General features: G+C 42.7%; 2 protein-coding genes across 5 annotated transcripts; both read left to right on the top strand.

Annotated features, from left to right (window-relative positions):
* The first annotated feature begins 16,874 nt into the window (after positions 1-16,874).
* On the top strand, positions 16,875-145,475 carry MAP4K4 (mitogen-activated protein kinase kinase kinase kinase 4). 4 transcript variants are annotated; one of them, XM_081198699.1, is made up of 32 exons: positions 16,875-16,969; positions 17,561-17,626; positions 73,849-73,905; positions 89,927-90,052; positions 91,669-91,779; positions 95,204-95,294; positions 97,238-97,368; positions 100,143-100,197; positions 100,736-100,814; positions 102,296-102,471; positions 103,403-103,475; positions 104,921-105,131; positions 109,044-109,205; positions 111,666-111,752; positions 112,402-112,611; positions 113,740-113,901; positions 116,712-116,942; positions 117,745-117,851; positions 119,410-119,561; positions 121,018-121,115; positions 123,488-123,663; positions 124,839-124,959; positions 126,052-126,243; positions 129,334-129,448; positions 129,892-130,062; positions 130,568-130,711; positions 134,879-135,013; positions 136,837-136,937; positions 138,316-138,465; positions 139,639-139,798; positions 141,167-141,306; positions 142,322-145,475. In XM_081198699.1, exons 1-32 carry the CDS (start codon positions 16,913-16,915, stop codon positions 142,403-142,405), a joined length of 4,131 nt encoding a protein of 1,376 aa, XP_081054825.1. In that variant the 5' UTR covers positions 16,875-16,912; the 3' UTR covers positions 142,406-145,475. The 4 variants fall into 4 exon arrangements, with proteins under 4 accessions (XP_081054825.1, XP_081054827.1, XP_081054826.1 ...); XM_081198701.1 differs by lacking the exon at positions 116,712-116,942; XM_081198700.1 differs by lacking the exon at positions 126,052-126,243.
* A 15,731-nt stretch (positions 145,476-161,206) lies between these two features.
* On the top strand, positions 161,207-182,649 carry LOC308589368 (interleukin-1 receptor type 2-like). Its single transcript, XM_081198534.1, has 9 exons — positions 161,207-161,343; positions 164,016-164,143; positions 164,243-164,501; positions 169,830-170,004; positions 172,390-172,564; positions 174,146-174,211; positions 178,309-178,444; positions 180,904-181,049; positions 182,285-182,649. Exons 1-9 carry the CDS (start codon positions 161,330-161,332, stop codon positions 182,410-182,412), a joined length of 1,227 nt encoding a protein of 408 aa, XP_081054660.1. The 5' UTR covers positions 161,207-161,329; the 3' UTR covers positions 182,413-182,649.
* The last annotated feature ends 19,471 nt before the right edge of the window (positions 182,650-202,120 follow it).

The following is a 202,120-nucleotide window of genomic DNA, read 5'->3' as shown; positions in this document are numbered from 1 at the left end:
GTGTTCCATTCTGATTGGCAGGGCTTAAGCAGACCATATTTTAATAGGCGGTCCAAATGTTTCTGGATGCCCTCTGCTGCTCGCCGGGGTAAAGGATATTGCTTTACAGATACAGGGGTAGCCATAGGTTTTAAGGTTACTACAATTGGAGCTATATTCTTGGCCATTCCTGGTGGGCTATTTTCGGCCCATACTCCTGGTGGCACCTGTAGAGTTCGGAGGAGCTTGTTTAACTCTGTATCCAATGTGGGTTGGACTTGCAGGGCTGACATTAGGCGCCATGATTGTTCCTTAGGTACTGAGAGGGAAATTATTCCTGCTGCCTTTGATGGCAGTTTCATTTCTGGACCTCGAGGAGTGAAGGTGATTTGGGCCTGCAATTTGGACAGCATATCTCTACCTAAGAGAGGTATTGGACACTCAGGTATATACAAAAACTGATGGGTTAAACGATGTCCCCCAATCTGGCATTCCAAAGGTTGGAGGAAAGACCTCTTAGCTGACTGACCAGTGGCACTTTTAATGACTACACTTTTGGATGCCTTTTTCTGCAATAGTTCTGGGAGTACTGAGTATTCAGCCCCAGTATCAATCATAAAGTCTATTAAATGGCTTCCTAATTGGATCGTGACCGTGGGCTCCTGGAAGCCTAACTTTATGGAGTCCGGTCTTTCCTAGTCTTGGGTAAAATCCTCCTCTGCCAGTCCAATGACATTGTCCCTACTCCGTCCTTGTCCAGGTCTCTGATATCTTCCATCTCGGATCATTCCCCGTCCCCGTCCCTGGTTTCTTGGGCCGGAGCCTGGGCCTGGGCCTGGGCCTGGGCCTGGGCGTACTTCTTCCAACCTCAGGGGTTCAGGACACTCCCGCTTCCAATGACCCTCCTTCTTGCAATTTGCACATTGATTCCTTCCCAGTGGTGGATTCCTTCCCCGCCCTCTTCCTCCATTTAAGGGGCGGTAGTCTTGCTTCACTGCTGTGGCTAGCATTACCATCTTTTCCTTCTGCCACTTCTTCTTCTCTTGTTTCTCAGCCTCATCCCTATTCCGATAAACTCGGCGTGCAATGGCCATAATTTGGCTCATCAGCATCCCTTCCCATCCTTCGGATTTCTGAATTTTCTTACGAATGTCAGAAGCGCACTGGGCCACAAATGTAGCAGTAATCATTCTGCTGTTTTCAGGGGCTTCAGGGTCAAAAGGAGTCCATATACGATAGGCTTCTTGCAGCCTCTCTAAAAAGTCTCCTGGACTCTCATTTGGTTTCTGTTCTACTTCTGAGACTTTAGACATATTAGTGGGCTTCTGGCATGCCCTGCGGATACCTTGCACAAGCGTCTGGCGGTAGGTGGTAAGTCTGGCCAGGTGAATTACATTGTTTGGATCCCAATTAGGATCTTCCAAGGGAAAGTTGTCTTGGAGATGACGGTCAATATTATAAATATTTCCCACTCTGGCCTGCTCACGCAAATATATCTGTGCCTTTTCAATTATGTCTCTCCTTTCCTCAGTGGTGAACAGAGTATTCAGGAGCTGGCGGCAATCTGTCCAAGTAGGACTATGAGTATTTATTATTGAAGTCACCAAGTCCATCATAGCCTGAGGTTTTTCTGCAAAAGATGGGGTGTGTGTTTTCCAATTCATCAGATCTGTAGTCGTGAATGGAATATATTGCAGGGTCGAAGTTCGAGGTGGCCGTGGTCCGAGTTGCCCGTTAACCAGCACAGGCTCCTCAAGTGCATCAAATACTCTTCTGAGAGGGGCTACTACGTGATCTTTCTCTTCACTTTGCTCTAGGGGCCTCAAATCATAGGGGATGGTATTTGTCCCAAGGCGTTCTTTTAGCAGCTTTATACGCCTGGCTGTATTGCTTGCTGACCGATTAAGGTCTCCCTGTAACTTCTGTAATAATTCTCTAGGACTTGGATGTACAGGGGTTTGGGGTAGGCAATCAGTTGTTTCACTAAAAGAGACTGTAGATGGAGTTCTACTGGGACTCACAGATGGAATAACCACTTCTGCTTGGGCTTTATTATAGGCCTCCAATGCCTCCTGAAGATATTTATCATAATCTATCAAGGAATCAAGTTCTGTGACTCCAGCCCCATTATTCATTCCACTTTCTTGCCTTGGGGTTACAACTGGTGGAGTGTTTGGATTAGGCTCCCTTCGGTGTGGAGCATAGGGTGGAGGTGGAAGCAGCTCTTCCTCTGGTCCCTCAAAAATGGGTTTGAGTTTATTTGGCAAGATTCCTTTCCTAGCTTCGGCTTTTACAGCCAATAATTTGCATCGTTGGACTTTGCATTCCCTTATCCATGGAGGATTTTTATTTAATGTGCTCAGCCAGGAATCTATATATGAAAATTGTTCTGGGCACCCTCCAATTTCTTTGGCGATGTTAGACCAAAGTTTGCTTACTAAATTTATATCAAAGGTTCCTTGAGATGGCCATTCAGTATTTTGCTTCGGCCACTCTAATTCACATAACGTTCTCAGGCGCTCTGGCGTCATTTTGACTCCATACGCCCCTGAGAAGGCTTTCTTAAAATTATTTAACATACATTCAAGAGGTGTATTTTCCCCTTTTGAACCCCCAACTCCCATTGTATGGCCCTGTGAAGTATCCACTCAGTCACTCACACACACGCTTCGTGGGTTTCCTTGCCCAGATGGAGTCGCCTCACTGGGAACCGAAGTACTACCCACTCCACACTCAGGTCAGCTACAGATTGCTCTGTACTTTCTCACACATACAATGCGTTAGATACTTCACCACACACTACCTCCCATTCTTCCCTTTTCCCCCACCAGATCACCATCTGATGTATCCAACCACCTAGCGTACTCAGTTCCCACTTACTGAGACGCAGAAGTTTGATCAAGACTTCTCTTCCTCCCAATTAATTGGAGGGCCAAAAATCCCTTTGTGCACTTACCCCTGGTTGGTTCCGTTTCCCCCCCGGTCCGTCGCCGCCAGTGAGCAGGGTATCAGACAGACGAGACTTCTGCGTTCCCCCTGGAAAAATTTACCAGTGCGCGCTTGGGTAAGCAGTTTAGAGATCCTCTCTCTTGTACCCTGCTCAGTAGAGCGAAGGGGCTGCGTTCCAGCAGACCACTTATCCGAGTCACAGGAGCACCATAAAATGTAGCACCCTGCTTGTGGTTAACGCTTAGCTGGAATGAAATATTCAACGCAGCAATAGAGAATTTAAAATAATTATTTATTTGTCAGACAAATAAATGAGAGGCACAGTGGTATATGGTTACCAAGCTCTGGCCTGGCTCCTGCCATTATGGCCAGCCCTTATATTCCCTTAATCCAGCCCCCTTTGCTCCTCCTGTGGCTGCCTCTGTCCAATCAGCCTGGTTGGATTTCCTATTGGCTGATTGCTATATCCAATCCTAAAAGATACACCCATATCCTCCTGTCCTTATATGGAGGACAAAGAGCTATATATTGTTACATCTATAAATGACAAATAAGTAGTAATATATCTTACATGTGTCTTAACAAGGAATCTTAATTACCAGCTCACCTCTTGCCCTCCCTGCCCTATTGCCTTTTAAAACAAATGGTTAATCTTAAATTTTTATCTTAAACATATGTCAAGGATCTTGAGTTTCACATCAACATTGAAAGATATCCTTCATTTGAAGGTTTCTAAACAAATGTCTGACAGCTAATATATCTGGACAGCATTTGATGGCGTCTTCCTGTCTGGCAGGGGGGCTAAACTGCTGGCTGACTTAATTCCAGGATAAATACAACTCTTTACAACTATATGAAATCTAGCATTTCTTAAATCCTTTGCATAATTACATTTAAGCCAATATACTTAATACACAACACAGGTAGCCTCCTAAAAGGAATAAGGCCTTTTTAAAGTAGAGAGAGAAAGAAAAAAAAAGAACTCAGTTTAAAACAGTTTCAGAAGAAACCTCTTCAGTTTACATCCCCCCCCTTCTCCAGCCAGTTGCTTTGTTTCCATTAGCTCTTCCCAAACTCTCTCAGTTTAAGAAAGAAACAGTTTTAAAAAGACTTCCCAAAAAAAGCCTCTCTTTCTCTGTCAGCTAGATGCTTCTCCCCATTTGCCTCTGGCCTTAGAAAATACAGCTCAAGGTTTAAGAGAGGCCCATGGTATCATTTTACTATTTGCCCATTCCTAATTATATTTATCTCTGCCTTTGTTATCTTCTGTAACATGTAGGGTCAGTGTCATTACTCAGTCTGTATTTTCAGCTTTTACGACTTTGAGAATTGTTTTCTGCTATCAATCAAAGGGGGGGCCCCTTGTCTTAGGAGAATGGCCAAGGTTTTCTCTGCCTGGCATGAAACATTTGAAAATCTACTTTTGAAAATCTAAGCCCTCTTTAATATACAAGTCCTGATCAAACATTAATAAAATGCAGGCTTATGCCTGATGCCTCAGGGTGGGTGGGAATATGTGGTTATGAGTTCAATGCCAGCCATTCCTGACAGATCTATTTCCCCTCCTCAGGAGCGTCAGTTGAGAGGGTAGATGATGACAGTGGAGGTGAAAAACACAAGACTGGGCCTACTAGACCAGGCCCATCTAGTCTAGCATCCTGTTGCCACAGGTGGCCAAGCAGATGGCTCTGTTTACATCCCCGACATAAGAGTTCAGTCGTATCCCAGTTTGCTCTTGTGGTGATCTAACACCTGATTTCAATATTATGGAAACTTAATGTGAAATCCAAGCTGAGAAATCAAGTTATACATGAAAACAATATTGATCATGTATGCCTGAAAATCTCTTCTCAGCTATGAAGCTCTGACTAGTTCATAGGGTGGTTGTGAGGATAAAATGAGGGGCAGAAGAACCATGTTCTTGTGCAATAGAACTTTCCCCATTTCCTCTTACTGATTGTCTTGCAGCCATGCATGGTTTGCTCAGTGATGTACACAGTGGGACTTACGGTGTCAGAGGGATACTTTAAGCAGAGATTAATTACCAAAAATGGCTATCAAGGAAGTCATTTAATAACCATGCAGGTGTCTTTCACCAGAATTACTTACAGAGAAATCCTTCTCTGAATGAAAGCCACTTAGGCTTCAATCCTGTGCTCATTTACCTGAAAGTAATACAGGTTAAATTCAAGGAGACTTACTTCTGAGGAGACATGTATAGTGTTGCACTGTTGCTTACTGGCGAATGAGAAATAGAAAACTCAACAATTATTAATTGCACAAATGTGTAAACCTTTAAAAATATTAATAAGGAATTAAAGGATGTTTTATCACAACTGTTAGCAGACTGCAAGAAATAAAAAAACAGTGCAGTGAAAAGGTGGATTGAAAACTGTTTGAAAAGTGCTCTATTCTCTTCATTGTGCTTTTGGTTTATCTCTGCCATGCTTGTGTTTCTGTAACCAAATGAGAGGAAGATGCAGCTAAAAACAGTGACACGAAGAAAAATGAACACATCCTGCTTATCCACAGATGAACTTGTTTACATACAAAGTTTGTATCGAAGTCATCGTAGAATTAATTCATCTTTGGAACTGTGAAACTGTGTGACTGGCCCTCACTCACTGAAGCTTCATTTAGGAAATTAAATTGGGTTCTGGGACTGATTCCATTTGCATGAAGTTGATTTGAGGCTGAACAGTTTTCAGGGATATCTCATCTCAATAGTGTTATTATGTGCCAACTGGAAGAATTTGTGGCATGCAGTGGATCTCCCAGATCTGTACTGTGCTATGCATCTGTACAGCATCATTCAGACCAGTAACATACATGGTACATAACATGGTGTCATAGTACTACAAACTAGAGAGAATTGAAGAGGGGTATTTTTTATTGCTTTTGCTGTTTACTCCAGGGAAAGGTGCTTCAATCTGCAGCTTCCTGCAGCTCCTTGTCACTAAAATAAAAACAAAAACAGTGGGGGATTTTTTTTTTTAACGTGTTTGCCATGTGATGCCTAGTTTGGTCCTGAAATGCTATATAAGTAGCAGCTTGTGCATTTTGCATGAGCACGCTTTCTATTTGCTCAACAAGTGAGGCTGCATGTTTTAAACAAATGTTTCATGAGTCTGCTCCAAACAAGTATGCAGATTAATTGTCAGGTGTGGTTGGTAGGATTTCACTCCCTCTGCTGCAACATGGTTCCAAAGTGCTGCACTTCACCACTCCTCAGGAGTGAATGGCAGCCATTCATCAAAACAAGAGAAACGAAATGATCTAGTTGGAGATACTATTGAGAGGACAGCCATTGAGATCTTCTCTGCCTCTGGTGATTCCAGTGCTTGAATTGGCCTCCACCGTAACCTATAGACTCATTGTTAAATTGCGTTTATGGAAGACAGTCTTACTTGGCTACGAGTGATAGAAGGAGAAGAAGTAGTAGTAGAAGAAGAAGCCGCCTCTGGTGACTCTAGTGCTTGAATGATGCTTAGGTTTTGCCGCCTTTCAGCTAAGCCTCAGTCCACTTAATTTGCCTCCTAGAACCTTGGGGGAACCAATGAAAATCAAGATGTGCTTCTAAGCATAGCTCCGCCCCTTCATCTGTTAGTTCTGCCATAGATTCCATTTTTGGGTGCAACAACAGCAACAACTTTATTATTATTTGAACCCTACCCATTTGACTGGGTTGCCCTGGCCACTCTGGACGACTTCCAATATGCAGTGGTGCCCCGCAAGACGAAATTAATTCGTTCCGCAAGTTTTGTCGTCTAGCGAATTTTTCGTCTTGCGAATCACGAAATCCCATAGGAATGCATTGAAAATCAATTAATGCGTTCCTATGGTCAAAAAAAGTCCAAACAAAGCCAAATTTGGTACAACAACAGTTTATTAACTGCTCTTTAAAGTCACACATACTGTAAAGAGCAGTTCAAAAATTGAAGGGAAAATAAATTAACTTTATAAACATGACAGAAAAACATTTAAAAATCAACAAAGTGTACAGTACATTTTCTAAGACTCTGGGGGACCACTCGAAGAAGGCTCCTCTTCCACTCTTTGCTTCTTGCTCAAGAACCTGTCCATAGTCTGCTGCTTCATCCGCCTTTTCAGCACCTCCCTGAAAGGCGACATGACCCTCGTATCAAAAGTGTTTGCAAGGTCACGTGTCAGGTCCTTGTCAGGGTGGTGCCGCTGTGCAAAAGCCTGCACATTTTCCCACGTCTGGCAAATGTCCCTCAGTTCTTTGGAGGACACAACCTCCAGGAACTCCGCTGCAAAGTCTTCAGCCGCAGGAACATCAGAACTGGCAGCCTCTCCATGCCTGACCACGCTGTGGATGCCAGATCTTGTCTTGAACCGTTCAAACCAACCTCTGCTTGCCTTGAAGACTTCTGGCTCACCTGAGGTTCCTGGCTGTTCCCGGATGAGGTCAGCGTGCAAGGCCTTGGCCTTCTCACAAATGACGGCCTCAGACACTGTGTCCCCTGCACGCTGCTTCTCTTCTATCCAGATGAGCAGCAACTTCTCGACCTCCTCCAGAACAGCTGGGCGGTTCTTCACGATCCTGGTGACTCCCTTGGCTGCATCAGTCGCCAGGATCTTCTCCCTCATCTTCAGGATGGTCCCGATGGTTGATGGATTCCTCCCATACTCCCTGGCGATGTCCGTCACACGCATTCCGCCGTCGTGCTTCCGGATGATCTCCTTCTTCATTTCCAGCGTCACCTTCTCCTTCTTCCTCTCGCCGGCCACCGCAGCAGCAGTCTTCTTGGGTCCCATGGCAGCACAGCTCTTACCTTCGTAAACTCAGAAAAAGAAAAAAAAATAAGTGATGTGCTTCAAATCCAAAAAATACAAAAGCACCCAGCCACCCACCACACAGAAATTAAAACCCAGAACCAAGGCCTTGAATCCCAAGCACCCCAACCCAAAATCCAAAATCCAAAATCCAAAAACCCCCAAAAAAGTTTTAAAAGTTTAACTTACCAAATGGATGCAAGAGAAGTTCTGGAAAAGCTTCAACAATCAATCACTGATGTCTTCAGAAACCTCAAATGGCTGCAAAATAAGTTTTGGGAAAGCTTCAAAAATACCAATGTCTTCAAAAACCTCAACTGCTCCCACAGACACCCACCCACCCACAACACAGAAATTGCAAACCCCTCCCCAACTACTCCCCCAGCCCCTCCCGAACTGCTGCAAACCCCTCCCCAACTGTTCCCCCACCCAGACAAAAAAAAATTTCAAAAAATAACAACATGGCCCAATGGTCCCAGATTCCTGCAGAAACCTCCCCAACTGTTCCCCCAGCCAGCCAGCACTCAGAAATTCAAACTCAGGAAAAAAAAATTGAAAAAAAACCACCTGGCCCAGTGGTCACAGAAAATCATAAAAATTCCAAAAAAAACCCCACAAGCCCCCAGATTCCTGCAGAAACCTCCCCAACTGTTCCTCCAGCCAGCCAGCACTCAGAAATTCAAACTCAGAAAAATTTTCAAAAAAAAACAACCTGGCCCAATGGTCACAGAAAATCATAAAAATTCCCAAAAAAGGCCCACAAGCTCCCAGATTATCGCAACCCCCCCCACAACACCAAGTCCTTGAATCCCAAACACCCCAACCCAAAATCCAACCCCCCCAAAAAAAGTTTTAAAAGTTTAACTTACCAAATGGATGTAAGAGAAGTTCTGGAAAAGTTTTGGAAAAGCTTCAAAAGTGAGCAAAGTCTGAGAAAAGGCTACCAAACCACGTGCTAACAGTTGCTCCTCGAAGTCAAGTCGCAACTGCAGCTGTTCAAGCTAAGCACCTTTGGTTTTAACGGTTTTTAGACAAAGGAAACAAAGTCGCGAGACGTTTTCGTCTTGCGAAGCAAGCCCATAGGGAAATTTGTCTTGCAAGGCAAATTGAAAACGGAAAAACCTTTCGTCTAGCGAGTTTTTTGTCTTGCGAGGCATTCGTCTTGCGAGGTACCACTGTACATAAAACAACAAAACCTTGACAACCAGCTGTTAGTAGGCAAGTGGGATTTGTAACAAGCCATGATAGCATAAAATACTCATGTCCACTGTTCTACACAGCCATGTGCTTTTTCAATATATTCCATCCTACAACTCCTCATGTCATCAGCGTTCTTTAGCCATTTAACATGTTCTGTATGCACTCAGTTGGTTTGGGGGTTCCCACCCATAGGAGGGTTTTCCCATAAATATGTTTTGTACTTCTGCAAAATGCTGGGATCCTCTGAGACACCATATACCTCCCTCTAGCACACAGGCAGTTTGGCTGTTTTGGCTACATAAATAATAGCACTCACAGTTTGAACACCACATGTATGTTGTCCTAGCACCCCAAACAAATGCGGAGAACTGGGTCAAACAGAAGTGTGTACCGTATACTTAACAGTGCAAACAAGCTTTTTTCAACTTTTGTTCTTACCAATGGGTGTGGTGGAGGAAACCTCAAATGAAATGAGTAGTCTTATTCTCCTGCATGCAGTGACTTGGCACCTTGGAGCTCCACTAAACCAGGGTTTTGCCAAACTTGGGTCTCCAGTTGTTTTTGGACTACAACTCCCACCATCCCTAGCTAGCAGGACCAGTGGTCAGGGTTGATGGGAGTTGTAGTCCCAAAACATCTGGAGGGCCGGGTTCGGGGATGGATGCCTGCCTGAGTGACTAAAGAACAGCAAAACTCATAATAAACAAAATGTGGTTTTGCTGATAAAATAGTGTGTTATAAATTCTACACCGGCATTAAACTAGAGAGCCTGGCATAGAGAGCATAGGCTCCTTCCCCTGAGGCACAGGGCTATTGCTCTTTTCATAGGAGAACAATTAGAGAACAATTTAACCTACCTATATTGAAGGGACACTCCAAAGAAGATTTCAGAGGAGCTTTTGGTATCACATGGTGCCACCTACTCTCCTTTCCTTGCCTTTGATAATAGTTGTAACAGTTGAAAGCTAGGGTTATTGTCATCAGCATCTGATTGTGAACTCCTACTGAAAGACAAGGAGGATTTCACACCTTGAAGATCTTGTTTCCAGCAGTCTCCGAAACTGAGGATGTGTCTGTATTGCTTGGGACTCATTTCAAGTTTTGAAAGCTTTCCCCTCCCCCTTCACAGCTAAACCAGTTAAGACAGTGTTTCCCAACCTTTTTTGGGCAAAGGCACACTTGTTTGATGAAAAAAATCTCGCGGCACACCACCATTACAGCCCCGTGACGTCAGCGCGCAGCGTCACGCCGGGAGGGACGCACGAAAGTGAAAGTTTTCAATTTTTTTCCCTCCCCCTTGCCGGGGAACCTCCAAGCTTTGGGGGTGGGGGGGGGGAGGAGGCAGCAAAGCGAGGGACTGAGGGACCCTAACTCTAACCCTAACCCTCACCGATCACCCGGGAAAGCATGCAAACGAGGAGCCCCCGTGTCCTGCTCCCGGCAGCGGACGGCACAAAGCGAGGAGGCCTGGACAAGGCAGCACGCTCCCCGTTCTCGCTGCATCGGGGCTTTTCTCCTCCAGGCCACTTTCGAAGTCCCCTTCTCCGTTCCCAAGAGCCGGAGCCGCTGCTTCCAGGCCCTGTCCGAGCCCCAACTTGTGGCCTCACTTCGAGGAGCGCCTGTTGCTGGGGACGGGGCTGCATCCCCCTCAGCCGCCGCCTCGCTTCCTTCCAGGAGACCCGACGGCTCCCCCTCTCCCGCTCGCCGTCCTGTGCCCGCAGCAGACCGAGACCTCCCCGCCCCCGCTCGCGAGTCCCTCCGAGAGCCCTCGGGACTGACTCCGGAGTCGCGAGGCGGCGCGTCGCCCAGGGAAGGGGCGGCTTCCCACAAGTCCTCCGGGAAGCAAACGCCCTCGCCCGCCTCCCTCCAGGCCGCCTCGCTTCCTTCCAGGAGACCCGACGGCTCCCCCTCTCCCGCTCGCCCTCCTGCGCCCGCAGCAGACCGAGACCTCCCTGCCCCTGCCCGGCTCGGCCCTACCTGGGCGCCTCCAAGCCCGGCCGGCTCCGCGTCGCGCTCCACGCCGGGCAGCTGCAGCGGGGGCGCACGGCGGCCCGGCTGAGCGCGCCCCAGAGCCGCCGCGCCGTCGCTCGCGAGTCCCTCCGAGAGCCCTCGGGACTGACTCCGGAGTCGCGAGGCGGCGCGTCGCCCAGGGAAGGGGCGGCTTCCCACAAGTCCTCCGGGAAGCAAACGCCCTCGCCCGCCTCCCTCCAGGCTGCCTCGCTTCCTTCCAGGAGACCCGACGGCTCCCCCTCTCCCGCTTGCCCTCCTGCGCCCGCAGCAGACCGAGACCTCCCCGCCCCCGCCCGGCTCGGCCCTACCTGGGCGCCTCCAAGCCCGGCCGGCTCTGCGTCGCGCTCCACGCCGGGCAGCTGCAGTGGGGGCGCACGGCGGCCCGGCTGAGCGCGCCCCGGAGCCGCCGCGCCGTCGCTCGCGAGTCCCTCCAAGAGCCCTCGGGACTGACTCCGGAGTCGCAAGGCGGCGCGTCGCCCAGGGAAGGGGCGGCTTCCCACAAGTCCTCCGGGAAGCAAACACCCTCGCCCGCCTCCCTCCAGGCAACATCTCGCGGCACACCAGGCAACACCTCACGGCACACTAGTGTGCCGCGGAACACCGGTTGGGAAACACTGAGTTAAGACACACAGAGAAGCTTTCCTTTCTTTCTTTTTCAAAGGTAAGATCTTGGAGAAACATTGTAACACCTATATGTGATTACTGGCTGGTCTTCCTACATTCTCTTTTGAAGTCTTAACAATATTAAGTGCTGGCGTTGCTACATCATTGCAGACATCTCTCTCTCTCTCTCTCTCTCTCTCTCTCTCTCTCTCTCTCTGTGTGTGTGTGTGTGTGTGTGTAAAGATCCCACTCATGTCAGTGACACTTTAGTTTCATTTATGAGGTGCACAATTTAGGTCTAAGCTAATAATTTTCAGGAGATTTAACTATTTAAACTAATACTGAAAGCTGAAAGTGGAATGCTTCAAGCTAACAAATTAATTCTAAAACTAGTGGAATGCCATGGGTGGAAAAAAGTAGTAGTTAGGGTTCTTTTCTCACTGGCACTGCTTTTATATTCCCCAGTTAGCAGTCTTCTGCACATCACAGAATCTCCATGCCAGGAAAAGATCCACTTATTAAATCATGTGCATGGTGTAACCCAGCCCTCTGCAGACTTTGGCATGCTTGTACGGATGTCAATCAATAGTTTTAAGAAGATCTGTGTGGGATCAAGCTGTCTGATGCTAGCCAGCGAAAACGGTTGCAGCTCTATACATATAGCACAGCTAAGTTATCAATGGTTTAAAAGTGTGCTCTGTTTGAGAGGGTAGGCTTCTTGCAAGACTTGAGGCAAGTTTTTTTCCAGATTCCTGTTCTAAGATGCACGGTATTTGTGAACCCTTTCAAGCATGTTTTTGCTCAGATAATCAGGAAAACCATGGCTCTTGCGGTAATTGCAACTCACATTTATTTCAGTGTGCGTTTCGTTTTCTTATTTTAAAAAGTTAAAGATCCTCTTAATGAATGAAGGTCTTGTCTTGTAACCTGATAGATACTTATTACAGTGCATGCAAATTGTTCAAAATAACTCAATATGGCTTCACATTATTGCAAATCATTTGCAGCCCAATCCTGACCACGTTTCCCCTGCATTTCAAGACAAGTTGCTCTGTAAACTTCTTCCTTTGCTTGCTGCCGCTGGGAAACAGAGGATGGTCTCTGGGCCCTGTCACCTTCTTACTCACTAGTGCACAGCCTGGGTATGGGAGTCATTCCCCCATGGTGCAATATTCATGCACACTCCCCAGTAGTATAGGAATACACCACGGGGAAGCAGCTTTCATGCTGTGTGGGCGTGTGTAAAGGTTGTCTTGGCGCAGATCAGAATTGTTTCAGTAACTGGTGAATCAGTATCTTGGTATTAAGTCAAAGCGATCACCTCTGAAGATAGCAAATGCTTGTGGCTTTATGATGTTTCTATATTAAAAAAATCATTTTGTGTATACATTCTAACAGGCTGTTATCTATACCTGTTATCTAGCCAATTAATCTGCAATTTAAGTAACTGCATTGAAAACAACAGTTGTTTCTGCTGCTTGAAAAACTGGAAGGACATCATTTTAGCTGATTAAGTATAAAAAAGATTAAACGTTGCACCACTGTTTTGTACACCACAGTCTGATGGGACAAAGAAGCAGAGCTCACAGAGTTAAAAGGGCAGGTTGGCTTTTGAAATGAGTTGGTTCACTGGGGTCATCAGAGACAGGATGGAGGCTTAGCCTTCCCCCCCTAAAGTGTCTGCAAATGCATATCTTAAGTTACTCCCGCATGAGTAAATGGCTATCATTCATGTCTATGGTGAGAAGTAAAGAGCTGCCCTGGGGGGGGGGGAATACAGTTTCATTGAGTGTGAAACTCCTCCTTATCCTTGACGCAGACTGTGTACATAGTGTTAATGCAAACTTGGGGCCACAAGAGATCTGATTTTTCCTTGTGCACTTTTGTGCACATTCATCTACATATGAGCACTCAAGTCTCAATGTTCTTCTAGCGGGTGGTGCTTGATGGAAAGTGTTCACAATGTGTAATATGTACCTCTTCCCTCAATAAGTACTGTACTTGCCACCCTCTCCCAGTTCCAGAAACCCGAAGTCCATTGTGGGCATGCACACAGGTATTTGTTTACTTATGCATGCAACCATTAAAAAAAACAACAACATTATTATGACACAAGCTTTCCAATATACCAGACTTGCAGGTTAAAACGTGTTTGTCATCCCACTAGCAGCCCATTGATGAATGCCACACCGATGGCAGTAGGAGTGCAATTTTATGTTGGATTTCCCCCCTTTCCTTCTTTATCTGAGGATCAGGGAAATCCAAATTAAATGAGAGGAAGGTGCAGGCTGCTACGTGGGTGAAGACAACATCATGTGGTCTATGGGAAAAGCATGCACACACACGGGATGTATTGAGTTCACTTTAAACTGACATGTACCAAGGGGTATACAGAACTCATAAATGTACAGTACTTCTTTTGTAATGCCTTGCCCACGATATACCACTGTGCAGTGGTAGAGTGCAGGGTTTTTGTGTATATATAGTCACAGCTCCGATCTCTGGGCATCTCAGTTTAAAGGCTTCAGAAAGCAATTCTGGAAAAGTCCCCTCTGGCTGAACAGCTGCTGCCTGTCAGGCTAGATCACCTTTGACAACTTGGTGCCCTCCAGATGTTTTGGACTACAATTCCCAGTCAGTATAACTGACAGTCTGTGCTGGGCCCGGGGGTTAACCCGAGCCACGCGGTCCAGGTCCGGTCCCCAATCCCAAGGATTCCGCGAGGAGTCAGTCCAACAGGGCCAAGGCAGGAAACCGGGCTAGGTCAGGCACAAGGTCTCAGGCGGGAGCAACCTCTGTTGGGGTAATGGCTGGTCCTGATCCCCCAGTGACTCATCTGTCTCGCCCGAAGGCGAGCACTCCTCCTGCAAGTACTCAGGTCTCTCCTCTCAGACCTCAGTCTCTGCAGCTTGGGAGATGTTGGTGGGTTACTAGACCCAGAGGCTGCCTCAGCCTCTCCTGACCCAACTGGTAGTGGAGCAGCTGTATGTGATTGCCCAGCAGAGAGCAACGAGGTAATCCCCGCATCTGGAGCCAGGGCAGGCTCAGGCCCCTGACTCGGCCCAGCTGATGCTTGTTGCAGGGGAACCTGTGCAGACTGGGGCTCTTCAGAATCAGGCCCCAGACTTGGTTCCAAGTCCCAGGCCATCACACAGTCAGGGATGATGGGACTTACAACCTCTGTTGGGTACCAGGGTGAGGAACTTATAACCTCTGTTGGGTACCAGGGTGAGGAAAGTCAAGGCTAAATAAGACTAGGCTAGATGGCCGAATAGCCTGATATGGTACAAGGCTGCTCCCTATGTTCATCACACACAGACACAGGCGTAGTTAACCTGTGGCCCATTCTTGGGACTCCAACTCCCATCAGTCCGAATCGGTGTGGCCTTTTGGTCCAGGATAGTGGGAGTTGTGGCCCAACAGTGCCAGGAAGGCCAAAGGTTTGTATGCTTCATTCTAGCGTCACCAATGAGTTCAGCCCAAGATAATTCAATGAGCAACTGTGCATGTCATGTGACACCCAAGCCTGCTCCCCCTCCCTATTTTCATTAAGAATACTGTAAGCAGATGCCTATAGTGAGAAGCTGCCCTATAGGTAGTCAGACTATTGGTTCATTTGGCTCTACACTTGATTGGAGCATCTCTTGATTGGAGCATCTCTCTTTTAGACAGTGACCTTTATCAACCTTACCTGGCAATGCCCAGTTAAGCATTTGTTATGCCAACGGGAGGCGCTTCAGAAGCAGAATGGGCTCCATGGCATTATTGGTGTATTAAGTACTGAGTGTGCCTGCATGATTATGCAACTTGCTGTCCGCCATTTGTAGTGCCTGATGTTACAAGGCCCAAACCCTACCACTGTACAATCTCCAACTAATAGGAGGAAAACAGCAGAAGACCGGGTTGTCAGGGAAGCCTATCTTCTCCACAGAATTATAACTTAAGTCTTTGGGTCTTCCTAAGATGAATCAAACCAACAACTGGTTTTAAGCCATTGCCCAAATGCTGTCAGGGCCATCTAGCAGCAGAGATGGGAATGTTATGATTGAACAGTACAAGATTTCTGCCCTTCCTGCGCAAATGCATCCCTGAGAATTCTCAGCCTTCCAATCCTGACAAGTGTCTCAGTGGCCATCCATTCATGAGCGTCCCCTTGTCCATCGATTCTCCTACCCCCCTCTCCCCTATACATAAAGGCTTGCATTGTTCTGGAGGGCTGATGTGTGGAAACATATTTTGGCTTTTTCCGGGGAGGCGAGGGCTCAGCTCGGGGCCTGACTTGAGCGGAGCTTTTTCTTTAAAACAAATCTATTGTTCCCTGCCACGCCCCTGCTCGCATATTGATATATTCGCTCGAACAAAGATCCCCCCCCCACGGCCCAGACAGACTTTGACTGAGAGCAACAGACGACTGCCACCCCCTCCTCCACCTCGCAGCCGTTCCTCCCTAATTTACCCAGAAGTGCTTTGGTGCGCGTTTGCGTTTCCGCTGGGTTTTCCTGTCGGGGGAAAGGGAGAGAAGGGGCGCCGCTTGGCGTCCTCGGAGTCTATTTTTTTTTGCATCCCTTTCCCACACCTCTTCGGCTCGCTTTGTCTCCCTCCCTCCAAAGCCTCACGGAGGAAGCTCTCCCCGCCGGGGCGCGCGGTGCCCTTTTTTTTGCGCTCCGGCGGCGGCAGCAGCAGGAGGAGGAGAAAGGCAGAGGAAGCAACTGCGTCCGGGTGGCGCTTTTTATTGTTCGCGTGCGCCTTTGGGTGGGTTGGTGGGTGGGTGGCAAACCCTTCTGTGCGCGCGCGTGTGCGCGTTCTTGAGGAAGCGGGGCTGCTGCTGCTCCACCTCCTCCTTGCCCTCCTCCTCCTCCTCTTTTCCTTCCTTCCTCCCTTCCCACCGCCGGTTCCCGGCTCGCTATGTTGGATGTGGCTGGCTAAGGAGGAGGGAGCGCGCGCGCGCGCGCGGAGAGGCGCATCTGGTTCCTCGACCATGGCGTAAAAAAGCCGACCTTCGCGCGCACCAGAGGCTGAAAGTGGGGGGACTCTCCCTTTTTTTTTTAATAAAACGACGACGGCCACAATTGAACCGACAACCCCTCCGCCAGCCTCCTTGGGAAGGAAAGCTAAGCGGACCCGAGCTGCCTCCTCCCACATCTCGCCCTGCACCCCTCCTCCAATGAAGAAGAGTTTTATCCTGGAGTGAAGGAAGAGAGGGAGGAGGGGGGGAAGGAGAAAGAGAGAGAGGGAGATTGGGGTTTTTGGGTGGGGGGGGTAGGAAGGAAGGGGCGGCGCTTTCTCCTCTCCTTCACCCTGGCGTGCTAGCAGTGCTTGCCGTCTTTTGTTAATAGAAAGAAAGAGGAATTATTTAATAGAAGCGACGGGGAAAATGGCGAACGACTCTCCTGCGAAAAGTCTGGGGGAGATAGACCTCTCCTCCTTACGGGTGAGTGCGGCTGGAGGTGGGCTGGCTTGGGTGGGGGGCTGGCTGGCTGGCTAAGCGGGGCGCGGCAGGCGACCCCTCGTTCCCTCGCCCCGCTCGCTCGCTCGTCTTTTCTGCCTCCCGCTGGCCACACAAAGCGGGAGACGTCTCCCCTGGCGTGGCTTTTGTTGTTCGCAGCTGGGTTGGAGGAGAAAAGCGGGGTGGGGGGTAGGGAGGGAGAGTTGGGGGGTTGCGTTGCTGGGGGAAAGAAGCTCCGGGGTTTGCAAGGGGGGTGGTCGCGGTTGCTTGCTGCGGCTGAGAAGGGGCCCTTCTGCCGGCTGGCTGGTTTGTCATCGCCCCGTTTTGTTCCTTGGAGCTTATGGGGAGGGGAGAGAGAGAGAGATGAGTTCAGTCTTGGGCTGCTTTCCTTTGTTTGCATGTATTGGCATGTGCGTGGAAAATCAGGGCGCAACAGCTGTACAGCCAAACAATCCCCTCCAGACAGTGGCGTTTTTGGGGGGCGGGTGGGTGCGCCGGTGGTAATTTCTTATCTATATAACCCTGCTTTCCCCCCTCTTATCTCCCCCCTCCCTTCTCCACACCTTTATTGTGTAGGACCCTGCTGGGATTTTTGAGCTGGTGGAAGTGGTTGGAAATGGCACCTATGGTCAAGTTTATAAGGTTTGTGTCAAGAATTTCATTTCCTTTAAAAATCATAATACATGCACATTTTCCTCTTGCACAGCCTTGATGCTGGCTGGCCACCCTGCTTTGCAAACAAAAGTTAAGGGGAAGTAAATCTCTGGTGGCTTTGTGACACAGCTGTCAAGCTCTGCTGTTTACTCCCTCAATGAACCTTTTGGGGTCTGAAGAACCCACCAAGTTAGCTTGTTGCTGCCCCCAAATTAGGATCCAAGAAGCTTTTAAATCTTGTATTCTCCTTCACAACCATCCAGTCTTGTTTATTCAGTTGGCCCTGTCAGTCTGCTGATATGTGATGGTGGGGAAATTGGGGGTGTTCCTGCCTTTATTGAAAATAGTCAGATAGCTTTTTTTGGTGGGGAGAATGTCACTAGCTTTCTTTGTTATGAATCCTTCCAAGGCGTGTTAAGATGTGGAGACTGGCATCACATTACCTCCAGTGTCTTTTAACTCTGTAAGAGGGTGTGGATGCAAAGGGGTGGGGTGAATCAGGGTAAAAAGAGCAGGGAATGTTATTGTATGTCTGGAGAGCAGAAGATCAGAATTCATAGAATAACCTGTTTGACGAGCAAATGATTTGGGGAGAAGCGCACACATACAGAGGAAACAATTGTAGGATACTGAGAGATGTTGCTGTTTTCAAAGGCTAGGTGTGAAGGGAAGATAACAGCCCCCCTCCCCCCAAAGTCTGTTATATAAAGGAAACCAATATTGAGATTTCATGGCTGTGTAATGTTTAGTCACCCATATGACTAAGTTTTTCATTGTACATTTTACATGAGTAAAGGATGGCCAAGCCTAAGGAAGGTTTGTAAGAAAAGATAGGAAGAGGTTTGCTTCTTGTTTGGTGTGCACCCAAGTCTAATAAGCCTGTCTTCCAACTTATCACAATAGAGGCTCCTTATCACAATAGAGTTTCAGCACATGATCAGATGTGGGTCCCCATCTTGTGTACGTTCAGTGAAAAAAGTAGAGTATGTGTCTTTGTGTGTCCATAATGGGGGACCTGTGGCTCTACAGATATTGGTGGACTTGGCAACTCCCATCAGCCCCAGTCCAGTGTGATAAATGGCCAGGGATGCATCTAGAGGGCCACAGTTTCCCCATTCTTTATTTACATGCTGGTTCCAACGTGGGAATCACCTTCTTTTGATGTGTGGTGTCCTTGGTATTTCTCTTTTGTTTTACAATGATCTACAAGCTGTATTTTGTAAGGAGATTGTTGGCTGGATGAACAGTAGTGATATGAAGTAGCTTTGATCTTGCTGTAAACAAAAGGAGTTAGTCCTATGCAACGACTTTAAAACATGTCTAAGTTTGAGGCTGATTTATGGCTGACCCTTTGAAACTGTTTCATAATGATATTTCCCCCTGCAATTTCTTTGCTTGTGAAGCTTATATATCACATTGGGTGTGTCCTCTTCCTGCTACCCCTAGAAGGGAGTTCAGTTGTGTGAGTTTAGAATCTCTTGTAAATAAAACGAGTAGAAAATAAGTCAATTAATTTGACAATGCTTTGAGCTAAATAAAATGTTTTATGAGTTGACTATAGGCTGGCTGATTATAGTTTTACTATTTATTTATTTTTTGCTTGGGTGCCATTCCAGTGTGGAATGAAAATAGGTAATCACTCCAGGGTCCCATAATATTTACAAAAGGTGGCTGACTACATCATGTAAACAGAGGGCTTCATTATTGCCAGTAGTGTATTGCCTGTATATACAATGGAAAGAAATGTGATTGTGGAATACCTCTGCTAGAGATAACAATGTTTTGGTAAGTTGCATACACACATAGAATCAAAGTGGTGTAAGCCCAAATGTGCATGTGCCACTTTTGCTTCAAAGACATTATGTGATGCAACATCCTGTTGCTTTTTTTTTTTTGGTATGGCAAAAAATACCTATTTGGCTGCATGGATGGGGATTCTTCTTACCTATCCAATCACTGCTCAGGTTTGGGAACTGGACAATATCCAAAGTGATGGAATATAGTTAATAGTTGAATAACTGGTAAGACATCCTAAGATAACAAGCAACTTCAAGATGAAGTTGTATTACAAACCTGTCTTTGGGACCAGTCCTTGGAGTTAAAGCCCTGTGACCAAATTGATTGATTCTTACAGAATATAGCTGGCAGTAAACCTGTACTTGAATCTTTCAGGGTATTCCCTGATCTCTGTTTGACACTGCAGTTGCTGTGCTACTGATAATTTCAATTCTGGGACCTTTGTCTTGATATGATAAATATCAGTTGAGCTGAAAATCGGGGACATAGTGAAGCAACTACAACTTCTTATGTATTGAACTATGCATGAAAATCAGAAGAATATTAAAGTTGCCTTTCTTTGTTTTGTCTTAATGATACTGTGTATAACTTTTTGCTTCCTGGTTTGTTGGGACTGCACAATAGCTTAAGTATTCTTGTTTCGTATAGAAAACTTAGAAGTTATTTTTAAAAACCTTTGTCCATGAATATGTCCAACTGTCTCCTTAGCGTCAATTAGTTTTGGTAGATTGGCTATTGCCCTAAGATATGAAAGAAGTGAAGCAACCATGTGCAAATAGTTAGTGTTAAGGTCTAAGGTTTTCTCTTTTATAGGAACTTCTCCCCAGATATTGGCAAAAGAAGCTATGTAGTAAATCTTTAAAAGTATGTGTCTCAATTCATGCTAAGGCATGTGTATGAGATGTTCAAGGCCAGCCTTACCATTGATGTCATTGTTGACGTCAAAGAGATGCACTAGGACGCAGTTTATTGGTACACGTAAATAGGAGAATCTGTGGCCCTCCAGATGTTTTTCAAATCCCATCGGCCTCAGCCAGCATGGCCAAGAATGATGGGAGTTGTAGTCAGCAACATCTGGAGGGCCAAAGATGAACCAGCCCTCACATCTGTTTACAAATGTGTCTTGGTGGGGGTGGGGAGAGAAACTTAGAGAGTATTTTTTTAAATGAGCATGAAAATGAAATAACAGATTACATTGCTGCCCCAGCAACCCTCTGGGTTAAGCAAGTAAAATGTTGTTGTTTCAAAGCTATTTAAAAAATCGAACATTTAGAGTTTAAAGGAAAGCAGTAGTTGTGAACCTCCCACAGAAGTTTGACGTCTTTTGTACAGCAAATAGTTATGTCTGGCAGAAGTACAATGAATAAAGTTATTTGGGATAAGATAAAATTTGTCTAGAAAGCAGGGTATTGTTAGAATGTCAAAGAGGAACCCCTCTTCCCTGAGTTGAGGTCAACTGATTGTCAGCTAAATGGCATGTACAGACTTGCCCACTGGTGTTCATTCTCTCATTGGAGAATGAGGAGCTGAAATGTTCTGCTGTGTGCATGTTCTTTCCTGTGTTTATATTGTGTAGTCTGCCTGATCCTTAAGAGACAATAGGCTGTTTCACATCTATTTTGTTCTAATGTTGGGCATGTTGAATTAGCACTGGATGGTAGTACGAAATTAGCTGTATAAAATTAGCTAAATGATTTGGACTTGGCAGAGACATTGCCTGTGGTTGTGGTTATTTGTTTGTTTCTATCTGCCTCTTTTGCTAAGAAACTCTCTATTGACGTGCTCCAAGACGATCTGAATTTTGCAATCACCAATATGGGAATGAAACTTGTGAACAATGCAACGCCAGCTTAGCAATTCTTTATGGAGTACCTTTAAATAAGATTATAGGCACCTAACTGTGCTTGACAAAACTATTGCCAACAGCTTAAGCAGTGCAAGTACCTCTGGTGTAGAATACCTTGACCATACTTGTTAGTTTGCTTATGAATCACAACAGTCTAAAAAATCTGTGCTTATTTGTGTGGGCTGAATGCACATTCGTGCATAAAAGGCTACATGAACTTCTGTGTTTTGTTCAACTCTGTGAAGTGTTTTATAGCAGAATGATTCATTCTTGGCGGGACATTAATTCGTTAATTACAATTATAAAATGAAAAAGTGCTAGCAAAACCATCAGCTGACTACTGTTTTCTCCTCCCTTCATCATATATCTCAGTGCGGCCATTTCCACAACCCTAAGTTCTGTATTGTGCTATTGCCCATTCCTGTTTTTGGGGTCTTTGGTTTCATTGAGAGGCAGAGGACACTTGACAACTATCTGCCCATAAAGGCTGCGTCGAGCCACTTCTGGAAATCTAGTGGAAGTTTTGTGCTCATTTCCATGTTGTTCACAGGAAAAACAACAACCATTCATTCGGAAAACCATTTGGATTGCAATTTTCCAGCGTGCTCGTGTGATGAAATTTGGGGCAGGATCCCAGCACACAGTTCTTCCCTGCCATTTAAAATTGCAGGCGACATGGCACTATGTTGATCAAGAAGCCACGGTTCCATAACTCAGCAGTTGCTGAGGTGTAGAAGCAATGTGAGAAACGGGGATGGATGTGCTAGCTTTATAACCAAGAAAGCTAACACAATAAACCCTATGTCTGAATGCAGCCATCATGTTTACAAGCATGAAGAGCTTCTTTTGAATTGCCTAAAAACTCTTGGCAGTTCCTGAGCCTCCCCTGCCCCCGGTTGCCTCCTCCCTGTCCACTGCCACCCTGGTGCAACTTTTCAGCGAGATAAAAAAAAGTTGGCCCTTCTGTGGTTGTATGCTGCTTAGCACTTTCATACCCAAAGGGTGAGTGGAATTGTGGTAGCACTTTAAACTTTTCTGTTTGGTATGGATGAGCATCAAACTGCACCTCTGCTGTGTACACTGGAGAGATTCTAATTCTTCCTTTGTGAGTTAGGCTCAATTTATTTTGGGTGATTAACAAATCAAGTACTCTGAGCTAGTGGGGGTATGTGTGTGTGTGTTTGCTTCAGTGGCTATAAATTTGGAGGGTATAGTTTGACAATGATGGCAAGGCGTGCTCTGCAAAAAGACAATTGAGGGAACGATGATTGATTGCGCGCTCTCTTTTAAAGCGCGGAAATAAAAATCGAGCCCTACAGAGAAAATGTGTCATTCCAAAAACCAGCTGCTGTAAATATTTCTCATGTGCGTTCAGAGACCCCAGCACACGCTAATGATTAGAAAGTAATTGGCATGTTAGGTTTGAGCTATAACAGGAAATGTGCCGTTTGAATCAGGGATGAATCTCCTAGGTTCTCATGACTGCTGCTTTCTAGAAGCCTTGTGAGAATTAATTCATAGTGAAGGCATCTTTTGTTTGATTCATATTTCAGCTTTCCAAAGCTACATGTAAATTATGCATATTGCCTAAGTTCTGGCCCATACAGGAGTGATGTAATAGGGGATGGCTTACATGCTGATGTGAAAATAATCTGAGGCCTGTGAAAATAATTTCCCTCGCCAAGATAAATCCATTGTTACTTCAGTAAATATGGTTTAAGGAAGCCTTGGCCACTGCCGGATAACTACTTTATCCTTTGTGTCCCTGTAGTAAAAAGAGAGAGTCATTTGTGACTTCACATCATTTTGCTGAACATGGGAAAGAAATCCTATTCTTTACTGGTGAGCCACTATTGGTGAGGTCACTTGCTCTTGGGAAATAAGCCAGACCAGTTTCTCAAAAGTATGCACTGTGCTTTGTACTTTCTCTTAAGAATTTGGCTCTGCACTACTTGATTATTTTTTGGGGATGGATTACTTCCGCGTAGTTTGCATACATGTGCCTATGAGATGACACCATTATTATTATTATTATTATTATTATTATTATTATTATTATTATTATATTTTATTTTATTTTATCTCCCCCACCCTTTTCTCCTAAGCATGAACAGCTAAATGAATGCCACAAAGACCTGTAATATGCTCTGCAGTTAAAAGGTAAAGGGACCCCTGACCATTAGGTCCAGTCATGACCGACTCTGGGGTTGTGGCACTCATCTCGCTTTACTGGCTGAGGGAGCCGGCGTACAGCTTCCGGGTCATGTGGCCAGCATGACTGAGCAACTTCTGGTGAACCAGAGCAGCGCACGGAAACGCCGTTTAACTTCCCGCTGGAGCGGTACCTATTTATCTACTTGCACTTTGATGTGCTTTTGAACTGCTAGGTTGGCAGGAGCAGGGGAGCAACGGGAGCTCACCCTGTCTCGGGGATTCAAACCACCGAACCCACAGCTCTGCAGTTAGGTAGTACAAAATAGATAGCTCAGTCAGTAGAGCATGAGACTCCTAATCTCCTAATCTAATCAGGGATCATGGGTTCTAGTCACACGTTGGGCAAAAGAATCCTGTATTGCAGGGAGTTGGACTAGAATGACACTCATGGTTCCTTCCAATTCTACAATTCTATGATCCTATAATACATTCTCAGTAGAAGCCCCCTATTTATGAAGTTCCCTTCTCTCCCAAATAAAGCTGGCATTGACTTTTGTCACTAGCTGCAGACCTGTATATTTGCCCTGGCCTTCTGGATGGTTTGCTGCTGTGTTAAATCTGCTGCGATAAAAATATTTGCAATGTTTTGTCATTATTTTGTGTTTTGTTTTGTTAAGATTACGTTTTAATGTTTTTGTGGCTTTGTGACCTGTTCTTCACAATGAAGAGTGGGCTACAGTTGATACTTTAAACACATAACAAATAATAAAAGCAATATAGCTTCTTCCTGTATGCTTCAAAATAATGTGAATGAGCTACAGAGAAGCTAGGGGTTATTAAGGTGTTTTGTGAAAATTATTCTAATGTAACTGGCTAAGGGTACGTTAACCAAATGGAGCCCACTAATTACACTTCCATTCTTCAGTTCAGAGATTGCTACCTTAGTGCAGACTGTGGGAGCTTAGGCTTTGGAGTCTTCTAATTCAGGAAACGGAAGGAAGAAGTAATAGAAAAGCACTTAGTGTTAAGTAAAAAAATATACCTTGTGGTGGTGAATGGAGCATAGGAAAAATACAAACACAGGATGAAAAATGACGAAGTGGAATTTTCAGTAGGCAAACAATTTTGTATCCATTCACAACAAAATGCTTGGGTATCAAATGCAGCTAATAAAACGTGCACGTTGGGTTTTATCAGATTTTATCCCTCCTCCTTTCTGGGGTTGCAGTATGGAGCTTCAAGCTGAACATTGTGGGGGTAGGAAGTCAAGTGTGGTGTAAGCTAACATGTTCCTTGGCGTGTTATTCTGAAATTTTGTTTTGGGTGTCATTTAAAAGTACATGCATAACGCCCACTTTCCCACTATCGGTTATCAAACCACTGAGCCTCTTGGGCTTGCTGATCAGAAGGTCGAATCCCCACAACGGGGTGAGCTCCCGTAGTCCCAGCTCCTGCCAACCTAGCACTTCGAATCTGGCTCCTGCCAATCATAGCACTTCGAACCTGGCTCCTGACAGGTTGCCCAAAGGGACTTGGTTCTCGGGCTGAGAAAAGTTCCCTATTAAATCCACCTCCTCTCTAAGGGCAGAGGAACTTGAGAAGGGCATCCAGGTGGTACATGGATGACCACTGGATTGTTAATGCCACTTTTCGCTGGACTAACTTCAGTGGTAACAAGCTCAGTGCCTTTTGCACCAAACATGACACAGCGGTATTACAATGGTGAATAAAAATAGAAGCGCTGGCTTTTTAATCACCTGGTTGCTGTACAAACAAAGGAGGCTGCAGGTTGCAAGCTTTATTAATTGTGGTGTAATTTGCCTGGTAATTTGCAAGCTGAGAAACTGGTGTTTTAGAAGGTTTTCTTGAGAAACCCATAGCATCCTCAGCTGGACTTCCTGTAAGCCCAGGAAGCTACCTATGGAGCACCTGACAACTGTTTGCTTGTTGATGCTTAAATAGCCCAGTTCACCCATCTCATTAAAATGTATTTAAAAATAAATGATGATTTACTACATTGAAAGCAGCCTGCTGCAGCTTACTGTTCAAGAGTCTCCATGTGTGGCACATGATGTGGTCATGTATGATGAGTGAAGTGGCAGCTGAGGTTTTGGGTCCAAATAATAATAGATGGTGGCGGCTTCTGTTTTGTATATGGTTTCATATCCATGCTTGTAAGGTTTCAGAAAGAAAACGAGCTGGGAACCCACTTCCTACTTGAAAAATCTCAGAAACTATTTGTTACTCTTCAGTCGCGGGTGGTCATCATATCAGGAAAGAATGGTAGAACCCTGAAATGAAAACTTATATATCCATAACAAACCAATATAGAAAGTAGATTTCCTCTGTGTTCTTTCTGCATCTTATAGTGTAATATTTTATAAGTCTGAGGTTCTAATGGTGATAGATATGGTTTTGTTGGGTTGGGCAAGACTTAATATTCCTGGCTTCGCTAACCGTAGTTCATTTAGCTCTGAATGAGGCCTGGGCTTTTGTTTTCCTCCCTACTGACTTTGGTGCTTTGATCCTGGTCTCCTTAAACCATAGTTTCTGTTATGTTCAGAACAGGGAAACTGTGGTTTTAATATTGGTGTTGATTCCAGTGAGGCAACCACAGTTCAGAACCACAATTGAACCACAACCACCCAATTCGGGAATAATAGAAAAGCGTGGTTTGAAAAGACCAGGGCTGAAATCCTGAAACAAATGCATGAAGGAGAGTGGGGAATGTCTTCTTTCTTCTTTCTTTGGCGATCACTCATAGTCGAGTCAGATTGTCTTCCTGAACACGGTTTTAACAGTGAGTCCGTAAGTGACTGTGGAGGCCAATTCTGGATCCACACGTCCTTCCACAGTGGGGAAATAGGCTTCTTGATGGGAGTTAATCACGGTGAGGCTTTGCCAAGCGTTCCTTCCTCTTAGCACATTTCTCCCTTTCGTTCTGAGTTCCAAGCGTCTTCAAAGTCCACGACACCTTTGGTAAAGGCTGTTCTCTAATTGGAGCATTCGCAGGCCTGAGTTTCCCAATTGTCAGTGTTTATACTACATTTTTAAAGATTTGCCTTGAGAGAGTCTTTACACTTTTGTTGACCACCAGCATTATGCTTTCCATTTTTAAGTTCAGAATAGAGTAGTTGCTTTTGGAAGATGCAGGCAAGACACTGTGGTTTATTAAGCCAGGGATGAAATGTCCAAACTGGTCCATTATATGGATGGAATCCTTAAAAAGATCACTGTGTTTGTGTAATACTCATGTTGATTCACTTTTAGAATTAAAGAAGGGTCATAGTACAGTGACCAGAGCACATTTTCCATACAGTAGATTTTACGTTCAGTCTGTGACATACGTTTTTTTTAGTGTTTGCCCCCACCCCTAATCAACCATGGAATCAGTCTTGACTTTTTAGAAGCCAAAAAATCCTGATTGTGATATTTTTAATCTGCATCCTTTCAAAATGGACCAAAGAAGTGTCACATATTTATTCATATTTACCTTTACCTTTTGCGTATTCATATACTTACTGGTCTGTAATATAGGAATATCTATGCCTGAGATGTATGTACAGTCATACCTTGGAAGTCGAATGGAATCTGTTCCGGAAGTCCGTTTGACTTCCAAAACATTCGGAAACCAAAGTGCGGCTTCTGATTGGCTGCAGGAAGCTCGGAAGTCGCAGAAGCCCCATTGGATGTTCGGCTTCCAAAAATAGTTCGCAAACCGGAACAGTCACTTCCGGGTTTGCGGCATTCGGGAACCAAAATGTTTGGGAGCTAAGTTGTTAAAAAACCCAGGTGTGACTGTATAGGGGTGTCAATAAAGTAATGGAAATGCTGCCTTTGATTACAGAGGGGTTGACACATTCTTGTTGTCGTAATCTCGGCAAACCCCTTGAGAGGTCTGATGATGCAATGCATTTCCATAATGTATCTTCAAGACTACAAAGCTTAATTGCAGTTCTCTGTGATCCTCTAAAGACAATTGCAATGCTGTGTTATTTACTGTACAGTACTTTTAACATTCTGAAGATGGGTGATAGAACAAGAACGGCACTGAAATGTCTGCTCATTAACTTGCAAATCTTTTTGTCTACATTGGGCAAATCCTAGTATACAACAGTTCAACATTAAATCACAAGGGTTTCTTCCTTCTATGTTAAGGAGAATATTTATTTTTTTTAAAAAAATGCTTAAGTGAATGAAACCTAAAAAATTGTATACTTGTGGGGTAGAAGATGCAGGAAATATTCCTGAATTGGTGTGTATGGTAAAAAGCATGTTTGCATCATCCTTTATCAGTTTTTGAATTTTAACTTGGTCCCTGTGCATAGATGTAGGATCTAGATCAGGCATCCCCAAACTCGGCCCTCCAGATATTTTGGGACTACAATTCCCATCATCCCTGACCACTGCTCCTGTTAGCTAGGGATGATGGGAGTTGCAGTCCCAAAACATCTGGAGGGCTGAGTTTGGGAATACCTGATCTAGATTAAATTGTAGTGGTTAGCAAAAGGTGACTTGGATTTTTTAAACCTCTCTTCAGAATAATAATAATAATAATAATAATAATAATAATAATAATAATAATTTTTTTTAAAAAAATTATATCCCGCCCTCCCCAGCCGAAGCCGGGCTCAGGGCGGCTAACAACAATAAAACAGTACAAAAGTACAACACAAAATGTGCAAACCCCTGTGTGGAGAGTTTACCTGGCTGCTAAAGGCTGTAAATCTATGCATACTTACTTAGGATAAGCCCAATTGAACTCAGTACAACTTCTTTTGAGTAAACACGCTTAGGATTATATTGAACAAACAGGATGATGGGTGCCTGGCAGTTAGAATATTTTTCCTAGCTCATGATAAGCTTCCATATATTTATCTCCTAGATAAACTTTAACTCTACCGTGCCTTTGCCTTCTTTTAAGCTAAAATCTGCTCAATAGCGACATCATTTTAGATGGAAGTAAATATTTATATTGGCTCATATATAAATACTTAGCCTTAAATCTGTTAACTTTTCCCAATTCCCCCCCCCTCCTTTTCTGATGCTTGAAGGACCATGCTACTGCATACTTTAATCAAACCTATCTGTCTTTTAAAATCATGGTTTATACAATTTTTTTTTTTTGTTCACTGCAGAAGTACAGTGGTACCTTGGGTTAAGTACTTAATTCGTTCTGGAGGTCTGTTCTTAACCTGAAACTGTTCTTAACTTGAAGCACCACTTTAGCTAATGGGGCCTCCTGCTGCTGCCATGCTGCCGGAGCACGATTTCTGTTCTCATCCTGAAGCAAAGTTCTTAACCCAAGGTAATATTTCTGGGTTAGCGGAGTCTGTAACCTGAAGCGTATGTAACCTGAAGCGTATGTAACCCGAGGTACCACTGTACTCTTTTTCAAAAAGGGCAATACTTTGTATAACTTAAGCATTTCAAAAGCATATCTTTTAAAGAATGCTTTTAAATTACATATTTTTTTTCTGCCTTACCACAATGGCACAGGATGTATTAACATGTAAAACAAAACAGATTAAAATCTAAAGCAGTAAAATACCACAAAAGGGTTCAAATAATACTCTTTTCTGGAAGAAATCTGTGGTAGTACTCTAGAGTGAGTCTTTTTTTCTTTCCTTTCCTTTTCTGGAGGGTGGGGATGCAGTTCCATAGCTGGGAAGACTATCAAGCGCTGAGTTTCATGATCATGCTATTCTGACTCTGCACAGATGGAAAAACATGTGTATGCTCTTGGTTCACTTTAGAAGTCGGTGGGAAGGTAAGGTGGGGGTGGTAGCAGCGTTCGAAATTCTTCAGGTGCCGTGAGCATTATGCACCTAGCTGTCAGCCAGACGCCAGGATAGCACTTGACATCTCCAGCATTTGGTGGTGCATGCCTACGGATCCTTGGATCCTGGCTGTTTTCACACACTAGCAAAATATCCAGTAGAATTCCTATCCGTGGTATTTTATCCGCGCAATCAGAATGGATTTCAGGAACCGAAAAGTCAGCCCTCTGCGCTCAAAATGGCAACTAGGCATTCCATTTGGGAGACTGTAACTCTGGTTTAAGGAGCCATTTGGTGCCTAACTTATACAGTGGTACCTTGGTTCCTGAACAAATCAGCTCCCGAACGCCGCAAACCTGGAAGTAAGTGTTCCAGTTTGCGAATGTTTTTCGGAAGCCGAACGTCTGACGCGGCTTCTGCGGTTTCTGATTGAGTGCAGGAAGCTCGTGCAGCCAATCGGAAGCCACGCCTTGGTTTTTGAACGGTTTTGGGAGTCGAATGGACTCCTGGAATGGATTAAGTTCGAGAACCAAGGTACCACAGTACACCTGAGTTTCTAACACTTGGAGGCAGTTGCTCTTGGGTAGCTATGGGTAAACATTTTGAGCGTGGCAATAGATTGCAGCCCTGTTCTTCAATTTCCTAGCATTGTTATTCCATGAAATCGTCTAAAGAGGTTCTGTTCCTCTTGCCCCCAAGTAAAATGAAACAAGTGGTTGCTAGGGAGGTGGCCTTTTCAGTAGTGGCACCCTGTTTGTGGAACGCCATTTCCAGAGAGGCTTGTTTTATAGTCAACAGGCGAGGGCATCCTTATTTTTTGAGACATTAAATATAAAAATATTGTCGAAAGTGTTCTAACCACTCTCTATCTGCTTTTATTCTTTCCTGTATGCTGGAAATTGTTATCTTTTGAGATAACAAATGAGATGCATTTGAATCATGTTTATCCCTTTATGAGCTGCAAAGCCATTCAGAGAACAGTGTCGTTGGGCAGTTTTATCAAGTACTGTAGTAACTCAGTGTTGGGAAGTAGAGTTCTTGATGTTTTCGAAATAAAATACAAGATGCAGTTTCTACCTATGCATTCCATATTACGCCATCTGGTAAGTCACTTGGGGAATGCGTGGGAAAGAGAGTGGGAGTGGCTGGGAGACGAGTCTCGCTGTCTGTTTATATCTCAGTTGTATCTCTATATCCTGTCCTTTTCTCAGAGGAGTTGCTCAGCTCGCTTACATTGATTTATTGTACCTTTTGTGTATGCAACCAGGCTTCTAAATGACCACTTGGCTAGTTCCTTTTGGCAAGTAAGCATTGCTTCTAGGTGACTAGACCTGGGAAGAATTCTAGAAGTTTTCTTCCAGGTTAGACTCATGTTTCATAAATTACTAATACAACTCAATGTGTTTGTGATGTAGGCTAGTGTATATTGTGTGTAGTCCCGTTTGCAAAGTTGCTTGCAACTATCTTGAGACATAAGTGTTCCACTCAAGTGAGTTTTATGTCTGATAGGGTATTTGAACCTAGATAGCTCCTCCCTGGTTAAAGCCTAATACTTCAACTCCAACTGCATCGGCTCCACCCACCAGAAAAAAACTGGTAGCTTTTGCTTGTTGCCTGCCGCTACAGGAGTGCCCTAAGCAGCCAGCCCTCGCTCTTCCACTGTGAAAAAACCACCACATTGCCTCTACCTTTATTGCCCTCACTGGCACGCAGCCCATGCTTTTGATACCATTTGCACACTTTTGCTGGTTCTCCCCAGCAAACCAAGTAGCTGCTCTGAAATGTGTGTAGCAGAAGCTTAAATTGGATAAGGTTTCAAATACCGTAACATAAATGTTCACTTTAAAAATTGCTTTTAATAATCGCATTTAATATTAACAAACTAAAAAAATTCCTTCCAGTAGTACCTTAGAGACCAACATTCATAACATGCAGTGTATTCCGTACAGGCGGCGACCATTTTGCACGGGGACGCCCCTCCTGGCCCCTGTGCGTGTTGGCGGAGCGTGCAAATGTGCCCACTGTAGTTACATCTTCATGTGTTGATGGAACTAGACTGTGGGATGCGGGTGACTCTGTGGTCTAATCCACTGAGTCTCTTGGGCCGGCTGATCCGAAGGTTAGTGGTTCGAATCCGCTTGACAGTGGTGAGCTCCTGTTGCTCTGTCCCAGCTCCTGCCAACCCAGCAGTTCGAAAGGACGCCAGTGCAGGTAGATAAATAGGTACTGCTGCGGCGGGAAGGTAAACGGTATTTCTGTGCACTCTGGCGCTCGTCACAGTGTCCTGTTGCACCAGAAGCAGTTTAGTCATGCTGGCCACATAACCTGGAAAACTGTCTGTGGATAAATGCCAGCTCCCTCGGCCTGAAAAGCGAGATAAGCGCTGCAATCCCATAGTTTCCTTTGACTGGACCTAACCGTCCAAGGGTCCTTTACCTTTTTAGAACGAGACTGTCTTCTGGGAGCTCCCTAATACAGGGAAATTTTTTTCTCCTGTATTTTTTCCCCTTTAAAAGAAATTGGAATTTGATGGGGAGGACAGATGCTTAACAAATGCAAGCAGGTGGGGATGGTTTTGTTTTGTTTTGGCATTCAACTCTGACGTGGCAAGGAATGAAACCTTTTAATTATGAACTAATTAAAGTTTTGCTTTCAGGTTCAGTGAACTTTATGAATGAGTGTTGTGCTGCTTTTAAGTGATTCTTTTAAAAGCTAAACAATAACTTATTAGAAAAACAGCATGCGTAGAAACAGAGGGCAGTATCCAGTTTACCTCTTAATTTATATTTGGGGTTCTTCTCAGATCCCTGGAGCAGATTTGAGAAGGTTGTAGGAGGCACTCAGAGAGAGGAGAGGGAGGGAAGGCTCCTTTGGGCAGCCAGAGCTCTTTGAATTAATGAAAGGTCTTCTTTGGATGCAGCCCAGAGAGATTTCCCACTTAAATGCTGGAAGAGTTATGTGGTTTTGCTTCCATTATTAAGTATATTGTTGTAGACCCTGATTTATGCATGTGCTGAATCATTCATATACAGTTAGACAGTGGTACCTCTGGTTGCGGACATGATCCGTTCCTGCCTGCTGTTCGCATCCCGAAAAGTCTGCAACTAGAGTGGCGCTTCTGCGCATGTGTGAAACACACAGAACGTTTCTGCGTGCAGCAGAACCTGGAAGTATACGCTTCGGGTTTGCCGCGTTTGCAAGCTGAAAAGATGCAACATGAACCTAACGCAACACCAGGTATGACACTGTGTGTGTGTGTGTGTGTGTGTGTGTGTACACACACACACACACACACACACACACATCTTGCTTAGGGACGTAGGTAGCTCTTTGGTCTAAACCACTGAGCCTTTTGGGCTTGCTTATCGGAAAGTCAGCGGTTCAAATCCCTGCGATGGGGTGAGCTCCTGTTCCTCGGTCCCAGCTCTTGCCAACCTAGCAGTTCAAAAGCATCCCAGTGCAAGTAGATAAATAGGTATTGCTGCAGCGGGAAGGTAAACGGCGTTTCCGTGTGCTCTGGTTTCCGTCATGGTGTCCCATTGCACCAGAAGTGGTTTAGACATGCTGGCCACATGACCTGGAAAGCTGTCTGTGGACAAATGCCGGCTGACTAGGGCTGAAAGTGAGATGAGCTCTGCAACTCTATAGTTGCCTTTGATTGGACTTAACTGTCCAGGGGTCGTTTACCTTTTTAAAAAACCTGAAAGTAACATGTCCCCACAGTTGAAGGCAGTTCCAGAAATTGGCCCCTTCCCAAAGAAGCTATAAGCGTTTGGAGTGGAGTTTTGCACGGCTTTAGTAATTTGCCACTTTTCCATTGGGACGTTGATTCCATAGGGCTGTGTTTGATCAAACTCCCATTGTGTTGAACTAGCATTATCAATAAGTTGTCTACCACCCTCTTGTGTTGGGGTATTAAAACTAACTCTGGTTGATAGCAGTCAAATTAAATGAGGTTGTTGCCCATCTGACTATTTGACTGAAATCAGTGAAAGTGAAAGTGAGATGGGTGCCACAACCCTGTAGTCACCTTTGACTGGACTTAACTGTCCAGGGTCCTCTACCTTTACCTTATTCCTTGCTTAGTTATTTGGTTTTGTGAATACTTGGACACATCTTCCAAGATTGTGTTCTCCAAGTTGCATAGAAGGTACTAAGTTGCAAACAAAGCTGTTTTGTAAATCAAACTTTGGAGAATCCATTTTTGGCAATGGTTGGCACAGACTAGAAAAGTATTGCTTTGTATGCCTTGTGAAAATATCCTGACTTCACTTTATCAGCAAGAAATCAATCCAAAATGGTTGCTTCTTATTACATAGTTGTCGAGGAAGGAGCAAGATGTTCAGGACTTTTAAGATGAGACGTTTTATTGCCTTGTGAAATATATGTCAAGCCAGAGGGTTGCAGCTAATACTGATATTTTTACTTGTGCTTATTTTGCTTAAACCATGCGCAGACGTGTTGGATACCAGGTCTGTGGGGCTTGAATGAAGCTTTAGTTCTTAGTTTCAGGTGATACTGAAGCTTGTAGTTTTCAGCATGCTTTGAGGGGGCGGGGGTGGCTGTTATTTAATTGAGAGAGCCTTGATTAAAGTTCAGTAATTAAAATGTTTAAGTGTATGTCCTTCCCCAAAAATATTTTCAGGGAGCAATTTTCCAGCCCAGTATTACTTTTATGTGCAAAGAGTTTATATAAAGATTTCCAGAAGAGGATAGTCTTGTCTGTCAACAGCTGGGGAAGAATGCTTGCAGAATGGAACTTGACCCGACCGTCTTATCCCACACTCGGTCAGATCTGCTTTGGGGATTACCCAAACTCTCTAGATCAGATTGTGGGGAGGAGGGGTACACAAAGGAGGAGAACGAGAGGGAGTTCTGTTGCAAGCCTTCTGCAGTGACTTTGTCGGATTCAGCCTGCCCGCTACCTAGAGATAGTTTGAGTTCTTGCCAATAAATAAAGGTGAAGAAAAGAGAAATGTTAGACCAATTGTGCAAAACAATATGGAAGGCAGGATTCTTTTGGAGATGGCACACTTAAACCAGTGGCAGATATTTGGGAAGAACAACAGCTGAGATTGCTGTGCAGAGATATCTCAATGGTATAACCCAGTTGCAGAGGAGCATCTATAAAAAGCACATATAGATAATATTACTTGGATGGAGGCAAATATATTTGAATCTTGGAAAGGATGGAGGCTCTTTGGGTAGGTGTTTCCCATGTTCATGTCGGGTCCCATGTCAGTTGCCTGCCCTGGAAAGGCTTAAGCATCCTCTGAAGGAGCAGCTACAAAGTTCAGGGGTGTTCCAGCTTTTTCATAAGAGGCCCATGTGGCCTGTGTGTTCAGAAGCGCCATCCACCAGTTTCAGCTGATGTGATAGCTGCAGCAGTTTCTACACCCGGATAGTTTACCTAGTGTAGCCCAGACACTAGCAACCTCAAGACTGGATTACTGTAATATGTGGAGCCTTCCAGAGGAGAGCTTTCCACAAGCAGAGAGGCACCACAGGAAAGGCCTGTTCTCGTGCTGCCACCCTCCAGACTTCTCGTGGTGGAGGCACACATAGAAGGACCTCATGATGATCTTGGGGTAGGTTCATATGGGGAGAGGTGGTCCTTGAGTTGTTACGGCCCTGAGCCACTTTGTAGGTCAAAACCAACACTTTGAATTGAGCATGGAAACTAATTGGCAGTCGGGACAGGCTTTGTGTTACATGCTTAAACCATCTTGCGACAGTGAGAAACCTGAATTCTACAGTAGCTGAAGTTTCCGAACCGCCTTCAGAGGCAGCCCTACCTTTAACGCATTGCAGTAATATTACCTAGAGGTTACCAGAGGATAGATGACAATAGTTAGGCTATTCCTGTCCTGATTGGGGCACAGCTGAGCCACCCGCTGAAGCTGATGGAAGGCATTCTGCACCACTGCAGCCACCTGAGCCTCAAGTGACAGCAAGAGACCCAGAAGTACCCCCAAGCTACATAACTGCTCCTGTAGAAGAGGTGTAACCCCGTCAAGAACAGGAAACCTTCCATCCATCCCATCCCATTCCCAACTTGGATAGCTGCTCCACAAGGATACCGTGGTTGATAGTGTCAAACACCACTGAGAGGTCAAGGAGAATTAACAGGGACGCATTTTGTCTGTCTCTCTCCCAACAAAGGCCATCATATCTAAGTATAATGCCATATATATTTAGTGCACATATTTTATATTGTATGTGAAAAGTAAACCTCGTTGGTTCACGTTCTCCCCTTTCTATGGACCGTACATACACTGCATGCCAGCAACTATATTCAGGTCTTTTCAAGTATGCTACTTCAGCCGTAGGCACTGACGGTGGGGAAGACATGCTCAGATATCCAGTAGATCTGAAGGAGCGTCTCCACCTCCATCGTTCTACCCGGACACTGAGGTCCAGCACCGAGGGTCTTCTGGTGGTTCCCTCACTGCTAGAAGCCAAGTTACAGGGAACCAGGCAGAGGGCCTTCTCGGTAGTGGCGCCCTCCCTGTGGAACGCCCTCCCACCAGATGTCAAAGAGAACAACTACTATCAGACTTTTAGAAGACATCTGAAGGCAGCCCTGTTTAGGGAAGCTTTTAATGTTTGATGTATTACAGTATTTTAATATTTTTTTGGAAGCTGCCTAGAGTGGCTGGGGAAGCCCAGTCAGATGGGCAGGGTATAAATAATAAATTTATTATTATTGGATCTAACTTGATTTTTGTTAGAATGCCGAGGTCTACTAACAAGAGCCAAATACAAAATTGGCAAATATTGCATTATGGGAGTCGGAAAATAAGGCACCGTTATTTGTGCAAATCTGCAGGTCATTTCTGGACTTCTTTAAAAGCAGTCAAACAAATCTTCAGTGCTGGCAAATTGTATGGGGTTTGTTTTGTGTAATGGACTTCTGAGCTTCTATGGAATATGCTGAAGACAAAAGCGTGCTGAAATTGGCTTGGGACATGCATCTGAATTGCAACCGATGCCCTATTGGCTCCAGCCAAATAGCTCTGGTAGGAATTAAGCATTACGTCAACAGGAATCCCATGGGACAATCTGAATCGAACTGCCCGTCAGCAAACATCTAGTTTCATTAGCGAAATGTTTTGAATGAAGTTGCTGTTGCTTTGCTCTCAGAGGCTGTGGGGATTGCATCTTTAATGGATTATGTCTACTGTACAAATGTATGATTTAAATATGTGAATGCCATTTGGTTGGAGCACACAATGAAGAACTTGAGATAGAAAAGCAAGCTATAAATAATACATTTTTAACATATATAAATAGAAAGCACTGGGTAGATCAGCGGTAATGCGCCCAAATACTTCCATTAAATAAAAGCAGCATACCAGATTAGGCTTTTGTGTATGTGTGTATGTTTAAGTGGATAATGTTAGCAGTCCTTGATTCACTATGTTTTTGTGCTGAAGTAAGATAATTGTGGCAAGTAATCATTTCCAGTGGCCATGCAGGCAGCTTTTGTAAGCCGTATCCTGATCATTTTTTTGCTTTTCAGCCTATCCATGCATAACTTAATGTAGGTCAGTGGGCAAGTAAATTTTGTAGGCTGACTTGCAGTGTTGCATTTCTTTTTGTATTGTCTGCACTGGTTCTATGTTTTTCTGTTGCACTACTTTTCTGTCTAGTATGCTATCGCTGCTGCTAATTTTATTTACTGTTTCGTTTTATATGTTGGCTACTCTTTAGGGTTGTTTTGGGTGCGGAGGTTGATGGGTACAAATGATTGCATAAATAAAACCCATGAGGTACACAGCAGCTGCATTATCAAAAAAATGTGCTAGTGTGAATAGCTTGCAAATTGCACCGGGGCGGGGGCGGGGGGTGGGTGGGAAAGAAAAATTTAAAAGTAGAATGATGTGGGTAAAAAAAAGAGTCCAGATCAGGACAGAAGCAGCTGGTGGCAGACTACTGTGAGCCTAATGGTGACCTTCTCACCTGTAACCTCATTAAAGTCAGCCAGGAAAACACAGCTGGAAACCTTTTGGCCTTTGGGTCACCAGGCCCCGAAATTCTCACCGGGAGGCATTCCCTCTTTCACAGAAAATGTGGCAAACTCCTCATGGTGCTCCACTGAAGTAGTTGTAGAGGACTCAGAAATACTGGATAACTTGGTGTCATCAGCACCATGCTAAATCTCTTCTTCCTTCTTGCCGTAATTATCAGGTAGCTGCCTCAAATGTAATCTTGTTTTAGTTGACTGTATCCTTCAGCGTCTTGTTGCCCTGTTCCATATAAAGGTAAAGGGACTCCTGATCAGTAGGTCCAGTCGTGGCCGACTCTGGCGCTCATCTCGCTTTATTGGCCGAGGGAGCCGGCGTACAGCTTCTGGGTCATGTGGCCAGCATGACTAAGCTGCTTCTGGCGAACCAGAGCAGCGCACGGAAACGCCGTTTACCTTCCCGCCAGAGCAGTACCTATTTATCTGCTTGCACTTTGACGTGCAACTGGAGCTCACCCTGTCGCGGGGATTCGAACCGCGAACCTTCTGATCAGCAAGTCCTAGGCTCTGTGGTTTAACCCACAGCACCACCAGCGTCCCACACTTTCAACAACACCGGACCATGCCTGTTCCCTGCCCCCACCCCTGTTCTCCCCCACCCCCAATGTCTGCTCCTTAATCTAGCCCAGGTTTGTTCTGTGGTTGCAGGCTGTGGATAAGGAGAGACCATAGGTATGTTCCTGAGTTCTTGCAACAGACTAAGCCAATCCTATGTTGTACAGACGTAAAAAACAACAACAACTAGGCACAGCAATGTGGCTGTGATCATTGGGAGCCAGGGTATTCATGCTAAGCTGTGGTTTGGCCATTGAGTGCTTTTTTCTCAAGCTGGAAGTAGCTAACAACTACTCAAAATATATGTAGCCTGTCTGGCAATTGGCCTTCAAGGTGGCTTTGATAGTAAGAGGGGAGGATGAAGCCAGGTTCACTTATGACTGTTGGAAGTCATTCTTGGATCCATAGGTTCATAATCCACTGTGGTTTTTTTTTTTTTTTACAGAAGTAAGAATTAAGAGAGCATTATTTACTTATTAGGCTGACAGAAGAGCAGTTGAGGAAACTCTGCAAGCTTTTCCTTTGTTTGCTGAGTCTTAGTAAAGCTATTGCCCTCATTTAACAGGGTGGGACAGAAAGTTTGTAAGTTCTTTCTGTAGTGTAAGAAACACAGGAAAATCACCAATGTTTGCATGGAATATTAAAGTTCTATTAGACCTATTGGTCCCACAGAACAAGTGGTATATATCTGTCCCACCCTGTTAAATGAGGTTTAATGTAGTGGAAGCAAAATGAACAAATGGCCCCCTCTTCTTCTGTAAAGTGGACTGAATGTGCTTGGTCTTCCCTCAAGGGTCTTCCAGGCCCTGTTCTATGCCCATGTCTAATGCTTTTGCCTGGATAGAATGCATGATTGAATTGTGATACTGTCTCTTGCTTGCCTGAGTGGAAGATGAGGGGAGGGATGACCGCCTGACTTTTCCGTGGCTGGAACGGAGCCTATTGTACAAAGGCAAGGGCCTCACCTGTTGCTCTGCCCACTTCCTTGCCACTGGTTCCACCCACTTCCTGCCTCTCATCCTCCTTACCTTCTCACCATGCAGCCAACAGAAGGGCATGTGATCTTCAAATGAAAAGTGGTATATAAATTTAATAAATAATATATCAACAGCAGCAGCAATAAGATTGTGCACAAGGTAATATGTATCTTGGAATGAAGGAGTATCCCCACCTCTGCTCTGCAGGCTAAGTAAGCTCTTATTCCATCTCTTGCACATACAATATGAAGCAGCAATGAGAAGGAGAGAGAGAGGGGTGGGTGGGAGAAAAAGAGGGAAATAAGTACCGTAAATGAAAGTCAGCCATGAAGTGTTGGAATAGTCTGAAAGGATGTGGCTGGGTTGGCAGAGAAAGGCCAAAGGGAAAGTTTGTAAGTTCTTTCTGCATTGGAAGAAACACAGGGAAATCACCAATGTTTGCACGGAATATTAAAGTTCTATTAGACCTATTGGTCCCACAGAGGAAGTGGTACATATCAATTACTTGTTTTGTAAATTATAGAAACCTGTCAGGGTGTTTCAAATGACACAGTATATATATTTTTCTTAGTTGGGGAGCATTCTAGTTTTATGGGGTACTTCCTAAATTTGCAGTACAGTACTTGAATTGGGTATGGTTTAGCTTTCGTTTAATTCATTAAATTACACCTTGAATGCAAAAGTGACTGTGTGTTGTGTTGTGTCTTTCACCATATATTTATAATCTAAACTCATACTTACCTTCCTCTTCTGAAATGACTCTCATTAAAATATCTGTAACTAAAAGCAAATGGAACCCTAACTTGTCACTTGTGTGGTTGCATCCTTTGTTTTTTTGGAGTGGTGTTTACTCTGCTATATTTGGTACAACATAAATAGTTGTACATACAATAGTATATAGTGTTATACCTAGGCATTTTTTTTAAAGATCAAACTGGACCAAATGTACTTATCAGCAGTATGTAAGGGGTTCTTCCCAAAGTTTAAATAGATCCATTTTTCAACTAGATATGCTGGTAGGAAGAATACATGCTGGTTTGAGCAACTAAGAAGTATTACCTAAATTAAAGTTGATCATTCAGTTTTTACCACTTTACCCAAGGTGGTGGTTGATGCAATTGTTGACGTGGGTACACACACACACACACACACACACACGCACGCACGCACGGTGTGGGTGAGGGAGCAGGGATAAGAAGTATTGCCTACACATAATATGTAAAGAACAAACCTTAACTGTGTGGATAAATGGCTGGAGCAGTAATCCCTTGTGCTTTTGGGGAAAAATTTCCACAGTCTGCTTTAGTAAGCCAAGGACCTTGCTGTTATCTTCATACTGCTTTTTCAGGCAATCATTTATTTGGCTGGTAGTGGGAGGTAGGCAAAACTGCTTTTACTTATCTTGTGATTTTGAGAAAACATTTCTTGCTTATGCATATGTAACGTAAAGCTTAGCAATGCTTTCCCTTTTCATGTTGTCGTCGGCATCCGTCTTGTCTCAAGATACAATGGAGTACACCTGTGAGGGTGAAGTCAAACCACTGCGTTAGTGACCTCCCGGGGCGCAAGCGTGGGCAGTGTGTATAAAGCCCCTGGGCTGCCTAGATGACATAGTATCTAGTGTTCAGTGTGTATTTGTGTGTCTTTGGGTATGAGAGAGAGAAGGAAGAGTGTCATATTACCATCTCTAAAACAGGTAAATGTTCCCTAGAAAATCATCTACGTGTACAGGTCTTTGACATGCAGAGCAATAACTGTTGATTTGAGGCACCTTCTCTACCTTTAGGGTTTATTCCTGCTTTCTCACTGTGGCACAATTCAATTTGTAGCCTGAATTGTTAGGTCGATAAATGGTGGTTTCGGTACCATGTGTGATGGTAATTGCTTTATGACAGGGGTCTTATGAGTGGATGCAAAAGCTGTATACCTTGTCCCGCAGTCTAAGTGCTTTCTGTAGTCCTCATCTCCTGTTCTGCCAGGAGTGGCTTGGCAGGATGCATGGACTTGTAGCTCCTCAACCTTTTGGAGGCTCAGCTTCCAGTACGGTCGCCACTCACATGTGTTGGGTTCCTGACTCTTCTCTTCAAAGCAGAATAAATTGTGTCTTCTTTTGCAAGGGAGTACATTACCCGTGCAGGACGCGGCTGGCGCTGTGGGTTAAACCACAGAGCCTAGGACTTACAGATCAGAAGGTCCGTGGTTCGAATCCCTGCGACGGAGTGATCTCCCGTTGCTCAGTCCCTGCTCCTGCCAACCTAGCAGTTCGAAAGCACGTCAGTGCAAGTAGATAAATAGGTACCGCTCCAGCGGGAAGGTAAACGGTGTTTCCGTGCGCTGCTCTGATTCACCAGAAGCGGCTTAGTCATGCTAGACATGACCCGGAAGCTGTACGCCGGCTCTCTTGGCCAATAAAGCGAGATGAGTGCCTCAACCCCAGAGTCGGCCACGACTGGACCTAATGGTCAGGGGTTCCTTTACCTTTACATTACCCGTAACCATTTCCCTGTATGCAAACTGAATAGCAAAGCATCATATGCAAAGTGTGTACACATATTTACAAGTGTGTCATTTATTAGCTTGACTGACGTGCATTTCCTGTGCTCTGCTAGGTTTTTTTTAATGCACCTTCTGATTTTTGTCCTTTTAAGAGATTTGCATGCCCTTGTGCAATGTTTCATACTGAGAGCTTGCATTGCCTGCCTTTGGTAGGAAATGAGTGGGTGTGTAAAGCTGGAGGAAGTGGAAGGCAGCCATATGACTGTAGCGTACTGGTTTTTACTCTCTGGTTAACCAGGTGAAAGAAAGTTAGTCATCTGCTCAAAAGTTTCTTCACTCGCTTTAGGATATGATTCAGTCAGGAACACATGCCTAGTTTGAAACTGCAGAGTGGAACAGAAAGAAGAATGAATGATCTCACGTGGGGATTCATATCTAAATCTAACATGAAATTTTGTTTTGATCCGGATCTTGTCATTTTTGCCAAGCATGGAGACTGTCAATAACCTTGTTGGTGTCTCTGAATGGCATTGAACGAAACCCAGTTAGCTGAACTGGAGCTTCAGGAGTAGATTTTCATTATTTTGTGTCTGCTTTTATTTTTAAAACCCCTGTCCTTGGGAGGTGACAGTTGTTTAAGGATTGAAAAACTGCTTGCTAAGCATGTGTATATATGTGTGTATTTTGAGGTATTAGGAGGTACTTAAAGGAGTTTTTGTAAGTCACCATCTGGTCACTGATTAATTTTGTTAATATTGGAGGCTGCAAGTCTGAACAGCTTGTGTGTACGTATGTGTGTGTGTGTTGTTCTGAGCTTTGTTTTGTATGTTGATATTGGTTCCTAGATGTCCCAAAATTCCCTATCTGTGAAAGTCAAGTAAAATAAGTCACTTTGCTTTCCCCCCCTCCCAAACTTTGGGGTGATCTTCTGATGTATAGAGAATGGGTGTTACAAGAGAAACAAAATTTATGAATGTGGAATCTCTTGCTCTCCTTGCCTATCAAACTACTGCCCTGCTTTAAGCTGCTGTCCTATTGTAACCAGGACTGTTCTAGCATTTTGATGGTGGTGCTCAGGGAGGTAACTACCCAAGTATTTACACACGGGGTCTGTGAGTTTTGGGGAGAATTCTTTCAATTACAAAACACATTTTGAGTGCTTTCACTGAAAGGGCAAGTTGAAAAGTTGGTTATTCTTTGTTGAAATTAACAGCTCACTTCTGAGATTGCTTCGGAAGTCATGGGGATAATTGAAGATTTACTCGCACTGGCAATATGTTTTGTTGTAGCAGTGCTGTGCCAAAACCTGTCCTCCAAATTTCTCAGTTTTTCTGCCTCATTTTAAGTAATCTCTGACGTCAGAGAGTACCTAAAGGTATTTAAAAAATAAAATAAAATATTAAAGTATTTGACAAATCTGCAGGCGGCTTGAATGGCTTAACTAGTCAGTTTTTTTAAGCCTGAAGGAATCTTATGTATTTGCTCTCTCTCTGGTATTGAAACTTAATCCATCTTTTTGTAAGGGTGCTTATTGCGCCTTCCAGAAACATTATACTTGAATCACATGTGGCTAAAAATAATGAACTTCAAAGTAATATGAAAAGCGACAATTTCAGGTGCAACCAGGCACTACTAGCCTTAAATACAGAAGTGCCCAGAGGTAGCCTTGCAGAATTAAGAAAAGGGAGTTCATTTATATTGCTAGGGTTAAGGGTGTGTGTGTGTGTGTGTGTGTCTACACAGCTTTGCATGTGTACTAGAAGTATAGATAATAAGCATTTTTGGCTATTCTCATTTCATGACCTACCTTTTTGGAGTGTGTAATTTTTTAATTTTTTAGCAGAAATGTAATGTGTGTGAACATTTGGGATTATGCTGGCCTCCTCTGTTGTTGTTCTCCTGGAAACTGTTTTCATGTTCCTGATGACTTCAGAATGGTTGGGTTTCCCTCTGTCTTGTTTGTGTTTCTTAGGCAAGCACCTGTGAGAAGTGACATAGTGGTGGGAGTTTATAGATAATTGCTGCTGAGCTGTGGCTTAAAAAGACTTTCTGCCTCCCAGGCATTGTTTATATGAGCTTGTATTTTGGGGGAGTCCTCTACTGTTGAACAGATGTCTGGTTTTTTGCTTTTTTTTGCCTCTCTCACTGTTGTCCTCTCCACTGGGCTGAATTCTGTTGTTATCAAAACATTGACAGTCAAGGTCATGGGGAAAATATAAGCAATGCCTGGTTATAGCTTCTCACAGGCAGTACTGATATCAGTGGAATTATTCGCTCCCCACAAATATTCACAATACTCTTTTCTGGTTGTTTTCTTTTGGTGGTGGTGGTGGGAATTAAACTTTCTACAATTGTTCACTGTTCCTTTTATTTATTCAGTGAACATTTCTTTTTTGGTTATGTTGATAATGAGAGTTAACTCCTCAGTGGAGAGGGGAAATGTTCAGAAATTTTGAAAACAATTTGGCTACGGAAGTGGGGTTATTTTTAAAAGCTGCTCTTTTTTTGAGGAAAACGAAAAGGAAAATATGTGGAATACTTGGATTTCTAGGGACACCTAAACTTTTTATACTTTGTTGAGAATGTGAAATGCAATGTGAGATTGTACTTTTTGATAAATTTACAAAATGTAAGCATACAACATTTGAATAAATATTAACAGTTGAAAATAAACCAGCTGTTAAGAGATGGAGGTAGGTGGTAGCTGGGGACAATAAGTTTCCATTTTGCAAATTTAATTACAGTTCTTATCAACAGAGTTGTAAAGAAAAGGGAGGTTTTGTTATTTGGGCAGTGGCTCAGTTCAGACATATCATGCTCTTAATCACCAGCTCTATGCTTTTGTGGTTGCTAAAAAAAGATAATAGAGATGGCACCTGTCTGATATGAAATATGAGGGAGTTCCAAATGGTAAATATTCACGAATAGCATAGCGTCTTAAAGTGAGATTGGTTAAAAATGAGGCATAGCCGCTTTACTTTGAAAGATGCCTATCGTACAGTCACTGCATTCTCACTGGCAACATTGAACCTTACCGTGGCTCTTATCTGCTAATATACCCATCCAAGGCTGTGTATAAGAACATTGTAATTCGTAAACCATCCATTCTCACTAAGTGTTCAGAGCCAGTGCTCTCCTGGAGGCCCAGATGTCAGGAGAGGGAGCAATAGGGGGGTGGCTCTCCCCATAGCTTTGCTTGTGAGGTCCCAAAAGAATCTGTCTGAATCTTGTTGGAAGTAAGAGTCCTGGGCAAGAAGGGTCTTAGTCCTATCCAGCAAAGCAACTCTTGGCATTATTTTTAACCCGGGGAAGAGATTAGAACATTTCTGCCAACTGTTGCAAGTTCTAGATATTGGCGTTGGCAGCGACTGCAGCATTGCTTCAGCTAGCTGGCTGCGTCTGGGAAATAACATTTTCCACATCCCTTATCAAGAGTGTTATGTGTAGTCATTTGGTCTGTGTGAAATGCATAACTGGTTTTGATTACCCCTTGGAATGTATGGGAATGGAGCTTGTATGCCTTTCCACCTCCTGCTTGTAGCACTTCTCCAGTGGTTACAAATAAATGGGATTGTTTTTTTGTACAACGGGGGCCCAGAGGTTGGGAAGTGAGTGTAACTCCCACGTTTATCTCTGCTCCTCTTTCCCCATAATCCGGTTACGATCCTTTTACTTAACAGTGATGCCTTCCATTGCTTTGGTTGTCTTGATAACAACTGTGATTAATTAGGGTGTTGCCTTGGAAAAGCCGCCTGGGTAAGTCAGGGGTGTGCCATGATCCATGTGGGAATGATGATGAATGGGTCTTTGTTTCACCTTTCTCCTGGGACATGCAACAATAGCTTCAAGGAAGGGAAGACTCTCTCATGTCATGCAATGTGTTGCGTTTTGCTATCCTGCATTTTTGTCCCAGGAGTTCCTCTAGCTGAGTGCAAATTTATTCACATATAGGCTGTAGTGGGAGCTACAACTGCTGTCCAATACATTTTGCCGCCTAAGGCAGAGCAGCCAACACTACCCCCTACTCTCAAGTCAAAGTGCATAGTGTGTAAGGCTGGTCCAATTACTTTGGCACCTGAATCAAGCATGTTCCCCCTCTCCCTGGCAATGTAAAATGCAACAGCAATAATTAAACCACAGCTTGCTGGGAAAAAAGAAAAGAAAAAACCCACTCTGCCTGATTAGTGTGGTAGGCCCTGGAAGTTCCCAGTGGTGTTTTGCGATGTGTTATCCAAGCCACTGTGAATGTCTGTCAACCTGGGTAATTTAAGTTCATGGCAAGGGCCACAAATGGCACACTTTCACAAAGGATCTTCATCGTGTGCATAGCCACAGGTAAGCAGTTTCAGGTGTGAGGATTTCTACCAGAAGTGTGAAATGCTTGCTTGGAATTGAATCAGAATAGTCAATGTTCATGAGATTTAGTTCTGCACTTCAGTGAATGCTTATCTCTTTGCAAATAAAACTTGCAGATGTAACTGTGAGGGTTTCCATGTTCAGTAGCAGAAATGCACTGACTTGTTTTGAATTGGGTTTTTTGTTTGTTTGTTCAAAAGCAACTGTTAATCTTAACAGACCCAATAACCACTCATGTCAGTTTTTTGTTTCGGCAAGCAAATTGTAAAGGAACTTGATTGTTACAATTTGGGAGTATATATTATTGTGCTTTACTTTTTGTGTCTGAGACAGTTGGCAATCTTCTCTTCAATCACAGAGGTGAAAGTAACTGGGAAGCCATAAGGAAGGTATTGTAGTTCAGTTGCATCCCTTTCCTTTCCAGTAGAAAAAAAATCAGGGAGTAGGGTGACCAGGAAGACCCTTTGCTAGGCAGAATAAATAATATTCTGGGATTGACTGGCAAATTGGCATAAGTCAAATGTTAATTTTTAAGGAATCCTCTCCAAACTTTGTACAGTACATTAATCTGATATAGAAATATTTGCTAAATTGGGGGTGGAGGCAATAAGCACCAGTAAGATTGAAAAAAGTTTTTCCCATTTTACTTATACAAAATTTGGTTTGTATGCTGCTTTTACACACACACACACACACACACACACACACACACACAAAACAACAACAACAACACTGAAGCAGCTTGCAAAAAAAAGAAAACAAAAATGCATTAAAAAATCAAACAGTGAAAAAAATAATATAATAAAACAGCAACACAATAGCAAGCATAAAAACATACAAAAAAGAGAAGCATTTCAGTACAGTGGTACCTCGGGTTACAGACTCTGCTAACCCAGAAATAGTACCTCGGGTTAAGAACTTTGCTTCAGGATAAGAACAGAAATCGTGGGGCGGCAGCGGGAGGCCCCATTAGCTAAAGTGGTGCTTCAAGTTAAGAACAATTTCAGGTTAAGAACGGACCTCCAGAACGAATTAAGTTCTTAACCCGAGGTACCACTGTACTGTAAATGTAACAAGATTACTGTACAATATCCCAACAGCAAAAATAACAAGGGAGCTTGACAGTTTCACCTCTGTCCTAGGAACACCTCTCCCATGATGTTGCTTGCTCACGGTCCCTCTCTCTCGCAGCTTCCCAGGAGGCCTCCAAAAAGCAGGGGTGGCTGGGAATACCCCTCCCAAAATGTAATAGGCCTATTTTCATTGTGCCTGCAGTATCTCTAGTGGAAAGATTTGGGTAATGTCAAAAGATATGCGGTGCTTAGAAGCTGGGCAGTTTTCCAGACCATTTGCCAAAGTGCTTATAGTCAGCATTTTAACAAAGGTGAAACAATAAGAAACATTAAACTTCAGCATCACTCAGGACATTTTAATACTTTTCAAAAAATGAAAGATGCTTATTGTGCTGTTTCATATCACTCATTTACACTTTTTTATATCTTCAGTGAAGGTAATTGTGTAGAGGAAGATAGGGGTGGGGAGGGAAACCTAGAGGTAATTGTTGATTAGGTGAATAATTATTTGGACAATTTGGATTTCAAAAGATACTGTTTTAAGCTAGTTAAAAAGTGTGTGTATTCAGTTCAGTGCTGGTTCATGAATAATCATCTCTTATGCAAATGTTTTGGCTAGAAGGGATTGGCATCTTATCGCACATTGATTAGCTGCTGTTGTTGTTGTTTTATTAAAACAAATGGCTTTTCATTATTAAAAATGCCCAAGGTGGTGAAAACCTATTAGAGAAAGCGTGTGAAGGAAAATAGGATTGGTCATAGCAGTTAGCCATGTCTTTACCTGACACCACAAACTGTAGTAGAGCCTTCACCAACCCAGTATATAGCCCAAAATATTTGGAGGGCAAATCCTGCTCACATTGACCATCAGCCATGCTGGACTGTTGGGAATCGCAATCAAAAACACCGTCAGGTCACTGTGCTGGGAAAGGCTTCTGTAAAGGGATGCTTGGCATAGCCAGAAGATTTCTAACCACAAATCAAGTCTAGTAGGTGTGACTAGAGCAGGGCACCTTCAGTTTGATTTCCTGGAGCAGGAAGGAAGTTGAGAGAAGATTCTTCATAAGTTAAGTTGGGCCCAAGTTGTTTAGAGCAGGAGGTTGAAAGTGGAACCGTCCCAGTGGACCAGATCATTGGCTTCCCCACCTTCAATGGGCCACATTTGACAGGTGGTCTGGACTGCCCGTCGTGTCAACCATTTGATATCACAGTGACTCTTTCCTGCCTGAACAGTTTAAAATCAAGCCATATGGGCAAATGAACAGCCCAACTGCCAACTGATGGTAGCATTTTTTCCTCGGGTTTTGTTTTGCAGCTTGCAAACCCCCTTTTGGTTTTAGTCAGGTCTTTGCCTTTGCCACAGGCTGGTGTCATGCTGGAAGTTTGAGTGCAACTCAGCTTGCAGAAGAGGGCTCTTGCATGGGTTCAGACCGATAAGAGTTTGGGACAGCCAGATTCCCAGACTGTCCCTGTATCGTTAACCTCTTGAGCTGACCTCTCTAGCTCTTTCCTACTCTCTGGTTGCAACCTGCTTACAACTTCTTCCTCCTCTTCCCACTTCTCTCTCAGACCTCAAGATGAGAGTTCACACGGGAACTATCTGTGATGGTTCTAGGGGTTGCTTGTGTGTAAATCAATGCCACCCTTGGCTGGTTGCCTGAGTGAACCCTTTCTGTCTGGACAGCCACGCGCCCGTGACTGTCTCAATCGCTGGCAGAATCCGTTAGTGGGCGTTTCTTGAACTTCTTCCAGCAAAGAAGCTCTTTGACGCTTAGTCTCCGCCTAGCCTCCCTGCGCGGAAGCCTTCTGCGCAGGGAGGGTGTGGGCATCGGAGGACCCGAGCTCTCCCCACTGGTTCCCGGCGAAGAGTCTTGGAGCCACCTTGCCGATTCCCCCATCTGCCCCCCTTCTCCACTGGTGTTACGCTGATTTCCTTCCCCAGAAGATGTGCTGCTTCTCTCCCTCCCGGGACGCTCTCCGGAACCCCTCTGGAGCCCTCCCTCTCCCTCTGGCTCCGATGGCAGTTCCCTGACAGTATCCTTTAAGAGGAGAAAGGGGCCAGTGTATTTGCCTTGCTCTACTATAGACTAGTTAGACTGTAACTAGGATATTTTCTAACCCAGTATGTGTTTCCTACAATAAACTACTTCGTTACTTTTCTTACCTATAAGCATAGCTTCTATGTGTGTGATTGCAATAGAAGAAGTCTGTTTTCTAACCAAGATTCACTCCCTTAATGCTGCCTTACTCTGCATATCAAAAAAACTTTCAATAGGTAATTGGAACCAAATAATACATGATACCATATGGGGCATAAGGTGTGGTTTGCCTGAAATGGCTACATAGGTCAACTGGAGAGGCTTGGCTTGTGCCCTGGTTTAGGGTTTTTTGTGTCACAAAAAATCCTTGCACCAGAAATTAATGGGCGTGTTATACTCCTGGCCCCCTATTCCATTTTAGACATCAGATTCCTTACTAGCAGTAGGGCAGCTCCATATAGAACAAATTGCAGTAGTCTCTACTGAAATTATTAGTTTTCTCTGTAGAAGTCATTCAGTGTCTAGGAATCAGCTGCCTCTGAATGATGACACATGCACATGTGAGACACATGGTGTGAAAATAATCATTACTGCATGTGTAGGGGACAGGAATAAAGAATTGTAGCAACTATTGATTATGTCATAGGAGGAAGCCCATGGGCAAGAATAATTGAACAAGCACCGAGGTGTGAGTTAGATGTTGCAGCCAGCTAGTGCTGCTTCACAGTGGAGAGCAGCACAATGCATGCCATTGATAAAGCTCAGATGCAGATGTCATAGCTTTGCATATCATGCTAGATACTCCCTTGCAATACTAGAACAACATGAAAAATACTTTGGTGTTTAACTTTTCGCAGTCTAGAACCTGCTTCTCTGATGGAAAGCATGTAGAAGGTAATTGAAATACGCAATGAAAGTCAAAAAACCCCAATCCAATTCAGCAACATAACAAAGCAATCTCCAAATGCGTGATGAAAGAGAGGGAGAGGAAAAATGCTTTCACTCTGCGTATGCAGAGACAGATATGTCAAGGCTGGTTGAAGAAGCAGGATTCGAAGAACCTAATGGATTAATAAGGATCAGTGCAAGTACAAACAATGTTTAGACACATATTTTCTCCTAATGACACAAAATGGGGAAGAAAGTTTTCAGTTGCATTGTGAACCTTTACTGTGAATGCAGAGTCTGACATGAGTAGAGTTGACATGATGTATAAAGGATCTGGTTTTTGGTGTGGCTGATATGAAAAGGGTGTGTTGTATGTTTGTATGTGAGCAGTAAGAGGAAATTGGTGCTAGAAATGTTATGGGGGCAGGGAAATGTGATGTGCAGTAAACTACCACATATTGGTAGAGAGAGCAACATAGGTAAACATCAAATCATAAATTGCACGAGAGATACTTTTTTCCACACACACATATTTGTATGACTTGCTCTTAGGCTGTTAATATATTGTAAAGCCTTTATTTATACATTTTTGAACAACGTGGCTTTTTCCATATGCCTCTTTTAATTTATTTGTACTTAAAGTGCTCACGTTTATGTTCTGTCTTTCTCCTTTGATTAAATATCCATGGGTATGTAATTGAGAAGTGATTGTTTGCTTCAGGCTCTGGAAGGAATATGCAGAAAGAAATATTAGTATATTTAGGAGTGTATATCTTATTACTTGGGTGGTAGGTAATAACATTTAGGCTATATTAGAACAAGACAAATGGTCCATTTCTTTTCTTTCTTCCTGGCTGCACTGACTTCATCTCCTGCTGCTTGCTGTATAACCTTGATTTGCAGCAGAAGTTTGTATTTAATCTTAATACCAGAAACTTCCAAATATTCCTACTACAGTGGCACCTTGGTTTAAGAACAGCCCTGTTTACAAACTATTCGGTATAAGAACTCTGCAAAACTGGAAGTAGTGTTCTGGTTAGCGAACTTTATCTGAGTCTACGAACGGAAACTGAGTGGTGGAAGGGCACAGGTGGCAGGAAGCCTCATTAGGGAAAGCGCACCTCAGTTTAAGAATGGCTTTGGTTTAAGAACGGACTTCAGGAATGGAATAAGTCCGTAAACCGAGGTACCACTGTAATCATCTACGGAAGAGTCCTTGTATATTTTTATTCTGTGATTTTATTATCTCATGCTTGTCTCTCAGAATACGAACATCTTGAACTTCACCTGAAAAGTGCATAGAGAGATTTAAAAACAAGTTCAGTATTAAACAGGAACTTGCTTTAAATTTTTACTTAAATCCCCATCTGTAAGAGTTTCCCTGTTTCATAGCTGATCTTGTCTCCTAATTAAGTGTGGACCAAATTCGGTTTCCTGCATAAATTGATCAGAAGACACACACACCGCACCTAGGGTTGGCATGGCAACAGGGAACTTGTATGCTTCCTATCCATATGGTGCCTGCTGACGCTGCAATAGTTGCTATTCCTGATCTCTGCAGGCTAGTTCTGGAAAAACACTTTCTGTTTGTAAAGTGGTACTTTCAATAAATGCAGACTTTAGGTTGCCTGTGAAGACTCTAATCGCTGCTTAAAAAACAACAGCAACCTGAATTTTACCACTTTACACTAATTTTATATATTTGCTCTAAAATAGTTATAGCCTTTTAAAACTTAACATTTCTGACTGATGCTGTTAAGCAGATTCAGAAATTATGAATGAACCCAGATCATTGCTTTTTAGAGAAGTCTGTGGGAGAGAGAGTGTGTGTGTGTTCATGTTCAGATTAGTATGCACATCTGTTGAATTGGAACTGTTTAGGGTAGCAAGCCTTTGTCTATTTTAAGGCACAGGTCACTTTAAAGCTATTATAAAGAAATTGTCTGAGTAAGGAAATATACTGGCTGTATTTACCAAAATATTGTTGCATATTTCATATCCTTACCCTGTTTGAACTCATCCCCCTTTTCATTAGTATTAAAAGGTGAATTCCCACTACTAAATTGCTAACATTGCAACCCTAGACAGAGTGCCTAAATATTCCAGTACGCTAGAGTTTTATAATTTTGTTGAAAATGTAATGTTTTCAGTCACAACCCTAAGAGATAAGGAAAAGACACGGGGGGAAAAAACCAGGTGGCATTTGAGGCAGTGAGTTGAGAGGAAGCAAATGTATTACTTGCCCTGGCACAGTATTGATTTTATTGAGGTTTGTCTGGGTTAACAGACAAAACAATACTTTAGAGGTCTGCGGCTGATCTTTTCAGCTTAGCTACTTGTATGACCACAAGCAAAGGCGAACTTAAAGGCTGCTGAGTTTAAGTGTTTGCTAAGCTGCTTGTTTTGTGTTGCTGATGGGGTGACTAGTTAATCTATAAAGAAGACAAGGAGTTAGATGGAAAAAAACCAAGTCAGCCTGTTGGATGAGCACCCAGAAACAGTGTTGACTAGATACTCACTTGAATTGTACCTGGGCAGCAACACTATGATGAATATACTACGAGTTTGGGAACATATCCTGTAGAATTCTATGTGTTATATTTTACCTGCACAATCAGAATGAATTTGAGGAACCAATATGCTTTTTCTGTGCAGCCTGAGCAGGAGCAAGTAAACAATGTTATAATTGTTGTAGCTTGCCTTCACTTACACAACCCCAATGCCCTCCTCACAGTTGTGAAGAATATTCTTACGTTATGAATGGTCCATGTCACCATTCATAAAAAGAGGTAGGGGAAAAAAGTCTTTAGAGCCATCTTGCCGAAAAATAGCAACTAGGCATTCTGTTCTGGTGACCGAAACCTTGGTTTAAGGAGCTATTTGGTGCCAAGTTTCTAACACTGCTCCCAGTTCAAATATTGGCCTAATTCCGGGCTCCAGCTCTGGTTTAAATATATCCAGACCTGATCCAACCTGGATTCAGAAGTGTGAATATTGTTCTCTCATTCACTTGCATTGGAAATCCAAAGAAACCATAGCTTCATTTGTTTTTCCCCCATATAGGTACATGAACTTCTGGGACATAATAGCCCCTCAAGAGGGGAATTAACCTTGTCAGAATACAGACAGGTAGCTCCAGGAGTGTTTGTACAGACAACATTTTAAAAATACCACACCGCCCCAATGTATGTAATAATATACTGAATGTGTACTGCTGATTTGCTAACTGTGATTTATTGCAACTTCTTTGTTTACTATGACTTGAGCCGCGAACTGATAAGCGCATGGAGAAATATACCACTTCTCTAATAAAGCTGGCGAGACAGAACTGACTCAAGGCACAAAGTTCTTTCCTATAGTGATTCATTAGTAATAACTGGATGTTTTGCTCAGAGGTCAATTCCAGGACTTCAGACTTAGTAAGTAGTGGTTTGTGGGGAGTTTTTGAAATGATGTACAACTCATCAGCATCATAATCCTATAGCAATAGCAACCTTTCAAAGCCTTTTTTGGGTTTTTTTTTTGCAGCGGTCTTAATCTTGGAGAAGGTTGCTGGTCCCATGCATGCATAAGCAGCTGCCTGATATAAAGTCAGAGCATTGGTCCACTTAGCTCAATATTTTCTACCTTGGCTGGCACCAGCTTTCTAAGGCTTCCACAGCAGAGTCTCCCCCCCCATACCTGGGAAATAGGGTATCTCTTCCTCTTCTTGGCAAAACACCTGCCAAGAGACTGCTGCATAAAGGAGGATAACTGATCTCCCTCACTGTTGACCCCTGATTCTGAAATGGAGAGTCCTAAAAGGGCTAAGCTCTTTGTGAAAATACTCCTCCTTTTTTGTGGGGGCTGCACTGGCTGCTAATATCATGCTGGACCATGTTTACGGTTTTGTTGCTGGCATATAAAACCCTAAACAACTTGGAATTAGCTTATTTTGAGGGATCATTTTGTCTCTTACAGATATAACTGTCTGGGCACTGTTTTTGTCTGTAGAGGCTCTTGCGTGGTGGTACCACATGCCCTGAGGCCTGAGGTTTGATCTGCAGCTGCTTGGAGAAGGGTCTTTTAAACATAGCAATCACAGCAATGTGGAACTCCCTCCTTGTTGACATGTGACAACAACTCTAGGCTTTGGACTTAGGTTCTACTTTTTGTGCAAGACTTCCCAGAAGACAATTCTACCCGTGTATATTATCAGTCACCGTGAAATAACATATATGCATCATGCACAGCTTGCATTTATGTTGTATATTGCTATTTTTAAACTTCTGTGCAATGTTAAGCTGACTTATAAATATTTTGGGTCATCCCTAAGTAATAGGTTCCCATCGCATGTGTTTTCTTTACCTAACTATCTGAGGAAAAATGAAGTTGCCTCAAGTTCTCAGGAGGTCTTAAGCTTACAGTTAATGAAACTTTTAATTTTTTGTCTGTGCCTGTGCTGTGGAGCTGTGTGTGGACAAAAGATACACACACATTTCTAGAGCATTTAGTATTTCCAGTACATACCGTATTTTTCGCCCTATAGGGACGCACTTTTTCCCCTCCAAAAATGAAGGGGTAATGTGTGTGCGTCGTATGGGGCGAATGCAGGCTTTCACTGAAGCCTGGAGAGTGAGAGGCGTTGGTGCGCACCGACCCCTTTCGCTCTCCAGGCTTCCGGAAGCTATCCGCAAGCCTTGCGCGCCTGGCGGGAGTTGCCGCCGGGCTCACAAGGCTTGCGGATAGCAGCCTGTTCTGGGGGCTGGGGTCGGGGGAAGCTTGGGCTTCCGCCACCCCAGCCCCGTGGCTGGGGGGGGGGAAGAATTTTTTTTTTATTCATTTCCCCCCCAAAAAACGAGGTGCGTCCTATGGGCTGGTGCGCCCTATAGGGCGAAAAATATGGTATACACAGAGCCGATAATTGGTTCTCCCACCCATCCACAATGGATTAGCAGGTGCCATTATTTGTCAACAGTGTTAAAGCTGGAATACAGGAAGCTGTGTTTGGCTTGTTTGGACAACTAGTAACTTTATATAATTTGACGGCTGAGGTTTACTTGATTGAATGACACTCATGTATACTGTGGTACCTCTAGTTATGGACTTAATTCGTTCCGGAGGTCCGTTCTTAACCTGAAACTGTTCTTAACTGTTCTTAATTAGCTTTCGCTAATGAGGCCTCTTGCTGCTGCCGTTGCGCCGCTGGCGCATGATTTCCGTTCTCATCCTGGGGCAAAGTTCTCAACTCGAGGTAACTCTTCCAGGTTAGCGGAGTTTGTAACCTGAAGCGTTTGTAACCTGAGGCGTTTGTAACTCGAGGTACCACTGTACTTGCATGTTGTTCTCCTTTAAACTCTCTCTTGGGTCCTTTTTTAAATTTGTCACAGTATCAGTACTAAGATTCAGGAGATTCATGCTGCTCTTTGTAGCTTGTCTTCAAAAGAATATAATAATTACAGCAATGACTGGATCAAATTTTGGTGATGTCCTCTTTTTATGATGTGGTAAGACCGTAATTTTGGGTTCTAGTGTTTCGAAAGCCTAATTCAGCTCTTGTGTAGACAACCCTGTAGAATAAACACAGACCTAACTCCCAGTAACTGATATTTTTGCATAAACATACTGTTGTTTTTACTTCATGACAAGTGATAGGGAAGAAAGGAAACCGTAGAATGCAATTGTGGGGAATACATATTCTGTTTGCTTGATGGTGACATGTGCTACGTTTTTGTTTTGGTTGCATATTCATGGGGATAATTGTGGTGGGTGAGGAAAAGTGTACTTGAAGTGTTTTCCATCTTCATTTCCCGCCAGCTTGGATACATAGAAACCATACTTTTAAATGCAATTGTCATCCAAGATGGAGTCAGTTACTTTTTATACTTCTTTCTCTCCATTGTGCTCCAAAGCATGTTTGTAAAGAATAAGTAGGCCACACACAATGCTATCCCTAAACAGGTACTTAATACTATTTTGTGAGAAGATCTGGGAGAATAGATGCTGAATAGTTGATAGGATGGGAACGTTAGGCAGAGATTGTAGCCAGGTGCACAAACTTCATATTTCCTAGGCTACTGGATTTATCCTTGTATTTTAAATTAAGCATTCCCCCCCTTTAGCTTCTAGAGTCATTTTAATAAAAGAGCCGTGCTTTAGCTTTCCTTCTAGGGTATTCACCCTCTCAAGTTGACTTACAAAGGCAGTCAGCAAACCAATATAAGAAGATTGCAAGCCAAAAATTATAAATGTCATTAAGTGTAAACACTGATTCTTTAAATAATGGTTTTACAAATGATTTAAACCGTGATTCTATGTACAAGTTGTTTTAACTATTGCGCTGATGTGCAACGTCCCCTACTCTAGGATCATATAGTGAAAGTGGTTTATAAATGCCTATAATAAATTTTAAAAGTAAAATAAAATGAGGGCAGATGAAACCGCTGCTAAAACACAGTGCCATAAAATCACCCCAAAGCAAATTCCCAACCTGCTCCCTCAAATACTCCTATACTCAGCACTCAATAATCCTCTGCATGAATATGTTTTAAATGAATGGCACTGATAGGGAATGAATGGAATTGGTAGGAGATGCTACAGCTACACCTTGCAATTGGCAGGAGGTGTATTTCCCCTCTTCTTCCTGCATGCTGGAATAGAGATCTTGTGGAGGGGGCACAGTGGTGTCCTCATGTGGGGTGTCCACCCAATGGGAAGGGAGGCAAGCTGGAGCTTTGTTGTCTTTCCTACAGCTTTATCGGTTATGATGGAGTCCATTTGTCACATGTGGACTTTAATATGTCTTTATCAGATCTACAGCAAGGCCTGATAGGCTTGCTCAGCTCTACTGTTTTTTGTGAATAGCTTCCTGCTCCCCTCCCCATTTTATTTCCCTCTGGATCCACTGTTTACAGCCCCTCCAGAATCATCATCACCATCATCAAATGTATACAGTGGTACCTCTGGTTATGAATTTAATGTGTTCCGGAGGTCTGTTCTTAACCCAAAACCGTTCTTAACATGAGGCACGCTTTCGCTAAAGAGGCGTCCTGCCGTGCTGCTGGCATGCGACTTCCGCTCGCATCCCAGGGCAAAGTTCGTTACCGGGAGCATCTACTTCTGGGTTAGCGGAGCTCGTTACCCAAAGCGTGTGTAAGGAGGACAGTTTGTTACAGGAGGTACCACTGTTTGTGCCTGTTCCTCATGATAACACTTCCTGCTTGTCAGATGGACTATATCCCACAGTAGTTTATGCCATAATAATTGCTTTAGTCTTTAAGGTGTTCTTTGTTGCAAGAGATTAACCTGGCTACCTCTCCAGAAGTTGGTTCAAGGATGGGTTTTGCCTTTTGAGCAACTGAGCCTTGTATGTGACTCAGCCTTAGTATCTTTTTCAGATGAAGAGCTAGACATTGAGGAAGTTAGTTTTTGGAACATGCCCTTCCAGGAAAGCCTATGGAAAGGAATTTCCACCTGTCTAGACAGAAACATTCCGTAAGCACCAACTTATCAGGCAGGTAAGATGTGTACCGTGAGAAGGTGGCTGAGACAGTCCCCTGGGGCACATTGATTGTTTCCTTAAAGTTGTGATGACCCTACTGTGTTCACAACCTTGAGGCCAGTTTTGAATTCCTGACAGCATGTATCCAAAAAGGACTTTCCTATCCCCGAGTGTTGATAGAACTGAAAAAAGGAAGGCTGCGCAGTTCAGCAAGTTGCAGTGCTTGGTGTTTATCAGAGTTTTCAAAGGGGAAGGGAAGGAGGTAACAGTTGCGTGTTAAGATCCCAAGACCTCTCCCAATAAATAAAGACACAATTGACACGGAGTTTAGTTTAAGGTTATTGGCATAATTTTGGCCACAACTTTGATTACAGATCATGAGTGGTTTGCTTAGGCATTTGTTCCTGACTAGCTGCACCTGACCTCAGGAGGGCAGCACTGACGCCTGGACTCCGGCAGACGTCAATAAGGGAAAACATCCTGGGGGAGGATTGGAGCAGGTTCGGACTCAAGCTCACCCCAAATGCTCGCAGGGGCTCTGGCATGGCCCTAACCCCTGGAAGGGGATTGGACAAAAGCAAAGCGAGCCCCTGGATTCCTTTAATGGAATACCCTAGCATTGGAGGGGCAGGCACAGCCTATCCACATCCCGTCCACCACCATTGAACCAATGCCTAACTGCCAAACCTTACAAAGTTGTGATGATTTGCTATGCGGCAGGCGAAATCCAAGTGGCACCAGCCAATCAGCCAAATGGGAAAATTCCTACCGGGCCCCTGTCCCAAAAAGTAGACGCCCCATGACGGCGTAGCAAGCTCATAATGAACCCTAAATATAGGGAGGGTGGGCGGATGATCCGGTGCACAAGGCGAAAAAGAGGAAGCTCAACGCAACGTGCAGCGGTATATATGGGTCCCTCGGTTAATGCATGAAACGATCCCATTGGCCAGATTTACCCCAGCAACCAAGGGACCACCAATCGGGTTGTTGAGGCTACCCAATCGCTTCCACCCACAACAGCAGTAAGGTCAGTCTTGATCTCACCACAACGTGTGCTCTCTGGGAGGAGGACACGTTTTAGTTAAGAGCACAGATGATCCTGCCTGTAGAATTAACAAGAGAACACTTATTGGGCTGTATTATGAATGATGACAGATTGAAACAAAATGTGTATGCAGTCATACCTTGGAAGCCAAATGGAATCCGTTCCGGAAGTCTGTTCGACTTCCGAAATATTCGGCTTCCAAGGCGTGGCTTCCGATTGGCTGCAGGAGCTTCCCACAGCCAACCTTCTGATCAACCTGCTGATCAGTGTCACCCGCATCCCTAAAAGGAAGATAAAAACATATTAAAACATGTGATGGCTTCTTAACAGAAACAGTTAATGTGTAGTTGCTCATTTTCAATCTAAAGGTTTTTGAGTAAACTCTGTTCTTGAAGAAAACGGTTAATAGCTCTTCCTTTTCCCATTTTTACCTTTCCAAATTGCTGTAGTAACTTTTCATAAACCTGTCTTTGTTTGTAGTTTGAGATTGTTATTTTTTTACATTGGTCAAATATTCCGTGAAATTGAGCACACACTCGTGTAGGTTTTGCTCTACCTCTTTTAATAGCAGGATCCTGTAAGCAGAAGAGAAGGAAGAGGACTCCTTGCTCCCTACCCTGAATCAGGCTCTTTAGCTGATTCATCTCCATCACTCATCTCCCCCCCCCAAATCATTTTATTTGCATGCTGCCTTTCTATAGTTAAAACCACGCTCGCAGTGACTTGCAACATGAAACTATTTACATAATCACAAGTGTAAGAAAAGTAGTCATAAACACTAAATAAAACACATCACAAAGTATACAACCAAATTGTAAAAAACAACAACACCCCTACATAAGTAATAATACCTAAAAGTAAAGATGCAAAAAATAATAATATAAATAATAGCAACAAAACCTCCTAAACAGTACCCCAGCCCAAGAGTCCGTTCAGGAGATTTGGAGATGGAAGCGAAAGTATTGTGTGGGTGGATGACTCTGTAACACACCTTTTGCAGGTATTCCTATGACGAGCTGGAAGGTATTGCTCAATGGTTAAGAGTCATCCTGGATCAGTGGCTTATTTGATTTCAACATGGAACAAACATTCAGTGTAGAATTCCTCCTCTCTGCCCCCAAGCAGAGTTCTGGATTCAAGCCAAGTCTTTCAAATATTGCTGTCTGCTGATACTTAATGTTTTTATGTAGAATTCTGAGCGAGTTCACATTTTGGGTAGGGCATCGCCAGGGATAGGGAGTTGTCCTACAATTTACTTGAGTTTTGCAGTTTACAGATATAGGCCATAGGCAGTTTTTCCCCTTCCCATACAGCTGTTTAAATAGATACTTAGATAGGCAGAACTTAATTTGATTAAATAGATGTACCTTTTTCTAAACAATTAATGCAAGCTTTTAAAAACTCCTGATTGCATGCATGGAAAGGTTTTGTGAAGAAGATGACCTTACTTGGATTATGATACCGAAGAGCTCATGACAGAGGAGAATAATAATACATGTTTTATGACCATGCTTGCTTGGTCTTTTGAGACTGGATGTACTCCTGATTTGAACCTGGCCAACGGCTAAATGTGAAACACTAAATTCAATCTGGTTTCACGTTAAACAATGCATCCAATCCGGCTTTGTTATCAATTTACCCCTTCTAATTGAAATATTTTTAATTGGCCGTGCTCTGGTGTACTTCAGAAACGGCTGTTTTATGAGGCATGTATGTGGTCTCGCCCTTAGTTGTGGGTCCCCCTCCAATAAATCTTGTCTCTTAGTTTACAGTTTTATAGTATGAATGCAGTTTGGCAAAAATTTCTCATGTGAAGGTTTGGGTAATGTGTGTGAGAGAGGGAAGGAGGTAGGGAGAGATGGGGGGTGGGGAGAATTAAACTGGGATGTTTCTTCCACTACATTTGGAGTGTTCTCTGTAGGGTGAGGATCGAAAATTTTGCTTAGTATAAAGAAACATTTTAAAGCCAGATGGCACGTAGATTCATCAGTACTGGTCCAAGAGTTAAGAAGGTGGTTTCTTCCTGTGCTGGAGAGGGATGCGAGGGGCAGATGGGGCTCATCAACCTGGGAGGGTAACCTATCTAGGAGAAGGAAAAATCTGACCCTAAACTGTTGCTGCCTAAACCCTAAATCCAGACTGGAGTCTCTTAAGATGGTTGGATGGTGCCTTGTATGCCACCTTCTAGCAACCTCTGTAGCTCAGCTAGTGCCAAACATAGTGTTCTGTTTTCCTTTGGACCATATCAACAAGGCTGAGAAGGGGGTCTTGTTGTCTGGGCACCCAGGACCTCCATACACCCCCCCCCAGGCTTGTACCCCGGGGAGGTCAGTTAGGTGCTGCTAACATAGCAGTCCAACCTCACTCCCTGGAGGCACATTCCGTTGTCTCTCGAGACAAATGGATGCCAACAAGGTTCACAGCTCAGAAGACACTTGCCTCAAGCAAGGTGTCTTGTCTGTTTTTGAAACACTTTCTGCTTCCAGCTGGAAATTTATTTAGTAAGTAGGGACTGCATATGTGTCTCAGGCTGTATGTTATAATTCGGGGAGCACTGTCTAGCTGCAGTCTGTTTGAAATTAATAGCTTCAGTTACTTGTTGCTAGTAACTCTAGATAACTTTTAAATTATACTGTCTGATTAGCCACGGTACTATATCCGCTCTGTACTATATAGCAGCCTTGCAGATAAACCAAGATAACACTGCTGCCAGGATGTTAACTGGAGCTAAGCAAACAGAAGATATAATTGCTGTGCTGTTTTAATTGGGCTTCTTTTATTGTACATTTTAATTGTGGAAGCTTATTTTGATGTTTCAATGAAATTGTTCTGTTGCCTATTTTATATTCTTGTCAACTGCTTATAAGCAATCTTGGCAATTAAGCAGTATATAAGTTAATAATAAGTAAATAATATATTTGGGGGTTGTTTCTTTGTATCTGTGATTTGAGTTCTTGTTGTACAGTATATGATTTAGCCACTAGGAAGCTTTTTAAAAGAAAGGAAGGAAGGAAGATGGGAATTAAATCCTCTTACAAGGTCAGAAGAATATTATAGTTCTTTAAATTACATTCATACCTGCTTTCCCCATGTACAGTGGGACCTCAGGTTACAAACTTAATTCTTTCTGGAGGTCCGTTCTTAACCCAAAACCGTTCTTAACCTGAGGCGTGCTTTCGCTAATGGCTCCTCCCGCTGCTGCCGCGCTGCCGGCGCACGATTTGCGTTCTCATCCTGGGGCAAAGTTTGCAACCCAACGTACTACTTCCGGCTTAGCGGAGTTCGTAACCCGAAGCATTTGTAACCCGAGGTACCACTGTACCTTCAAGTTAATCACCTATGTGTGTGAGAGAACACACAAACCAGCCTTGTATTTACAGAAAGGTGTTTTCCTTGGACAACCTAGAGACAGATCTTAATTCTCATTAGTCATGTTATATAGGCGGGCTTGTAAACCGCCCCCCCCCCCCCGGGCAATAAAAAGTTGCAGCTTGCTTTAATGCAGCTATACTTGATTGGCTTCCAGTTTAGGCGGGAAAGGTGTTTTCGGTTGTGTTTTGCTTATATATTGGTCACCTTAAGAATGACGCCTTTTCCGTCTTTCCAGATGAGCGACAAAAGTACAATTACTTGCCTGTTTTGACAAGTGTGTACATTTGATATAAAATTATCTGCCTCCTAATTTACATCATTTTGAAGTTATCTGGGGTTTTTCCCCCTATGAATGTGCCTTTCACCTGTAAAAGCCATTAAAAAAAATCAATTTGTTACGAACATGTTTGTGAAGAAGCAACTGGACTTAAACAGCCGACAATGTGCATATAGCTCCACATGATCTTTTCTTAAATGGATCCCTACGAGCCTTTGGCAGCTTCAAGCACATGAGTTCAAGTACCTGGATTAAGAGAGTATTGTGTGGCCAAAAACACTGTGGCCATGAAGTTGCTTCCAAGTAGTTTCTAGTGACAGAGTTCATATATGAATCTGATTTCTTGAACTTGATACACACACATACATACACACCCTTAACTTTATTTGTGACAAAATGGTACAATCTGCCATTTACCCAGAAATTAGGTATTCTTCCCCTGGGAATGACTGTGCTATTGAAAATATAATCTTGTGAATTTAATGAGCCATGGCACTTGCTGTGTAGAAAAAGAAGCACAAGGCTATTGTTTGAATATATTGCCTGCTTTGAGAGGGACTGACTGCAATCCAGAATATCATCTGTTGCTACAGAAGAGCTAAGCACATGGAGAATTGTGTAGCTAAGATCCATGGCTTTCAGTGGTAGTTAAAAGTTTGCCTAAATTCTCTCAAGCACATTGTTCCTGGGGTGATATTTAGCACCATGCTTATATGTTTTGGAGAAGGTTGAGAGAGGAAGCATGAACGTAAGTGTGCCTTCGCTTTGCACACCCTGGAAAAAGAACTGTGGCTCCAGCATCCCTCACAACATCAGGAACATGCACACACCCTCTCTTGGGATGTGAGGAGAAGGTCAAGTCTTTTAGGCTTTCTCTTTTCACTTCCCTCTAACTTCTAAATCAGTTGGCACTATTATTTTGGAAAAAGTTTCAGGTCCCATTTTTATTTCTTAAAATGTTTTATTCCAAGTTCCAGGACTATCTTTCCAATGAATAGTTGTAAGCAACGTTAGAAACTCAGACACATAAAGTAGGAGCCAAAAGGCTCCTTAAATCAGGGTTGCAGCTGCCAAAACGGAATGCCTAGTTGCCATTTTGGGGCCAGATGGCTCGAAATTAATTTTTTTTTAAAAAAAATTTGGTTCCTGAAATTCATTCTGATGCAGATAAAATATAACTAATTGGGGTGCCAACTTGAATAAAATATTAGGGCGGGAGCAGGTAAGCCCTGCCCTACATAATCATATGACAGGATGCATGCACACCATTTGAATGGCAATGCCCCTCAACGTGTGTGTGTGTGTGTGTGTGTGTGTGTGTGTGTGCGCGCGCGCTCAGGTATTATATTTTGGGGGGGCGAAACCTCCATGGCCGCTAGGAGTTGGCTCCTATGTAACTGATATAATTCTAAAGGATGTGTTGCTGGTGTGAAACAATCAAAATCCAAGGATTTGCAGGCATGCAACTCCAGATGGTGGAGATGTCAAGCACCAGGCATCTTGACTTGGTTGCAAGTGGTCAATACCCGTGAATTTCAAATGCTGGTTGTAAGGGTTAGGATGATTTGAATTGGATTATATTGTGTATGTAAATTTTGCTGTGTACGGTCACATAACATAAGGGGTCCGCTGTCCCTCAGACCTTGTGGCGGGCCGGAAGAGGAAGCAGAGGCGAGGGGGGCAAGTAGTCCTCCTCCCCAGCCCCAGCCGCTGCGCTTACCTTCCCTGGGGCTTCCACCACCACCACCGCCGCTGCTGATTCTCGTGGGTAAGCAGAGCGAGCTCATCCGTTCCACTCTCTGGCCCACAAGAGCACCAGGGCGGCGGAGGGAAGATGAGTGGCGCCAAAGGGCTGACTCCGTAGAGGTGCTGCTTAAAATGGCGCTGTGCCAGCTCAGCCCAGCCCCCTTCCTTCTCTAGGCAGGGCAGGGAGAAGCCAGGAGGAGGGAGGAGTCGCCACCGCGGTGTGTGTGTGTGTGTGTGTGTGTGTGTGGGGAATGGAATGGCACGGGGAAAAAATGGCGCAGCCTGAACTAACAGAATCCCCATGTCGATCTACGGATAGTCCACGGGCCGGATCCTGAAGGCAATTTGGGACCTGCTCCGGCCGCGGACCTTAGTTTGCCAACCCCTGCATAACATGATGGCATGATGCTCCCAACTTTTGAATTCAAGCAACATTTCATAAAAATTGTTTCTGTGACCCGAAAGGTATCAAGTAGGTACAGTATATTGGCAACATTACTGAGATTTCTGTATACAGACTTGAACTGGTACTGAACTTTCCCCCGAGGCACAATGGAACATTAGCTGATTCTGAGCTATATACAGAAAAAAATGAGTTAGTGTTGGAAAATGCAAACTTACATAGGTTTAGATGTAGGGTTGACGTTTTTACTCCCAACCAGGGTTACAGTGGTGCCTCGCAAGACAAAATTAATCCGTTCCACGAGTCTCTTCGTCTAGCGGTTTTTTCGTCTTGCGAAGCAACCCTATTAGCGGATTAGCGCTATTAGCGGTTTAGCGGATTAGCGGCTATTAAAGGCTTAGTGTCTTAGCGGCTAAAAGGCTATTAGCGGCTTAGCGGCTTAGAAAAAGGGGGGGAGCGAAAAATCGAAACACTCGCAAGACATTTTTGTCTTGCGAAGCAAGCCCATAGGGAAATTTGTCTTGCGAAGTAGCTCAAAAACGGAAAACCCTTTCGTCTAGCGGGTTTTCCGTCTTGCGAGGCATTCGTCTTGCAGGGCACCACTGTATTTGAGGCATAAAATGCTTTTTAAGTGGAAGTGGTAACTTTGTTGCATGACAGATCTCTCTTAAAATTTGATGCCACAGTTTCAAGACTAAATGGAGCGATGCTTTGTATGTTCTTAAATTCTTAAAGGCCTCCTTGTAGACTTCCTAGAAAAGGCCTTTTGTTCTGCCTTGGGAATGTTTCTCCATTCATGTGACTACAACTAGAGAATAAATTATTGTACGACATAGACACAATGGAGGAGATCCCCACTTACACTCCCAATGAGCCAGTGATTATTATTTTTTAAATGGAGCCTGTTCCTCACCCATTGCTTCTTTTTATTATCCTTCACATTATTTCAGAGGAAAATTGCTTCTGAAGTTACACTACATAAGTTTGCCATAAGTTTAATTCTTACTTTAGTTAGTAGAAGTTTAGGAAGCACATTTATATCTGGATTAACTAATACCAAATCTGGAGATTCATATCTCTGTGTGTAGAAACATACTTTCCCCTGTCCCTGTGAAAACACAGTGCAGCCCTTCCTCCTTTGTCTATTTTAAATGGCATTTTAGGCAGCTTTCAAGAACTTTATACAGTGGTACCTCAGGTTAAGTACTTAATTCGTTCCGGAGGTCCGTTCTTAACCTGAAACTCTTCTTAACGTGAAGCACCACTTTAGCTTAATGGGGCCTTCTGCTGCCGCTGCACCGCCAGAGTCCGATTTCTGTTCTCATCCTGAAGCAAAGTTCTTAACCCGAGGTACTATTTCTGGGTTAGTGGAGTCTGTAACCTGAAGCGTTTGTAACCTGAAGTGTATGTAACCCGAGGTACCACTGTACACCACGGGCATTGTTATTTTATGATAACTTTTCAAGGGGCAGAAGCAGTGAGTCTAACTAACTGATGCCTGTTTAGGGGAGGGTTCAGTAAGACAGTCCCCCGCTCTCCCCAAATCTCCAGCTTTACTAAAGAACAAAAGCAGCATGCAAGAAAGAGGCAAATCGGGAATGCTGTCCAGAAATTAGTTTCATTTTCTCTCCCTCCTCCACAATCTCCTTTTGATGAATAGCTTGACTGGTGTCTCTGAATTTATGTATCTCTGCTTGTTTTCATCCTGATTGATTGTATCTGTGTTTGGTTGTGACACACACTCACACGGTCTTCCTATGGGAGTGGTGCGTGAGAAGCTGCCGCTTGAGGGCTTTGAATGGATTTAGCCAAGAATACATACAGTTGTTATCTTCCAGACCCCCAGATGTGCGATTTCCCTGCTTGTTCCTTGCAAGTCGGCAATGGCCAGCCTTCACTCACTGCCTGTGCATTCAGTGGGATCTGTCACAGACCGCGGCAGGTCACATGAGCCGGGTTTCTTTCTTTTTGCTGGACTGTGTAGAATGCTGTTGCATCGTCCAATCTCTGTCTGGCAGCAGCGATGACTCCTGCCTCATAACAACAGTAGGATATTTGAGGTCTCCTGGTGTGCATGCGCACTTTGCTCTGCTTTCACTGGGTAAAGAAAAAAAAAAGACCCCCTTTTTCTGATTCTGTAGAACTCTGGCACAGGCTTTCGTCCAGGGAATACAGCTTTTCTCTGAACAGCCTAGTGTTCCTGAATGCACAGAGCCTCGGGATGATTTTTTAGCAAGGAAAACTGGCAGTTCTGCATTTTCTTGAGGCTTGTTTGCAGAGGCTTTGAATAGGCAAGGGAAAATGGTAGGGGCTTCCTAGCGTCTAAGGCCAGCAATTGTGGGTGTTTGCCTTCCAGCTGCTCCTCTGTGAGGCCCAAATAGACTGGTGAGGATAGAAAGACAAGCCCAGGGGTATGAATTGGTAAAGAGAGGCTTGTAGAAGCCTTTAGCATCACTGTTAAGAGTTCTGTTTCTCCACAAGGACAAAACTAACGTTTAGCCTCAGAATAAACTTCCCATCACAGAGGTATTCCTTTGTAAGCTACTTCAGATGTGATGTGCTGGGATAATAATACTTAACACTTTTGCATTCTAGAGTGTCTCTCTCCTCTCTCACTCTGGTGAATAAATAACTTGGCCTATCGCACACATGCATGCAGGTAAATAACCATAATTCATAACAAAAGAATAATAGAATTGTAGAATTGGAAGCGGTCCCAAGAGTCATCTAGTCCAACTCTAAATGAAACCTTAAACCAAGGTTATGGGCACACCAACAGAATGTCTAGACGTGCTTTTTTATAGCAAGAATACAAAGCTGAAAATGAATGAACTGCAGCAAAAAAATTATGTTCATTTTTCTAGTCCTTCCCCTGCCTACTCCCTTAATACAGTGGTACCTCGGGTTATGTTAGCTTTGGGTACTGTAATTTCAAGTTACTAACGTGGCAAACCTGGAAATGTATACTTCTGGGTTTTGCTTTGCGCGTGCGCAGAAACGGTGCCTCTGGATGCAGACTTTTCGGGGTAAGTGTGGACCCCCAGGACGAATTAAGTCCACTGTGTTCTTTCTCTAGTCTTCAGAGAGTAGCTGGAAGTGGGGAGGCAGAAAAGGGTCCTCCTTTCCTTCCACTCTTCAATTTTAATCTGAAATCTTAGGTGCACTACTGTGCCCATAGCTCAGAAACCGCTCACGCAAATTCCCTGTCACAAAATGCGCCTAGAACAATCGGAGTTTCAAGCACTGATTTGTATAGAAATGACCATTATTATGATACAATAATAGTAAAAGATGCCTGCATTGCAGGGTGTTGGACTAGAGAACCCTCGTGGTCCCTTCCAATTCTACATTTCTATGAAATCAACAGTTACAGTTAATTGAAAAATATATCGTAAGTTTAAAAGAGCATAAAACACAACAATAATTTTGTTAACAGTATCAAACACCAATAATGTAATATTATACCCACATTAAAAAAATTCCCTCCACAGTTCACAATAAAGACACCTGGTGATAATATATCTAGCTCACATCCAACCTGAAGCAGAATAAGAGGAAAAGATAAAACATGATGGCCACAAAGCAGTTAAGGTAGCTCATCCTCAGGAAGCAGAAACAGAACCTTCTCTCACTAAAGTCCCACAGTCTTGATTTCTGGATTTTTTTACTGCTAATTTTTTCAAGAGTTGATTCTGTAAACAACAGAAATTGGTTTTTTGTTTTTTTTAAGAAGCTTATCCACATGACAAGTGTTCCCCGTAACAGCTGTTCGGCCATGTATATTTTTCTGCCTTAGCTTCAATTGTTGGATGAAAGTGTTTCCCTTTGTTTGCATTTCACATAAAACACAAGATCCTTCTATCGATCTTCTGTGTCTTTTGGAATAAACATATTTTTTTAAATCACCCAGTGCTGACTTCAAGCTTTTGTGTGCTAAATGTGCCAAAGCACAAGCTTCTCAAGACCTTGATTCTTTAAGAGTGACCTGTGGATTATTTGTAGCCTGTGGTGTGCTTTTTAAAGTGTGAAGTTTGGGCTGTTCTGAGACTACTTTGTGCATATCTCTGGATGCTGCCCATCAACAGACAGTTGAACAAGTGCCCCCCCCCCTCTCTCTCTGTGTGTTTGCTAATGCTATATTACCACAATATAATTTCATGATATGTAGCCCATTTTGGAATCGCAACATTTTGATTCCAATATGTGGATCTTCAGCCACAGTAGGGACCACTGATTCAGCAATTCAAATAATAGAAATTGTAGAATTAGAAGGGACCCTGAGGATCACAGAGTCCAATACCCTGCAGTACAGGAATAGGCAGCTGGCTCATACTGGATTCTAATTGAAATTATCTAAAAATTGCTGTGAACCAATTTGGGGGAGGGGTGGGGTGGATGGAATGACACACCTTAAAAAAAGGAGAATGCACTTGGAATCTCAGGGATGGGTGAGGGACCACAGAGTAGTATAAGCACTGGTGAGGAAAGCTAGTATGGGAGCATAGTCTGTATGTCTCCGCTTACTCTACATCCCCGTGATTCACTGTCCTTACTCGCTTCTTCATGGTATGGATGATAGGAAGGTCAGTTTGAAGAATTGCCAGCTGGGAAAGGCTTGATTTGTTACCCCCCACAATAAAACCAACAACTTGGGGAGGTTTACTTGGGTGATGAAAGATGCAGCAAATGCACACCGTGCATATTGGGGAGAGCGTCAGAGAGGAGCCCAGCGATGACAGCAATCCTGTATAATGCAGTAATTTGCCTGGAGGCAAGTTGCTTTCTTAATTTAGTATCCCTAGTAATGTTAGTAACACACAACTTGCATTTTGCCTAAGGCTTGTAGAATTCCACATAACAGAATCTACTTGAGCAAGTAGCATCATGGAAAAATCTAATTCTGGCCATTGCTTTATAGAAGCAATGCAATGAGATCCGGTTATAAGACTTTGTTTGAGTGCTTGGATGTTCCTCATTCACCATTCACTTGGTCAGTGCAGCACTAATGAGTTACTAGTGCCTTTTCTTTCCCTAACCTAGCTGCCAAGTGCTCCTAGTTTTTGTTTTTTGTTTTGTTTTTAAATCTTGTTAGGACTGGAACTGAATAGTATCTGCTCTGTGGTACAATTGAGCCTCAATCTCTGAATGAAATTTCTGCCTTCTTCTAAGCATCAATTTATGTTGGGCTTCCTGGTCTGTTGTCTTGTTGTCTGTGGCTGTTTGTTTTAGAGCATCTTCCCCAAAGGAACAGTGAAGCAGGTATTTTGGGCCTATTCTGACTCTGTGCCAAGGAAAGCAAAGATCTTCACATATTCTATTTGATTTGCACAGCTTATTCTGGTCCAGATACAAATATTTACAGAGCTTGAGATCTTATGGAAATAATTAATCGAAGTGACAGGAAATACAGTCGTACCTCGGAAGTCAAACACCTTGCGAGACAAACGTTTTGGCTCCCGAACGCTGCAAACCAGGAAGTGATTTTTCTGGTTTGCGAACGTCCGTTGCTGCTTCCGCAGCTCCGATTGGCTGCAGGCGTTTCCTGCAGCCACTCAGAAGCTGCGCCTTGGTTCCTGAATATTTTGGAAGTCAAATGGACTTCCGAAACGGGTTCTGTTTGACTTCTGAGGTATGGCTGTACTGTAATTACTATGTGCATTCTTTATACACAGTCCCAGTATATAGTTTAGTAGTGGGGAACCTGTGGACCTCCATAGGTTGTTGGGCAACATCTCCCAATCAGCTCTAGCTAGCATGGCCCATGGTCCAGAATGATGGGAGTTATGGTTCTTCATTATCTGGAGAGCCAGAGGTTACCCAGCTCGAATAAAGAGACAGATAGAAATGCAAGCAACAGGAGGAACTTCTGCAGCAATTCTTGTTAACTTACAAAACTATTTCCACAAATGCAAGTCTAAGAGCATGTGTTGAAAACAAAAACAAAAGATGCAGCAGTCACTTTCCTGATAAGCTGTCTCTTGGAAAACAGACAAACAAAAAACCTCTTGGGCCAATCGCTTGTTTGACAGGAGAATAGTTTGGGAGTCCTGTATGCTTTAAATATAACTGAAACGTTTCAGTGCCTGTTCTGTGTTGACACTGTATAAGCTGTGATCAGTTTCTTGCCCAAGTCCCAAGATCTTTAAGTATTGCATACATTTATGGTGTACCATAAATTGAATTGCCTTTAAAATAAGGTTTTGAGTGCTATGTTTGGCTTGGGACAGTGGGAATTCTGCACTTCCCACAGTCTTCTTTTCCCATCCCACAGCTTGACATAACTCTCCCCAAGGGCCTGGGGGCTAGTAAATCCAAACTCTTTTCACATGCTATCCTTAGGAGTAGCAGAATGAATTATTAGTTTTAGTGTACTTCGCTGCTTTGTGGAAAGCACTGAGTTTTGGAGCAGCAGGAATCTTTTGAAGCTGCTGCGTCATGACTCTGTTCCTCACAAGGAAGAACGATTGCAGATTCTAATCTTCCGAAAGGGCGTGAATATGAGGAAAGCTATACCTTGCGCAAATGCTGTGAACAGATTCCTATCATTAAATACTTAGTTTGCTCTTTGCTTTTCCAAGGTATTTCTGTTTCTTCTCCCTCTGCATGTATGCATTATTTTTAAAATAGCACAAATGATGCATTTAAATGGGGAATGTTTGCAGAATGGACAGTGCAAGTAAATAATGAAAGGAACAAGTAGGCCTTTTGCTCACCTGACTCTGCGCTCTTTATTTAGTCTTTTCTTTAATTCTGCATTTCTCTCTCTCGCACCTTCGGTCCACCCCCTTCAACTCATAGTAAGATTGTGGGGGGGGGGCATGAGTCACTCTTTGTCTTATATAGACTGTTGCTTTATTTCCTGTAACGAGATGAAGAAGAGCTCTGGAGTGATTATAGAACTAAATTACTCAGTGAGCAGAGGTTACAGTGCTTGGATTTGCTTTATCAAGTTTCCCCCCCCTACTGAAAGAGAACGAGAAGAGTTTTACTGATGTATTAAAAGTGTGTTGATTTGGTGGCAAGAGCAGATCATCTGTCATCAAGGGCAAGTTTGATTCACTGCTTGAAGGTTCCACAGCCCTTGAAAGCAATTCATTCTGTAGCCCATAGCTACCATTCTAAAGCCTGAAATGAGGCTTTTACACTTACACACACACACAATTAAAAGAACACCACCCTTTTGGATGAGACAAATAAGTTCATTCTGTTCAATTTCTCTTATTGGCCAATCAGATGCTTCTGGCAAGCCTTTCAAGAAGGCGTGAAGGCAATAGCGCCTTACTGTTGGGCATTAGCTGCTGGTGCCATTCCTCATGGTTGTAGATATAACATTGCGGCAGTGGCAGGCAGAGTGCAGGGAAGTTTGCTAAGCCTCTCCTGGCACCAGTCCTTTCAACATTGCAGGACATTTCAGGTTGAGAGGTTCCATGTGGAACGACATCAAAGAGCAGTGCTGGTAGAAACAAACAGTTTCCATGGAAAGGAAACCACATTCCCCTCTTTGAGCAACTTCCCATCAGCCGAGGGTGCCTTCATATGTGGAGTGGGTGGGTGTGGCTTCCCCACGTTGGTCTGGTAGGCCAAATTTGACCTGCATGATGTTAAACATAGGCTTTGTGGTCCAAATTGCATAGCTTCAAAGAACATTGTTTTACTTTTTAGGATGCAGAATCTGAGGTTAGCAGGATCAGAGGAGGACTCACTGAAGGCTGATAACTTCAGTTTCTAGTAATCACTTAGTGCAATTTTTAATAAAGCTCTTGTTTGCTCAGTTCCAGAACAGGGGTGGGCACACTTCTGTCTTATCAAATCCCCTCCTATTTCTGTTTCCTTTTTCTGTGGTCTAGCTTTAGAACTTTACCAGCTGAGGTTAATTCTGACATGCATGTACATAAATCAGTATCGAATGGCTGGACAGCTTACTTGATAATTCATAGCTGAAATATGATCCTACCTTACATTGCCATCTGATGAGAGGTAAAAGAGCTGTATGTGAACTCTCCCATTGTTATTTGGGTTCTGGAAAAAAGAAGCTTTTGCATATTTTGAACACATTTTTGATGACCTGCTCCCTAAGATCTATTGGGAAGGCCCTATGGCTCAGGAATGAATGGTTCTGATGACAGAAAGAATTTTCTCTCTGGTCATGCACAGATTGTGGAACATCTTTACCTATGAGATGCCTCTCATTGTGAAACATTTTTTCTTATTACTTTTATGCAACAATCCTTCATCTGTAAAACGATTTTATCTGCTGAGCCTATCTTAATTTTCATCCTACTACTGTTGGATTTTATTGTTGTAAGCTGGTCTTGTTACACTGCAATTGCATTGGAAGGGGGAGGGTTGTGTGGGTGTGTTTGTGGTGCATTACATATGTGTGTGACACACCACACATGAATCACTGAAATTTCTCGGGTTGCCAAGGGTAGATTTGGATTTGTTTGTTTGTATCTAATCATCAGACCTTCACAAAGTAAGAGTTTAACAAAGGGAGTTATGCATGCCGTTCCCACTATCCAAACACTCATTATATGAAAATACAGGTATCCAAACTTTGCTGTACACACACCACAGATTCAGACATCCAAAACAGCTGGACATGCATTTAATACAGTGGTACCTTGGGTTACAGACCCTTCAGGTTACAGACTCCACTAACCCAGAAATAGTTCCTTGGGTTAAGAACTTTGCTTCAGGATGAGAATAGAAATTGTGCGGCGGCAGCGGGAGGCCCCATTAGCTAAAGTGGTACCTCAGGTTAAGAACAGTTTCAGGTTACGAACAGACCTCCAGAATAAATTAAGTTCTTAACCTGAGGTACCACTGTAGTGCAAATAAATAAACAGCCTTAAAAAATTACTATTTTTTGTGTTCTGCTGGCCCATGGCACCTGTTTCATAAGAAACTGTGGTGGGAGGGAGGGAGGGAGGGAGGGAGGGAGGGAGGGAGGAAGGAAGGAAGGAAGGAAGGGGAAACAGGCCAAACAAGAGAGCATTTCATAGAATCATAGAGTTGGAAGGGACCCAAGGGTCATCTAGTCCACCCCCCTGCAATGTAGGAATCTCAGCTGAAGCATCCATGACAGATGGCCATCCAACCTCTGCTGAAAAACCTCCAAGGAAGGAGAGTCTACATCCTTGTTTGCCTTTGCAAGGTTTCAGAGGGTTTCCCCATCATTTTGGGATCAAAATTCTGTGGTCAAGAACCCATTAGAAATTTCCCCATAGGAATCACTGGAAATTCTTGACTTGTTATGTGAACACTTAACTGACAAGCAATTTGCTGAGAACGTGTCACGTTTGGATAGCGAGACATGTCTGTACATCTGTATCCCATTGGTAGAGAGTTAGCATAGGAAAAGGTAGCTTACAAGAATACTAGTGCTACATAATGTAAAAAGTAAATGATTTGTTTTTATCTTTTAAGTATTTTAAAGCTATTGTCTTCTGATTTTTGTTGTGTGCACATTTTTATACTGAGGTCCAGCTCCAAGGGCCTTCTGGCGGTTCCCTCACTGTGAGATGTGAGGTTACAGGGAACCAGGCAGAGGGCCTTCTCAGTAGTGGCACCCACCTGGTGGAACACCCTCCCATCAGATGTCTATTTCCAACTATCTGACTTTTAGAAGACATCTGAAGGCAGCTCTGTGTCGGAATATTTTTAATGTCTGATGTTTTACAATTTTTTTATATATGCTGTAAACCGCCCAGAGTGGCCCAGCCAGATGGGTGGGGTATAATAGTAATAGTAGTAATAATAATAATAATACGAAGAAGAAGAAGAAAGTAATGGAGGAGTTAATGGGAAAGCAATGCTGTGGGAAATGGAATAACTTTTCTATTGTCTTTTATTTCACGCATGAATGGAATGGCTAATGGTTCGTTCTTCTTTTCTTAGGGTCGACATGTCAAGACAGGCCAACTTGCAGCTATCAAAGTCATGGATGTTACTGAGGTAAGTTCAGAGTCATCATCCCTTTCTTAAGGAAAGCGTAAAAGGAATTTATTCAACCCTGAACCCTTAATCTCTTCAGGAGGAGAGAGATCTTCACAACAGCATGCATGCAGATCTCTGGATTAGGGCCAAAATGAAAAGAAACACGCACTCATCTGATAATGTCGGCGTCATCACAATAAACCTATACCCTTTTTAGGTTGAAAAGGAAATGGACCCAAAAAAGATCCCAAAGGCCTTAAATGCAGAAACATCTGCTAAAATGTTGAGCAGATTGTTGGCAGAATTCAGCAGTGTAAAGCAGTAGTTGTAATGGACTCGGGGGGATTCAGCTTCATATGAGAACGGGGAGAAATTAACCCAACCAGAGAGATAAAAATATACACCTGTAGTTGAACCCTTATCTTTAATAGCTTTCGTCAAAGGCATTAAAAAAATAGACCGGTTTTTCATCTAGAAGTAATATTTTAAACGTCAAATGGAAGGTTAATTCTGAATGGTTAATTCTGCATTTTACAACCAGGCAAGATTTATTCATCAACTGTGTTTTATTAGCTCAGCAGTGCAAAATCATTTTGGAGCAAACAGCCTACTGTTCCAGAACCTATTTATTTATATAAATCACTCGGCAATATGAAAGCTTATTTTCTTGTTTTTCACAGAGAAGGTATTTTAATTGGCTGAATTATTTAGCAGTTCTGGGTGGCAATTTTAGAGAATCTCTTTTCCTCCCCCGAGGCTTCATCCAGAATATTGTTTCATTCTGAATTTGACATCCAGTTTTTTGTTATGTGTGTTCTTGCTCATGGAACTGAAGACCCCGCAAGACTAAGCATCTGGGTTAACAATACTTTTTTTAAAAACAAACAAACCAAAAACAAAACATAAGGCAGCAAGCAAAGGCTGCTTCCTCCAAGTACAGTCATTCTCTGTATAATATCTGTATACCAGCAGAACAAGGCTAGAGTTTGCCAAACATGGTTTAATGTGGTGTGGGGTTTTTGTTTTGTTTTTTTGTTAAAAAGAATGGTGCGTTCTTCCCATATAGAGGGAATTAATGTGCAAAGAACAACTTGCTTGAAGTCTGTCATAAGACGACTCACGATTAAAGTAATTGTAATTAATGTAGGGGCAAGACATTCTTCAGAATGTAGATGGTTAAATATATCAATGTTTGAATTAAGAAAACCATTTCCTGCCAATAGTGCACCTGGCCATGGAGCCATAAGGCTTTTTAACAGTCTCCCTTCATAGAGAGGCAGAAGTAGATACACTGGGTGGCACCAGCAAAGGATATATTCTTTAGTCTCTTCCTGCAGGTAACAGGGTTCATGTTTTGGAACAATAATATTCTGCTGCCAGGCTACTTGCAGAGAATGATCCTCCATACCTCTTAGGGAGTGATTCACTCTTAAAACCAACTTGTTGGTCGGGACACTTTGTGGAAGATGCTTGGTGTTAATTTTATAAAGTCATAGTTTGAAACAAATGCATATTCTTGTGCAGCTGGAATTTTTGCCTCAAGGCTGTGTAAAAGGTTCTGGGTGGCATGAAAGTGAGAAATCAAGCCACTGTAAAATATTTTAATTTATCCGGATACTTTTAAAAAGGAAAATGCTTTAAAGTTACAGTTCCTAGTAATACGATGAACACCTATCTTTAAGATGAAGAAGCCGACACCAAATTTAAAAGTAATGATGGTGCAGAAACTATTAAAATATGACATTTGTTCAAAAAAATGTGAATTTGAAACTGCACATGTAAAAACAGATTGCAACACTTATCTTTCCCTAGCAGATGTGGGGACATCTTAGTTAAATGAATATCCTTTTGAAAGAACTACCTGCTGTTGGTCAGCTTACAGGCCAGCATTGCTTGTCTCGCTCCTTGTATGATGGTGATGAAGTCCATTAAATTCAGGTGTGACTTTATTAAGCAATATTGCTTAATCTTGGTTGTCAGTGCTTGGTTTGATGCTGCATGAAAATCAATATAATATGACTCCTTCATTTCAGTATAGATAATGAAGACTTCTTGCTTGTTGAAGGATCATGGTTTGGGTTTTCTCCAAATGTTCCCATGTTGTGGCACTCATTTAATTTTGTTGTGACTTTTGTGGTTGCCTGTTCAGCATAACTTTTATTTGGTCTGAACAGTCCAAATGGATTACGTTAATAATGTTTTTTGATGCAGGCTGCTGCTGTTCTTGCATAAGTTGAGAACAGGAGTCGTATCTGTGTCTAAATCTCTAGTGTATGCAAAGTGTATTTTTATCTACTCTAGTAAATCAATCAGACTTGGATTTGTTGGAGGTAAATGACAAGCAGAATTAAACTGCTAATAACTTATTTAAATACCACCTGTGAGTGCTTGTTTCTGGCCACAAAATTATGAAAGGTTGGAGGAACACGATTCTGCTGCAGACACTCGCTGCAGGGATTTGAAACTGAAGTCTGTGGAGCGGGAGAAGATGATAAAATACCTGTAGAAAACTTTCATAGGCTCAGCTTGTCTGAGTCTTCAGTGTATGCAGTGTTTAGCTTTTTCAAGTTTATTTTTACAACAGTGGAGGGTTATATATTGGCTCTTATTGAAGGTTGGGAGTTTGGGTTTTCAGGGCACAATCCCTGATTATGTCAACGGAAGCCCTATTCAACCATTGAAAGAACTGTTAGGCTCACGCATGGAATTAGTATTTCTGACAAAAGCCTAGAAATTGCCAAATGGAATCATAGACTTGTAGAGTTGGAAGGGACCATGAGACCCTGTTACCCAATGTGGGGCTTAAACCCTGAGATATTAAGAGTTTCATGCTCTACCACCTGAGCTGTCCATGAATCGTGGCTGTGACTAAAGTGTTGATTCACATGCCAGCGTTATGTATTCTGTTTGCATTAATGTGCAGTGAGGGGTCATGGGAGTGACTGAAAGAGGCTTCTGTGTGCCCATAGGTTGTGTGCAACATCTAATGGAATTGAGTACAGTGGCCCAGTTTCCACATCACAACAAATAGTGGTTAAAAGTTTATAATGTATCGTGGTTTGCCGCTTGGAGCAAAACAAACCACATTCTCTGTTATGGACATAGTGCTAAGCCCAGGGGTCATGGTTTGTGCTGCCACTTGTGCTAGCAGTGAAGTAGAAGCCACCTTGCATGTTCATGGCAGGCAACTATGGTTTATTGTGCCATGTGAACACTGTGTGTGTGGTCCGTCTGTCTCAGATATGTGAACAGTTTTGCTTGTGGCGAATGAATTGTGAGTTGACACTTAAGACTCATTTAATTCTGTACTTTGGAATCACTGGCTATCAGCAGTAAACTTTCCTTAGATTTGTATACAGTGCTACCTCTGGTTGCGGACAGGATCCATTCCAGAGCTCTGGTCGGACCCCGAGGTTTCCACAACCGGAGGGACTGCTTTTGCGCTTGCGTGCGCAGCAAAAACCCAGAAATATACTTCCGGGTTTGCCGCTTATGTAAGCAGAGGGATATGTAAGCGGAGGTACGACTGTACACTGCTATGCCTGCCTCAAGTAATTATTATGTTTTTCAAAAGTTACTTAGTCTGGAGGCAAAGGTGTGAAAGGAATTGACTTTCTACCATCACTGAAATCTGCTAATACTTTCCTGGCTCTTCAGCTAAAGCTGCATTCCTTTCCAGTACAGTGGTACCTCAGGTTACATACGCTTCAGGTTACAGACTCTGCTTACCCAGAAATATTACCTCGGGTTAAGAACTTTGCTTCAGGATGAGAACAGAAATTGTGCAGCGGCAGCAGGAGGCCCCAGCTAAAGTGGTGCTTCAGGTTAAGAAGAGTTTCAGGTTAAGAACGGACCTCTGGAACGAATTAAGTACTTAACCCGAGGTACCACTGTACAACTTCTAAAACTGGCTTTCCTCTTGAAGTGTAAGGACCACTTCTCTTAACTACATCACCGGGGGGGGGGGGATAGAAACCTTTCAAAGCGTGGCTTATTGAAGTGTTAAGCTTTTGTAGGCAACAGTGCTAAGCGAATCGGACGAGGAAGGCTGTGGCAAACAAAAGCGTATGACGTAATAATAAAGAGGTTAGTATGGAAGTTGTCACGGCATTTCACTTCACAGGTTTTTGCTGGTGAAGGCGAACGCTGCTACGCCTTAAGAATGTGATTGCCACTGAATGGGTGAGCCTTCTCAGACTTAGGAAGGGAAGAGGGAAGAGAGAACTCACTGGGCTCTAACCTCAGCTGAAACCTATTAATCTCTCTCAGCTGCTGCAGTCTATTCCGAACTTCCCTATGGATGAAAACGAGCCTTTGAAAGTTTTCTGTCAAGTTCCAAGGAATGTTGAATCAGGGCAGCATCAAGCCTTTAATGAGCAACTGCAGTAGCGATACAGAGTTACTCTGTAAGGCAGCACTGGAAACGTATTTGCACAACTCCCCGCCCCAAACGCACACTCGTGCACACATAAGAGTTTGTAAGAGTCCTTTGTCCCCATAGGTAAAAAACTAAGCCTTAAATGAAGCTGCAGGCAGATGCTTAACTGTAGCTTTTTTGAAAGATAAGGAGGGAGGGAAAAAGTCCTACTGCTTTGAATAAGCAAAAAACTTCATTTCCCTGAAATTCAGTCAACTTTTTGTTTGTTTAAAGGCGACAGCACTTGCTTTTTCAGGCCATGATTCAGGCATGGGAAATTGAATAATATGTATAATGTCCTAGTCACCTTTTTGTGTTTCCCACCCAAAACCGAATGGTTTTTTTGTTTGCTTGTTTTCTGAGTAGGGGAGGTTGTGGTATTTTCTTTTTTAAAGGCAAAAGGGTAAATGCTTTCACATTATTGGGAGTGATTCTCTCCTTCCTCCATGGCAACTCTACATGCTCTCTGTATATTTTTATGTTTCACTAGAGGGAGAAATTCCCATTGACTTCCAGATTTAAACTGTTGTTTACTCCCTTCGCCCTTGCACCAACAGTAGCATTCAGTTTAAGCCAAGATGTCTTTGGAGCATTGTAGCTGAAATGGCAAGAGGTAGATTCTTTCCTCCCCTAAAAGAAACAAGTCCAACGCTTTCCTTTTATGTAGAAGCTGTAGCTATGGGAACCTATGCACAGGAAGCACAAAGAAGCTACTTTTAGACATTTAAGCCCTCACCTCCCCCTGAGAATTATTTCCTTTAGCCTGTGGCCCTAGAATTAGTGTTGTATCATTCTCTGCATTAGCCTTCTTTAAGAATATATTTACTTCTGTTTCGGGATTTCGGGTATAAGCTTTATTTTAAAGTGGGGGGGGGTGCACAGAGGAGTTTTAGATGGTCCAAAAAATAAATAAATCCTATTGTGAAGTACTCTCTCTTATTATAATGCAAGGTGATGAGTTAGTGGGAGCACGTCATATCCTTAGTCACCACTTTCTCATATCTCAGGAAATCATTCTTCCTTTGACCTAATTTCCTCATACCCAAAAGAGTACACAAATGTGCTCAACTTCCTTCCTCCCCCAAAGCATCCTTTGCCGGCTGGTAATGTGACCCATCTAGAAGGAACAGCCTTGAATCTTGCTGGGCGATCTTGGGCCAATTACCCTCTTTCATCTCTCAGCTTTCAGGATGCTTTGTGAATATAATAAAGGTGTTGAGTGTATGCCATCTAGCTTTTTGGAGGAAGGGAGGAATACAAATGTATTTTTTTAAAAAAAACAACAACCACAACCCCAGATCTATTGCTGGACTATGGCCCCCTGATACTCTCATGACTCCAGCTTGAGAGCAGTATGGCATAATTATTGAATGGGTGAGCTGTGAAGCCACCTCAGTTGTTAATTCAGCCTTGGGCAAGTTGGAGGGGTGTCTGCCTCAAACCATTCTTGCCATCTAACCCACATCAGAAGCTCATACAGTACAGTGGTACCTTGGGTTACAGACGCTTCAGGTTACAGACGCTTCAGGTTACAGACTTCGCTAACCCAGAAATAGTACCTTGGGTTAAGAACTTTGCTTCAGGATGAGAACAGAAATTGTGCTCCGGCGGTGCAGCGGCAGCAGGAGGCCCCATTAGCTAAAGTGGTACCTCAGGTTAAGAACAGTTTCAGGTTAAGAATGGACCTCCAGAACGAATTAAGTTATTAACCCAAGGTACCACTGTATACTATATAAATGATGTATTTTTATTAACTGGACTGTGAAGTGCTACATAACACAGGCTCCAGGCAGTGTTAGAAACTGAGATATGAAAAAGGGAAAGGTAAAGGGACCCCTGACTGTTTGTCGTGAATGACTCTGGGGTTGCGGCGCTCATCTTGCTCTATAGGCCGAGGAGCTGGTGTTTGTCTGCAGACAGCTTCCAGGTCATGTGGCCAGCATGACTAAGTTGCTTCTGGTGAACCAGAGCAGCACACGGAAACACCGTTTACCTTCCTGCCGGAGCGGTACCTATTTATCTACTTTCACTTTGACGTGCTTTTGAACTGCTAGGTTGACAGGAGCAGGGACCGAGCAATGGGAGCTCACCCTGTCGCGGGGATTTGAACCGCCGACCTTCTGATCAGAAAGCCCTAAGCTCTGTGGTTTAACCCACAGCGCCACCCACTATGAAAGCTAGGAGCTAAATGGCACCTTAAGCCTAGGTTATGGGTGCTGCAATGGTGTGTCTAGGTGCACTTTTTTGTAACAAGAATACAAAGCTGAAAATGGATGAACTGCAGCTAAAATCTTATGTTCATTTTTCACATGGTCTAGTCCTCATCTGATGACTGCAAAAGACTTCCTCTGCCCAACCTCCCCTAATATTCTTGTGAGGATCCCTTCTCCAGTCCTCAGAGGGTGGCTGGAAGTGGGGAGGCAGAAAAAGGTCTTCCTTTCCTTCTAGCAGTGGCAGTTTTAATGTGAAATCTTAGGTGCAATGCTGCACCCAGAGCTCAGAAACTGCTTGCATTAATGAAATTGCCTGTTGCAAAACGCGCCTAGAACAATGGGAGTTTTGAATGCTTGCTCCAAGCAGCCACTAGAGTCATTCTCCACTCCTTCATAGTATTGGAAGTATTGTTTAAACCAGCCTTGTAATCAACAACTTGCCTGGTGCCACAGGTGACCAAGCATTCCATACAGGAGAGTGAACTGGGTTAGCAGATGAGGGACAGATCACCTAATTTCCTCTCTCCAGTCTATTTGGTCTCCATGCTGGCTTTGCAGTAAGGAGAGCTTATCCCTCAGTTAAATCTGCCCTTCACCAGCCTATTCAGTCAAAGGTGTTTAAAAAACAAACACCCCACCAATTTCCATGCTGGCTTACCTAATAAAGCTCTTTCCTTCCTCTACGGTCTTCACAGAAACACACGAGCCTATTGACAGGTTAGTTTAAAAAACACCTCGCTGACTAGTAACGTTTGAAGACTCAGGCTGCATTTAAAACTATAGATGTGCAAGTAGGCAAAGATTCTGACCTGTTGGTCAAATAAGGATGGGGCTGAATTTTATCATACTTGTGTCACCCCCTCCTTTCTATTTATGAACTGTCTTCTCATGAGATCCTTTAGGGATTTTTCTGTAAACATTTGGCAAAATACTGATTATGAATACATAGAGGGGATTCTATTTTTACATCTCGTGTTTGGATTATTCTGATGTGTACTTATGTGCAATTGAAGCATTCTTGCAAGAAGATTCACTGGCTGCTGGAAGCTGTCTTGCTGACAGGGAAAAATCATATTATTTCTGTGTAGAATAATTTAAATTCAATATATTTCATGCATGCTTCATTTTCTAATATAAACGTTATGCATCACTTCCTGCAGAGAAAATGGGCCACTGTTTTCCGATTCCAGTTATAGAACAGTTCTGAAGATTGAAATCCATAGATCAATCACCCTTTGGAGACACACCCTGACAAATTTTGTTCATGCATTTTTGTTTAAATGGCAAGCAGGAGGCAGCTGATCTATAAATGATCATTTTCCGTCACTAGCTGTGATGCTATCTTCCTTCTTGGCTGCAGTCTTCAGCATCAAGCTGCTTGGCCACAAGTTAGCTTGATCTATCGTATCTGCCAAACAAAAGGAAACAAAATAATTTGTGGGAAACACATTACATGTCTTATGTAGAAAAGATCTTAATGCGTGTTTCTACATTATGAATTAAGATTTGAATTTGAGACATTTTATTTTGGGAGAGAGGATTAAAATAGAACACTTCTCCGTATTTATGCTGTAGCTTCAGGTAAATCGGTTCTGCAGCCTATTTTAAGGCATTCATGGACAGATGATAGTTTGGCCATCAGGAATATGCAGTGGGCTTGAGCGTGCTCACAGTTTCCATCCTTTCCACTCTACACAAATTATTCCATCCTGCACTTCATAGTTGGCAATAACCAGAGTTTGAATCAGGCATAACCCACCCCTCAAGTGTGTAATACACAATGCACCTAAAACTGGTTTCTTATCCTGGTTGGGAGGCTAGCAGTAACGACAGGGACATAGGTTCTTATACAGAGCCAAACCATAAGTTCATCTAGCTAAAACTGACTGGTAGTCGCTATCCAGGATTTCAGGCGGGTTTGTCTCCTCACCCTACCTGGAGATAGTCAGGGATTGAACCTGAGATCTTCTGCACGGAAATTATATTTTCTGTCCCACTGGCAGGCAATTCATGGGGTGGGTGCAGTCCTTTCCCTTTTTCTGTAAAAAAGAAAAGAAAAGAAAAGAAAAGAAAAGAAAAGAAAAAAGGTAAATGACCCCTGGACGGTTAAGTCCAATCAAAGGCGACTATGGGCTTGCGGCGCTCATCTCGCTTTCAGGCCAAGGGAGCCGCTGTTTGTCCACAGACAGCTTTCTGGGTCATGTGGCCAGCATGACTAAACTGCTTCTGGCGCAACAGAACATGGTGATGGAAAACAGAGCGCATGGAAACGCCGTTTACCTTCCCACCTTAGTGGTACCTATTAATCTACTTGCACTGCGTGCTTTCAAACTGCTAGGTTGGCGGGAGCTGGGACAGAACAACGGGAGCTCACCCTGTCACGGGGATTCGAACCGCCAATCTTATGATCGGCATGCCCAAGAGGCTCAGTGGTTTACCACAGCGCCACGCACACCCAGATTGCCCGCTGTCATTGACAACTGCTGTCAAATTTACCCCTACTGTTGCTGCTCCAAAATTTGCTGCTGCTGCCCCTGCCACCAAAGTAAGATTGCTGTTGCTCCACCACCCATCACTTAAACAAACAAAAACAAACGCAACCATTTCTGTTGCAGTCCTTATATGACTACCTCTGCAAGCTTCCTGCTGTTTTCTTCTCCTGCTTTCCATAGACATGCCAGGTAGAATGCCTTATAAGGTGCATCACCTTGCTGGAAGCTCTATAGTTTCCTGTTGGAGTTGATGCGCTCAGCACTGATCTGATAATATCTCCTGAAAAATATTCTTAAGGTCTGATTGACTTTGGTAGAGAAAGTTCCTCGCTTGGAAATTAGTGGGATGTTAAGTGTTCAGTTCTTATCTGGTTTGGTCTGTGAGCATATCTGTGATGAAATGGCCTTTGGGTGTGAATGGGATTTTTTTTTTTGGTCTGATTAATAAATGCCTCTTTTGTCTGCTGCTCTTAAGCAGGTATGGTAACTGAAGATGGCTGTTGATTGTCTGCAGTGTCCTGCCTGTATGATGTCATGTCTGCGACAGACAGACATGAACACCTTGTGACTCTGTTCATTGTTGATTACCTTCCCATGTTAGCTGCAAGGTTTCAGTGTATGGCTGGCAGCTGTGCTGCTGTAAACATCTGGTCTAAGGATACTGGCAACTCTGTGAAAGTGCTTTTGTACTCTGTTAAAGCTATCAAAAACAAAACAAGAGTATATGTTTCCTGACTGACTAATGATCTATGAAAACAAAAGGAGCCAGTGTAGGCCATGCATATAATTCTACCCCTACATAAAACATACAACCCAATATATCATAGCCACAATAGCCAGTAAGTAGGTCCCTATAGATAATACAAGTTGACATTCTGAATAAATGTAAATATATTAATCAAATTGTAACAACATGTACACAAAACAGACATCTTCCAAAAGCAATAACCGGATGCATTTTTACAAAAGTCTTCCATGTCAAATTGAGAATTATATTTCTTTTTTTATACTCTGATAATTTTGAAGATTATGCCTTCTGGATTTATGCTAAGCTGGTGTTCACTATTCTTGAGTGGCAAATGGAGACTTTTTCGAAGCAATGCATGCGTGTGGCTCTTGGCTATGGATGATATCCATTTCATGCACATTGTACATGTTGTTACATCTTAATTGATATATATTTACACGTATCTCTGTAAATTCACAGGCTACCTTTGTGTTCTCAAGAGTTATGCCAAGTGTATTTTACTAATAGAGTCTAATAGAGGAACAACCTTCTACTAGTCCAGAACACCAGAGGAAATTAGTGTAAAATAATGAACATACGGATGTGGGTTGCAGGAAAGGCTTCCATATATTTGAGTTAATTCCAGTTTTCATATTTATTTTATAAAATCTCAAATATGAAAACTGGAGTTCTCTAATCCTAGCTTTCATTATAATTTGAATAAATTTGGCTAGTCATAAAATCATAGAGTTGGAAAGGGACCCAAGGGTCATCTATTCTAACCCCCTGCCAATGCAGGGATATCATCTGTCTATCTATCTATCTATCTATCTATCTATCTATCTATCTATCTATCATCTATCACAATTGAATGACTGCCATTTATGCCATTGAATGACTGCTAAATTGTGGGAGTTATTTCCTTAGCCCAGTAGGGTAGCTCAAGTGGTTAAAGCAATGGTGTGCATAAAAGTAAAAGCCTTTGAGCATGTTCAGAAAGCAGTACAGAATTTAGCAAAAAAGGAGCAACTAGCCATTCTGTGTTGGCGCCTGCAACCTAGGTTCTGGAAGCCATAGGGTGAATAGCTGTTCTATCCCAGTTTCTAACACTGAATGTTCACAAACAACAAGGGACTTTAGGTCCTGGAGAGAAAGTGGTGGATCAGTGTTCACAATTTTGCAAGGTTTAATGGTCAAAGCAAAGGTTTCATAGTCCGTGTATAGAGAATTGCTGTGGGAGTCCTTTTGCTAGACTGTTTGGTGTCTTATCAGAGGAGTAGCATCCCAGCACCCAGGCTTGGCAGATCAATGATGCATCGGACCTCCACAACACTAGCACTAGACTGCTGTATCTAAATGCCTTTCTCACGTTAATCATTTTGTGGAGATAGTGTTTTCTTTCGTTTGCATCTAGTACAGACATAGGCAAACTCGGCCCTCCAGATGTTGTGGGACTACAACTCCCATCACCCCTAGCTAACAGGACCAGTGGTCAGGGATGATGGGAGTTGTAGTCCCAAAACATCTGGAGGGCAGAGTTTGCCTACGCCTGATCTAGTATATACAGCAGCATGGAAACAGTTGATTATCTGAATAAATTGGAACTTGGGAGAACAGTGAGAGGAGTCATAGCTCAGCAGTAATCACATGCCTTGCATACATAAGGTCCCTAGTTCACTCCTTGTCCTCTCTAGTTAAAAAAGTCTTGGAGTTTATCCCCCTGTCTGCTGCATTTCCTCCCGTTTTCTTTTTCGACAGAAGCCATTGTGGTAGTGGTGACATTGTGTGTATTTTTTGTTGTTGCCTGGAGTCTGAGCAAAGCTTTTAGATGAAAGAAAGAAAGAAAGAAAGAAAGAAAGAAAGAAAGAAAGAAGACTTGATAGGAAGAACACTTCCATAGCATTCCTAATCAACTAAAAGGAACACAATACTCCTGTATGCATTTAGGGAATACAGAATAAGAGAGAGAGAGAGAGAGAGAGAGAGAGAACACAAAAACAAACCATGCATGAATGAGGGTCTTTCTCAAATACTGCTAACTGGCACAATAAATTTATGTACAGCAGCCACTTCATTACTGAAAGTAATGTGTCCCCATATTTGAAGGCAAATCCAGAAATCTGCCCCTTCCCAAAGAAGCCATAAGTGTTTGTAGTGGAACTTTGAACGCCTTTAGTAATTTGCCACTTTTCCATAGGGACATTGATTCCATAGGGCTGTGTTTGATCAAACTCCCATTGTGTTGAACTAGCAGTATCAATAAGTTGTCTACCGCCCTCTTGTTTTGGGATCTAAAACCAACTGTGGTTGATAGCAGCCAAATTAGGTTATTTAGCACTAGGCTCTGTAATGAGGGCTGTTAAGGATTCCATCTCATTTGTCACTGTGCGAATGGCCATGTCAATGTTGCCATAGCTGTCATCTATGTTCTAGATCAGGCATGGGCAAACTCGGCCCTCCAGATGTTTTGGGACTACAACTCCCATCATCCCTGACCATTGGTCCTGTTAGCTAGGGATGATGGGAGTTGTAGTCCCAAAACATCTGGAGGGCCAAGTTTGCCTATGCCTGTTCTAGATAGTCAGGAATTATCCTTAACTAAATGAGGTTGTTGCCCATCTAGTTATTTATGACTAAAATCAGCATAGGGTTTTCTGCACTATCAGGGTAAATCTTGTGTGATAACTTTAGAAGTTTGTGAGAAGACAGTGTTCTCTTTTTTTTTGGGGGGGGGTGTATTTTCACAGATCCAACTGCGCACTTATTTCGTTTATATGAGAGAGTTATTTTCTTGCTTACATTTCATCCTTCTGTATCAAATGTTGCACTGTTAAGAGTTGAAGAATAGGAAACAAAAGAGGGAGGGGAAGCCGCCACCGTTAGGAAAATTGCAGCAGGTGGTTGCATTATCAGTGACAACAAAACGAGTATTGTGCAAGTGTTTTGGCTCTGATACATGGGAATGGTTCCAACATGTGCTTGCGCAGTTCTGCTAACCCTTGCTTCAGGCACTGCTTATAGTCCCATAAAATACCTAGCTGCCTATTGTTTGAAGTTTCCCTTTTATCTTTATTCTTATTTTATTGTCCTTTCCCAATGATACTGTGATACAGAGAGTTAATTTCTTTGCAAATGGCAGTATCACGCCCTGACTGGCCTCTGCACCCCAGAGAGAGGGCCTATCAATGGTGAACAATATAGTATCCTTTTTAAATCACTAAATAAGGAGCAACTTGTTTTAAAGCCACTTAAGGAAATGTATTATGAAAGGTGATTAGCCCAGAGCTGGTGGCCAGTTTACTCTCCCAACCCCCATTGCAATATGAAGTTTGTAAATTATGAATTGTGCAATAGTTTCTTAAACAACAACAACAAACCAACCCAAAAAGCAAACCTGATTCCCTAAACTTATTGGTATCTAATTTACATGCAAGCTGTAAATATTTAGCAAACAAAATGGTAAAAGTACATGGCATTAAATTTGCATGCTTTGAAATAGCTCAAAGTGGATGAATTAAAATATTTCAGAGGGGGAATCAATAATGTATACAATGGGGTTTATATTACCGGTAAATATAAATCCCTGTATTGTTTAAATTTTAAGATAAAAGGCAATGAACTGTTAACATACTAATTTTATTAGTATCCATTCATTATGTTCCCCATTACATAATGGGGAACATCATCCCTGACCACTGGTCCTGTTAGCTGGGGATGATGGGAGTTGAAATCCCAAAATATCTGGAGGGCCGAGTTTGCCTATGCCTGAACTATACATTTTTTAAAAAAAAGAAATGCAAAGTTTTAAGCAAAAAAATAATGTTTCTGATGCATGCTACTGGTTTATAAATTTCTTTATTGGGCAATAAAGGTTTTTTATTTCCAATTTATGTGTTCTTTCTATTAATATGTTAGTACTGCATTTATTGTGGTTTGTATACTTCCAGCATTGTAGGTAGTTTTCAGTAATAAATTATGGCATGATACTGTACTGGTTCAGACTGTGGCTGTGTACACTCCCTAGTTTTCTTTTGCCTAGAGATTTCCTCTAGACATAATTTCCTGCAACATCCAAATAGTCTCCTCCCATATTAGCTTTCCCCTATGCTTTAAGATCAGCACCGAGTGATATGATAGAACTGCCATCTCCATCAGAAGTGGGGTACCCCAATAAGACCCCGACTGTTGTATCCTAATCATGCAATGCCTTCTCAATGGAGGTTCTCCTGGCACGAGCTTTTGTCATTGTTCAAGGTGTCACACAGAGGCTTAAAAAGCAACAATTTTGGATTAACTCTTGTGATAATTCCATGGCACCATGCTCCCATTATTTATTTTGGCTTTGCTTCGCATGCACCCTGCCTTTCATCCAAGAAACTCAAACCAGCAGACACAGGTCTCTGAGGAAGTCTCTTCTAGCCAAATAATGGGCTTGTTTTGTGCTGTAAAAGAGAAAGGGTATAAGAGACCTTCTGAACGGTTTCTGGTCCAAAGAGCAAATAAGAGGGCCCTGCAGACATTACCATTGGTCCAAATCAGTAATCTCTCTTTCAAGTCTTCCAAATGCTGTGCTTGGAAACTGGAATGATCATACAGTAACCAGCACTACTCAAATTGTGTTGTAGACCCTACCCTTAGTTTCTTTGGTCTCTGCTGGCGGTCACATTTTCTCATGCTACAGCTGCCATGTGAGAGGTTGGCTGACAGGCTTCTTCTACTTGAGACATCTGCACTTATGATGCAGCTGTACTGAAAACATAGGTTCAGTGCCTCGCTGGATTTGCGTATGAGCTGTGAGACATTAGTTGCTGGATCAGACGAATGTGGTCTAGTCTTGTGTGTCACTGTATAATGAAATGCCTTAAACAAAAAGCCTACACTGCCAGTCAAGAGTACTGTTGTTATCATAATATTCTGCTTATGCTAGGAAGTCAATGTAAAAAAAAAAAGTTTAAAAGATTATGTAGGAATGAGAATAAATTCTAATTCGAGGAGCTAATCAGATGCCCATTCTTTTATTGCATCATTGAAAATGTTTTATGCTTTGGTGCCGACGTTTTCCTAATTAATTTGAACATCATACTTACCTTGCTTGAGAAATTTATTTCTGTTTTCCCGTCGTTCTTGCATGCTGCTGTTTTTAGCCAGATTGGTATTTTTGGGTCCATCATTCATTAGTCACCTCACTAAGCTCTTACGAGAGGTCCAAGAGACAAATAGAAATGTATAATATTTGGTGAAGGAACAAGATACTTGATTCTCAACATGCACTCTTATATGAGGGAGAGGGGAAAGATGGGCAGGGGAGCAGATTGGCGTTAATGAATTGCAATGCACTTGCATTTTTGAAAACTGCTTGTACAAGTCAGTGATGTACAGTAACCACCAGATGTCACTGCTGTAGATCATATCTCAAGGCAACTGTATTGCGTGCGCATGTGTGTTTGGGCAAGGTCTGTTGTCCTAGGCACACAATGTTGCTAATACGCTGTCACTCTCTTAGCAGCCAGGGCACGAATTTTGGAAATGTGTGTGGATTAGTTCTTGGTTGTAATTTCCCTTTTGTAGAGCAAAACTGAAACGTACACAGTAGGATCGTTTATAGCGTGGAAAATGTAGCTTGCTGCTGTAGTTCTCAGTAATAAGATGGGCTGTCACATACAGAGGACATGTGCGGGACAGCATTTCAGGCCCAACAGTAAGGGCTTTAAAGCTATAATTGATGCCAGCTGCATTAAAATCACCACGAGAGTTTACAGATGCAGAATTGTATTTAGTTGGTTTGAAGTTGGCTTGCTTAGCCATTGTGTATAGTAAGTCAGGATCCCCCAGTTTGTAAGTAACAAGAAGCTAAGATTATTTGAAAGCAAAACTAAACACAGGTCAAACAATCTAATATTAGCACACTTGATCAGATCTTTGAAAGCCTATACAAACGGGCTGGTGGGTGGAACAGGCAGCGAATTGCACTACTAATGCTAGATCTGGCTTTTAATACATTGGGCTGAACCTGTTAGTTGTTTTCCTCTGCCAAGCGCTCACCCCACCCATGATTTCCACAGGGTGGGATAATTTTGTGCTGCTGCTCTGAGGTTAATGGGGGAGATATATTTTGGGGGTGTGTGTGGCACAAATACTGCAGTAGATGCATTCGTATAAACATATATCTATCTATTTCCCCCATAAAAAGGACGAAGAAGAAGAAATCAAGCTGGAGATAAACATGCTGAAGAAATATTCCCATCATAGAAATATTGCAACTTACTACGGTGCTTTTATTAAGAAAAGTCCTCCAGGACATGACGACCAACTATGGGTAAGCATGTTCACAAGGAAAGGGGAATGTGAATTGCAACTAAATGCTCGATTCCCAGCAAAAATACCCTGAATGCTTAATGCTACGCTCACTAGCAGAGCAGGAGGAAAACTCAAAGAGAATTTAATCTTTAAAATAATGTATAATTTTGTTCCCTTAAACACTCCCTCTTTAATGCTTGGTAGAAATGTGAAAAGTTGGCATAAATTCACATAAAAGAAGCACTTACTGTTCTAGGATTTTAACTAGTTTAAAGCAAAATAGTTCCGCTAGGTTTATCGTGTTTGTGTGATTGAGCTGGGCTAAGCAAGTTAGCCTGTGCTTGAGATGATCAGCATCAACTGACTCTTCCATCTCTCCCTTAAGAGGCTTCCCATTGCATCTCTGCATGAGCCGCTTTTCTAGTTTTGCCTCCTTCCAGTCAGGAAGCACACCCAGTAACTCCAGCAAAAAAAATACAACAGAGAGTAATGTGAGCATCCCCCCCCCCCGCAAATAATCCTTTCGTGCTATCCACAAGTATCAATAAGTTCAGTGGGCCTTGCTTACACACGCAGGTAAATGGGAATAGGATTGCAGCCTAGTGGTATAGAGCAGGGTTGGGGAACTTGTGGCCTTCCAGATTTTGTTGAACTCCCAACTCCCATCAGCCCTAGCAGACCCATGGCCATTAGTTACAAATAATAGGAGTTGCAGTCATTTGACACCTGGGAACCCACAGATGCCCTAGTCCTGGTGGAGACTTATTGGGCTTCTAATAAGGGGGCAAGTTTGTGTCCTTGCTCTCAAATTTTAGAACACCACGGGTCTTGGCACTCTAGAAACTCAAGGCAAAAGACAGAGAGCATGTGTGTGCTAGGATCTGTTTTTTGCCTTGCTCATTGAGGCAGAACTTTTCTCTTTTTGTTCAGATTTTTTTTATTGATTTTTCAAATTTATAAACAAACAAACAAACAAACAAACATAAATCCTAACTGTAATAATTCCACTTTTGTTAACATTATTGAATGACTTCCTCAAATCCCCCTGGCTGAATTTCAATGTATATCATTGTAGCAGTTTTCCAAAACTAATTTCTCATAAAATTTACTTAGTCAAGTAACATCTTTCTTTCTTTTCATATTAACTTTAAACATATTATTCTATAACATCACATATTTAAATCCTAAGCCAATCTGGTAATTGCAAGTATTTCTATTTAAATTATCTTAGCATATTTAGCTAAATGGTCTTTGAATTTCATCTATTACTCCTGGTACTCCTCCTCCTCCTGGTCACGGACTCTTCCGGTCAGGTCGGCTAGCTCCCAAAAATCCATCATCTTCATTTGCCATTCCGAGGCAGAACTTTTCAATATCCAAACAATCTAGCAGTCTTTTAGTCACCTGTTACTACTATATACATGCCATACATTAAGTAATGCGAACATCTTTGTTCTCTGGAAGCTAATAAATGAATGTATTGATGTTAAAGGAATATAGATTAAGAACCACGTTGGCTGATATGATTGCTTGCCTTCCTTAATTGTCCAATAAGCTTTGTTGCAGCGCAGTTGAATCACTGATATTTCTATCATATATTGACTCTTTCTTTTTTTGCACTCTTGTCTTTTGTAGCTTGTCATGGAGTTTTGTGGTGCAGGCTCTATTACAGATCTTGTGAAGAATACGAAAGGAAATACTTTGAAGGAGGACTGGATAGCCTACATCTCCAGAGAAATTCTTAGGGTAAGGAAATTATAAGCATTTTTTTTCTTTTCAAAAAACGAAACAAAAATGGCGACATTTAATTTCTGCATTAATTTCCAGTGAAGTACATGGCTTTAACCCTGTGACACGGGACACAGGGTTAAAGCAGCTCTTGAATGTTAATCATTTTTTAAAAAAATTAAACCAAACTTAAGCCAACTGTTAGATAATCATTTTAACATAGACCATGTGCATTAGAATCCGTACTAAGTGGTGGGGTCTGATGCTTCGCATGTAATGCAAATTAGACCTCTGGGAGTAGACAGCAGCCTGATTACCCACGGAGAAGAACGTTTTCCAAATGGCTGAAGTACAGTCAAAACATATGGCCAAGGGCTGCTCCCATCTTTGTCTGCAAATCTGCAAATTGCGATGGATATTAAAATACAGCATGTGTTTTCTTCATCCACTTCACAGGGCTAGTGCAGGGTGGTTTCTCTGGGTCATGCAGCCAGGTGGTGGATCAATAAAAAGGACTGCATGCTGGCCTTCTTCTGTTTTCTTTGGCACAAGTGTTACTCATCCTTTTTTGCATGTGGTTTCTTCTTTTGTAAAGCAATACCGAAGCTCAAATTTGGATACATACATACGTCATTTTATTTGCATGCTGCCTTTCCATTGTTAAAACCATGAACGCAAGAGAAGGCAGTTCTGTTTTAACCCATACCCGTTTGCAGTTGCACAAACATTTCCCTTTGTGTTAATTTTCCTGGATAACTCTTGGCGCCAAATGGAACACTAAGATAAAGTTCATACTCAAAATATAGGAGCAGCCCAAATCTCTACCTCAGTACTGCTCAAATCTGAACCCTTAAGTGTGCGTAAAACAGCATGGATTACCGGTAGAATGCTCTCTTGCTCCTTCGTTACTTTCGGCGTGTAGATAAAGCCCTGCTTTGTGCTCCTCCAACCTATTAGAGGGGATGTGTTGCCTATTTTGGAATCCTGCCTTAAGTGCTGTTTGGAAGCAGGGACCTTCCATAATGTTTTGGGTTTTTTAACACTTAAAAGTCTACTTGTGTGCTGAAAATAATCTTAAATATAGAATAAAATCCAGATTGTGTTAAATAATCATCATAAAACAAGCAAGGCAGTATTCCCCCACCTGATAAATCCATCAATCTCGCTGCAAGGTGTATTGACATAGTAATGCTTTCCTACAGCAAATGAGCATCAGTTCCTGGCAGGTGTTCCTTAAAAGGAAAATTACCTGTTGTGTTTTGGCAGCTACTAGAACCTTAGCAGCACCACTGTAATATGTAAATTGTGGTCCATCCATACAAGTGATAGGGCTAGGAATGGGTTTAGCACCACACACGATTTTTTTGGACCTTCTTTTCAAGGACAGGTCTGTGTAGAGTGCCCTATTACCATATCTTATGTAACAATGGATAGACCATTCACCTCCAATGAGAGGCTGCGGTTGGTGTATCAGAATAGGTGGTGGTAAAAAACCACTTCTGGCAAGGCCGCCACCTGATTGTTGGTTGGCAGGATTGAGGCTTGATGCAGTAGAGCAGGGTTTCCCAAACTTGGGTCTCCAGCTGTGGACTACAATTCCCATCGTCCCTGGCCACCAGTCCTGCTAGCTAGGGATGATGGGTAGTCCAACAACAGCTAGAGACCCAGGTTTGGAAAACCCTGCTCTACTGCAGTAGAGCTTTGGAAGTTTTTAACTTCCAGGTAATATCAGACTTTTTCTAGAACGGATAAATCCTTCCCTCCCAAATTGCATGGACCCACTACCAAAACAGATCACGGAGGCATTTTGTTTATTAATTATGGCCGCTGCTGCTTCTGTAGCAGTATATTCCAGAGGTCAAGTCCGCATTCTTTGTGGGGAACAGTATTATCATTGCCTTTATTCCAGTCCTGCCCGGTGTTAAATTTAATTGGATCCCCTCATTTATTTTTAACACATGGTGTAAAAGCAGCTTGGGCATAGTAAATCATGATCAAAGATTTTTGTTTAAAGCAAATCAGTTAACTTTGTGCTATTAATATTAATCATTCAGGTCCAAAGCACTTTCAAATAATGTCCGTTGTGGGCAAAAAAAGAGAAAGAAAGAAAGAAAGAAAGAAAGAAAGAAAGAAAGAAAGAAAGAAGGAAAACTGGCTGCTTAGGGCTGTTGCTTATAAGTGACCTGGCACTTACACTTGACTTGAAGTATCTCCATCACAATTAAGTTTCATGAAACCAAAAGAGAACAGCAGTAAATTTGCAAAAGTAACTGGCTCAGAAATATTTACTAGCCTATCTGTCCCCCCCCCCCACTGATACCTAAAAGAAAAATGAACCAACTTCAGCAAAGCACTGCTTCCAGGTCATCATCACTTGTCACAGGAGACGGATAGCAAGCATGTCTTCTTTTCTCATGGAATTTCAGAGTTCTTCATTCATACACCTCAGTACTTTGTAAAAATCAGGACGTACACTTAAGTTCTAGAAGATCAGTAGGTGTCCCACAGGACCAGCGTTGCATGTTACCTACTGAGGTGAGGGGAAGCACGAATGATTCATGCTTCCTGTTATTTGTGCCTCTTGGGAACTTCCAGACAGTGAGAAGAAAGAGTTTCCAGTGCTGTTCTAGCATGCAATGGGAAGTAAATGAGTAAGACTTAAGGCACTGCAAATAATTGCAGCAAATGGTCAACCTAAACCATTTCCTGTCCCTCCCCTCCAATAATTTGGTCATGCTTGAAGACACTATCTGTACCAAATAGATTTATGTATCTGCTCATCTGCATAACAGTACAAGCTAAAGAGAAAAAAATGCATCTAGAATTCACACTGCTACTGTGCCTTTAAGTTTGTCACATCCAATTTTTAGCCTCCTCTGGAGGCTTGAGGCAGGTAATAAACATGCAGTAAGTAGAAGTGGTAAACAAGTGTTCCTAATTACTCCTTATGTCACATGTCTTCTTAGCCACCCCTTTCCTAAAGCTGAACATTTATTTGCTTTTTAGTCCTCTTACACAGCTGAGTCATTCTATATTCCTGGCAAAAGTGCACTGTTTTGTTTCTTGTATATCCTTTGAATACCTCTGCATAGCTTCCATAAGTGGTTTCATTGTCATTCTGCAGTGTGGTCCTTATAATATTAACTCTTGCCAGGCAAGCATACGCTATACATATTTATATATTCTTAAAATAGCTGTTGTGCTTCACCTTTGTAAAATGTGTGCACAACGCTTTATTGCTGCACTTATTTTTGACAAGTAAGGTCTACATGGGTGGCATGCTGTTGAAAACATCTACAGTTGAACATGTTGGGCTGGGCTGGAGGGAAAGACTCCCCAAGGTCTATAGTATGGTTTTGTCAATTAGTTGCAATAGAATGTAGTTGCAAACTTAAAGTGGAAGACGACCCTACAGTCTTTTGTTTTTTCTTTTTAAATGCAGGGATTGGCGCATCTCCATGCCCACCATGTGATTCATCGGGATATCAAAGGGCAGAATGTATTGCTAACAGAAAATGCAGAGGTGAAACTGGGTAAGTTAATTAGCCTGTTCTACTCACTTTTCTCCTCTGCTGTTGCTGTTCTTCCATACAGCAATAGGCAGCATTTGCTATCTGGCTGAAGAGAAGAGGGTTGCAAATCTATATTTTAAAATAGATTATTTCTTACTTTCTCCTCCGCGTTTTAATGTTTTAGCCAACATGAAGCTAAACTATGCAGGCTATAACTGGCCATGCCATAAACATTAAGCTCTGAGGTTTCAGCTTCCTTTCTCTCTCCCCTACCCACCTCCATGTGTTGGGGGAAGAGGGTATGTGTTTTGCAGTCCTTGGCAAAACCTGCAAGTACTACCCTCACCCCAGTGATAGGACCACGGCAAGGAACTGCACACAGATGGGGTTGCAAGCATGTTGCTCATCATGAAGAGTATTTTAGTGCTGAAAGTGTCTAGGAACCAAACTTGGGACAAGGTTGCCACTATGGGTTTGGTCACCATTTGGGGGGTCCAAACAGCCCTCTCTTGCTAAATTGCAAAGCGAGACTTATTAAATAAAGCCTTGGGGAATAAGCACAGGCCCCTATAAGCCTAGACCCTCTTAATCAACGGTGATTATGCACGGCACTCCAGATTTATAAAAACGAAGTTGTCAAACTTCATTTAAAAGACGTGTAGCCTGCCTTCCAACTATGAACTGTGTTCAAGGATGCCTGAAAACTCCAGTTAAAACAATTAAGCAACAACAAATACAAATATAACAGCAGCACAGCTGATAAAACATGCTAGTTAATATTAAAAGCTTGGGCAGAAAGGATTAATTTAGCCTGCATTTTGAAAGGCAGCAGTGTTGGCACCATGTGAATCTCCCTGGGTAGGGAATTCCAGCATCTGTTTTCCATCCATGCCTGTGTCAGATCTATAAAAGAGTACTTATTGTGATGCAACTAAATAGCTAAGCTGTTTTCTCATTTTGAGGGCACTGATTCATTTCTAGATTCCACTTGTAGCATTTGTGTCTTGACCCTATTCAATCTCTGCTTAGTTTCTGTATCTCTTAATCTGACTTCAGAGCATTTTTGCTTGTTGAGTGGGTTGTTCCTGGTAACAAGTAAATAAGAGGGTTGCCTTGGTTCTCCAATGAGTAACCATGCTGCCCAAAAAGAGCTGCTGGTATAGCATGCATTTTAGGAAATTGTATTTTTTGATACAGAGATTAATTTCTGTGTCAGAAAGTCTTCTGCCATGGCTTAGCATGAACAAGCACGTACGCAGCTTCCTAGAGAGGATATTGCAGCCATTTTGCTCCTCCCTTGCTGTTGTGCTCTGTGGTGTCGTGGTTTGGCTTGCCATCTTGTCCAAACCCACATTTGTGGTTCAGCTCTCCCTGACGAACAATGATCTGTAAACAAAGAACAAACTTTGGTTACGGCTCACGGTATGTCTGGAGAGAGACCAGGTTCAGGTGACACACTAAGCTAAATGGTGGATTAGCTCACTGCAGCATGACTGTGACCAGTGAGAATCAAAGTGACTACAATCTCCTCTCAGCCCCACAGTTCGCTTGTTTGTGCTAAGCCATGGTTTGATTTAGTATGTGCAAAATCTGCTAAATGTGGCACGTGGCCCTTGATTATTCCACCCTTCTTCCTTCAAAAAGGGAACCACTTACTTGGCTTTGTGCATGCAGCTAGATAGAAAAGAACATTCTGTGGACAATGTTCTTGCAGCCCTTTGTTTGATATGGATGCTATCTTGCCAGTAAACCCATGAGATGTGTTGAAGATTACTTTCTACTAATGAGCCGAATACCTTCTAGCTTCGATCCATATAAATGTATATTTTAACTCATTTTCCGAATTGTAGAAGCCTTGGTATATATCTACAGCATATTGCCGGAACACCTATTTATTTTACAGTGACCCTGGAGATCTCGCTTCAGTGTGTTTTGATTCTTCTTTTTTTCTGTTCATGACTTAGTGGACTTTGGTGTTAGTGCTCAGCTGGACAGGACAGTCGGTAGGAGAAATACCTTTATTGGCACGCCTTACTGGATGGCCCCAGAAGTTATTGCCTGTGATGAAAATCCAGATGCTACATATGACTACAGAGTAAGAGAAATATTAACATAGTTCTTGGGGTGTATTGAGTGTTCTACAAATTCTGTATTTATCATTGGTTCTGTGCTTGGAAGACATGACTCTCTCCGCTCCCCCCCCCCCCCGCCTTTGCTTTTCTAAGGAATTTCTCTTACAGTTCATTAAGTGGAGTGGAAAGCAGGCACCGACAGTATAACCTAATAAATTAATGCATGTAGTATAAAGCTTAACAGTGCATTTCCTACACGGAAAGCTCCTATATAGGAAGGAGCATGAAACCCTCGTGACAATCTTAATACAACCTTTCCATTTGTGTGTGTGACTTTGTGCAGCTTGTGTGTGTGTGTGTGCACACAGTGAAAATAAATACATGGGCAGTCAAAGTTGAGTGTCTGCACACAAGTTTCATACTCCCTTCTCCCCTCTCTCACACTCTTCATAGAGGGCTTTCAGTGTTGGAAATGTGAAGGTAAAGGACCATTAGGTCCAGTCGTGACTGACACTGGGGTTGCTGTGCTCATCTCACTTTATTGGCCGAGGGAGCCGGCATACAGGTCATGTGGCCATCATGACTAAGCTGCTTCTGGCGAACCAGAGCAGCGCACGGAAATGCCATTTACCTTCCCGCCAGAGCGGTACCTATTTATCTACTTGCACCTTGACATGCTTTCGAACTGCTAGGTTGGCAGGAGCAGAGACCGAGCAACAGGAGCTCACCCCCTTATGGGGATTTGAACCACCAACCTTCTGATTGGCAAGTCCTAGGCTCTGTGGTTTAACCCACCGCGCCACCCGCGTCCCATTGGAAATGTGAAGGTGCCCCTAATTCTCCTTTCCTCCACTCTTTCTTTCTGTGCAGCTCACATGAAATTGGGCCAAGGGTCACCCCTGGTTGATAAGATTCTCCCATCCCACCTCCATTTCTTCTTCTGTGAAAGGAGAACTGAAGTTCAGCTTCAAAAGAAACCAAAGTTTGTTGTGTTGTGGTTTAAGACCCTGGTTTCTTTGGACATAACATGCAACTCTGATTTGTTCTAAGAGGAAGCTTTCATTCTTCCCTAACTTGAGGAAGCCGGGGGAAGCAAACATTCACCCATGCTATGGTTTAGTTGTTCATCTGAAACTGGTATTAGATATGAGATGATTGTCCTTATTTGACTTTTTCTGTCTGAGCATCAATAGATGCAACAAACATCAGCCTTTAAGGGCTATCAAGGTTAAATGGTCTTGTTTCATAATTTGTTTCCTTCTCCTTCTCCTTTAAAGCTAGGTTCCTTTTAAAGCAGCCTTATGGAAATCTCTAAGCACGTCTTAGGCAATCACAGGAGAAAAGAGAATAAAATATTTAATTCTCATTGCTAGAAACAGTGCATTAATCTAAATAAAGCTTGGGAACTTGAAATCCTTAATTGCCTTTGAGAATAAAATCTTACGTAAGACGAGATACTATTTTTATTAGGTATATCATAGTGCACTGAAACACAGTCAATTTTTGAGAATATGTGAGAGAAGGGAAGGACAGAAGAAGTGGACAGGGAGCATTATCACCATCATCATTAAAATTTCTATACCACTCTTCATCAGAAGGTCTTAGTGCTGTTTACAATATTAAAAACACAAAGATTACCTACCCTAATAAAGAACAAAAACAATATCGCTGCCAGCACCACAGTCATAGATTGTTAAATTAGCTAAAGGCCTGGTTATAGATAAATGTTTCTGGCTGGCACCCTTCAACAAATGGGGAGCCGTGGCAAGAAAGGCCTGTTCTCGTGCTGCCACCCTCTGGACCTCTCACGGAGGAGGCCCACGAAGAAGGGCCTCAGGAAATGAGCCCTGGTATCTCCTCATGTGCCAAAGAAGATGAATTATGACACTGATAATGTTACAAATTTGCAGTTGTTGTGATAGTGGTGAATAAGGCTGTCTTTTTAGCTATCACAGTGTCCTCAAATTGCCACCTAGTGGGTCTCTTCTGGGAAATCAAAGTGTTCCTCCACCCATAATTGTTATCTCCTGTCTGTTATTGCTGACAGAGACATTTCTATCTCTGGGCAGCATGAGAATGTTAAGATTTTCTTTAATCTACCAAACATCCTGGAAAAAATTCATTTTATGTATCTCATCCTACAAGAACATTGTGGAAATACCAGGGAACTGGAGCTTAGGACAACTAGCCCATGGAAAAACAGCAGTAGCATCTCAAGTCTTCTTGCCTCCTATAATCAGAAATTCATCCCTATGTTTATTTTGTAATAGAATAAGCAACATGGCTATGACCTCTTTGGAGTAATTTTTTTAGCCTTCCTCTTCAAGTGTGTATTTTAGGAGTCTTCCTTGAGCTTAGTTTAGCTCCATATTTGCTTTCTGTTGGTGTCAGCACCCCTCAATTTTGTTTGGTTTCTATGTAATTACATTCACCAAATAGCAAAAAGTTTTTGATTTGTAAAAATTCCAGAAATGTTATTTCATGGAGGGAAGGCGGGGGGGGGGGGGTTGTTGGAGGGGAGGGGGAGTGTAAAGGGGGGGGGGGAAACTTGCAATATTTATTTAAATCCAACATAGTCTTACTTAGAGTTTGACTTAACACATGAGATTGGCTGTGTAGATGCTAAACAATAAGTTCTCCATTACTCAGTTTAAATATTCTTATTTGGGTATTGTTTTCCCCACCCATAATAAGGTAAAAGGAAAGTCTAGGTTTCCGCAATTCGATATGCAGTGCATCAGAGACTGAAAAGAAAAATGGATAAATGTGTTTGCTAACATATGGCGTCTTTTTGCAGAGTGACCTTTGGTCATGTGGCATTACAGCTATCGAGATGGCAGAAGGTGCTCCTCGTAAGTGATATGTATCCATTTTCTATTGGCCTGATGGTTTTTTTGTTTTTTTAAAATTCTGAAACCTATATTTTAACTTGCTCTTTGTAACCTAAGCTTACACTTGAGATTTTTGAAAGCACAACGGTCAATTTCTGTTCTCTTGGATTCCCACCCCACCTCCTCTAGCAGCATAAAAATAAAGCACTATAAATAGTAGCGCCTTTTGCCAGATAGCCCTGTGCCAAATCATTACTTTGTGGTTGTGCTAGGGCTATAGAAACAAAACAATGGGAGAAACCTTGTAACTGAGATTTATTGAATCCATATAAACTTCCTGATGAGAGACATCAGATCTTCAAACAGATATGCTGCAGCAGTATCAATGCTTTGTGTTTGTGTAAACTGTGAAGAACAATCTCTAGTGGATAGTCTTGCCAAGGAAATTTAAGTCTCAATTCCTCCCCCCCCCCATTTCTATGGGTTATCAGAAATAGCAATTTCCATAAAATGCCTCGGTGCAGAGAATGAAATGCTTTTTTTTCTTATTTATTTCTAGCTCTCTGCGACATGCATCCAATGCGCGCCCTGTTTCTTATTCCTAGAAATCCTCCTCCACGGCTAAAATCTAAGAAATGGTATGTGGTTGCTATAATGGGAAGTTGTGTATTGGTTGTAATACAGCATTTTCCCTTTCACAAGACAGAAAAGCCACGTTTGGACATAATGCAGAACCACTGTTCAGAGCTACATTGAATGTGCCTTGCCTTTTTTTAGGCTTGTGTGATCTGCTTTCTCCTCCTCTTCCTGTGCTCAGGAGCTGTTCAGAAGTTTTCACTTTCCTTTAAATGTTGCTTGTCATTACTTTCAAACTTAGGATCGTGATTTAACACAACTATGGTGAGTTTCAGAATAAGAAAAATGGGAACTGTGAATTATAAAGCTGGGTTGCTAAAACCAACCATAGGTGGTGTTAAACATGGTCCTTGGTTGGGATGAAATGACCAGGAAAAGGTTTCGTATTCAAGCCCAGCATGTTGCTAGGGTTGTTTATGTAGTGCTGAACTTGGGTTTAGTGTCCAAAAGTGGCCATTGTGTTACTTCTAAAGACCTGAAAAATAATTCACAGGTGTCTGAAAATTATTAATTGCTGAGTGAGAGCCCTAGCTGAGATCATTATATAGTTTTAATGGTTCTTAACAATGCTTACACGTTAAAATAAAGGGCAAAAAATAGGCATGGTTGACACCAGCTTCTTGTTAAGCTGACAAATTCTGCAGCCACTGAAGCTGAAAATGACACAACCTATAATAAGGGAGTGGGCAAATGCCACCCAACTCCTGGCTTCCATGTTGAAGGTATTTGTTAAAATTCATGAAGTCTTTCACTATAATAATTGCAAACAGCGAATGGTATGGTTATCCATCTCACCAGATGACAGAAATTCATTACCTCTATCAGATTGTATTTTTAAGCCAAACCACCTTTATGTATAACTTTGACAGCCACTGAGAACCTCAAGGTGACTCTAGTTATGTTCAGGAATGCAGAGTTCTTGTGCTAATGTTTTAGAACTCTTTTTATAAATTGCATTTAAGGAAATTAAATGGAGTTGTTCCTTTGTTGAATTTGTGTGTGTGTGTGTGTGTGTGTGTGAGAGAGAGAGAGAGAGAGAGAGAGAGAGAATGACTGACTGACTGATCATGTGCACCTGATGTTCCCGAGGATCTCTATATTGATTGATTGGCCAGAATGGGGACTCATGCTAATTTAAAACTATTTCCCCAGGAAAAATAGGCTGTGTTTGAACCAGGCACTTACTTACCATTTACTTCTAGAAAGATAACTCTCTAAATTTGTATAGCACTGCTTGCATTTGTTATTGAGTTAGAAAAATGTGATAATGACTCCCCTAAGATCCTTAACGTACCTAGATACATGCAAATATAATTTGCTTTTCCTTGTGAAGTTATTTCCCTCATATTTTGTGTTGCATTCAGCCAAATTTGTTTGTCAGAGATTGGTCCTGCCACTTTTTAGGATGCAAGGTGAACCTTGCTAAATAAATTCTGATCTTGTCAAAGTGACTTGAAATGTGTGTCATTTTCTTTTTGCTCAGGTCAAAAAAGTTCTTTAGTTTTATAGAGGGCTGTTTAGTGAAGAACTATATGCAACGACCTTCTACAGAGCAGCTTTTAAAACATCCATTTATACGCGATCAGCCAAATGAAAGGCAAGTCCGAATCCAGCTTAAAGATCACATAGACAGAACCAAGAAGAAGAGAGGCGAAAAGGGTATGTGATCTTTTTGAAACTACATCCACAGTGTTTGTGTGCATGTTGTAGTAGTAAGGTTTGTTATAGAGCGGTATATAAAATAAATCACAGGTGTTCTGGTTTACAAACTAAGGACCAAACTAGATGCTCACTTAACACGTAGCATGCAGATATATATTTTGATTTCCCTTCAATAATTACAGGTTACAGGTGGGCCAATTCTTACTGGGTGTGGGGAGGGGAGACTTATTTCTCCAGTGCCTCATCATGATCCCAAGCAACCCAAACTTTCTGCATGACTAGAAGCCATTGGCAACCTTGGGGAATTTTCCCTCTAAGGCTCCTAGCCATAGCTCATGGGGAGGAAAAATCTACCTTCCAATCATGGTGGGACAATGAAGAGATCAGAGCTCCCTCATGCTGCCTTCCCAGTAAGACACCCACCCTCCTTGCCTATAATTTAAGGAAAAACAAGATGCGTGTTATGATTTAATGAATACAATCAAACCTTGGCTGTCGAACGCAATCTGTTCTGGAAGCCTGTTCGGCTTCCGAAACATTTGACAACTGAGGCGTGGTTTCTGATTGGTTGCAAGAGCTTCTTGCACCCGAGCGGAAGCTGCGTCGGACGTTCAGGTTCCAAAAAAGTTTGAAAACTGGAGCATTTACTTCCAGGTTTTTCGGCGTTCGGGGGTTTCTAAAATGGCCTCCCTAAAATTCACATCATTACTATAGTTGTTGTTGCTTTTTTAAAAAACCTCATGTTTGTGAAATGGCCTATTATTATCTTTATCTCAGAGCTTTCCCAAAGTTTTGGCTGATAAAACAGCTTTTGCATAGAACTCCTCTATGTTCTGTTTGGAATGTGGGGTTTAAACATTCCGGGTTGATTGTTTTCACGACTGTTTTCTCCTTCCCCATTCTCCCCACCCCATCCCACTCCTACCAGATGAAACTGAGTATGAATATAGTGGAAGTGAGGAAGAGGAAGAGGAAGTGCCTGAACAAGAAGGAGAGCCAAGGTAGTGTATCTCTAACATGGTGATCCAACAGAGAAATGTTAGGGGTCAGTTAAAAATTCTGCGGACATCTGGTTTGCAAGATCACCAAACTCAAGAAAACAAGAGCAGACCAAAAGCCTATCTGGTTCAGCCTCCTCTTCTCACAGTAGCCGGACAGGTGCCACCAAGCAGGTCCTGGAGTGTAACAGCACCTTCCCCGCTTTAATTCCCAGCAGCAGGTATAAAGGGCCAAGTTGCCTCTGCCAGTGGAGGTACAACATAGGCATCGTGGCTCATAGCCTTTGATAGCCCCACCCTCCATGACAGTAAGGTCTTTCTCTTAAAAGGCAGGGGTAGAATCCTTAATACAGTGGTGCCTCGCAAGACGAAAAGAATCCGTTCTGTGATTCTCTTCGTCTAGCGGTTTTTTCGTCTTGCGAAGCAAGCCCATTGACGGATTAGCGCTTTTAGTGGCTTTTAGCGGATTTTAGCGGCTTTTAGCGGCTTATCTGCTGATCGGATCAGCTGATAAGCGGCTTAGCGGCTTAGAAAAAAGGGGGGGGGTAAGGAAAAAAAACCAGCAGGAACTCGCAAGACATTGTCGTCTTGCGAAGCAAGCCCATAGGAAATTCGTTTTGTGAAGCACCTCCAAAACGGAAAACTCTTTCGTCTAGCGAGTTTTCCGTCTTGCGAGGCACCACTGTATTAATGATTGGTGTAGAATAAGGAGTTTCTCTCTCTGTGTGTTTGTGGCGGGTGGGAATCTATTTTATCATTTGTCCTGAACCCCTGTTAGGATTGCCATCCGGCTTAGAGTTGAGTGTGTTGCAGCTTGGAACATTTTGTTTGAGCACAGAAAGCTCACCAAGGTTCATATCCCAGCTTAGGTGTGAAGCTCATTCGCTTCGTCTTGGCCTAATCCTCTCCGCAAGATGGAATAATGTTTAAATGATTGCAACAACGGCACATGAGTGGTCCACTGTCACATGACCAGAAGCAAAGCAATGACCTCATTTCCCATCATGCAGGGGAAATGTAAAATATTGTTTGTTTGCTCAATATTAAAGATCTTGAAATACCAAACATACCAAATGGTAGCCTAGGCAAGTACGTTGTCTTGGGATATGATAAGCACCTCAAAGCATAAAGATGCTTGAGACATTGCAGTGAATAACTTGGAGATTACTAAGAACCAGCTGTGTGTGATCACTTTCTCTTAAAAACAAGAAAGCAAAACACCCAGATTTTTGTTCATACTTCTGGAGAAAATTGACTACATTCTGATTTCTGCTGATTTGGCACTCCCAACCCCCCTCCTGCAGTGTCACTGTACATTTTAGTGCTCCCCAGGGGAAATCAAAGAAAGATGTGAAATGAAAAAGTTCCCAGCAGCATGCTTGAGTTATTTACTTACTGGCTTTTGTTTGGGTTTTAATAACTCCCCCCCCCCCTTCTCCTTCTTACAGTTCTATTGTTAATGTGCCTGGAGAATCTACCCTCAGACGTGATTTCCTGAGATTGCAGCAGGAAAACAAGGAACGTTCTGAAGCTCTTCGGAGACAACAGCTGCTACAGGAACAGCAGCTCCGAGAGCAAGAGGAATACAAGCGACAGCTGCTGGCAGAGAGACAAAAGCGCATTGAACAGCAGAAAGAGCAGAGGAGGAGACTAGAAGAGGTAGAAGCAGGCCAGAACAGAAAAGTCTACTCTTTTCACCTTTTGTTAAAAGGGCCAAAGGATACAGATTCTCGCCTAAGATCCTGAAAATTCTGGAGCCCCTGAATAAACACCTCCTGCTGTAGCGTTTCTGATTCTAGAGTACTTGGATTGAGGCAATAGGTCTAATGATCAGGAATAACCAAGCCAAAGGGGGAGTTTTATTTGCCTGTTTTGCAGCTTCCTTTCTGTCCTGCAGTGTCTGAATTGGGTGCTAAAGCTTGGTGGCTATCAGGCCATTTCTTTTATAATAATAATAATAATAATAATAATAATAATAATAATAATAATAATAATAATAATAATAATAATAATATATTTATACCCCGCCCATCTGGCCGGGCTTCCCCAGCCACTCTGGGCGGCTTCCAACAAAATATTAAAATACAGTAATGCATAAAATATGATATGATGACGTGATACAAAACCCACAAAATGTAACCCTAGCCTGCTGGATTATTCACCATGAGGCATGCCAACTGTATGAGGCTGAGGCCTCTACACCCCCCCCCCATGTCCACTGGGATGGGGCTCAGCCCCCCAATCTTGAGGGGGCAGAGGAAGCCTGGCAGGATGTCACCCTGGGCTGCGCAGCATTGGGAGACGCCATGCAGACTAGTGCATCCTGGCGCATGGATGTCACGTTGAGAGGAGGCCTGGCCGGCCTTTCCTGATGCAACAGTCGTCACACGCAGATAGCATCAGCCCTACCAATGTTGGGCACAACTTGGTGCCTATGTTCAATATTTAAGCCTAATTGGGGTGTGTTCCTTCAACACAGCAGCTGTGACCAAGGACACATCTAGTGGCTCGCTCCCTACCCCTTTCACAAAAAGGGCATGACTCTATGTAACAACTAAGTCATCATGTGTGCAACTGTGTGGGGGGGAAGGCTTTTATTTGACCTGGAGCTCTGCACAATCAAGAGTTCCTGATTCCTGTAGTCCTTCTCACATAGATGTGGAGCTCCACTTCAGATGGGTCATTCTCTTCACGCAGAAGCTAGGGGCAGGATGCTCTGCATTGACAAATGCAAGATTGCTAGTGCTCAAATTGGGCTCTAGAAAAACATGGTGTTGCTTACTTTCACCCAACTCCAGTCTTGAAAAACAATGATCATTCACTTAGTTTTGATGTTTACAAGGCGCTCAACGGCTTCCTTAAATTGTTTGCCTTTTTCCTGCTTTGTGAGACAGTTTTGTTGTTTTTAGAAGTTCTTATATAATCATTCTTGTCTTAGTTTCACACAAACAGCAAGACCTGGCAGACTGAAATACTTTTAAATAATTACCTGAGGGCTAGTTCACAGATGAGTGCTTTTTTTGACGCTGGCATTCGGTTATTATGAAGCTGTCACAGACTAAACACTACAGATAGAACTTTCATATTGCCGGATGTCATGACAATTGTTCAGAGGCAGCGGATGTACTAGCCTAAAACTGGCAGAGGTTTCTAGAAGTTTGATTGTACTTTGCCCCGACTTAGATGTCATGGTTTCACTATGACAAACAATGATTTATTGGCCAAGGAACAAGCAATTCCTCTTCGCCCTTCTCCTCCCCCTGCTTGAGCACCTGGTTTTGATGAAGATGCTGTGGTTTCTTAAACTACAGTTTCCAGTGACATTCCAACTGGGAAACTGTGGTTTCAGGGCTCTCTCCCAAGTGTTTCGTATGAAGGCATACTATACCTTCTTGCTTAAAGGAAATGCATATACAGAGCTATATGTTTTAGTTAGGGTTGTAAATGAGCCAGGATTGCAGTGACTCAGATGGAATTATATTCTTCTAGCTAGTGGACAGAGCAGGAAACATAAACCTGGGAACTGGGGAAGCTTCTGTTCAATGTGTTATTTATTCCCATATTTTCTGTAGGATTTTCACTTTGTGAAAAGGTGGTGTGCTATGGAAGGGGTACTATGTTCAGAAACATTTACCACCTTAGATGATTTTGTGTTCTGCACATAGCAGAGGCAGTTGGTACATGCTTAGAAGGATTTGGTGTATGTCATGGTTTTAAAATTATGGCAATGCACCCTGAAGAATTATTTATTAATAAGACATGTTACTGAATTTTGTTGAATCTGTATTGGCATGTTCCCTATTACTGGGTTAACTGACAAAAATTTGACTGGAAAAATCTTCAGTTTTGAACAAGAACAGAACAACTAATGCTCAAACTATTTAGAATCTTTTTGGCCAGATAACTAATAGTGATTCTTGGAAGAATGTTGACCAAATGAACTATTTAGGGAGAAGAGGAAGCAAATCAGAAACTGAAAAAATATGAGTCAAGTGGCTTGAGGACTGTGTCCTCAATTCACCTTATGTGTTGCAAATGCAATAAAGTAAATCAAGGGAAGTTGAATGATTCTCTCCCCGCTCCCCCCCCCCAAATATTTGAAGTCCTTTTTCATATGTTCTTTAGCGGACTGAATATTGATAGTAAAGAAGCCATGGATTGCTTTGTTTTGGGTAGTGGGTTTAAGGCTATCTATATAGCATTTTCCCATATGTTTTGTGACAGGGATTACAGGAATGTTTTATACAATATGTAGTTTCTGGGGATGTAATGCTAGCCCTTTTAAAATATGGGATTGCTTTCCAAATACTGGCACACACCCAGATGGATTTGACAGAGGTTTTTTGCAGAGTTGCATTGGAAATGCATTCTTTTTCAGAATTTAAATAAGAGTTTGAAAGCCAACGTGGTATATTAAATGGAGCGTGTACCCTGAACGTGAGAAACCCCGGCTATGCACTGAGATAGAATCCAGCAAAGATCCTGGTGAACTACTTCAATACATGTTCAACAACCCATTCCTTAAGACAATACATTCTTGTGTTCTCTAGAACTATTCAAGCTGGATATTGGGCAAAGCAGCACTATAATCTGGGCCTATAGGAAAAGCCCCAAAGTCCTGCAGTCCTGCATAACAGTATTGAGATGGGCTGCAGGGGCTTTTTTTTGTAGGCTGTGTGTGTGTGTGGACTACTGAGCTGCAAGTCCAACCTGGTCTCCCACCAGCAGCAAAATTGGTGGCAGCTACACTGAACAAGGCACCTCCTCCCTCATTTGTGTATTGCCGTTGATAGCTGATTGGCGTACTTCTGAAACAGGAAGACGTGCTCCATTGTTTCCCAAGCCGTCCCAGGAAACATTGGAGCAGATGTCTCCATCTGATCAACTTTTTAATCACACACAGCATTTTTGCACTAGTGGCAACAATATTACTTCTTATTATAATGTTTATTCTACACCTTTTCTCCAAGGAGACAAGAGGGCATAAGTAGTTCTCCCCTTTCTCATTTTATCCTCACAGCAACAGTGTGCGGTAGGTAAGGGTAAGAGATGATTACTGGCCCAGCGAGCATGTTAGGGATTTTATATGGAAGCCAACCTCAAGTTGAGAAGTAACATTTAAACTTGATTGATGCATCCCTCTAGTATCCCTCTAGTATGTTTCTAGTATCTGCCACATTTGCATGTATTGCTTCATAGATTTGTTTCATGCTGTATATAAATTAATGTGCATTTAGAAAAACATCCACACAGAAATTCAAATTTAAATATGTACTGTATATAAATAGCATTTTTGAAAAATATATATCTTAAAATATACATTTTTTATAGTGTGATCTCTCCAGATATGCTGCATTTTGATATTGTATTGGGCCAATAACTGCATTCCAAAATTTGAGAATTGGAAATCCAAAGGATGTTCTGGGCAGGAGGTGCAAATCTGACCAATGTTTTGGCAAAAAACTCAAGTATCCTTAGACAGAAAAATAAAAAGCTGAACTTGGTTGATTTAAGAGTTGGGCGAGGTGAGACATTTGTATACATCACGATATATACATATTTTAAATGCAGCAACAAAGAAGAGAACGGGAAGCTCGGAGGCAGCAAGAGCGGGAGCAAAGAAGGAGAGAGCAGGAGGAGAAGAAACGAATGGAGGAAATGGAAAAGAGGCGCAAGGAAGAAGAGGAGAGAAGGAGAGCAGAGGAGGAAAAGCGGAGAGTAGAGAGAGAGCAGGTAAATCAGAAACAATGCGAATTAAGTATGATTTCCCTCCCCACCAGAACAAAATATTGAAGAAAACCAGCAGGAAGCCTTGCGTGGTCAAAGAAGCATCCATATTGCATGTAAAAAGAATATTTGTTGCATATGTCACACCTAATGGGCTTCAAAATACAATTTTATTTAGGGGTGGGACACACACCCAAAGAAGGCTGGAGAAGCTGAGCTTTATATTGAATTATATTTGGCTCTTCACTCCCCTTCTTAGTCACTCGCTATAGCACATATGGAAATTTATTACACAGAGCTATGGCATTTAAATTGCTTGACATGGTGGGTGAATTTCCATTACATTCATTAAACTGAGGCAAGATGGGCCTTAGGTTTTGTGCTGTTACGATCTTTCAAATGCCAAAATCAAACTGTGCATATATATATTTTGCAGGCTTGTACACTAAAACGCCTTAATAGGGGCCTGTTTTCCAAATCGTATCAGCCTTGCCTGCTTAAAATAAATTATAATTTGATACATGATGTAAAAAATCAAATCAAATGCCTTAATATAAGTATCAATGTCAGTACTAGGAAAACAATATTCCGTGTAAGTGGTTACATAATTGGGCCTGAAATAACTTAACACTTTGTATTCAGGGGAAAAAAAATAGCGCTTGCCACTATGGGTAATTGTACTTGGATTGCAACAATTTCCCCTCCCCTGCTGTGACATTTATTTTGAGAATTCTGAAATGGTAAAAATGAATATTAAGTAACTGAAGCACATAATGGCAGAAATGTTACCTACTATTAGATACCCATGTGTGCTAGGTTGTCCTATGAAATGGCGGTAAATTGCCCCAAATCAGGAAATTCTGCATGCAGAAGAAGGCCTTTTTAGCCCTGCGAACATGTGGAGGCTACACACCTCGTCTCACTCCCAACATCCCTTTTCCTGCCAGCTGTGGGGTCAGTCTATCATGCATTGAGAGGGAAGATCTGAATGGGGCATTAGGTCGATCACCCAGAAGTTTCTAAGCACATTCAACAGAACACAGTGAGATTTTGCCTTCTGCATTAATGCACAATTTATGAAGGCCTGAAGCTCTAGCAGTTGGGGACAGGGATGTTTGGGGTGGGACTAGGTGGGCATTTCTGCCCCTTCCGCACGTTCTGAGAAGAGGGCTCCTCCGTGCAGCAAACATCCACCTCGCACTGCACATCTGGGCCCCATTGAGTGGCACAGAGATGATACACAAATCCATTTGAGATTGCTAGTTGCATGCGACTAGAATTGGACCGGGGCTAAGGGGGGGAAAACCCAACCTTCTAACAATACGATGGCAACTCAGAGAGATGTTATTCAAACTCTATCCCTATGGCTGATTTTAAGAAATTACACTTCTGTCTTCACTTCACCTGAACTCTGGATTTGCAAGAGGTGCATATAACAAATCTGTATACATCATTTCTTTTCCTTCATGAGATTTCAAGTAGCTCCCATTTTGCCACAGCACTGAATCATTAATTGCTTTTGCATACACTGTCTCTCTGTGTTTGAGTGCATGTGTTTTATGTTACCTACATTTATTAATTTGCATGGTAGGATGTTCTTAGCTTTGGATATGGTGCTGCATATTTAGGCTTGGTTTAGTGGGCCAGACAAAGCAGTGTTTGACTTCTGAAGTGTAAGGCTTAAATTTCCAGATGAAAAGGCTTTTTTGGTCTTCTACCTGTTCTCTAGTGGATGTTTGTTTATTTGTGTTTTGTCATAACCACCACATACTTGGGCAAGACTGGCATTGCTTTGATGACAGAGGTTAGGATAATCTACAGTCGAGGTTAGAGTTGTGTTTGGCAGAGTAGTTACCTGTGGGAAGCTTGCAAAAGGGATGCCTTAACGAAGCCTGGCTCTAGCTGTTGCTAACGGTTCATCACACAGTGCCTAAAACTAATTATTTTAATAAAAGTTGCATGTGGTTTTGCGTTGGCTGTGTTGGTAAGACTTGTTGTGTTTTTAACTCTCGGTTTGTTTCAAAAATACATTTTTGCTTATTTTTTTCTTTAATAAACATTTTTCAAAATTCATCAGACAACCTAGGAACTCTTCCCACCTGACTTTCTCAAAAACCATCTTAGTCTTTTAGTGGAGTACTTTTCAGCCATTACTTTAGGTCAGTGTTTCCCAAACTTGGGTCTCCAGCTGTTTTTGGACTACAACTCCCATCATTCCTAGGTAACAGGATGTGGTCAAGGATGATGGGAAATGTAGTCCAAAAACAACAGCTGGACGCCTAAGTTTGGGAAACACTGCTTTAGGTGATAGGGTTTTCTTAACTTGTTCACTGAGGATTCACAAGAAGCGATTCACCAGAAGTGAATTGTCACCTGAAGGTTGCCTGGGGTGGTTTTGCTACTCAGGTGGTTTCGATGCATTCCTGTTGTGAACAATTTTATTGCTGGGTAATTTCTGTGTGACAGGAGTATATCAGGCGACAGCTAGAAGAGGAGCAGCGGCACTTGGAAATTCTTCAGCAGCAGCTGCTCCAGGAGCAGGCCATGTTACTGGTAACGCACCTGTATCTGTTTTTGTTCAGTAGCAATAGGTTTTTTCCCTTTCTCTGGCTGGTATCCCAGGCTTTTCCCAGTTGGACACAACTGAGCTTTACTGTATGCACAACAGAACTTGGAACAAAAGCCATTTATGTTATAGTGCATTGGGCTGGCAGGCACATGTGAAAATTACTGTATCACAGTGCAATAAGAGTAGATTTCTGTTTTTAAAGTTGGGGATGTACTGGCTTGGTAGTCAGGTTTTTTTTTTTTTGTTTTGTTTTTGGAACAGCCCTCCTTAGAATAACAAGAGTGCAGACCATAATATTTATTCTTCTTCTTATTAAACACTGAATATAAAGGCCAGGTTGTTGTCTCCTTCCCCCTTCCCTTCCCCTACCTCGCCTCCAAAAATACACTGTCCTTCAAGATTACACTTGATTGCTCTTCTTTAAAAAATAATTTAATTAATTAAAACGCCACTGTTCCTTTGGGTTTCCAGTCTTGCTCAGGTTAGCATAAAGCATCGCCAAGAAAAAAACAATACCAAAACCCAATACGTGCTCCTTGGGGTCCAGTTTTAATGGTTGGTACACTCGGTTGCATTGTAGCAACAGTATACCCTTGGTATTCACGTCTTGAACGCTGACCTGTTTTCTCAAAGGAATACAGATGGCGGGAAATGGAAGAGCACCGACAAGCAGAGAGGCTGCAGCGCCAGTTGCAACAGGAGCAGGCGTATCTCTTGTCACTTCAGCATGACCATAGGCGGCAGCAGCAACAGCAGCAGCAACAGCAACAAGAAAGGAATAAACAAAATTATCATACTCCTGAGCCTAAATCCCATTATGAGCCTTCTGAAAGACCACGGGAGGTAACTGAAATTTTGAAATTTAGCAAGCTTTCTTCAAGGCTTATTCATTTAAAACATTTATGCTCCATATATGCATACAGTGGATCCAACTTTGGAGTTGCGAACGCAGCAAACCTGGAAGTGGGTTTGCTGCTTGCATGTGCACAGAAGCGCTCTGCAGTGCTGCGTGCGTGAGTAGAAGTGGTCCTCCAGTTATGGAATTTTGGGGATACGGCCGGGCCTCTGGAATGGATCCTGTTCATAACCGGAGGTACCACTGTGTGTGTGTGTGTGTGTGTGTGTGTGTGTGTGCGCGCACACACACACACACACACACACACACACACAGATTCATATTCATTCCAAGGAACCCAAGAAGGGCTACATATTTCCTCTAGTTTATCATCACAATTATCCTGCAAAGTAGCTGAGGCTTAGAGTGATGATTTGAACCTGCTGCCTTTGTAGAGATGCCCAGTCCTGGATGTTGAACAGTATTGGGAGCCAGTGTGCTTCAGAGGTGGAAAAATGGACTCTACGATTCTATGATTCTTTTACAGTCTTTTAGGATTGGATCTATTTCTGCCCATTCTGTATGCAAGTGACCGTTATATCATTTTTCAGCAATATATTCCATATATGTGTGTAATTGCATGTGCATTATATGGAGAATGCCACTACGAACCCTCTGGAGGAAGCAAGTGTGATGAATACACTGTAGGCAAGGATCAGAGGTGGGCTGATTTTCCAGCCATTTTCAGTTTTTCAGCCATTCTTGAGTTTCTCATTGAGAAACTGATGAACCTTCTAAGGGACTCCTGGGTTTTCATGCACACACTTTGCAAACCTTTGCAGTCGATCATTATGTAGAAACATTGTTGTTCTATTAGCACCGTTTCCCCCCCATTTCTGGTCGTGTGTGTGTGTGTAAGTGTCAAAGAGAGAACCGTTTTACTAGTTAGAAAGACATAGTAATTCAAATGTGCTTTTGCAGTTGATGTAACTTTTGCAAAGTTTTGTCATACCTGGTATTCCTTGAAATCCCACAAAAGCTGCAGGCAATCTTCCCAGTCAGAAGCTGCAGGCAATCTTCCCAGTCAAAAGTGGCCGTGCAAGTCCAGCTCACATACTTTTTGGTTTTTCTTTCAGGTTGACGATAGATATAGGAAAAATAACCAGGGCTCCCCTGAAGCACAGTCTAAACAGACGAGCAAAGTGTTGGAGCCACCAGTGCCTTCAAGATCAGAGTCCTTTTCAAATGGAAATTCCGAGCCTGTTCCGCCTTCACTGCAAAAGCCAATGGAACCACAGGTAAAGGCAGAAAAGGTCTCTGGGAGAAGTATGTGGGAAGCTGCTGAATGACCAAGAGGTATGGAAAGCCACAGATGCAAATGAAAAGCGTGAGGATGACTGTGTCTTGGAAAACACGTTCATTATGTGTGAATGACTTGTAACTCCTGCGCTAAGCGAAGCTAGCTAACACTGCCCTTGCACCTACTTTTTTTTCTTTTCTCCTGGTAAAACTTAAACTTGCCCTGACTTCCTGCAACTTTCCTTAAAAGTTTGGTGGGTTGTAAGGAAGAAAAATGTGTTTTAGTGTATTCTGTTGAAAAACTTGCGATGAAATACAGAAAGACTTGCATTCTGCCTGCTGACTTGATCTTTTGGAAGGACAGCGATGCAGCAATTGACCCAGAATGGTGGTTTCCCTTAAAATTCTTCCAATGACAGCTGAGTCATCTAGTGGCATGACTTAAGTAGCAAGCTACTTATGGCAAAAACAACCAACCAACTGTGTTGCACTTCTGCAATCAACCAGACTCAGTCCGTCTGTGAAAGCAGTCTTGGCCAGACAGCCATGCAACCAGGTCTCCAGGTGTCATTTCAGCTTCATGATTGCTTTTGAGGGATGATTCCTTTGGCTACAAACAATATTTCACTGATATCTTCCCCTTTCTTTTTACTTAAAGATTAAAAAACAACAACTTCATGGGATTCTCTTTGTATATTTATGGGTGACACCATGTAGGTATAATATATTTTCAGAAGTAGCCACCTCTACCTTTTTAGCCTTGTTCAGGTACAATCTATATACAAACAGGTTGTTGTTCACCTGTGTAGCACAAGTGCAGAACCCTCTTTCATTTTGAGGTGATGTGTTAGAAGAAAATAACCTGTTTTTGAAAACCTTAGCCACTTTTGTAAATATTTGGCTGTTACATTTTAATAGATCTTTGAAAACCTTTACAGCGGTATAGGTTGTCAGTAGAAGCTCAAGAAAAACACTTTTCTAAATAGATCTAAAGTGCAGTTTTAATATAATACACTTATTCTAGAAGCTTGCAGCAAAACAAATTGGCCGCTTCAAATCACTATGTGAAATTGTGGTGGTGGTGTCGATTGGGACGGCATTTTGCTCCCCTTTTAATTTCCTGTCTCCTTTGTCCTTTAAGCACTTAGAATTCCTTCGTTTATCCTAAGTTTGCAGTCTTATTCCATCTACTTGACTCCTGGATTCCTCATTCCTTAGCTCCTCCTAAACTCTGGCGATTCTGTACAATATCCCTTTATGACATTTTAATCTCGGCAACACATGATCCTTTTTTTTCTGGATCTAAAAGAAGCTGACCTGTAAACTGTTAAGAGTCTGTTCAGCTGAACATTCCATGCTGGTGGATCAGCCAAAATCATCAGGGACTTTATTGCCATAATCAGAATTTGATACACCCACAATACTTGTTCTGAAGAAACACACACATACATCCACTTTCTCACACTCTTGTTGCATTTAATTTTGCCCAGTGCTCACTGTGCCCAGAGTCCTGTGACTACTTGTTTGTAGGGTGAAGTTGAATCTGGACTACTTCCCAGATTAATAGAAATGGGGTGAATTTGGAAGCATTGAGGAAAACATTTCCATTTCCTTTCACAATATTAGGAGTGGGGGAAATTACTCTGGTGTGTTTATTTACTTTTTAAAAATGTCCTTAATGAGGTGTGCAGGCTGGAAAAGAGTACTTAGCAAAATTATGTATATCTCCAAAAGAAGTGACAGTGAATGGTTATTGCAAGGCTTCCCTTGGAGGGTTCAGAGTTAACTATGGATTTAAAGCTGTGCTTCCATAGTGTGTGTGGTCACATTTATGTGTCATCTCTAATGTGCATCTCTAGTATAAATTACCTGTGACACATACAATATGTGTATATTGTTTTTTATACAGCATAGTGTATGTGCATGTTATATAATGCCACTGTGTACATATTTTCAGCCAGTGACTGCTGAAAATGTAGTCTTATTTTTGTTCTATGTGATTCTGTCTTAATGCCTTAAAAGCAACTTACTGCGTGATCTTAAGATGCCGGCAAATTGTTTTGAAGCTAATATATGCCGTACTTTTCCGTGTATAACCCCCCCCCCACGTATAAGATGCCCCCTATTTTGGGGGACTAAAAATTAAGGAAATGGGGGGGGGGAGATTGCACAGAGTTGTTGAGCTTTGTTTAGGAACTAAAACTAACACACGCACACACGTCACAACAACCTCCTAACATCTGTCCCCTTGCCAGCAGAAGCAGCCTATTGTCCGCCCAATTGCCACAGCAACATCCAATCAACACCATCCCTTGCCGCAGACACCAACAACACGCTGCAGACTATCTCTGGCTCGTGGCATCAACCAATCCCATGTCCCCCTAGGCACTACCAATTTATAAGACAACCCCCGATTTTAAACATATTTTTTCAGTAAATTTCAGTAAAAACATGGAAAAGTACGGTATTTGCCAATATTATTTTATACTATTCTTTTTGATTTGATACTTGGATTTGAAAATTTTCATCCGGCATAGGTTCCGCAAGATGGAACTTGCCCTTATCTCTTCTTGTTAATTTGTGTGCCCAGAGCATACACCCTTCAAAATGCTGATTTTATGTTCTCCCTTGCTTTTAAGCTCGTATTGATTTTCAACCACATGCTTGCCTTACATCATATCCCAAGTTGTGCTTATCCCGCCACCCAAATACCCTCTTTGTCTTTTTTATTCTGTGTTTTGATGGGGGGCGGGGGGAGCCCGTGTGAACAGAACGCATTGAATGTTCTATGTTTTGTTTTCTTCGTAAGGTACAGTGGTCCCATCTGGCATCTCTCAAGAACAATGTTTCCCCTGTCTCGCGGTCCCATTCCTTCAGTGACCCTTCTCCCAAATTTGCACATCACCATCTTCGCTCTCAGGACCCAAATCCACCTTCACGCAGTGAAGTGCTAAATCAGAGTTCTGACTCTAAGTCTGAGGTACCCGACCCCACCCAAAAGGCCTGGGCTAGATCAGACAGTGACGAGGTGCCTCCAAGGGTAAGGAAGTAGAAAGACAGAATTGTGAATTTTTTTTAACAAAAAGAAACAAAAATCAAAGCAAAAGTAATGAAAGGCATGCGCTAGATTTTTAACTAGTGATTTGCACACCCATAAGAACGACACTGGTATCAGAAACAGTACTTTAGGCAAGGAATTCTCCCTCCCCTTCTTCAGCCAATATGTTACAGGAATTTTTGCCCTAATTTAACACAAAAATGCCGTATGGGCGGTGGCTGTTATATAGAAGTAAAATATTATGCCAAGTGATGTAGAGAAGAAAGCATATGAATAGCTGAAAGCTACCTCTTTGCCTCTAAATGAAATATCAGGCTTTAAACTGGTAGTTTTGTTGAGACATTTCTATCCACAAAGAAAGTGTTTTCTTGCTTGGTTTACTTCTGTCAAATATAATCTTGCTTTCCCCCAGTTCTCTGCCTTCTACTGATCCATTACTAGGCATTTGTTGGCTCCTTAGAGCTTAATTTCCTAAATTTCCCATGCTATTATAGCAGATTGCTTTTTGCATCCCTTGCTTCAAAGTCCTGTGTTCTAAACCGTCATGGTAGTCTGTGAGTGGGTATTTGTGTTTGTTTGCTAGTTACCTACTAAACTCTTACGTTCTTTCCAGCATCTTAGATGCAGTCCAAAATGAGCTTAAGTTGGTGAATTATTTTAGAACTATCTTGATCAAAATGCTAGTGTTTTAATAATGTACCCCAATACATTGTTGCAGCAACATGTTGTTCTTTTATTTTTTTGCTATGCCGTGTTATCTGAATTGTTTATTCTTCCATGCAAGGTACCTGTGAGAACAACATCCAGATCACCTGTGTTATCTCGCCGAGATTCGCCGCTGCAGGGCAGTGGACAGCAAAATAACCAAGCAGGTCAAAGAAATTCCACAAGGTTTGTGGTTTCCCACTTCAGCTATTGGGAGGAGCAAATTGGAATCCATTGTTCCCCAAAAACACTTAGTGTTGAGAGATGCTGTTGTAAGGCAGTTTCTGCTGTATCTGAGAAGCTTCTAAGGGGAAGTTTATACAGTCTCATATAGGAAGTTATCTCATGCCATTCAACTATACAGTGGTGCCCCGCAAGACGAATGCCTCACAAGACTGAAAACTCGCTAGACGAAAGAGTTTTCCGTTTTGGAGGTGCTTCGCAAAACGAATTTCCTATGGGCTTGCTTCGCAAGACGACAATGTCTTGCGAGTTCCTGCTGGTTTTTTTTCCTTTCCCCCCTTTTTTTAAGCCGCTAAGCCGCTTATCAGCTGATCCGATCAGCAGATAAGCCGCTAAAAGCCGCTAATAGCGCTAATCCACTAATCCTTCAATGGGCTTGCTTCACAAGACGAAAAAACCGCTAGATGAAGAGAATCACAGAACGGATTCTTTTCGTCTTGCGAGGCACCACTGTAGTTGGCTTTCTTTTGGAACCGCATCTTAAAGCATGTTCATAGGTAGTGCAGGCAAAAGGCCTCAAATGAGTCTTAGTCAAGATGCTCTGAGTGGGAACCAACTCCCCAATTGCACCCACCTCTTCCTCTCACCTGTTGTCTATTCTCATGTTTGGGATCGGTCCATACCATCTCTCAGTAGGAGAGCACAAGCCATGTGAAAGTTACTGCTTCTTCTCCTTGCTCCTCTCAGTAATTGCTCATTCAGAGAGGGCTACGAGGCTTTATTGGGATTGGAAATTGGCAGTCTGCTGTGGCATGATAACACTGGTCCCAGACACTGGGTCTTTTCGTAGTGTTTGTCTGATTGTATCTCCAGCTAGAGATAACCTGAAAGCAATTGTGTGTGCATCATGAAGTGCTTGTTCAACTTAGAATCATAGAATTGCAGAGTTGGAAGAAACTTCAGGCGTTTCACGTATTCATTCTGACTACTCATGAGAATGTGAGATTAAAATAACAACAATAATAATATAATTTATCATTGATACCCCGCCAATCTGGCTGGGTTTCCCCAGCCACTCTAGGCAGCTCCCAACCGAATATTAAAAACACAATACAGCATTAAACATTAAAATCTTCCCTAAAGAGGGCTGCCTTCAGATGTCTTCTAAAAGTCAGATAGTTGTTTATTTCCTTGACATCTGATGGGAGGGCGTTCCACAAGGCAGGCGCCACTACTGAGAAGTCCCCTGTAACCTCACTTCTCTCAGTGAGGGAACCACCACAAGGCCCTCGGCGCTGGACCTCAGTGTCTGGGCTGAACGATGGGGGTGGAGATGCTCCTTCAGGTATACTGGGCCGAGGCCGTTTAGGGCTTTAAAGGTCAGCACCAACACTTTGAATTGTGCTCGGAAACGTACTGGGATAGTGATAGAGGACTAAGAATGTCTTCTGGAAAAAAAGAAGCATTGTTAAGGCAATAAAATAAAATATTAACCTTGATCAATGTGGGTTTTTTTCTTTTTAAAAAAGCAAACACCTTTTATTTTTATTTTCCCACATAGCAATATAGAGCCTCGCCTGCTCTGGGAAAGAGTGGAGAAGCTGGTGCCAAGACCTGGGAGTGGAAGTTCCTCTGGTTCCAGCAATTCCAGTTCACAGCCCGGGTCACATCCTGGGTCCCAGAGTGGATCGGGAGAGAGATTCCGAATGAGATGTAAGACACGTTTTCCTCTCTCTTTGTCTTTAGGAGTCTACAGATTAATCTGCATTCTTCTTTCGTATTTGTTCGTTCACTCAGGCCAGGGGTGGCGAACCTTTTTGGCTCCCCGCAAGCCAACTTCCAACAGGTGGGCAGGACAACCTACCTGTCAATCACATGACACCATTATGCCTGCATATGATTGACAACTGGCTGCCCCGCCCAACTGTTGGAATCCCTGGTGCAGGGTTCCAAAGTACCCAGCACCCAGCAGACTGTGGGGCACTTGGGAACCATGGTACAAGGAGTGTTGTCAGCCCTAAGCTTAGTGCTTGAGGAGAAGCGCCAATCGTAGGGTTGGCAAGCTGCTACTTTCTCCCTCCCTATCAGCCGAATTTGGAAGTGTTGACTGAGCAAGCCAATGCCTGCAAAAAGTAGGTTTCTTTCTCTCCCATTAACTTGCTGTCGGCTGATGGGGATGGGGTAGAAAGAAACTGGCTTTTTGCAAGTTGCGAGAGTGACTTGCAGCTGATGCCTGCATGTGAAATGTAACCAATATGCTTTTGTGCCTAATTGAACCATTACGTGTAGTGCTGTATATAAGAAAACCATTACGATTGTAACTAACGCCTTATCTCGGTGGGGAGGGGTGTTATGTACTGAAGTTCTCACCCTGGGCCAGCAGGGGGATACTGTAGATAGTTATGCAAATAAGGGATCGAAAGTGACATTCAGTGATTGGATAGTTTTAGAAAATTGTTACAGTTACGTTGTACTGGAGCTCTATATAAGCAGGCTGGCTGAACCCTTCTGTTCTGGCCTGTTAATAAACTAGAACTGTTCGAAGAATCGCTGTGTCGTCTGATATGTTCACCCACAACTTAACACAAAACACTTTTCTTTCTCCCCTACATACCAACCTCCTTTTTGTACCAAGCAGGGAGAAAGTGCACAGCCAGCCATGGCAGGATTTAATCCCCTCTCAGCTGATGAGCAGGGAGTTAAATCCTGACGCTTTGGCCGAAGATACCTGTTCCCTGCTAGGAACAGATAGGGGCAGCCAGTGCAGAAATGGACCCCACCCTCCTTGCCCATAAGTACCAGCAGCCATTTGATAGGTGGGTGGGCACCAGGGGAAATGGCTTCAAAGGCCTACTCCAGTATTTCTCAAACTTGGGGCTTGATAACTGTTGTTGGGCTACAACTCCCATCATCTCTGACCACTGGTCCTGCTAGCCAGGGATGATGGGAGTTGTAGTCTAACGAGCTGGAGCCCCAACTTTGGGGAACAGTGGCCCAACTGGTGGGCCAGGATTGGCCCACAGGTTGCAGATTCCCCACCCCTGATTAATCAGGGGGGATGGAGAAATAAGATGCATTGAAATATTAAAACTCCTATTGCTTTAACATTCCTCTTAATATGCAATTAACTTATTCTTTCCCTACCTCTTTTTGGTCTTTATTCATGTAGCATCGTCAAAATCTGAAGGTTCACCATCGCAACGTAGTGAAAATGCAACAAAAAAACCAGAAGATAAGAAGGAAGCTTTCAGACCTAGCAAACCTGTGGTGAGGCTCTCAGACTATGTTACCTCCTCATCTGTGTCTGATACTTAGCATAAAAGCTTGTCGTGTGAAGTTTTACATAAGAGACGGCCTACTGATATGTTTAGGGTGTAGGAGTGGAGAGTTAAGAGGGGGGGGGGGAAAGTTGGAAATGTTGAAAAGTTACATGGAAAACTTATTTTCATAAAATCCAGCATTAGATATTCACTCAAGTTAAATCCTGTGAACAAACAAACAAGCAACAACACACCGAGCTAATCCATTTCCTGGAAATTATTTTTACTATTTTATTTCATTTTATTATTTGTACCATGCCCATCATGCTGCCATTCCCCAGCCACACTGGACACATGCACAGTGCATTAATGCATATCCTGGAAAAAGTACACAAACCCTTCTAAATGGATAGTTTTCAAATGTATTGAGGAGGTATCCACATAGAAGCTTTCTGTACATGACGCTTCTCTTGCATTGCTTAAATCTCTACTCAAAGTGAGCAGGACACTTTTCCATAGTTCAGTTTCTTAATAGGCAACCATAGTTATATATTAGTAATAGTAAGAGCTATCAGATTTGCAACAATCCTAGCTATCTATGGCAAGAAGCTGCAAGCCCAGTAACCATTTGATAACCATTTCTGAAATACAGAAAACAGCCATATTTGAATTTTTATTTTACACTGTTTTTGGAAAATGAAGTTTCTGGAAATAATAGAAACATGGCTGCAAAGAGTTTTAGAATATACTGGTACAAGAGATGGTAGTTTTGGTGGACTAGGGGGGACTAGACTAGTTCCCTAAACATTCCCCTGTTGCTACCTTCCCAAAGCCCAGGAAGCTTCGGCCTGGCTTAGGGAAGGAAGCCTAATGCTCTGTGGTCCAAGAGCCCACCGCCACCTTCCCAATATGTAGTTCAGTCCTGAAATTATGAAGACATAGTCGTTTTTTCTGAATTGTTAAGATGCATCCTGCACTGCAGCACCAGCCACACATGCTGTGCTCTTACCGTCTGCAAAGGAAATAGCTGTAGCTCTTAACTATACAAATTGGATCAAAGAAACTGGAGAAAATCTGCATGTGGCAAAGCCAGTTACTAGGATTCTTGCTTGGACGGTCTGCGAAAGTGTGTAGTTAGTCTAGTACAAGCTTTTTGCTGCCTTGGCCTGGTCATTAGTTACTGGTCGGCTGTCAGAAGGAGATGATCATCCTGAGCGAGCGTTCTTCTGTTCAAACAAATAGCAAGGCACAGCTAACGACTACTTCTAGAATTGTACTGAAAACTCCTGCTTTTTCAAAGTACAGTGTTCTTCATTTTAAACGAATATTGGTTATCAGCATGCATCACTGAAACGGAGCAACAATCACACCATGAGTAAATGCCACATAACAACTCTTTTTTTGTTGTTCCTTCCCAACATCTAGCAGAGCATTTCAAGTTATCCCCTTCATGTTACCATTTTTCCTAATGTGTGTATGTGTAGAATGGTTGAAAAAGCAAGTCTGTTATCTCCCCAACACGGTCCTGATTCCTACTCATAGTATTGTTGTAGCTCGTTGTTTTGTGTTCTATTCCTTTGTTCCTTAATGGCAGTTTTTGAGCAAGCTAGTGATGCAGCTTTAGAACCTTGAAGGCTGGATTTATTTTCTTCCTATACTAAACTTGTGTTGTAATGTTTGTTTTCCCCCAATTGCACTCCATTCACTCTTGCCCTGATGTCAATTTGCTGAACCTGTTCGTATGGCTGGTCTTCAGGGAGAAGTGGTAAGCAGTCAACTGTTCGTTTAATGCTACTGAGAGCAATGAACCCTCTTGCCTTTGTAATTATTATAACATTTGCACAGCTTTGCTCCGAGACACCTTGGGTGATACTCAACAGTGCTCTTCCACTCATGTAATAGGACTTCCTCTTCATCTCATCTCCCACTGCAGACCTTATATGCTCCCCAGATCTGTTCCAGAGGATTGGGGAACCCTCCCAGAGCAGAATATGGGGGTACGAGGGTCTGCAGCAGAGCAGAGAGGAAAGGGACACACCATCCCATCTGTTAGTGTTAGCGAAAGACACTAGGCAAACTTCCTAGTAATCAGCTTGACACCTGCTTTTTTAAGTGAAGTGTGTTACTTTCTATTTGAAATACACTGAGTTCAAATAAAATTATCAAGCTGCTTGGCCATTTTGCACCATGCACACCAAAGAAGTAATAGAATTTTAAAAAAATGTTTTCTGAAGTAATAGCATGGGCCTTTAAATCAAAAGCATCAGCTGTGACTAAATAGATCTAGCTTTGGGAACCCGAAATGGGCAGCCTTATCCATCTGCTTGCATCCTTTTCTGCAGTCAACCACCTTGTTGCTTTTCCTTCTGCTCCTTCTAGAATTTAACTGATTTGGCGAAGGAATTGCGGGCAGTCGAGGATGTGCGGCCTCCACATAAAGTGACTGATTATTCATCATCCAGTGAAGAGTCGGGAACAACTGATGAAGACGATGATGACATGGAGCAGGAAGGAGTTGACGAATCTACTTCGGGACCAGAAGATGCTAGAGCAGTGTTAGTTCTCCTTTCCCTCTCTTCCTGATGTGATGTATTAATGGAACTTTTGCTTACAAGGCAATTTCATTTTGTGAATTCTGGTAGGGCTTCCAATACTGTATTTAGGTATGGAAATTGTGACCCGTGAAAGGTGTTTAACCATTGCTATCTTTTAGTTCTTCTCTAATTCTATGATCCTATAGAATATAGGATGGTGTGTGTCTCCTTCCATAATATAAACATAACATTGGCAATATGCTATATAAGGGTTCACAATATCCGATAGTAGGAAAATGAATATATCTTGAAGATGTGGATAAAGTAAGATGAATAGATAACTGAAAAGTGCATGTTTTGAAGGCACCAATACAGTAATTAGTTTCAGTTTTAATACAGATATTTGACTCGCCATTCCCTGAGAAGCTACTAGCCAATTTACAAAAGCTTCCCTACCTGGCTGTCTGGATGATGATGATTTAAATTTCTGTACAGCCCCCCATCCGAGGATCACAGGGCTGTTTACAATTTAAAAACACAAAAGAGTGTGTATCATAGTAACATACTATCCCCTCCCGCCTCCCCAAAAATTATTGTTCACTGCAGGCATCCAAATGAATGGGGGTTTGCAAATAAATGTTTTCAAGATAGGCAAGGTTTCCACGATTAAACGTATCCTAGTACTTCTGTTAAAATAATCCTTGTGTGAAATTATTTTAGTATTGTTGTGGGACGCAGGTGGCGCTGTGGTCTAAACCACTGAGCCAGGCTTGCCGATCGGAAGGTTGACGGTTCGAATCCCTGCGACGGAGTGAGTTCCTGTTGCTCGGTCCCAGCTCCTGCCAACCTAGCAGTTTGAAAGCATACCAGTTCAAGTAAATAAATAGGTACTGCTGCGGCGGGAAGGTAAACTGTGTTTCCGTGCGCTCTGGCTTCCGTCACAGTGTCCCGTTGCACCAGAAGCAGTCTAGTAATGCTGACCACATGACCCGGAAAGCTGCCTGTGAACAAACGCTGGCTCCCTCGGCATGAAAGCGAGATGAGCACTGCAACCCCGTAGTCACCTTTGACTGGACTTAACTGTCCTGGGGTCCTTTACCTTTACCTTTTTTTTATTACTGTGGATACTGAAGAATCAGAATAGAAACAGAAAGGGCACATGAGGACGTAATTGAAATGTCTCCTTTACCAATCAGATCCACTCTAAACCTCAGCAATGGGGAAACAGAGTCTGTGAAAACTATGATTGTGCACGACGACGTGGAGAGTGAACCTGCAATGACTCCTTCCAAGGAGGGCACTTTAATCGTCCGACAGGTATGCATTCTTTCAAGTGTAGTTTTTCCTCTCCCTCCCCTCACTCTCATTAACTCACTCATTCTTTCATACTCTCTTCCTACATAATCAGTTGCAGGACATACAGACACAGTTAATAGCCTCTTGTTGAACCAGCAGACATTTCAGGCCTGCAAAGGGAGTAATAGTTTCCACACCATGTTTGTGCTTACGTGCATTGTAGTGACACTTCACAGCACTTTGCTGAGTTTATCTTAGTCTTGGACCAACACAAAGGTTAAAGAGTCGCAGGCCACTGAAAGTAATCTCTGTTGTGATTCTCAACCTTTTAAAAGGTGTTTTAAAAAAACAAACAACTAATTGTGGGAGAGCCAGATGCAGCAGAAGAAGAGATCACCTAGTTTGCTTTAAATCAGTTACAAATGCACCATGTGTCCCTCTTAGGAGTTCAGAACAGCTTACATACATTTTCCAAGAGGTTTCCTACCCAGACAGCTTATGAAGCCAACCTTCTTATCTTTAGCAACAGAACTATCAGGTCACATGGTCTTTCTGTCTCAAAATGTTATGCACAGAATTGTCAAGGCATTGTTTCCCTTGTCTTGAACTTGCGGGTCTGTTTAGTGTGGTAGTTTGTACAATATGAACCTCACTCATTACCGAGTTTTCCAGTTCTGCAGCCGAGCATCCCTATCATAATAGACCTCCTAGGATGTATTAAAATGTCATGCATATTGTTCAGATAACTAAATTAGGACATTCAGCAGATGTTTCAAGCACTTTCATCTGATCGTGTCTTAAAAAACCAGAACTAAATAAATAAAAAAGATGATAGTGAAATTAACCTTAGGGAACGTGCAGGTTGATGTGGTCTTGCAAATTTGGCCAACAAGAGTTTAATTTTGCTGGTGAACAAAGCTGGCTTTGCCAGGGAACCCAAACATTCCTGTAGTGTGTGGCTGAATTCACCGCCACCAACCTTTCTAATAGAGGCATCAAGGCTTGGTTGATGTTATGCATTGGTTGAAGCATTGAAAGTAGACCAGCTTTCTAGGGACAGAGAGACCTTTACGCAGCACTTGAGCAAGACAAGTGTGCCTGTTTTTTCTGCAGAGTACAGTTGACACAAAGCGTGCCAGCCATCATGAGAGCAATGGCTTTGCCGGTCGCATTCACCTCTTGCCAGATCTCTTACAGCAAAGCCATTCCTCCTCCACTTCCTCCACCTCTTCCTCCCCATCCTCCAGCCAGCCGACACCCACCATGTCCCCACAGACACCCCAGGACAAGCTAACTACTAATGAGGTATGTCTTGCCCCCACAGCTGGCTGCTTTCATAGGGTTATTGCTTCATAGCTAGCTTTTCCCCAGGAGCTCCAGCTCAGCGTCCCTTCTCTGCTGCTGTTCTTCTTCTTCTTCCTGTCACTTAACCCCTCACTCCTCAAAAATAACACATTTCAGCTCTTTACGTACCAAAACCCCCTTAACTCTAGAGCAGTTTTACCCCAAACCTGCCAGTTGACTCTTCTTGCTCCCCCCCCTTTTAATACAACAAGTCATTAATTGCATGGCTTTTGGATAAGCTAAACTGATTGCCCTGTTGGTATTTGTTTAAACGCTGTTTTGGGGAGAGTGCCTACTTGGAGAGGTCACACTTAGGGTAATCTGGCTTCTTCAGATGACAATACTACCTGGTTTAGCATACTACTAAGTAGCTACGCATGTAGTGGGGTCCTTGCTTTGGGAAAAAGGAGCGCACTGTCTTAGAAAGGAAGCTTTCTCCAGCCTTACCACAAGAGGCTGCTTTTTTGAAATTTCTTGATGGGGAGAGGGAATGAAGCAGCCGGCTCTTCGATAGCTTTGTTTCTGTTTTGTTTTATTGTTTTGGAATGTCGTGTGAAAAGATCCATCTTGGTTTTTGACGGCACAGATCCGCTTTGAAAGGCATTTTATAAAATTGGAGGCAGCTTTCCTATGACATACCGTATTTTTCGCTCCGTAAGACGCACCAGACCACAAGACACACCTAGTTTTTGGAGGAGGAAAACAAGAGAAAAAATATTCTGAATCTCAGAAGCCAGAACAGCAAGAGGGATCGCTGCAGCAATCCCTCTTGCTGTTCTGGCTTCTGGGATAGCTGCGCAGCCTGCATTAACTCCATAAGACGCACACACATTTCCCCATTTCCCCTTACTTTTTAGGAGGGAAAAAGTGAGTCTTATAGAGCAAAAAATACGGTACTCTTTCCATGCGAAGACGTATCGACACACTTGGAAAGTGCCCTCTGGTGGTAGGGAAAAGCATACGTTGAGCTCTTCCATATGAATTTTTGTACACATGATAGGTACCTAAACACAAATACTTCCAACAGATTAGGGATGTGCAGGTTTTAAAGGGAGGGGCACCATTTATTTTCAGAAGCTTTTACAAATGAACAGAACAAGGAAGGTAGGACTCGGAACCGAATCTCCACAAAACGCTCCTAAAGCAGCGAGGCTGTTCTGCCAGGGCTTTCAAATGTACAGATGCACCCCAGAATCACACTCTTTAAAAAGGTTTCAGTTGGAAGCCAGTTATTTGCTGCACTGATTTGGATAGACCCTGTGATATTAGCAGGGAGTCTGCCTTCAATCTCAAAGTTGCATTGGGGGGAAAAAAGAGAGAGAACGTTAAGAAAGTGTGAAATTGAGACAGTGTGCATGAAAATTCATGAGATGCTTAAGAATATTAATATGGTTTGCTTCAAGCAAAAGGGCAAGGAAATCAGATTCTAGCACTGGAAAACAGAAGCCACCTTACAAACCACAGCAAGTAGGTGCCGCTTGAATGAAAAAGCTCATTTTTTTAAAATAACAAAACTAAATTCAAGGCGGCGGCGTCTTAATTGTTCCTGGATTGTAGTGTTTTGGAATTTCACAAGAAATCCCATGTTAAAGCGGTTGGTTATCTTTCACAAGAGGCTCCTGCTTGAGGGCACAAGGGAGGAGATAATTTTTGCCCGTTTCCTTTTCTTTACCTCCCCTTCTGTTCCAGAGGGACTTTAACCCTCTAGAGCAGATTTTCTGGAACACACAGCAGGACTGCATGGAAAATGAGGGAGGGTCATTGAATATCTCTTCCCCCACTTCTGCCTGTGGACATGGACAATGAATGGAGCTCTGTCTACTCTATGCAAGTTTGGAATCAAACCCAGTGCATATTGCCGTAGGGTAGAAGTCAGTTGTTTGAATACTGTCAAGGCCCACCTCTTCCTTTGTTCTAAATACCATGTTTTTAAACAGCCGCAGTGTTTTTGGAGTGGAGAAATAGCGCTTGTAGAATTTGGTGGAAGCAGAGTTCCTTTTAAAACCCTAGTTGCATGAAGTCCACTTTGAGGGACACAGTAAAGGCTCTCTGTCTCAAAGAGGTTTTGTAAGAGAGATAACTAAGCCAACACTTCAGATGTATGGAAAAAAAGCCTAGTTAAACATCAACTCGCCCTCCCCCCCTTTTTTGTCTTTATACATCACGCACTTTGTTTTTAACCCGTGTCATTCTGCCTTAAAGTGTAGTGTTGTCCCTGTGACACTTAACTCTCACAATCTGGCAAGGGATTTTTAAAGTCATCCCACTTCCACTTTTTAACAGTTTCATTGTTTCACTTTTCTCCTTTCGTTTGTGTTTTCCATGTTTATTGTGTTTTAACTTCAGGGTGCACCGGTGCCTGAATATTGCTTCGTCTCCCTGTCCACACCTCCCCTCCCAAATAAGCCCCCTTGTTCAAAAAAGGTTCAGTATTTTTCTGTGAGAAATGATGGTGGAAGAAACTGCTGCAGCTTTCTGGCAAGAGGCTCAGTTTACAAGGGAGATTTGAGAGCGAAAGAATTGTCCTGCAATTAACCGGATGCTAAAACGGCGTATCAAACGTAGAATTGAATGCCTGGTTCCTAATTGCTCAAATTTTGTTGCATTAGAAGAGACTATAGTTCCCAGTTGGTCACTAGCTGAGGGTAGAAGACACAGAATAGCAACAACAAAAGAAAAGGAGTATTACAGTAGAAAGATGAAAAGCAGAATATGTTGGATGTGGAATAAAGAAATATTTACAGAATAGGAGCCTGACACGTTTCAGCAAGAGGAGACATTCTTGTATGCTTGTTTTAGTGAACAGGCCTTGTTACGTAAACGTCTAAATTAGGACTGTGAGTTGGACTGAACTTTCACAGTAGCGCTTAGGAAAAATGTTTATTTAAAATGTTTATGCTACTCACGTGCAGGCAGCACTTGAGGAAGGGGGACGAGAAGGCTTCTAAAACAGTGCTGTCCAGTAGTGGCTGGAATTATTTGTTTGGGTTTTTTGTGTGATCCTATTTGTTTATATTATAACCATTAATGACTCTGAAATTTACATTGCAGACTCAGTCCGCTAGTAACACACTGCAGAAACACAAATCTACCTCCTTTACACCTTTTATAGACCCTAGATTACTACAGATATCTCCATCTAGTGGAACAACTGTGACTTCTGTTGGTAAGTAATATAAACACCAATGAGTAAGGCTTATAGTAACTGTTGAAATGCGTAGAACAGTTCCCAATACAGTCGTACCTCAGAAGTCAAATGAAATCCGTTCTGGAAGTCCGTTCGACTTCAAAATGTTCGGAAACCAAGGTGTGGCTTCCGATTGGCTCCAGGAAGCTCCTGCAGCCAATCGGAAGCCACGGAAGCAGTGTCATGCGTTCAGCTTCCAAAGAACGTTTGCAGACTGGAAAACTCGCTTCCGGGTTTGCAGCGTTTGGGAGCCAAAACGTTCGATTTGCAAGGTGTTCAACTTCCGAGGTACGGCTGTGTATGTTTCACATGCTATACCTAACAGTATTTTTCTTCAACTTGATGTGCATATCATGTGTGAGCCCAAATGTATACTAAAAGATAACTGTTTTTTCTCTTTCTTTCTTCCAATTTTTTTGCAGTAGGATTCTCTAGTGAAGCAATGAGGTCAGAGGCAATAAGGCAAGATCCAACCAGGAAAGGATCAGTTGTTAATGTGAACCCTACAAATACACGGCCACAAAGCGACACGCCAGAAATCCGCAAATACAAGAAGAGATTCAATTCTGAGATCTTATGTGCTGCCTTATGGGGTATGCAATCCAGTGTTGGTCGCTAGTTCCTTCCTTTTATATGAACATGTTGCAGATGAAGCATAAGGTCATAACAAAAAACCTATTGGAAATTTGGGACTAATGGTTGTCGAAAGTGTTTTCAGATTAGCTTGCTAGGTGCAGTATGTTTATCAGGCAAAAGGTTCAGAAGTATGCATGAAGTTTACTAAAAGTAAATTGATGAGTCAGTTTGCACAAGAGTAGACCTTCGTATGGGCGAACATTTCCATGAAAATTCCTGGAATGCAATTTCAGTGAGAGCACGGCAGGCATGGAAATGAAACCCACCCTGATCCAAACTCTAGATGGAAGGAAAAACTGCTTTAACAGCATTTCTGGAATGTTGGTGTGTATTCCATGCCCTGGTGTCATAGTCATTCTTGTTGTGTGAAAAGGTTTGGCGTTTGCCCAGAGAACTGCAGGTATCTACTGAACTGGCCAATCAAGGAACTTTGTGTTCTGACTTGATATTATTTTACCCTAGGGGTGAATTTGTTAGTGGGTACAGAGAGTGGTCTGATGCTGTTGGACAGGAGTGGCCAAGGGAAGGTGTATCCATTAATAAACCGAAGAAGATTCCAGCAAATGGATGTACTTGAAGGTCTCAACGTCTTGGTGACAATATCGGGTAAATATGAATTCTCTTTTTGAAAAGAGAATGGTTTCTTTGAATAACAGAATGGTTCAAACCTCTACTTTATATGCTTTTATCTCTTTTTGCTAACTCTTTCCCCTTTTAAATTGCTGTTTCATCAATCAATAAATCTATCAAAGGTCCCTCCAGAGAACATGCTACTTTTAATATTGGATATGGAGAACTTGTGGCTGTGCAGATGCGGCTGGAATACAGTTCTCATCTATCCCAGACAACGTGGTCTATAGTGAGGAATGATGGGAATTATAGTCCAACAGCATCTGGAAGGTTATAGGTTCTCTATCCCCGATTAACCAAGGTGATAGCCAACTAAAGTGTTAATCAAAGTTGTTGTTGGCGTCCATCTGTCTTGAGAGACAGTGGAGTGCACCTCCAGGGGTGAAGTCAAACCATTGTGTTGTTGTTGTTTAGTCGTGTCCGACTCTTCGTGACCCCATGGACCAGAGCACGCCAGGCACTTCTGTCTTCCACTGCCTCCCGCAGTTTAGTCAAACTCATGCTGGTAGCTTCGAGAACACTGTCCAACCATCTCGTCCTCTGTCGTCCCCTTCTCCTTGTGCCCTCCATCTTTCCCAACATCAGGGTCTTTTCCAGGGAGTCTTCTCTTCTCATGAGGTGGCCAAAGTATTGGAGCCTCAGCTTCACGATCTGTCCTTCCAGTGAGCACTCAGGGCTGATTTCCTTCAGAATGGATAGGTTTGATCTTCTTGCAGTCCATGGGACTCTCAAGAGTCTCCTCCAGCACCACAATTCAAAAGCATCAATTCTTCGGCAATCAGCCTTCTTTATGCTCCTGCTCTCACTCCATACATCACTACTGGGAAAACCATAGCTTTAACTATACGGACCTTTGTTGACAAGGTGATGTCCTGGGGAGGTCACTTTGGTGCTGCTAACACAATGGTCTAGGTCTGACAAACCTAGACCATTGTGTTAGCAGCATCAAAGTGACCTCCCCAGGGCTCAGGCCTGGGCAGTGTGTATGGAGGTCCTGAGCTGCCCAGACAACACAGACCCCTTACAGTCTCACTGATGCGGACCAAAGAAAAGCAGAGCAATACGTTTGGCACTAGCTTGGCTGCAGGAGTAGCTGGGATGAGGTGTACAAGGTGCCGTCTGACTTGTCTTAGGGACTCCACCTTGGATTTGGGTAGGGTTTACTCCTTCGCCTTTTCTTCTCTTGAAGATATCCCATGAGACAGCAGAGGTTTAGAGTTTTCCTTCTCCCAGGTGGGCTACCTTCCCAAGTTGAGAGCCCCATGTGCCCTACTCTTTCCTCTATAGCAGGTGCAGCCTTCTTGACCATTGGACCCACTCAATCTTGTCCGCTCAATCCTCCGGAGCCTGTATTTGCATGCAGGGGAAGTCCCTAACTCACCAAGGAATGGGGCCCATCAGCTGCCCTCTCCTGGTTTAGCCAAACAGTTGAAACAGTTCCTGGGGTGTGACCGCTGTCTCATGCTGACAGCTTCTGGGAGCTGCTGGTGATTGCTGAATGCAGGTGGGGACCAAAGGGGAACAGACTGTCCTAGAAGGAGCATGACATGTCCTTCACCAGAGGTACTACCCCCTCCCCTAGCAGCCCATACACACTACTGAAGTATTATCTACTGCAATTAATGACCATGCCTAAGTTAGGTCTATTGATTTCAGTGGGTCTGCTCTGAGTATATCTTATTTGAGTATATCTGAGTATACCCAAGAAATCAGTAGGACTACAAAAAGAACCTTTAAATACCGTATTTTTCGCTCCATAAGACGCACCTGACCATAAGACGCGCCTAGTTTTTAGAGGGGGAAAGCAAGAGAGAGAAAAAAATTATTCGCAGAGCATGTAAGTGGCTCTCGCTTTTCTTGCTTTAAACCCTTCCATCCCTCCTCCTGCTTCGCTGAGAAGCCATCAGAGCAAGAGCAATAGCTGCTCAGCGCCTCTTCTGCTGGCTTCCCAGCAAAGCGGGATGAGGGACGAAAGGGAGCCCTTACAGGGAGCGCTGAGCAGAGCCTGGCAGCGGCTCTTGCTGGCTTTTCCGGGAGGTGGGCGAAGGGACAGAAGGCAGCCCGTCAGTCCTTTCCCCCACCTCCCGGAAAAGCCCCCAAGAGCTGCGCTCCCTTTAAAGAGCCGCGCAGAGCGTGGGTTTCCCCGAGGAGGGAGAAGGGACTGATGGGCTGCCCTTCTCCCTCCTCGGGGAAAAGCCCCCAAGAGCCGCACACACGCTCCACGCGGCTCTTTAAAGGGAGCGCTGAGCAGAGCCTCCCGCCTGCATTCGCTCCATAAGACGCACACACATTTCCCCTTACTTTTTAGGAGGGAAAAAGTGTGTCTTATGGAGCGAAAAATACAGTAAATGAGAAGCCTCTCTCTATGGAATACCATTTTGCCTTTAAGCTCTTGTGTTTATTAATGAAAGAGTCTTTGTGACCTCCCACAAAACATAAGGACATTGAACAGCTGTTTCTGCTACTGCTGGGTTGGGACCCACTAATAGGGTACAACCTGATCCCAGCTGGGTCGTAACAAGAGCATTACCACCATGCAAATATATAGTAAAAGATGGGTAAGAAATAGATTCCCAAATGCATGCTTGGGTTAAAGGTGGAGCGGAAAAGGTTGATGATATACTTGGTTGAAGGTATGTCCCAGTCACTAAGGATCATGCAGTTAAAGGGTTAACATAACGTGCCATAAAAGAGGAAACAATATTCAAGTAGGAAACTAGTGAATGTGGCAAGGAGTCTTGATCTCCAATGACGCAGTTAAAAACAAAGGATCACACACAAGTCTTAACCGCAGTATTTCGCCATCAGCAACATGTGAAGTTTAAAAACAAAAAACTACAGGTCTTTTCCCACATCATGTCTGTTATGATAAAACTATTCCAGTGATGCAGTTCAAGCCCAAGTTCCCATGGATTCACATGTTGTAACTGAATAAATACTACTATAAGAAATAAATAAAAAGTCTGAGGTAGTATTGTGCAAATATTAACACAAATCTAAGCAAACATTCTGTTTGTTTAGGCAAGTCTAGCCAGAGACGCAGTCTTATTGGCATGTGTTGATTTTATCTATATTTTGATATTGTGTTATTATGCCTAGCAATTTTAAAAGTTTGATTTTATTTGAATTTTATTACGAATATTTTGTATTGTTTGTATTGTAAACTATTTTTGTTATGGTTAAATAGATAAAAATGTGGCTTGAAAGATTGTACTGCCGGGTTGTGAGAGACGGGTGTTTGCATGCACCTTGTTTGTCCCTTGCTACAGTCACAGCATAACTGTTGTAAGCTTTAGGAGTTCGCTGTTTTGACCTCTTGGCTTAGGTACTGGACTGGAGGATTCAAAAGGTCAAGTTTTGATGGGCAAATTGGACATGGGCCAGAAGCAGACCTCTCTATCGCTTCCTAATCCTCACCTTCCCTACTCCCCACAGGAATTTGGAATTCTGCATTTGGAATTCCCCATACCTGATAGCGCCCACCCCCCAATGGCTCTTTATAAAGCAACATTTTGCACTTGCCTTCAAATTAGGATTTGAAGCCAGCTTCAACCAGGAAGTAATGAGTTGGCTGTGAGCAAGACTCAGTTGTGAAGCAGTGAATTGTAGCTTAGTAAACCATGGTTTATTAAACTAGAAATGAGAGTTGGGACCACATCCTCGCCCTTATCCCTCCCCTCATACCCCAACTGTGTTGCTTCAATCATGGCTTCTCTAAATCCCCAGTTTCCAGTTACATCGGTCACAGGAAACTGTGGTTTAATGCCAGCTTGGTAAACATGATACAAAAGGACGATTGAAGGGCTGAAGTTGATGCGAGAGTTGATGTAGAAGAGTATGTGAGCACAGAGCTTATTACTCATCCCTCAAACCATTATTTGGAGGACTGAAAATGTTAAATCTGAACTGTGTCAACATGAAACATAGCCTGGCCCATCCTACTTTCTTTAGGTAGAGTTTTGATTTTTTAAAAACATAACCGGCAGTAGCAGTAGCTGGAAGGAATTTTGCCTTTGGGCTTGAGCTTAAATGGTTGGCATAATTAAAAAAAAGTGGATTTTATCTATGATTGCTAATGTGTTTTTGTGGAGGCTTGTATCCCAGCTCTGTACCTTATCACCCATTCTTACCATACTTTTCTAGGTAAGAAAAACAAATTGAGAGTGTATTATCTGTCATGGTTAAGAAACAAAATTCTTCACAATGACCCTGAGGTGGAAAAGAAACAAGGCTGGACAACTGTAGGTGACTTGGAAGGCTGTGTACACTATAAAGTTGGTAAGTAACTCATCGTGCATATTTATGAAAGTCAGTGAAGATGGAATTATGTAATGGAAAGGTCTGGTTAGGGTAGGAAACTGTTGAAATGGATTGTGCTTAGCTTTTGGTCTTCTCCTGTAAACAAGTCACAAGGTCTAAAAGAGACAGCTGCCTCTTTTATTTATATATTCCAGGATGAATGTTGCAAAAATGCATTCTTACGTCGCTTTAATCTTCGCTGAGACAACATGTTAACAGGAAACATGTGTAAAACTGAGGATGATACACACATCCCTTCTCCCCCTGCCTTGAGAGCAACACATTTCCCAACATGCTCTTAGATCTGGTGTAAAGGCAAATGTGTTTTGGTTCTGTAGATCCTTTCCTGCCACTGTCCCAGTTCTGAACCTGGCAGAGGTTAACTGGTTCACAGGAGCCATGTGAGGTAATTTTTGGGAGGCAGATTTTCAGAGAAATGCCCATGGGCCTCTTATCCTGTAGAGGGATAGACAAACAAACAAACACCAGGAAGCTTGTGTTTCTGCTCATGGTTTCAAGAAATCTTGCAAAGGAAAGATGCCCTGCAATTTTTGGATCTGGTTTTAGTTTTAACTTGAAACCGTTATTTTGACTGATCCCACTATCGCCCCCTTCCCTCCCTTTGTGTAATTTGTCGTCCCCCTCCTTCCATTGAGAGTTCTGATTGTTGCCAAATAGCAAGGATTATTTGAACCAGCCTTTTCTCCTCATATGCTTAAAAAAAAGCCAACCCAACCCTTTAGGAGTCAATAAATGTCACATCCAGAGGGGTCAGAAGATTACTGCAACTTTTGACAACTTTAACAGTAACTTTTCTGAAAAAGAAATATCTGCACTTAAAAAATGTATAGGAATGGTGATCCTTTTTGGTGCTGAACTTCATTATATAATTTATAAAAATTATATCCAACTCTGTAATGAGAATGATTTAATGCCCTGAAAAAGATGATATACGAGTTAAATGTAATATTACTAAGGCTGGCACCCCATTGAAGGTACCAGCTGCTCAGTTGATAATATTTGCATAAACTTGCATATACACAAAATAGCTTTGATGGGAAATTTTTTTACGATGCATACATGTGTTGCAGCAGTTAATGGCTAGGTTTCCTCAGTTCTATTTTTCTGGTGAGTTCCCCCTGGAAAAAAGCCCTGGGTTTCCTCTTTGTGACAGGAGAGAATGTTTTTCTTTCTAAAATGGCACCTTCCACCTGCAATTTTAATAAGTCCATTTTTAAAAATAATTAGGTTTTTGAGAAGATGGGCTGCACAATTGGAAGCACCCCTTGAATCAATCAAAATTGTTTTAAGTGATTTTGAGTCCCTGTCAGGGAGAACGGTGAGATATAAATAAAATACTAATTTGTCAGTCTATCAAACAAAACACGACAGTGCTAAATATTAGTTTTATTATTCATGTCTTTCATAATCCCTTGGATTAATAAGGATATAACTCCTCCAAAGTGTTATAGCCATTTGGATAAACTTTTGATTGTTGTAGGAATTAATACATTCAAACACTGGAAATGTGAACCTAAGGGATTTTATTCTACGCAAGTAAGATGCCTTATTTTAAGAAAATAAAATACAAAATTTTCCCCAAAGCACACTTTTCTGAGATATAGCATCAGCTCATATTTTTTTTTGGAGAAGACCATAAGCTAACTCAGTTATGAGTGCATATTACATGTGACAATATGCATTATTATTTTTAAATTAGTAGTTCTGTAGCAGTTATAAGACAATAATATGACCCCCCATTATAATGTAAAAATCATGTTCTCTGTCCTTTTTAATTCCAGTGAAGTATGAGAGAATCAAATTCTTAGTAATTGCTTTGAAGAGTTCAGTAGAAGTCTATGCTTGGGCACCAAAACCATACCACAAATTTATGGCATTTAAGGTAAGGGTTCAGATTGGTAAGTGTGGAACGTAGATAGCTGGTCAATACCGATGTATTCCCGAGCCCTACCTGACAATACAAAGGTTGAACCTGTTTTGCTTGCCAAACAGATGCTCTACCACTGAGCTGTGTATTTGATGAGGGTTGTGTGTGACCAGTAGCACACTTAAACATGCTCTTTATACAAACTTTAGTGCTACCTGATGAAGGAGAATTAGACAGTTAGTATTCCATAAGATCAAAAACCAGGAGACCATGTGTCTACTTTCATATGTGGTGGACCTGTGACAAGGTTAAAAAATTTTGGGAATCAATTTACAGTGAACTCAAAAAAATATTTAGGTATACCTTTCCCAAAAGACCGGAACCGTGTCTATTAGGTTTAATAGGAATGGAAATCAAAATGGGAGACCAAAATTTGTTTATGTATGCTACGGCCGCTGCAAGAACCCTCCTGGCCCGAAGATGGAAAACACAAGACATACCAACCATCCAGGAGTGGCAGGTGAAGCTGACAGAATATGCAGAACTTGCCAAATTGTCAGGGAGGATCCGGGAGCAGGAAGATCAAAGATACAAGAATAACTGGAGTAAATTTATTGAATATTTAAAGGAGAACCGTAAAAGTGTTAAGATGCTAGCAGGATTGGCATAATACTTTCAATGTATATATGTGAGAATGAGGTGTGCGATAAAAAAGGAGGTAAATATACCAGTTGCAGGGAGGGAGGGGAGTCGGGACTTGGCAGAGTCAAAGGGAATGTATGGTAATAATATGATTTGTTGGAAAAAGAATATGTAAAGAAAATAACAAAAATTTACTTGAAAAGCAAAAACCAGGAGACCATGAAGACCAAATCTCTCATAGCAGGAACTACTGTAGTAGAGTTAAGAGTCCCTTTCCTTCTTGGGAGGTGGTTTTCCTCAGTTTGTATGTTCCTGCCCTCTCATTCTTAAATTGGGAAATAAGGGAACAGACTGAAACCAATTGGCTCATCACCATTTTCTCCACAATTCATCAACTTATATGGGAGATTGATTTGGCATATTTTGACTTAAAGCGTTATTCTAGGAATAAATTATATTTTGAATATTGAGGAGGAAATATAATCCTGGTGTTTTGCTTTGGTTTTTAAAGGGAAAAACTTAGCTGATCCTGTAGGGAGCCACTTGGTGCTGATTCATTAAAAGAGCCAAAGAAATGGCAAAAACATTGTTCCTCTGTACAGCTTTTTTTTTTTTTACATGAAAATAAGTACTTTAATGGAAGAAGAAACTACACACAGGAGAGAGGAGGGGGATGGAGGCATGCATACATTTCTAATGGAGTGTACTAGTGTACTAAGTGAATTCTTTATTTTTATTGCTTGCACTACAGTCATTTGGAGATTTGGTACATAAGCCATTATTAGTGGATCTTACTGTGGAAGAAGGTCAGAGGCTGAAGGTGATCTATGGCTCCTGTGCTGGATTTCATGCTGTGGATGTAGACTCTGGATCAGTGTATGATATTTATCTCCCAACTCATGTAAGAACCCAGATTTCTCATTGTGCGGTATTCCATAACCCATTCTGCATTACAAAAAGAGTGGGATGCATGTTCAAACCTTATTCATATGTGAAGGGGAGTTGTCCCTATGTTCCAAGAATGAGTTTCCATTGAGTGAGTGAGTTCTCTTTCTCTCAAATGTTGGGCACTTAATAATGTCATTGGTCCTGAGGGTAAGAGCTGGACACTGAGATCCAGCGCCGAGGGCCTTTTGGCGGTTCCCTCCCTGTGAGATGTGAGGTTACAGGGAACCAGGCAGAGGGCCTTCTCGGTGGTGGCACCTGCCCTGTGAAACGTTCTCCCACCAGATGTCAAGGAAATAAACAACTGTCTGACTTTTTTTAGAAGACATTTGAAGGCAGCCCTGTTTAGGGAAGTTTTTAATGTTTAATGCTGTATTATGTTTTTAATATTCGGTTGGGAGCCACTCAGAGTGACTGGGGAGGCCCAGCCAGATTGGTGGGGCATGAACAATAAATAATACCAATATTTATTTATTTATTTATTTATTTATTTATTTATTTATTTATTTATTTCTACGTACTACTACTACTACTGGGATGTGGGTGGCGCTGTGGGTTAAACCACAGAGCCTAGGACTTGCCGATCAGAAGGTCGGCGGTTCGGATCCCCGCAACGGGGTGAGCTCCCATTGCTCGGTCCCTGCTCCTGCCAACCTAGCAGTTTGAAAGCACGTCAAAGTGCAAGTAGATAAATAGGTACCGCTCTGGTGGGAAGGTAACCAGAAGTGGCTTAGTCATGCTGGCCACATGACCCGGAAGCTGTACGCCAGCTCCCTCAGCCAATAAAGTGAGATGAGCGCCACAACCCCAGAGTCGGTCACGACTGGACCTAATGGTCAGGGGTCCCTTTACCTTTACCTTACTACTACTACTACTGCTGCTGCTGCTGCTACAGTGGACCAGACTCCCTCAAGAGCTTTTGGTCTCTCCTTCTTTTGAAGTTTTTAAGCAGAGGTTGTGTCTGCTTTAATCTGAGAGGTTGGGGGGCACTCAATCTGTCATGGATGCTTTAGTGAGGATCCTGCATGGTACAAGCGTTGGGGACCGGATGACCTCCCGAGTTCCCTCCCAACTCCTTTCAGTTCCTCAGAGTGCAGGTGACATCCAGTTCTTCCTGTTGTTCTTGCAGATCCAGAGTAGTATCCAACCCCATGCAATCATCATTTTGCCAAACACGGATGGGATGGAGCTGCTTGTTTGCTATGAAGATGAAGGAGTTTATGTTAATACATATGGAAGGATCACCAAAGATGTGGTTCTGCAGTGGGGAGAAATGCCAACATCAGTGGGTATGTATGCCAAGACCCCCAGCTTGCTTGTACTGCTAGGGAAATGATGTGGTCCAACGGAGAGATGGGTTTCTTTTCTTTTGTTGTCATTATCTTGGAATTCAGTCATTCATTTGTTAAACAGATCTGTACAGCGGTAAAGTACCTTTTTAACTTGTATGTTGTGGTGGCTCATGATAGATTAGTCTTTGACAACTTGGTCCCCTCCAAACGTTTGGGGCTATAGCCAGTAGCTTTATTGAGCATTTATATTCCAGAATAATTACCATAATAATTCTTAGGACATATATAGTGCTCTTTCTAAGTGTTCAGATGCCCTACTTTTAACATGTGCCTTGTACTTCTCAGAAGCCTTTCTGACTACTCTTGTTTGATAGACCAATATTACTATCTTCCCGTTGTGGCCGGGCTAGGAGAGCAGCTTGTTTAAAGTCACGTAGTGAGTTTATGGCTGAGCTAAAATTATATTACTTGTAATTACAAGTTGCTCCCTTACAGATGGGGCTTGAGGCGAGCCGCTTTGAAACACAGACCGCAATCCAGAGATCCTTGTTACATTTTCACATGGGTTTGTGTCTGTAGCGATGCTCTTTATGTCTTCCTGAAATTGAGAAAGCTTAAAAATCCCATTGTTTGGCTAAATCAGAGAAGAATAAGAATCCTTTGTCTGTGCATTCCCCACAGAAATACTGGTATATTTAGAGTCACACAATGTAGTCCCTGCATCCAGTTATGGCTACCTAATCTTAAAGACTTCAGACAGACAAAACAAATTCCGCCATGAATGTTTCCGTAGTATTTCAGGAAGGCAAACTGTCTCCATATGACACAGCCTGCCTGGGGCTCTTTTAGCAGTCCTTAACAAGAAGCTGTTAATCCAAATAAAAGTTTTTAATAGTCTTGATGAATTGGAAGCTTTATGGTTTATTCTAAGAGATCTTCTTCACCTTAGCCTTTATGTTATCTTTAATGTATTTGGCTGAGGACAGAAACTCGTAAACTGCAATCCTATGCCCACTTACCTGGGAGTAAAGTCCATTAAATACATAGGATGGTGCTGTTGGTATTTGAAAATTAAACTTTCAAAGATATCTGTTCTCTTGGGAAGGAAGTATAGTGTAATCAGCTAAAAGCTTGCTTACAGAAGCCAAGTTTTCATCTAGCTGTCTAGCCATCTAGCCACGGCAACAAGGATGGAAACATATCAATTTTGTTTATGGGTTTTACATGAATTGATTACTTTGGGTGAAATATTATCAATTCAACAAGCTGCAATTAAAAGTTGGAATGCATAATATAACCACTTTGCTTTGTGTTTCTTTGTATCATGAGGATGATTAATCGTGGCTTTTTGTTTTGATTGTAAAGCGTATATTCGATCCAATCAGATCATGGGCTGGGGAGAAAAAGCTATTGAGATACGATCGGTGGAAACAGGACACTTGGATGGTGTATTTATGCACAAGAGGGCACAAAGACTGAAGTTTCTGTGTGAACGCAATGACAAGGTAAGAGATCTATTTCGCCCTCCTTTACATTTGTTCCCCCCTGCTCCCCGTTTCAAAATTACTGTGGAGAAGATAGAGGAGGAACGCTGGTGATCAGTCCAAAATGTGTTCCACCCAATTCCACAATCCTCTCACGGGTTGGGAGGAAAGGAATGGATATATGGATTAGATATGGAAAGCCACGGATGCACACAATGACTCTTTTGGGCTCTTCGTTGGCAGGGAAGCAGAAAAGAATTCCTACAGCCTTGTACTCCCCAGATGTTGTTAGACTGCAACTCCCACCATGTTGGCTGCGGCTGACAGGAGTTTGAGTTAAACAACATCTGGAGGCAGCAGGGCGAAATATTTAAAAGGACAGGAGAGGCCTTTCCACGTGGCTTTCCTTCTGCACATTGGTGTTCCACCGAGCTTTGAGAGCATAGCCACTGAAGCTCTATGACTTCATTCCTACTGCCTTAAAAGTGTCCCACTAGTACTCTTTCTTCTTTCTAGTTTTTGTTTTAAAACATGTGTAGGCATCCAGCCCAATTGCCTTCTAAATCCAGCCCACAGACAATCCAGGAATCAGTGTATTTTTACATGAGTAGAATGTGTCCTTTTATTCAGGGAAGCTTTTAATGTATGATATTTTAGTGTTTTTTGGTTTCTGTGGAAGCCGCCCAGAGTGGCTGGGGAAACCCAGCCAGATGGGCGGGGTACAAATAAATTATTATTATTATTATTATTATTATTATTATTATTATTATTATTTATTTAAAATGCTTCTCTGGGTTATTTGTGGGGCCTGCCTGGTGTTTCTCCATGAGTAGATTGTGTGCTTTTATTTAAAATGCATCTCTGTGTTATTTGTGGGGCATAGGAATCCGTTCATCCCATCAAAAAAATATAGTCTGGTCCCTCCACAAGGTTTGAGGGACAGTGGACTGCCCCCCCTGCTGAAAACGTTTGCTGAACCCTGTTTTAAAACCACCTGAGTCCCATTTTGTTTTCTCTCGTGTCTCTTCCTTTACAGGTTTTCTTTGCATCTGTACGGTCCGGAGGAAGCAGCCAAGTTTATTTCATGACCTTAGGCAGGACTTCTCTTCTGAGCTGGTAGAAGCTGTTGTAGTTTGACAAGGGATTGCTGTCATCTGGAGTCTTCATAACTTGGAACCATTTGCAACTGGAGAACAGGCCTGACGTGATGTAGGGCCACATGCTATTGCGTGTGGAGGCATCACCGATGTTGGGTTCTTTTTGTTTTAAAATTGAGGCTGCGGTACGCAGCTGGTGCTGTAAAGATATTGCCATTGGGTGCTATCTGTTTTGGGATCCCACTAGAGGAAAAATCAGGTCTCCCTCTCCTTTTCCTCCTTCCCCTCCTGCAGATTGCCTAGTGAGAAAGAAAGAGACGGATCAGAAGCAAGTTTTTTGAAAGGAGGCAGGCATGAGAAGGTAGCTGGAGGGTGTTGTAGGTGGAGTCAGTGTTGCTGAAGCAGAGAGCAAATCTAATATAGTAATATTAACAATGTATTTAATTGACATTTCTTTTTTTTCTTTTTTCTTTTGTAATGTGACAATATGTGGGCAAAGAGGAAGATGCAGGTTTTAAAATTAATATTTATAAAATGTGAAAGGCACAGTGGTTTAGGGGGAGATAGGGTGACTTTTTTTAAGTTTTGGCTTGGCCAAGAGTTCAGTCATTTTTTTTTCTATGTACCGAGTTTTGCCTAAAAACCACACGTGGATGATTTTTTAAATAAATAAATAGAATTGTTCATTTTTCTATAACGACTCTTCATTAGGCTAGAACTTGGTAAATGTCAGTGTTAGCACTGCCTCAGTTAAAGGTTTAATTTTTGTTTAAACCTGAAATGTGCAACAACTTTTACTACCAGTCTGCGCATGTAGCCTTTGGGGAAAGAAAATTCCAAACATGTTTATTTTTGTGCCTACCTCATGGTTTCTAATGCATACAGTAAAAGAGGTGGTTTAGGTTTCTACTTTTTTTTTTTTAGGAGAACAAATATTAATGTCCAATTATTGATAATACCAAAACTAGCAGGTTAAAGGTTTGACTGTTAATTTTGTATTGGGTTTCAGCAGAAGAGACAAGCAGTTATTTGAGATGGTTGATCGATTCGTAGCGGTGACACAGCAACCTAAGCAGTCCATTTCTTAAATTTTGAAAGCGAACTTTTCACTTTATTTTTTACCGATTTTATCATGAATAGAAGTTTTAAGGAATTCAGCCTAAAATTCAGAAGGTTTTACTCCTAACATGTGGGGTTTAGTAACAGGCAAGTAACAATAGCTAGGCTAGTTCTATAACTTGTTAAATGTTGTAGGAAACTTTTGGGGAAGTGACGTTTTCCTTTTCTAAGAATGCAATGCACTAAAACTATTTTAAGAATGTAGTTAATACCGCTTATTCATTTTTCTTTTTTTAAAAACAGCATATACTTGTGTTTTAATGTAACATCCAACTCTTGGCTCTTTCCCTCATTTGCCCCACTTTTTCAAAGGGAAAACCCCCCCTCAGTTTTGTTTTATCAGTAAGTTTTTGGCCTTCGTAATAAATGTCTCAAGACTAATAATTTGTTTAAAGGCTACATGTGTTTATTACTTGAGAAAACTTGAGTGTGTATTATCTGTTGGTGATGTAATAATGCACAGTGTCATTATTCGATCGTTATGGGGTTGGTTTTCTTTTTTAAGGGATTTTTTTAAAAAAACCCTCACTTTTGGGGTACTTTTGTTGACAGCTGCCTTAAGTTCACTGTTCAGCCAGTGAACTGGAGTCCAGTGTTTCATGGGCTATGTCTTCTGCTGTGGTTACCTTTATTCATGGCATGACAGGTGTAGAGATTTAAATGTGATTCTTCGATCGAGACGCTTCAATAGTTCAAATGAGATTTGTCACACAACTTGCTTTGTGTTGAACAGTACCAGTTGGGTGAACCAGCTGCTCAGTAAGCCTTTCTTTTGGAATCAGACTGCTGTTCCTTTCTTTGACCAACTAATTTTTATTTACTAAGGGCTTTATTTGCAAGATCAGGAAGGTCCCCCTCTCCCCAAAAAGGAGTAAATAGCAGAATACACACAGATAATTGTTGGCAGATAAATCTTTTGAAGTCTCTCCTATTTGAGGGGGGTGGGGGAAAATGGTTTGGGTTTTGCATAGCACTGAACATCAGAGCTAATTCTAGACGTGGCTTTCAGTTCTCACTGTACCTGTTGGGAAACAGGTGGAAGTAGCAGCTCTGCTTTGAACAGCAAGGAATTAATGGGACTCAGAAGACCAATGCAGACAGAGGCAATAGGTGTCTCTCTCATATGGCACTGTAGCATATTCTCCTGGTCGACTAGACGCCCCAAAGGAAAATATTTAAAAGGCACGGTGTGGTTAAAAACTGATTTAATTCTTGACCTCTCTTCTCATGCCACCTTGCTATCTATCTATATTTTAAAGAAGACTACTGTTAAATGTAGGAATGTTGTAATATGGAGGAATTCTCCCTGGTCAATATGCTGATGAAATTCTGTACAACAAAATAGGAGGGTAGGGGGTAGGGTGGAGCGCATGACTTGTTCAGTGGGGCAGCCGCCTTGCTGCCCCCAAACCCCACACAAATGCCAGGGTGGCTGACTTGACAAGTCAAATCAGTATTACGAAACCACTACATGAAAAAATGTTGAAATCCATTTTTAAAGCAGTGCTGTTGGTGAAGCATAAAAATACTCCTAGTTTAGTTTTAAGCTTTAAGTAATAACTTTCTGTATCTTAAGTCAAAGTAATTCTAACTGTATGACTGCAGTGGCTTTATTTTTTATTGTATGCACATGTTATGTTGGAGAAAATGTTTACAAAAATGGTTTTGTTACACTAATGTGCATCACATATTTATGGTTTATTTCGAAGTGATTTTGTGGGGTTTAGGTTTTCATAGTAGTAGCAGTACACACTTTTGTGATTTTTTTAAAAAAAATAACCCCAAACTCTGCCAACTATAAAGATGCTTAAACAATAATAAAAATGACAAAATTACTAATTGTAGAGCTGCAAAGCAGACTGGTGGCAATGAAACACTCAGCCTTTTTGCAGTGCTGTCTAATTTGTCTTTTGTGTATTATAAAATACTGTCCCCCTCTCCCCATTTTTCCTTAAATAAAGAAAAAAAATGACACCTAGTTGTGTATGTGGAAGTATTTTGAGTGACTTTCTTTTTTCTTTAGAAGGGGGAAGTGTATGCTCTTATAAATCACAGTGAAAGAAACAACAGTCTCTTGGCAGCACATGGGTGAAATTGTATTCTGTAAATCTTATACTTGGTAAAACACACACGCTATGTAGATAGACACAGACACAACAGGGTGTGCAGCTTTGCTGAAACAATTTAGAATGGCACAGCTGGATTAAATGGGCCACCAATGTCTTTCAAGGCCCAACTCCAAAGTTTTCAGTAGAGCTGATGCAAATATACTAGCAAGGTGTTTTCATTTTTTTAAAATAAGATATTTATTGAGATTTTCAAAATATTACGAAATAAAAACAGACAAAAAAAGAAAAAAATACAAAGTAAAAATGGTTAACAAAGTAGAAAAAAAGAAAAACAAACCACTTCCAACAATTCGGATACAAATTCCAGATAAAAGAAAAAAAACACAGAAAAAAACAGAAATACACCACACACATTTAAGAACATTTAAAAACAAATTCATTATTCTCAAATCCTCAATTGTCATTACCTTCTTTCTTTGACCTCCTCCTCCTCCCTTTCTTTGTATCCTAGTTATTAATTATCCCAGCAAATCCTTTCCATATTTCATAATATTCTGTCATTACATTACCTTAAACTGTTTTAATCTTATCTTTCTATATAAAAAAAACAAAACCTTGAAGCTTAAAGCTTAAATCTTATCCTTACCAACTTCTCATAACCATAGTATTCTTTCATAATTCTTTAAACATCTTTACTAAAGCCGAGTAATTTCATTCCAACATTTTTTTAACATTCATCAATTTTATAAAACAGTCCTAATAGTAAAAAAAAAGAAATGCAAACAGATCCAATCTTCATCCAGCGTCCCTTCCTCCTGGTCCCGGGTTTTGTCAGTCCTTATTATCCCGTCGATCTAGCGCATTAACCTGGCAACCTTATATCCGAGGCTCTCAAGTCTCTTCCATGTCCCTTCCGCAGCTCTTCTTCATATTTGTAACTGTATTTTCCCTTGTCTCCTACTCGTGGTAACTCCAGCTTGGCAATATTTTTGACCCTTCTCAACAGATCAGCCCCTTTTCCTTATTCAACACTACATTCCATGTGGTATTTAAAAACATGTTTCAAAAACCCTCCAAAATTAGGAGCCCCCACCATCCCAAACATCTCACGGCCCATTGCCAGATTTGAAAAGTCCAAACATCCCAGCATAGGGGGGTCAATCCAGCCCCCCATTTCCAGGCCAAACCAAACTTTTTCTTTCCAAATCTGGCTTTTTCCAAGTTCATTTGTCAAATCCGAAAGCTCATATTCCTGTTGGGCCTGTTCTGTCAAGACACACTCCTGATTTAATTCCTGGGTGGGCTCCACATATTTTCCCACTGCCTGTTCAAAATTTCCCACTGCCTGTTCAAAATTTCTAGTCGAAGTCGCCATCAAATTCATCTTCTCATGTAACTGTTCCAGTAGGGCATTTGTTTTATAGAAAGCACACAACAGAGCTTCTGAATACATTGTCCTGCAAGGTCAAATGTCTATTCCCACGATTGTAATCTGTAACAGCTGCCGGCTCCCTGGAATTGGTTACAGTTTCACAGTCTCCCTCTAGGGGGAAAACTTCTATTTGTTCTTGCAACAAAGTTTTCCTTTTTGAGATATTTTGTCAATATTTGTTCCTTTAAAATGCGAAGGGAAACAGTGGAATCACTATGTTTCTCTTCTTTTAGCTATCTGTCAAAAACGTTTGTCTCTGGTCAATGAGCTTCAAACGTCAGTCCTGACACCCCGCTCCAGGATCAGGACGGTGGAAAGTTACTTTACTTTAAACTCACTTTAAACAGTCCAAAAAAGATCCCCCTTCTTCTCCTGCTGTCGAAGGGGGGTTCCACAATTTTAAATGATGAAATCCAATCCTTTAAAGGCAATTTTCTGAGCTCTAGTTTACATTGTCTTTGCTTTATTCTGTCTACAAAAGAACGGAAGGCTGACTTCCTGTTTAGACCTTCCCGTTCAGTACCAAATTGAGATAAATTTTTAAATCCAATTCCTTTCTGCTTGCAAGTCCTTTTTAAGATCCAGTTGTTCAAAGTTTAAGTACTCACGGGTGCTTATTTTAGAGTCCAAATTGTCCCAGGAAAAAGGCAGTGCTCTCCGGCAACGGCTGTGCGGCTTTGCTCCACGGAAATAGCAGTTGACTCACAGCACCGCGCCACTTCCCCCTCTTCACTTCGGAGCCCGTTAGTGGGTTCCTTTGCGAGTTGGGGGGGCGCTAAAGGTGCCCGCCGAGTCCCATGGTCACAGGCTTCATCCGCCTGTGATTTTTAAAAGGGCCCCTGCTTCGCCGTAGCGGAGAAGACCCGTTTCACGCGGAGCTAGTCCCTCCAGTTCAGAGGGAGTCCGCCATTGCTGATGGCGCCACCCCGGAAGTCCGCAAGGTGTTTTCACACAACTTGCTGCTGTTACTACTGTGATTAACTTGTGCTCTTCTGTTCAGTATGGAACAAGAAGATGGAACTGTTTTGTGTGCAAAAGGCATGTGATCTGTAGTTCATAAGTAAAGCTACTCGGGGTACAAAAGGATTCGTAAATAATGTCCCAGAATCTCAAGTCAGAATAAACAACGCCAACTGGGAAATAACCATAAATCTACTTCACACATTGGGTTGTAAATCTACTTCACACATTGCACACACGTAAAAGAGTAACAAAGCATTGAAAGTCTAAATACAATTGGAATACAATTGGCAAGTTGGAGGGGTGTCTGCCTCAAACCATCCTTACCATCGAACCCACATCAGAAGCTCATACAGTACAGTGGTACCTCGGGTTACAGATGCTTCAGGTTACAGACTCCGCTAACCCAGAAATATTACCTCGGGTTAAGAACTTTGCTTCAGGATGAGAACAGAAATCGTGCTGCTGCGGCGCAGCAGCAGCAGGAGGCCCCATTAGCTAAAGTGGTGCTTCAGGTTAAGAACAGTTTCAGGTTAAGAACGGACCTCCAGAACGAATTAAGTTCTTAACCCAAGGTACCACTGTAGTTCTGATACCACAAGGAAGAACTGAGAAGTGTATGCCATGAGGAGAGCCTTGCCCCTTAATTCATGCTATTTTTCTAGGCGGGGGGAAAGGTGCCGGAAGTCACCATGAACACCTCCCTTGTTCTCGTATAATGGCAATGGAGCCTACTTGAGGGGTGCTGAAACTGAGTTCCGGCTGAATCCAAATGGAATTCCCTGCCCCAGATGCACTCTGGCTTTAAACCGTCACAAGAAACAGCTGAATATTTCACCTGCCTTACCAGTCCTAAAAGGCTGGAGAGATAGAGGGAGGGAGGGAGGGAGAGAGAGAGAGAGAGAGAGAGAGAGAGAGAGAGAGAGAGTATAGCTTGAGTGTCAATTCAGTCTTGGGCCCAAGGATTCTGTGGAAGATGCTTGCATTTGTCATGACTCTGGGATCATATTCCTGTTCTTCAGGTGGTGAGATTCGAAGCCCAAAAACACGTTAGCGAGAAGATCTCATGGTTCTGTTGTACCCCCAGCCCAAGAACGTCATCTTCACATCTGGCTTGAGAGGGCTTCCATCAGAAATCCTGGTACAAACAGAGTTTCCATCTGTTTCAACAGAGTAAAAGACTGTTAGCCCTCTTCAGGCTTGAAAAGACACATTTCAGAGAAGATGGGTACAGAAACTGGGACAGAACTCAACCTAAGATAGTCAGTTGCTGAAGCAACATCAGAGCCATGCTATCTTCTAAGATTCTGTCTGGGCCCGGAGAAGGCCTCACCTCTTCCACATAAAACAGTATCATAGCCTTAAAATTCACCGTGGCTGTGTAATTTTTCAGGGACCCTTGTCAAGGGCTGAATGGACTTGACAGTAAAGTAAATTTTTTGTGCTCTTAAGAAAAGCAGAATACAGTTAGCTGTATATATTGTGCAATTTTTTTATTGCATAATTCTGGATTTCCTGATTGTGGGCACTACCAAAAACCCAGCCCCAACCGCAAAATCTTATTCAGCCACCTCTCGTTTATGAGACTTCAGCAGATGTTGCACACATACTTTCAAGCATATCTTAGCAGTCCTAAGGCTTCTTTTTTGTTCTTTAAAAAAAATATCAAAGATAAACTTGCGTGATGTTCAGTCTGCCATCATTCTCGCATCTCCTGTGCTTATGTGGAGCTGTGTACATACAGATCTACTCTTGAACATATGTAAATGCAACGTTTACTGTTTTTGAAATTTAAGATTCTTGTTAGATCTGCCCATTCTCTTACACGTTGTCAAAACAAAACTGGTTTGCACTGGTTTCCTCGACAGGAGCTTTGACTAGGGGTTAGACTTGATGAACTTTGGAGGCCTTGAAATTTTGTAAGCTGACAGTCTGTAAATCTTTCAACCTTAGGTAAAGGGACCCCTGACCATTAGGTCCAGTCGTGGCCAACTCTGGGGTTGCAGTGTTCATCTCGCTTTATTGGCCAAGGGAGCCGGTGTATAGCTTCCGGGTCATGTGGCCAGCATGACTAAGCCGCTTCTGGTGAACCAGAGCAGCGCACGGAAACGCCGTTTACCTTCCCGCCAAGCGGTACCTATTTATCTACTTGCACTTTGACGTGCTTTCGAACTGCTAGGTTGGCAGGAGCAGGGACTGAGCAACGGGAGCTCACCCCGTCGCGGGGATTTGAACCGCCGACCTTCTGATCGGCAAGCCCTAGGCTCAGTGGTTTAACCCACAGCGCCACCCACGTCCAATGCAAGTAAAAATCCAGCCACTGTGGATGATGAGGTCCTGGAGGTAGGAAAATGACTGAAATATTGGGTAAAATGTTGTTTCCTAATCCAGCAAACCACTTAGACATGTTGTTCCATTACAACATGGTACAGTTTTGAAATGCTTACTTAAAATGAACTATTGGGAGGACGTGTTCTGCATGAGAAAGTAACTTTCTGTTCCACATGCTGCTCTCAGAATTCCCAGCACGTGCTGCAGCTACTCCATCTCAAGAATCTGTACAACCATACCTGTATGATTATCATTAGAAAGGAAACGGGCCTGTAAAAGCGCTGGTACTATCTGGTGGTATTTCATACAATACAGGAAACTATAGAAGGAAAATACCATGAAAGCAATCTTATTGCACTTATAAAACCATTAGGAACTTTTTCCTTTGGAAGTCTGCTGAAGGGAAGTACAGTATAACAAAAATTAAGGCTGCAATGCCGTGAATATCGCACTTACTGATTTATTTATTTTTAATTCTGCAGGGCTAGAAACTATGAAAATGGAATAAATAAACTTATTATTTAAAGATATAAACTGCCTAATATTTTAAAAAGTCTTCATGTGGTATGCCATAGGCGTATACTAATAATTTCGTTAAAACAAAAATACAGGTTAAAACCAATGAAATGGCAGTATAAAAACAAAAATTCAGGAGATTCAAGCACATAAACACAGAACAATCTTATGGGTCAGGGAAAGCCTGGGCCAATGGATACGTCTTTATGAGATGGCTGGTTTCTCCTTTCCATATGGTAAAGGGAAGGGCATTCCATAGCATAGGGGCACCAGTAGAAAGGTCACCACTCTGTGAGATTCTTTAGGGGGTAGTGCGAGAGTTCACAGATGTGAAAGAAGGTGCTCTAGAGAAGGGAGCACAAGTTATCGAACTCAGAAAATTCAGTGGTGAGAAACTTGTTTTTTTCTTGGCTTCCAGATTTTCTTGGCTTCCAGCTACCATCAATCTGTTCAGGGATCATGTTCAAGGATGGCAGGAGGCTGAGTCCTATTCAGAAGATTGTAGCACAATTTGTGATTCCAGAAATTTACCTTCTGCAGTGCAGCATCCCTGAACAGGGATATCTTTGGGAGAAGCTGAATTCTTCCCTTCTTCTTCTTCTTTGGTCATCACTCTTAGCTGAGTAAGATTGTCTTCCATAAACACAGTTTTAAAAGCGAGTCCATAAGTGACTGTGGAGGCCAGTTCTGGTTCTACACGTCCTTTCACAGCAGGGACATAGGTTTCCAGGCAAGAGTTGATCATGATGAGGGTTTGCCAAGCGTGCCTTCCTCATAGCGCGTTTCTCCCTTTCATCCTGTGTTTGAGCATCTTCAAAACCCATGACACCTTTGGTAAAGGCTGTTCTCCAACTGGAGCACTCGCAGGCCAGTGTTTCCCATTTGTCAGTGTTTATACAGTGGTGCCTCGCAAGACAAAATTAATTCGTTCCGCAAGTTTTTTCTTCTTGCGAGTTTTTCGTCTTGCGATGCACGGTTTCCCATAGGAATGCATTGAAAATCAATTAATGCGTTCCTATGGAAACCGACTTCAGACCAGGTCCAGGGACAATCTGTCCCCCGACCTCTTCTGAAGGCTGGGGGGGGGGGCGAAAGTCTTTGCTCCCCCCCCCACGGCAGCATTTTAAAATCGCCCCGGACAGCGGAGGACTTCTCCGCTGTCCGGGGCGATTTAAAAGCCCTCCCGGGAAGGCAGCCAGGGGGGACAAAGATTTTCGCCCCCCGCCAGCCTTCCCCTCTTTTGAAGCAAGGGGCGGAGGGAAGAAGATCGCTTCTCCCCTTCGCCGCCCCTTGCTTCAAGAGGGGTCCGGGGAGAGAGAGGAAGGCGCACGCTTTTCCCTCTGTCCCCTCTTTTGAAGCAAGGGGCGGCAACGGGGAGAAGATCGCTTCTCCCCTTTGCCGCCCCTTGCTTCAAAAGGGGTCGGGGGGGAGAGAGAGAGGAAGGCGCACGCTTTTCCCTCTGTCCCCTCTTTTGAAGCAAGGGGCGGCAACGGGGAGAAGATCGCTTCTCCCCTTTGCCGCCCCTTGCTTCAAAAGGGGTCGGGGGGAGAGAGAGGAAGGCGCACGCTTTTCCCTCTGTCCCCTCTTTTGAAGCAAGGGGCGGCAACGGGGAGAAGATCGCTTCTCCCCTTTGCCGCCCCTTGCTTCAAAAGGGGTCGGGGGGGAGAGAGAGAGGAAGGCGCACGCTTTTCCCTCTGTCCCCTCTTTTGAAGCAAGGGGCGGCAATGGGGAGAAGATCGCTTCTCCCCTTTGCCGCCCCTTGCTTCAAAAGGGGTCGGGGGGGAGAGAGAGGAAGGCGCACGCTTTTCCCTCTGTCCCCTCTTTTGAAGCAAGGGGCGGCAACGGGGAGAAGATCGCTTCTCCCCTTTGCCGCCCCTTGCTTCAAAAGGGGTCGGGGGGGAGAGAGAGGAAGGCGCACGCTTTTCCCTCTGTCCCCTCTTTTGAAGCAAGGGGCGGCAACGGGGAGAAGATCGCTTCTCCCCTTTGCCGCCCCTTGCTTCAAAAGGGGTCGGGGGGGAGAGAGAGGAAGGCGCACGCTTTTCCCTCTGTCCCCTCTTTTGAAGCAAGGGGCGGCAACGGGGAGAAGATCGCTTCTCCCCTTTGCCGCCCCTTGCTTCAAAAGAGGTCCGGGGAGAAAGGGGAAGACGCCAGCATTTTAAAAAACCTCGGGACAGCGGGGGACTTCTCCGCTGTCCGGGGCGAATTTAAAATGCTGGCGGGCGGCAGCAAAGCCTTCGCTGCCGCCCGCCAGCATTTTAAAAAACCTCGGGACAGCGGGGGACTTCTCCGCTGTCCGGGGCAAATTTAAAATGCTGGCGGGCGGCAGCAAAGCCTTCGCTGCCACCCGCCAGCATTTTAAAAAACCTCGGGACAAAGGAGAAGTCCTCCGCTGTCCCGGGGTTTTTAAAAAACCTCTCCGCCCCCCGCCAGGCTTCAGAGCAGCCTTCCGAAGCCTGGCGGCGGGAGGAGGTCCGAGGACAGTGGGCAAGACGCCCTGTCCCGGAGATTTCCCTATGGGCTTTCGTCTTGCGAAGCAAGCCCATAGGGAAATTCGTTTTGCGAAGCGTCTCCAAAACGGAAAACCCTTTCGTCTAGCGGGTTTTCCGTCTTGCGAGGCGTTCGTCTTGCGGGGTACCACTGTACTACATTTTTAAAGATTTGCCTTGAGAGAGTCTTTGAACCTCTCTTGTTGACCACCAGCATTATGCTGGTGTGAACCCTACACAAATCCAGAGTGGAGTCCTTAAGGTCGTTGGATGGTGCTTCATCCTGGCAACTCCTGCAGCCAAGCTGGTGCCAAATGTACCGTATTTTTCGCTCTATAGGACGCACTTTTTCCCCTTCAAAAATGAAGGGGAAATGTGTGTGCGTCCTATGGAGCGAAGACGCCATAGCCATGCGACCCTCTCCCGGCTGGAGAGGTGACGCGCGGCTATGGCAGGAACCTCTACAGCCCCGTGTCACCTCTCCAGCCGGGAAAGTGCGCGCGGGGCTAAAGCAGCCCCCCGCGATCCTCTCCTGGCTGGAGAGGTGACGCGTGGCTATGGCAGGAGCCTCTCCGCTGTGCCTTTCCGCTGCTCCCTGACCTGCTCTTTGGGGCTGGTGGTGGGCTTCCCCCCCGCCAGCCCCACAGAGCAGGTCGAAAGGAACCTGAAGCCTGGAGAGCAAGAGGGGTCAGTGCACACCGACCCCTCTCGCTCTCCAGGCTTCCAAGGTAGCCTGTTTTAGAGCGGCACCTTGTTTTAGAGCGGGAAAACAGGAGGGGGAAAGTTCTCCCCCTCTCTGTGCAGTGCCTCCTGCCGCTTCACTGAAGGGGCGCTGGGCAGAGAGGGGGAGAATTTTTTTTTCTTGTTCTCCCCCCTCTAAAACAAAGTGCGTCCTATTGTCCGGTGCATCCTATGGTGCAAAAATACGGTATTGCTCTGCTTTCCTTTGGACCACATCCGTGAGGCTGAGATGGGAGTCTTTTTGACTGGGCCAGGCTTGTGCCCCAAGGAGGTCCCTTTGGTGCTGCCAATGCAGCAATTTGACTTCACCCCTGGAGGCTCACTCCATTGTCTCTAGAGACAGACAGGTGCCAACAAAACACAAAACCGCATGGAGAAAATGCTAAGTGGGCAAGCTTTTCACATAAACTACTTGGTATATTATGCCGGCAGCCTCTGAGAATTTCCTTGTCACACAGTCCCAATGCTGTGGTTTGTGTGAATTAGTTCTAATCTTCAAAACTCTGTTTGAGTCCACTCCTAGTCAGGGAACTCTGCGCTCTGCCAAGATTGTTTGCCCTCTGGGACGAAAGAGGCTGTCAAAGTGCATAGCTTGAAAAGCCCAGGACAGCATTCTCCAGTGAATCCAGCTGCACAAAATATTATTGAAGGGGGTGAAAGGGGGACAAAATAACTGTGGGAAATTCAATTCTTTGCTGCTCTAGCAGAATTGCACATCCCTTTCTCCTCATTTGTTCTAAAAATACCATTTGCACGAACTTGTTTATTCAAGAGGGAGCAATTCAATATATTTCCAAAAGTTCATCCGGACATGCTATTTCCAGGATCCCATCTGGTAAGGCATGTTTAGATAATGTGTTCCTGTGCAGATCAGGGTCCCCAAAGATTCCACACACAGAGAGAGAAAGAGATCCTGCATACACATCAAGAATACAGGAGAGGCTAGAAATGCAAGATACAACGGACTGGTTATCTGCACCAGAAGCTTGGTCAAATTTAAACGAGCTGGGCAAATAAAATAGACTGAAGATACCAAATCTCAGCGGATTTTAGCTGAATGGGCGCAGTGCATTGCAGAATGTGTTGATGGCTCCTACAGGTAAATGAAAGGGCTGCTTCAAACCTGCTGAAGGTGGAAGGAGGTTTGGCAAAGATACATTCAATCCAGCAGCTGATACCTGGCAATGATCTGTGTTAACAAACAGTCAAGGGAGTAAAGGTAAAGGTAAAGGGACCCCTGACCATTAGGTCCAATCGTGGCTAACTCTGGGGTTGCGGTGCTCGTCTTGCTTTATTGGCTGAGGGAGCCGGCATACAGCTTCCAGGGTCATGTGGCCAGCATGACTAAGCCACTTCTGGCAAACCAGAGCAGCACACGGAAACGCCGTTTGCCTTCCCGCCGGAGCAGTACCTATTTATCTACTTGCACTCTGACGTGCTTTCGAACTGCTAGGTTGGCAGGAGCTGGGACCAAGCAACGGGAGCTCACCCCGTCGTGGGGATTCAAACCACCAGCCTTCTGATTGGCAAGGCCTAGGCTCTGTGGTTTAACCCACAGCGCCACCCGCGTCAAGGGAGTAGGGAAGTGAAAATCAATTCCACCAAAGGAAGATGGTATTTAACATTAGCACTGTGCAGAAATCTGTTCTCCACTTTCTTCCTCCATAAAAGAGGCCTCCATTTTTCTGCCTTTATTCTCAGGATGCTTTGGGTGGGTTTGGATTTTGAGCCTTGCATGTGGTAGAGAAGAGGCCAGGAATATTCCCCTGCCCTTTGCCATTAGACATTTCTCTGGCATTCTGATGCCTCCCCAGCCGCCCACACTGCTGTTGATTTAAAAAAGCATCCTAGCAGGAGTTACCTGAGGAAGCCTTCCTTTCAGACCACTGTAGGCATCATTTGCAGAATGAAAGAAACAGCACTCCACTCACAAATACCCACCTCAAAAATAATGTAAGTGCAATGAAAACCCTGCACCTCACCCATGGGAATTCCACTGACATTTTATCTGCCTTTTGATAATGTTCAGATACAATTCCGTTTCTCATTAATTGACAGAAGAAAATTTTGGCACAGCACCATTAAGAATTCTGACCCTGTAGATAACTATTGTAGCTTATTATATTTATTTGTTGCCTTCTTTACACAAAAGTAGTGCTTTTCTCAGGGGCGGGGGCGGCGCAGGGGTACGCATACCCCTACACATTTTGTGAATCTAAATCTGGCCTCATTGAGGGGCAGTATTTCAATATGAGTAGGGAAATGAGAGTACCCCTAAACATTTTTTAAGAAAAAAACAACACTGCACAAAAGTGTTTTGAAGTGATTTACAGTGTGGCAACAAAACACTAAATCCAAGTATAGGAGCAAGAATAAAGTCAAAAACTGAAATGCTCATCCATAAATATATTTGAAAGAGTAGGTCCAACCAACCCACTAAAAAGAAGTCCACAGATGGGTATTGCATACATCCAATATACTCTTCCAATTAAGGGCTGTAAACCCATGTAAATAAAAATAAAGGGTTGCATTGAAGGAGTTGTTCCATTTGTGCAAGGACTTTTCCCCATGCTCGCTTGTGTAAACGAGCTATGGAGCTATCTATCTGTAACTGGAGCTATGGAGCGTTAGGGAAAACCACAAAAAGATTGGGGGTGCATGGAAGGAGAGGGAGGGGAAGTTGTGTTGCACCAGTGGAAATCCTTGTGCAGCTGAAATAACTTGTTGGATACAACCCATAGATTCCTATGTATGTACAGAAGTCATGCTGTTGGAGAGGAAGGATGACAATTCTGGCCTTTGTAGTTTCTTTCCACTGAATCAGTGCTGAGTTTTAATGGACCATAGGCATGACACATCCCCCACCAAGAAATATCCCTTGGGTAACATCTAACCCCTGCAATTCCCTGTGCATTTCTCACAAATACTTCTCACACTTCTCACATACCTTTGCAGGATACTTAAGCAATACCCCTGCATCCTGTCTTGCCAATATAGAGTCATTGAGTTTAATTGTCTTGCCACACATCTTGCCAATTGTACAATCCTATCTTAAGGGGCAGGTAGTGCTTAACTGAAGTTTTCTGTACTATAAAGGTAGAGACAATAAAATGATTCTGGATCCTTGGATCAGACCCAGCAGGGATCTTATGTTTCTTCCCCCAGCTCCTGTGTGACCTTTTTGGGAAGTTGACATGGAGCCAGCCTTTAAATCTCCAACCCAGTCATGAGTATCTTCCCTATATTTTTGTTCCTAGGTATAATCTTATTGCCTCAGGTGAAATGTTATTGTGGTTCTGTCTTCCTTCACTGATCTTTTGCTTTGCTTAATTTTTGCCTGTTAAGCTTTAGTCGAATTCCCATAACTCTCTTATGGTTAATGGGTGATCAGTAGCTTCTGCAGTGAATTTGCTAAGCACCAATAACTCAGCCAACCACATGTTGAACTGGGAACATTGAACTGAGGAGGGAAAATGCCATAAGAATAGGAAAATAAATTTTGTACTACAAAATAAAGCTTGCACCATAAGATTATAACCTTGTTGATCCCTGCTTTTGCCTGTCACAATTAAGTTAATACTTTCATGAAACTGATATTTAATATGCTCCAAGACATTGCTCACTTTGTTCTATTATACAAAGGCAGCCAAGACTTACCAGCTGCTAAGAGCTGATATGGAAAGCTCAAGTCTTCTGCTTCTCATCACCATTAAAACCTGCAGGTCAGAGACCACCTGATCACTGACTGGCCTCAACTTGAGTTATACCAGCACTATTGTGCATATGTTTTTGGAAACGGTGCAGAAAATTATGAATGCTTGTCATAGATCTTTACATAATATGTATGTATCATTTAACCAGCCAATTAAAATATGCATTCCCCAGAAATCAGGCTATTTTAAATTTTAGTGATCTAGCAAGCGTTCATTATTGAGAGAATTCAGACTAGTTAGCCTGTTCACCTTCCTTTTCATTACTTTCAGCTGCTATCACATAATGAAAACCCCCTCACAATTTGGACCAGTTATATCCAGTTGCTTGAGGATGCTGGGACCTTGCACACTCGTGGCTCAGGCTGTGGCTCAGGAAATAGAGATACATGCAAAGTAGCAAACGTTTTTACAAGCAATGCTAATATGCATTCTGCAGGTTATTTTCACTGTCAGTTTTTTAATGCACGTTTTCTCCTAATATATGCATTTGAGTAAACATTGCTTGGTGGAGAACTGCCCTGCAAGATTCTGATAAGTTCGAATTTTCATGGATGACTGTGCTTTGGTTCTCATACGGTTTTGAAATCTGCAGTTTTGAGAGAGTTGCCTTTAAATGTAAATAGCATACAATTCCTCCCCCATCACTAGCTGGATGTCCCCTGTCTGAAACCCTGGAGAGCTGCTTGTGGTTGGCCACTATGAGAATGCTGCAGCAGACAGGCCATTGGCTTGGCCCAGCAGGCTGCTCTAATGTTATTCTGCCTGCCAGTGTAGACAATACTGAACTAGATGGACCTGTGCCCCAATTCAGTATAAGGCAAGCTTCCTATGTTCCTGTCCGTGGGGAAAGCAGACGGCAGCAATTACTTATGACAAATAAATGCCAGAGGTAGTCACAGCTCATGACAGAATGAAAGAGAGGTTTAATGAGCTACGTGATTTCTCCCTGGGTGCAGAATCAGATTAGACAAGGAAAATGTTATAAAATTCTTTATTCTGTGGATACAATTGTTCCACAGAACAGATTTCTGAGTCATTTGGAGTGGTATTCCCCCCCCCCCTTAGGAAGTCTTAAACTGAATCTTCCTGTTAATTTCTGGCTTACAGCAGACAATTTATAACCTTTTTGAAGAGGGAAGGAGTTACCTTTTACTTTTTCTTCCCATTGCTGAAGGTGGCTTTTTACCACCTTACCAAGAATATGCGTAGGGTTGGTTACACAAGACAAATTATGCAGACACCAACTGTATGTTTTGAGGGATTTGTTTACAGCCAAGTTACCTTGTATTCTTCAGTATTTCAAAAGAGCATATCTGTTGTTTGTTTTTGGTACCAGGCGGTCTTGGAGGAAACCAGTTTTCTGGATCCGATTCAGTTTGGGTTTAACTTTGATTTTGGCACAGAGACTGCTTTGGCTTCCCTGTATAATGACCTCCCTCAGGAGATAGACAGGGGGAAATGTGCGCCTGTTAAACCACCTTGACCTTTCAGAGGTTTACAGTACTGTCTTTTTTTTTTTTATATAAATTTTTTTTATTGCGTTTCTTTCCATAAGTTAACAGATTAATTTACATAGCAACATACAAGAAACATTTTTTTTTATATATATGAAGAAAAGTAGAAAAAAGAAAACAAAAGTTAAATATCATCAAATTCACTTTCTTTTGGACCTCCTCACATCCTCTCAACATTGCTTTCATTATTCTAACCAGTTCAGCAATTTATTATCTTGTTTCACATCTTATTGTACCTTTAAGTTTATTATGTTACCAATTTCAAAAGTTTGTAATTTGTTTTCAAGACTTTAAATAAACATAATATTTTGTTTCTAATTTATCTCGTTTTTTTTTCATCATTACTTACTTTATCATTTACTTAGATAATTTGCAGAAGCGTGACGTTTCTTAATCGTGCAAATCTTAACATTCAAACAACTTATAGTATTTTTGCAAATAGTCCTTAAATTTTTTCCAGTCTTCCTCCATTGTTTCTTCGCTCAGATCTCGGATTCTGCCAGTCATTTCAGAGGTTTACAGTACTGTCAACTATGTTATCCTTCTGGAGTGGCTGTCTGAGTTGCGGGTGGCTGCTGCTGCTTTGCAGTCTGACTTCAAGGGTCATTTCCGGAGCCTGATGGTTGCAGAGTGCTCTTTGGACCCACGGAGCCTTCAAAGTGAGGTTCCTCAGAGTTTGATTTTATTCTTTATGCTGTTTAACATCTACATGAAACTGCTGAGTGGGGGTCAACTGAAGTTTTGGAGTAAGTTGTCAAGAATATGCTGGTGGCACACAGCTCTACTCATTTACATCTGCAGGTGAGGCAGTGGATGTGCTGGACCGTTGTCTTGCCTCGGTGATGGACTGGATGAGAGCCAACCAACTGAAGCTCAATCCAGGTAAGACTGAAGCACTGTTAGTGGACCGGATAGATGCAAGATAGCCTGCTCTTGATGGGGTTATACTTCTTCTGAAGGAGCAGGTATATATCTGAAATCCATTGCTGTCACTTGAGGCTCAGGTGGTCTCAGTGGCATAGAGTGCCTTCCCTCAGCTTCAGCTGGGGACCCCATCTAGACAGGCATGGCATGCTGTCTAAGCTTTGGTTTGATTGCTGCAATGCGTTATACATGGGGCTGCCTCTGAAGACAGTTTGGAAACTGGTGCAGAAATCAGTGGCCAGTTTGCTCATCTGGCCAAGATGGTATGAGCATATAATCCCATGGTATGAGCCTGACTGCACTGGCTCCCAATTAGTTTCTGGGCCCAATTCTGGTTTTGAATTTAAACAGCTCAGGACTGCAATTCCTCAAGGACCGCTTCTCCCCAGATGAACCAACCTGGACCCTGTGCTTATCATTTGAAGCCTTTCTTCTAGTGTCCTCACCACAAGAGGTCTGGAGGATGTTAATATGAGAATGGGCCTTCTCTGCTGTCACTCCCTGTTTGTGGAATGCTCTCCTCATATATATTTATATATATTTGGCATCAGGCAAAAACATTTCTCTTTTCCCAGGCTTTTGGCTAATTAAACAATCTATGGCCTTTTAACTTGTGTGGGTGTTTTTGCTTTGTTACTTTGTTACATATTTTTGTGTTTTTATATTGTAAATCATCCTGTGGTCTTCTCATGAAAGGTGGTATAGAAATTTAATGAATAATAAAAAAATAATAATGCAACCAGTTGATGGTTATAACGTAGAAGATCAACTTAATTTCTTTTTTCCTGTCTGACAGCCCTACAAATGCTAACATTGTTAACTGATTGGCAACAGCAAAATGACTTTTGTTGTCTGAGGTTAATTGCAAGTTTTTCCCTCCCCTGGAAAGAAACAGCGTCATAAAAAAGGAAGTCACTTCCCCTTGCTTTGAACAAGTATTGGGTTTTTTTGTTCCCCATAGCCTCAAAACGCTGGCAAGGTGTACCTCATACCTCTTTTGTTCTGACAAATCAGAATTGGGTAACTTGGGAAAGTTTTCGTAAGTTTTTCTGATATATATAGATATATATAAGTCCATCTGCTGAGACTCTTCCATTAAGATAAAGTACTTTACAGCTCTTTGAAAAGTTCCAAGACAAAAGATGGAGAGATCTGGGTAAGTGTGAAATGCTTCTTTGTGGAGATAGTAGAGTAAAAAAAACATGGACAGTTTGATTGTTTGTTCAAAAGTAGGGGCGGGGGAGCTAATGGACCAAGCATATGAGTGCTGATGGTTCTCGCAACTGTTTATTGACTATAATATGTATGCAGAGGTCTTCACAGAACTATATTTGGTGAAGTAAAACTCTGTAGATTCCATATGACTAAAAATTGAAACCTTTTGTCAAGGAATGAAAGACTTCCATGAGGTTTTGGTTTTGCTTTCATGCATGAAGGGCATGAAATATAGTCAACATTGGTCGGTTTACAGCATGGAGCAATGGGTGGCCCTTTGTCTGTTCTGCTGAGAGGTAAATGGACAATGCCCACTCCAAAAACTCAGGACTAAAACCACCCACTGTGGGATGTTTTAGTGGGTGGTCCAGGGGCTCTTAGCCCTGGATCTGCTGTCCCTTCCTGCTTTTGCAACTTTGCTTATAGGACAGAAGTCAGTCTAAATTTGCATCCATGCATATAAACTGCTATATGTAGATTTGTGGCACATGGCTTTGTACTCCTAGTCTTCTAAGGACATAGAGTTCTGTTGGCCCCTTTCCACATTCTGTTGCCTATTCCCCCTTGACTTTATGCCAAAGGGGACTGATTTGTACCTCAGCATTTCCCTGTGCATGCTATCCTACGCATGTACCTCTCTTTCCCACCAGAGAAAGATCCCCCTTTCCCTTGCCCAAAGCAACCTTGTATCCACTACTCTCACTGGGAGCCAATGGACTTGGCTTCTAGCTGATGTCCCCAAGGATAGGAAAACCATCCTCACAATCTAGGGGCCTAAGGTTGGCCAGTGGCTGGAGTTGCTGTCAGAAGAACTTTAGATGGTACAGAAAAAGCTTGGTCAGCTATATTCAGAAGGTTAAATTTTAGAGAAAGACAGTGTGCCCACTTCCCGTATTTTGATTTTGGCTTATATCCTGGTTTGGAGGACATGACTCACGTTTCAGATTGGAACCGGAAACATGAACTTGCACAAAATGTATTGAGTAATGTGTGGACCATGCATTTTCAGTGCTCAGATACCTAATAGTTGGTAACCATGAACTTAATTCAAACATCCTTCAGCAAGCTTCTTCCTGTGGAGTTTAGGAAACAGCAATAAGAAACCAGAATAATAAGCCAGAATAATAATTTTAAATTGCTGAAAGTTGAGTTCTAGCCAAAGTCATGCTTTCCTTTGTCTTTTCCCAAACATACTTTAAATACATAAATAATCTAAGGAAAGATTTGGGTTTGCTCGCAATAGAACCATCTCTCTTTAGCAAACAGTATCCCTTCTAAAGTAAACTTTGGTTGCACTAAAAAGATTGTGTGATGATGACAAGCTTAAAATACAGTGTTTTGGAAGCCTTTCAGCAAGCAATACTAGAAACACATGGCTTTAAGCCCCCTGAATTTAGGAGGTCACAGGACTTAAATATGAATATATGTTGTGCCCATGATTACCGGTATGTTTTGTGCTGGGGGGAGGGGAAGTTATGTGGTCTGTGTTGATGTCAGAGTGTGACTGTCAAAGTCACAACCTTGCGCTGTTACTATATTGCAGGCCTGTTTAGCAGCAGCTGCTTGGCAGCAGATTCTGAAAACTGAGAGAGATCATCACTTTTAGTATTTGTAGATGTGGCTTGGATCACGTAAATTCATTTTGATTGGTCTGGAAAACAGTAAGACTTTGGTTGGCTGGTGGTTCTAGTCAGCAGAGAAGAGCAGTCAACTGTCAGTTGAGAGAAATAATGTGGAGTGGAGAAAGTTGAGGTGAAAATGGATGCCTGAGGTAATCCATATTAAGAACAACACATTAAGTTGTTCACCTCCAGTTGCACACAGCCCAGCTTCCGAGTGTTGAGACACTTCAGGGGGGGGGGGCAACACATTTATTTTGATTTGTTATGTTTACTTGTCAACTTACTACAAAAAGAAGCCTCAAAGTGATTCACATTTTTTAAAAAAAAGCGTAGAATACTTTGGTCTTGGTTCATAGGTCATTGGAAGCTGTGGTGCCTTTGTGATATATGAGGGGGTTTTTTACGCACATATATACAGGCTGAGCACCAGATGGTGTTCGTTGTCGTCCAAAATATCTGACAGGTACCAATTTGGTCACCCTGGTTTTAGAACATGCCTGGCAAACCTACCACAGGCAGCCGGAAACTGTGGTACTTCAGGATGGAACAGGAGGGTTCCATGAGTTCATCTATGCCATAATCCAGTCTGAAGTCTTCCAGTCCAGTACTAGACTATTTGCTCCCAAATTCAATAGACGAGAAGCAAGGTTACTCCAAGCACTTGTGATGGAGCAGTGCAGCATATGCACTTCATTGTCCACAACAGAGACACTGTTTTGTACTCTGGGCTTGAGTTGTGGTGGCCTGCTTGTTAAGAAGGTTGGCCACCACTATGTAAAGTGAATCCAATCCATGTTTTCACCAGAGTCTGGAGCAATGCCAGTCCCAGTTTTAAGCCCAGGAGCTCTAGAGACAAGGCTGTCAGGCAGTTGAAGAGATATTTCTGGTGGGCTTTTCTCATGCCTTAACAGTTTGTTCTAAAAAAAGTAGTTTAGTCACCATCTCGTTTAGAACACTTCTGTTGTTATGACACTCTTCTTCTCATTCACAGGTTCCAAGGTGTCATCCATCTTTCTCTTTCCTGTTTTCTACGGAATATGGTGCCCAGGCTCTTATGTATTTTCATTGCCAATACATTGGATACTTCTGCCTTCAGAATCCAGCATACGGGAAGTGCAGGTGAAAGCACTAACCATCAATGGCCAAATCCTGGTTTAGAACATTCCAGTGTTTCTTTCTTCTTCTTTTTAATACAAAGCCATTCTTTTTTTTATGTAGATAATTGCCAAGATCGCACCGTGCATTTCAGGTCCACCTTTGTACTGGCAGGAGAACCAGTGGTCCTCAAATGCCCTCCTTTGAGATACAAACATATGGATGCTTTTGATCAGCCCTTGAATCTCACCTGGGGGAAAAATGGTTCAGCAACAATTCTCCCTGCAGGATACAGAAAAACAAGAATACTCTTACAAGATGATGCTCTTTGGTTTTTGCCAGCTTCCAGTGAGGATTCTGGGGAATATATCTGCACTCGAAGGTAGGCATTCTAAGGCACAAGACTGTTAGCCTAGGCTACATAGGGTTAACCAGATAACATGTGTATTCACGCATCACTGAAGACTTACTGGCAATGGATTTACAAGACAGATCTGGGGTACTGTTTATCAAGTGTTGGAGAAGGTAAGATACATCTAGAAGTAAGAGTTCTTTAGAGCAGAGACTGAATGCATTGGATTTTTTTTGCTGCAATGTATCTGAGGCCAGGGACGCGGTGGCACTGTGGGTAAAACCTCAGCGCCTAGGACTTGCCGATCGTATGGTCGGCGGTTCGAACCCCCACGAGGGGGTGAACTCCCGTTGTTCGGTCCCAGCTCCTGCCCACCTAGCAGTTTGAAAGCACCCTTAAGTGCAAGTAGATAAATACGTACCGCTTTATAGCGGGAAGGTAAACGGCGTTTCCGTGTGCTGTGCTGGTGCTGGCTCGCCAGAGCAGCTTCGTCACGCTGGCCACGTGACCCGGAAGTGTCTTCGGACAGCGCTGACCCCCGGCCTTTTAAGCGAGATGGGCACGCAACCCCAGAGTCGGTCACGACTGGCCCGTATGGGCAGGGGGTACCTCTACCTTTACCTTATCTGAGGCCATCTTCATCCACATAACTTTGGTGTACCAAAGGTACCATATTGTACCCAATATTGGTGTGTGTGGCATGTGGCGTGCATACATGTCATATGTGCGACTCGCATCTTCAGGGAGAGGCCAAGCAGGGAACCCAACATGGAACAGCTTCCTCTCTCACGCTCAGGAGGAGCCACCCAGTGAACTGTGCTGTGCTAGGCCTCCTCCACCCCCTCAACATTAAGGGGACCCGATCCCCTGCCAGCAAATATTGAGGGGGCCAAAGACCCCTCTGCCCCTAGGAGTTGGGCACGCTTCAGTGTAACTATTCTTTCATTACTAAGAACAAGGCTCAGATCCTATAACTGAAGCTTGGTGTGACTGTCACGGGAATACCATCCCCTCCCAAACTCACTGTTGCATTATAATAATGTTTAGCTGCATTGGATCATGTGGCTACTTTCAACTCAGGCATTATTGTTCCTGAGGGAAGTGCAGCCCTTGCAAGAGAAGGAACGACATGTTACATCCATCACAAATACAATGTGAAGCCTAGCCACAAGAGGGTATGGCTCCTCAGCTCTGGACATTATTATTATTATTATTATTATTATTATTATTATTATTATTATTATTATTATTATCATTATTAAATGGCGGTCACAGAATGTGGAAGTGACTTACGCTTCCTTTCTTTCATCTCAGCTATCTGCCAATCTCCCATTCCCACCACCCTTCTGAGTAATACCCCTCCCCACCTTCTCTCTATATAGAAGGATCTGGCAACTTCTGTTTCAGTGTATCTGAAGAAGTGTGCATGCACACGAAAGCTCATACCAAGAACTAACTTAGTTGGTCTTTAAGGTGCTACTGGAAGGAATTTTTTTATTTTGACTATGGCAGACCAACACGGCTACCTATCTGTAACTGCTTCCTTTCTTTGGCATCCTTGTTTCATGTGTGGAGTGAGGAGTCATGTTTCTCCCACAAGGAGATGTCTTGAACTCTTTGTCTGGCACTACGAGGGATGCGGGTGGCACTGTGGTCTAAACCACTGAGCCTCTTGGGCTTGCGGCCAAAATGTTGGCGGTTCGAATCCCTGCAATGGAGCGAGCTCCTGTTGCTCTGTCCCAGCTCCTGCCAGCCTAGCAGTTCAAAAGCACACCAGTGTGCGTAGATAAATAGGTACTGCTGTGGTGGGAAGGTAAATGGTGTTTCTGTGCGCTCTGGCACTCGTCACAGTGTCCCGTTGTACCAGAAGCAGTTCAGTCATGCTGGCCACATGACCCAGAAAACTGTGGACAAACACCAACTCCCTCAGCCAGAAAGCGAGATGAGCACTGCAACCCCACAGTCATCTTTGACTGGGGCCCTTTACATATTTTTTACCTTTACATATGCATGTGGCACTTTGCAGGTGGTATGGAAAGAGGAAGGGCAAAGCAATAACTGAAATGCAACTAGTTGAGGGGAAGAGCTTGGGGCATCTGTATCTTTTGCAAGGAGAGGAGCATGAAATGAGCTTTGAAGACCCTGCAATGTTTTGATGATTATTAACATTATCACTCTAAAAAGCACCATGCATACTTATTAATGGTTACAATTGTGGTTATTAATGGTCACATTAAGTGCTGCTTTGTTTTTAGTGTGGGCTAATGAATAGTCCGGGATGCGGGTGACGCTGTGAGTGAAACCACAGAGCCTAGGACTTGCCAATCAGAAGGTCGGCAGTTCAAATTCCTGCGACGGGGTGAGCTCCTGTTTCTCGGTCCCTGCTCCTGCCAACCTAGCAGTTCGAAAGCATGTCAAAGCAGTGGCGTAGCGTGGGGGGTGCAGGGGGGCCCGGCCGCACCGGGCGCAACATCTGGGGGTTAGGGTTAGGGTGCGCAAATCCACGGGTTAGGGGGCGCAAATTACTTATCTTGCCCCGGGTGCTGACAACCCACGCTACGCCACTGTGTCAAAGTGCAAGTAGATAAATAGGTACTGCTCTGGCAGGAAGGTAAACGGTGTTTTCGTGCACTGCTCTGGTTCACCAGAAGCGGCTTAGTCATGCTGGCCACATGACCCGGAAGCTGCACGCCGGCTCCCTTGGCCAATAAAGCGAGATGAGCGCTGCAACCCCAGAGTCGGCCACGACTGGACCTAATGGTCAGGGGTCCCTTTACCTTTACCTAATGAATAGTCCACGATATGGGGTTGGAAAAGAGAAGCTTCCTTCTGGGCTTGATGAATGCAAGTAGCCAGGCAGAAGCCTTGCGGCAGCCTAACGTACACTTTCCATCTTTATGGGCAAGAATGGGTGTGATTTTTATTGAAAATGGCTCAAGGAAAGGGAAGGTCAAGAAACCTCCCCACCACGACATCAATTTTCCTCCTCAAGTTATAGCCTCAGTGTCTGCATTTTGTTAAAAAGCAGAAGAAAAGAAGTAATTAAAAAACCAGTTCATGGGCGATAGGCACCAGTAGCTGGCAGAGTTTGGCCTTAAACTGTCCGTGATGTCTGTTCAGGGCATGCGTTTAGAATAGGGAGCCTGTCTAGAGTGCAGAAAGTGGTGCCTTACACAACTGGTCTCTTGTGGTCCCACCTGTTGCCACCTGTTTGAACATCTGGATTTGTGTACAGTGCTACCTCTGGTTACGTACTTAATTTGTTCCAGAGGTCTGTTCTTAACCTGAAACTGTTCTTAACCTGAAGCACCACTTTAGCTAATGGGGCCTCCCACTGCTCCCACCTGATTTCTGTTCTCATCCTGAAGCAAAGTTCTTAACCTGAAGCACTATTTCTGGGTTAGTGGAGTCTGTAACCTGAAGCGTATGTAACCTGAGGTACCACTGTAATCCTTGTAGCAGTCAATGGCTAAAAGTGACATCCGCAAGTAATTTCGATCACATTTAGCCCTCCAGTAAGAAACGGAAGATGGAAGGGGATGGGCTTGTATTTTTTCAAATGTCTTAAATTGGTCATTGCTGATAAACAGAAAAGATGTCCCCCCCAAAAAATAAATTATCTCTGCTGAGAGTGATACTGACGCTGTTGAGCCTGATAGTGACGAAACAGCTCTTACACTACCTCTGTGCAATATTTTAGCAGTCTTGCACAGACAGAAAAGTGTCCCAGGGTAGAAAAACACAGATGTGCTCAGTGTGCTGTGGCGTTGCAAAGTACTTAATACCAGAAGTTACTCCACTGAGTGGAAAGAGACATGTGCAATGAGAAGTATGCAAGACTCATACTCAGGGGGACTGGCATACGTGCAGAAAGCGGTCATTTATTGCAGAGGATATGTAAATGATTTTTTTGGGTGAAAAAGTCAGCAGCTGATGTTGTTTTCTTTCATAATGTCATTTCCATTATAATGCCTCTATATTAATCCCACAAGCAAATTCATCTGGAAGATATTATGTCCGAATGAAAAATCCAAGTCAAACCTATGCAGTTCCTTGCCAAGTAATCAGGAGCAGAACAACATACACCTTTTTCAGAACAACATATACCTTTGGCAGAGGTTTTCGGCCTTTTTGAGTCCACAGATCACTTGACCAACTACATTCTGTGGCACCCCTGTGGGGCTCAGGAGCCCAGTTCTGTCACCCCTTGCCTGCAGAGCTGGCAGTCCCTCACCCTTTTTTTCCAAACACCCTCCCTTGTGGAGTGTTCCCTCAGCCTTCTCTCCTCTCCCCTCTCCTTGGGAGTCCCCTGGGCAGCTGCTGCTGGTCTTTGAGCTGCCCTCCCTGCCCCAAAGAGAGCTGCCCTCCAGAGGCAACATTCACAGGTGGAGCTTATTGCCAGGGCTGCCGCAACAAACAGCCTTTTAGAGGCAGAGATGCGAGAGGGCATAAGACTAGGGAGGGAAGGAAAGAGGGACAGAGGCCAGAGTTGCCAGCAGCACCCCTGACTACCATCCAAGGCACCCTGGTTGAAAACCACTGCCATATGATATTATTGTTTGTGTGTTTGTCGAGTTAGACGTACAGGACATTCATCTGAGAAAAAAAAGGGGGGGATGAAGCAGGTTCCTGCCTACAAAAATCCCTGTACAGTCTCAGATACAGACCTTGGCTTGTGCTTCTCCTCATGAGCAAGGAACTTTAAACAACAACAACAACAGTCTTCAGCAACTAAGGATCTCTTCTGTCTGTGAGTGTCTTCTTGCTCAGTCCTTCAGTCCTGGTTCCACTAACTTGTTACTGTAATGGCTTATTGTTCGTTGTCTCTCAGGTTAGAGAAACATCACAAGACAGACCTCTCCCCCACCCGCTCTTTCCTCAAGGCTTGCGGTGCTTTGTCCTTCCTTCCCAAATAATTTTCTCAATTTATAGCGGCTGCTGCACAAGCTCAGGGAGACTTCCCGACTGACAGCTACTCGGCTTAAAAGACAGAACTGTCAGCTGAGGCCCACAGAGCCTCTAGACCAGGGGTCGGCAACTTAAGGCCCATGGTCATTTAACCAGCCCACGAGCCATATTGTCATATTGGCCCTTGTGTTCAGTGTGCTCTGAAATCAACAGGGTGTGTCCCTCAGCCAGAGTATTTTGTATTGTCTGAAGAATCAAGTTGCCAACCAATGATGCTTTTTCAGAGGGCGGTGATTTTAGTGTCCTGTGTGTACTTAATTGTTCAAAATGGTTAAATCTGAATAATAAAAAGCAATGGTGGGTTATGGTGCAATGATAAATCTTCCCTTGTTGTGTATGAATGTCGTGTTTCTTCTTCTCTCCCCCTGCCCATTTGCCCTCCGCCTGCAGGAATTCTTCTTACTGTGCTGATGTGTCTGTTCATCTCACAGTTGTGGAGAAAAGCGCTGTTCGAAATATTTCCTATCTCCAGAAGGCTTTCACATTTAGTCCTGGAAAGGTTGTCTGTCCCGCCTTGGAGAGTTTTGTACAAAAGAATACAAACTACGAACTCAAATGGTACAAGGTATTATTATGGGTGATTTCTTCATGGCAGTTTGAACTTGGACTTCCAGTATCCAAACCCACAGGGGACTATCATCTGCATTGCACTCAGAACGAAAGGCAGAATAATATAAGACGCTGACAACATGGTAGAAATTGCACAGGGTCCTATGCAGGGCTATGACATGCCTAAGCCCATTCATTTGAATTGGCATCTTAGTGTAATTGTGGCCAACTCTGCTAAGGCCAGGGATGGGGCTGCTATGGTCCTCCAGGTGTTGCTAGATTTCCACCATCTGCAGCTGGCATGACCAGGGGTCCAGGATTATGGGAGCTGTAGTTCAACCACATCTCAAGGGACATAAATTAACCATCCTTAGCCTAGGATCAGATTAATCAGCTGTAGCTTTGAAAAAGGACCTTAGATTATGGTGGCCTGAAGATGTGTTCTTGAGTTAAAGCTTTGATACAATAGCCTGAAAGTTTCATTAGGTTGCTTTGTTTGTAGAATATTTGCATTTAAGATGACAAGCTGTTTTCACAAAGAGGTCCATCATGAGCTCCCCCCCCAACCCCACCCCAAATGTTCTTTATGTTCAGAGGCAGCATAGCCTAAGGTTAGCAGATGCCCCTGTTTCCCGGGGACAGTCCCCGGATTTACAAATCAGTCCCCATACAAAATCCTATCATTCCTACTGAAGTTGAAAAGTGTCCCTGGATTCATTGAAAAAAATCTGGTAACCTTAGCATAGCCCTGAACATCAGATACTGATGCCAAAAGAAAAGGTTGTTGCCATTGTGCCTTGGTTATGTCCAGAAGCATGTTAGACTCAGAGTGCTAGACTAGATACAACATTAGTTCTGATCCAAGAGAACCATACTAAGGTGAGGCCAAAGCCTGAGGCTATTTTATTTTTTTGGAACTGCCCAGCACTTAATTTAGTTCACCAAAACTAATTTCCTCCTTTTTTCTTGATTAAAGCCATCCACTCCGTCCAAATTCTAAACTAACCATTTTCCACGTGTAAATTTTATTGAATTATGAATGTGCATGGTGCACATTTAATTTTGACACTAATGACTTGGTAACTGGAGGGCAGTAGTTCTGAAATCCTGCAGAGCCCTGCTAAATTTATCTGTAGTTTATAGCCCTTTCACAAGAAACCAGGTCTGTCAGCAACTGACTAGACCATGAGTTTTTATTTAGTGATAATAGTGTCTGGCCAATAATGGAAAGTGAAGCCCAGGATCACAATATCCTTTTACAAAGTTATTCTGGAATCGTGCCAAGTTAATTTTGTGATGGAGAACCATTTTGATCAGGTTTGCCTCAGGAATTTGATCATTGCTCATTCTGATATGAACTGACCTAATCTGCAATTCCTGGACTGACTAATGTGTGGATCAGAACACGCCCGTCAGATCTCACACTTCTCCAGATGCTGTTGACATAATTTTCGGTTCAATATAAATGATCAGAACATGTTTAAAGATACATATCCGGAGAGAAAACAAAATGCACGTATTAAGAGAAAATGCAGTTAAGAATAAGCACCCAAATGTTGATTTTTGTTCAGATTTTTAATAACTAAATAAATAAAACATTAGTGCACATATGGGATGGAAAAGTTTTTTGGGTGAACACATGTGAAAGTGATATGGACCAGAAACGGAGGCTTGTCCTCATTTAATCTATCTTTGGTTGATCAATACAATATGGAATTTTCCACTTACGCTGCCACTACAACAGTTAGTCATTATTGTGTAACCATGTGGCTTATTGCAAGACTTTAACAAAGAGCGCTCTCCTTTCCTGGCACCACACGGAAACTGAAGAGAGTCAAAGCGTAAACCAAATCGTCACACTTGCAAACCCTGCTTAGTTAAGGAAGCCAGCTTCATAATCCATGGTTTGTTTGTTTTTTAAGTTGGCCTGTTTTAAAACTGGTCAGAGCTTGTTTTAAACCACTGCCCTTGCTTTGAATGTAATAAACCAGGATTCGTGGAAAATGAAAATAACTCTTATTCCGACTCTGTGGGGAGAGAAGGAGGGGGAAAGGTGTGAGTCTGGTGCTTACTGCAAGATTCTCTGTGCTCATGTACACAGTAATAAACAGTGGCATTTAAGCTTTATGTGGACATTGTGTATAAAAAGCTTATTTGAGGCACTTTTCTGCTTTGGAATCTGTCAGGAATCAGACCCCTGCCGCAAAGTCTTTCCAGTGTTTCATGGCCTTTCCAAAATGCCATCACTGCTGCATCAGTGGATGTTAAACTAGCTCAGTGACATTAAGAATTGACTGGAAAAAAAATCACCTTAAGATTTCTTGGCACTGAAGCATTGTATTTCGCTACTAAATGTTCAGCTGCCCATTTTATTTGTGTACTTTTATTTTTTTGTTTCTAGGACTCAATACCTTTGGACATTGACAATAAAAAATTTGCTGTTTTGAAGGGCACAAATTATCTCATCATAAACTCTGTGTCCTTGGATGATTCGGGCTACTATACTTGCCAGCTGACCTTTCGGCACGAAGCTGGACAATATAACATCACCAGGACCATTCAGTTAGAAACACTTGGTAATGTTTACTCTTGAACTACTAAAGTACGCAATGATGAGCAGGACTGTACATACAGATGATCCACTTTTCTTTGCTTAAAAAATACAAATTTGGTATGAAGTAAACTTTATATTTTCCACATGGATCAATTATACAAATGTGCATATTGTTGAAATATGCGTCACAAGGAGTCATTGCTCAGAACACAAGATATGCAAACGAAAGTTTAATTTATGGCATTTCTATGCAAGGCAGGAAAAGACTGCAAACCTAGAGAGCCATTGCCGGTCAGTTTAGACCAGAGGTGGAGAACTTACGCCCCATGGACCAGATGCGAGCCATGGGGCCTCCCCATCTAGCCCCTTACCGCTCCACAGGGAGTTATTGAGACTTGAAAACAGTTATCTGTTGTCACCAAAAGAAGGCTACAGTGGTACCTCGGGTTAAGAACTTAATTTGTTCTGGAGGTCTGTTCTTAACCTGAGGTACCACTTTAGCTAATGGGGCCTCCCACTGCCGCTGCACGATTTCTGTTCTCATCCTGAAGCAAAGTTCTTAACCCAAGGTAATATTTCTGGGTTAGCGGAGTCTGTAACCTGAAGCATCTGTAACCTGAGGTACCACTGTATTTTTGAGTCTCCTGTGTGGGGCTGAATTTTCTTGTATGGGGTCACCAATGGGAAGGAAACGGGTAACCCTCTTCTCCCCATGTATCGTCACAGCCCAAAACACTCTTCTGTTGAGGTCAAAATAATGTCTCCCTCGGGGTCAGAAAAGTTGCCCAACTGCAGATGCACGGAATATGCACGTCCTGACTCTAAACAGCTTTCCTGGGATGTATTTTGGCAGCGAAAGAAAAGACTCCTACTCTTTCTCATCATTGCAACTGCCAATTGCTAAAGCCCCGAGCTTATCCAGCACAACATTCCAGCTATTTGCTTCCGATAAGAGCTTGAAATAGTTTCAGAAGAGAACTAAGATTGCTGGCTAGTGGCCAGTGGAAGTGTGAGGAATTCGCAGCCTTTGTGGGAGGTAGAATGCTTGTGGCTTAAATGCCTCCGCTTGCAAAACCAAGTAATTTATGCCAAAAGAGAGCCCTGGGAGGTGATTTCCATTAGCTTGGGGAATGCAATATTTAACTAATAGTGGGAATGGGTAGACAAATACACCTATCTCACTTTCCCCTTTTTATTTTTAAATTTGTACAGGTTTCTTTGTCTGCTGCTCTGTTAAATAAATATAGAAATATATGTTAATTTACCTGTTAGTCAGGCTGACCAGCAGGGGGTGGTAGTATGCTTAATGTGTTTTCAGATCAATGTAAGAACTGCACATTCTTCCCCCATTTCAATTTATTTTAAACAAGCTGAGAACCTCTGAAAATTTCACAGAGCAAAGAGAGAGGAAAGAGAGAGAGAGACAAGATCTCTGAATGCACTGGAATTCTGGTCGATGTTCATTCTGGTGATAACAATTACATTTCAGCCGTGCCTTATTCTTTTGAGAGAGGTTATTTCTTTATCCTGGTAAATAAACTATTGCTATATCAGAAAAGTGGATGTAATTCTCTGCAACATCTTTTCTCTGAACTCTCACTAGGCCAAAAGAAGAGAAGCCGACCTGTGATTGTCTACCCAAATGAAAAGGTTACATTAGCAGGTCTCGGTAAGACCAACAATCTAGTCAAGTAGTTTCTGAAAACAAAGTACCGTTATGTTACAAAATAAGAATTATAACTCAGTTTTAAATTTCTTACCAGTGGGTTTTAGTACTACAGTAGTTCCAGCCATAATAACAGCTAATGGTGGCTTTACTGACTTTGCTATAATTGTGGCAGAACTAATGATGTCTGTTGCATCCTGAGGAGTATCCACAATTCAGCCTTTTGCGAACAGGGCCAAACCAAACTTACACATATTGTGTCATGTCATGATTGTCCCCCCTGCCCCCCCTTGTTCCTTCATGTCTTCAAAACTGAGGAAAGGAGTGGAGGAGCTGAACCTTTTCATTGCCAGTTATTTGGGCAGAAACCAGGCTGGTGTGATTTTGATTGAACAAACAGCTGGCCGGACATGGTGACCACTCAACCACCTGCGGCTTCCATGTATTTTAAAACAAATGGAACAAGTACAACTTGAATACAGGAAAATAGGTTTTTGGCTCTAATTATCCTTATCCAGGGATCTTTCGAAACTGAAGTTCTGCCTAGGGGTGGTGTAGGGGTCTAGGTGTTAGAGGTCTTGGCAGATCACCCTCATCAAACTACAATTCCCAAGGCATTTTGTCGCTTGCACTTGCTTTCTTCTTTGGACAACACTTTTAAAAAGTCTTGGCACTTTGTTCCTCTACCATGGTGTCAAAGATATGGTCCATATCGTTGTGAGAACCTATGCATGACACTTGAAGTAGAAAAAAAAGATGACATAGGGTGTAGTGCAGAAAAGAGTGTTCTGTATGTTTGGGGAAAAGTCATCAATATGGAACACTTATTTCTTCTGTTTAATAGCTATTCCGGAAATGTAGGAATGTGTGTGCTCTTTGGATAAACCAGTTTTGCGAAAGAAATGGAAAAGCCACCCCCCATTATTAACCTAAAGGTTTTCACCAGACCTCCTACCAAAATCTTTTTATTTTTATTAAACTTCTATATTGCCCTTCATTTGAGGATCACAGGGTGGTTTACAATACTACAACACCGAAATGCATACTGTAGTAACAAAAGAAAACAATACTGTCTGCCCCCCCCCGGAGCAGTTTTAAAAGGCTATATATTGTTTAATTAGCCAAAGGTTTGGGAGAAGAGGAATATTTTTGCCTGGACCCTAAAGATATGTAAGGAAGGCACCAGTCAAGGCTCCCTGGGGAGAGTCTTCCACAAGCAAGGGGCCACCTCAGAAAAGGCCGCTTCAGTCCTTGAAGTATTGCAGTCCTGAGCAGTTTAAGGCTTCATAGATCAAAAATGGCACTTTGAATCAGACCTGGAAACTAACTGGCAGTCAGTTCAGTCAGGCCAAGATTGACATTACAGTGGTACCTCTGGTTAAGAACTTAATTCATTCCGGAGGTCCATTCTTAACCTGAAACAGTTCTTAACCTGAGGTACCACTTTAGCTAATGGGGCCTCCTGCTGCTGCCGTGCCGCTGCCACATGATTTCTGTTCTCATCCTGAGGTAAAGTTCTTAACCCGAGGTACTACTTGCAGGTTAGCGGAGTCTGTAACCTGAAGCGTTTGTAACCCGAGGTACCACTGTATATGCTCATACCATCTTGCCCTGGTAAGCAACTGCTGAATTCTGTACCAGCTGAAGTTTCTGAATCATCTTCAGAGGCAACCCCATGTATATAACACATTGTGGCAACCTAGAGGTCAAAAGCTGGCTGGGATATGGAGCCCAGAAGCTGATCTGAGATGTGTGCTTGTCTACAGGTCCTAAAAAGAATTGATGCAAGTTACAGGGACTCTGGGTAATTTGAACCAAGAACCTCATGGTCTGGAGCCTAGCCTAGCGAGCTACCATGGATTCTATGTGAGCAAGTCTTCAAATGTAGAAGGAAATGAGGATGTCAACATGACCTCTGCAATCGATAGGCAGTAGGTTTCTAGGTTGGCCTCTATTGTCGTTAAATCTAGGCTGTTTTTTCATCTTTTTAAAAAATAATTTGTATTAATTTTAAACAAATTGTATCACCAGTCAGACAATTTTACAACAACATGTATAATTTTATTGCATCTTGGTAATCATTCGGACAAGTACAGATGGTATGTATCAAAGGGTTCACTGTGTTCTCAAGTCTAACTTGGCATATTTGCAAAAAAAAAAAAAAGCGTTGAGGAAGTGATCGGTATTGCTAAATATTTGCACGAGTTTGAAAGTGATTTCCTTTCAAACAAAGCACATATTTTTATTGTGCCTTCATGGGAGAAGGATATTTTGTACCTAATGCCCTGTGAAGACAGGGCCATCTCCAGCTGATACTGTGCTTTTGAATGAGATCCAGCAAATGTCATTAAAAAAACCAAAAACTTCTCTGCAGCAATAAAATATTCCATGTGCAAACAAGTACAGTGACTCATGCTATTCTAGGCTATTGGAATGTTTGCCTTAGTCAAGAAGGATGTGGTTAAGCCGCACGTTGCTGGCTAGCATAAATAGAAAGGGTCATCAGCTAAACAAGCTTGACTCTTATTGCTTTAATTCTGTAAGAAACTGTTCAGACTCTGCTCAAAAACTCACTTGCCACCAGCATCTCTTCCAACTCCCCTTTTTGGGATGTTGACTAAATAAGTGTTTTTATTTTGAGGCTTCAGGCATCTCTGGGAAATGTTGCTTCTGTGGGCTCTTGTTGCTCATCCAGGGGATGCCTGAAGTATTTCACTCAGCCAGGACAATTATCTGTCACTTTCGCCTTGAGATTGTTGGGGTTGGCTGCATTTTACTGATCCTATTAGATTCTTGTTAGGTAAAGGTAAAGGAGTGGTACCTATTTATCTACTTGAACTTTGACATGCTTTTGAACTGCTAGGTTGGCAGGAGCAGGGACTGAGCAACGGGAGCTCACCCCGTTGCGGGGATTCGAACCGCCAACCTTCTGATCGGCAAGTCCTAGGCTCTGTGGTTTAACCCACAGCGCCACCCGCGTCCCTAGATTCTTGTTAGCTGGTGATAAAAGCTCGGAAGTGTGGCAGTTGTTTATTGCAATGCTCTAGAGCTGATCCACCTATTTCTTGGTTCCCCTACTAGGCTGGATGATTGGTCAAAAAAGGCTTGGTCAAATGTTGCCAAATAATACTCAAGTATTTTTAAAGCATTCTTTTTATCAGGACATTCAGTGCTATTTTTCTAGAAAAAAGAGGTGCTGGAACTCACCATGACTGCCTCCTTTGTTCTCTTATAATGGTGATACATTTCTTTTGTTGCGACCAACCCTGAATTGCTTGGTGATGAAAAGTGGGATATAAATCTTACAAATATATGAAAATTGTAAGCTGCTGTCTATACCGTGGCATTCCTGGCACCATGCAGTGTTTAACAACAATATTTGACTGGTGTATGCCAAGCGCTGAACTGGATGCCCAATATTTGCATTGGAAGTGGGCCAAAAACCAAGACATTTGCAACACTTTAAGTGTCCACAGGTAATCAGACTCCAGAAGAAGTGGTGTGAGAATTGTATTTTCTTCTTCCACCTGTTTTACTAAAAACATTTACCTTTATTTACATGATGAATCTCCTGCCAACCTAGCAGTTTGAAAGCATGTCAAAGTGCAAGTAGATAAATAGGTACCACTTTGGTGGGAAGGTAAATGGCATTTCTGTGCGCTGCTCTGGTTCGCCAGAAGTGGCTTAGTCATGCTGGCCACATGACCCAGAAGCTGTACACCGGCTCCCTCGGCCAATAAAGCGAGATGAGCACCGCAACCCCAGAGTCGGTCATGACTGGATTTAATTTTCAGGGGTCCCTTTACCTTTACATGATGAATAATGGCTAATTGCTTCTCCGGGTAGACTTCTTGGTTTATTTAGTTCAGTTTCTAACACACCTTTCCCAAGGAGTCTGATTTGGTAACAATTAAAACAAAGGGCATGCAATAAAAACAAAAATACACCTACTTAATCCTGGCCGTTGAATGTCAGCTGAAATAAGAATGTATTGAGGTCTTCAGAAGACTTAAGAATTAAGGAGTGGTGATATCCATTATTGCTCAACATGGTACTCAACATTTGTTTGTTCTTGCTTCCATGTTTCCTTTTAAAACTAGGTTCTCGACTGACAATGATATGCAAAGTGCTTACTGGAGAAAGCAGCCATTTTTATACTGAGGTTTGGTGGCTAGCCAACAAGACTTACATTGGTAGGCTTTATCAAAAGGGCAGAGTTACAGAAGGAGAACGTCAGTAAGTATTATTACGCTCACCCCAATCTCTGAGCAGTGAGAGGTGCCAAAACATACCTTAGGTTTAGTTTCTTTAAAATGGAGGTCACTTGAGACAGCAGTATCTTTGGGATATGTGGTTCTATTTACACACATATATATACACAAGATGGTGACAGCAGCCACAAAATTAAAAGACGCCTGCTTCTTGGGAGAAAAGCAATGACAAACCTAGACAGCTTCTTAAAAAGTAGAGACATCACCTTGCCAACAAAGGTCCGTATAGTAAAAGCTATGGTTTTCCCAGTAGTGATGTATGGAAGTGAGAGCTGGACCATAAAGAAGGCTGATCGCCGAATAATTGATGCTTTTGAATTATGGTGCTGGAGGAGACTCTTGAGAGTCCCATGGACTGCAAGAAGATCAAACGTATCCATTCTGAAGGAAATCAGCCCTGAGTGCTCACTGGAAGGACAGATTGTGAAGCTGAGGCTCCAATACTTTGGCCACCTCATGAGACGAGAAGACTCCCTGGGAAAGACCCTGATGTTGGGAAAGATGGAGGGCAGAAGGAGAAGGGGACGACAGAGGATGAGATGGTTGGACATTGTTCTCGAAGCTACCAGCATGAGTTTGACCAAACTGTGGGAGGCAGTGGAAGACAGGAGTGCCTGGCGTGCTCTAGTCCATGGGGTCACGAAGAGTCGGACACGACTAAACAACTAAACAACAACACACAAGATGAAAAGGCTCACAGCATTAACAGGTCTTGGTCCTCTGCCACTACTGCCCTGCCATAGCTTTGGATTCAGGAATGAGAAGGAAGCATCTCTGTGTCTCCTCCCATCCCAATTCAAGATGAGGCTGACCATTTTTGTATAGTTCTCTTACACTTCACTTTGGCATCACCTCCAGCTAGCCACCTAACCGTAACATCATCTAGCTTACCAGCTTCTCCACAAGACTATCACGGGGGACTTTGGCGAAAGCCTTACTGAAATCAAGATGTGCTACATCCCCAGCATTCCCCTGATCCACCAAGTTTGAAACTCTATAAAAAAAAAAGAAATACGATCAGTCCGGCATAATTTGCTTTTGAGAAACCCATGCTGGCTCTTCGTAATCGCAGCATCCTTTTCTAAGTGCTCACAGACGGACTGTTTAATTATCTGTTCCAGAACCATTCCTGGTATCGATGTCAAGCTGACCAGTCGGTCATTTCCCGGTTCCTCTTCCCGCTCCTTTTTAATGCCTCCAGTCCATGGGGACTTCATCTGTTTGCCAAGAATTTTATCTGCGAGTTCTTTTAGTACTCTTGGATGAAGTTCACCAGGCCCTGCAAATCTTAATTTATTTATAGTAGCTATGAGGTCCCTAATACCTGTTTCCCTATCTTGGGCTGCAGCTTCCTTTCTACATCATTTATTATATTTTCACCTTTAAACCGCATTCCAATCAGATTCAGTCACCATAGTATACTTTGTGGCTGAATGAGAATATGAATCTGCATTGTCCTGGTTTTAGTCTGAAAGTGCTTCCAGACAGGTGGTTATTGTGGGATTGGTGCTCCTCCTGCATGCAAGTTTTTTGCAGGGTCCATATGATGTTGTTGGCATCAAAATGGCAGCCCATATTCCCTCCCATTGAATCTGGATTTTTTCCTTCCTGGGGGAAATCCCAAAAGTTTGAGCATGCCAACACTCTGGTTACAGTCTGGAAGCCCCCTGACACACTAACAACTGCATTACAATGGTTCACTACTGAGATCCTGTCAAACCCACTTTTCTTACTATTTTGAATACAAAATATTCAAAATCAGGGTGTTGCAGTGAAATGAACGTATTCCCATGTGCTATAAAATGCTGTGCCCATAGTTATGCACCTCGTTACCCACCCACCACACAATACTAGACTAAAATAATGATAATCAAATTACAGTGATCTTGAAATGCTATCAATTAAAAAAAAGGTGATCCTTGTTAGTATCTTCGCTCACAGGCAGAGGTACCTGGCCTCCCCCGAGGCAATTGAGTGAGATACTGTGTTTACCTTCCGTCTGCGACCTCCCGGCAGGCTAGGTAAACAAACCCGGCGATTCTTCTCATTAGACGTGAGATAGAACACACCCTCTGCTTCTCTGCTTCTCTCTCCCTCCCTGCATTCTCCCAGGGAGGAGAAATGAGACAGACAGGAGTCCTTTTTCCATGTTTTATTCCTGTCACTCAACAGTACATAGAAATGCAACTGTTCCCTTCAGACTCCATCAGAAGAGACTCGACTCCTCCCCTGTACTTCCAGCACAGGTCATATAACACTCTGAGCTAACATCCGGTGCTCAGTACAGAGAATAGGCTCCACCTTTTCCCCAGCAGTACAGCAGCAAACCACAACATCCTGTTTTGCATTCCAGCAATCTGGAGCTGGCTTTTGCCTTGGTGCTTTTTCCCAACAATCCTATAAATTACTGTTTCCTTGTTTTAGGGAACTTGTAGAAAATGATGAAAATTACATTGAGGTCCCCTTGATTTTTGACCCTGTGAAAGAAGCTGATTTCAATACAGACTTCACATGCGTTGCCCATAATAGTCTCGGGCATGAAATACGTGCAGCACAAGTAAAGCAACAAGGTATGTGTCTGTGTACGAATACTATTCTTGCCCTACTTGTTAATGTATGGTTCAGCTCTGCAAGATCTTTACCAGGGTTGAGAATCTGATTGTGCATCATGGCTGCATTGGTAACTGCAAAGAGAATATCTAATTCTTCCAACTCAAGATAGGCTAGGGTTAACCCTTTGTTTGAAAGCCTAGGGGGGTGCTATCAGTCAGTGTAGACAGCATTTGGCTGTGGTGTAGTGGTTAGGAGCAGTAGTCTCGTAATCTGGGGAACCGGGTTCGCGTCTCCGCTCCTCCACATGCAGCTGCTGGGTGACCTTGGGCTAGTCACACTTCTTTGAAGTCTCTCAGCCCCACTCACCTCACAGAGTGTTTGTTGTGGGGGAGGAAGGGAAAGGAGAATGTTAACCGCTTTGAGACTCCTGAAGGGGAGTGAAAGGCGGGATATCAAATCCAAACTCTTCTTCCAAACTCTACATGGAACAGTTCTCAGACAGTATAAGGGTGTTTGTTGGGCTAAGAGAGAGTGGTTCCACGAGGTACAGTGGTACCTTGGGTTACAAATGGCTCAAGTTACAAACTCCACTAACCCGGAAGTAGTACCTCGGGTTGCGAACTTTGCCCCATTAGCAAAAGTGCATCTCAGGTTAAGAACAGTTTCGGGTTAAGAACGGACCTCCGGAACGAATTAAATTTGTAACCCGAGGTACCACTGTATTATGAAAGAGGGATCAAGGAACTCCCTATCCACTTTCTTCAAATATGGCTGGCCTCTCTTGGAAATGGGATATTGGGCAAGATTATACCGTATTGGCCCGAATACAAGCCGCACCCAAATATAAGCCACACCTTTAAAATTGCAGGGGGGAAGAAAAAATACCTGAATATAAGCCGCTCCCTTCCTCACTGCTCCTGGCTGCATACTGGGGGTGGGGTGGTGGGGCAGCCGCACTGCGTTGCTGGCAGCCTTTCCTCTTCCTCGCTCTCTCCTTTTGGAATTGGGGGGGGGGGGAGTGAGGCTTATATTCAGGCCAATACGGTAGTTCCCCAGATCTAGCAGAGCTGCTCTTCTTTTATGCTGTTAAACATTTTAACTTAGTTTCCTCCATTTTTCTTCCTCAAATGTCATACGACCTTTCTGGGAATTCAATACTCCGTTTGAAATATGTGGGCTTTATGAAATAACACCCCTACTTTTTTATTTCGGCTGTGCAAAGTTTGACACCAACTTTTATTTATTTTTATAGAACGCGAAACGTCTTGGTACTTGGCACTCATTCCTGTGGCTCTAGTTGTCGCGATTGCGGGAGGAGTGTGCCTGCATAAATGTTGGAAGAGAAGATCAGCAAGGGGATATATTGCAACCAAATCCTAAAGGACAAAATGTTCTTCTTTTAGCATGAAAACAAGCCAACCGCTCAGTAATCTGCTCCAATATATCAAGAAACCTTTTGGATGAAAACAAAAATCACCCAAGACATTTTGCTGGCAGAGGCAGAAAAGCCTGATGTAATTTCCCATGGTGGTAAAAATATATATTAATGAAATAAATTGTAAATTGTTGCCAGGTAATTTACCTCTCAAATTTGCTGCTTGAGGCTCCTCACACTAGTCAGAAATAAGGCTGGTCCTTTCAGAAGCAGAAGGTGTGTCAGAAGGGCCATAGCTCATCTTGTTGTTGTTTGTTGTTTAGCCGTTTAGTCGTGTCCGACTCTTCGTGACCCCATGGACCAGAGCACGCCAGGCACTCCTGTCTTCCACTGCCTCCCGCAGTTTGGTCAGACTCATGTTTGTAGCTTCGAGAACACTGTCCAGCCATCTCGTCCTCTGTCGTCCCCTTCTCCTTCTGCCCTCCATCTTTCCCAACATCAGGGTCTTTTCCAGGGAGGTGGCCAAAGTATTGGAGCCTCAGCTTCACGATCTGTCCTTCCAGTGAGCACTCAGGGCTGATTTCCTTCAGAATGGATAGGTTTGATCTTCTTGCAGTCCATGGGACTCTCAAGAGTCTCCTCCAGCACCATAATTCAAAAGCATCAATTATTCGGCAATCAGCCTTCTTTATGGTCCAGCTCTCACTTGGGAGAAAAACAATGACATACCTAGACAGCATCTTAAAAAGCAGAGACATCACCTTGCCAACAAAGGTCCGTATAGTTAAAGCTATGGTTTTCCCAGTAGTGATGTATGGAAGTGAGAGCTGGAAGGGGCTAGGGAAGAGGAAATGGCAGGCAGAGGAAAGGGGCCCACAAATCTCTTTGGCGCTTGAAATTATGTCGTCTACTCTAGACATTATTGGGGCTCACAAGTCAGGCACCATCATTAGTTGTCTGAGCCCTTAAATAGCTTTGGAGAAGGTGGAAAAATCAAAACTAGAGACAGAACTACTTGAACCTAAGACGAAAGTGCTTTCAAGAATGTATAACTTGTTGCTTAAATGGAATACTCAAGATGAGACAGTTAAATCAGCTATGATAAAATGGGCTCAGGACATTGGGTACAACATTATGTTTGAAGACTGGGAAAGGTTATGGACCACCGGTATGAAATTCACGGCATGTAGTGCCTTAAAAGAAAACATTATGAAAATGGTATACAGGTGGTACATGACCCCAGTCAAACTTGCAAAGATATACCATCTGTCTGACAATAAATGTTGGAAATGTAAGGAGGCTGAAGGAACATTCTTTCACCTCTGGTGGACATGCCCGAGGGTGAAGGCTTTTTGGGAAATGATTTATAATGAGTTGAAAAAGGTGTTTAAGTACACCTTTTACAAGAAACCAGAGGCCTTCCTCCTGGGCATTGTGGGCCAGAGAGTGTCAAAGAAAGATAGAACTTTCTTTTTATATGCAACTACAGCAGCAAGAATCCTTATAGCTAAACATTGGAAGGCACAGGAGTTACCCACGCTGGAAGAGTGGCATTCGCAGCTGATGGACTACATGGAATTAGCCGAAATGACAGGCAGAATCCGAGATCTGGGAGAAGAGGCAGTGGAAGAGGACTGGAAAAAATTTAAGGACTATTTACAAAAACACTATAAGTTATATGAATGTTGAGAATTTGCTAAGCCTTTGGGAAAAACATGCTTCAGTACTGAGATTGGTAAATGACGGAAACTAAGTTATGATTTAGAAAAGTATAAATTGCAGACTATATAACTAAATGAAAACACAAAAACATACGAAATAAGGTATTAATTTGCTGTTTATTTTTATTGTAAAGAAAGCAGGGGATGGAGGACGTGGGGAAGTCCGGTTGATCATGAAAATTGATTTGAAAAAGTGATTTTTCTTCTATAATTTCTTTTTTTCTCTGTAAAACTGCTTTTGTTGTGTTACTGACGATGTATTCTGACCTTGGAAAAAAAGCAATAAAAAATTATTATAAAATAAAATAAAATAAATAGCTTTGGAGAAGATGGGAACAGGACATATTCCTTACTTAATCCTATTTACTTTTATCTAATTCATTCGCTGAGTGAGGATCCTTTGGTAGCCAAAATGGCACTGTCCATATACAAGAGGCGGGTATCAGGAGGTTTGGGATTTGTAAAACTACAAAAAACTTGAGGGGGGAGGGACCAACGGGGGAGGCAAAGTATAAACAGCCCAATAAGGGCTGGGCATGCTCAGTGGGCAAGGAAGGCTGACTGATACTTGTGGGGAGGCGGTGTGGAATGATGCATTCTGTAAAAATGCATAAGAGTACTCCACATTGCAGCATTTTCTGAATAGGAGTACTCCACTCTCAAATAGTAGTATTCAATACTACTCTCATTTCTTGAAAATATTAATGTGGAATGAATAAAAACACTTCAGATCAGTAATAGAAAGAACTGTTTGTGCAATCCCCGTTAGAATGCCCTCATAACTTTGAACTGTTTTTCCTACGCAATATTCCAAACTGCTTTGAATCTCCCCTCAGTTCTAAAAGCTGTTCAGCAGGCGGTGTTGGAAGGTGCTGTCTAAACCTGTCAAAAGCTCTCTTGAAATGAGTTTCTCAGATATTTGGATGCTGGCAAATGTGTCTAATGTGACTAGAATATAATGTATGGATCTGTCAGCATCTTACCTGTGTATGCATTAAATAAAAAGGGCTTACGAACAGTCTGGGAGCCAAGATATTTTTTCCAGCTCTAGTAGTTCTAAGCTTTGGAAAGCTTTTGTTCTGAGATTAGCAGCTGCACCCTATGGACAAAGATAAAATCTGTGTTGCAACGCTTTTGCTGAAAGAAAGAAGTCAGCCTTCCTTCTTTCAGTGCCAGGTGCTGATGTCATAGTAACCGCAAATTGGCTAGTTTACCAAAAACCTCTCCATCTTTGTTCAGTGACCTCTGTCTGAGAGTTGCTTCATTTTCAAAGGATTCATTTAATGATTCTACATTAGTAGAAAAGAAGGCATATGTAACTATAATTACTTCCATAGGTGACTCTGTTTTTTGTTTTGCTTTTGTTCAAAGGTCGGTAGCTAGAGAATGAAAGGCAGCTGTCATGGTAGACGGGCTGTCTTTGGGGAAAATGGGAAGGGAAATGTAATATTATTACAGACCCAAGTTGATTTTCCAGAAACGACTTGGCTCGTCATTATCTTCTTTCCAGAAAATGATGTGATCAGCAATGTAACAATGCTTTCTGTCCCTTGTTGTAATCCCTGAAAGGATATTGTCTGTGTTGAGTTAACCACAATGTTTCCAAACAATAAATTCTGTATGTAATTATGATTTTATGATTTTAGATTCTATTATCTTTTTCTTTTGGAAGGTAAAAGATAAAACACAACACAACAAATGAAGGGGTCCAGTAGGTAACTCAGAAGTTTTGTTTTATCTTTTACAAAAAAGTTTTATGTCAGATGACTTGTTAATAGTAGAGAGCAGCATTCAGAGGTTTTGAACTGCTATTCCCATCTGTCCTAGCCAACATGTGGTGGCTGAGGCTGATGGGAATTGTATTACTCAACAGTTGGGGGGCACCAAGCTGGGGAAGACTGGATGATGATGATGATGATGATGGTGATGATGATTTCCCTGTCCATCTGGCTGGGTTTCCCCAGCCACTCTGGGCGGCTTCGAACCCAATATTAAAAACATGATACAGCATTAAACATTAAAAACTTCCCTAAACAGGGCTGCCTTCAGATGTCTTCTAAAAGTCTGGTAGTTGTTGTTCTCTTTGACATCTGGTGGGAGGGCGTTCCACAGGGCGGGCGCCACTACTGAGAAGGCCCTCTGCCTGGTTCCCTGTAACCTTACTTCTTGCTTTGAGGGAACCACCAGAAAACCCTCGGCACTGGACCTCAGTGTCCAGGCTAAATGATGGGGGTGGAGACGCTCCTGCAGGTATACAGGGCCGAGGCCGTTTAGGGCTTTAAAGGTCAGCACCAACATTTTGAATTGTGCTCAGAAATGTACAGGGAGCCAATGTAGGTCATTCAGGACTGGTGTTATATGGTCTCGCCAGCCACTCCCAGTCACCAGTCTAGCTGATGCATTCTGGATTAATTGCAGTTTCTGAGTCACCTTCAAAGGTAGCCCCATGTAGAGCTCTTTGCAGTAGTCCAAGCGGGAGATAACCAGAACATGCACCACTCTGGCGAGATAGTCTGCGGGCAGGTAGGGTCTCAGCCTGCGTACCAGATGGAACTGGTAGACATCTGCCCTGGACACAGAATTGACTTGTGCCTCCATGGACAGCTGTGAGTCCAAAATGACTCCAGGCTGCACACCTGGTCCTTCAGGGGCACAGTTACCCCATTCAGGACCAGGGGTCCTCCACCCCCACCAGCCCCCTGTCCCCCAAGAATAGTACTTCTGTCTTGTCAGGAGTCAACCTCAATCTGTTAGCCGCCATCCATCCTCTAACCGCCTCTAGACACTCACACAGGACCTTCACTGCCCTCACTGGTTCTGATTTATTTATTTTTTAAAATAATTTTTTATTAAGTTTTCCATTTAACAATCCAATCATATCACATTAGTTATTCCAAATTATACCAATACATATCGAAAAGTCCAAATATATTGCCAAATTTTAAATTTTTGTTGGGGGTTCCCATGCTTCGAGTTCAGTAAGGGTCCAATCATCTCATATTTCTGCTGCTTTTGGATTCACAAGTCCCATATTTCAATCTTCTTGCTGTTATTGTTTTTCTTCTTAATAACCTCTGAGTTGTTTCCACAAGCGAGTTAAGGCAAGCATTATTATGTTTCTGTGTGAACTTTGTAAGGCTCTCTCCCCCCCCCTTTTTTAAAGCTGGTAAGTCTTTTGTATGCAGTAAATCATCACACACTGATCCAAAAGTCCTGCTCGGGTGGCAGGCGCCATTTTTGTCAGTTCCGATGAAATAAAATCTAAGCGTTTGCTCATTAATTTTCCCAGACCAGTTGCACCATAAATCAGTCTTTCCAGGGGAGATTTTGCCAAGTCAAACTTACAATCCAAACATGATAACAGAGCAATGGTTCACCTCCCCCTCTGACTATCAATCTCGCAACATAGTCTGTCTCATAATGGTGGATTAAGAACAGCGTCACAGGAGAGCCTTTCATTTTCTTTCCAGATCTTCCCAAAAAACAAAGCCTTTAGTTATTTCCACACAGTTTATTTTCCATTCTCACTTGCTATCAGTCATGTGACGGTTCTTCTAGGGGTGGTGGTTGTTAGGTAGTATCATAATAAAAAGAAGAAGAAGTCCCCCCTCCTTTCCATTCCATTTCAACATACCGACATAGCTGTTATTCTTTGATGTTATCTTCTGTACAGTCCATTCCATCACTCTTAACTTCTCAGTGGCAGGCTTAATTAGCAGCTGATGTACCCTTTTCTTTGCTCGAAACATGTGCAATTACTTTTATATCCAATATTTTATCTTAAGTAATGCAACTAGCGTCGCTCTCAGAAGCAGTGTCCAGGAGATCCAAAGCTCACTCAAGGGCTTTCCGTTCAGTGCCCTCACCCCTCCTTCTTTCGAACTCGGGGGTGATTTGTGGGCAACCGCGAACGAGGCTGCATCTTCCCTTCCCCGGGAAGAGTTTTGGGAGGCTGATTTACCTCCATATCAGCCTCTTAATTACCTTGTGTGAGCTGGAGAGATGGTATTGTCGGCCATCTTCCAAGGCGCACCTAGCGCCCCCCCCCCACTGGTTCTAATTTAAAGGAGATGTAGAGCTGGTATAGAGGCTGTAAGTAAAACAGTATGTTCCCTTGGAGCTAATTCCCACAAAACAAGATTCTATATGCCCATAATGTACATTGTCTAGTATGTATTGTATCCAAAATTCAAGCTGTTCAGTATTTTCACACAGTTTTAATGAAAAAATGTTACTTGTACTGTAAGTTTTGTAAGGAAGTCAACCGTTCATATTTTCATAGGGTTTTTTAAATAGCTTTTAAAAAATAACATATGATTTCTAATGTTCAGAAACTGGCACAACAAAATCTTGTTTATTTTATTTAAAAACATATGCTCTGACATTGAACCAGGTAAGGCTGCTTACAATAGCAAAAGTCAGAGATGAAATTGGGCAACAAAGCTAACAAATGAATTAGAACAGTGCAATAGGGATTCATCAGTAGAACTATTGCATAATCATTGGTCAAAAGTTATAATTTGCAGGCACCACACAGAAGCTTGGTTAAGAATATGTGCAGCAATACACCATTTCACTTCGTGCCACATTATACTTCTAATCTAATTTTGTAAGTGTAAGGTGTATGGGACGCGGGTGGCACTGTGGTGTAAACCACAGAGCCTAGAGCTTGCCGATCGGAAGGTCGGTGGTTCAAATCCCCGCGACGGGGTGAGCTCCCGTTGCTCGGTCCCAGCTCCTGCCCACCTAGCAGTTCGAAAGCACGTAAAAGTGCAAATAGATAAATAGGTACCTCTCCGGCAGGAAGGTAAATGGCTTTTCCGTGTGCTGCTCTGGTTTGCCAGAAGTGCCTTAGTCATGCTGGCCACATGACCCGGAAGCTGCCTGTAGACAAATGCCGGCTCCGTCGGCCAATAAAGCGAGATGAGCACTCAACCCCAGAGTCGTCCGTGACTAGACCTAATGGTCAGGGGTACCTTTACCTTTAAGGTGTATAGGGTTCAAATTAGATTTTTCCTCTGGTTGTAGTTGTCTGCCTTTTTTCTTCTATGTCTAGACTGTGGAATAAATCTCAGGGACACCTCCCCACTAGTAGTTGGTTTTTTTACATATAACATGCTTCAAATGTAAGCAGAGGAAGTGGTAATGTGATATGTGCAGTATATTTACTCTTTGAGGTTAATCCCTACCCCAGAGATATTTTAGAGGTAAACTACCAGCTTCCTCACCCTCTTATTTAGTTAACTGTTTACAAGCCAAACCTTTTTTATAGCAGAACAAGCACACTTTATTTAATTAAAGCAGGCATGTCCAAAGTCCATTTTGGGGGCCTAACCCAGCCTGCCCTGTGGTAGTTTATTTTCTGGGGTGAAATCTTAAAAAAACCCCACAACTTCAATCTATTAAAAAGCTCAACAACTTCATTCCTAAAAAAGGTCAAATCTTCACCAAATTTTCATCAAATCTGGCCCTCTTTGAAAAAAGTTTGGACGCCACTGAAAAGAAGGAGAAACCCGTTGATCACACATATTGGGTTCCTGATTCTTTTTACTTTTTTGTGGGGGGGGGCAGATTCCATCTAAAACCGCAGATGCATTTTCATTCCTTTCATTAATTGACCAGCTCTTTATTTTTTTGATTATTTTCTTTTATGATTCCTTCCTTAGGGATTACAGTAATGTCCTTAGGCTGCTCATAAGCCTTTCAAGTGTTGGGTTTATCTCTGGGAACAGAGTTTCCCTTTGCCGTTGGACGATGCTCAAGAAAGCAGCTGGAATCAGTTGTGCGACACAATTCCAAATCACTTGACAATTGTTTCTGTGTATCTGTCTTCATACGTATCATGTTATGAAGGCGGAAGGAAGACTGCCTCCTGCTTTTGGCATTTCCTCCTAGACGTTGTTAACTGTATCAGACTTCATTTATTTGTTTGGCTGCTTGAAGAGGTTTCCTTGATACATAAAAATCTGCTGAACAAGAGCGTGAACTGACTGAAATGCTTATGGGTGGTGAAAGTCAGTGTTTCAAACTGGTTGACCCAGGGGTGTTCTAGGAACGAAAAACCTAACAAAGCTATGCAAGTGTGGGCCTGATCTAGATGGGAGACAATTGGGAATCCCATGTATGATCAGAATATAATACAGTAAGTATTCTAGAAAATTTCCAAATGATCAGAAAGTACCTTAAAAAGGAGAAGGATTGTAGAGCGTCTGGTTTGCATCTAGGCTCCAGGTTCAATTACTCTGGCATCTCCACGCAGGGCTGGAAGTATTCATCTGAAGAGGGCCGGAGAGAGGAAAGGTCCATACAAGTCTTGCCCACAACATCCCTTTGCTTGCTGGCCCATGTTCAAATCTCTTCACTTTCAACACAAATGTCTAAAAGTGGGAGGTCTCCAGTCTGTCTAACAGCCTTTTTTCTATGTTGTTAAAGGTAAAGGGTAAAGGGACCCCTGACCATTAGGTCCAGTCGTGACTGACTCTGGGGTTGCGGCGCTCATCTTGCTTTATTGGCCGAGGGAGCCGGCGTACAGCTTCCGGGTCATGTGGCCAGCATGACTAAGCCACTTCTGGCGAACCAGAGCAGCGCACAGAAACACCGTTTACCTTCCCGCCGGAGCGGTACCTATTTATCTACTTGCACTTTGACGTGCTTTCGAACTGCTAGGTTGGCAGGAGCAGGGACCGAGTAACGGGAGCTCACACCGTTGCGGGGATTTGAACTGCCGACCTTCTGATCGGCAAGTCCTGGGATCTGTGGTTTAACCCACAGTGCCACCCACCTATAGATAACTTTCAGAGGGAGTTCTCTTCTTTAGACTGAGTTGGTTTTAAATGGTGGTTTAGAACACCTTTTTGACCATTGGGTGGAGTTTATTTTGTACCCTATGTCATGCTCCCGTTGGTCTTTAATCATGGTGAGGGGATTTGTAGTGTCTTGGAGTAGTATTTTATATATTGTAGATACCATCCCTTTTCTGTGTCCCTCTACCGTTAAAGAAGGTTCCCCTGTAGGCCTGATACCATTGTGAAGGTGTTATGTTCTTTGGTTAATGTGGTTGCTGGGTTTATGGGGTCTGGGGTTGTGACCATAAGGTCATCTGCAAAGAGCCCAAGTTTGTAGGTATTCAGAAGCATGCTTACTCCAACCTCGGAGACAAAGTACAGACATCCTGGCTAGTAGCTGTGCTTTTCTTTCTGAATTCTAGCTGTAACATCAAAATTGCAATGATGTTTATATTAGTTAAACTCAGTGATAAATATGCTGAAGAACATAGACTGAGAACTAGCATAGGGAGGAAATTGGCAGGAGAAGAATGAGGTCATGTATCTTTTTGTAATTTGTAAGGAAATACAGTAAATATGTTTCCCACACGCTACTCACATGTTCTTTTGTTAGAGCCAGCCATGAAAAAATGCCAGATTTATTCAGCAATCATCTGCCAAGGCTTGCTTACATTCTCATACTGTGATTCCTTCTGGGTGCAATTAAATGCATATTAGGAAATGCATTCCCCTACAAACTACCACAAGCTGTTTTGCAAGCCACAGATCCCACAAAGCTATTTGGAGCTCAGGTAGAACATTTCGCTTTCTCTCATTGCAACTATTTCAGTGTTCACATGCATTGCACATGGCTAAGGTGGTGTGGCAAATCATGGCTCACTGCAAATAGCAGAATAGTTGCTAATAGCTACTGCCAATAATATACACAAGGTGCCTTATATTCTGAGCTGCACATTCCTATGAACATTTACCAGGATGTGATTTCCACTGTGTTGAGTGGGAAGTGTGTGCATAGGATTGCCCCATGAATTCCTCACATAAAGCAGCTTTTATTCTGGAAAAATTGGGAAAGTCACAAAACCTAGGCTGATAGAGCCAGCAATCAGAGCCATTATGAAACAGCAACTTTTCTGTTTTCATCTTCTTATCAGTCACACATCATGCATATAATTCTTACATGGCTTCTACATCAAACCAGATTGCTTCTTGACATTTGTCCGAAACCAGGTCATTCAACCACATCACCCGGTGGGTGCTCATAAACATCTTTGTTTTCAGCTGTGCTCTTTGAAATCTTCCAAACAAATTGAAATGAACCACTGTTCTATTTTCAAAATACAAAAAGGAAACCTTTTGAAGAAGACTTGCTTTTGCAAATAAAGAAATGCAACCAAAGGTAAATATCGTCTTCTTCTTCTTTTCTTCTTGTTGTTCTTCTTCCACATTTTCCAGAATGCTTTCTTTAGTCTAAATCTTAACACGTTTACACAGAACAAACCCTTATCTAATAAACTGTTGTCTCAAGCTAGAACTCACCTTGCTATTGATTCAATGCTATCTTATATCTTCGATGCTATCTTTCTTAGATGACTGGATGGCTTTGAAAGAGAATTAGACTCAACCAGACTCAACCAGCCCTACTATGTTAAATACGTATTCTGTAGTTGACCTCCTTTGTAATGTTTTATTTTAAAATCTTTAAGATAATATTCTAGTTTTCTGTTATGCTGCTTTGACTATATACTCTATATTTGACTTTCTTCAGATTGTTTTATTTATGTTTTATTGATTTAATATGCTGTAAACCGCTTTGAAATTTTTCTTAAAAATAGAAAGTGGCATAGAAAATTTTTAAAGAGACATTTATGGAGAAAAAGGCTAAAAATGGCTACTAGCCACTGTTAAGTATAATTGTTTAATTGACACTGAAATGGAGAATGTCTGATTGTGTGTTACTGAAGGCTTTAACATGGGGCTTTTCTATATTAAGCTCACTGAACATATATATGTAGGTTGATAACTGTTACTGTTTTCTGCTAGTTCTGATGAGGTGTTTAACTTTAGAACACATGGAAGGCTACTGAATTGCAAATTCACCATCTTGGAAGGGTGGTGGCTGTTGTCTTTTGTTCCCAGCCAGTGGGGGAGTAAGGTGCCTCTCCAGGAACTGCATAGCATTTGGGGCTGGAATGAAGGCAGGCTAATGGAGCCTGTGTGAGAGAAAGCTAGGTTTGTCAGCTCTAATTAGAAGTTATTTTATTTTTTATAAGATGCTGAGCATGTGTTTGGACAAGATATTGTGAAACTGTTTGGATGTAACATTTATTGGGTTTTGTTCTGTTATGAGGAAAGTTATGCAAGGAAGGTTTTGAATGGGTCTGGATAATGTTTTATTCCAAAAGGAGTCTGTTTTTATGCACCCAGTTGCTTCAAGCTGCATAATACTTTAATATCTGCAATTGCCACAAAGGCTAGGTTCTACCGCTACTGTTGGAGTTGATATGCCTCCAAATGCCAGTTCCTGGGAATCACAAGTGCTGTTATGCTTAGCCTTCTGTTTCCTTAGGCACCTGGTTGGCTGATATAAGAAGAGGATACTGTAGTAGATGGGCCACTAACCAGATACAGCAGGCTCTTCTCATCTTCTTATGCTGAGATTCCTGAGTCTACCTTTATTTAATTTTGGTGGGGGGTAGAAGAGAAGAATTGGTCATCCACAATACCATTTTCATTGTCCTTGACTACTTAGTTATAATGTTTCTTGAACAATACTTCAGATACAGACTATTTCAAACAGAGTAGTTTGTTTACTCTGTTTGTTTAAAATAGTTATTAACAGGGGAGGCCTCAGTGAAGCTACAAGCTGTGTATTTGCTTGGCTTTGCCTTCCTCCTGCAAAAACATTTGTTTCACAGCAAAAACAACTCCTGATTCACTTCTAATTACTTGGTAGGTGTGAAGGGAACATTACCAGGCATTGCCAAAAAGAAAGATGGTGCTCTTAGTGATTATTTCCATCCTCTGGAAAAGATGGGCCTAGGCCAGACAAGAAGGCTCCTGGAACACAAAGGTCTGCCTGGCAAACTCAGACCCAAGCCAAGCTAGATGGCTCTGGCTTCAGGAAAGAATTAGTGGCTCAATTGCTCATTTTTAAGCACGAGCTCATGGAGAGGGGAGCACAATGTTAAAACCTCTAGGAGCCAAGATGGCTGTGTTTGGCATGCATCTTGGTCACATTGCAACATCAACCTCTGAAACTCTAGACATGGGACTTCAGAACTCAGAGGAATTATTATTTCTGTGTTGAGAAAGCAACTTGATTAAGAAAAATCTGGAGGCAATGCAGCTTTTCATCAGATGAAGAAATGTTCGTTTTTGTGGATGTTGGAAGGCACAGAAGACTGGGAGATTTTGGCTTTAATGTAAGTTAACATGGTTGATGACAGATATACTGGGATTTGAAATAATAGGTGCCCACTTTGAATGAGCACACAGCATGCATACACCTAAAGATGCCACTCTTCCAATATACATTACTTCTCACAATTCATTAAAAAAAGAGAATTAATTATAAAATTAAGAAAAAGTAATGATTAATGAAGGAAAGCCAATAATGGTACTTCAAAATCCTAGCCAAAAGACTAGGTGCAGAATTTGGCGGCCAGGTTCATCATCATCATCATCATCATCATCATCATCATCATCATCATCATCATCATCTTTGAGGCTGGTAATGGCCATGTTGCGAAAGGCGGGAATTCAGTACTGCTGGGGCTTCTGTTTTCATTTATCTCTGTCTGAAATTCACTCTACAATGAGGAAGCCCTCATGATTTCAACCCCCTGAAGCTAGCAAAGTTGTTGAAGGAGAAGGAGAAGCGGGACCTTCACATTGACACATTGCTTGGGAGTGACAAAATGGCGGCTGAACTTCACTGAGGAGACCAGCTCTGAATGTCAAGCCAGGCAGACCAGACAAAGGACACCCACCAACACCAGCTCAACAAAGACAGATACATATAATATTCCAAGTATCATGATGCCTACTACTTTGCTTGATGTTTTCATCTTTATATGCTATATTTCTAGGAGTCAATTTACTACATCTTCATATATTAATAACATGGGTTGAAGCGCAGGGCGGCGGGGGGGGGGGAGAAGATCAGTCCCATCCCCATATTTTTATAGTTCACTAAGAGAGAGGCAGGGACGCGCATGACTCTGTGGGTTAAAACAGAGCCTAGGACTTGCAGAAGGTCAGCGGTTCGAATCCCCACGATGGGGTGAGCTCCTATTGCTCGGTCCCAGCTCCTGCCAACCTAGCAGTTCGAAAGCACGTCAAAGTGCAAGTAGATAAATAGGTACTGCTCCGGTGGGAAGGTAAACGGCGTTTCTGTGCACTGCTCTGGTTCGCCAGAAGCGGCTTTGTCATGCTGGCCACATGACCCGGAAGCTGTACGCCAGCTCCCTTGGCCAATAAAGTGAGATGAGCACCGCAACCCCAGAGTCGGCCACGACTGGACCTAAGGGTCAGGGGTCCCTTTACCTTTAAGAGAGAGGCAGGAGTGGGGTTTCTTCTTGGTTTTCTTTAATTTATGTTAAATTCACTGCCACAGCAACTTCCCCCACAATGGAGTAGTTTTTACCTTAAAGTCTAAGTTCTCATTCTATGTTTAAGCACATAGACAAAGATTCTGTGAAAGTAATATAGCCTTTTTGATCAGACTGTATACTTTCTTATCTACTTGATATGTCTTGCTGATTTGTTGTGAAACTGAGGGCTAGGTAATTAATATTAAAGCTTTCTGTTCTCTGTTACATCATTTTTAGTCCTCTTCTGCAAATATTCATGTAGTGAGTGAGAAGGATCTATGTTCTCATACTACTAGCATGCCTGGAGAACCTGAAAAATATATTTGTTTGGGGGGCACATGAAACTAAAACATGATGGGTCCTTTTTCATGGAAAACCTCCATGTAGAGCCTCATAAGGTGATTTTTAAAAAATTATTGAACTGAAAAAAGCAGATGAATCACTGACTTCAAACTAATATATTGCTTGAATGCTTCACCTATAGCACTGCCATGATGTCCCTATTTTCATCAGAGAAATGTTGGAGGGTATGAAACAAACAAAACAGCACATGGAAGGAACTGGAATTTAGTCTAGCTCTGAGCACGTTTGCGGATCCTTGTTGAAAAGCTTTGAACATTAAATGTTTGGGATGTAATCTTAGGGAAGGTCCTGCTCTGTGGCAATTATGCATGATATAATCACTATAAATAAAGGTGGGGAAACAGTTTTTGTTTTACCTGGAAGTATCCTCCCTACCCCACCCCCCCAAAAAATTGGTTCACCCATGGAGTCTGCTAGAGTTGGGCTCTATTTTTCCTAATTACTACAGGAACTTACCAAATGATCTCATATGCTGTCTGCTCCATCCTAATCCCTGTCACCTGGAACTCATACTAGAGTCATAAATCATGAGTGGGGTTGATAGTCATTTTGGCTCAGGAATAGCCTGTCAAATGCCTGTGTTGGCATCTATGGTGGTGGCAGCCAGAAAAAGGCCTATCAGGCATATTTCAGGAGCTATTGCCAGACCCTTCCTTGAGAGTGGTATGCGCTATTCTCAGGAAGCGTCTGGCAGTTTTAATTTTGGAGGGAGGGTCCCCCAATGAGAAGATTTAAGGATATATTACTGCATCTGTTCTGAAGACAGGGGTTTCTCCTCAAAAAACTTTGTTCAGACTGGTGTGTTTGTTCAGACACCAGTGCTGGTGCTAACGCTAATACTACATTAAAAAACAAAGCAAAACTGAAAGTGAAACTGATGAGGCTACTGAAAGTCAAGAAGTAGCACCATGAAGGATAATGCAGGAAGGCAGAGTTATAGGCTGCCAACAAACAGGGGTGCCAACTTGAATAAAAATATGTGGAGGCAGGTAAGCCCCGTATCTGTTAGGATTCCAGCTCTGTGTTTGCAGTCATGGGATTGTTGTCTATCATATGACGGTGTATGTTTTCATTCCACAGTGTGGGAAGTGACGGAGACAGGATGTTTGTATTACTGTGTTCCGTGAAGTGGGACTATTGTCCTTTGTTTCTTTCTCTTTGCTGTCTGATGAGAAAGAGGAAGGAGCTAAGTCAGAATGCTCTGAATGTATTATATGTAAATAAAAGTAGATTAGCCAAAATGCGGTGCTACTGGGTTCTGTTACTTAAACTGCCAATACTCTGCAGGATCATAAGTGTTCTGATGCCTCTTGGTATCAGTTGGTGTGATGTTCGGGCTGAAGAAAGCTTTTGAAGCTCCTGAACGATTGACCAGGAGGGAGAGAACATGCCAGTCGGGCATGTGTCTCTACCAGAGTCCTACACGAGAGTAGGATGATCCTAACAGTATCATCAATCACAAGACACGGTGCACGCACACCATCTGGATGGCAATGCCCATTAGCTTGGGGGAGGAGGGGGGGTATCTCAATTTTTTTATTGGAGGGCCCGAAAGGACCTCAGCTCCTAGGAGTTGGCTCCAGAGCCACTAACCATGCCACTGCCCACTTCTCTGTGCTGGTTGAGACGGTAGTGCTACTCAGTTGTGCTAGAAGGCTGGAAAACGGGCAACAAAGCAGCACTTGTGGGCAGGGGAACGGGAATATACATGATGAAAATCACAGGAATGCACTTGTTTGGGAAGGACATTGTTTCGATTCTGTGGCACAAATCAATCTGCAAATTTTGTCCATACCAGATGAAAAGGCTGCTGTGAAACTACCCTACATGGGATGTCCGTCCGCCCATAGTGACTGGAAATGCATTAAAGTTTATTATCTGCCCTCTCTGCTCCAACATTTCTCTGTGATGCCGAGGCTGAAGAAAGGTGGGTGTGGGCCTGGCAGTTGATTGGCTCCCCATGGATGCAACTGTTCCCACCATGTGGAAGGGGAAGCAAGACTGTCTCCTGGATGTGCTCCTCCCATAGTCTCTGTGCTCTATTAAATATATTACTATGTTACTCTTGCTACTATAATTTGTTAATTTGAATAAATAAGGTTGTTTGGAAGAGAGAGTGAGAGAGAGCGAGAGAGCGCTACCTTGCCATCCAAAATGGCACCCCAATTTTTCCTGGGTGGGGCCTTGAGCCAGAATTGAATAGAAAGGAAGTAAAATAAGCCCTTGACGGACAGTACACTGTCCTGGGTGCTGACCCAAGATTAATCTAGAAGCCAGTGAGGAAACTGCGTAGGACTGGTAGTTTATAGTATGTCTGAAAGAAAACCATATGCCTATTTCTACTTCAGTGAATAAAGGTCACAAGAAAAACATCTGGGATATGATTAGCTATCACACAACCTTTTAAATAATGCTATGGAAAAATTAAGGGCATTGTGAAATTACTTTTTAATAGGCTATGTCTCAGTCTGCGCCAAATCTTGATTTCCTGGAATCATTTTTTTAATCATCTGTTTATCATTCTTGTTGTGGAATCAAGCCAAGTGAAGCAGCACAACTAGATACTTTGAAGTCTAGTAATGCTACCACAATTTCCACTGTGTGTGCCTGAACTACTGACAGGACGCCTTTCCAATTAACAAAGTAGCACTTAGCTCGGCTTTCCCAGTGTGACTTTCCAGGATTTCAGGTATACAATTCCTGCGGTGGCTGGCCCATTAGGGCAAATAGGATATTGTTCTACTAACCTCAGTCTTGATTCCTCCAAGACCACCAGCCTGCATTCTTACTTAAAACCAGCCCTGGCTGCCTGCTTACTCCTCTGTAGTCCTTGTACAACTGAGCAGGGAGGTGGATGGGGACAAAGTAATTAGTTGGCTAGTCCAGTAACGGCTAGACCAGGCACGTCCAACAGGTAGATTGTGATCTACTGGTAGATCACTGGACGTCTGTGGTAGATCACTGGTAGATCACTGCCTCCCCCCAAAGAACCTCAACAACTTTGGCTCCCCTAAAAAAAGCTCATTTTTTTGCCCTGCATCCCTCAAAAACGGGGCTTTCCTCCTCCCCAAAAAGCTCAACAACTTTGACCTGAATCCCCCAAAAGGGGGTAGATTACTGCCAGTGCTTAACTCTGTAAGTAGATTGCAGTCTCTTGGGAGTTGGCCATCCCTGGTCTAGACTATGTAGAGCAGAGATAGACAACAAGATGTTGCTGAACTACAACCTGCACCATCCCTCACCACCAGCCATGCTGATGGGAGTCATAGTCCAACAATATCTGGAGGGTGCAACAGCTGCTACCCTTGCTCTAGAGGGCTTATCCTTCTTTAGGTGGAGATGCCTAGATGGCAGATTAGCTGGGAATTAACCTGTAAACTTGCAATTCAACTGGTTTCAGTACCTTGATCTGTGAAACTCACCTAGGCTGGATCTACACTGACCTGTTTAACATTATTTCCCCCTGTTAGAAAGATATAGATATGCCATTCTAAAATGCCACAGGGCATACCTGTTAATTACCTTGGCTTTTTTTTGGGGGGGGGTGAGTGTTAAATGTAAGTAATACCCGGCCACGCCATTTTCCAAAACGCTGTTTCTTTCCCTGCTAGGATGGAAGAAGCAAAAACACGGGAGGAGAAACTGAACACTGTCCCTTGAATACCATTGGAGGAGGGATCAGAGTTTGAATGCAGTAAAAAAAAGGGCAAAACACTACATAGGGACATATGAGGAGTGTTTCACCTATATGGCAGCAGAAAATGATTAAAAATTAAGTGATAAAAAGACAAGGTAATAATGCATTATGAATGTAAAAAGTAGGATGTCATGTGTCCATCTGCAACAGGGGTAGTCAACCTGGTCCCTACCGCCCACTAGTGGGCGCTTTAGGATTCCGGGTGGGCGGTGGGGGGGCACATGTTATTGTAGCACTGGTGGGCGGTAAGGAAATTTTACCATCAAGAAAGTTGCATTAGTGGGTGGTAGGTATAAAAAGGTTGACTACCCCGATCTACACTATCAAAACCATTCCTTAACCTTTCCTTAATGTTAAAAACCACGAGTGTAGATCTGCCCCTGCTTTTAGCTGTTTGTGGATTCCCCTCTGGAAAAAAAATATTTTTCATAGCATCATACTGCATGATTCCCAGTGATGAGGCCAAGCACAAAGGATCTTGGGTGGTACTTCAGTCTGAAAGAAAAAAACCCCTCATAGCATTCACTAAGCTCTACATTGTATATTCTATACAATCTGACTGTCCCAAACCAGACAGTTATACAGCAGTCAAATAAACTGGGATGCCTGTGGTAATGAAACACAGTTGTCTGAAGTGTTCAGCAAATATTATTTTTCTCCACGTTCTTCTTAAAGCAAATGTAGTGTTTTCCTGGAACCCTGCATGCCACATGCTGAAAACTTTGTTAATCCTGTACCATGCTAGAGAAAAGTTCAAGCTCTTGCTGAAAACTTCATTTTGTTAACTTAGAAACCACCAGTGTGGCAACAACTGCATTCCATTACTCAATCTGGATGAGAAAGGCACTTAGCACATTCTATGCGGCTGATTCCTGCCACTGTAAACTGGATCCTGAAGCATATTATATCAATTTAACCAGATTTTGAGTGAGTATCCAGTTTCAGAAAAGCATGGGGGAATAAAGGGTACAAGACTTTTAGCTCAGGCTCCCATATTATAACCTCTCGTTTTGTTTATTTATTACTTCACAGGGTAAATGTGTTCAAGCCTCCAAAAAAGGGTCAAAGGACAAGCTGTACAGCTGTTCCCATTATGCATATTTACTTAGGAATAACACCCACTGATTCCCATAAAGTGTGTATAGATTGTAAAATGCTAGTGTCACATTTTAGCATGGTGCTTTGCCTGTTTGCTTTATTTTTTGGTGAGAACTACTTGTTCGCATGTAGCTGGGAATACTTGAGAAGTACATGCAGGGCTGTCCGTAGGATAAATACAAACACAGCCTCTCAATTCAACTTGGGCCCCCCTCAGACCCACAACCCAGGCAACCGCCTAGTTCACCCACCCCTAAGGCCAATCCTGGTTAGATGACACAAATAAAAAAATATAACTAACAGCACAGTCTGGTTGTGATCGTTTTGTCTGCTTCAGCCAAGAAAAGGGGGCTTGCTAAGGGCCCAATTTGTTTGCATGTAGTAGTAATAATAATAATAATAATAATAATAATAATAATAAGTGTTTTTTTGCATGGCAGCTCAAAGGGACTTATAATATTTTAAGCAAAAACCAAGCACATACATACATGGAAACCAGCATTTAAAAAAAGAATCTGAAAGACAATTCTATTTTTTAAAAAGGTAGATCGAAACAGCCCAACCCCACAAAAGGCTATAATTAAAAGCCAAAGCCTGATGGAATGAATGAATGATCTTCCTTAGAAGATACGTAATTATGGCATCAAGCAGTGCTTTTTTAAAAAAAGAAGAAGAAAGGTGTCGGTACTCACTATGAAGTTTTTGCAGTAAGCGCCACACTTTTAATATTGGGTGTGTGTGTGTGCTGGTACTGCATATCCTTGAGTACCCCCAGAAAAAAAGGCACGGGCACCAAAGGAGACTCATTCTATAAACAGGGAGCCACCACTGAAAAGGCCCCTTCTCTTGTTGCTGTCCTCGAGACCTCCTGCTCAAAGAAGGGCCCTCAGATGATGATTGCAGTTTCCAGATGGGTTCACATGGGGAGCAGCAGTCCTTGGAGAATTGGGGTCCTGAGCCACAAAAGACTTTATAGGTCAAACCCAGCACTTTAATAGTGCCAGTTTTATTAAAAGTGCTATCCAGTTAAAGGGAGTCTTCAGAATGGGTTTGTAGTTATGCTCTCCCCAGGGAGGTTTGGCTGGTGCCTTCATTATACCCCTTGAGGCGGCAGGTGGAAAGGTTTTTCTTCCACCTGGGCCTTGGGCTGACGGACGTGTGAAATATAGAATCGTAGACTTGGAAGGGACCCTGTGGATCATCTAGTCCAACCTTCTGCAATGCAGGGATATGCAGCTGCCCCATAAGGGGGATCAAACCTGCATCCTTGGGGTTATCAGCACCATGCTCTGACCCAGTCTTTGTTGTTGGAGGGGGAGGTTATTGGTTTCTTTTGGTTCTTAATTTTATTATGCATTTTGTGGTTTGTTGGTTTGTTTTTGTTCTTATTTTTATTGTGTTTTTCATACTGTCATGTTGATGTTGTGAGGCGCCCAGATAGGTACAGACGAAAGTCG

This window comes from Podarcis bocagei (assembly GCF_964188305.1).
Source record: "Podarcis bocagei genome assembly, chromosome: 6".
NCBI classification, from domain to species: domain Eukaryota; kingdom Metazoa; phylum Chordata; class Lepidosauria; order Squamata; family Lacertidae; genus Podarcis; species Podarcis bocagei.
The sequence above is the reverse complement of the archived record's forward strand: the minus strand, read 5'-3'. Positions and strand labels throughout refer to the sequence as shown.

Excerpts from the sequence above, each read along its gene's own strand:
- MAP4K4 (XM_081198699.1), top strand. The coding sequence starts at position 16,913 with ATGGCGAACGACTCTCCTGCGAAAAGTCTGGGGGAGATAGACCTCTCC. Across the intron at positions 116,943-117,744 it reads GTGACGAGGTGCCTCCAAGG|GTACCTGTGAGAACAACATC; the intron begins GTAAGGAAGTAG and ends CTTCCATGCAAG. Across the intron at positions 117,852-119,409 it reads GGTCAAAGAAATTCCACAAG|CAATATAGAGCCTCGCCTGC; the intron begins GTTTGTGGTTTC and ends TTTCCCACATAG.
- LOC308589368 (XM_081198534.1), top strand. Across the intron at positions 164,144-164,242 it reads CCAGCATACGGGAAGTGCAG|ATAATTGCCAAGATCGCACC; the intron begins GTGAAAGCACTA and ends TTTTTTATGTAG. Across the intron at positions 174,212-178,308 it reads GGTTACATTAGCAGGTCTCG|GTTCTCGACTGACAATGATA; the intron begins GTAAGACCAACA and ends TTTTAAAACTAG.